This window comes from Hyla sarda, chromosome 11, assembly GCF_029499605.1.
Source record: "Hyla sarda isolate aHylSar1 chromosome 11, aHylSar1.hap1, whole genome shotgun sequence".
NCBI lineage: Eukaryota > Metazoa > Chordata > Amphibia > Anura > Hylidae > Hyla > Hyla sarda.
Window position 1 is genome coordinate 25,334,424 of NC_079199.1, and position 238,957 is coordinate 25,573,380.

At 44.2% G+C, this 238,957-nt stretch overlaps 7 protein-coding genes and 1 long non-coding RNA gene across 19 annotated transcripts; 5 read left to right on the forward strand and 3 right to left on the reverse strand.

Moving 5' to 3' along the window:
• Positions 1–1,371: 1,371 nt before the first annotated feature.
• Positions 1,372–15,124, reverse strand: LRRC57 (leucine rich repeat containing 57). Of its 4 annotated transcripts, none has more exons than XM_056546488.1 (6): positions 15,001–15,124; positions 9,103–9,243; positions 8,302–8,437; positions 6,898–7,166; positions 4,531–4,716; positions 1,372–2,159 (listed from the first exon to the last, which is right to left on the reverse strand). In XM_056546488.1, the coding sequence occupies exons 2-6, from the start codon at positions 9,184–9,186 to the stop codon at positions 2,118–2,120; spliced, it is 717 nt and encodes a 238-aa protein (XP_056402463.1). In that variant the 5' UTR covers positions 9,187–9,243; positions 15,001–15,124; the 3' UTR covers positions 1,372–2,117. The 4 variants fall into 4 exon arrangements, with proteins under 4 accessions (XP_056402463.1, XP_056402462.1, XP_056402464.1 ...); XM_056546487.1 differs by lacking the exon at positions 15,001–15,124 and adding an exon at positions 14,816–14,941; XM_056546489.1 differs by lacking the exon at positions 15,001–15,124 and adding an exon at positions 14,784–14,804.
• Positions 15,108–30,968, forward strand: HAUS2 (HAUS augmin like complex subunit 2). The gene is made up of 6 exons (XM_056546490.1): positions 15,108–15,241; positions 19,031–19,123; positions 21,045–21,114; positions 30,025–30,157; positions 30,307–30,415; positions 30,718–30,968. The coding sequence occupies exons 1-6, from the start codon at positions 15,155–15,157 to the stop codon at positions 30,883–30,885; spliced, it is 660 nt and encodes a 219-aa protein (XP_056402465.1). The 5' UTR covers positions 15,108–15,154; the 3' UTR covers positions 30,886–30,968.
• A 1,939-nt stretch (positions 30,969–32,907) lies between these two features.
• Positions 32,908–91,785, reverse strand: HEATR4 (HEAT repeat containing 4). Of its 3 annotated transcripts, XM_056546474.1 has the most exons (19): positions 91,747–91,785; positions 86,015–86,105; positions 66,591–66,802; positions 64,283–65,147; positions 62,501–62,688; positions 61,432–61,572; positions 60,171–60,389; positions 58,547–58,672; positions 55,594–55,740; positions 53,018–53,178; positions 51,938–52,042; positions 47,844–47,962; positions 45,461–45,641; positions 44,984–45,053; positions 42,241–42,427; positions 42,039–42,117; positions 39,849–40,020; positions 36,680–36,741; positions 32,908–33,750 (listed from the first exon to the last, which is right to left on the reverse strand). In XM_056546474.1, the coding sequence occupies exons 4-19, from the start codon at positions 65,128–65,130 to the stop codon at positions 33,625–33,627; spliced, it is 2,931 nt and encodes a 976-aa protein (XP_056402449.1). In that variant the 5' UTR covers positions 65,131–65,147; positions 66,591–66,802; positions 86,015–86,105; positions 91,747–91,785; the 3' UTR covers positions 32,908–33,624. The 3 variants fall into 3 exon arrangements, with proteins under 3 accessions (XP_056402449.1, XP_056402448.1, XP_056402450.1); XM_056546473.1 differs by lacking the exons at positions 86,015–86,105; positions 91,747–91,785 and adding an exon at positions 71,279–71,414; XM_056546475.1 differs by lacking the exons at positions 86,015–86,105; positions 91,747–91,785 and adding an exon at positions 71,256–71,395.
• On the forward strand, positions 57,480–86,017 carry LOC130295610 (acyl-coenzyme A thioesterase 1-like). 3 transcript variants are annotated; one of them, XM_056546482.1, is made up of 3 exons: positions 57,480–57,557; positions 82,558–82,760; positions 83,626–86,017. In XM_056546482.1, the coding sequence occupies exons 2-3, from the start codon at positions 82,698–82,700 to the stop codon at positions 84,226–84,228; spliced, it is 666 nt and encodes a 221-aa protein (XP_056402457.1). In that variant the 5' UTR covers positions 57,480–57,557; positions 82,558–82,697; the 3' UTR covers positions 84,229–86,017. The 3 variants fall into 3 exon arrangements, with proteins under 3 accessions (XP_056402457.1, XP_056402456.1, XP_056402459.1); XM_056546481.1 differs by lacking the exon at positions 57,480–57,557 and adding an exon at positions 70,872–71,767; XM_056546484.1 differs by lacking the exon at positions 57,480–57,557 and adding an exon at positions 77,300–77,463.
• LOC130295608 (acyl-coenzyme A thioesterase 1-like) lies at positions 91,709–101,654 on the forward strand. Of its 5 annotated transcripts, none has more exons than XM_056546476.1 (3): positions 91,709–92,258; positions 97,828–98,030; positions 100,348–101,654. In XM_056546476.1, exons 1-3 carry the CDS (start codon positions 91,748–91,750, stop codon positions 100,948–100,950), a joined length of 1,317 nt encoding a protein of 438 aa, XP_056402451.1. In that variant the 5' UTR covers positions 91,709–91,747; the 3' UTR covers positions 100,951–101,654. The 5 variants fall into 5 exon arrangements, with proteins under 5 accessions (XP_056402451.1, XP_056402452.1, XP_056402453.1 ...); XM_056546477.1 differs by lacking the exon at positions 91,709–92,258 and adding an exon at positions 92,396–92,544; XM_056546478.1 differs by lacking the exon at positions 91,709–92,258 and adding an exon at positions 92,405–92,555.
• A 6,606-nt stretch (positions 101,655–108,260) lies between these two features.
• On the forward strand, positions 108,261–114,242 carry LOC130295611 (acyl-coenzyme A thioesterase 6-like). The gene is made up of 3 exons (XM_056546485.1): positions 108,261–108,811; positions 111,022–111,224; positions 113,615–114,242. The coding sequence occupies exons 1-3, from the start codon at positions 108,301–108,303 to the stop codon at positions 114,212–114,214; spliced, it is 1,314 nt and encodes a 437-aa protein (XP_056402460.1). The 5' UTR covers positions 108,261–108,300; the 3' UTR covers positions 114,215–114,242.
• An 8,603-nt stretch (positions 114,243–122,845) lies between these two features.
• On the reverse strand, positions 122,846–160,107 carry G2E3 (G2/M-phase specific E3 ubiquitin protein ligase). Its single transcript, XM_056547348.1, has 15 exons — positions 159,902–160,107; positions 156,958–157,013; positions 154,710–154,807; positions 154,357–154,458; positions 153,720–153,844; positions 150,932–151,097; positions 150,121–150,227; positions 148,960–149,076; positions 142,196–142,320; positions 141,565–141,688; positions 138,839–139,128; positions 136,870–137,051; positions 128,063–128,235; positions 125,525–125,733; positions 122,846–123,246 (listed from the first exon to the last, which is right to left on the reverse strand). Exons 2-15 carry the CDS (start codon positions 156,992–156,994, stop codon positions 123,020–123,022), a joined length of 2,082 nt encoding a protein of 693 aa, XP_056403323.1. The 5' UTR covers positions 156,995–157,013; positions 159,902–160,107; the 3' UTR covers positions 122,846–123,019.
• A 125-nt stretch (positions 160,108–160,232) lies between these two features.
• LOC130295973 (uncharacterized) lies at positions 160,233–166,430 on the forward strand. The gene is made up of 3 exons (XR_008849079.1): positions 160,233–160,338; positions 165,939–165,978; positions 166,125–166,430. It is a non-coding gene; the product is annotated as an uncharacterized LOC130295973 (long non-coding RNA).
• Positions 166,431–238,957: the final 72,527 nt, after the last annotated feature.

Consider the following 238,957-nt stretch of genomic DNA (forward strand, 5'->3'; position numbering starts at 1 on the left):
TTGCCTCCCGACCACAAGGACTGATTATCGTGACGTCACGACTCCGCCCCCATGTGCCATCACGCCCCGTCCCCTCAATGCAAGTCTATGGGAGGGGGCATGACGGCAGTCATGCCCCCTTCCATAGACTTGGATTAAGGGGGCGGGGTGTCACGATAATCTGTCCCCGTGGACAGGTGGGTGCTGCACGCTAGATTGCGGGGGTCCCCAGCGATCAGACCTCTTATCCCCTAACCTTTGGATCCCTTTAAGGTTAGCTCACATGTAGGTGTGGTTTCGATCATATGTGGCCTCACCCTTATGGCCTGCTTTGTTTGTGAGCAAAAAAATAAAAGAAAACGCGATGGCTGTGACACAGAGCAGCGTTTGTCCCTACTCCAGCCTGTGTGGAGGCTGTAATGTGGAGGATCTGCACTGATCGGCCATGACTGTAATAAATCTACAGAGATCAGATCGAAGAAGCTAAGTTGGGTTAGAGACAGCGATCAGGTGCAGGTCGAGTCCCATGTTATTATTGTTGTTGCATAGTTTAGATTCCTAAGTGTTCTAGAACACTATGGAATGTCTGTAGTGACAAATTCCAGGAGGGGGTCCCCTGAAAATCAGGTGATGGCAGAATCAGGCGATAATGTGGAGGTGGTTGCCCCGATCTCTCCTTTGCATTAGCCTGTCTGGATGCCGCAAAAGAGAGAAGAACAAAGTATCCACTGTATACTACAGGAGGGGATTCATCCGACCTGTAGGGACAAAGATTTCCTTTTGCAAGAAACAAAGTCGGGTAACTCATCGGGGAGAGACGGCCCCATTCTGGAGATTGCAGGGGGTCCCAGAGGTCAGACCTCCCACCATCAGACCTGGGATAGGTTATAAGTTTTTAATACCTGGATAACCCCTTTAAAAGGGTACTCCCATGGAAAACATTTTTTTTTTATCAACTGGTGCCAGAAAGTTAAACAGATTTGTAAATCCCTTCTATTAAAAAATCTTAATCCTTCCAGTACTTTTTAGGGGCTGTATACTAAATAGAAATCCAAAAAAGAAATGCATTTCCTCTGATGCTCTCTGCTGACCTCTGCTGTCCATTTTAGGAACGGTCCAGAGCAGCATATGTTTGCTATGGGGATTTTATCCTGCTCTGGACAGTTCCTAAAATGGACAGCAGAGGTCAGCAGAGAGCACTGTGGTCATGACATCAGAGGAAATGCATTTCTATTTTGAATTTCTCTTTAGTATACAGCCTCTAAAAAGTACTGGAAGGATTAAGATTTTTTTAATGGAAGTGATTTACAAATCTGTTTAACTTTCTGGCATAAGTTGATTTAATAATAAAAAAGTTTTCCAGGGGGGGGGGGGGTTGTACCCCTTTAAACTGCACCCATTCTGTTCAATACTACCTGTATAATCCTATAGGCCAGAGGTCTTCATCCTGTGGACCTCCAGCTGTTGCAAAACATGCTGGGATGCTGGGAGTTGTAGTTTTGCAACATCTGGAGCTCCGCAGGTTGGAGACCACTGCTATAGGCCAATGTTTACCAACAAGGGTGCCTCCAGCTGTTGCAAAACTACAACTCCCCGCACGTCCTGGCAGTCAAAGTGCACACCCACCTTTTACATGCCAATGGTCCAAAAAGTCTGATGTTAAATGCACTATATATATTTGACATCGCAGGCGGCAAAAAATATATAAAGTACATTTAGTAAAAGTGCATTGACAAAATAAGTTACATAACTGTCAGAGGAAGATTAGGTAAAAATTGTAAAAAATAATAATAATTGAAATGAAAATTGCAAGTTGAATGAATTGCAGCCTAAGAGAATTTTTATCCATAGGGTGGCCTAGTTCCGCATTAGTTGCTTGAGCATTGGACACACGTGCTCATTGCAGTCGCTATGTAAACTCAACAACCCATTGTATACCGCAAACAGTGTCGCTGCCAATGGCTACAGTCCACACGTCTTCATCGATGGCGCCCACCGGTCCATGCTGTTGTTGGATGGGAGGACTCTAGCTGATTTAAGAAGCTGTGATGCCTGGACACAGGCTTTATATTGAGAGCTCACCCGGACAATCGGGGCGGAATTTGACTTAGCGATCACCTCCGTAAATGCCGCCCCCTTCACACAAACTTCTTCCGTGTTGCTGTGAACCGTTCCATATACTAGGAAAAACAAAAAACACAACAAAAAAAAAACCTTTATCCAGATCACTTATTATCCTCATACAGATAAACAGGCAAATAAGCGAATAGACTGTTACTTATTGCTAGGTACAGTGGTCCCTCAACATACGATGGTAATGCGTTCCAAACGGACCATCGTTTGTTGAAACCATCGCATGTTGAGGGATCCGTGCAATGTAAAGTATAGGACAGTGGTCTACAACCTGCGGACCTCCAGATGTTGCAAAACTACAACACCCAGCATGCCCGGACAGCCGTTGGCTGTCCGGGCATGCTGGGTGTTGTAGTTTTGTAACATATGGAGGTCCGCAGGTTGTAGACCACTGTTAGAGAAAGTTGTACTCACCTGTCCCCGCCGCTCCGGACCGTCACCGCTCGTCTTCTATCGCTGACGCCGCGTCCCCGACGCTCCGGCAAGGCCTCTGCTTCCCCGGCAACCGCGCTCTCCGTCGCCGCCATCACGTCGCTACGCACGCCGCTCCTATTGGATGACGGGACGGCGTGCGCAGCGACGTGATGACGACGATGGAGAGCGTCGACGATGCAGGGGATCCCGAAGAGGACGCGCCGGAGCCCCGAGGACAGGTAAGTGATCATCAGCGGACCACACGGGGCAGCGTAAACGGCAAAGGATAGGGGATAAGATGTCAGATTGCCAGGGTCCCGCTGCTGTGGACCCCCGGGATCGCCGCTGTGGCAACCCGCTATCATTACTGCACAGAGCGAGTTCGCTCTGTGCGTAATGACGGGCGATGCAGGGGACGGAGCAGCGTGACATCATGGCTCCGCCCCTCGTGACATCACAGCCCGCCCCCTAATGCAAGTCTATGGCAGGGGGCATGATGAGCGCCACGCCCCCTCCCATAGACTTGTATTGGTGGAGGCGGCCCGTGACGTCACGAGGGGCGGAGTCATGACGTCACCCTGCTCCGTCCCCTGTATCGCCCATGATTATGCACAGAGCGAACTCGCTCTGCGCAGTAATGATAGCGGGGTGCTGCAGCAGATATCCCGGGGGGTCCCCAGCAGCGGGACCCCGGCGATCTGACATCCTATGCCATATCCTTTGGATAGGGGATAAGATGTTTAGGGGCAGAGTACCCCTTTAAACAGATTTGTAAATTACTTCTATTAAAAAAAATCTTTATCCTTCCAGTACTTATTAGCAGCTGTATGCTACAGAGGAAATTCTTTGCTTTTTGAATTTATTTTTTTGTGTTGTCCAGTGCTCTCTGCTGACACCTCTGTCCATATCAGGAACTGTCCAGAGCAGCATAGGTTTTGCAATGGGGATTTTCTCCTGCTCTGGACAGTTCCTGATACGGGCATCAGGTGTCAGCAGAGAGCACTGGACAACACAAAAAAGAAATTCAAAAAGAAAAGAATTTCCTCTGTAGCATACAGCTGCTAAAAAGTACTGGAAGGATAATGATATTTTTAATAGAAGCAATTTACAAATCTGTTTAACTTTCTGGCACCAGTTGATTTAAAAAAAAATATATATATATATGTTTTCCACCGGAGTACCCCTTTAACCAGAGATTATAAATAACCTTTTTTATATTCCCTACACTAAAACTTTACATTTTATATGTGTTTTAGAAATGTATCATATAGCTTCCTTGACATGTTTTGCGGTTGCAGTACGGTTTTTAAACCAGAGTCAAAACCGTGGTTGACCACGTTTTTGTCTCCGGTTTAAAAACCGTACTGCAACCGCATACGTTTTTATTTTTTTAACATGGACGTCAATGGGAAACGCACATGTATACAGTTCCATACGGGAAACCGTATACGGTTTTTACTTTGCACGTGCGTAATTGCATTCTAAAGTCTTCACCCAACACCCCTCCCATTAAAAATGGACAAAATTATCAAAAAGGTAGTTTTTTTTTTTTTTTTTACAATAACGGACGGAACCGTATGCACTTTTAAAAACAGTATACGGTTTTAAAACACATACGGTTGACTTTTTCCCATACTGTTCCATCCGTTTTTTTTTTGCCATACGGTTTTCTTTAGAAAAACGGATTGAAAACAGTATGGCAAAAACGTGATGTGAACCCAGCCTTACTCTGTACTAGAGATGAGCGAACTTACAGTAAATTCGATTCGTCACGAACTTCTCGGCTCGGCAGTTGATGACTTTTCCTGCATAAATTAGTTCACCTTTCAGGTGCTCCGGTGGGCTGGAAAAGGTGGATACATTCCTAGGAGAGAGTCTCCAGCCCACCGGAGCACCTGAAAGGTGAACTAATTTATGCAGGAAAAGTCATCAACTGCCGAGCCGAGAAGTTCGTGACGAATCGAATTTACTGTAAGTTCGCTCATCTCTACTCTGTACACTGACCTTGTCATAACCATCCAAGTCCCGAAGCTTTTTTATTTCAAAGAGGTTCCCTTCTACAGCCAACAAGGAGATCTGCGAGTCACTTAGGATACTCTGGGGTAGCATACTGAGCTCCAGACAGTTCTCTTCAAGTCGAAGCACCTTGAGACGTGGGCACTGAGAGACCTGCACCGAGATCAGCGATATCTGAGGAAAACAACAGAGAATGCAGTTTACTGCAGTGATCAAAGATAAAACCATCTGTAAGTACAAAGATCCACGGACGCAAATATGGCGACTAGAGATGAGCGAACTTACAGTAAATTCGATTCGTCATAAACTTCTCGGCTCGGCAGTTGATGACTTTTCCTGCGTAAATTAGTTCGGCCTTCAGGTGCTCCCGTGGGCTGGAAAAGGTGGATACAGTCCTAGGAAAGAGTCTCCTAGGACTGTATCCACCTTTTCCAGCCCACCGGAGCAGCTGAAAGCTGAACTAATTTATGCAGGAAAAGTTATCAACTGCCGAGCCGAGAAGTTTGTGACGAATCGAATTTACTGTAAGTTCGCTCATCTCTAATGGCGACTGACAGGAATCCAGTTCTACTGAGGTGAGATCTAGCCAAATATTTCACGTGGAAGATGGCTTATAATCCTAGGGCCACACTACTGCTACATACTGTACTATACAGCAGTGGTCTCCAACCTGCGGACCTCCAGATGTTGCAAAACTACAACTCCCAGCATGCCCGGACAGCCGTTGGCTGTCCGGGCATGCTGGGAGTTGTAGTTTTGCAACATCTGGAGGTCCGCAGGTTGGAGACCACTGCTGTATAGTATAACCTCCATATAGGTACTCTTATAAAGGGTATGACACACAGGACACAAATCAGCATATTTGTTGCCAATTTGCCACTGCAGATTTTAATACTAAATATATGTTTAACCCCTTAAAGGCATTATCCAGGAAAACACCTTTTTTTATATATCAACTGGCTCCAAAAAGTTAAACAGATTTGTAAATTACTTCTATTAAAAAATCTTAATCCTTTCAGTACTTATGAGCTGATGAAGTTGAGTTGTTGTTTTCTGTCTAAGTGCTCTCTGATGACACGTGTCTCAGGAACTGTCCAGAGTAGAAGCAAATCCCCATAGCAAACCTCTTCTACTCTGTGCAGCTCCCGAGACCAACAGAGATGTCAGCAGAGAGCACTGTTGCCAGACAGAAAACAACAACTCAACTTCAACAGCTGATAATTATTGGAAGGATTAAGATTTTTTAATAGAAGTAATTTACAAATCTGTTTAACTTTCTGGAGCCAGTTGATATATATATATATATATATATATATATATATATAAAGTTTTTTCCTGGAAAACCCCTGTAACGACACCAGACGTAAATGTGGGTCCTGGTGCCCTGGTACTTAACAAGACAGGATGTATATTTAAGTCCTAAGGGGGCATTCTGTCTATGAAGTGAGTGCAGGAGCGGCGCTCGCATCATAGACGACAGGTCCCAGCTGCTAATAGTGGAAATCAACGACCTGATGCTGATGCCTGCCATTAACCCTTCAGATGCTGTGATTAAAGCTGATTATGACATCTGAAGCAGTCGCAGTACTCTTATTCCCCCATCGGACCACCCGCAGCGCGATTGCAGTGGTCAGATGAGTGAAAAATGCGGCCGGAGGTCTTCTCACCTGCCACTCCAGGGCCGACTATACAAGCAGATTGTGGATATCACTGCCAAGGCGTAGCACTGAACAGTAATGGCAATCCCTTTGGGGACTTAATTTTTTTTTTTCCAATTAAAAATATATATTTTTTTTAAGTAAAAAAAAATAAAAAAAATGTGAATTAGCTCCTCTCCTGATAAAAATTTTAATGGCCCATTTCACAAAAAAAGGTGTAAAAAAAAAATAACTTATTAAACTGAAAAAAAAAACAAAAAAAACAGCACAACAGTAAATACTACGACAGGTAGGTTTTTTTCAAAAACTGTACTGAAAGCAGGGGCAGACATTCTGCACATTTGAATGTTCCGGCAGGCACTAGGACCGCTCAGAAATGCGCTGTCTCATAGGCAGCAATGAATTTCCTAGCGGAATCCGTATATACAATAGACATGACTATTGTTTCTGTGGATGCCGAAATCTGGATTTCCATCATGTGCACAGTGCAGCAGAATCCCATCGAAAGGAGTCACAATAAGACTCTGCTGCAGCAAAATATTCGAGCAGAATCTTCCCGTGGAATTCCGTTTGGAAAAATTCTGCTGTGTAAACATACCCTAAGAGTACAAGAAAGACACATCAGCACTGGCTCCCCTACCTACCCCTTATCTAAGGAGATACCTGTCTTGTATGTAGGTTCCCTGTGATTACTTACCTGATTCTGGTTTAGGTTTATCTCTATGGCCTGCACACCGGAAACTTCATCTGGAATTGCCTGGATTTTATTCTTGGACAGATCCACCACATCTAGGTGTCGTAGGCTGCACAGTTGGCTGGGCATTGCACGCAGCTGGTTACCAGAAAGGTTTAGCGTCTTCAAGGCGGAGAGGTGACCAAAGTCAGCAGGTAGTCGGGTGATCTGGTTGGCAGCAAGATGCAGGGTCTCTAGTTTTTTCAGTTTGCACAACTCATCAGGGAGTCTGCCTGGAGAGAAAAATAAAATAAGGCAGCATTCACATAACGTTTTGTAGGGACGGTCACTGGATCCGGCTGGGAAAAGTGAAAACCGGGCGCTCCCGTATCCCAGCCGGACTCAACTCGCATCTCATTCATTTGAATGAGCCGACCAGAGTCCGATAGTGACCCCGATCGGCTCATTTGCCCCATATACAGTTTTCTAGCCGGACTAAAAACTGTAGTATGCCGCGGTTTTCAGTCTGGTCAGAAAACTGGATACGGAGCAAAAATGAGCCGTCACTATCTGACTCCGGTCGGCTCATTCAAATGAATAAGATGCAGGCCGGGTCCGGCTGTTATACGAGAACGGCGAGTTTTCACATTTCCCAGCCGGATCCAGTGACCGTCACTACAAAACCTTATGTGAATGCAGCCTAACAGACACAAGATTAAAAATTAAAGAAGGGCGCCCTCTAGTGCTCAGATGTATGCGAAAGTATTAGGCCAAAGCATAAATGCAACATTCAACGAAAAAAGCTTTTTATAAAACATATTTTCTGCTAAGGGTTAAATAACAAAGCAGGGTGTCTCTACTAAGACTTAAAAATTAGGCATTTCAGTATTTTATGATCCACTGGATAGACCACTGTTTCCCAACCAGGCTTGCCCTCCATTGTTGCAAAACTACAACTCCCAGCATGCCCGGACAGCCGTCGGCTGTCCGGGCATGCTGAGTGTTGTTGTTTTGCAACAGCTGGAGGCACACTGCTTGGGAAACACTGCTGTAACGTATGGCCAGCTTTTGTCTTCCACTGCAGAAATGTATGTGATGTCTTTGGTGGAGCCTCCTGACTCCCGAAACATTAGGGTCAGGAAATTGGATTGTCTAAATCTTTTGTTCTAAAGGGAGGTAAACCGCAACCAAAAGAGTCTGGCAGCAGCCTACTCCCTTCTGAGTGTAAATGTTTGTCATGGAAATTAGAAGATAGAGCAATCAGTCAAGTAGGGTTTAATCCATAGAGAATAGTGTGGATTATCCGACTGCTGGGATAGGGTCTGTATACTGTGTATATACGTTCTGCATAACTGGAGCTCCACTTCAAGGGGGTTGTGTAGTTTTACAAGGCACTGTTATATCAATTCCCATAGATAATATCCTTACTCAGCCGGTTGTGGTTCAGCGACAAGCTCTTCAAAATGCTGAATTTCCCTATTGGTGGAGGCAGAACTTCTATCTTGTTGCTGGACAGGTCTATTGTTCGTAGGTTAGCTGATAATCTCTGCAGCTCTTCAGGAAACTTTGGGTGAAAAAATTAATAGAACAGTTTAAAAAAAATAAATAAATAAAATAAAAATAATGTATATCTATATATATGCGCGCACACACACACAAATATCATAGGATATTGCAGAATCTTAGAATACATTTTTTTATTGGATTAACGGTATTTTGTAAAGACAAACTTTTGGGATTCCTCCCTTTATCAAGTCAAAAGCACTTGACTTGATAAAGGGAGGAATCCAGACAAATGCTTCGAATTTGTCTTTACAAAATACCATTAGTCCAATAATATTATATATTATATATATATATATATATATATATATAAATATTTTATTTTTTTCCCAAAAAGACAGGGCGGCACTCCAGCAATCCAGTGTAAATGTGGTTTTATTCACCCAAAGTGAAAAGCAACGTTTCAACCTACTCAATTAGGTATTTTTCAAGTTTAAAAAAGACCTAATTGAGTAGGTTGAAACGTTGCTTTTCACTTTGGGTGAATAAAACCACATTTACACAGAATCGCTGGAGTGCCGCCCAGTCTTTTTGGAACTACATTGTTTGGGACTTATTGGTCAAGTCTATCACAGGACTGAGCACCCGCCTGGACCCCGGGATTAAAAATCCCACACAGTGCCGCACTTCCATCTATATTTTATATATAACTATTGTATCACTCACCTCCACCAATCCCTTGTCAGTCAGCTGGAACACACCGGTCTTCTGGGCCGTTTCTATGTGAGCCTTTAAGGCACTGTTACCCATGTTACAGATCAGGACCACCCTCTGTATTAGTAGTCACGGAAAGCTTCCCTTGTAGTTCTGCCGAATACAAAATATTAACAGATAATCTAAGCAAGTATACGGTCACATGACTTAGAAATGGAAGATTTAAAGGGAACCGGTCACTTTTAATATAGTGTCTGATCTGCAGGGATCACGTAATAGAGCAGGAGGAGCTGAGAAAGCTGAGTAATGGATTTGTAAGGATACGGAATCCAACAAACCCAAACACTTACATAGTTCAGTCTCCATGTGTTTATATTATCTATGATGTAGGAGATTGTATCTGCGTATATTATTTATGTGCATGTATACTTATGTGTATATATACATTATTTATGTGCATGTATACTTATGTGTATATATACATTATTTATGTGCATGTATACTTATGTGTATATATACATTATTTATGTGCATGTATACTTATGTGTATATATACATTATTTATGTGCATGTATACTTATGTGTATATACATTATTTATGTGCATGTATACTTATGTGTATATATACATTATTTATGTGCATGTATACTTATGTGTATATACACTATTTATTTGTATGTATACTTATGTGTATATACATTATTTATGTGCATGTATACTTATGTGTATATACATTATTTATGTGCATGTATACTTATGTGTATATACATTATTTATGTGCATGTATACTTATGTGTATATACATTATTTATTTGTATGTACGACAGGAATGGACTAACCTCAGCCTTGTTTAGGAGTCCACTCCAAAAGTCTGGATAAAGTAACACCCCCACTATACAGCCCAGTTCACACTGCAGACAAGCTCCCTTATTAGTATTTATACAGTGCAATTCCAGCTCCCCTAATACTAAAAGTAGTGCCCCATGCTTTTCTCCCCCCCCCCCCCCCACTTTCCATGGAATTTCAGAAGCCGCTCCACATTACTCCAGTAGTCAGCAGTGTTATATTTACTATACTTATAAACAGAATCAATTCGGTTGTAGACCCCATGCCTGCCACATCAGCTACAATAGGTAAAAACAAGGCGTGCACAAGAACCTCTTCATTATTCTTTAATAATAGCCTGCGCTGCACTATATAAGAAAATACATTAGTGCTTCTTTAAAGGGGTACTCCGCTGCTCAGCGATTGGAACAAACTGTTCGGAATGCTGGAGCCGGGACCTTGTGATGTCATAGCCCGCCCCCTCATGCCATCACACCCCACCCCCTCAATGCAATTCTATGGGAGGGGGCGTGACGGCTGTCACGCCCCCTCCCATAGACTTGCATTGAGGGGGTGAGGCGTGACATCATGAGGGAGCGAGGCTATGATGTCACGATCTCCCGCCGCCGGCTCCAGCGTTCCGAACAGTTTGTTCCAAACGCTGAGCAGCGGAGTACCCCTTTAAAAGAGATCTGCGGATAGGGGATAAGTGTCTGATCGAGGGGGGGTCCGAACGCTGTGACACCGCAATTTCCTGTACGGGGCCCTCCCCCCCATACAGCTCTATGGGAGAGGCGGGGAAGCACGAACACTGCAGCTCCGCCTCTCCCATGGAGAGACGCCCCCCCATGTATCTCTATGGAAGAGGCGGAGCTGCAGTGTTCATGTCTCCCCACCTCTCCCATAGAGAGACGCCCCCTCCATGTATCTCTATGGAAGAGGCGGAGCTGCAGTGTTCATGTCTCCCCACCTCTCCCATAGAGAGACGCCCCCTCCATGTATCTCTATGGAAGAGGCGGAGCTGCATCTCTCATAGAGCTGTATGGGGGGGGGGATCTTGTTGTTGACCACATTGAGGTCGTCAACACGCGCATTAGCCACAGCAATGCCTGGGCCCCGTACAGGAGATCACGGAGGTCCCAGCGTTCAGATCCCCAGTGATCAGACATTATCCTCTATCCTGCAGATAGGGGATAAGGCACACATGGGATAGGCGTGAACCGAGCCTTAGTGTCATTAAGGCTGGGATCACACCACCTTTTTGCAGTACCGTTCCCGTATCAGGTTTTTGCTGAAAAACGGATTCCTCAAAACCGGACTAAACTGTATCAAAACCTGTGTATAAATTTCAACCCGTATACAGTTAAAAACCATATGCGGTTTGAAAAATGATGTCCGGTTTCATCCGTTTTTTAAGAAAAAAAACGTATACGTTTTTAACTTTTCACTCCATTTTGAATAAAGTTTCACTTGTTTGATTGAAATTCCAAGAAAAAAAACTGTGCAAAGTCAAAAACCGTATGGTGAAAACCGTATGGAACAGTACGCACATGCAGTTCTGTACGGTTCCCATTGACTCCCATGTTTAAAAAAAAAACATATACGGTTTAATACAGTTTTTCACCCGGACCAAAAAACTGTGGTAGGCTACGGTTTTGGGTACGGGAAAAAAAAACTGACAAAACCGTACAGGATGCAAAACAGACACAACCTGATGCATCTTTTGGCATACGGTTTTCAATGGAGTCAATGCATACGGTTTTCAATACGGTTCCGTACGGTTTTCACATTGATAACGTATACGGGAACTGTACTGCAAAAACGTGGTGTGAACCCGGCCTATAATACTATTGTTACATCCGCCTTTGTATGTCAATCCTAATGTGAAGCCAGGACAGCAGATTACATTCTGGCTACATAAGAAGCTTTTGCGCAGCAGACTTCTCATTTGTCCTTGGAGAGTCAGATGACTGCGGTGGTTTACAACCGGCCGCACCTTTGTACATTGCAGAAAAGACATTATATATCGGTTTATAAAGTTCTCCAGCTCTATCTATTTATTTATTTGGTTTTTAATACATTTTTTTTTTTAATTAACAGGCAGTAGGACATATAAAAACAGATAAAGTATATATCTATAATGTATAAAGTACAGTGATCCCTCAACTTACAATGGCCTCAACATACAATAGTTTCAACATACAATGGTCTATTATGGATCATTGTAAGTTGAATCCAGACTCAACATACAATGTTATGGACAGTCCAGATCTGTAAAACGTGTGGAAGAACTGACCAATCAGAATGGGCATTCACTGGTAAAACCCCTGTATTACTGAAGTGCATGCACTGACTGGTGTCTGGTAGCGCCCCCTACAGTACAGGGAGGTATTACATGTTCTGTACTCTTTACCTGTATTACTGAAGTGCATGCACTGACTGGTGTCTGGTAGCGCCCCCTACAGTACAGGGAGGTATTACATGTTCTGTACTCTTTACCTGTATTACTGAAGTGAATGCACTGACTGGTGTCTGGTAGCGCCCCCTACAGTACAGGGAGGTATTACAGGTTCTGTACTCTTTACCTGTACCAGGGTTAGCTGCTCCTTTGGACACCAGGTGAGGTCGGCTCCATGTTACCTTTTCAGGACACTGTGTACTGTACAGGACCCTGAAGAAGCTCCTGTCCTCTACATAGACCAGTGTTTCCCAAACAGGGTGCCCCAAGCTGTTGCAAAACTACAACTCCCAGCATGCCCGGACAGCCAAAGGCTGTCCGGGCATGCTGGGAGTTGTAGTTTTGCAACAGCTGAAGGCAGGGAGCCTTCAGCTGTTGTAAAACTACAACTCCCAGCATGCCTGGGAAACACTGACATAGACAGTGATTACAGCTCCCAGCAGATCTTTATTACTTTTATATGTAAGGATTTGCTTTATCTGTATTAGTTATCTACTTATTTTTTCTTTATTCCTCACTTTTTCCTATTTTTGGATGACATTTTGGTGCTTTTAGAACCAATTACCAGGTTTCCATAGAGTTCTGGTCTCAACATACAATGGTTTCAACATACAATGGTCGTCCTGGAACCAATTAATATTGTAACTTGAGGGACCACTGTACAAAATACAATAAAACTACACACAGCGTAGCAATTCAAGAAGAAATAAAAGCAATAACCCTGAGCAATCCTGAGGTTTTGCAAAACTGGTGGCGGAAGCATTGCAGGAGGGCACGAACATTGAATAGTAAGGTAGGATAATAATCACCTACAGTAAAGGCGGTAAAGAACATCCAAATAAAGAAACAATAACCTATAAACCAGGCAAATTCTAAAACCTCTTAAAGAGATCATGCGCGATGGCGTCGGGTAGAGAGAAATGTCATATACATCATTATGAGTCGATGCTAAATGGGGATTAGAAAGCAACAGATTGACAGAAATAGAAACACGTCGGATTACATCTGTGTGGACGTATCGTACACTAGAATAACGTGGACATTTTATTGCATCAGTATGTTGGCTGTAAATCCTGGGTCATCACTCATGGCCATAATTTGGGCAGTAAAAGGTGCGTCCGTGAACCCCGCCTTACATGCAAAAGTCACCTGCCTGGACTCCTATCAGGAGAAGGAACAGGATCGCCTACACCAGTACTCCCCTAACCTGTGGCAAAACTACTACTCCCAGCATGCCCTGATAAACTTCGGCTGTTGTGGTTCGTGCTTTAAATCGCCTACATCAGTGTTCCCCCGGCCTGTGTCTGCTATTGCAAAACTACTACTCCCAGCATGCCCTGAAAGTTCCCCCAATCTGTAGCTCTACGAATGTTGCAAAACTACTACTCTCAGCATGTCCTGACAGTTCCCCCTCAACCCATGTCTCTCCGGCTGTAGCAAAACTACTCCCAGCATGCCCTGACAGTTCCCCCATTCTGTGGCTCTCTGCTGTTGCAAAACTACTACTCCCAGCATGTCCTGACAGTTCCCGCAATCTGGAGCTGTACAGCTGTTGCAAAACTACTACTCCCAGTATGCCCTGACAATTCCCCCAAGCTGTGACTCTCTGCTGTTGCCAAACTACTACTCCCAGCATGTCCTGACAGTTCCCCCCAATCTGTAGCTCTACGGCTGATGCAAAACTACTACTCCCAGCATGCCCTGACAGCTCCAACCAGTTCCAAGCTGTTGCAAAACTACTGCTCCTAGCACGCCCTGACAGTTCCCCTCAACCTGTGGCTCTCCGGACATTGCAAAACTACTACTCCCAAAAGGCACTGACAATTTCCCCAACCCATGTCTCTCTGGCTATTGCAAAACTACTACTCCCAGCATGCCCTGACAGTTCCCCCATCCTGTGGCTCTCTGCTGTTGCAAAACTACTACTCCCAGCATGTCCTGACAGTTCCCGCAATCTGTAGCTGTACAGCTGTTGCAAAACTACTACTCCCAGCATGCCTTGATAGCCGAAGGCTTTAAGGGCATGCTGGGAGTAGTAGTTTTGGAGCAGCCAAAGCCACAGGTTGTGGGGAACACACTGCACTGATGCATTGTAACAAACTGCAGCTGTGTGAGGAAGGACAGCTAGAAGTGAATGTTTCCACTCACTGACAGCAATCAGTGATAGTGATACAATGCATAACACAATACACAGGGGAAATTCTCTCTGTTGCCCATAGCAACCAATCACAGAACAGCTTTCACTTCTCACAGTCTTCTGGTAAAGTGAAAGCTAAACTGTGATTGGTTGTTAAGGGCAACAGAGAGAATCTTTCTATTACAGATACCCCCCCCCCCCCCCATCACATTCCTGTACTAACAACTTGTCACCCATCACCTAAAAAGTTACACAGCAAACACGTGCACCCACCCCCTCACGTGCCACCAGCTGACAGCTCTTACCCACCAGCAGAGACAAAGCACCGGAGAAAAACACCGGGGAGATAAACATGAACGGATTACGGTTCAATCCCAACACTCGGCTCTTCCGGAAACAGCGGGCTCCACCTTCACAATCCCTGGAGTTTGACACACACAAGATGGCGTCAGAGCGCCCGAGACCCTTAGATTTCTAATGAGATACATACGAGCCATCCCCAATATGGCGCCACTACGGGTCACCAGATGGGCCATGTCGCGGCGCACGTTCTGATTGGCTGGCGCCGCTGTGAGCGCTCTCTTCGGCTTTACATACCGGGAGTTGTCATTTCAGTTGTGCAAATTGATTGTAACTACCGGGGAATGGCGGCTAATCCCTGGGATCCGGTCCAGACTACGGCAGCGGCGCTACTGATAGAGAAGTGTCTGGGGGCCGGAGTCCTGTCACAGGTATTGGAGACATTATATATATATATATATATATCAACTGTTTCTTATTGTACAGTTATATAGGGCAGTGTTTTCTAACCAGGGTGCCTCCAGCTGTTGCAAAACTACAACTCCCAGCATGCCCGGACAGCCTTTGGCTGTCCGGGCATGCTGAGAGTTGTAGTTTTGCAACAGCTGGAGGCACCCTGGTTGGGAAACACTAGTGTAGGGTTATGTGACTATAACTGCATCCTGTAACTTTGTAATTTTCACAATCTAAGTTGCACTTAGAGACTGTTTTCATATCAATCTCTAATCAGTAGAAAAAATGATGATACAATAACTTTAAAGGGGAACTCTGGTACTTAACCCCTTCATGACCCAGCCCATTTTCACCTTCAGGACCTGGGCATTTTTTGAAAATCTGACCACTGTCACTTTAAACATTAATAACTTTGGAATGCTTTTACTTATCATTCTGATTCCGAGATTGTTTTTTCGTGACATATTCTACTTTATGTTATCGGTAAAATTTCACTGATATTTGTATCCTTTCTTGGTAAAAAAATCTAAAAATTTCATGAAAATTTTGAAAATTTAGCATTTTTCTAACTTTGAAAGTCTCTGCTTGAAAGGAAAATGGATATTCCAAATAAATTACATATTGATTCACATATACAATATGTCTACTTTGTGTTTGCATTAAAAAATTGACAAGTTTTTACTTTTGGAAGACACCAGAGGGCTTCAAAGTTCCGCAGCAATTTTCCAATTTTTCTCAAGATTTTCAAAATCGTAATTTTTCAGGGCCCAGTTCAGGTTGGAAGTGGATTTTAAGGATCTTCATATTAGAAATACCCCATAAATGACCCCATTATAAAAACTGCACCCCCCAAAGTATTCAAAATGACATTCAGTAAGTGTTTTAACCCTTTAGGTGTTTCACAGGAATAGCAGCAAAGTGAAGGAGAAAATTCTAAATCTTCATTTTTTACACTCGCATTTTCTTGTAGACCCAATTTTTGAATTTTTACAAGGGGTAAAAGGAGAGAAATCACCCTAAAATTGGTAACCCAATTTCTCTTGAGTAAGGATATATCTCATATGTGTATGTAAAGTGTTCGGCGGGCGCAATAGAGGGCTCAGAAGGGAAGGAGCGACAATGGGATTTTGAAGAGTGAGTTTTTCTGAAAGGGTTTTTGGGGGGCATGTCCCATTTAAGAAGCCCATATGGTGCCAGAACAGTGGACCCCCCCCCCCACATGTGACCCCATTTTGGAAACTATACCCCTCATGGAATTTAATAAGGGGTGCAGTGAGCATTTACACCCCACTGGCGTTTGACAGATATTTGAAACAGTGGACTGTGCAAATCAAAAATTTTATTTTTCATTTTCACAGACCACTGTTCCAAAAATCTGTCATACACCAGTGGGGTGTAAATGCTCACTGCACCCCTTATTACATTCCGTGAGGGGTGTAGTTTCCAAAATGGGGTCACGTGGATATTTATTGTTTTGCGTTTGTCAGAACTGCTGTAACAATCAGCCACCCCTGTGCAAATCGCCTCAAATGTACATGTGCACTCTCCCTTCTGGGCCTTGTTGTGCGCCCCCAGAGCACTTTGCGCCCACATATGGGGTATCTCCGTACTCAGGAGAAATTGCGTTACAAATTTAGAGGGTCTTTTTTCCCTTTTACCTCTTGTGAAAATGAAAAGTATAGGGCAACACCAGCATGTCAGTGTAAAAAATTTATTTTTTTACACTAACATGCTGGTGTAGACCCCAACTTCACCTTTTCATAAGGGGTTAAAGAAGAAAAAGCCCCCCAAAATTTGTAAGGCAATTTCTCCCGAGTACGGCGATACCCCATATGTGTCCCAAAACTGTTGCCCTGAAATACGACAGGGCTCCAAAGTGAGAGAGCGCCATGCGCATTTGAGGCCTGAATTAGGGATTTGCATAGGGGTGGACATAGGGGTATTCTATGCCAATGATTCCCAAACAGGGTGCCTCCAGCTGTTGCAAAACTCCCAGCATGCCTGGACAGTCAATGGCTGTCCGGCAATACTGGGAGTTATTATTTTGCAACAGCTGGAGGCTCCGTTTTGGAAACAGTAGCGTACCAGACGTTTTTCATTTTTTGGGGGGAGGGGGGCTGTGTAGGGGTATGTGTATATGTAGTGTTTTTTACTTTTCATTTTAGGTTAGTGTTAGTGTAGTGTAGTGTTTTTAGGGTACAGTCACATGGGCAGGGGTGCCCCAGCCGTCGGAACCCCCTACAATCAGACACTTATCCCTAATCTTGTGGATAGGAGAAAATGTTTTCAAATCAACTGGTGCCAGAAAGTTAAACAGATTTGTAAATTACTTCTATATAAACATTTTAATCCTTCCAGTACTTATCAGCTGCTGTATGCTCCAGAGAAAATTGTGCAGTTCTTTCCAGTCTGACCACAGTGCTCTCTGCTGAGCTGACACCTCGGTCCGTGTCAGGAACTGTCCAGAGTAGGAGCAAATCCCCATAGCAAACCTCTCCTGCTCTGGACAGTTCCTAATACGGACAGAGGTGGCAGCAGAGAGCACTGTGGTCAGACAGAAAAGAACTACACAACTTCCACTGGAGCATACAGCTGCTGATAAGTACTGATAAATCCTGGAAGGATTAAGATTTTTGAATAGACGTAATTTACAAATCTGTTTATTTTTCTGGCACCGGTTGATTGGAAAGAAAGTGTTTTCCACCGGAGTACCCCTTTAACATGCTCTTGAAAAATATCAGCTAAGCATATGGCAAAAAGACACTCGTGTGCCGTATGTTTGCAAAGTAGAACCCAACAGGAACATAACAGGGTGCGCTGGGGATGAGTTGTCTTTTGCAGCTATATACAGTGATCCCTCAACTTACAATGGCCTCAACATACAATAGTTTCAACATACAATGGTCTTTTCTGGACCATCGTAACTTGAAACCGGACTCAACATACAATACTATAGACAGTCTAGATCTGTGAAATGTGTCACAACTGGAGGAACTGACCAATCAGAATGGGCATTCACTGGTAAATCACCTCTATTACTGAAGCGTATGCACTGACTGGTGTCTGGTAGCGCCCTCTACAGTACAGGGAGGAACTACGAGTTCTGTACTATTCCTTACCTGTGCCAGGTTTAGCTGCTCCTTTGGACACCAGGTAAGGGCGGGCTCCATTTGGGACACTGTATAGGACCCTGAAGAAGCTCCTGTCCCCTACATAAACCATTGTTCCCCCAACCAGGGTGCCTCCAGCTGTTGCAAAACTACAACTCCCAGCATGCCCGGACAGCCAACGGCTGTCCGGGCATGTTGGGAGTTGTAGTTTTGCAACAGCTGGAGGCACCCTGGTTGGGAAACACAGACCTAGACAGTGATTTACAGCTCCCAGCAGATCTTTCTTACTTTTATATGTAAGGATTTGCTTTATCTATATTAGTTATCTACTTATTTTTCTTTAATCCTCACTTTTTCCTATTTTTGGATGACATTTTGGTCGCTTCAGAACCAATTACCAGGTTTCCATAGAGTTCTGGTCTCAACATACAAGGGTTTCAACATACAATGGTCGTCCTGGAACCAATTAATATTGTAACTTGAGGGACCACTGTATGTGTGTGTATATATATATATATATATATATATATATATATATATAATTATTGTGTACGGTGCAGAACTCGCTGTTGACTATTATATAGTTTGGAGCTTTTTCATGTCTAGAATGAAATCCTTGCCACGGAAATTATAGAAAGTCTGTTTTATTTTACCTAGAAAGTCCTAGACCAGACATGGAAAGAGACCCCGTGTTTTAGTCATGTAGAAGAGCTGGAGAAGATCTCTGCGCTGAAGACTGAAATCAACCAGGTGACCCCCCCCCCCCCCCCCCCCGATCTCCCCTATATCTTCTTGGTGCTCCGTTTCATATTCCAGTGGCAAATGATGATTCGGGCTGCATGAGAATCCTAGAAGAAGCAGCATGGGGGTTGTAAATCTGTAAGACAGGAAAGCTGAAAAGTGGGTGACCCAAAACAATCATTTTACACCTGAAGACCCCAAACAAGTTCACATCAAAGGGGTATTCCAGGGGAAAACTTTATATATATATATATATATATATATATATATATATATATATCTCTATCTCTATCTCTCTCTCTATCTCTCTCTCTCTCTCTCTCTCTATCTCTCTCTATCTCTCTCTATCTCTCTCTATCTCTCTCTATCTCTCTCTATCTCTCTCTATCTCTCTCTATCTCTCTCTATCTCTCTCTATCTCTCTCTATCTCTCTCTATCTCTCTCTATCTCTCTCTATCTCTCTCTATCTCTCTCTCTATCTCTCTATCTCTCTATATCTATCTCTCAACTGGCTCCAGAAAGTTATACAGATATGTAGTTTACAAATCTGTATAACTTTCTGGAGCCAGTTGATAACTTTTTTTTTTTCAATAATTATTCCAATAATTATCAGCTGCTGAAGTTGAGTTGTACCCATTAAAGGGGTACTCTGGAGGAAAAAAAAAAAAAACGTCTTTGAATCAACTGGTGCCATAAAGTTATTCAGATCTGTAAATTACTTATAGTTAAATATCTTAAACCTTCCAGTACTTATCAGCTGCTTTATGCTCCACAGGAAGTTGTGTAGTTCCTTCCAGTCTGACCACAGTGCTCTATGCTGACACCTCTGTCCATGTCAGGAACTGTCCAGAGCAGGAGAGGTTTGCTATGGGGATTTGCTCCTGCTCTGGACAGTTCCTGACACGGACAGAGGTGGCAGCAGAGAGCACTGTGGTCAGACTGGAAAAAATTACACAACTTCCTCTGGAGTATACAGCAGCTGATAAGTACTGGAAGGATTTAGATTTTTAAATTAAAACTAATTTACAAATCCGTGTAACTTTCCTGCTCCAGATGATTACATTCCCCCCTCTGGAGTACCCCTTTAATGTCAATGGGAGTTATGAAAATTAAACAAAGCAGCTGGCTGGACTCTATTCAGCTTCCCAAATACCTCAGACAGCCAGAGGGGGCCAGCGGACCCCTGATTAGGAGACATATGTGGATCCTTCAGGTGAGACCTGTATCCAGCAGACATTTATGGCATATGCCATCAATGTCCAAATGGGAGTACCCCTTTATAATGTGAACTTTCCTGTATTCGAGGAAATTGTAATATACCAATTATATACTTCCAGTGTATCCAGGGAAGGGATACCTCGAAGGGGCTCTCCACTTTAGCAAACCCAGTATTATACATCCTATTAGTGTGTAGTGGGGAGGGGATACAAAGGGCACTTCCCTGGAGGACCTGCCCCACTGGTTTAACTGGGCACTGTGGAATGTTTCATTTTCCCCTAAGGTGGCACAGCAGAGAAAGTAACCATCCTGAGCTCCCTAGCACAGTGTTTCCCAAACTGTGTGCCTCCAGCTGTTTCAAAACTACAACTCCCAGCATGCCCGGACAGCCTTTGGCTGTCCGGGCATGCTGGGAGTTGTAGTTTTGAAACCGCTGGAGACACACAGTTTGGGAAAACGATGCCCTCCTAGCAGATCACAGCTGATCAGGGGGACATTTTGTCAACAATTTTTTAGCTAAGGAACCCTTCTCCTAATTAGGGTTCATCCAAAGAAGAAACTCTTTTAACAGTGTGTGTATATATGTATATATGTGTGTGTGTGTATGTATGTGTGTATATATATATATATATAATATATATAATTTTTTTTTTTTTTATTATTATTTTTATTATTTATTTTTAACAGTTTCTATATATTTTTGCTTTACAGAAGAGCTTGGAATTAGAAATGCTGAGACTTGAGAAGGAGACGGCAGATGTCGCCCATTCTTTTTTCCTCAGTAAGTTCATCACGCTGGTCGTACGTTACATAAGGGTATAATGCTAGCACTGTCATTTTGGGGGAGATTCATCAAAACCTGTGTAAAGGAAGAGTTGCCCAGTTGCCCATAGCAACCAATCAGATCGCTTCTTTTATCTTTCAGAGTCCTTGTTTAAAAATGAAAGTGATCTGATCGGTTGCTATGGGCAACTGGTCAAATTTTCCTCTACACAGGTTTTGATGAATCTTCCCCCTTTTGTGTCGAATTTCTGTGTACTAAATCTCCATTATACATAGGATGTGGCAGGTTCAGTATTGTACAGTATAGTATTGCCTTTGATGACATCATGCTGTGCGACCAGTTCCGATCTCCATGTTTTCAGCCTATTTATGGCCTCTATTTAATGTATGCACCATAACATATACATTTAATCAAGGCGTGTGGCGAGTCCACAACTATAGTTTCGGTTGTCCATCCGGTCCCACTGTTAAAAAGCATATACTGTACATTAAAGGAGTAGTGTAGTGAAATATAACTTATCCCCTATCCAAAGAATAGGGGATAAGTTATAGATCGTGGGGGGTCCGATCGCTGGGACACCCCGTGATCTCCTGAACGGGGTCCTGAAAAGTCCGCTGGAAGGGGGCGTGCTGACCCCCTGCATGGAGCAGCAGCCAACATGCCCCCTCCATGTATCCCCCACATGTCAGCCGCGGCTTCCTGTGGGGGTCAGAACGGCCACGTCTGGCATACTGTCAGGGCCCCATCCAGGAGATCGCAGGGGTACCAGCGGTCGGGCCCCCCATGACATCCTTTGGATAGGGGATAAGTTATGTTTCACTGCACCACTCCTTACAGGCCAGGGTTACATGTGCCATAATTTGCTGCATATTTTCTGCAGCTGATTTTGCTACCCATTGACTTTCAGGGCATGTGTGACCCTACCCGTAACACATATTTATTTTACTGTACTCAGCAGAATGAAATAGCGATACCTATACAAGATATCAGAATGAAATAGCGATACCTATACAAGAGATCAGAATGAAATAGCGATACCTATACAAGATATCAGAATGAAATAGCGATACCTATACAAGATATCAGAATGAAATAGTGATACCTATACAAGATATCAGAATGAAAAAGCGATACCTATACAAGATATCAGAATGAAATAGCGATACCTATACAAGCTATCAGAATGAAATAGTGATACCTATACAAGATATCAGAATGAAATAGCGATACCTATACAAGATATCAGAATTAAATAGCGATACCTATACAAGATATGAGAATGAAATAGCGATACCTATACAAGATATCAGAATTAAATAGCGATACCTATACAAGCCAACAGAATGAAATAGCGATACCTATACAAGATATGAGAATGAAATAGCGATACCTATACAAGATATGAGAATGAAATAGCGATACCTATACAAGCTATCAGAATGAAATAGCGATACCTACACAAGCCAACAGAATGAAATAGCGATACCTATACAAGCTATCAGAATGAAATAGCGATACCTATACAAGATATCAGAATGAAATAGCGATACCTATACAAGATATCAGAATGAAATAGCGATACCTATACAAGATATCAGAATGAAATAGCGATACCTATACAAGCTATCAGAATGAAATAGCGATACCTATACAAGCCAGCAGAATGAAATAGCGATACCTATACAAGATATCAGAATGAAATAGCGATACCTATACAAGCTATCAGAATGAAATAGCGATACCTATACAAGCCAGCAGAATGAAATAGCGATACCTATACAAGATATCAGAATGAAATAGCGATACCTATACAAGCCAGCAGAATGAAATAGCGATACCTATACAAGCCAGCAGAATGAAATAGCGATACCTATACAAGCCAGCAGAATGAAATAGCGATACCTATACAAGATATCAGAATGAAATAGCGATACCTATACAAGCCAGCAGAATGAAATAGCGATACCTATACAAGATATCAGAATGAAATAGCGATACCTATACAAGATATCAGAATGAAATAGCGATACCTATACAAGCCAGCAGAATGAAATAGCGATACCTATACAAGCCAGCAGAATGAAATAGCGATACCTATACAAGATATCAGAATGAAATAGCGATACCTATACAAGCCAGCAGAATGAAATAGCGATACCTATACAAGATATCAGAATGAAATAGCGATACCTATACAAGATATCAGAATGAAATAGCGATACCTATACAAGAGATCAGAATGAAATAGCGATACCTATACAAGATATCAGAATGAAATAGCGATACCTATACAAGATATCAGAATGAAATAGCGATACCTATACAAGATATCAGAATGAAATAGCGATACCTATACAAGATATCAGAATGAAATAACGATACCTATACAAGATATCAGAATGAAATAGCGATACCTATACAAGATATCAGAATGAAATAGCGATACCTATACAAGATATCAGAATGAAATAGCGATACCTATACAAGCCAGCAGAATGAAATAGCGATACCTATACAAGATATCAGAATGAAATAGCGATACCTATACAAGATATCAGAATGAAATAGCGATACCTATACAAGATATCAGAATGAAATAGCGATACCTATACAAGATATCAGAATGAAATAGCGATACCTATACAAGATATCAGAATGAAATAGCGATACCTATACAAGAGATCAGAATGAAATAGTGATACCTATACAAGCCAGCAGAATGAAATAGCGATACCTATACAAGCCAGCAGAATGAAATAGCGATACCTATACAAGCCAGCAGAATGAAATAGCGATACCTATACAAGATATCAGAATGAAATAGCGATACCTATACAAGCCAGCAGAATGAAATAGCGATACCTATACAAGATATCAGAATGAAATAGCGATACCTATACAAGATATCAGAATGAAATAGCGATACCTATACAAGAGATCAGAATGAAATAGCGATACCTATACAAGATATCAGAATGAAATAGCGATACCTATACAAGATATCAGAATGAAATAGCGATACCTATACAAGCTATCAGAATGAAATAGCGATACATAAACAAGATATCAGAAAGAAATAGCGATACCTATACAAGATATCAGAATGAAATAGCGATACCTATACAAGATATCAGAATGAAATAGCGATACCTATACAAGATATCAGAATGAAATAGCGATACCTATACAAGCCAGCAGAATGAAATAGCGATACCTATACAAGATATCAGAATGAAATAGCGATACCTATACAAGATATCAGAATGAAATAGCGATACCTATACAAGATATCAGAATGAAATAACGATACCTATACAAGATATCAGAATGAAATAGCGATACCTATACAAGATATCAGAATGAAATAGCGATACCTATACAAGATATCAGAATGAAATAGCGATACCTATACAAGATATCAGAATGAAATAGCGATACCTATACAAGCTATCAGAATGAAATAGCGATACCTATACAAGCTATCAGAATGAAATAGCGATACCTATACAAGCCAGCAGAATGAAATAGCGATACCTATACAAGAGATCAGAATGAAATAGTGATACCTATACAAGCCAGCAGAATGAAATAGCGATACCTATACAAGATATCAGAATGAAATAGCGATACCTATACAAGCCAGCAGAATGAAATAGCGATACCTATACAAGCCAGCAGAATGAAATAGCGATACCTATACAAGATATCAGAATGAAATAGCGATACCTATACAAGATATCAGAATGAAATAGCGATACCTATACAAGATATCAGAATGAAATAGCGATACCTATACAAGATATCAGAATGAAATAGCGATACCTATACAAGCCAGCAGAATGAAATAGCGATACCTATACAAGCCAGCAGAATGAAATAGCGATACCTATACAAGATATCAGAATGAAATAGCGATACCTATACAAGATATCAGAATGAAATAGCGATACCTATACAAGATATCAGAATGAAATAGCGATACCTATACAAGATATCAGAATGAAATAGCGATACCTATACAAGCCAGCAGAATGAAATAGCGATACCTATACAAGATATCAGAATGAAATAGCGATACCTATACAAGATATCAGAATGAAATAGCGATACCTATACAAGCCAGCAGAATGAAATAGCGATACCTATACAAGAGATCAGAATGAAATAGCGATACCTATACAAGATATCAGAATGAAATAGCGATACCTATACAAGATATCAGAATGAAATAGCGATACCTATACAAGCTATCAGAATGAAATAGCGATACCTATACAAGATATCAGAATGAAATAGCGATACCTATACAAGATATCAGAATGAAATAGCGATACCTATACAAGATATCAGAATGAAATAGCGATACCTATACAAGCCAGCAGAATGAAATAGCGATACCTATACAAGAGATCAGAATGAAATAGCGATACCTATACAAGAGATCAGAATGAAATAGCGATACCTATACAAGAGATCAGAATGAAATAGCGATACCTAGACAAGAGATCAGAATGAAATAGCGATACCTATACAAGAGATCAGAATGAAATAGCGATACCTATACAAGAGATCAGAATGAAATAGCGATATCTATACAAGATATCAGAATGAAATAGCGATACCTATACAAGCCAGCAGAATGAAATAGCGATACCTATACAAGATATCAGAATGAAATAGCGATACCTATACAAGCCAGCAGAATGAAATAGCGATACCTATACAAGATATCAGAATGAAATAGCGATACCTATACAAGCCAGCAGAATGAAATAGCGATACCTATACAAGCTATCAGAATGAAATAGCGATACCTATACAAGCTATCAGAATGAAATAGCGATACCTATACAAGCTATCAGAATGAAATAGCGATACCTATACAAGATATCAGAATGAAATAGCGATACCTATACAAGATCTCAGAATGAAATAGCGATACCTATACAAGAGATCAGAATGAAATAGCGATACCTATACAAGCCAGCAGAATGAAATAGCGATACCTATACAAGATCTCAGAATGAAATAGCGATACCTATACAAGATATCAGAATGAAATAGCGATACCTATACAAGATATCAGAATGAAATAGCGATACCTATACAAGCCAGCAGAATGAAATAGCGATACCTATACAAGCTATCAGAATGAAATAGCGATACCTATACAAGCCAGCAGAATGAAATAGCGATACCTATACAAGCCAGCAGAATGAAATAGCGATACCTATACAAGCTATCAGAATGAAATAGCGATACCTATACAAGCCAGCAGAATGAAATAGCGATACCTATACAAGCCAGCAGAATGAAATAGCGATACCTATACAAGCTATCAGAATGAAATAGCGATACCTATACAAGCTATCAGAATGAAATAGCGATACCTATACAAGATATCAGAATGAAATAGCGATACCTATACAAGATATCAGAATGAAATAGCGATACCTATACAAGATATCAGAATGAAATAGCGATACCTATACAAGATATCAGAATGAAATAGCGATACCTATACAAGCCAGCAGAATGAAATAGCGATACCTATACAAGCCAGCAGAATGAAATAGCGATACCTATACAAGATATCAGAATGAAATAGCGATACCTATACAAGATATCAGAATGAAATAGCGATACCTATACAAGATATCAGAATGAAATAGCGATACCTATACAAGATATCAGAATGAAATAGCGATACCTATACAAGCCAGCAGAATGAAATAGCGATACCTATACAAGATATCAGAATGAAATAGCGATACCTATACAAGATATCAGAATGAAATAGCGATACCTATACAAGCCAGCAGAATGAAATAGCGATACCTATACAAGAGATCAGAATGAAATAGCGATACCTATACAAGATATCAGAATGAAATAGCGATACCTATACAAGCTATCAGAATGAAATAGCGATACCTATACAAGATATCAGAATGAAATAGCGATACCTATACAAGATATCAGAATGAAATAGCGATACCTATACAAGATATCAGAATGAAATAGCGATACCTATACAAGCCAGCAGAATGAAATAGCGATACCTATACAAGATATCAGAATGAAATAGCGATACCTATACAAGAGATCAGAATGAAATAGCGATACCTATACAAGCTATCAGAATGAAATAGCGATACCTATACAAGATATCAGAATGAAATAGCGATACCTATACAAGAGATCAGAATGAAATAGCGATACCTATACAAGATATCAGAATGAAATAGCGATACCTATACAAGATATCAGAATGAAATAGCGATACCTATACAAGAGATCAGAATGAAATAGCGATACCTATACAAGAGATCAGAATGAAATAGCGATACCTATACAAGCTATCAGAATGAAATAGCGATACCTATACAAGCTATCAGAATGAAATAGCGATACCTATACAAGATATCAGAATGAAATAGTGATACCTATACAAGCTATCAGAATGAAATAGCGATACCTATACAAGATATCAGAATGAAATAGCGATACCTATACAAGATCTCAGAATGAAATAGTGATACCTATACAAGATATCAGAATGAAATAGCGATACCTATACAAGATCTCAGAATGAAATAGTGATACCTATACAAGAGATCAGAATGAAATAGCGATACCTATACAAGCTATCAGAATGAAATAGCGATACCTATACAAGCTATCAGAATGAAATAGCGATACCTATACAAGATATCAGAATGAAAGTGATACCTATACAAGCTATCAGAATGAAATAGCGATACCTATACAAGATATCAGAATGAAATAGCGATACCTATACAAGATCTCAGAATGAAATAGTGATACCTATACAAGAGATCAGAATGAAATAGCGATACCTATACAAGATATCAGAATGAAATAGCGATACCTATACAAGCCAGCAGAATGAAATAGCGATACCTATACAAGATCTCAGAATGAAATAGTGATACCTATACAAGATATCAGAATGAAATAGCGATACCTATACAAGATATCAGAATGAAATAGCGATACCTATACAAGCCAGCAGAATGAAATAGCGATACCTATACAAGAGATCAGAATGAAATAGCGATACCTATACAAGAGATCAGAATGAAATAGCGATACCTATACAAGATATCAGAATGAAATAGCGATACGTATACAAGCCAGCAGAATGAAATAGCGATACCTATACAAGCTATCAGAATGAAATAGCTATACCTATACAAGCCAGCAGAATGAAATAGCGATACCTATACAATATATCAGAATGAAATAGCGATACCTATACAAGCTATCAGAATGAAATAGCGATACCTATACAAGCCAGCAGAATGAAATAGTGATACCTATACAAGAGATCAGAATGAAATAGCGATACCTATACAAGAGATCAGAATGAAATAGCGATACCTATACAAGAGATCAGAATGAAATAGCGATACCTATACAAGAGATCAGAATGAAATAGCGATACCTATACAAGCTATCAGAATGAAATAGCGATACCTATACAAGCTATCAGAATGAAATAGCGATACCTATACAAGATATCAGAATGAAATAGCGATACCTATACAAGCCAGCAGAATGAAATAGCGATACCTATACAAGCCAGCAGAATGAAATAGCGATACCTATTTGAGCCAGAAGAAGGCCATTAGGCCACACTCTTGGCCTTTGGATTTGTTTAAAGGGGTACTCCAGTGGAAATGTATTTATTTTTTAATCAACTGATGCCAAAAAGTTAAACAAATTTGTAAATTACTTCTATTAACAAATCTTAATCCTTCCTGTACTTATTAGCAGCTGTATACTACAGAGGAAGTTTATTTTTCTTTTGGGATTTCTTTTCTGTCACAATCACGTTTCTCTCTGCTGACACCTCTGTCCATTTTAGGAACTGTCCAGAGCAGCATATGTTTGCAATGGGGATTTTCTGATGCTCTGGACAGTTCCTGACATGGACAGAGGTGTCAGAGAGCACTGTGGTCAGACAGAAAGGAAATTCAAAAAGAAAAGAACTTCCTCTGTAGTATACAGCCAGTAATAAATGCTGGAAGGATTAATATTTTTTTTAATAGAAGTAATTTACAAGTTTTTTTTTTGACATTCTGACATCAGTTTTATTAAAAAATAAAAAAATAAAAATAATAATTCCACTTTAACACCTTTTACGACACATGGCGTGCATGTACATTCTGGTCACGCTCTGGTTGCATGAAGCGTGCTGAACTCGCAAAGACTCAACGGTGATGCCCCAAATTAGCAATTATGCGGATGTCCAGCATTAACCTTTTAGATGCCATGATCAAAGCCGATCTTCACTCTTTGTACAGCCTTTTAAGGCATAGCTTTAATCGGTAAAAGCCGTTTAACAATTGCTTTTAATAGTCCCCTATAAGAACTTAAAACTGTGTATAAAAAAAGATGTAATAAAAAAAAAAATGAAAATTGTTCCCATTTCCAAATAAAATAATGTAACCAAATCATTACTTTTTGCATTTTTGATACTCCGGTGCGCTGCAGCCGCTTTCTTCATCCTGCAAATATTTGGATCCAGGACCGGGGTCCCTGAGACTGCCTGCACCCACAGATTCACCTGCTTCAGTCTTCTTTTTTTTATTTTTATATATATATATATATATGTGTGTGTGTGTGTATATATATATATATATATATATATAAACAAGAACTAAAAAATAAAAAGCTATTTTAGGCACGCTTTTTTTATTTTTATTTATTTTTTAAGTAGTAAAATAAAAGCTATATAATTTGGGTATTGTTGTAATCCTATGGATCTTTTGGGCTGTTTTGTATACCATCTGCCCTGCTCTGTAATGTATCAGAATATTAGAGAAGGTCATACTTTATGTTCAGATGTTGGATCGATTTACATATCTTTCAAAATTGCAGATCAGAAATATGAGGCCCTGCAAGCAATAAACAGCCACCTGGAGGCGGTACTGAGAGAGAAGCGCAGTCTCCGGCAGAGACTGATTAAACCATTGTGCCAGGAAAATTTACCTATAGAGGCTTCTTACCACAGGTAAGTTCTTTGTCTTGATACATAAGCTAAGGCTCAGGATAGATGACCAGTGTTATGGGATTGTGCTGCTGTGCATTAGAAAAAATGCATTTATCCTACTAAGGTATAAAAAACAAAAAAAATGTTCTGCCACCCTTCTTTCTTCCCAGGTTTGTCTCTGAACTCTTACCACTTGCTGTTCATTTCATTGAGAAGCTGGAAATCTACATCCAAAACATCTGTGCGATACCCCAGATACCAGAACGTGCAAAAAGTATGGTGAGTACAAGGTTGTATTGTCCTATAATGGAGCCTAGTGATCCTGGGGTCCCAGTAATAAGACATTTTGTTTCTGTTAGCTCATATACTGTACATTGTAGGAGCAGGACACCTATTCAGTCGCCCTTCATGGAACCTTCTCCTCGATTATGCTGAGAGGAGGATAGGAGTGGAGGGTCCGGGACCTTTATTCTAGACACTAGTGCGGTTCCCAGCATTCAGGCACATCTCCTATCCTGTGTATGGGTGGTGGACGTTCATTGTGGGACAACTCCTTTAACATGCCGCTTGTCTGTTTTTAGGATGACGCTTTAGTCAGAATGGAGGCTCTCGAGGCAGATCTAGAGCAGATGACTGAGCAGATCTTGACGTGGCGAGAAAAACAAAATAAACTTCTCCAGGTCAACCCAGAAGAAAGTTCCAGCAGTATCAAAGAATCCACTTCTTACCTGTCCATTGAAAACCGCTAGTACTCGAGCAGTTTGTCCGCGATGTTGCATCCCTCTGGCAGTAGCTTAAAGGGGTATTCCAGGAAAATACTTTATTTTTTTTTTTTATATATATATATATATATTATATATCAACTGGCTCCAGAAAGTTAAACAGATTTGTAAATGACTTCTATTAAAAAAATCTTAATCCTTTCAGTACTTATGAGCTGCTGAAGTTGAGTTGTTCTTTTCTGTCTAAGTTCTCTCTGATGACACGTGTCTCGGGAACTGTCCAGTGTAGAAGCAAATCCCCATAGCAAACCTCTTCTACTCTGTGCAGTTCCCGAGACAGACAGAGATGTCAGCAGAGAGCACTGTTACCAGACAGAAAACAACAACTCAACTTCAGCAGCTGATAATTATTGAAAGGATTAAGATTTTTTAATAGAAGTAATTTCCAAATCTGTTTAACTTTCTGGAGCCAGTTGATATATAAAAAAAAATAGTTTTTCCCTGGAATACCCCTTTAAGAGTTAAAAGAGATACTCCGGTCATGTAAAAGTTATCCCCTATACCAGCGTTTTCCAATCAGGGTGCCTCCAGGTGTTGCAAAACTACAAGTCCCAGCATGCCTGGACAGCCAAAGGCTGTCCAGGCATGCTGGGAGTTGTAGTTTTGCAACATCTGGAGGCACCCTGATTGGGAAACACTGTCCTATACACAAGATAGGTGACAAGTGTCTGATTGCGGTGGGGTAACTGGTCCTGTCTCTTACCTCTGAGCGCTCTGGCCCCCACCTTACAGACAAGCTGGTCTACATAGTGACAACCCACTTTGCTTATCACCGGTCAGTGATGTTCCACCTCAGCCAGTGATTGGCTGAGCGGGCCAAGACCAGTTAGCCTTGGAAAGTGGAGGCCAGAGTTATCTGAACTAAAACATACCCCCATTCTTGAGATCATAGGTCCCAGCAGTCGGACCCCCTGCGATCTGATCCTTATCTGCTATCCTGTGGATAAGGGATAAGTTATACATAACTAGAGTATTCCCTTAAAGGGATACTCCAGTGGAAAACATTTTTTTTTAAATCAACTGGTGCCAGAAAGTTAAACAGATTTGTAAATGACTTCTATAAAAAAAAATTACCCTTCCAGTACTTATTAGCAGCTGCATGCTACAGAGGAAGTTCTTTTCTTTTTGATTTTTTTTTTGTCTTGTCCACAGTGCTCTCTGCTGACACCTAATGCCAGTATCAGGAACTATGCAAAGCAGAAGAAAATCCCCATAGCAAACCTATACTGCTCTGGACATTTCCTGACACGGACAGAGGTGTCAGCAGAGAGCACTGTGGTCAAGACAAAAAAAGAAGAAATTCAAAAAGAATAGAATTTCCTCTGTTAAGTGTAGGATAAACTGGTAAATGTTATCATGTCTAACATTAAAGGGGTACTTCGGTGGAAAACACTTTTTTTTAAAATGAACTGGTGCCAGAAAGTTAAACAGATTTGTCAATTACTTCTATTTAACTCTTAATCCTTTCAGTACTTATTAGCAGCTGTGATATGTCCCTAGGACATGTCAAAAGGTTTTTTTTTTTTTTTATTTTTTTGGGAGGGGGAAATATTTAATTTACTTTTTTTATGTTCATATTTTGTATATTAATTTTGAATATTAAATAACTGAACTTTGCATATACACTGTAGTGAGAAGCATAACTGGATTTTCGGAAATGTACCCCCCCCCCCCCTTTCTCCAGCATATCAGTCACCTGGGCATACAATGAAGGTTTCTATTCAATGGCTACCATCAGAATTCTTAAACCATCAAGAATTGATGTACGAGGTGTATTAGAAAATGTCAGTATACAAACATCAGCTTTACATGAAAGTAGGAAAAAACACATTTGTAGGTGGTCACTATAAACTTCAGTGAGCTGCTGCTGTTCAGGCTCTTGGAATTTTAACATTCAGAGGGGTTTTCTAGTTCCAGTGTGCTTCCAGCTGTTGCAAAACTACAACTCCCAGCATGCCCGGACAGCCGTTGGCTGTCCGGGCATGCTGGGAGTTGTAGTTTTGCAACAGCTGGAGGCACACTGGTTGGGAAACACTGCTCTATACACTGTGCTGGGAGTTGTAGTTTTACAACAGCTGGAGGCACCCTGGTTGGGAAACACTGCTCTATACACTGTGCTGGAAGCTGTAGTTTTGCAACAGCTGGAGGTACCCTGGTTGGGAAACACTGCTCTATACACTGTGCTGGGTGTTGTAGTTTTGCAACAGCTGGAGGCATCCTGGTTGGGAAACACTGCTCTATACACTGTGCTGGGAGTTGTAGTTTTGCAACAGCTGGAGGTACCCTGGTTGGGAAACACTGCTCTATACACTGTGCTGGGAGTTGTAGTTTTGCAACAGCTGGAGGCACCCTGGTTGGGAAACGCTGCTCTATACACTGTGCTGGGAGTTGTAGTTTTGCAACAGCTGGAGGCACCCTGGTTGGGAAACACTGCTCTATACACTGTGCTGGGTGTTGTAGTTTTGCAACAGCTGGAGGCATCCTGGTTGGGAAACACTGCTCTATACACTGTGCTGGGAGTTGTAGTTTTGCAACAGCTGGAGGTACCCTGGTTGGGAAACACTGCTCTATACACTGTGCTGGGAGTTGTAGTTTTGCAACAGCTGGAGGCACCCTGGTTGGGGAAACACTGCTCTATACACTGTGCTGGGAGTTGTAGTTTTATCAATTTTTATTTTAGAAAGTGATTTTACACTTGGCCTAATTCTAGTTACAATGAGACCTATCTGTGCTCGGTCTTGTTCCTGCTGTAGTAAATGACAGCTCAGAGGCGACATGTAAAGGGTTTACAGTCCGTGGAGATGATGGCCTCGATTCGCTCTCCATTAGTACCTGGAAGACAATCACAGCATTGTCCTTCATTTATAATCACATATATAGTGCAATACAAAGAATTCACTTCAGGTGCTCTGTGGGGGTCACACTGGTATCACTAAAGGGTAGAGAGCATAGCAATGTGTTATCTGTCTCCTCAGTCCAGGGTGCATGACCCCTCTGGTAAAGGAGTAAGATAAAAGGCACCTTAAGAAGAATATGTAAGTATTAAAGGGGTGCTCCAGTGGAAAACTTTTTAATTAAAAAAAAACATTTTAATCAACTGGTGCCAGAAAGTTAAACAGATTTGTAAATTACTTCTATTAAAAAATCTTAATCCTTCCAGAACTTATTAGCTGCTGAATACTACAGAGTAAATTCTTTTCTTTTTGGAACACAGAGCTCTCTGCTGACATCACGAGCACAGAGCTCTCTGCTGACATCACTGTCCATTTTGGGAACTGTCCAGAGCAGCATATGTTTGCTATGGGGATTTTCTCCTGCTCTGGACAGTTCCTAAAATGGACAGAGATGTCAGCAGAGAGCACTGTGGTCATGATGTCAGCAGAGAGCTCTGTGTTCCAAAAAGGAAAATAATTTCCTCTGTAGTATTCAGCAGCTAATAAGTACTGGAAGGATTAAGATTTTTTTTAATAGAAGTAATTTACAAATCTGTTTAACTTTCTGGCACCAGTTGATTTAAAAAAAATAAAAGTTTTCCGCCGGAGTACCCCTTTAAGGACATTTCTTTTATCAATTACAAAGAGATTTAGCGAAACTAGTGAAAGTGGAGAAATTGCCCATAGCACAGGCCCGCTGAAGCCCAGTTTTTTAAAGTTAACGGAGATCTGCAGCGGTATATAACCTATCTGCAGGATAGAGGATAAGTGATTGCGGGGGGTCCCAGTGGTCAGACCCCCCCCCCCCCCCCAACGATCAAACACTGATCTTCGCATCTTCCCCATGCAGGAGGCATGTCGTGCATCCCCGCCTCTCCCATAGAGCTGAATGGAGGGGGCATGTCTGTCAACCACAGTGAGGTCAATGACACATCCTACAGATAGGGGATACGTTATATACCACTGCAGATCTCCCTTAAAGCAACAACTACTCCATTTACTCTTGCACTAGTTTATAGAGATGAGCAAACTTCCAGTAATTCGATTCGTCACAAACTTCTCGGCTCAACGGTTGCTGACTTTTTTTGTCTGCATAAATTAGTTCAGCTTTCAGGTGCTCCGGTGGGCTGGAAAAGGTGGATACAGTCCTATGAAAGAGTCTCCAGCCCACCGGAGCACCTGAAAGCTGAACTAATTTACGCAGGATAAGTCATCAACTGCCGAGCTGAGAAGTTCGTGACTAATTGAATTACTGGAAGTTCGCTCATCCCTACTAATTAACCTAAAAAAAATGTTTACATGTCACAGAGACCTGTCAAATGTTTTGATTGGTTGGGGTCTCAGTGCTTCAACCCCCACTGATCAGGAGAATGAGTGCAGAGAAGCATGCGGTAGTACGCTTTACCCCCCACCCCCACAGCTTGCATCGATTTTTGGACCAAATTCCAGGACTGGAATCACTCTGATCTGGGGAGTGAAGCATGCTTATCCCCACTTGTTCTCTTGTTCTGGTGGGGTTCTCAGTACTGAGACCCCCCCCCCCCCCCCCCCAACCAATAAAAACTTTTTACATTTCTCATTTTGTAATCACAGGTATGGTCCCATGTACCGCTTACGCAGCATATTTCACGCTGCGCAAAATCTGCTGCTGCAGCAGGAAGTGCGCTGCGTAATCCCTGATCACCATACACACAGGACTTTCTGGCGACAGCCCTGTGTGCGCAGTGAGATTTGGAGGCGAGGCTGCGTGTCGGCATGACTGTGATGTGTGGTCCCGCCTCCAAAACTCACTGAACACATAGGGATGTCGCCAGAAAGTCCTGTGTGTATGGTGATCAGGGATTACGCAGCGTATTTCCCGCTGCAGCAGCAGATTTTGCTCCCCGCATAATACACTGCGTAAGCGGTACGTGGGACTGTACCCTAAACGATGAGGGAAAATATGCACATTATAGAACACATATATGCACATAGGATGTGTGTAGTCTGTAAGCACTGAAACACTTAGATCTGTAATAAAAGTTATAGACCTAAAAGGGTATCTACACTCAGCCATAGAAGCAATAATAATGTCTGGAATAATGTATTTAAATCATAATTCATATTAATGACTTATTAATTCATGTATTTAACAAAGTTAGGCATCAACCAAATTCATGCTATGGGTCCAATAGGCAAATGTTATGACTGTTATATGAGTATCAGTACAAATCATACATATCAGATGAGCGAACTTACAGTAAATTCGATTCGTCACGAACTTCTCGGCTCGGCAGTTGATGACTTTTCCTGCATAAATTAGTTCAGCTTTCAGGTGCTCCCGTGGGCTGGAAAAGGTGGATACAGTCCTAGGAGACTCTTTCCTAGGACTGTATCCACCTTTTCCAGCCCACCGGAGCACCGGAAAGCTGAACTAATTTATGCAGGAAAAGTCAGCAACCGCCGAGCTGAGAAGTTCGTGACGAATCGAATTTACTGTAAGTTCGCTCATCTCTAATACATATCTCTATGTGCAGTGAGGTAGGGCTCTCTCTTTTGATGTTATAGGATGTCTCCATTGACACCACTAGTTCATTAGCCATAGCATGCACATTAAAATCACATTGTGGGGGATTCATCTAAACTTGTGCAGAGGAAAAGTCTACCAGTTGTCCATAGCAACCAATAAGGTCCCTTTTTTTTTTCATTTTTGAAAAGGCCCCTGAAAAATAAAAGCGATCTGATTGGTTTCTATGGGTAACTGGTCAATGTTTCCTCCACAAGTCTTGATGAATCTTCCCCTTTTTGTTGTTTACATTACACCTAAATCTACAGATGGGATAATATACCTGCAGCTCGGAGTCTGTACTTTTGTATTCCATTCCAGACATCACGGATGGACAGCTTTGGCCTGGAATTTAAAAAAAGAATGAAGGGGTCATCTTAAAGTGCTGCTGTCATTAAAAACTATTTTTGGCATGTCGATCAGAGATGTCAAACGCTGTTGATCGCATCGGATCTCCCTGCTGAGACCTGCTGTGATCGTTGGTTATTAGCCGGGCAAGTGGGTGGCAATGCACCTGGCCGGCCGATCCGTACATAGTACATACATAGAAGTCTATGATGATAAATGTATGGCGATCTCGGACGGCCAGGGAGGGAAGCGCAATGCTGCCCGCTTCCCCAGCTTATAGCTCGCAATTGCAGTGAGTCTCGGGTGGCGACCCAGTCTGACCAACAAGCTTTGACATATCTGAAGGACGTGTCAAAAGTTTTTCTAATGCCAGTAACGCTTTAAAGGAGTACTATGCCAAAAATCACAGGAAAGAGGATAAGAAGCTGATTGCTCGGGCCCCCCGCAATCTCCAGGACGGGACCCCGACACTCAGTGAGGAACTCCATTTATTTCTATGTTGATGATGCCGGGGCTTTTTGGCACTCCCTTAGGAATGAATGGAACGCGAGTCGGCTGCAGCACACGCTCCTCACTGACTGCTGGGTCCCATCCCAGTGATTGCGGGGGGCCCCAGCAGTCGGACCTCCCTTCCCCCCACCCCCCCAATCAGCTACTTATCCCCTGTCCTGTGGATAGGGGATTAGTTGATTTTCACCGGAAATCTCCTTTAAAGGGGTATTCCAGGCCAAAACTTTTTTTTATATATCAACTGGCTCCGGAAAGTTAAACAGATTTGTAAATGACTTCTATTAAAAAAAATCTTAATCCTTCCAATAGTTATTAGCTTCTGAAGTTGAGTTGCTGTTTTCTGTCTAACTGCTTTCTGATGACTCGCGTCCCGGGAGCTGTGCAGCTCCTATGGGGATATTCTCCCATCATGCACAGCTCCCGGGACGTGACATCATCATTGAGCAGTTAGACAGAAAACTTCAGAAGCTAATAACTATTGGAAGGATTAATTTTTTTTTACAGAAGTCATTTACAAATCTGTTTAACTTTCCGGAGCCAGTTGAGATATATATATATATATATATATATATATATATATATATATATATATATACATATATATAAAAAAGGTTTTACCTGGAATACCCCTTTAAACATACTAAAAGGATAAAAAATAAATAAAGAAATGACAACTGAATATAAATCTTTATACTGTATAGGAATAAATCCTAAGGAGTGGTGTGAGTGCTCATCCAAGGAGAGCTCTGATCTGATATGTGCCTATCTCTATGTCCACAAACCATTCACTTGGACTAATAACCAAGAAAAGACGTTGGATTTTGTACGTCTTTGCTCTTGGATGCATTGTATTAATTTGTACTGGTGATGGAATTTAAAAAATGTTCCCCAAAGTGTATCTAAACTTTTATCCAACTTCTGATATTTCATAGCTACGTATGAAAAGTTGTAATCGGTGACGGTCCAGCTGCTGAGACCCCCACCAATTGCTAGAACAAAGGAATAGGAGGAGATTTATCAAAACCTGTCCAGAGGAAAAGTTGCCGAGTTGCCCATAGCAACCAATCAGATCGCTACTTTCATTTTTGACAAGGCCTCTGCAAATGGAAAGAAGCGATCTGATTGGTTGCTATGGGCAACTCAGCAACTTTCCTTTGCACAGGTTTTGATAAATCTCCCCCATAGTGCTTGGCTGAGCTGTATGAGGGAGATTTATCAAAACATTTGGAGAGGAAAAGTTGACCAGTTGCCCATAGCAACACATAGACCCAAATCGGGTTGTAAGTCTATGTTGCTTTCTTACCCGACTGCTTTTTTCCCCTGATATTTATTATTATGTCGCATCCTGTTTGTCGCACTTGGGTTTTGTAGGTTTTGGTTTCCAACTCCTCTGAGCTGTCGGGAAAAAATCCACAACAATTCAACAAATTCGGGTTGGAAACCTTTATAAATACGTGGGAAAGCTCAGAAATGTCGGGTTACGCCCCTTTTTCGGGTTTGGGAGAATCCACATCGGGTCCGTCGGGAAAAAATTTCGCATCGTGTCGCAGACTGGCGCACAATGTCTGCAACATGGCGCAGACAAAGATGCGCCAAAAAAACCAGACAAAACAAATCGGGTTTAGAATAGTAAATGAGGGCCATAGTGTTTACCAACCAGTGTTCCTCCAGCTATTGCAAAATTACAACTCCCGGCATGCCCGGACAGCAAACGGCTGTCCGGGCATGCAGGGAGTTGTAGTTTTGCAACAGCTGGAGGCACACTGGTTGGGAAACCATGCTCTCTACAGTGGTTTATAGGAGCTATTTAGGAGACCATATTCCATTGCTTAAAAAATGCCCTGAAAGGTCATTGGGGGAGATTTATCAAAACCTGTCCAGAGGAAAAGTTGCCCATAGCAACCAATCAGATCGCTTCTTTCATTTTGCAACAAGGCCTCTGCTAAATGAAAGAAGCGATTTGATTGTTTGCTATGGGCAACTTTTCCTCTGGACAGGTCTTGATAAATCTCCCCCATTGTTTTTAGCCAAGTGGTCCTTAAAGGGGTACTCCGGTGAAAATTTTTTTTTTTTTTTTTTTTTTTTATAAATCAACTGGTGCTAGAAAGTTAAACAGATTTGTAAATGACTTCTATTAAAAAATCTTAATCCTTCCAGTACTTATTAGCTGCTGAATACTACAGCGGAAATTCTTTTCTTTTTGGAACACAGTGCTCTCTGCTGACATCATGAGCACAGTGCTCTCTGCTGACATCTCTGTCCATTTTTAGGAACTGTCCAGAACAGCATATGTTTGCTATGGGGATTTCCTTTTAGTCTGGACAGTTCCTAAAAATGGACAGAGATGTCAGCAGAGAGCACTGTGCTCATGATGTCAGCAGACAGCTCTGTGTTTGAAACGGAAAAGAATTTCCACTGTAGTATTCAGCAGCTAATAAGTACAGTAAGGATTAAGATTTTTTTAATAGAAGTAATTTACAAATCTGTTTAATTTTCTGGCACCAGTTGATTTAAAAAATAAATAAAAAATAAAGGTTTTCACCGGAGTACTCCTTTAACCCACTTATTCTATAGTGAAAAAGCTGTGTATGTACCTGACGTTTCCTTGCCCACATTATCCCAGAAAATCTCTTGTTCTCGTGTCTTGTTCTTGCAGTTAGGGGTCTTAAGCAATATTTGTTCCAGCTTTGTTTCTCCTAAAGACAGATCCTCACCCATCTTCAGTACTTTGGGGAACAACACTTCCTTCTGACACAGTTTTGATAACTATGAAACCATAAAAATGTATAAATAATATTAAAGTAATATTTGTTACCAGCAAGACCTTTTATCTACAATATTATCAACTCTACTGGATTATAAGTATATGCAAGAAAACAATTCTAAAATTATTCAGAAAGGTTGTATGATTCAAATATAATTCCTGCTTTCTTCCAGATATAATGCCACTCTTCACCAGAGGCTGAGTTTGGTATTGCAGTTCAGCCTCAGCTGCAAAGGGCTGAGCTGCAATACCACAGCAGCCATAAAAAAAAAAAATATATATAATATATATATATATATATATATATATATATATATATATATATATGTATATAATATAATATATATCTCAACAGTGGTCTTTGGTCGGACCCCCCACCCCTCGATCTCCAGAATGGGGCCAATGTCTTACTGCAGTGTTCCGGCCCCCATCTTCAGAGATAAACTGGTTTCGGCAGTGAAGGTCCACTTACGCAATCACTGTCACTGCCAAAACTAGTTTGTCTCGTAAGGTGGGGGCTGAAGCACTTAGTGGTAAAAGATGGGCCCCATTCTGGAGATTTCCCACCCCAACCCCCCCATGATCAGACACTTATCTATTTGTGGATAGGGAATATGTCTTTCATAACTGGAGTACCCCTTTAAATGGGCACTGTGAGAAACATTTTATGTGTTGTACATCTTGGCAAAACATTAAAGAGTTCCTGTCATGATCTTGTTAAATTTTATAATCCTCCCAGTTCACTGCGCTCATCATGATAAAACACCCCCGGCCTTTATTTTTATTATTTTTTAGTTTTCTACCTTGATATTGCTCTGTATTTTCTGCTCAGTCTCAGTCAGATTCACAGACTGGGAAGGGGCGTTCCCCAGCAGGCTGTGACATAATCTGCAGCCATACAGGGGAGAACTTCCTCCCTCACTCTGCTACACACAGCCCAGAGCAGTTCAGTGTGTGAGATGAGCTATGATTGGATAAGGCTGCACACACACACCTCAGCATTTCCTGAATTTGGACTTCTACCAGGCCAGCAGGAGTCCAAAGTCTGTGCAAAAGATGGGGGGAAATGTGCTCTGGACAAATAGGGAGACATCTAGTGGCAGCTTTTTTAAGCACAAAACAGAAAACATAATAAAAAATAAAAAAAGTACGTTAGAAAGATTTTTTATTTACCATAAGGAGTGCAATAGCAAAGTTTTAATGAGAGTGCCCATTTAACCTTTGTGTGGGTCATTCAACCAACAGAAATCTGCAGCAGATCCCATATGTGTGAATACACCCTAAGGGTACATTCAGACGAGCGGATTTTCGGAGCGGATTTCGCTGCGGATCCGCCGCTGAAGGACCTCTGTATTCTGCCTTTACATGTGCCTGCTTGGAGCGGCAATACGCCACTATGAGCAGACACAGTGCGATGTGCGAGTTGCCGCACGCATGCGCAGTATACTCGCACATTGCGGCAGCTCTCCGCCTAGCTCATTGAGCAGGGGGAGCGGCTGCGATGCGTGCGAGTACACCGTGCATGCGCAGTGACTCGCACAGTGTTTCCGTGTGTCTGCACGTAGCGGCAGAATACAGAGGGTCCTTCAGCGGCGGATCCGCAGCGTAAAGTACGCTGTGGATCCGGTCGTGTGAACGTACCCTATTGCTCCGTTCACACGTTGATAAACTCGCTGTGGGTTTCCCTCTGCGAGTTTCGCTACCATTCACTTTAATTGGTCCGTGCAGAATCTCAATAGTGGCAGATTTGCAGTTTGACCGTCGACTCGCGGCAAACCCTCTTTTAACTCTGCCTATGTGAACTTACCCTAAGGGTACATTCACACGAGCGGATCCACTCCTCAATGAGCTAGGCCGAGAGCTGCTGCGATGCGCGAGTATACTGCGCATGCGCGCGGCGACTCGCACATCGCACTGTGTCTGCTCGTAGTGGCATATTGCAGCTCTGAGCAGGCACATGTAAAGGCAGAAAACAGAGGGTCCTTCAGCGGCGAAATCCGCTGCGAAAATCCACGCTTACCTGATGCTTGACTTGTGACATCATATCCTGATTCCCATTATGTGCCAAGTTTAATGCGGTCAACGTATGTCTCACCTCACTATAAGGCAGAAAAGCAGGAAAATTATATATTTAACAAAAAAAAAGTTTTTAACAAAAAAAAAATGTGATTAATATGTAGCGTTAAGGTTTAAAAGTAGTTTAGTAAAGCCGTATGTCTCACCTGCGGACGAGCTCCTCGGACTCCAGTATCAATCTGTCTTGAAGTGCGTGTTGAATTTCAAAGTCACGCAAATTCAGTGATGCAATGCAGCGATAGGCTTCTATCCTTACCCCTGGCTCTTCAACCCGCATAGCCCACAACAGGAGTTCCTTCACCCGTGGTGTTAAATGCCCAATTTTACCTGAAGCTAGGAATAAAGTAGTACAATTATTAATGTATACGCTGCAACTATAGCACTAAAAATCCCTGTTAAAAAATAGTTAAAGTTCATAGGTAGTTGTAATTTGGCTCCATTCATTTCAATGTAACTGTGCTGCAGAACCACACCCAGCCTGGAGAAAGAGGGGGAGCGTTTTTTGATAGAAAGTAGCTGTGTTTCTCTATTTCTGGATAACCCCTTTAAGTTACTGTTGCCTTTCTGTCATCTCGAACCAGTCTGCCTATTCTCCTCTGACATAAACAAGGCATTTTTGTCCTCGCAACCGCCGCTCACTGGATATTTTCTCTTTTTCAGACCATTCTCTGTAAACCCTGAAGATGTTGTGTGTGAAAATCCCAGTAGATCGGCAATTACTAAAATACTTAGACCAGCCAGTCTGGGACCAACAACCATTCCACATTCAAAGTCACCTAAATCTACTTTCTTTCCCATTCTGATGCTCGGTTTGAACTTCAACAAGTTGTCTTGACCACTTCTACATGCCTAAATGCATTGTGTTGCTGCCATGTGTGATTGGCTGATTAGCTGCTTGTGTTACCAAACAATTGAACAGGTGTACTGAAGTGGCCAATGAGTGTAGTTTTGTGTTTGGCTGTTCCTCTGTTGTTCTTACTGGAAATATGCAATGAAATAGCCAACTGGGTGTTCCCAGTTTGAGGGGGGGGGGGGAGGGGGTGTTACTACGGTACATTGTTAGCTGCTGTCAGCTTTGAATGCATAGCCTCAGACAGTTTTAACTGCCTAAACTTAGGTCTTTTACCACAACCCTGGATTCATTAGTAAATAATAAGTTAATGTTAAAGGGGTACTTCGGCCCTAAGTCATCTTATCCCCTATCCAAAGGATAGGGGATAAGATGTCAGATTGCGGGGGTCCCGCCGCTGGGGACCCCTGCAATCTGTCATTCCGCACCCACCTATGTGAGCTCTCCGCAGCACTGGAGGCTCCGAGTGAGAAGTGTTACGACCACGGGGCTGGAGTATCGTGAGGTCACGTCTCCGCCCCGTGTGACGTCAAGGCCCGTCCCCTCTATGCAAGTCTATGTGCTGCGGGTACAGAATGACAGATTGTGGTGGTCCCCAGCGGTGGGACCCCCGCCATCAGACATCTTATCCCCTAACCTTTGGATAGGGGATAAGATGTCTTAGGGCCGGAGTACCCCTTTAAGCCTTACCTTATGGCCCACATTTAAAGGGGTTGTCCAGGATTAGAAAAATGTTGCTTCTTTTTTACAAAAACAGCACCACTCCTGTCCACAGGTTGTGTGTAGTACTGCAGCCCAGTCCCATTCACTTTTGGAGCTGAGCTGCAATACCAGACACAACCTGTAGACAGTAGTGGTGAAGTTTTTGCAAAAAAAAAAAAAAAAAACAACAACATTTTGCTAATACTGGAAACCCCTTCCCGCCCAGAACTTACGCATACATCCCAGTTGCCGACATGCATACGTCCTGGCGATATCTTGTAGGAGATTGCAGACGGGACCCGGCTGTCAATCACAGCCGGGGTCCCGCCGCAGCTGCCTGGACCGTGATCGAGCTGGTCTCTGCAGCATTAACCCCATAGATGCTGTGATTAATCCTGATCACGGAATCTATAGGGGGTTGACAGGGGGAGGGGTCTCCTCCTATTCAGCAATGGTGATCCTGCGAGCAACAGTGAAAACTCTCTAAAAGACCACCTTTTTGAGAAGACCACCCATGCGATTTTAAGTGGTCTTATCAGAGACGTTACACTGTATTTGCAATCCCAGCTGGCACCCTCCGCGATCTCCCATACGGGGCCCCTACTCTGCTCAGTTAGGATGCGTTTCAGACCCAGCAAGTCAGCTGGTCAAAACACACCCCCCTCCATTCATCGCTATGGGAGAGGCGGAGACACACAAACGCTGTGTCTCCGCCTCTCCCATAGAGATCAGATTGTGTGCTTCACACAAAGGAGCTGAGCCGGGGCCCCCTGCGTTCAGACACTTATCACCAATCCTGTGGTTCATTACAGCTGGGGCCCCTAACTTCTTCTCTTGGGGGCAAAATTGATACCTGAAATATATTATAGTGCAGTGTTTCCCATCCAGCATGCCTCCAGCTGTTGCAAAACTACAGTGGCTGTCCAGGCATGCTGGTAGTTTTGCAACAGCTGGAGGCACCCTGGTTGGGAAAAACTGTTGGGGGATGGGAACAAGATAGAATGTAAGACATTCCACAGACAGCGGGCATGGGCAGAACATGCCAGCACTAGGACCGCTCATGAGCTGTCTTCATAGATGACAATGCATTTCCGAGCAGATTCCGCAGAAAGAATTAACATGTCAATTCTTTATGCGGAGGACAGAATCGTAATTTCCGCGGCAGACATTTCTGCTGCGGATATTCCACAGTGTGTAGAATTCTATTGAAAACAGTGGGACTTGCTGCAGTGGAATTTCCAAGCTGAATCTTTCTATTTTTCTGCCGGATTCCGCTCGAAAATTTTGCCTTGTGAACAAGGACTTTATAGTGTGAACCTCTTTCTGGTACTACTAACCTTTGATTGCATGCGCTTTGATTTTCCATACTGGATCATTCCGAACTAGTTGATAGAGGCAATTCATGACCTAGAAGAACGCAGCGGGACACGGTAATAACTCTGCATAGTAGTTAAAAGGGTACTCCGCCAAAGACATCTTATCCCCTATCCAAATCGCCATCTCCCTGCTGCACCCAGCATTCATTTAGAGCATCAGGTGCTGCGCCGGAGGCTCTTGACGTCATGGCCACGCCCCCTCAATGCAAGTCGATGGGAGGGGTCGTGAGGGCCGTCATGCCCCCTCCCATAGACTTGCATTGAGGGGGCGTGGTCATGACATCACAAGCCTTCACCCCACATTGCCAGTCATCCGGATGTCTGGGGTTCACTCCATGCACCGGATTTCTGGGGTCCCGCAGCCGAGATCGCGGGGGTCCCCAGCAGCGGATAGGGGATAAGATCTGAAACCATTTTGATTCCATCCTCTATACTCACCATGTCATCTTTAATCTGAAGTAATCCGGCCGTCCGACAGGCCTGCCTGCGAACAGCTAAGAAGTCATCGTGAAAGCACTGCAGGAATCCGGGGAGCAGCTGGGCCGTCATGATTTGGAGGAACCCAATGAGAGTTAAGGCTTCTACCTTTTTCTTCCAGCTATCGCTCTCCAAGTGCTTTCTGGAAATAATATTCATATTATAATGCTAAACTATACAGTGATGCCTCAACTTATAATGGCCTCATGTTACAATAATTTCAGCATGCAATGGTCTTTTTTGGACCATTGTAACTTAAAGTGTACTTGTCAGATCCCACAAAAAAAAAAAAGTTATTCAGTCCCTTATCCTGACCATGTACATGTAATTTTTATGCCTCTATCACCTATATTTATTATAAAAAATACCTCTTTTCATTAGCTCACAGTGTTAGAAATCCTCTCAGGGGAAGGGGGCGTGTAGTGGTGGGAGGTGATTAGTGTGTGGTGGCAGGGGGCGTGTAGTGGTGGGAGGTGATTGGTATGTGGTGGGAGGGGGCGTTTCCCTCCCTTGTGGTGGTGGGAGGTGATTGGTGTGTGGTGGGAGGGGGCGTGTCCTTTCCTTGTGAAGGTGGGAGGTGATTGGTGTGTGGTGGGAGGGGGCGTGTCACTTCCTTGTGGTGGTGGGAGGTGATTGGTGTGTGGTGGTAGGGGGCATGTCCCTCCCTTGTGGTGGTGGGAGGTGATTGGTGTGTGGTGGGAGGGGGCGTGTCCCTCCCTTGTGGTGGTGGGAGGTGATTGGTGTGTCTGCTCATGCAGCCTTGTCCATGAGTCATCTCTTGTCCATGACTCATGGACAAGCCTGATGATGCTGCAGGACTGGTTAGTGTCCAAGTATGTATGCGGACCCCTAGTGGTGGGATTTTCAGGAGCCCTTTTTTTTATTAATAATGTTTTAAACAACAATATTACAAAAGATTTTTAATTTAACAACATATAAAATGTTTTTGGATCTGACAGCGCCCATATAAAACCTTACTCAATGTTCAATGCTACGGACTTGGGATGTCCATTATTTTAAGAACGACTACAAGAACCGATACTTTTTTTTAAGTACTCACTGATATTTTAATACAGATACTTGTTTTAAATGTGACCTGACAATTTTTTATTTATTTTTTATTGGAAAAATTGGGTGTTTTCAATTTTTATTAGGTGAATGTTTTTTTTTATATAACCCCCCCCCCCCCCCAAAAAAAAAAACCCACTTTTTTTTATTCCCCCCAAGGGGGGCACTTTGTACTACCTGTTGCCTAGCTTTTTCAGTCTCCTGACATATAGGCCCTGATTTACTAAGAGTGGAGTATAGTTTTCTTTATGTTTTTTTTTCCCCACAGTATTTACTAATGTTTCCCTAAATGTTGCACTTTTCCCTACATTTTGCCACCACATTTTCTGTGAAAACCTTAGTAAATATGTTGTGATTTTTAGAAAATGTCAGGAACATGCCCCTTTTTCAGAGACCATGCCCCCTTTCCTCAACGGCCATGCCCCTTTTTTGGGGTTTTCTCAGTAAAATAGAGAGTTGGTTGGATTTTCTTTTTTTTTTTTTTATTCCGGTGCAAATTCTTACGCACAACCCGACAAAACAGGTAGGTTTACAATAGTAAATCAGGGCCATAGTCTCTACAGGAGACTGGGAAAGCTGGGTGACAGTTATGTGTTATTTTGGTATGTGGGGGGAGGGACAGGGAAATTACCTGCTGGGACTCACCTCCTGCATTCTTCGTCCTCTGCTCTGGGCAGGTGCAGTGATGTCACTCAGCCTGCGCCAGGGCAGAGGACAGAAAATAAAAATTCTAAATGACATTACAAATGAATGATTGCTCACACATCATACCTAGGGAACCTAGTACAAGCAAAATCACATAGAAAAAAAAAACCTAAAACATTCCAAAGGGCCAAATGGATTGGGTAATGTGGTGCAGTAGAGTTTCAGGCCATCTATTTTAGTAGTAAATCTTAAATAAATATTAGTTTTTTTTATGCAAATTTGTTGCCACGTTTGTAGGGTTTAGATTTTGGTTGGTTTTGCTGATTTTTCCAGCGCATTATGTCGCATGCCGGTTCAGCTCTGCAGACATGTCGAAAACAGTGTGTGCCAACCCCCACCCCCCAACCACCAAAAAAAAAAAAAACTGTCGGAAAGAGCTTAGTAAATGAGGGCCACTGTGTCAGTTTATTTACTTTAGAGGAGTCATCTTAGTCTTTTATTGTTCACTTTTATACCCAACATTTTCTATAGACAATACAAAAATACCCCGCTCTGTAGGAAGATAACACAAAGTGACATTTGTGCTCAGCTTATGATATGAAGACATTGTTTAGATGTACAAAGTTCCAACCTTATCTGGTCATGTACTTCCTTCCCCTGATCCAGCTTGCCCAGTGCCTTGGCGGCTGCCCCTCGTACAGCAGGGCTCCAGTCATTCCACATCAGATGGCTTAGTTTGTCTTTCACTCCCTACACGGAGAAAATTTGTAAGTAACTTGTCACTATTTGCTGCACACACAAACTGAAAGCAATTTGGCTATGTAGGCCCCATTATTTGATTAAAAGCTTTAAAATGACATTAAAGGGTACCTCTCATCAAATAAACTTTTGATATATTTTAGATTAATGAATGTTGAATAACTTTCCAATAGCATGTTAATGAAAAATATGCTTCTTTCTATTGTATTTTTCCCGATCAGTCCTGTCAGCAAGCATTTCTGACTCATGCTGGAGTCTTAAACACTCAGAGCTGCCAGCCTGCTTTGTTCACAGCCAAACAGGCTGTGAACAAAGCAGGCTGGCAGCTCTGAGTGTTCTCCTTTGTGAACAAAGCAGACTGGCAGCTCGTAGTGTTTAGGACTCCAGCATCAGTCTGAAATGCTTGCTGCCAGGACTGGTAGGGAGACCCCTAGTGGTCATTTCTTCAAAGTGGAAAATTAAATAGAAAGAAGCATATTTTTTAATAACATGCAATTGTAAAGTTATTCTGCATACATTAATCTATAATATATCAAAAGTTTTTTTGATGAGAGGTACCCTTTAACATGAGATATGCACCAGATATAAACAAGGATACAGCTCCATTTAAAGGGCTGTGTTCCCATACTGTATTTTAGGCTGCTTTAAAACCATACACAGCTGAAAATACCATCCAAAAATATGGACCAAACAACTAAGAACCAAGTTCTTTGTAATAATCACCAAAGTACCCACGAAAAGAGAGGGAAGTTCTATGTAAGGCTCAGTTCACACGCTGTGTTCTAAGCCTCATTTTGAGACTCTATCAATGTCTATTTTTAGCCATGTTGTTTTTTGTTAGCTTTTTATGTTTGCTTTTGGGCAGTTTTTCTGGCAATTTTTTTTTTTGTACCTGTTGTTAACAAAAACTTTTTATATAATGTAGATAATACCATTATATGTATATTTGTAATATACATTGGTTTAAAAAAGTGTATGAACAAAAGCACAGAGAAGAACAGAATCACGACAGCACCACAATGGACAGTATGACACAATGTCAACAGAACTCCGCGGGACGGACCTGGTCCTCGGTAAATTGGGTGCAGCAAATATAGATGTAAGAAGCAGGCACTGTGAGAATAAAGAAGCCACACTCTCCGGTCTCGGGAAACAGCGTTGCTTTTATTCAGAACGTCACGGCAAACAACGATATGGCACATGGGAATCCGAACAGCACCAGGTCAGAAAAACTGGGGCGTGTAGTGTGCAGGGGCGTGTGCAGTGGCGACGAATTGTTTCACGTCAATCAATGACGCTTCATCCGGCCTCACTGCAAGAGGCTGTTCCCTGGTTCTTAATATAGGTGTGTAAGTGCAATAATCCATAGCAACCTAATCAAAAGCCGTAACTAAGGCTCCATTCACATCTTGTTTTTGCAAAACGGTCCCCGTATCAGTTTTTTTGTAAAAAAAAAAAAGTGCATCTCAAAACCGGACCGAACCGTATACAATCGTGTACAACCATATATATCTATGTACGGTTTTAAACCGTATACGGTTTGAAAATGGATGTCCAGTTGCATACGGTTTAATACGTTTTTTGAAAGTAAAAAAAAAATAGATACGGTTTTATGTTTGTCCTTAATTAAATAAAGTTCTTCTTGTTCTATTTGTGGGAAGAACTTTCGGCGTGCGCTGCGCATGTGCAAACTGCAAAATCGTATTGTGCAAACCAGATGGAACCGTACGCACATACGGTACAGTACGGTTCCCATAGACCACCATTTCACCGGGACATAAAACCATAATAGACTACGGTTTTGAGTAAGGAAAAAAAACGGATAAAACCATAAATTATGCAAAACGTACACAACCGGATGCTACGGTTGGCATATGGTTTTCTATGAAATGTCTATACATACGGTTTGCAATACGGTTTCATACAGTTTTTTCACTGAAACCGGATACGGGAACCGTATTGCAAAAACGAGATGTGAATGCAGCCTAACAGTGCAAATAATATATACAAACTATATAAACTAGTCAGACAGGGAACTTGCTACATGTGCAATATCTTTAGGACGTTCATTAAAATTGTGACAGATCGCTGCACTCGTTTAACCCCAAAGCCCTGCAAGTAATCAGTTGGTTGACTTGAGTCATGTCAAGCAATTGATTACTTGCAGATGCACCATCATAGTCTACATCATAGTCTATTTTCTGTTCCTGTGGAAGATTTTTATGTGGGGAAAACTATTAGACCCCTCTTCCAGGGGATCAGGGAACACTGAAGACTGAAAAAGTAGGCACATGTTTTATATCTCACATAAAAGAGTGTCATAGCAGCAGTCCTGCTGAATTTAAGTTTGCGGGATTGGAAAGTGTATTTTCAAGTGTATTTGGCATTAATTGCGGCACTCGTCTTCTCCAACAAGAAGCCAAATGGATAATCCGTTTGGATGCAACAGGCACGTTGGGGTTAAACGAGTGCAGTGATCTGTCAATTTTTATGAACGTCCTATAGATGTTGCACATGTAGCAAGTTCCCTGTGATTACGGCTTTTGATTAGGTTGATATGGGTTATTGCACTTACTCACCTATATTAAGAACCAGGGAACAGCCTCTTGCAGTGATGCCGGATGAAGCGTCATTGATTGACGCTAAATGATTCATCGCCACTGCACACGCCCCTGCACGCTCCGCGCCCCAGTTTTTCTGACCTGCTGCTGTTCAGATTCCCATGTGCCATATAGTTGTATGCCGTGATGTTCTGAATAAAAGCAACACTGTTTCCCGGTCCGGTGAGTGCGGCTTCTTTTATTCTCTCAGTGCCTAAAAAATGTGCATATTTTTGGGTGAAAAAATGCTGTCCCTGCAGCTATTGCCTGGCAGGACAAACAAGGCTCTAAGCAGGCTCCTGGCTTGTCAATCATCCTGCTGTGTGAGCCGGTGGCATGTTACAGAACCTCACTGTACAGAGCCCTGCTTTTCCTCAGTCTACAGAGCCCTGCTTGTCCTCAGTGTACAGAGCCCTGCTTGTCCTCAGTGTACAGAGCCCTGCTTGTCCTCAGTGTACAGAGCCCTGCTTGTCCTCACTGCACAAAGCCCTGCTTGTCCTCGGTGTATAGAGCCCTGCTTGTCCTCAGTGTACAGAGCCCTGCTTGTCCTCACTGCACAGAGCCCTGCTCGTCCTTGGTGTACAGAGCCTCGCTTGTCCTCGGTGTACAGAGCCGGCTTGTCCTCAGTGTACAGAGCCCGGCTTGTCCTCAGTGTACAGAGCCCGGCTTGTCCTCAGTGTACAGAGCCCCGCTTGTCCTCAGTGTACAGAGCCCCGCCTGTCCTCGGTGTACAGAGCCCCGCCTGTCCTCGGTGTACAGAGCCCCGCTTGTCCTCGGTGTACAGAGCCCCGCTTGTCCTCGGTGTACAGAGCCCCGCTTGTCCTCGGTGTACAGAGCCCCGTTTGTCCTCGGTGTGCAGAGCCCCGCTTGTCCTCGGTGTACAGAGCCCCGCTTGTCCTCGGTGTACAGAGCCCCGCTTGTCCTCGGTGTACAGAGCCCCGCTTGTCCTCGGTGCACAGAGCCCCGCTTGTCCTCGGTGCACAGATCCCCGCTTGTCCTCGGTGCACAGGGCCCCGCTTGTCCTCGGTGCACAGGGCCCCGCTTGTCCTCGGTGCACAGAGCCCTGCTTGTCCTCGGTGTACAGAGCCCTGCTTGTCCTCAGTGTACAGAGCCCTGCTTGTCCTCAGTGCACAGGGCCCTGCTTGTCCTCAGTGTACAGAGTCCTGCTTGTCCTGCCCTCACTTCCTGTATTTGGACTCCTCATAGAGACACACAATGCATGTTACAAATATACATATAATGGTATTATCTACATTATTTAAAATGTTTTTGTTAACAGGTACACTTTAATACATGTGTGAACAAACAATAGAACTCAAATAGGAACAATAATTAATTAATTGAATTTCTGGCTAAGAAAGCTTACTTGGCTTATGTTCCCATGCAGGGTAGATAGCGCTTTGCAGGACATAACTCTTTCTCCCCAGTTGCCACTGTTTAGTGCTTCCCCCAGCATGGCGTGGATCAGTTTCTAACGGATCAGGATAAAGAACCACATACAGAAGAATGAAAATGTCCTAACAATCCAAAAGATACACTTCTACACACTATAAAGCCAGAGAAAAAAAAATAGGTGTGAGTAATAGTGTTGGGATCATATCAGACAGTGCAGGGACACCCAGTTGGCTATTTAGTGATGTTTCTAGAAAGAATAATAGCTGAAGGACACAAAAAGGACACTATAAGAAAAGATGTTCCAGAATTTTTATTTCATGTATTTACTAAAACAGGCAGGTCAGGAGGGGCCACGGGTCTTTTTTAAAATGTTACGTTCATTTGGAGTGATATTTACAAACTCCATCAGTTAAAGGGCTATGCTAGAGGGGATAAGTGTCTGATCGCCGGGGTTCACCGTAAAGAATGAATGAAGGCCGCGCCAAATGTTCATGTGTAAGGGGCGGTCAGGAGAGACAACCGCCGGCCAAACAGTTATTGAAAATATATGGTCACCTTGAGAGAGCTGCTACACAGGGTGTCTTCTTATTTGAAAGATTGGGCAAAAAATGTGTGTGTGTGTGTGGGGGGGGGGGGGTGTCTTGTTCGACCGCTACTGTATTGGAATTGCAGAAAGACTTTGATATGCCAGCATATACACAGGACTTTTAATTCTGGTTAACTTGCAAAGGGACAACGTGTTTCGGCACAAACTCGCGCTTCCTCATGTCCACAAGAAATAAATTATGGCGTCCTGGTCAAGCTCCCTGTGTAGCGGCACAGGGAGCCTAACCAGGACCCCATAATTCATTTATTGTGGACCTGAGGAAGGCGCGAGTACTGATTACCTGACATAGGGGTCCACAGACACACAAAAAGATATTTGGTGGTCTCAGAACTAATACAGACAGGTAAGCGATGTTTTATGCTTCTGCAGCATTTTTATATTATTTACCTGATGTCAGAGTATACCTTTAATATTTTGACCCTGTCTTTGAAACATATTACTTACTGTGTGTTTACTTAGTTCATGTAGTATATAAAGTGCCTGCCTCTCTGTTTCTTTGTTGGTTGCTGCAAACATCTGATCGAGGATCCGCTTTATGACAAGATAACTGTGATTACCTTCCAAAGCAAGACACTGAGCAGCAGCCCAGCTATCTGCATCTGTCCCTGGAAACAAAAATATACACAATCCTTTGGTCAATATATAAGAATAGGTCGGGTGACAGAAACAACCTTACTAAACTTACTAATATAATGGTATTACCCAAAGTGAACAGATCCACCTTCTTCTTCCTGTAAGCTGTGACATCACATCACATTCCTCCTCCCCTAATATCAGCATTGGACTGCAGTGAAGTGTAGATAAGGCAGATGTGGGCCCTGTTCTTAGCTGTCATCAAGTTTATAAGCTGTGGGTCCGTGCATCTCCGGCCTGACACTGCTGTGACTGAGAACAGGCTCCCAGCTGCATTATCTAATCGGTTATGGAGCTAATGAGCTGTAAAACCAGCTCTCTCATTTACATTACTGCTGTCCCGTGCTGACACTAGAGGGGGGAGGGGAGATGGGGCTCTGCTCAGGCTGTAACATGACATCAAAGCTTACAGCAGTGTTTCCCAACCAGGGTGCCTCCAGTTGTGGTAAACTACAACTCCCAGCATGCCCGGACAGCCTTTGGCTGTCCGGGCATGTTGGGAATTGTAGTTTGGCCACAGCTGGAAGCACCCTGTTTGGGAAACACTGGCTTACAGGAACAAAGGGGTGGTCAATAGCTTAATGGCTGACTAGATAATGCAGCTGGGAGTCCGTTTTCAATCACAGCTGTTTCAAGCAGGAGCATCACGGACCCACAGCTTATAAACTTGATGACAGCTGAGAACAGAGCTCCCATAAGTTGCTTTATTATACATTTTGAAAACAGACACCCCTCTATCTATACAAATACATTAGGGCAAGGGTGCACATACCATAGTGGTAGACCATGTAGCTGTTATGGGGCCCTTGGAGAGAGGGAGCCCCGCCCTGGTTGGTCACATTTTCTTTTTCTATTGGTAAGAAACTGTGCAGAACTCCTCTCTCCTGGTAACTGCACTGTCATCAAAAAGTCAAGGGTGGTATTGACCAATTAATCATGTTAAGTAAGGGGAAATATTCACCAGACCTTCCGTCTGGGGGACAAAATAAGATCCCATCCTCGTCGCCAATGTTAAAGCGTACCCGTCAGATCCAACAAAATTTTTTTTTTTTAAATATATCACTCAGTACCTAATCCTGACCATGTACATCTAATTTTTATGTGTCTAGCACCTTTATTTATTTATTTTATTACACTTTTAATTTAGCTCACTAGTCTGAATTCCTCTCAAAGGGAGGGGGCGTGGCCTCACTGTGCAGGTCTCCGCCCCCTCCCTCAGTATGCTGTCTGCTCACATCTCCCCTAGCATTAGCAAAACTACAACTCCCAGCTTGTCCTCACTGATAGTAGCGGGACACAAGCTGATAGTGGGAGGATTTTTCCTCTAGCTGTGAGCCCTGCGCTCACAGCTGTCAATCAAGGAAGTGTGTCCATGACATAGGCGATGACGCATGGACACAGCAGGACTAGTATGTGTCCAAGCAGGCAGGGGGGCAGTTGTTTGACTGGCTTTTTCAGTATGAAATACTGAAAATTTTCTAATGAAAGCAATTGCAAAATCTATTGGTTATACATGCTTTACAACATATCAAAAGTTTTTGTATATGACAGTGCCCATTTATTATTTGCTATGGGGCGCCCTTTTATAAATGTATGCCACTGCATTAGGGTGAGATATAAGGATAAATGTTGTTTGTGGGGGATTCATGAAACGTACCATTACCATGAATGTCACAATATGGCTGTGATGAAACAGAAACCCTGTTGGTGCCCAGTAGAGATGAGCGAATTTACAGTAAATTCGATTCGTCACAAACTTCTCGGCTCGGCAGTTGATGACTTTTCCTGCATAAATTAGTTCAGCTTTCAGGTGCTCCGGTGGGCTGGAAAAGGTGGATACAGTCCTAGGAAAGAGTCTCATAGGACTGTATCCACCTTTTCCAGCCCACGGGAGCACCTGAAAGCTGAACTAATTTATTCAGGATAAGTCATCAACTGCCGAGCCGAGAAGTTCGTGATGAATCGAATTTACTGTAAATTCTCTCATCTCTAGTGCCCAGCTTGGAGCATTCTTTTAACATAAAAAAACTGTAAACTCATGATGCAGGTAATAAGATACACCTGCAGTTTTTATGTGTTTGATGGGCATTTGGTGTGGTAGGGGCATGGCATAATTTTTTTTATGTGCACCACCATGAATGTTCCTCTGCTTTCAGCAAAAGTTGGGAAGTATGCAGTAGGTATTGATGGAGACAGAAGCAACAAGAGACAATGATGTGACAATTTATTCAATAAATATCATGCTAAACTTCAATAACTAGGGAGTTTGTCTTTCACCTGAATGAATCTATGCATTAAAACATTTGCGCTACAGTCATAAAAAGGACAAAACTGAGTGTTTATATTCCACTATAAATAAAATAAAGAGAAAAAATTAAGTATAATACCGCTTTCGAGGGACTTGAACATGATCTTCCTTGCTTCCTCATTTACTTCCCGCATAAAATACTGACACAGGGCAGCTGCCATCTTTACAAGATCATCCTCCTCTTGCAGTGCGCTGGAGACTAGATTTAGTATTTCTGGAGGAAATGCTGGCAAAGCCAATGACTCATTAAATTTTATATTTAAAGAGAACCTGTCACCAAATTAAACGTTTAATATATTGTTCCTTATGTCATTATGAGACACTTTGCTATTTACTTGTTGTTAAAATTCTCAACCTTTTATATGTTTTTAATGTGATTGAAAAAAAGGCCACTAGGTGGCTCTGTTCTGTTACCTGCCGCAAGTCAAACAGTTAGTTTGGTCTCCTCCCGCCCAGGCAGGAGACCAAACGCAGGAAGTGCGTGCAGGACATGATGAAGCACAGCTCTCACAGGCTTCAGTGACATCCCCCTGCTGGGGAACGCCCACTTTCCCCTGCCGGGAGCTCACACAATGTGAGCAAGAAGAAATTTATGATACAGAGCTTTTTAAAGCTCGGAAATTTTTGTTTAAGGCCAGGAGGAGTGTTAGGAGTAGCTAAGGAATATAATCTGAGTTAGTTTAGAAAATATGGTGTGATGACAGGTACTCTTTTTAAAAGGTTCATATCACAATTAAATATTTTATTGTTTCATTTGAATTATTTGTAATAAAAAAATAAAAAAAAACTGTGTCTAGACATTCCTGTTACAGATATATCAGCCACCAAACATTAGTGGAGCAGTACTCGTTGCACGCTAAGTTATTGGTAAAGCGCACCATAGAATGTATGTACAGGAGCAGGGACTCTTGTTAAAGTCTGAACCCCTGCATTAGGTACAATACTGAGTGGTGGTGCTGTATGCATTGCTGTTCACTTAAAGGGGTACTCTACTGCCCCAGCGTTTGGAAAATGTTGTTCCGAACGCAGGGTGCGGGCTGCGGGGATCGTGACATCGCGGCCATGCGCCTCGTGATGTCACACTACACCCCCTCAATGAAAGTCTAAGGAACGGGGCGTGGTAGCCACGCCCCCTCCCATAGACTTCCATTGAGGGTGTGTGGCCATGACATCCCAAATCCTGCACCCAGCGTTCGGAACAAAATGTTCTAAATGCTGGGGCAGTGGAGTACCCCGTTAACATTTACTGGGCTGGGTGGCAACTATCACTCCTTAAAAAAACTGTGTCTGAGGAAGAGGACGGAGTGTCCTTGAAACGCGTCACATGTCAAATAAAAGATTTCAAAAGAATACCTAACTCGGTTGTGGACAGCGCTAAAAATCCCTTCTATCTGTGCACCCAAAAAGTGCATAATCTTCTCTTCATTTTTCACAGGCCTTTTCAAAAATGAAAGAAGCGATCTGATTGGTTGCTATGGGCAACTCAGCAACTTTTCCTCTGAACAGGTTTTGATAAGTCTCCCCCGATGTTCTTTGGGGCCCCCTTAGGCATCAGGGCCCCGATGCGACTGCTTCCTCTGCTAACTCTATAGTTACGCCCCTGGTCTTAGGTTACAAAGGCCCTTTTTTCTTTGTGGCCCTCAGGAGCAGGACATGATGGGCCACTAGATGCTTATACATACAACTACCCTAGAGAGATAATATTTAGAGCAAACTAATCTGATAACATACACAGCAGCTGTTACTGGGATGTTCATATGAACTACTACTTTGGGCATAATGGGGTCAATTTATCAAAACCTGTCCAGAGGAAAAGTTGCCCAGTTGCCCAGAGCAACCAATCAGCTTGCCTCTTTCGTTTTTAACAAGTCATCTGATTGGTTGCTATGGGCAACTGGGCACCTTTTCCTCTGCAATGGTTTTGATAAATCTCCCCATTGATGTGCTTGCTCCTATAGGCAACAGAAAAAAGTGTCTCTAGCTATGTGTGACATGACATCAAACAGGGTTGCAGCTAGGGAGTGCGCCATTAATCCATCAATGGTAAAATTATATGATGTTCAAAAACGGGCAACTACATGGGACACTGTTTAGCCCTAATACCAGGGGTCAAGTCCTGGAAAAAAAGTGTGGGAACTCACCCAGGAATTCCATTCAAGGGCTGGTCCTGCTGGAATCCTGCTAATGGGAACAGTGTCACTACTGTGGAAAAAGTGCAGGAACTCCGTTCCCAAGCGTTCCTGCAGGATTTGAATCCTGACTAACACATCTTCAGCACTTGTTAGGGCTCAGGAGTCATGTGTTGGTGCCTGTTTTTATGCTGTGATCGAAAATAAAGATTGGTACTATTTGACTTTAGTGCTGGATCAACACAGTACCTCTTTGGCTGGAGTATTAAGATATAGGAATATGGCAGCAAACCAAATTGGGGTAGTTTGTGAAGGAAAACCTAGCTTTGTTTTTGATCAGCAAACCCGAAGAGGAAGGATAACTTGTATGGCAAATGTGCAAGATCGCTAAATACAAAGCTTTTCTAGTCTAAAAAACAATTGCATTCAAAAGCATAGGCTGAAGTGCCTAAAGGGGTACTCCAGAAAGTTAAACAGATTTGTGAATTACTTCTATTTACAAATCTTAATCCTTCCTTCCAACTTATCAGCTGATGTATGCTCCAGAGGAAATTCTTTTCTTTTTGAACTTCTTTTTCTATCGGACCACAGTGCTCTCTGCTGACATCCCAGTCCATGTCAGGAACTGTCCAGAGCAGGAGAGGTTTGCTATGGGGATTTGCTCCGGCTTCAGAGAGTTCCTGACATGGACAGAGATGTCAGCAGAGAGCACTGTGGTCAGACAGAAAATAAATTCTAAAAGAAATACAACTTCATACAGCAGCTGATAAGTATTGGAAGGATTAAGATTTTTAAATAGACGTAATTTACAAATCTGTTTAACTTTCTAGCACCAGTTGACATAAAAAAATAATATTTTCCATCGGAGTATCCCTTCAATGTTTGTGGTTTCTCTGTACTCACCAATCTGTCGGAGCGCTTCAATGGCTGAAGAAGCGATGGTTATGAGAGCTGAGATTTTATGGCTGTTGTGTATATTACCAAGATCTCTTGTAAGCTGCTCCAGGGTGGCATCTTTCCAATGTACACCTTAAATAACCAATATATATATATATATATATATATATATATATATATATATATATATATGCAAAATGTAAGCAATTTTATCAATTTCAGTTTGTTTGATTACAATTCCCACACTTACTTTATGATATTATAAAGACTTCAATGAAAAGTTAAAACGTTGCTATCACATGTGGGTGAAGAACACATACCATTGTTTTTTGTTTTTTGCACATATAAAGAGTTGTCCAGCACCAGGCGCTTCCTCTATTATTTAGCTTTTATTCAGTCTTCATAAAATCATACATCGGTGAATGATACCCTCACTTGAACCATATGCAGCCCAAAATAAGCCGCGGCCACTAGTGCTGGTGATTCTCTGATGATTATGGAATGCACCTGCTGCTGCCTTAAAGGGGTACTTTAATGCTCCAGCATTCGGAAAATTTTATTCCAAACCCTGAGTGCGGGCTGAGGGGTTTGTGACGTCACAGCCACGTCCCCTCATGACGTAATGCCCCGCCCCCTCGATGCAAGTCTATGGGAGGGGGTGTGGCGGCCGCCATGCCACCTCCCATAGACTTACATTGAGGGGGCGTGGCGTGACATCACAAGCCCCGCAGCCCACACCCAGCATTTGGAACAAAATGTTCCGAATGTTGGGGCAGCGGAGTACCCCTTTAAGCGGTACCTCCAGGACCCCCCTGCAATGATCAGCTAATGCAGCCCTAGCCGTGGCCTCTAGTTGGAAGTTGCTGGAATATGATAAAGTGAATGACAGATGTAAAGTGGTTGTCTCACAATGTCAACACTTTATTTTAATTGAAGCAGATTCCCTTAGGCCCGGCTTCTCTTACCCACAGATGTCACCAGAAGAAAAGCATCTGGGCCTATATTTGGAGAAACAAAACTGTATATGCAGAATATAGGGGCTCAAACTAAAGGTCCAGAACAGGGGACCATCGCCATGAAGTCTGCTGTCCTATTGGCCTAATTAAGAAAAAAAATAACTACAAAAAAAACACATTATTTAGGTTTGTGAAAGGGGAGAGCCCTAAAAAAATTGTTTTTTTTGTTCTTGTTTTTAGCTTAATTGGGCCAATTGGACAGATAACTTCATCGCAGTGGTCTCCTCTTCTGGACATCCAGTATGTGTTGCTCTGGTAGAATACAATTGTATATACAGTTTTGAGCCCAGATGGCTTTGTTAGGGTGTATTGACGTACAATATTCTGCAAATACAGTATTTGATGTACAGGATTTGAAGTTGCAGAATTTATGCTGAAGTAAACTAAATGACTGAACACAGCATCAAATCAAATATGCGCAGGATACTGTAGGTGTGCACACTGCATCAATCTACTCTTTTGAGGTTATAATCTTTGAGGAGGCCCTAGAAATGTTAAATGGCCCATCATTAAAAGCTTAATACCAGCACAGATTAAGTATGCCAATATAAATTCTGTTATTACTTGCATTAGATATGGTCCAGTATTATTACAGCATTATATACTGTACTTACTTAACAACCAGGCACTTCTCCATTGAGTCACAATATTCTGCAGAACCTGTTTCTTAGTTAATGGACCAGGCTTTATATCCTTAGGCTCTGTGTCTCCGTCGCTAAGCACATTTGTTGACGTCTCTTTCTGCGGGCTTCGTTCTTTCTTATCCAGAGCCACTGTTGGAAGGGCCACCCAACGAAGGGCTCCTCTTTTAGGTCTCCAAGGCCGCTCAATATCTAATAAGCAAATATAGTTGAGTGGGCTTGTACTTTTTGATCAAAAATGTATACTAACAACCTGTTAGTTTTTGATATTATGCTGAGAAGCAATCAGATCATTATACAAGATTGTAGATGTGCACCATGTCTGTTTTTCTACCCGAATTCACACTGTGATTTCTATCCCCTCTTTTTTTTGTTTGAACATGTTGTCTGCACTCTTCCCCACCCCCTCAGCCCAACCCTATATAAGTAGTAGTTAGCTACACATGGGTCATTTCTTTCCTAGCAGCCTCCCAGTCTGACTGGGAGAGCATGGTAAGTGAGCTATTACATCCCTGTTCACACTGGTGTGGTGCTGTGCGGTGTCCGTTGCTGCCGTGGCGCTGTGTCTGCGGGGGGGTGCGGCCCATAGACTGGTTTGAGTGGCATTGGGGCCGCTCTGCCGGTGGGTCGTTCCCCCCCCCCCCCCTGTGGGCATTGGTGTCGCGGCGGTGGTGGTCGCCGCTCGGTGCTGCGCCATTTTATGCTAGGGACGTTAGGGACCCACTCTAAATAGGTGGCCTTGACGTGGCGAGTGGGCTTGTACTTTTTGATCAAAAATGTATACTAACAACCTGTTAGTTTTTGATATTATGCTGAGAAGCAATCAGATCATTATACAAGATTGTAGATGTGCACCATGTCTGTTTTTCTACCCGAATTCACATAGTTGAGAAAAAATAAGTACAGTGGAAACTCACAAGAACACCACCCCTTGAGAACATCACCCCTTGAGAACATCACCCCTTGAGAACACCACCCCCTTTTTTTTTACCATTCTGACAAGTAAAAACAGAGCAAAAAATATAAATTGTAAATATATTACAGAGATCAGGACAGAGCTTCAGGTAATGGCCAGGTAGGTCTCCTGTCTATCCTAATCTCTGCGTGACAAGCACAGATCATGTTCACCACCATTTTTTTTTTTGGCCACCTAGGGCCCTGGTAACCTAGCCTGGGTTTGTAGAGGAACCAGAGTCTTTCCTGAGTATAGCTGGGTTTTGTTTCATACATTTACCTGTTTGTCCATCAGAAGCCATCCATTCCTTATAAGATCTGGGCACTGACTGCTGGACATGCTTTTCATATGAGCTGTTGCTGTCCATAATAATGCAGTTCTTTTGTTTTGTGTCTTTTTGGTGGATAATTTTACCCACCCCTATAAGGAAGAAAAATAAATAAAAATCAGATTTAGGATAGGGCTAGATATCAACTTGTGCTCCCTAAATTGTGCTGCATCGCAGCTAATGTAGGTGGTTTGTTGTGATTTCTGGCAATTAGCTGTGATGCAGCATGATTTACAGAGCGTAACACAGTGTTTTTCTGCCAGTGTGATGTAAAGGGGTACTCCAATGGAAACCAAATGTTTTTTTTTAATCAACTGGTACCAGAAAGTTATACAGATTTAAAAACCTAATCCTTCCAGTACTTATCAGCTGCTGCATATAACAGAGGAAGTTTTGTAGTTCTTTCCAGTCTGACCATAGTGCTCTCTGCTGACACCTCTGTCCATGTCAGGAACTGTCCAGAGCAGGAGAGGATTGCTATGGGGGATTTGTTCCTGCTCTGGACAGTTCCTGACAAGGACAGTGTTGGCAACAAAGAGCACTATGGTCAGACTGGAAAGAACTACACAACTTCCTCTGGAGCATACAGCAGCTGATAAGTACTGGAAGGATTAGGTTTTTAAATAGAAGTAATTTACAAATCTGTTTAACTTTCTGGTACCAGTTGATTTAAAAAAAAATAAAAAAAATTTAAAAAGATTTCCACCGGAGTACCCCTTTAAGAGAAAGGCAAAATCTAGAAATTGCATTTTTCTCCTGTGCATAACACAATCCATGCTTTGCCTTTTGCAGAATCAGGTTTTGCCTGCTGTTCATGTACAACACGCATGTTTTTTTCTAATGCACTTTTGACTGCAGTTCAGAAATGCTACAAAAACACTATGAACCACTTTTCATAGGAAACCCCCTTATAACTTATAATTGTGCAATAGGGTATTTAAAATTGTATTTTATCAACGAGACAACCCCTGTTTGACATTCACCCAGTATGTCCCCAGTATGTAGTGATAACACTCTTACCTGAGTAAAGCTCTCTCTCAAAATCATTTTCCGTGGCATAGAAATATTTTCCAGCCTTGGGATTCATCAGGTCCTGAAGACTCAAAGGCGGCGGCAACTCAAAATGCTTGATGGCTAAAGAATCTGCCGTCTTGTTTTTGCCACCGACATCTTGCACTTGTTTTTGAGGAGATAGATAACCTGGAATCCTATAGGACAAAATAATTGTTTGAGTACCTGTCATGAACTTGATACATTCTTTAATCCTCCGAGTTTACTCCCCCATCATGATGAACCACCCCCGGCCTTTATTTTTGTGATTTGTTCATTTTCTACCTTGATATTGCTCTGTATTTTCTGCTCAGTCTCAGTGAGCTCCACAGACTTGGAAGGGGCGTTCCCCAGCATCATCTGAAGCCATATAGGGGAGAACTTCCTCCCTCACTCTGCTACATACAGCCCGGAGCAGTTCAGTGTGAGATTGGCTGATGTGCCCCCCCCCCCACACTCTACTGTACACTCTATATGAGTGTTTCCCAACCAGGGTGCCTCCAGCTGTTGCAAAACTACAACTCCCAGCATGCGCGGACAGCCAACGGCTGTCCGGGCATGCTGGGAGTTGTAGTTTTGTAACGGCTGGAGGCACCCTGGTTGGGAAACACTGCTCTACACGCTGTGTTGAGATAAGGTCCCACCTGCATTTCCTGACTTTTCTCTCTGCCAGGCTGCTGCAGGAGACAATCTGCAAGCTGGACTGCAGGCAGGACCAGAAGGAGGACCCCTGGTGGCCAAACGTTTAGGTGTTAATTTAACACATAAAGTTTCAAAATTGCATTAAGAAATATATTAGAAAAGTTATTCAAATAGGCTAGTATATAACCTATTATTTTTATAACTAATGACAGATACCATTTAAAGGGGTTATCCAGGAAAAAACTTTTTTTTATATATCAACTGGCTCCAGAAAGTTAAAAAAATCTTAATCCTTTCGGTACTCATGAGCAGCTGAAGTTGAGTTGTTCTTTTCTGTCTCTCTGCTCTCTGATGACACCTGTCTCGGGAACTGTCCAGAGTAGAAGCAAATCCCCATAGCAAACCTCTCCTACTCTGTGCAGTTCCTGAGACAGACAGAGATGTCAGCAGAGAGCACTATTGCCAGACAGAAAAGAACAACTCAATTTCAGCAGCTGATAATTATTGGAAGGATTAAGATTTTTTTTAATAGAAGTAATTTACAAATCTGTTTAACTTTCTGGAGCCAGTTGAAAACTTTATTTTATATTTTTTTTTTATATCAACTGGTGCCAGCCAGAAAGTTAAACAGATTTGTAAATTACTACTGTTAGAAAATCTTAATCCTTCCAGTACTTAATCCTGTATACTACAGAGGAAATTATTTTCTTTACGGAACACAGTGCTCTCTGCTGACATCATGACCACAGTGCTCTCTGCTGACATCTCTTTTCCATTTTAGGAACTGTCCAGAGCAGCCTATGTTTTCTATGGGGATTTTCTCCTACTCTGGAGAAGTTCTTAAAATGGACAGAGATGTCAGCAGAGAGCACTGTGCTCGTGATTTCAGCAGAGAGCATTGTGTTCCAAAAAGAAAATAATTTCCTCTGTAGTATTCAGCAGCTAATAAGTACTGGAAGAATTAAGATTTTTTAATAGAAGACATTTACAAATCTGTTTAACTTTCTGGCACCAGTTGAATAAAAAAAAAAAAGTTTTCCACCGGAGTACCCCTTTAAGAGATTATTGATCTTGATCTCGAATACTGAGGTACCATGTCTACCATCTTACTTGTAGAAGACTGGAAGAAGTGTCTCAGGTTTATGCTCTTCCGTGATATCTTTGCGCTCCTTTGGTTTATACGTTTGTAGCTCTTTGAAGGTTGTCAAGTCTTCTTCAGTCATGTGATCATCATTTATGAGCTCGGTGGACTTAGTCAAGCCGTAGGATTTGGAGAGCCTTTCCTTGGCACCCTTGCTTTCTATATGGTGACCCACAATCCGCTGAGCTGTAGGTTTTGTCAGCTTCTTCAGCAGAACCTCCGTGTAGTCGTCAGGCATGGTATGTGACGCTGAACGGGTCTCTTCATGTGGCACCTTCATTCTATGAGTCAATATTGTGGCTTCCTCTGTTAAAAAAGTTTTCGGCTTCCGGTTCTCCACAGTTAAATGGGACAGGCTACCTTGTCTTTGTTCATCCTCTTCATGTTTCCTCCATAGACTACTTTCGAAGCCTATGCAACTTTTTGCTTTTAGTTTTTTGAATGGGCCAGGTGTTTCGACATGACCAACGTGGTGATTTGTTGGGATTAGTTTGTGCTGCTTTGGTCGTATTTTTGAGAGAGTTCTTATTCTCTTTTGTTGAATAACATTTGAGGCATTGTACACATCTTTTGAGTCCCACTCTTGGTAAGACAGACTCGCCAGCCCTCTATCCTTTATCACCTCTTTAGAGAAATGAAGGCCACCTGCTACATTCTGAATATATATTTCCTGACATCTTAAAGAACGCTGACTTGATGGGTGAAATTCAGTCACAGGGGATGAGATGTTATGAGCCGGTATCTTGAATTTGCCTTTTTTTTGCAGTGGTTCTGGACAGAATACATTCTTTTCGTAGTAAAGTGTTGGAAGTTCCATCACACGTATTATGTATCCTTTAATAAATAAATAAATAAATAAATAAACTAAAAAAATTTGTATAAAATAAAAAATTAATAAGATATATATATATATATATATATATATATATAAAATAAATAAAAAATAAATAAACATAAAACAATAAAATAAAAAATATATAAAAAAAATAATAATAAAATAAAATAATTTAAAAATAAATAAAAAAATAAATAAACTAAAAAAATTTAATAAAATAAAAAATTAATAAGATATATATATATATATATATATATATAATAAAAATAAATAAACATAAAACAATAAAATAATAAATAAAAATTATAATAAATAATAATAAAATAAAATAATAAATAAATAAAATAAAAAAATAAAATAAAATAAAAAATTAATAAGATATATATATATATATATATATATATATATATATATATAAAATATATAAAAAATAAACATAAAACAATAAAATAATAAATAAAAAAATCGAAAAATAAAATAAAATAAAAAATAAATAAAAATAAATAAATAAAAAAGGTTTTATGCAGTTTATGATGTAGCGACTTTTAGGTTGTTCTTTGTGTCCACTTACCAGGAGAATGGGACTACTTTATTCACTTGAATAGAGCTGAGCTGCTATGCAAGACAAAAGTGATGTTGTTTTCACAAAAAAAAAAACGTTCGTTGAGTAACTGGATTTGTTGTGCAGCCATCGAGATTATCGGTATCGGCCGCACATCACCCTGTGTGAATGGGTGAATTGCGGCCAACAAAAATGAAATAAATGGGCTACATCCAGGAATGGGCGCCGATCACTGAGATCAGTGCTTCCCAAGCAGGGTGCCTCCAGCTATTGCAAATCTGCAACTCCCAGCATGCCCGGACAGCCGTTGGCTGTCCGGGCATGCTGGGAGTTGTAGATTTGCAACTGCTGGAAGCACCCTGGTTGGGAAACATTGCCGTAGGGGAAGACTGAATGGGCGCCGATCAGCGCTCGTCATCTGCAGCCTGTTGGCTCGTGTAGAAGGATCCTAAGGCCATGTTCACACGAGCAGAAGTCCACGGAAAGATTCCGCTCGGAAAGTCCCATTGATTTAAATACGATTTTTGCTGCACCATGCACATGGCAATATTTCCACACCAGATGTTTCTGCTGTGGAAATCCCAATTTTTGGCGTCTGCAGAAACAATGAACCGGTTTATTGCTTATGAACTACATTGCAGTCTACGGAGACGGCGCATTTCCGAGTGTTCCGCCGGAACATGCAAATGTGCGGAGTGTCTGCCCGGGCGGACATTCTGCACATTTTACTCGGTGTGAACGTAGCCTTAAAGATCCTTTACGTTACAAGGTCAGATGATTGTCTTTAATGTTATTTTAAAAATACTCTACAAGCTTCATTTTTGATGCTACACAACATACACTCTCTAAAGAAAATAGTGTAAAGATTAAATAAATTTACCTGGAAAAGTAAGACAAGACTTCACTCTCTAAAGGTGAGATCACAATCCGGTTTTCTCACTCAGCTCCGGCAATGTGACAGCTAGATCAGTGTTGTTTACTGCGGTGCCAGGCAACGTCTCCAAGAATGTCTGTCCTGTCTGCATTGTCCTTCTACTTCAAATACTTTATATTCCTTCCATGGCCGTGGCGAACAATAAGAAAGCTGTAGATCTATCTGTCAGGATCTTGTTAAAATTTATAATCCTCCCAGTTCCCTGCCCCCCCCTCCCCTTTAATTTTATTATTTTTTTAGTTTTCTACCTTGATATTGCTCTGTATTTTCTGCTCAGTCAGATTCACAGACTGGGAAGGGGGCGTTCCCCAGCAGACATGACATCATCTGAAGCCATACAGGAGAGAACTTATTCCCTCACTCTGCTACACACAGCCCAGAGCAGTTAAGTGTGAGATGAGCTATGATTGGCTAAGGCTGCACCCCCCCCCCCCTCAGCACTTCAGACTGCATTTCCTGATTTTGGATTTCTGCCAGGCCAGCAGGAGTCCAAAGTCTGTGCAAAAGATGGGGGGGGGGAAATGTGCTCTGGACAAGTTGGGAGACACCTAGTGGTAACTTTTTTAAACACAAATAAAACTTTTTGCAATAGCAAAAAATAGTTTTAATGACAGTGCCCATTTAAATATACTTTGTGTTGAATTTTCCCCTCTCTAGATAAATGTTCAATGGTAAGGGATCATTTAGTTAGAGTCATTGTTATGCAAGTGAGCCCATAGAAAGGTGGACTGTAGACATCCAGATGTTGCAAAGCTACAACTCCCAACATGCTCATACAGCTTTTGACTGTCAACATAGCGAGAGTTGTAGTTTTGAAACATCTGGTTCCTGACATGGACAGAGGTGTCAGCAGAGAGCACTGTGGTCAGACAGAAAAGAACTTCCTCTGGAGCATACAGCAGCTGATAAATACTGGAAGGGTTAACATTTTTATATAGAAGTAATTTACAAATCTGTATACCTTTCTGGCTCCAGTTGATTAAGGGGTTATCCACCATAAAATAATGTTAGTACTTACCTGGCAGACAGTAATGGACATGCTTACGAAGGATTTGTGCTTGCTATTTCCTCTTGGAGTTCCATCCCTCCACCTACAAGTCCCATGTTTGTTATTAATTGTGAGGTCACTTTTCTCTCTCCTACACATCAGCCACCCTACCCACTGAAACACACATGTGCTCCTTTCCATGCAATAGACCAGTGATTTCTAACCAGGGTGCCTCCAGCTGTTGCAAAACTACAATTCCTTGCAGAATGATCTCCCTTTCACCCAGCGGTCACTCCACCCATTGAAGCAGACAGGCCGCACTACAATCTGGGAAAACATGAGTACACACTCATTTTGTATGCTGTTATAAATAAACATGGGGGCAAAGATCGCATAAGAATTGCAAGACTATCCATCAAACACAGGTACAGACACTTTATAATGAACTGCACCAACTTAACAGCTCTGCAGAATAGTCAAATAAAAAAATCCTGGAATACCCCTTTAAGGACACCCCTGTACGTCCTATAAGACAGGACGTACAGGATCATTAAGCGACATCTGCAGCAAAAGACAACTTATCCCCTATCCACAGGATAAGGGATAAGTGTCTGATCGCGGAGGGTCCGACCGTTGGGACTCCCGCGATCTCCCAAACGGGGCCCCACATTACTGCTCTATCATGGCGCAAAATATGAGCCCTCATACAGCCCGTACGCGAAATATTTAAAAAGTTATAGGAGTCAGAAAAGGACAATTTTAAATGTATTAATTTTCGTGCATGTAATGTTTTTTTCCAGAAGTACGACAGAATTATTTTAATCGTATGGACCTACAGAATAAAGATAAAGTGTCATTTTTACCGAAAAATCTACTGTGTAGAAATGGAAACCTCCAAAATTTACACAATGGCGTTTTTTCTTCAATTTTGTAGTACAATTATTTTTTTCCCGTTTCGCCATAGATTTTTGGGTAAAATGACTGACATCTTCACAAAGTAGAATTGGTTGTGCAAAAAAATAAGCCATGATATGGTTTTTAGGTGCAAAATTGAAAGGGTTATGATTTTTAAAAGGTAAGGAGGAAAAAACGAAAGTTGAAAAACCCCTGGTCCTTAAAGGTTAAAGGGGTACTCCGCCCCTAGACATCTTATCCCCTATCCAAAGGATAGCGGATAAGATGTCAGATCGCCGGGGTCCCGCTGCTGGGGACCCCCTGGATCGCCGCTGCGGCACCCCGCTGTCATCACTGCACAGAGCGAGTTCGCTCTGTGCGTAATGATGGGCGATACAGGGGCTGGAGCATCGTTACGTCGTGGCTCCGCCCCTCGTGACATCACGGCCCGCCCCCTTAATACAAGTCTATGGCAGGGGCGTGACGACCGCCACGCCCCCTCCCATAGACTCGTATTGAGGGGGGGGGGTGCCGTGACGTCACGAGGGGCAGAGCCGTGACATAACGATGCTCCGGCCCCTGTACTGCCCGTCATTACGTGCAGAGCGAACTCGCTCTGCACAGTAATGATAGCGCGGTGCCGCAGCGGCGATCCCCGGGGTCCCCAGCAGCGGGACTGCGGCGATCTGACATCTTATCCCCTATCCTTTGGATAGGGGATAAGATGTCTAGGGGCAGAGTACCCCTTTAAGGTAAAAAATGGGTCCGTCCTTAAGGGGTTAAGAGATCGTCATGGCGATCAGATCCGAATGGAGAAGAAAAGGAGAGAGGACGCTGCTGATCAGAAAAGATGTAATTGTGATTCCATAGATATAACTGTAATCACTTACTGTATATGGTAAAGAGATTATGGGGGGGGGGGGGGGATTCATTACTGGTTTTACCCTTTGTTTCATGATGCAGAACAAGAACAGTTGTTGGGTGTTAATGTCCTTTTCTGCAGACGTATGCACTTTCTGTAAGCCAGGTTGGACCTGGAATACATATGTGACTTTTAAATGGAGATGCTACTTTTTTTTCTTCATAAATAGCGACTATCGCATTTGATAAATATAAGACCACTGCAAAGTAAAAAAAAAAATTACTACGTGAGCAGATTTCAGAAACGTGCTTTGGAATAAGCAAAAAGTCGCAGCATGTATAGAAAAGTCGTACGTGCGCAAGTACGTGCTACTTTTTTATGCAAAAAAATCTACTACAGAGCTTGATAAATCTCCTTCTATATGGTATACAGATCCTGTGTACAGCTGATATCTACTGCCATATGGTCCTGTATATAATCACTTATATGGTATACAGATCCTGTGTACAGCTGATATCTACTGCCATATGGTCCTGTATATAATCACTAATATGGTATACAGATCCTGTGTACAGCTGATATCTACTGCCATATGGTCCTGTATATAATCACTTATATGGTATACAGATCTGTGTACAGCTGGTATATACCTCTATATATGCACTGTATGTAATCAAATATATATATATATATATATATTTATATAGCCAAAGAATAACTATGGAGCAGCACAACCAAAAACAAGAATTGGATGATGGGTGCCAGCAGTCTATTTTCCCAGGTGACGGGTCAAAGGTAGATAAATCAAGGAAAAAAATTCTGCAGCACTCCAGGATAGATGCAAAAAGTGATTGGTTTATTAGCCTGACGGCTATGCCGTCAGGCTAATAAATCCATCACTTTTTGCATCTATCCTGGAGTGCTGTGGAATTTTTACCTTGATTATATATATATATATATATATATATATATATATATGTTAGCAACAGCTGGAGACACACTGTTTGGAAAACACTAGGGTAGAGAGGATGGACCATATTGTGTGTCATTGAAAAATTAAGGGGTGCAAGAGGCACTAAGTACCCCTCTGAATACTGGCGGCGGAGCCTCCAAACATGATGTAAATTGGGTGTTGGATGGGCACTCCAGGCTATGCTATGGGGGCACCCAGGGGTCAAGTTCTGGGAAAAATAAGTGTGGGGACTTACCCAAGATTTCTACTCAAGGGCTGGTCCTGCAGGAACCCTGCTAGGCTGGGTTCACACTACATTTTGTCCCATACGGGACCGCATACGGCAGGGGGAGCTGAAAACTTGCGCTCCCGTATGTAATCCATTTCAGTGAGCTGACCGGGGATGTGGTGGGAAAACCGCATACGGGGCAAAAATGAGCCGACCGGAGTCAGCGTTTCACTCCGGTCAGCTCACTGAAATGGATTACATACGGGAGCGCAAGTTTTCAGCTCCCCCTGCCGTATGCGGTCCCATATGGGACAAAACGTAGTGTGAACCCAGCCTAAGTGTTACTGCTGTGGAAAATGTGCAGGACCTCCATTCCCATGTGTTCCTTCCTGACTTGAGCCCTGGGGGCACCCTTACCAATGATTGGCACTTGGGAATTGGCACTAGGGAAGGAGGGGGTTATTAACTCTATATAAGTGTGTATGGTTCATGGAGGAAAGTTATCAAATCTTGTTTATGCAAAGAATCAGTGGAGTCATTGCCCGAAGCAACCAATGACAGGGCTTCTTTAATTATAATTTAAATAAAATAAATGTAATTGTTTGCTATGTGCAACTCCCGCACTTCTCCTTTGCATATATGAAGGTGACTTGTCACATGTAACCACATGACTGCACAGGCCGCACCATGCTCTCCCTGCTCCGCAGACCTCTGCTCTTTGTCCCCCGCTCCGGTCGCACCATGTCCGGGGTGTCTCTGCGGGTGTCCCCGGGCCGCTGTCTCTATGACGAGCCTCTGCAGCTCCAGGTCCGCGGTCTGAGCCCCGGGCAGGACGTCAGTCTCCGCACCGCTCTGACCGATGAGGCCGGGGAACTGTTCACCTCCGTGGCTCTGTACCGGGCGGACAGCGGCGGGGAGCTGGAGCTGAGCCGGAGCCCGGCCCTGGAAGGCGGCAGCTACACCGGAGTGGAGCCGGAGGGGCCCCTGTGGTCCCTGGAGCCCCAGACTCCCCTCAGGCGGCTGCTGAAGAAGGACGTGCGGAGCCCCTTCCAGCTGCGCTTCTCCCTGCACCAGGCCCACTGCCCGCCCGGGGCTCTGCTGGCTGCTGCCGCCCAGGACAGGAGCTTCATGGGGGAAGGAGTGACCCGGGAGCCGGTGCGGGAGGGACGGGTGCGGGGGAGCCTCTTCCTGCCGCCCGGTGAGTTCACACATAGAGCCACCACCAACCGTATAATGTGAACGATGTCTACATATGTTAACCCCTTAAGGACCGGGACATTTTTACATATTTGCACTTTCGTTCTTTCCTCATCACTTTCTAAAAATCATAACGCTTTAAATGTTCCTACAGACCCATATGAGGGCTTGTTTTTTGCGCCACCAATTTTACTTTGTAATGACCTCAATTATTTTATCACAAAATCTACTGGCGAAACCAGAAACATAAAAAAAAAAAAAAAAAAAGCCGCTTTGTAACTTTTATAACTTATCTTTATTCTGTAGACAATACGGTTACAGGGACACCTAATTTATGTAGCTTTTATTTTATTATGTAAAAAAATTATAACTACATGCACCGAAATTGGTACGTTTAAAATTGTCATCATCTGACCCCATTAACTTTTACATTTTTCTGTATACGGGGCTCATTTTTTGCGCCATGATCTGAAGTTTTTACCGGTACTATTTTTGTTTTGTTGGGGCTTTTTGATCACTTTTTATAAAAAAAAATTTTTTTAGGGTATACAAAGTGACCAAATATTTGGACTTCGGTATTTTTTAACATATGTTAAACATAAGTTTTTAACATATTAACATAAATGCCATTGACCGTGCGGTTTAATTAACGTTTTATTTTTATATTTGGGACATTTGCGCACGCGGCGATACCACCTATGTTTATTTTTATTTTGTTTACATATTTTTATATGGAATTTGGCAAAAGGGGGGTGATTCAATCTTATAATATGGAAGGGGTTAATGTGTGTTGTTATAAACTTTTTTTATTTTACTTTTCTTTTTACACTTTATTAATCCCTTTGGGGACTTTTAGGAGGAATCATTAGATTCCACATACAGATCAATGTAGTTCCATAGAACCACATTGATCTGTGTGATCTGCGCTCGATTGATAAAGCCTGGACCAGCCAGCCTCTATCAATACAGAAGCCACAGCCAGCACAGGAAGAGAAGTAAGACCGATGGCTACCTCAGAAGTGGATGGCCCCCTCACAATCGCTCTGGGGAGGTTAAGAGGAAGACCACCAGGGACTGGTTAAATGTCCCTTTAGTCGCGGCTGTTAGCTTTGACAGCGGCGATCTAAAGGGTTAATAGCCGCCTGTGGTGATCGCCAGCCCCCAGCTACAAGAATCAGCTGGGGGCCGGCCGGTATGGCACAGGGTCGAGTCAGGAGCCCACGCCATACACTGGTTGCCGTCTAAGGACGAGCCGGCCTGTCCTTAGATGGCAACCGGTTAATAGAATGAGAGGACTGTGCGGTCCCTTTTGGCTTCACCAGAAAGTGATGTTTTTGAGGCATTCACAGGCTGTGCCTAGGGTGTAACATTATGCAGGTGGCAGTCCCAGTCCTAAAAAGCCTTGTTGTCCCATAAGAGGGACCAGTAATATAAATGACACCATTGTTCGTCTAGTTTTTGCATTGGGGTGGATGGGCTTTGAGTTAGTGCCTTACCGAGCCGCATTGTAAACGAGAACAGATCTCATGGATTGACACTCGTTGAAACCCCTTAAAGACATAGCCCATTTAGCCCTTAAAGGGGTACTCCAGTTTAGGGAAATATGCCCCCTATCCAAATAATAGGGAATAAGCGTTAGATTGCGGGGGTCCGACAGCTGGGACACTTGTGGTCTCCTGCATGGTGCTCCGTCTCTCCTCGTTCACGGCGCGGTGGTCAGCATGTGCCCTTGATGCATCTCTATGGAGAGCTGAAGCGCTGTACTTGTGTATCTCCAGCTCTCCCATAGAGATGCATGGAGGGGGCGTGTCACTTCTTGCAATGGTTGATACTGCTCTGTGCATGGAGAGAGCCTGGGCACCAGACAGGAGATCACAGGGTTCCCAGTGGTCAGACTCCCCGACCAGATACATATCCCCTATCCTTCGGATAGGGGTTACATTTTCCAAAACTGGACTACTACTTTAAAGGGGTACTTCGGCGGCAAACTTTTTTTTTTTTTTTTTTTATGAACTGGTGCCAGAAAGTTAAACTGATTTGTCAATTATAGTAACAAGGATTGTCAGCTCACCCGATCCTCCGCACGGCAAGAAAACCTCCAGTTCAGGAAAAAAAAGTGCAGGAGCCAGCGGTGTGATAAACTTCACATTTAATCCATGTAAAACTTCGACATTGGCGTTTCGGGTCATGTGACCTTTCATCAGATGCATCATTCATCATCTGATGAAAGGTCACATGACCTGAAACGCGTCATGTTGCTTATCCAGGAGGTTTTATCGTTTGTATTTTGAGATGCCAATGTCCAAGTTTTACATGGATTACGAATAAAGGTGAAGTTTATCACACTGCTGGCTCCTGCACTTTTTTTTTCCTGATTTGTCAATTACTTCTCTTTAAAAAATCTTAATCCTTTCAGTACTTATTAGCAGCTGTATGTTACAGAGGAAATTCTTTTCTTTTTGAATTTCTTTTTTGTCTTGTCCACATTGCTCTCTGCCGACACTTCTGTCCATGTCAGGAACTGTCCAGAGCAGCATAGGTTTGCAATGGGGATTTTCTCCTGCTCTGGACAGTTCCTGATACGGGCATGAGGTGTCAGCAGAGAGCACTGTGGACAAGACAAAAAAGAAATTCAAAAAGAAAATAATTTCCTCTTTAGCATACAGCTGCTAATAAGTACTGGAAGGGTAAATATTTTTTAATAGAAGCAATATACAAATCTATTTAACTTTCTGGCATCAGTTCATTTAAAAAAAAAAAGTTTTCCACCGGAGTACCCCTTTAAGGACACAGGCGGCTTCATTTTTTGCATTTTTTTTCCCTCCTTACCTTCTAAGAGCCATAACTCTTTTATATTTCCATCCACAGACCCATATGAGGGCTTGTTTTTTGCACAACCAATTGAACTTTGTAATGACATTACTCATTATACCATAAAATGTATGATGAAACCCAAAAAATATTATTTCCATGAGGAAATTGAAAAGAAAACCGCAATTTTGCAGCCTTTGGTTATCTGGGCATGCTGGAAGTTGTAGTTTTGCAACATCTGGAGGCAGACTATTTGGGAAACACTGCTCTGATGTAAACCTCTGTAAATCTGTCGCCTGGCTGTGTACATTGTGTAAAGGTGACAATGGGTTATTGCAGATCAGCTGGTGCCCCCACCGCCAATGCTTCCGGCTTTATACATTATTTACCTCCGGGTACTGTGACTGTGCACACACATGGGCACCCTGCCAAAAAGCCTATCCCTGGAAGAACTCTCCTGGGAACAACTGTCTATTTGCCCTGTTCAAATGTACCTGTCATTATAATAAAAATATCTTTCATATGTCGTATAGACATCAACATTTTTAATCTGTCGAGGTCTGAGTGTTCCTACAGCGACCGATCAGTAGAATGTACATTCTGTGTATGGGACCGTCCTGCTCACATAGACACAGGGGGAGATGTATCAAAACCTGTGCAGAGAAAAAGTTGTCCAGTTGCCCATAGCAACCAATCAGATCGCTTCTTATATTTTTAGGAAGGCCTGTGAAAAATGAAAGTAGCGATCTGATTGGTTGCTATGGGCGACTGGACAACTTTTTCTCTGCACAGGTTTTGATAAATCTTCCCCTGTACAGAGCGGGGAGACATGACAAGTCCTTGGCATGCGCTCTCGTATGTCATTCATTTCAATGAGCCGGACGAAGTGAAACGTTTGTTCGGCTAATTTTTGCGCTGTATGCGGTTTTCCCCGGACCTAAAACTGTGGTCAACCACGGTTGTAAAAGCGCATACAGTGCAAAAATGAGCCGACCGAATGTTTCACTCCGTCCGGCTCATTGAAATTAATTACATACGGGAGCGCATACGAAGGTATACGGGAGCGCAAGGTTTTAGCTCCCCCCTGCCGTATGCGCTCCCGTATGGGAGAACACGTAGTGTGAACCCAGCCTAAGCGAGATGGGGTCCCGTCCTGGAGATCACAGGGGGCCCTAGTGGTCGGACCCCCCACAATCAGTTAATTTCGGCTTCCGTACCCCTTTTTTTCTGACTTTTCTACAAATGTAGCCACTGCTAAGAAGTGTAATAAAATATTAAATTCAGATATACCCAACATCTTAATCCCCTGCTGCATCCACCATCACCGATTGGTCATCATTGCCGACTTTGTTTATATGGCTGCAGCCATAACACGCCCATATACTCGCATTACTGCTGCAGCCAATCAGTGGACAGGGGGGACTTGTGCCATATACCGCCGCATTAGTCATGTAGGTTTAAAGGCACTTTATGGCTGCAGCCATGTAAATAACCCAAATGGCTGCTCTGGAAGTGGTGAGGGAGTTTCCTTTTTTTTTTTTCACAATTTTGGATAACTTGGAGAACCCCTAACATTGCAGTTTTTTTAAATCAAAGCAAGAAGTGGGTCCAGAAGGAAGGAGAAGTCGAAGTCCTTCCTTTATATTTCCCAATACTTCTGGCCTTGGCTCAAAAATGCCAATGACAGTTTCCCAGAAAAACAGCCTTAGGCCCCTTTCACACTGCTCCGGCAAATCCATCCGTCAAACTCCCTTTTTTTGTTTTGTTTGCCAGCCGTAATTTTGCCGGAGCATACAGGCAAATAACGGGTCTCAATGGACCCCATTGTATTCAGTAGCCGCCATTATTTTCGGGGGGGAAAAGCCAGAGAAAAAGATGGTGCAACACTATTTTTTTCTACAGCTTTTCTGAATCCTAAAATGACGGGCTTTACACTGCCGTAGACAACTGGCAGTGTGAACATAGCCTTAAAGGGGTACTCCGCTGCTTACACATCTTATCCCCTATCCAAAGGATAGGGGATAAGATGCCTGATCGCGGGAGTCCCGCAGCTGGGGACGCCCGTTATCATGCACGCGGCACCCCTTTTGTAATCAGTCCCTGGAGCGTGTTCGCTCCGGGTCTGACTACGGTCGACCGCAGGGCCGGCGGCGTGTGACGTCACGCCTCCGCTCCCATGTGACGTCACGCTCCGCCCCTCAATGCAAGCCTACGGGAGGGGGCGTGATAGCTATCACGCCCCCTCCCGTCGGCTTGCATTGAGGGGCGGAGCGTGACGTCACACGCCGCCGGCCCTGCAGTCGACCGTAATCAGACTCGGAGCGAACACGCTCCGGGCACTGATTACAAACGGGGTGCCGCGTGCATGATCACGGGCGTCCCCAGTGGCGGGACTCCCGTGATCAGGCATCTTGTCCCCTATCCTTTGGATAGGGGATAAGATGTGTAAGCACCAGAGTACCCCTTTAAATGGGTACTCTGCCCCTAGACATCTTATCCCCTATCCAAAGGACCCCCGCGATCTCGGCTTGGCACCCTAGACATCCGCTGCACGGAGCAAACTTCGCTCTGTGCCGGATGACTGGCGATGCCGTGCGGAGGCTCAAAACGTCCCGGCCACGCCCCCGCAATGCAAGTCTATGGGAGGGGGCGCGATGGCTGTCACGCCCCCTCCCATAGACTTGCATTGAGGGGGCGTGGATGTGACGTCACGAGCCTCCCGAGCTGCACCTGACATTCTAAATGATCGCCGGGTGCAGCAGTGAGATCGCGGGGGGTCCCCAGCAGCGGGAGCCCCTCGATCAGACATCTTATCACCTATGCTTTAGAGGGGATAAGATGTCTAGGGTTGGAGTACCCCTTTAAAGCTATATGGACGACAGAGAGGTAAGTCCCCAGCTCTGGCGGACCTGGAACATTTAGGCATTACATTAATGGTGATTTATTTGAAAAAAAACAGGCTTGTAACACTACGGTCTCCTGCAGCGGAAATGTATGCTTAGATATATGTTTCATGGACAATAACAGCCAGTGGCCAGAGAAGCAGCACCTATTGGCTTGTGTTTAGGAGACCACCTTCTAAAGGGACCCAGGGGATTACCCAGACATTACAGGAGAAAGGCTGCATTACACTGCACCTACTGAAACCAATAGTGGGTACTATGGTGGGAGAGTTTCTTCTTATAGCTGTACAACAAGGTTATGAACATGTTGCTTAGCGTCCTGAATAGTGGATCCTCCTCTATGGTGTCTGTGTGCCCCAAAGAGTATAGGCAAGGATTGGGGACGGAGCCCATTATGACCCTAAGGATGGGAGCATTTTTTGCAAATCTGACCACTGTCACTTTAAGCATTAATAACTCTGGAATGCTTTTACTTCTAAATTGGATTCCGAGATTGTTTTTTCGTGATATATTCTACTTTATGGTAGTGGTAAATTTTCGTCGGTACTTGCATCATTTCTTGGTGAAAAATGCAAAAATTTGATGAAAAATAAAAAAATGTTGCATTTTTCTAACTTTGAAGCTCTGTGCTTGTAAGGAAAATAGACATTCCAAATAAATTATACATTGATTCACATATACAATATGTCTACTTTATATTTGCATTATAAAGTTGACATGTTTTTACTTTTGGAAGACATCAGAGGGCTTCAAAGTTCAGCAGCAATTTTCCAATTTTTCACAAAATTTTCAAAATCAGAATTTTTCAGGGACCAGTTCAGTTTTGAAGTGGATTTGAAGGGCCTTCAAATTAGAAATACCCCACAAATGACCCAATTATAAAAACTGCACCCCTCAAAGTATTCAAAATGACATTCAGTAAGTGTGTTAACCCTTTAGGTGTTTCACAGGAATAGCAGCAAAGTGAAGGAGAAAATTCAAAAAAATTTGTATGTTCTTGTAGACCCAGTTTTTGAATTTTTACAAGTGGTAATAGGAGAAAAAGCCCCCCAAAATTTGTAACCCAATTTCTCTCGATTAAGGAAATTCATCATATGTGTATGTCAAGTGTTCAGCGAGCGCAGTAGAGGACTCAGAAGGGAAGGAGCAACAATGGGATTTTGGAGAGTGAATTTTGCAGAAATTGTTTTTGGAGGGCATGTCGCATTTAGGAAACCCCTAAGATGCCAGAACAGCAGAAAAACCCACATGGCATACCATTTTGGAAACTACACCCCTCAAGGCATGTAACAAGGGGTCCAGTGAGCCTAAACACCCCACAGGTGTTTGACGACTTTTCGTTAAAATCGGATGTGTAAATGAGAGAAAAAAATTTTTTCACTAAAGTGCAGTTTTTCCCCAAATTTACCATTTTTACAAAAGGTAATTGGAGAAAATGCCCCCAAAATTTGTAACCCCATCTCTTCTGAGTATGGAAATACCCCATGTTAGGACATAAAATGCTCTGTTGGCGCACTACAATGCTCAGAAGAGAAGGAGCGCCATTGAGCTTTTGGAAAGCGAATTAGTTTGGAATGGTAGTCAGGGGCCATGTGCGTTTACAAAGTCCCCCGTGGAGCCAGAACAGTGGACCCCCCCACATGTGACCCCATTTTGGAAACTACACCCCTTACAGAATTTAATAAGGAGTGCAGTGAGTATTTACACCCCACTGGCGTTTGACAGATCTTTGGAACAGTGGGCTGTGCAAATGAAAAATACAATTTTTCATTTTCACGGACCACTGTTCCAAAAATCTTAGCGCACCTTAATACATTACATGAGGGGTGTAGTTTCCAAAATGGGGTCACATGTGGGGGGGTCCATTGTTCTGGCACTATGGGGGCTTTGTAAACACACGTGGCCTTCAATTCCGGACAAATGTTCTCTTCAAAATTCCAATGGCGCTCCTTTTCTTCTGAGCATTGTAGTTCGCCCGCAGAGCACTTTACATCCACATGGGGCATTTTCTTACTCAGAAGAAATGGGGTTACAAATTTTGGGGGGCTTTTTTCCCATTTTCCCTTGTGAAAATGAAAAATTTAGGGTAACACCAGCATTTTAGTGAAAACTTTTTTTTTTCATTTTCCCATCGAAATGTAATGAAAATTCGTCAAACACCTGTGGGGTGTTAAGGCTCACTATACCCCTTATCATGTTCCGTGAGGGGTGTAGTTTCCAAAATGGGGTCACATGTGGGTATTTATGTTTTTGCGTTTATGTCAGAACCGCTGTAAAATCAGCCACCCCTGTGCAAATCACCAATTTAGGCCTCAAATGTACATGGTGTGCTCTCACTCCTGAGCCTTGTTGTGCGCCCGCAGAGCATTTTACGCCCACATATGGGGTATTTCCGTACTCAGGAGAAATTGCGTTACAAATTTTGGGGGTCTTTTTATTCCTTTTACTGCTTGTGAAAACAAAAAATATAGGGCAACACCAGCATGTTAGCGTAAAATGTTTTTTTTTTTACACTAACAAGCTGGTGTAACCCCCAACTTTTCCTTTTCATAAGGGGTAAAAGGAGAAAAAGCCCCCGAAAATTTGTAGTGCAATTTTCTCCCGAGTACGGAAATACCCCATATGTGGCCCTAAACTGTTTCCTTGAAATACGACAGGGCTCTGAAGTGAAAGAGCGCCATGCGCATTTGAGGACTAAATTACGGATTGCATAGGGGTGGACATAGGGGTATTCTACGCCAGTGATTCCCAAACAGGGTGCCTCCAGCTGTTGCTAAATTCCCAGCATGCCTGGACAGTCAGTGGCTGTCCAGAAATGTTCGGAGTTGTTGCTTTGCAACAGCTGGAGGCTCCGTTTTGGAAACACTGCCGTACAATACGTTTTTCATTTTTATTGGGGTGGGGGGACAGTGTAAGGGGGTGTATATGTAGTGTTTTACCCTTTATTATGTGTTCGTGTAGTGTAGTGTTTTTAGGGTACATTCGCACTGGCGTGTTACGGTGAGTTTCCCGTTAGGAGTTTGCACTGCGGCGAAAAATTTGCCGCAGCCCAAACTTGAAGGAGGAAACTTACTGTAAACCTGCCTGTGTGAATGTACCCTGTACGTTCACATGGGGGGGCAAACCTCCAGCTGTTTCAAAACTACAACTCCCAGCATGTACTGACTGAGGAGTTGTACTTTTGCAACAGCTGGAGGCACACTGGTTGGAAAACCTTCAGTTAGGTTCTGTTACCTAACTCAGTATTTTCCAACCAGTGTGCCTCCAGCTGTTGCAAAACTACAATTCCCAGCATGTACTGACAGACCGTGCATGCTGGGAGTTGTACTTTTGCAAAAGCTGGAGGCACACTGGTTGGAAAACCTTCAGTTAGGTTCTGTTACCTAACTCAATATTTTCCAACCAGTGTGCCTCCAGCTGTTGCAAAACTACAACTCCCAGCATGTAATGATCACCGAAGGGCATGCTGGGAGATGAAGTATGCAACAGCTGGAGGTACGCAACTACAACTCCCAGCATGCCGAGACAGCTGTTTGCTGTTTGGGCATGCTGGGATTTGCAGTTTTGCAACATCTGGAGGGCTACAGTTAATAGACCACTGCACAGTGATTTCCAAACTGTGACCCTCCAGATGTTTCAAAACTACAAATCCCAGCATACCCAGACAGCAAAGAGCTGTTTGTGCATGCTAGGAGTTGTAGTTTTGCTAGATCTGGAGGGCTACAGGTTAGAGACCACTGTAGCCCTTCAGATGTTGCTAGGCAACTTACCGGCTTCCGTAGGATCCAGGGAGCAGTCCCCTTCTGCCGCACAACGTCGCCGCCCGCCGATCACCGTCGCCCGCTGCCTCCGGACGGGTAAGTGGATCTTCGGCGCCAGTGTGAGGTGAGATTTCCGAACCCATGCAAAAACCGAACCGCTCCTCCCCTCAGCCCTTTCGCTGAGCCCGAGATCGCACATCTGCAGGAGATGATTAAGCCATGTGAGATGAGATTTCCGAACCCATGCAAAAACCGAACCGCTCCTCCCTCACACCGGTCTCCTTCGGTTCCCCGTTCTGCCCCGCCTATTGTGTGTGGGCAGGACTGGGAAAACAAAAGTTAACCCCCCCGATCTGCTATTGGTGGTCGCGTCTAGACCACCAATAGCAGGGATAGGAGGGGTGGCACCTCTACCACCTCACTCTTATCCCTTCAGGGGGATCGTAGGTGTCTTAGACAACCGCGATCCCCTCATATTCCGGGTCACCATAGACCCGTAATCGGAGCAAATCGCAAGTGTGAATTCACTTGCGATTTGCGCCGATTGCCGACATGGGGGGTCTGGTGACCCCCCTGGGGCATGTGCATCGATATCAGCAGTCACCCCGGTCCGATCCCCGCCCGGCACGCGGCGGGGACCGAAATTCCCACGGGCGTATGGATACGCCCTTCGTCCTTAAGTACCAGGGCGCAAGGGCGTATGCATACGCCCTTCGTCCCCAACAGGTTAAAGGGGTACTCCGGTGAAATTTTTTTTTTTATTTTTTTTAAATCAACTGGTGCCAGAAAGTTAAACAGATTTGTAAATTACTTCTATTAAAAAATCTTAATCCTTCCTGTACTTATTAGCTGCTGAATACTACAGCGGAAATTCTTTTCTTTTTGAAACACAGAGCTGTCTGCTGACATCACGAGCACAGTGCTCTCTGCTGACATCTCTGTCCATTTTAGGAACTGTCCAGAGCAGCATATGTTTGCGATGGGGATTTTCTCCTACTCTGGACAGTTCCTAAAATTGACAGAGATGTCAGCAGAGAGCACTGTGCTCGTGATGTCAGCAGACAGCTCTGTGTTTCAAAAAGAAAATAATTTCCACTGTAGTATTCAGCAGCTAATAAGTACAGGAAGGATTAAGATTTTTTTTTTTTTAATAGAAGTAATTTACAAATCTGTTTAACTTTCTGGCACCAGTTGATTTAAAAAAAAAAAAATAATAATTTTCACCGGAGTACCCCTTTAAACTTTAATGTCCCTCATTAGCTTTGCCATATGGAGTTGAAGCAGAGATTTGAGTTGTTACAATTTTATATTCATAGGTCCCGGTCCATTTCCAGGAATTATTGAGGTTTCAGGTACAGGCGGAGGCCTCCTCGAATACAAGGCAAGCCTGTTGGCCAGTAGAGGCTTTGCCACGCTGGCATTAGCTTACTATAACTATGAAGATCTACCTAAAAAAATGAAGGAGTTTCGTCTGGAATACTTTGAAGAAGCAGTGAACTATATGCTGCAGCATCCTCAGGTGGGTGTTAGTATATCAGTAGTATCCTTCACATAGTTATATATGGGGGAAATTAATCAAAACCTGCGTAGAGGGAAAGTTTACCAGTTGCCCATAGCAACCAATCACATGCTTCTTTCCTTTTTGAGAGGCCCTTTTAAAAATGAAAGAAGCTGTCTGAAAACTTTTCCTCTGCATAAGTTTTAATAAATTGACCCCATTGTTCATAAGGTTCAAAAAAGATCAGAATCTATCAACTTCAACCGATATCCCTATTGTGTCCCTACTGTGTTGATCCAGAGAGAGGCAAAAAACCCTTGTAGTTGCCCTACAGCGGGGATAAAAAAATTCCTTCCCAGGTCCATGATATAACTTAGGGGATAAGTGTCTTATTGTGGGGAGTCCAACTGCTGGGACCCCCTGCAATTTTACAATGGGTCCCCAACTTGCAGAGGACAAGCACTCCATTCATTTATATGGAAACAGCGAAGATACCTGAGAACCAGACTTAAAGGAGTACTCCACTGCCCCAGCATTCGAAACATTTATTGCGGACTGTCGGGGTCGTGATGTCACGGCCACAACCCTTGTGATGTCACACCACGCCCCCTCAATGTAAGTCTAAAAGAGGGGGTGTGGAGGTCACCACGCCCCCTCCCATAGACGTGCATTGAGGGGGAGTGGTCGTGACATCACGACCCCTGAACCCAGCATTCGGAACTAAATGTTCCAAACCCTGGGGAAGTGGAGTACCCCTTTAAGCATCTCATATTAGACTTCATAGCTTACAATGCTAAGAAGAGATGGTTTTTCTCTAGGTATTTGAAATATTAAGTGTTTATATTAAAGGATACAAACAATTATTTTCCTATTTTCTCTTGTTCAGGTGAAGGGTCCAGGAATAGGTCTGTTTGGCCATTCTAAAGGGGGAGACTTAGTCCTGTCTATGGCCTCTTTCCTTAAAGGCATCACTGCGACGGCTGTTGTAAATGGCTCAGTGGCTAATTCTGTAGCTGACCTTCACTATAAGGACAATACTCTGCTTCCTATTGGCTATGATGTTAATAAGGTGAAATACCCACAACCTGGAGTCTGTGATATCAGGGATGTATTTTATAATCCTTTAGAAGAAGCTAACCGCAAGAGCCTTATACCTGTTGGAAAAGCCGACTGCAAGTTTCTGTTTATTGTGGGCGAGGATGACCGGAATTGGAAAAGTGACTTCCATGCCCAAACAGCATGCCAGCTTCTGGAAGCCGAAGGGAAAGAAAAGCCAGAAGTTGTGTATTATCCTAAAGCTGGCCATTACATTGAGCCGCCATATTTCCCCTTGTGTCAAATATCTATGCATGTGCTTGTTGGTTTCCCTGTGGTTTGGGGAGGGGAACCGAAGGCTCATGCACTGGCACAAGTGGACTCATGGCAAAGAATTCAGGCATTCTTCCACAAACATCTTAACCAAAAACATGTCCTGGAGAGTAAACTGTGAGCATATTTTGCTACGAAAGACTAAAAGAGGTACTCCAATGGAAAAGAATTGATATAAAAAAAAATTTGTGTTTTCCACTGCAGTACCCCTCTAAGGGTGACTAAAAACGTGACAACTGTGTTGCACAATTTTCTGCAACTGAAAACTAAGGTGGATAGACTTCGCAGTGGGAGAATCGTCTCTTACTTTCCAAGACCTTGTGGTCTTTTTGACCACTCCCCTCTTATGGTGGTCCTTACCTTGGCCAATAGTTTTGGTATGTTCAGTTCACTATAGAAATGACATCCTATTTGGCTTTAGGTGATCCATACTGCCAGAACCGTGCCTACTGACCTTTCTTCTTTTTATGAGATTAATTGTATTACAGAATCTGCAGGGATTGTATGGGATGTCAAGAATCTGCTCATCTGGGAGATTTCTACTCATAAGGCAAAAAATAAAGCGATCCGGCTGGCTATACACGGGAGGTTGGTGCAAACCAAGAGGGAGTTTATACATAACCTATCTGAAGTCACAAATAGGAAATGGGTTGAGGCACAATCTCTCTATATAAAAACATTTGGAGCTTCAGGTGGACAATAAAAGGTCCTGTGAAACAGCAAAAGTACTTTGAGAGTTGGGAGAGGACAGGTCGTCTCTTAGCTCAGGTTGCTAGGATACAGCAGGGCTCCTTGTTTATAACTACCTTACGTACTGATGGAGGTAGGTAAAATCAGACTATACTGCCCTTTTGGAGTTCCTTGTATCTTATTAGGGAAAGAGGTACTGCCATTCGAGTTGCTATCTTTCCTCTGTTGCTGTTCCTCAACTATTCCCTAAACCTCACGACTTATTAGGACATTCCCTGTCGGTGAAAAGATTTAAAAAGCAGCTCTTAATGCTTTCCCTAAAAAATAATCCCTTGGAGTGGATGGGCTCCCCTATGAGTTCTTTTTTCAGGCATACGAGGAGTTTTTATGGGCTCCTTTACATGAGGTCTGTAATGCAGCACAGGAGGGGGGTAGACTTTCGCGCTCTATGTCGGAGGTGATTATAGTCTTCATACCTAAACCTGATAAAGATTTGTAGTCGGCACGGTCAAGGCCAATTGCAGAAATTAAACTCCTTGCTAAGGTCCAAGCCATTTGTTTACTTCAGGTTATACTGTCCATGATGCACAGCAACTAAACTAGCTTTATTCCAGGAAACGCCCACTACCTATGGTGTGTCCTAAGGCGGGTGAGTTTTGGTCAAATTTAAATTTCTTGGGATGCAACTTTATGCTAATTCCAGGGCAAAAATCCCTCTAAATGGACTGCTTTCTGACTGTTGTCCACTAGAAAAGGCAACCCGGTAAGGCTGCCCCTTTTCCTTTTTGTCCCTGAGCTGTTCCTTCTGACTATCAGTTTAGTTATAGTCAGGTAGAGGAGCATATTGCTCTTTATGCTGAGGACATCCTCCTGTTTATGGGTGATGTTGCTGCCTTCTTTTTATGCAGCTCATGGAGGACTTCGGTAGGTACTCAGGCCTACTTATTATTTGGCATAAATCTGTCCTCTTTCTTAGACCCTGCTGCCTTTTCTGCTGGGAATCTCCACATTGGGTCTCCCGGTTTTCTCCTAGTTTCAATATTTTGAGGTAGAGATGACTGAAGGGGCGCATAGATATTTAGATTAAATAAGGTCCCATTATTAAACAGTTTCTAAGAAAGTTAGGACTTGGAGAAAACTCCCGCTGTCCCTGATAGGCTGGTCCAATCTTATTAAAATTATTTTGATGCCTTACATTTTTTGTATTTTCTTCATACCTGTGTATTTTAGTCCAATATTTTCATAGGATTACTTCTCTTTTGTGAACTTCTTTGGGATAGACATCCTGCTTGAGTCCATCTAAAAGCTCTACAGAGGGGTAAGGAGAATTATAGGTTTAGCCATTCCCAATCCGTGGTTGTATTTCATGGCTGCAGATATCCTACAGTTAAAAGGTTTGGCAGACCTCCACATTTTGGGCTCAGTAGGCAAATTAATGTTGGTTCACTCTGCGGGAAAAACTTCTGTATACAGTGGGGCAAAAAAGTATTTAGTCAGCCACCAATTGTGCAAGTTCTTCCACTTAAAAAGATGAGAGAGGTCTGCCATTTTTATCATAGGTATACCTCAACTATGAGAGACATAATGAAAAAAAAAAAAAAACATAAAATCACATTGATTTTTAAATAATTTATTTGCAAATTATGGTGGAAAATAAGTATTTGGTCACCTACAATCAAGCAAGATGAACTTTTGTTATTGACCAAATACTTATTTTCCACCATAATTTGCAAATAAATTCTTTAAAAATCAGACAATGGCCCTTATTTACTAAGAGTGTTGTGTAGGTTTCTTTGTGGGTTTTAATTCCCTACAATTTATTTTTCACGGTATTTACTAAGGTTTCCCTACACTTTGCTTCTTTTACACATGCTCTGATCTGTAGGGTTTTCCTCAGCTCAAATCCACCACACTTTATGTGGAAACCTTAAGAAATATGTTGAGTTTTTGTGAAAATGTTGGTAACACGCCCCTTTTCGGAGACCACACCCCGTTTCCCCAGCGGCCACGCTCCTTTTTCGGATTTTAGAAAAATGGAGAATTAGTCAGGGTTTTTTCAATTCTGGCACAGACAGAATTTCTGGCGCACAACCCAACAAAACATGTCGGATTTGCAATAGTAAATGAGGGCCAATGTGATTTTATGGATTTTTTTCTCATTCTGTCTCTCATAGTTGAGGTATACCTATGATGAAAATTACAGGCCTCTCATCTTTTTAAGTGGGAGAACTTGCACAATTGGTGGCTGACTAAATATTTTTTTGCCCCACTGTATCTGCCTGGGATCTCACTTGGCCACCAGACAGATCCCCAACCATTTATGCGCAATGTTTAGAAAGAAAGTTCAAGCAACTACTGCGATGTTCAATTACTCAATTGTGGAGCAACTCAGGTCTACCAGGGCTGGCCTCACTGAGAGATGTGCAATTCTGGGAAGAAGGAGTGACTTACCTAATGCAAATGAGGGGAATGTGAGGGGGTTGTCTGGTGTAAAACTTTTTTATAGTAATGTCCCAGTCTGCCGTATAATATATATATAATGGTTGTGTTTTTGACAAGAGCTTACATTTTTTAAGTGCCGCTGTGTCTACCTGAGTGTGACTTACATTTTTTTTTGCCCGTTCTACAGCTCAAAATGTGGACCAAAATACAATCTGGACACAAATTGTCTGGTTTTGCCCACATCAACCAATTGCAGCTCATGTTTCATATCTTAAAGGGGTACTCCGCCCCTATACATCTTATCCCCTATCCAAAGGATAGGGGATAAGATGTCAGATCGCCGCGGTGCCGCTGCTGGGGAGCCCCGGGATCCCCGCTGCGGCACCGCGCTATCATTACAGTACAGAGCGAGTTTGCTCTGCACGTAATGACGGGCAATACAGGGGCCGGAGCATCGTTACGTCACGGCTCCGCCCCTTTCAATACAAGTCTATTGGAGGGGGCGTGGCGGTCGTCACGCTCCCTGCCATAGACTTGCATTAAGGGGACAGGCCGTGATGTCACGAGGGGCGGAGCCATGACGTCACGCTGCTCCGTCCCCTGTATCGCCCGTCATTACGCACAGAGCGAACTCGCTCTGTGCTGTAATGATAGCGCAGTGCCGCAGCGGGGATCCCCAGCAGCGGGACCGCGGCGATCTGACATCTTATCCCCTATCCTTTGGATAGGGGATAAGATGTCTAGGGGCGGAGTACCCCTTTAAGCTCTGGTAAAATGAAAGCTGACCTTCGATTTGTTGCTTACGGGAAAACCAGACTGATTCTGTCCTGAGACAGATTGATAAATCTGGGCCATTGAGTGTGAAGCCTCAGACTGGAAAGCTTATCTCTATACAGAAGTAATAATAGACTTCTCTACCGGGACACTATTGGCCTTTGGGACACTATGCACAGGGGAAAATATTCATAACTCTTCGTGTCAAAAATGTTGTGTTTCACGCCAAAATGTTTGCGCAAAAAAGCTTACTACAAAGTGTTTATACTAGTCACTCCAGTGGCAAAAGTTGGTGTGGTGATGTAAATTTTATGTTTTACATGATATTTTCAAAGGGCGAGAGACCATTTCACATCAAAAATTTCACACCAGCTCTTTCTAAGTGTAGAAATCACAAAAAATTGAGTTTTTTTTGGGGGGTAGAAAAAAAAGTGTTATTTAATCAATTATTGAAATGTAAATATTAATTATTGGCAAATGTTAATAAAATTTTTTTTTTTTTCATGGTCACTGCACCTGCACTCATATTAAACCCCTGGACATGTTTTATCCACACAGTTGTTGCTTGTCTGGGCACTAGTAATCATAGAATATTACGTGAGATGCTTCTGACAGAATTTTATGGGATTTACAATTTGGCAGCAAAATCTGCAGTTTTGGTGGCAAAACTACAGATTTTGGCACAAAGAAAAAAATTTGGGGCTAATTTTAGCTTGAAAAATACCAAAAGTGGCAAGAAAATAGACTTGCATATTTTCATAGCAGCACAAGAGACCTATGAAAATGTGAGGAGAAAATTAATTGTGATTACCGTATTTTTCGGCGTATAAGACGCACTTTTTCTCCCTCAAAACTGGGGGGAAAAAGTCGGTGCGTCTTATATGGCGAATACACCCCTATCGCGGCGGTCCCTGCGGCCATCAACGGCCGGGACCCGCGGCTAATACAGGACATCACCGATCGCGGTGATGCCCTGTATTAACCCTTCAGACGCGGCGATCAAAGCTGACCACCGCGTCTGAAGGGAAAGTGACACTAACCCGGCTGTTCAGTCGGGCTGTTCGAGACCGCCGCGATTTCACTGCGGCGGTCCCGAACAGCCCAACTGAATAGCCGGGTTAATGCTTACAGGACACCGGGAGGGACCTTACCTGCCTCCTCGGTGTCTTCTCCGTTCAGGGATCCCCTGTATGGCCGGCGCTCTCCTTCCTCGTCGTCACGTACGTACGTGCGTCGGCATGCGTAACGACGGCGACGGAGAGCGAGGATACCCGGCCAGCAGCAGAGACGTTCAGCAGCAGGCCGGCAGCAGAGCGACTGGGACGCGGCGACAGCGATGGAGCGACATCCAGGGCAGCGGTGACGGGTCCGGAGTGGCGGGGACACGTGAGTATTACCTCCTATGCAGTGGTCTTCAATCTGCGGACCTCCAGATGTTGCAAAACTACAACTCCCAGCATGCCCGGACAGCCAACGGCTGTCCGGGCATGCTGGAAGTTGTAGTTTTGCAACATCTGGAGGTCCGCTGGTTGAAGACCACTATTGGGTTCAAAATCTTACATTTTTTAGATTTTGCACCTAAAAATAAGGTGCGTCTTATACGCCGGTGCGTCCTATAGGGCGAAAAATACGGTGATATCCCTGGAACAGAAATTAACGTCGTTTTTGAATATCTCCCCACTATGGGTCAGAATTCCAGCTACAAAACTTCCAACGCAGATCTGAATATCATCGAAAGATCTTCTGACAGAATTGGCTAGAGGATTCCCCTTGGCTTATGTCTGTGGCAAATCGAAGATTCCACATAATTTCTTCTTCATTTATCACGGAGGAGGAAGTTCGCAGATCCATAGAGAAATTTTCCTCAGCACAAACGTACTCGACGATGTTTATCTAATGCTATGTTCACACGGTGGAACGTCTGCGTGGAAATTCTGCATGTGGATTCTTAAGTCCCATTTACACTGCAGACATTCCTCAGCTAAAATTCTGTATTTGGCAAAAATATAATATCATGTCTTATATTTTTGCCAAATTCAGCTGCGGAAGCCCATTGAAGCGAATGGGGTTTTTGTTTTCTTAGTAAGATGCGGATTTAGTGTGAAATTTACTAAATTTTACTTAAGCAATGAATTAAAAGCACTTTTTTCCGTGCTAAGTATTCACGCGGAAATTCCACAAAGAGGGAGAAGTCCGTGGCCACATTAATTTGTCCAGAATGCCGCATATACTTGGGCTATGTTCACACGGTCGAATGTCTGCACAGAAAATTACAGATCATAGATGGCAATGCATTTGAGTGGTATCCGCAAAAACATCGAACAGCTTCAATGTTTTTGCGGCCGCCAGAACTAGGATTTCTGGGGCAGAAGTTGCTGCTGCAGAAATTCTGTCATGTGAACAGAGCAGCAGAATTCCATTAAAATTAATGGGACTCTGCTGCTGCGGAATATTCATGCGGACATTCTGCCACGTGAACTTGGCCTAACAGATTCCGAGACGAGTCGCGGTTAGGCAAAATCATCACTGTATGAAGTCACTATACGGCTGCTAATGTTGATCTGTGAATAGTGGTTTTCATTTTACCATTTCTTTAATTCTACCATGGATTTTACTGCAAGGTAAAATTTAAAGCCAGATCTGCACCAAATTGTGGCTTATAAAACGAGAAACATCTGCAGCATTTTAGCACATCCACAGGATAGGGGATAAGTGTTTGATTGCGGGGGTCCGACCGCTGGGACCCCAGCGATTTCCTGAATGGGGCCCCCGCATTAGCGCTCAGTATCGAACTAGAGAGGTCGACGGTACGCCCCTCCACATACAGTTCTATGGGGGAGGCACGAACGCTGCTGCCCCCCCATCCCATAGAACTACACGGAGAAGCCGTGTCGGCCGCGACGTCATGCTGCAGCCAGTATGCCTCCTGCACTGGAGAGCCGTGGCCCCATGCAGGAGAGCGAGGGTGTCCCAGCGGTCGGACCCCCTGCGATCAAACACTTATAAGTTGTTTTGGCCACAGATGGTCTTTAAGGCATATGGAAACCACACAGGCAGTCTACTGCTTGGATCCCATTGTTCTAGCTAAATGGACTGTTATATGGACTGGAGATCTGGTATAGATGGTGAAAAAAAATTTAAAATACGGAAATTTCCTGTGCCCTAATGGGCCGCGTTCACACACACACACCGCTGTTTTTCTTTTCTTCTGTAAACCTATGATCAGTACAGGGTCTTATCTGGTACTGTTGCTGCCCTTGACGTGTTTTCCAACCAGGGTGCCTCCAGCTGTTATAAAACTACAACTCCATTGTAGTTTTGCAACAGCTGGAGGCACCCTAGTTGGAAAACACTGCCCTAGACAATAAATATACACGGCCTTGTACAGCGCTGTTCAGATTAGGTTTGGGTCCCATAGTCCAGTTGTTGCCCTGACCTTTGTGCACTATACCCGGTTATGTGGGCACAATGACTGGCACTCGGGGGTGTATATTACCATTATATGTGTATGATACCTATTACTATATGTCAGTGGTTCCTACCCAGGGTGCCTCCAGCTGTTGCAAAACTACAACTCCCAGCATGCCCGGACAGCCAAAGGCTGTCCGGGCATGCTGGAAGTTGTAGTTTTGCAACAGCTGGAGGCACCCTGGTTGGGAAACACTGCTTTAGATTATGATTAACCTGGTGGGCTCTGTGTCAACTACAAAGCACATGACTGCACAGGCCGCACCATGCTCTCCCTGCTCCGCAGACCTCTGCTCTTTGTCCCCCGCTCCGGTCGCACCATGTCCGGGGTGTCTCTGCGGGTGTCCCCGGGCCGCTGTCTCTATGACGAGCCTCTGCAGCTCCAGGTCCGCGGTCTGAGCCCCGGGCAGGACGTCAGTCTCCGCACCGCTCTGACCGATGAGGCCGGGGAACTGTTCACCTCCGTGGCTCTGTACCGGGCGGACAGCGGCGGGGAGCTGGAGCTGAGCCGGAGCCCGGCCCTGGAAGGCGGCAGCTACACCGGAGTGGAGCCGGAGGGGCCCCTGTGGTCCCTGGAGCCCCAGACTCCCCTCAGGCGGCTGCTGAAGAAGGACGTGCGGAGCCCCTTCCAGCTGCGCTTCTCCCTGCACCAGGCCCACTGCCCGCCCGGGGCTCTGCTGGCTGCTGCCGCCCAGGACAGGAGCTTCATGGGGGAAGGAGTGACCCGGGAGCCGGTGCGGGAGGGACGGGTGCGGGGGAGCCTCTTCCTGCCGCCCGGTGAGTTCACACCCATGGCCCAGATTTCTCAAACTGTCAGAGAAATTTTTTTTAGTGATTATCCCACAGCAACCAATCACAGCTCAGCTTTCACTTTACCTCAGCTCGTTAGCTGAGCTGTGATTGGCTGCTGGAAAATCCCTCTGATTTTTCTCTCACACAGTTTGATAAACCTGGGCTATGGAACCAGCGCTTCAAACCGCAAAGCAAAGGGAATGTCCCAGCATTGATAGCTTTATTGGGTCATATTCAGACGGAACATGACATGACTAAAGACCTATGAGAGGTCCGAAATGCGTCAGCAAGAGTTGTTCCGTCTGAATATGTATAGTGAAACCATAATGTGAACAATGTCTAAAGCAAATTTGCGCATTTGTTGATAGGATAGTATCCAGATGTATAGAGGGGCGGCTGGGACTGTGCCTTGGACTGGGGCTAGCCCTGGCGGAAGAAGATGGGTTGTTTTGGCCCCAGTGTCCGCCCTATCTACCTGTGTTATAACCCGCCATATGAAGGGGTCCGCTTCCTACAATGAGGGGACTGATATGTCTGTGCGGACCCCTTTGGCTTCGCCAGAAAGTGATGTTTTTGAGGCATTACTGGCTGTGCCCAGGGTGTAACGTTATGCAGGTGGCAGTCCCAGTCCCAAAAACCCTTGTCCAATATGAGGGACCTGTAATATAAATGACACCATTGTTCGTCTAGTTTTTGCTTTAGGGTGGATGAGCTTCGAGTTAGTGCCTTATAACATGGCCCCAGCTATGTTGTAAACGAGCACAGATCTCATAGATTGGCACTCGTTAAACCTCTTAAAGACATAGCCCACTTAAGCCTTAAAGGGGTACTCCAGTGTAAGAAAATATATCCCCTATCCAAAGGAAAGGGCATAAGGGTTAGATTGCGGGGGTCCGACCGCTGGGACCCCCCCCCCCTGACCAGGGCCAGATTAAGGCTGCCTGGGAGATGGAGCACTTCATTACGATGGGCCCCCGAGAGTTCCCCCACATTAGGTGCAGTATAGTTCCCCCGCATTAGGTGCAGTATAGTTCCACCGCATTAGGTTGCAGTTCCCCGACATTAGGTTGGCAGTATAAGTCCCCACACATTAGGTTGGAAGTACAGTTCCCCCACATTAGGTTGGCAGTACAGTTCCTCCACATTAGGTGCAGTATAGTTCCCCCACATTAGGTGCAGTACAGTTCCCCCACATTAGGTGCAGTGCAGTTCCCCACATTAGGTGCAGTATAGTTCCCCCACATTAGGTGCAGTATAGTTCCCCACATTAGGCTGGCAGTACAGTTCCCCCACATTAGGTGCAGTATAGTTCCCCACATTAGGTGCAGTATAGTTCCCCACATTAGGCTGGCAGTACAGTTCCCCCACATTAGGTGCAGTACAGTTCCCCCACATTAGGTGCAGTATAGTTCCCCCACATTAGGTGCAGTATAGTTCCCCCACATTAGGTGCAGTATAGCTCCCCACATTAGGTACAGTACAGTTCCCCCACAGACATACAGCCTTCAGCCATATACAGTGTATGGCTGGAGGCTGTATGCCTGTTACTGCCCCACTTCAGTGTTCCGACCACCGCTCCGGGGACCTATGGGCCATAGCAGTAGATCCCGGGACCGGAGGAGCGTAGGTCGGAACACTGAAGATGATGTGCTGCTGGTCACTTACCATGTGCGCGCGTCCTCCTCGATGCTCTGCTCTGCTTTTCTCCTACGGGCGCACGCACGGTACGCCAGTGAGGTCTCTGCGTGCGCTACCTCCCGGCGGCCCCTGCATTTTTAAAGTTAACGCGGGGGCCGCCACAGAGAGGTAACCACCAGGACATCCTTGTGTGCTGAAAAGATTTTTCGGGACACAGGGATGTCCCGAGTGTGACGGGGGGCCCCTGCGGGCCCGGGGCCCAGAGCCAGGCGCTCAATGAGCGCCAATGATGATCCGGCCCTGCCCCCGACCAGATACTTATCCCCTATCCTTTGCATAGGGGTTACATTTTCCAAAACTGGACTCCTCTTTTAAAGGGGTACTCCACTGGAAGACATTTTCTTTTAAATCATTTCGTACTAAAAAGTTAAACAGATTTGTAAATTACTTCTATTAAAAAATCTTAATCCTTCCAGTTCTTATCAGCTCCTGTGTGCTCCAGAAGAAGTTATTTTCTTTTTGAATTTCTTTTCAGTCTGACCACAGTGCTCTCTGCTGACACCTCTGTCCATCTCAGGAGCTGTCTAGAGCAGGATAGATTTGCTATGGGTATTTTCTCCTGCTCTGGACAGTTCCTGACATGGACAGAGGTGTCAGCAGAGAGCACTGTGGACAGTCAGAAAGGAAATTCAAGAAGAAAAGAACTTCCTGTGGAGCATACAGCAGCTGATAAGTACTGGAAGGATTAAGATTTTTAAATTGAAGTAATTTACAAATCTGTTTAACTTTCTGGCATCAGTTGATTAAAAAAAAAGTTTTCCAGCGGAGTACCCCTTTACGGACACAGGCACCTTCATTTCTCACCTTCTAAGAGCCATAACTCTTTTATATTTCCATCCACAGACCCATATGAGGGCTTGTTTTTTGCACAACCAATTGAACTTTGTAATGACATCACTCATTATACTATAAAATCTATGGTGAAACAAAAAAAAATATGCATAGTAAAATTGAAAATAAATCCGCAATTTTGCAGCCTTAGGCTAAATTGGCATGCTGGAAGTTGTAGTTATGCAACATCTGGAGGCAGGCTATTTGGGAAACACTGCTCTGATGTAAACCTCTGTAAATCTGTCGCCTGGCTGTGTACATTGTGTAAAGGTGACAATGGGTTATTGCAGATCAGCTGGTGCCCCCACCGCCAATGCTTCCGGCTTTATACATTATTTACCTCCGGGTACTGTGACTGTGCTCCAAAAAGCCTGTCCCTGGAAAACCTCTCCTGGGAACAACTTTTCTTTATTTGCCCTCTTAAAATGTACCTGTCATTATAAAAAAGAAAAAAAAAAACTTTGATATGTCGTATAGACATCAAAATTTGTAATCACTCTGGGTCTGAATGTTCCTACAGCGACCGATCAGTAGAATGCGCTTGGTGCGTTCTCACCCCATTCTGTGTATGGGATCGCCCTGCTCACATAGACACAGCGGGGAGACATTACGAGTCCCTTGGAAATGTCAAAAGTTTTTATAGAGAGAGGGAGGAAGGCGCCTCATGTGCGGGATCAGCAGATCTTGTTAGTGGGGGTAGGGGACGGTAATGCCCAAGCCGCTTACCAAAGTTGGTTGTGCGCCCACACACAACAAGGTAAAATGCAGAAGAAATGTAGAAGAAGGTCCACTGCAGCCCTCCTGGGTAAAAGTAAAATCAAAACCGAATGACCATGGATTCAGGAGTTTGTCTGGCGCAGAGAGGAACCATCAGGCAGCCAAGTAAAATCAATGGATTCATTAAATGTAATGCGTTTCGCTGCGCATGCGCAGCTTCATCAGCTTCATTGATGCCTGATGAAGCGGCGCATGCGCAGCGAAACGCGTTGCATTTAATAAATCCATTGATTTTACTTGGCTGCCTGATGGTTCCTCTCTGCGCCAGACAAACTCCTGAATCCATGGTCATTCGGTTTTGAAAAGTTTTTATAATGACAGGTACGCTTTAGGGTCTATACACAGGTACAGTGTATAAATATGTAGCATAAAATCTGCAGCATCGAATATGTGCAGCATATTGTACGTGTGAATACACCCTTAGGGTCTATTCATACGTACAGTATTCTGCGCATATTTGATGCTGCAGACTTGAAGCTGTGCTCAGTCATTTAGTTTACATTGAAATCTGAAACATAAAATCTGCAGCTTCAAATCCTGCACATCAAATATGAACAGGATACTGTACGTGCGAAAAGATCCTTAAAGGGGTACTGCACCCAAAATTAACTTATCCCCTATCCACAGGATAGGGGAAAAGGAGATGATCATGGGGTGTCCGACCGATGAAGCCCCACACGATGTCTGGAATGGGCCCCAGCTCTAACTGAGGAGCGCGTGCTGTAGATGGCGCACACTCCATTGATTTCTATGGGAGCTCAGAATAGGCCCAAGTCCAGCACTTGGTAATAATCGGCGCTCCCATAAAAATGAATGGAGTGCGTGCTGTCTAGTGGTAGACGACATGCACTCCTTACTAAGCGAGATGGGTTCCCTTCCTGGAAATCGCAGGGGGCCCCAGCGGTCGGACCTACTGCGATCAGCTAATTTTGGCTGCTGTACCCCTTTAAGGATTTTTTTCTGACTCATAACTAAATTAAGCCACTGCTAAGAAGTGTAATAAAATATTAAATCCAGATATACCCAACATCTTAATCCCCTGCTGCATCCACCACCACCGATTGGTCATGATTGCCGACTTTGTTTATATTGCTGCAGCCATAACACGCCCATATACCCGCATTACTGCTGCAGCCAATCAGTGGACAGGGGGGGACTTGTGCCATATACCGCCGCATTAGTCATGTAGGTTTTAAGGCACTTTATTGCTGCAGCCATGTAAATAACCAGAGTGACTGCTCTGGAAGTGGAGAAGGAGTTTCATAGGTTTTTTTTTTTTACTTTGTCTGTTATCGTATCCTAAGTGATAAAAATTTTTTTGATAACTTGGAGAACCCCTAATGTTGAATTTTTTTGGAGTCAAAGCAAGAAGTGGGTCCAGAAGGAAGGAGAAGTAGAAGTCCTTCCTTTATATTTCCCATTACTTCTGGCCTTGGCTCAAAAATTGCAGTGACAGTTTTCCATAAAAACTGCTGTGTGTGAAAGCAGCCTTAAAGGGGTACTCCACTGCCCCATCGTCCAGAACATTTAGTTCCGAATGCCGGGGTCATGACGTCACGTCAAGCCCCCTCAATGCAAGTCTATGGGAGGGGGCGAGGCGGCAGCAACGCCCCCTCCCATAGACTTGCATTGAGGGGGGGGGGGGGGGTGTCATGACACCACGAGAGGGCGTGGCCATGATGTAACAACCGCCGTAGCCCGCACCCAGTGTTCGGAACTAAATTTTCCGGGCGCTGAGGCAGTGGAATACCCTTTTAAAGCTATATGGACGACAGAGAGGTAAGTCCCCAGCTCTGGCGGACCTGGAACATTTAGGCATTACATTAATGGCGATTTATTTGAAAAAGAAACTGGCTTGTAACACTACGGTCTCCTGCAGTGGAAATGTATGTTTAGGTACAGCTTCCCCGGACAATAACAGCCAGTGGCCAGAGAAGCAGGACCTGTTGGCTTGTCTTTAGGAGACCACCTTCTAAAGGGACCCCCTGCATTACAGGAGAAAGGCTGCATTACACTGCACCTATTGAAATCAGTAGTGGGTACTATGGTGGGAGAGTTTTTTCTTGTACCTCTACAACAAGGTTATGAACGTGTTGAAAAGAGTCCTGAACGGTGGATCCTTCTCTATGGTTTTTGTGTGTCCCAAAGAGTATAGGCAAAGATTGTCCTACAACTTTAATGTCCCTCATTAGCTTTGCCACATGGACTTGAGTCAGAGATCTGAGTTGTTACAATTTTATATTCATAGGTCCAGGTCCATTTCCAGGAATTATTGAGGTTCCAGGTATAGGCGGAGGCCTCCTCGAATACAAGGCAAGCCTGTTGGCCAGTAGAGGCTTTGCCACGCTGGCATTAGCTTACTATAACTATGAAGATCTACCTAAAAAAATGAAGGAGTTTCGTCTGGAATACTTTGAAGAAGCAGTGAACTATATGCTGCAGCATCCTCAGGTGGGTGTTAGTATATCAGTAGTATCCTTCACATAGTTACATAGTTCATAAGGCTGAAAAAAGATCAGAGTCAATCAAGTTCAGTCGATATTCCAATTGTCTCCTTACTGTGTTGATCCAGAGAAAGGCAAAAAAAAAAAAACACCTTATGAGGCTGATACCAATTGCCCTACACCGGGGGTAAAAAAAATTCCTTCCCGGCTCCATGGAATAGCTCAGGGGATAAGTGTCTAACCATGGGGAGTCCAGCCGCTGGTACCCCCGCCAATTTTAGAATGGGTCCCTGACTCTCTGAGAGAGGACATGCTGCAGATGACACTCACTCCATTCATTTCTGCGGGAACACCGAAGATACCCGAGTACAGCACTTGAGCATCTCAGGAGCTCCGTTAGAAATGAATGGAGTATGTATGGTCTGCAGCACACATTCTCTCTGTGACACGCAGAGAGCCAGAGCCCCACTCTGGACATAGCGGGGGATCCCAGCGGTCAGACCCCCCCATGATCAGACACTTATGCTCTGTATAGGACAGCGGTCTTCAAACTGTGGCCCTCCAGATGTTGCAAAACTGCAACTCCCAGCATGCCCGGACAGCCAACGGCTGTCCGGGCATGCTGGGAATTGTAGTTTTGCAACATCTGGAGGGCCACAGTTTGAAGACCACTGGTATAGGGTATACCGTATATACTCGAGTATAAGCGGAGTTTTTCAGCACGATTTTTCGTGCTGAAAACACCCCCCTCGGCTTATACTTGAGTGAACTCTCCGCCCTCAGTGGTCTTCAACCTGCGGACCTCCAGATGTTTCAAAACTACAACTCCCAGCAACCCCGGTGAAGATGGACAGCCCGGAACGACTATCCCTCCCCACCGGACGGTCCCTGCAGCACAGATGGCCCGGACCAGCTCACCCTAACGTCCCGCCGAGCGGAGGTGAGTACAAAACTAAAGGGGGGAGGGGGTCTGAATAATGACGAAGGCCCGGGCAGTGGTCTTCAACCTGCGGACCTCCAGATGTTTCAAAACTACAACTCCCAGCATGCCCGGACAGTCGATGGCTGTCCGGGCATGCTGGGAGTTGTAGTTTTGGAGCATCTGGAGGTCCGCAGGTTGAAGACCACTGTTAAATCAGACATTGACAAGCGGTGATGATGAAGGGGGTGGTTAGGGATGATGACAGGGTAATGATGATGAAGGGGGGGATGATGACGGTAATGATGACAGGGTAATGATGATGAAGGGGGGGATGATGACAGGGTAATGATGATGAAGGGGATGATGATGACAGGGTAATGATGATGAAGGGGGGAGATGATGACAGGGTAATGATGATGAAGGGGGGATGATGACAGGGTGATGATGATGATGAGGGTGGTAATGACGGGGGTCTGGATGATTACATGGGGGGGATGATGTATTTCCCACCCTAGGCTTATACTCGAGTCAATAACTTTTCCTGGGTTTTTGGGGTGAAATTAGGGGCCTCGGCTTATATTCGGGTCGGCTTATACTCGAGTTCTATACGGTAAGTTGTTTTCCATGGACAACCCCTTCAATGTAGCTTCGCTTCCAAAACGCATCCAAGATGTGACTTTTTTTCTTGTCTGCGTAAATTGGCCTTATTGGGCCTCATTGACTAAGATTGTCGGGTTTTTACTAGTGGGAAATGTTTCAGACTTGCAGGATTCCTCTCTGTTTACTATGGGGAAAAAGTCGGGAACATTTTCTGACCAGCTTTTTCTCGGTGGAAATTTCCAGCCATTTATCCAGAGGATTTTCTGTGAATTCAATAGTAAATACGTCAGGTTGTGAAACCACGCCCCCTTCTGGGCCCGCCACGCCCCTTTGTGACAGACCATGCCACTTTTCCGTTTTTTCACAGTGCAATGTTGGGTTTGTCAGATTTTCCTGGCGCTGACATGTCGCACCCGACAAAAACTGGTCAGTTTCCGCTTAGTAAATGAGGCCCATTATGTCCGAAATAAGTACCACGCACATTTTATACAACCATAATAATTACTGCCATAAGAATTCAGCGTAATTCAATTAAAAGAAAACCAGCAGTTATGCACCCTTATATGAAAAGTGTGGCAATATCTGTCTGTGGTAACAGTACCACAGCCAGATATTGTCACCCTTTTCATATTATAAAGCCAATTCTATGGCTTTCAGTAAAGCACAATCTGTTGTATCACGGACACCTTAGACATCATAGCTTACAATGCTAAGAAGAGATGGTTTTTCTCTAGGTATTTGATATATTAAGTGTTTATATTAAAGGATACAAACAATTATTTTCCTATTTTCTCTTGTTCAGGTGAAGGGTCCAGGAATAGGTCTGTTTGGCCATTCTAAAGGGGGAGACTTAGTCCTGTCTATGGCCTCTTTCCTTAAAGGCATCACTGCGACGGCTGTTGTAAATGGCTCGGTGGCTAATGCTGGAGCTGCCCTTCACTATAAGGACAATACTCTGCTTCCTATTGGCTATGACATTAAAAATGCAACATACCCAAAGCCTGGAGTGGCTGATATACGTGATGTAGTGTATAATCCTTTAGAAGAAGCTAACCGCAAGAGCCTTATACCTGTTGGAAAAGCCGACTGCAAGTTTCTGTTTATTGTGGGCGAGGATGACCGGAATTGGAACAGCGACTTCCATGCCCAAACAGCATGCCAGCTTCTGGAAGCCGAAGGGAAAGAAAAGCCAGAAGTTGTGTATTATCCCAAAGCTGGCCATTACATTGAGCCGCCATATTTCCCCTTGTGTCAAATATCTATGCATGTGTTTGTTGGTTTCCCTGTGGTTTGGGGAGGGGAACCGAAGGCTCATGCACTGGCACAAGTGGACTCATGGCAAAGAATTCAGGCATTCTTCCACAAACATCTAAACCAAAAACATGTCCTGGAGAGCAAATGGTGACCTATTTTTCTATGAAAGCCTAAAAGGGGTACTCCGGTGGAAATCTATTTTTTTTTTTACTAATCAACTGGTGGCAGAAAGTTATACAGATTTGTAAATTACTTCTATTTAATAATCTTAATACTTCCAGTTCTTATCAGCTGCAGAGGAAGTTGTGTAGTTCTTTCCAGTCTGACCATAGTGCTCTCTGCTGACACCTCTGACCATGTAAAGAACTGTCTGTAGCAGGAGTTTTGCTATGGGGATTTGTTACTACTTTGGACAGTTCCTGACATGGACAGAGGTGTCAGCAGAGAGCACTGTGGTCAGACTGGAAAGAACTACACAACTTCCTCTGGAGCATACAGCAGCTGATAAGTACTGGAAGGATTAAGATTATTATAAAGGAGTAATTTACAAATCTGTTTAATCTTTTAGCGCCAGTTGATTTTAAATAAATAAAAAAGTGTTTTCCACTGGAGTAAGCGTAGGGTTACACGTAACGGATCCGCAGCATAAAATACACTGAGGATCGGCCGGTAACCTGACCCATATGTTGCCTTTAGCTGTTGGTTGCTGTGGGAAAATCCATTTTTTCTCTCACACAGTTTGATAAATCTGGGCCATTGAGCATGAAGCCTCAGACTGGAAACCTTATCTCTAGAGATGAGCAAACTTACAGTAAATTCGATTCGTCACGAACTTCTCGGCTCGGCAGTTGATGACTTTTCCTGCATAAATTAGTTCAGCTTGCCAGTGCTCTGGTGGGCTGGAAAAGGTGGATACAGTCCTAGGAGACTCTTTCCTAGGACTGTATCCACCTTTTCCAGCCCACCGGAGCACCGGAAAGCTGAACTAATTTATGCAGGAAAAGTCAGCAACCGCCGAGCCGAGAAGTTCGTGACGAATCAAATTTACTGTAAGTTCGCTCATCTCTACTTATCTCTATACAGAAGTAATAATAGACTTTTATACCAGGACACTATAAACATTTCAAGACAGACTAAAACGAAATAAAAAAAACAACAACCTCCAGACCAGTGGACAGTAGGGCGTTGAGGGACCAGGCAACAGTTGAAGCAATCAGCTTTATTCCCAACATGCAACGCGTTTCGCGCACTAGCGCGAAACGCGTTGCATGTTGGGAATAAAGCTGATTGCTTCAACTGTTGCCTGGTCCCTCAGCGCCCTACTATCCACTGGTCTGGAGGTCGTTTTTTTTTTTTTATTGTGGAGTGGCAGCAGAGGGATCTGCTTCATGCTATCATCCAAGTTGTGCTGGCATTTGCACAACTTACATTGGTAAGTGCTCTATCATCATTAGCATTCCCACATATGTTATTTATTGCACCATGGAGTGCTCCTTTTTGTCTTTTTTGTAAAACAAAATAAAGACAGAGCTCCGTGGTGTTGGGGTGCATGCACACCACGTTTTCACTGTAGGGGGGGCTGGATCCGGCTGGGGGAGGGGAAAACCTTGCGCTCCCGTACCCCAGCCGGTTGGCTCATTAAAGTCAATAGATTTCAGCACAGGTCCGGCTGGGGTACGGGAGCGCACGGTTTTCCCCTTCCCCAGCCGAATCCGACACCCGTACAGTGAAATCATGGTGTGCATGTACCCATATAACGTTAGAACATATGTCAGGGTAAGTTAGAGGTTACCCCATAAAGTTACACTCCACCAAGTGTAACTATGGAACAGAGTATAATCACAAGTGCCTGCAGCCGCTCCACGTCTATGTAAGATCCACAATGTATACCTTCCTCCAAAACTGCGACAGGAGAAAAAGGGCGCTGGACACACGGTGAGAGGAAAGGAATCTGTCTATTCACCCATGATGCAACGCGTTTCACATGATGCAACGGATTCCTTTCCTCTTGCCGTGTGTCCAGCGCCCTTTTACTCCCGTCGCAGTTTTGGAGGAAGGAATACATTGTGACTATAAACCTTTGGGACACTCTGCACAGGGGGAAATATTCAAAACTCTTCATGTCAAAAATGTTGTGTATTGCGCCAAAATTTTGGTGCAAAAAAAGTTAACATTAGAAATTAAAGGAGTTCTCTAAGCTAAAACTTTTAACTCCCGCTGTGCTCGGGCTATAAAACTATACATAATAAACTTTCATTTACCAGCCTACGATCCCCCGTTGTTCCGATATCGCCGTCCCGTTTTCCGGTCCCGGTCTCTTCCTACGGGTCGTTGACTTCACTCTGCGCTCAGCCTATCAGCGGCCGCTGATAGGCTGAGTGAAGTCACCGACCCGCAGGAAGAGGAGGCTGACAGGGACCGGAGCACAGGCGGCGATATCGGAACCACGGGGGATCTTAGGCAGGTAAGTGAAAGTTTATTATGTATAGTTTTACAGCCCGGGCACAGCGGGGGATAAAAGTTTTAGCTTAGAGAACTCCTTTAAGTGTTTATACTAGTCACGCCAGTGTTGCAAAAGTGGGCGTGGTGATGTAAATTGTATGTTTTACATGATATTTTCAAAGGTTGAGAGTCCATTTTACATCACAAATTTCACACCAGCTCAATTACAATAATTGTGTTTTTTGGGGGAAAAAATTATCTTTAATCAATTATTTAAATGTAAATAATTTGCTAATTATTTAAATGTAAATTATTGGCTAATGTTAATAAAATTAGTTTTTTTCACGGTCACTGCACCTGCACTCTATTTAATCCCTGGACATGTTTTATCCACACACTTGTCTCTTCTCTGGGCACTAGTGATTATGGAATATTACGTGAGATTTTTTCACCAGAATGCAGGATTTTCAATTCGGCAGCAAAACCAAAATTGCTAATTTTAGCGCAATCTGCTGTGTGAGGACCACGGGGCTGGAGTAATGTGACGTGACGACTCCGCCCCCATTCACTGTCACGCACCGCCCCGGCCCCACTATGCAAGTCTATGGAAGGGGGCGTGACGGCCGTCAGGCCCCCTCCCATAGACTTGCATGGTGGGGCGTGACATCACATGGGGGCAGAGTTGTGACGTCACGTTACTCCAGCCCCGTGGTCCTCACACTGCAGATTCTGAGCTGGCAATGCGGCATGCAGCTCCGCAAGGTGGGTGCTGAATGCTAAATTGCAGGGGTCCCCAATGGCGGGACCCCCATGGTCAGACATCTTATCCCCCTATCCTTTGGATAGGGGATAAGATGTCTTAGGGACGGAGTAGTACCCCTTTAAAACTTAACTTTTAATGATATACGTACTATAAAATATTGCACTAAAGTGAGCCCCATACCATTAAAAAATGAGCATAAGGTATATAGCAGTTGCCAGGATTCGTATTGTATACACAAGGCAACTGCTATATCAAAAAGATACCTGAGTATAACTAATTCTCAGGATTTACATGAAGGTTCTGTCATGTCAGATGTAGACAAATACACCGCACTAAATGGTTTAACTACAACAGCAGTATACAGTAGTCCCCCAAGTTACAATATTAATTGGTTCCAGGACGACCATTGTATGTTGAAACCATTGTATGTTGAGACCAGAACTCTATGGAAACCTGGTAATTGGTTCTGAAGCCACCAAAATGTCATCCAAAAATAGGAAAAAGTGAGGATTAAAGAAAAATAAGTAGATAACTAAAATAGATAAAGTAAATCCTTACATATAAAAGTAATAAAGATCTGCTGGGAGCTGTAATCACTGTCTATTTCAGTGTTTCCCAACGAGAGTGCCTCCAGCTGTTGCAAAATTACAACTCCCAGCAGGCCCGGACAGCCTTTGGCTGTCCGGGCCTGCTGGGAGTTGTAGTTTTGCAACAGCTGGAGGCACTCTCGTTGGGAAACACTGGTCTATGTAGAGGACAGGCGCTTCTTCAGGGTTCTGGATAGTACACACAATGGGGGAGATTTATCAAAACCTGTCCAGAGGAAAAGTTGCCCAGTTGCCCATAGCCACCAATCAGATCGCTTCTTTCATTTTTAACAAGGCCTCTGCAAAATGAAAGAAGCGATCTGATTGGTTGCTATGGGCAACTGGGCAACTTTTCCTCTGCACAGGTATTGATAAATTTCCCTCAATGTCCTAAAAAAGTAAAATGGAGCCGCCCTTACTTGAAGTAGTACAGAACATGTAATACCTCCCTGTACTGTAGGGGGCGCTACCAGACAGCCAGTCAGTGCATGCACTTCAGTAATACAGGTGATTTACCAGTGAATGCCCATTCTGATTGGTCAGTTCTTCCGGCCATTGACACGTTTCGCAGATCTGGACTGTCCGTAGCATTGTATGTTGAGTCTGGTTTCAAGTTACAATGGTCCAGAAAAGACCATTGTATGTTGAAACTATTGTATGTTGAGGCCATTGTAAGTTGAGGGATCACTGTATTGATATAACGCACATATATTTGCACCCCCTTCAACGCGTTTCTGTCAGCTAGTGCTTGCTGACGTCATCAGGGTGGCGTTGCGCTCAATATTGTATCATATAGTTCACTAGCTGCAATACTTAGAAGAACAACATATGGAAGAGCAACCTGCAAAGGAATAACTTGTATATGCGGCCCCTAGTGAGTAATCCTGTAAAGAAGTACACATGCATATACTGTATATCCTCAGACGTATTTAACCATAGAATGCGCAAGTTTGCTGCACACGTGTCGTCAGGCAAGTAGAACGCCCCTCGTAGGTTGTACTCTCCAGAGAGAAGTACCTATAGGAAAAAGGAAAAAAGAAAACATTTGTCATTCTCCTTGTGCTCAGATTACCTGTAAAGGAATCATTGAAGCAGCTGGGATGTTACTCACAGTTACGATGTTCACATTCAAGCTCCGGAATCTGCAGAAGCAGTAGGTTGGCACTGGTAGTTATACAATACAGGAATATGGGTGCACTACTGTGGTAGATGTATACAGTGACATTGGCTATCCCTCAACACTGATGTTAAAATTGAGACATTCGCCAGCATATCCTTATATGAAGGACACACCAGAGCCCGCACACCAACGCCAAGGTTTCTCAAATGTAAAAGACCACAGGTAAAAGACATCTTCTATATTTTCTATAACGGTTTTATTGCTGTCTCAAATAGCTTGTGCCGCAGTACTAACCGACCGCCATAAACTGTTCCACATCAGCACTCGGCACTATCTAAGATACTATTTTTCCTTCAAAGACGCCCTTCTATAGTAACTATACCGGTTTTTAACAACACATATACATCCTATGTTACCATCCTAGTACCAGAATTACCATTTGGATATCAGTTCAGTAAGAGGACAGATTGCGTTCACCAAACAGCATATTCATTGCATTTTATATATGTTTTATTGTGATACTAACCATCTGAATCTGTAGCAAGGGCCCTGCTCAGATTCTAGTCTCATATGCTTATTTTATAAATCTATTCAATCATTTGTAATAAAATATACATTTATTGACAGAGAACCAGCTACATCCTCCTTTTTTCTTCTAAAAATAAAAAAAAAGTTTTTTTTTAGAATATATATATATATATATATATATATATATATATATATATATATATATATAAAGGAAAGAACAAGGTCCGGCACTAGGTTGGTTGCAGGTAAAAACTTCTTATTTCTTTATTTGAAGATTCTGCAGTACAAGGTAGAAAGTCTGACGCGTTTCGCTAAAGAGCTTAATCGTAGACAGGGTCTACGATTAAGCTCTTTAGCGAAACGCGTCAGACTTTCTACCTTGTACTGCAGAATCTTCAAATAAAGAAATAAGAAGTTTTTACCTGCAACCAACCTAGTGCCGGACCTTGTTCTTTCCTTTACAAGCGAGTAGCCGGAGGCGGTACCGGCCAGTCTGCGGCACAGGTGGTGAGGTGGGCGTGCACTGGGTGAGCGACTCGCAATCCAGCCTTCTGATATATATATATTTTTTTTAATAAACATTTTTTTAAACCCTGTATTCAGAACAATTTTTCATTCCTGTCCACACCTAGATTCCACTTATTTTTGAGCCCTTCTATTTCCTTGGCCCCTTGGGGTAGGGTGTAACTCGGTACCTTGGTGTAAACAGCGTTGATTCTCATAGTCTGTAGCCACCCAATTCCTATTCATTTTGATCTGAATGCCAGAGGAGGAGTCCCGTTGGCATAAGCCATGAGTCTGTGGCAAATTTAAGATTCCATATAATTTATTCTTCATTTATCAGGAAGTTCACGGATCCAAAAGATGAATTTTCTTGTCACGAATGTTCTCCAAGATGATTGTCTAAGGCTACGTTCACACGGTGGAATATCCCCACGTAACATTTTCGCAAGGATATTCCACAGACATAAGTGTCTGATCGCGGGGGTTCGACCGCAGGAACCCCCGCGATCACCCGTACGGGGACAGGGTATTGCCGCGGCTAATGCACCAGTGGTCGACCTCACTAAGGACGACGACATGCCCCCTCCGTACAGCTCTATGAACAATACATCTCCACCTCTCATAGAGATACATAGAGGGGGCGTGTCTTTCGGGGACCCGTACAGGAGATCGTGGGGGTCCCAGCGTTCGGACCCACCGCGATCAGACACTTTCAAGTGTCTATGGCTGCAGATCTCCTTTAAAGGAATTATCCAGTGCTGAAAAACTAATCCCCTATCCTAAGGATAGGGGATAAGTTTCAGATTGCGTGGGGGGCGGGGGGTGTCCGACCGCTGGGGCCCCCTGCGATCTCTTGTACGGGGGCCCCAGCAGCCCGCGGGAAGGGGGCGTGTTGACCACCGCAAAAAGCGACTGCTGACACGTCCCTCAATACAACTCTATGGCAGAGCCGAAGCGCTGCCTTCAGCATTCTCCGGCCCTGCCATAGCGATGTATTGAGGGGGCGCGGCGGCTGCCGGTTCGTGCGGCGGTCAACACCCGCTATCTGGCCAGCAACTGGGGCCCTGTACAGGAGATCACGGGGGGCCCAATGGTCAGACCCCCGTGATCTGAAACTTATCCCCTATCCTTAGGATAGGGGATAAGTTTTTCATCACTGGACTACTCCTTTAACAGAGCAGCAGAATCCCAATAAAATCAATGGGACTTTGCTGCTGCGGATTACTCATGCGGAATTGCGCACAGACATTCTGCCGTGTGAACATGGCCTAACAGATTCTGCGGAGAGGAGTGGTGGCACTCGGGGGGTGTATATTACCATTATATGGTGTATGATACCTATTACTATAGGTCACTGTTTCCTAATAAGGGTGTCTCCAGCTGTTGCTAAACTACAACTCCCAGCATGCCCGGACAGCCTTTGGCTGTCCGGGCATGCTGGGAGTTGTAGTTTTGCAACAGCTGGAGGCACCCTGGTTGGGAAACACTGCTTTAGATTATGATTAACCTGGAGGACTTTGTGCCAACTATAAAGCACATGACTGCACAGGCCGCACCATGCTCTCCCTGCTCCGCAGACCTCTGCTCTTTGTCCCCCGCTCCGGTCGCACCATGTCCGGGGTGTCTCTGCGGGTGTCCCCGGGCCGCTGTCTCTATGACGAGCCTCTGCAGCTCCAGGTCCGCGGTCTGAGCCCCGGGCAGGACGTCAGTCTCCGCACCGCTCTGACCGATGAGGCCGGGGAACTGTTCACCTCCGTGGCTCTGTACCGGGCGGACAGCGGCGGGGAGCTGGAGCTGAGCCGGAGCCCGGCCCTGGAAGGCGGCAGCTACACCGGAGTGGAGCCGGAGGGGCCCCTGTGGTCCCTGGAGCCCCAGACTCCCCTCAGGCGGCTGCTGAAGAAGGACGTGCGGAGCCCCTTCCAGCTGCGCTTCTCCCTGCACCAGGCCCACTGCCCGCCCGGGGCTCTGCTGGCTGCTGCCGCCCAGGACAGGAGCTTCATGGGGGAAGGAGTGACCCGGGAGCCGGTGCGGGAGGGACGGGTGCGGGGGAGCCTCTTCCTGCCGCCCGGTGAGTTCACACCCGGAGTTGGTTTTGTGGTAAAATTACAAACTTTCGGTAAAGTAGTTTAAACCCCGTCACTTTCTGTGATGTCGGGTCGGCTGGGGGTGGGGTGTGTGGGTAGGATTGGGGGTTACATTATATGGTTGGGGATAATACTTTAGGGTTTGTTCGCACTGAGGAATTGGCGAGGAATTTTTTTTTTCGTGTGGAATTGATGCGGAATTCCAGGCAGAAATATAGGAGGAAACTGTTTCTAACCACCAATTAGAAGTTCCCTTTTTTTTGCACGGAATTACCGAGGAAATTCCATACAAGTTCCGCGTGGAACGGCGTCGGGCTGAAAAAAAAATAATTACTGGATTTCTATGGGACAAAGACGCGGATTCCGGATGAAGGAAGAACATGTTCATTTTTCGTGCGGAACGGAATTCAGTGACGGAGTTCCGCTAGAGGAAATTCCTCAGTGTGAACTGAGGAGCAGAATTTGGATTAAATTCTATGAGGTTTTCTTCACTGCTGCATGAATTGGAGAGGAATAAGCGAGCGGAAATACTCCAGTAAATTCCTCTCCGAACATACCCATAGGCTAGGTTCAGACTACGGAACCTCCAGGCAGAAAAATTTCGCCTGGAAATTCCGAGTGCGGCCAACACCAACTTAATCAGTCAGCGCTAGGACCGCGCGGACACTCCAGTCTCCAATAGACTGCAATGTGTTCCGCGAGTATTTCTGCCTGAAGAAAGAGCAACGCCATTCTTCAGGTGGAAATTTCCAAGTGGATTTTCCGTTCACAAATTCCGAAGTGTGAATTTTTGAACGGACACCCATTCACTATACTATAGATTTTAGCAAGCGGAATTTCCACCTGCAATTTCAAAGCGGAATTGCAGGCGGAAATTCCGTAGTCTGAACCTAGCCTTAGAGTTCTGGTTGGTGGTTACATTTTGAGGTTGGGTTGTGTGTGGTTATGGTTGGGGAGTTAGTTAGGCTTAAGGGGGTTACGGTAGGGGGTTACATTTTAGGGCTGGGGTTTGGGTGTGTGGTTAGATTTGGGGTTCGGGGGGGGGGTTAGAATTAGGGTGTGTGGCTGGGGGTTAGAGTGTGTGGTTAGGGATGGGGGGGTTAGAATTAGGGTGTGTGGGGTTAGGGAGTTTGGTTGGGGTTGGGGAGTTAGAGTAATGCTTTTGGTGTGTGGTTGGGGGTTGGAGTGTGTTGGGGTTAGGGTTTGTGGTTAGAGTTGGGGGTTCAGGTGTGTGGCAGTGTGTTTGGAGTTATGGTGTGTGGTTAGAGTTTGGGTTCGGGTGTATGGTTAGGGTGTGGGGTTAGTGTTGCAGGGTTAGGGTGTGTGCTTCGGGGTTAGGCTGTTTGGAGTTTAGGGTGTGTGGTTAGGGGGTTAGAATTAGGGTAATTGGTTAGGGGGCATACAGTTAGTGGGGGTGCCTCTAGTTATACAGTCAATACCCATAGACAGAAAGCAACACTGAAATATAGTAGCAAACCAAAATATAATCAATTGATATAATCTTTATTGCACAATAATCCTATATACAAACAATAAACATGAAAAGGGGACATACTAAAAACAATTAAAAAAGAGCCAAAGCATGACTCAGGAGAGGGGCCATGAACCCCCCTCCCCCAGAGAATGGCACCCGCCTTTAGAACAATATATGTGTGTATCTTAAGACTCCTGCCGGTAGGGTAACTAAGTCAAGGGATGTATATAATAGCAGGTATGAGTATACAATTCAATCCACACTTGGGGTACAATAACAAGTGTTGTCCATGTCCCAATAATTGCACAAATCCTTGTATGGTAGTAAACATATAAAGAGGTATATATACGTATATATACACATATTTATATACATACATACACATGTGACAATACAGTCCCCCAATGCGTATAACAATATCAAACAATCTCTCAGCCCGCAGTTATACTTGGAAATGCTAGATCCTAAACAGAGGCAAGCGGCCCAGACTGGAGAGGAGTAAAATGTGGTTAAGAGACTAAGGACAGGGCCATGGAGGACCCCACGCGTTCCGTTGCCGACCTGGTAACTTCCTCAGGGGTGTTATACACTGGCATATATTGCCCATAGGTTCCATCATTGAGAAGTATAACACACAATGCATATTTTATAGTAATAAGTAGCAATATCTTTCTTACCTTGGGTAACCCCATTGAATGTCATCCGATTGATTGTCTCTAGGATACGGCCCATTTCCTGCCATCATTGATCTTTATGGTACAGGTGGAGGTCTCATGGAGCACAGAGCCAGCCTGTTGGCCAACCATGGCTTCGTAACTATGGCCCTGGCGTATTTTAGTTATGAGGACCTTCCAGACAATTTGGCGGGACTTCACTTGGATTATTTTAGGGAAGCACTGGAATTCCTAAAAACTCACCAAAAGGTATTTTTTCCCTAAATTTAATCTCTTTAGGCATATATATAATTTACAATCTCCTTTTACCAATTTTCCAGCGTCCCACATATGCCAGAGATGGTTCTGGGGATTGAAGACATTATGATCAAATAATTTGTGAAAAGATCTGTGAAGCGTAGTAACCTTGTTATATCTAAATGGACGGTATCGTAGATTCAGATACTTGTTGTTTTTTTTTTTTCTAATCTGTTCCAATTTTCCAATTGTAATTTTTCTTTTTACAGTGAGACCTGTGTCATTGACATGCATGGGAAAGGTTTCTGGGTATCATCTGTGACCTTTGCTGAGGTCATTCCACAGGGAGGCGGAGCAGTGAGCTTCATCGGTTGTCTTTTAACCCCTTAAGGATGCTACCTTACCTAAATGATCTAAGCCCAATTTTTTTAATCTGGCATGTCTCTCTCCAAGTTGTAATGACTTTAGAACGCTTTTACTGAGCGGAGCGATTCTGAGGTTGTTTTTACATGACATATGGTACCTTATATTAGTGGTAAATCTTTGTTGATACATGCAGCATTTGTTGTGAAAAACTCCAAAATATTGTAAAAAAAATTGGATAATTTCTGGCTTTTTTTTTTCTTTTATCTTTGTTCTGTGGGTCAGTATGATTATGGTGATACCCAATGTATATAGGTTTATATGTTTTTTTTCTTCTTTATTGTGTTGCCATAACTTTTTTTAAATTTTTTGTCCAATGCCATTGGGCGAGGTCTTATTTTTTGCGAGATGAGCTGTACTTTTTATTTTCATTTTTGCTGCACATAACTTTTTTATTTCACATTTTCAAAATAATTTGCGATTCCCAGGCTTTTTTTTTACAGCATTCACCCTGCATGATAAATAAAGTTTATTCTTTTATTGTACAGGTCATTATGAACGTGGCAATACCTTTTTTTTTTTTTTTTTTCTTTATACATTTTGGGTTTTGGTAATAGTACAGGGCTTTATTTGGAAAAGGCATTTAATTAAATTTTTTACACTTTATTTTTATTGATTTTTTTTAAATTAAAAAACCTTTTATTTTACAATTTTTACTGTTATACTATGCTGCAGTACATCTTTACTGCAGCACAGCATAATTATCAGGATTACCTATGACCTCACAGGCTACCAGGATTGCGCCGGTCTCAGCAGCATTAACCCTTTAGATGCCGTGATCAGTACTGACTTCATCTATGGGATTGACAGGGGGAAAGGGCTCCACCTGTTCCCCAACAGAGACCTTACGAAGTGATCGCAGGGTCCCATTGTTTGCCATGGCAGTAGGAGGCCAGCTGATGGCCTCCTACTACCATGGCAAACAATGGGATCCTGCGATCGCTTTGCAAGGTCTCTGTTGGGGAACAGGTGGAGCCCTTTCCCCCTGTCAATCCCATAGATGAAGTCAGTACTGATCACGGCATCTAAAGGGTTAATGCTGCCGAGACCGGCGCCATCCCGGTCTCAGCAGCTGCGGCAGGATGCTGGCTGTGGTTGACAGCTGGGTCCCGTCGCCAATCTCCTGCAGTGCATTGGTCTGTGCAGGATTTTGCTAAATTGTTACTGGTCAGACAGGGGGAGGAGGAGAGCGGTGACCATCACCTATTGTGAGTGAAGGATTCTGGGTTATATGCCTCTGATTGGGGCGGCAGTCTAGTGTAAATGATGCCACCGATCAGTTAGCTCTCTCTCTAGGTTTATTTATATATGTGTGTGTGTGTATGTGTGTATATATATATATATATATATGGCTGCATGATTTGAGGAGAATATATATTATAGAGGTAACTATTGTGATTTCAATATGCGATTGCGATATAATAAACAAATGGTGAAATCCCATTTCATGATCCCCCCCCCCCCCAAATGTCACATCTCCCCATTAATGTTGGGGAAAAATAAAAGTAACATGATGCTTACCTTTCCCCAGTCCCCTGCAGATCCTGTTCTCCTCTATGCAGTCCGGTGTCTGGCCTGACACATGACAGTGCCGCAGCCATTGATTGGCTGAGCAGGAAAGGTCCCGGAACCAGCTGGATGTCGGGAGCACAAAGATACCGGAAACGCATGGAGGAGAACGGGATCTACAGCAGGCCTAAACGAACTGGGGCTAGGTGAGCATCAGGTTATTTTTTTTATGTTTCCCCTGTGCCCCTATTGTTACTTATGGCAGTGTTTCCCAACCAGGGTGCCTCCAGCTGTTGCAAAACGACAACTCCCAGCAGGCATGCTGGAAGTTGTTGTTTTGCAACAGCTGGAGGCACCCTGGTTGGGAAGCATAGACCCTGTGTGCGTGTGTGATATAATGCTGGTAGGCCACAGGTAAATTGCTAATTTACATAAGATCTCTCTGACAATCCCCCTTACGGTTTTTCTAGGTGAACAAAGAAAGAATTGGAGTCATCGGCCTCTCGAAAGGTGCGGATTTGGCAGTCAGCATGGCAACTTTTCTGCCTGGCATTAAAGCAGTTGTCAGCATCTCTGGCTGCAATGCCAACTCATTTACCCCTTTACACTGTGGGGAGTTTGTGATGCCATGCCTTATGTTCCAGGGTGAGAAGATTAAGTTCACAGAAGCTGGCGAGTTGGACATTTCAGAATCCATGGACGACCCATCGGATCCCAATAATCACGAGTCGATTATTCCGGCAGAAAAGTCTCCTGCAGCTTTTCTGATCTTGAGTGGATTAGACGACAAGAACTGGCCTAGCGCCACCTACATGGAACAGATAGTGGCACGTTTGAGAGATCATCAGAAGAATGTGGAGTATCAATGCTATCCTGGGGCCGGACATCTACTGGAGCCCCCTTATTTTCCTTTGTGCAAGGCCTCCCACCACAAACTATCGGGTATGCCAATGTTATGGGGAGGGCAAACTAAGGCACATGCCAAAGCACAGGAAGACGCCTGGAAGAAGATTCAAAACTTTTTCTCAAGGCACCTTAAAGGGACAGACACCATAAAGAGCCACATCTAAAATCAAAGGGGTACTCCACACCCCTAGACATCTTATCCCCTATCCAAAGGATAGGGCATAAGATGTCAGATCGCCGGGGTCCCGCTGCTGGGGACCCCCGGGATCTCGGCTGCTGCACGCACCTGTACTGCTTCCACCTCACACTGGCAACGCTGGAGGCTTTGGATCCCGACCACAATGGCGGACGAGTGTGACGTCATGCCCCGCCCCCTCAATGCAAGTCTATGGGAGGTCTGTCAGGCCCCCTCCCATAGACTTGCATTGAGGGGGCGGGGCGTGATGTCACACTCGTCCGCCATTGTGGTTGGGATCCGAAGCCTCCAGTGTTGCCGGTGTGAGGTGGAAGCCGTACAGGTGGGTGCAGCAGCCGAGATCCCGGGGGTCCCCAGCAGCGGGACCCCAGCGATCTGACATATTATCCCCTATCCTTTGGATAGGGGATAAGATGTCTAGGGGTGCGGAGTACCCCTTTAACTCCCTAAGGATACTTTAACAAGGTGTATGCATCGGGAAAGTATATCCATAGGCCGCCATTAACTTGAATACACTTAAAGTGTCAATCGTATTGGCTTTTGAAATGCTAATCTGATTATTTGCCTTGTACTTTGTGACTGACCTGGGATTATGTATACGATCGAAGTCAAGAGTCCAATAGTACAAGGATAGAAATGTGGAGGAAAAAAAGAACAGATAGACATTGGGGTGGTGCATGTGAGGATAATGAACTCACCTATTTGTGTTACGCGTCTATATAACCTGAGAAGCTCATTAGCAGAAAGGCTGAGCTCTGAGCACTATATATTGATAAAGTTATTGGGGGGGGGGGGGGGGATTTATCTAAACCTGTCTATTGGAAAAGTTTCTGAGTACCCATAGCAACCAGATCGCTTCTTTTATTTTTGAGAAGGCCTCTGAAAAATGAAAGACGCGATCTGATTGGTTGCTATGGACAACTCTGCAACGTAAATGTTGGCACCCCTGAATTTTTCCAAGAAAATGAGGTATTTCTCACAGAAAAGGATTGCAGTAACACATGTTTTGCTATACACATGTTTATTCCCTTTATGTGTATTGGAACTAAAGCAAAAAAGGGAAGAAAAAAAAGCAATTTGGACATAATGTCACCAAACTCCAAAAATGGTCTGGATGAAATTGTTGGCACCCTTAACTTCTTATTTGGTTGCACACCCTTTGGAAAAAAATAACTGAAATCAGTCGCTTCCTATAACCATCAATAAGCTTCTTACACCTCTCAGCCGGAATGTTGGACCACTCCTCCTTAGCAAACTGCTCCAGGTCTCTCTTATTGGAAGGCGCCTTTTCCCAACAGCAATTTTAAGATCTCTCCACAGGTGTTCAATGGGATTTAGATCTGGACTCATTGCTGCCACTTCAGAACTCTCCAGCACTTTATTCCCATCCATTTCTGGGGGCTTTTTGATGTATGTTTGGGGTCATTGTCCTGCGGGAAGACCCAAGATCTTGGATGAAAACCCAGCTTTCTGACACTGGGCTGTACAGTGCGACCCAAAATCTATTGGTTATCCTCAGATTTCATGATGTCTTGTACACATTCAAGGCCCCCAGTGCCAGAGGCAGCAAAACAACCCCGAAACATCATTGAACCTCCACCATATTTCACTGTAGGTACTGTGTTCTTTTCTTTGTAGGCCTCATTCCATTTTCGGTAAACAGTAGAATGATGTGCTTTACCAAAAAGATCTATTTTGATCTCATCTGTCCACAAGACATTTTCCCAGAAGGATTTTGGCTTACTCCAGTTCATTTTGGCAAAATGTAGTCTTGCTTTTTATGTCTCTGTGTCAGCAGTGGGGTCCTCCTGGGTTTCCTGCCATAGTGTTTCATTTCATTTAAATGTCGATGGATAGTTGACACTGACACTGGTGCTTCCTGAGCCTGCAGGACAGCTTGAATATCTTTGGAACTGGTTTGGGGCTGCTTATCCACCATCCGGACTAGCCTTTGTTGACACCTTTCATCAATTTTTCTCTTCTGTCCTCGCCCAGGGAGATTAGCTACAGTTCCATGGGTTGAATGCTTCTTGATAATGTTGCGCACTGTGGACCAAGGCAAATCTAGATCTCTGGAGATGGACTTGTAACCTTGAGATTGTTGATATTTTTCCACAATTTTGGTTCTCAAGTCCTCAGACAGTTCTCTTCTCCTCTTTCTGTTGTCCATGCTTAGTGTGGCACACACAGACACAATGCGAAGACTAAGTGAACTTCTCTCCTTTTTATCTGTTTTCAGATGTGATTTTTATATTGCCCACACCTGTTACTTGCCCCAGGTGAGTTTAAAGGAGCATGACATGCTTGAAACAATCTTATTTTTCCACAATTTTGAAAGGGTGCCAATAATTTTGTCCAGCCCATTTTTGGAGTTTATGTCCAATTCGCTTTGTTTAGTTCCAATACACATAAAGGGAATAAACATGTGTATAGCAAAACGTGTTACTGCAAACCTTTTCTGTGAAAAATTCGTCAGGGGTGCCAACATTTACGGCCATGACTGATTCTTCATTGGGGGACACAGATACTGATGGAACGTACCAAAGCAGTCTCCTAGGGTGGGAAAAACAACCACCTGAAAAAGGAAGCCAGTCCTGAGACTAAACCCTATACAATCAGAAGGCTCACAGACGAGACCCAGGGCCAGAGGCAACCAAAGCCCGCAAACAGAGCGTCAAGAAGGACCCATCGACCATGGGGATGGACAAGGACGCGAGAAAGGGACTAGGGATCGACCGATATCGATTTTTTAGGGCCAATACCGATAATGTGACCTTTCAGGCCGATAGCTGATAACTTATACCGGAATATCGGTATAAGTTATCAGTTATTCCCCCCCGGTGGGGCAGAAGCCGCTGCAGATCAATGATTTAAAGCGGGCGCTTTAAATCAATGAACTGCAGCGTCTTTTGCGGGGCCAGAGACCGCCGCCGCCCGCCTCTCTCCCCCTGCCTGTCCTGGGGTCCTCCCTAGTCCAACCGCCGCCGCTGCCCCATCCCTGATTTTATACTTACCTTTTCTCGGGGTCCGCGCTACTTCTGGCTCCGGTGGCGTCCTAAGCTGTCACTGTGCGCACTGACGGTGACTCAATGCATGGTAGGACTCAATACTGAATTAAACCTTGCTCCTACTGACACTAGCTAAAACTGATTACCTCACTTCCAGTGGGTGGTTATATCCTGCCAGGGAGGAGTAGACTTTTTTTCGATTTAGTGTCAGCACCTCCTAGTGGCAAGAGCATATACCCACCAGTATAGGTGTCCCCCAACGAAGAGCGACCAAGAAAAGTTTACAGTAATCCGTCGGACCCTGCTAAAATTAAAAAAAGAAAAACAAACAAAAAAAAAACAACACCACGGCCTTCCCATTCCCCTCTGCAGTTCCACTAGTGTAGTGTCCTGCTGCTCGACTACATTAATAATTTTAACTATTCAGAGGCAGTCTCAGTCCACGAGTTTGTGAGCTACTGTATTTTGCTTTGGACTGCAGCTGTAATTCAAATCTATTTTGTAGCACTACAAAAAGTTGCAGTGTAACCTTGGCTTAAAGGGGTACTCCGCCCCTAGACATCTTATCCTCTATCCAAAGGATAGACTTGCATTGAGGGGTGGGGCATGACGTCACAGGGGGCGGAGTCGTGACATAACGCTCTTCCGCTCGCTTGGTCGGGATCCAAAGCCTCCAGCGTTGCCAGAAGCCGTTGAGGTGGGTGCTGCAGCAGAGATCCCGGGGGTCCCCAGCTGCTGGGGACCCCCGCGATCTGACATCTTATCCTTTTGGATAGGGGATAAGATGTCTAGGGGCGGAGTACCCCTCTAAGTCTCAACACAAGGCAGTACACCCCCTTGTGTAATCTGTGGTAGAACTGCACAGACATGCTGACAGCATGCCGCTCTAACAGAGGTGGGTGCAGACTACTCATGGGGTAGGGCAAAGCTGAATTTTCAAGCCAGTTTGTGTATTTAATGCAAGTTTCCTTTTCTATATGGAAAATTGTAAGACCAATCCCATTCACATGCATTGAACTCATTTTCAATACAGATTATGCAAAAATGAAAAATAAATTAAATACTCTGAGGCTACATAGGTTATTCTGAGGCTTTTACACAGGTTTAATTTTGGTGTTTTTTGGATATCAGCCACTGCAGTTTTTGAGCCAAAGTCAGAAGTGTATTCAAAAGGAATAGGAAATATAAAGGAGGGACTTACACTTCTCCTTCCTCATGAAAACACTTCTGACTTTGGCTAAATTAATTAAACCGCCAGAAAAAAACCCTGTGTGAAAACCTAGCTTAAATGGGCACAGTTATGCTGTATACTTCTGGCCACCAGGGGTCTCCCTCCCTCGCCAGAACACATTCTGTCTGGTCAAAATCTCAGATTTTGGTCTCCTGCTTGACATGAGACCAAACTCAGGAAGTGCTTCACTGCACTGAGCTTGATTGACAGATGCAAAAAGCCTCACTGAAAGCAGCTGCACAGACTAAAAGCTGAACAGAGCCTCACTGAGACATACACAGACTGTAAGTTGCTGCACAGAGCTTGAGTCCTTCTATTCATTCACAGCACTGTAACGATGTGAGGGCGGAAGTTGTCCTCCAGCAGGCTTCAGTGATGTTGTGCCTGCTGGGAAACGCCCACTTTCTTCTGCTGGGAGATTTCACTATGTGAGCAAGAAGAAAGGTAAGATACACAGCTTTTTAAAGCTCTGAAATTTTTTTTAAGGGTAGGAGGAGTGTTAGGAGTAGTTTGGGAACATAGCCTTAGGTAGTTTAGAAAAGTTTACTTAGTGACAGGTACTTTTTAAAGGGCTTCACAAAAGTGGATTTATTTTCGTGTGTGGAATTTCCGATGCAGAAAATCCGCCGCTAGCCCAATTGAAGTCAATAGGGTCTGCGGCAGATTTTCCTCAGTGGAAAGTCTGCAGCCAAAAACTTCATGCGGACAGCCCTCCCCCTGTTCAAACAGCAGGAAACCAGCAATTAAATCCGCTTGTGTGAACAAGCCCTTAGGGTATACACATAGCATAAAATCTGCTATAGAATTTTCACAGTGGAGAATCTCAGCAGGTTTGTTGTTACCCATTTATAATGGGACTGCAGCAATTCCGCAACAGATCATGTACAGAACTTTTGCCCAGAGATTGTGTGCACCCGGCGCCTCTGAAGTTAATCAGCACCTCAAGAATGAACAGAGTCTGGAATCCAGAATTTGCACAGCAGAAATTCTACTGTTTAAATTCTGCAGTGTTCACAGTGCAGCAGATCCCCATTACAATGAGAGACTGCTGCGCCGGAATTTCCAAGCAGAATTTCTCCACTTGTAAATTTTGTAGTGTAAATAGGTCTTACAGGTTTCCTACCTTAACTTTAAAGGGGTACTCTGCTGCTCAGCGTTTGGAACAAACTGTTCCAAACGCTGAAGCCGGCACCGAGAGCTCGAGATGTCATAGCCCCGGCCCCTCATGATGTCACACAGCTGTCACGCCCCCTCCCATAGACTTGCATTTAGGGGCGGGGCTATGATGTCACGAGCTCCCGACTCCAGCGTTTGGAAGAGTTTGTTCCAAGCGCTGAGCAGTGGAGTACCCCCTTTAAGAAAGTTTTCTTAAAATTCTGTATGGTCTAAAGTATAAATTACACAAACAAGAAAGCCACCGTAACCAGTTAAATTACTATTTAATTTAAACAATTGTTTTAAACAGCCCAGAGGAATGTGAAAGCCAACACACAAAAAAGGAAAAACCTTGAGAAATAAAAAAAAATAAGGTTATTATGACATTGACAACGTAATTCAGTACATCCCAAGACACTACAGTACTTAAAAGGGTTATCTCATAATAGAAAAACAGAGCTAATTTCTATCATAAAACAGCACCACACCTGTAATACAGCTTGGCTCTATTTACTTCAATAGATCTGAGCTGTAATACCACACAAAACCTGAGGACAGGTGTTTATCGAAGAAATTAGCTCTGGCTTTTCTAAACCTAAATAACACTTAAATACTGAAAACATACAGTAGCATATTTGTACTGTAATATGTAACCATCCCAAAGAAAATATGACATTAAATTCCTTGCAACCTGATGCAGGAAAAGACAACAAGAATATAAAAGCAACATATAAATATAATACAAGGCCAATCCTTTGGATTGGTAGCTTAGTCCCGCGCGTATTGGCAATCTGAACGATGAGGTTAGACTTCAACCAGTCAAAATGTTGAGTGCAAATTCACGAAAAGAAGTTTTTTTTTTTTCCCTATGCTATTTACAACGCTATACAGAGGTTTCTGTAAGTCACTTCTCTGCATTAACAGAGTCCAAGACAGATGAGGGCAGAGGGTGATAACTGTCTCTGAACTTTAAAGGGATACTGCCCTGGAAAAGATTTTTTTTTTTTTTTTAGCAACTGGTACCAAAAAATAAAACAGATTTGCAAATTACTTCTATTAAAAAAATCTTAATCCTTCCAGTACCTATCAGCTGCTGTATGCTCGACAAGAAGTAGTTTTCTTTTTTGAATTTCCTTTCTGTCTGGCCACAGGGCTCTCTGCTGACACCTCTGTCATTGTCAGGAACTGTCCAGAGTAGGAACAATTAATTCCCCATAGCAAACCTCTCCTGCTCTGGACAGTTCCTGACATGGACAGAGGTGTCAGCAGAGAGCACTGTGGTCAGACTGGAAAGAAATTCAAAAAGAAAATAACTTCCTCTGTATTATACAGCAGCTGATAAGTACTGGGAGGATTAAGATTTTATAATAGAAGTAATTTACAAATTTGTTTAACTTTCTGGCACCAGCTGATTTAAAAATAAAAAAGGTTTCCCATCGAAGTACCCCTTTAAAGGGGTACTCCGGTGAAAAACTTTTTTTTTAAATCAGCTGGTGCCAGAAAGTTAAACAGATTTGTAAATTACTTCTATTAAAAAAATCTTAATCCTTCCTTTACTTATTAGCTGCTGAATACTACAGCGGAAATTCTTTTCTTTTTGAAACACAGAGCTGTCTGCTGACATCATGAGCACAGTGCTCTCTGCTGACATCTCTGTCCGTTTTATGAACTGTCCAGAACAGCATATGTTTGCTATGGGGATTTCCTTTTACTCTGGACAGTTCCTAAAATGGACAGAGATGTCAGCAGAGAGCACTGTGCTCATGATGTCAGCAGAGAGCTCTGTGTTTCAAATGGAAAATAATTTCCGCTGTAGTATTCAGCAGCTAATAAGTACAGGAAGAATTAAGATTTTTTAATAGTAATTCACAAATCTGTTTAACTTTCTGGCACCAGCTGATTTAAAAATAAAAAATATTTTCCACCGGAGTACCCCTTTAAGCCATTATTGAAAACTTACATTATCCTAGAGAACATTTACTTTTCCTTTGAGTATACTGAAAAAAAAATAAAAAAATTAAAACTATGAATTTTGTGCTACTCATTTATTGCTAACTATACAACTGAGGCCTAAATCACACTAGAGCTCACCTGTCCGTAACAGCGCCATTTTAGCTTTGCTGAACCCATGGCACACTATAGTGTTGTATTCTATGCCCTGCACCTGTGAAATCTCAGTATCAGCAATACCCATACTGTACTAACATACTATTTTAGGATAAATGCAAAAAAAAAAAAAATTTTTTTTTTTTTTTTTAAACGTAAAACTTTGCTCTACAATTAAAATAAAAAATAAAAGTAACATAAGTTATTGTTGTAAAAGGATCTGGCATATAAGAATTTATGAAGACGCAGACACTTCATCATCGAGAAAGTTAAATTTGTTTGGGACATTAGTCGCTTTGTTAAAAACGTATTTGCGATTTCAGATTCTGTGATTAGTATTTTTTTAAAAAATTATATAAAAATAAAAAAAAGTTTGCCCAATATTAGAAAGTGTGGCAAAAATTAAAGGGGGTTATCCAGGAAAAAGTTTTTTTTTTTTTTTTTTTAAATAAATCAACTGGCTCATAAAGTTAAACAGATTTCTAAATGACTTCTATAAAAATTTTTTTAATCCTTTCAGTACTTATGAGCTTCTGAAGTTGAGTTCTTCTTTTCTCTCTAAGTGCTCTCTGATGACACCTGTCTCGGGAACTGCCCAGTTTAGAAGCAAATCCCCATAGCAAACCTCTTCTACTCTGTGCAGTTCCCGAGACAAGCAGAGATGTCAGCAGAGAGCACTGTTGCCAGACAGAAAACAACAACTCAACTTTAGCAGCTGATAATTATTGAAAGGATTAAGATTTTTTTTTTTTATAGAAGTCATTTACAAATCTGTTTTACTTTCTGGAGCCAGTTGATATAATAAAAAAAAAAAAAAAAAAGTTTTTTCCTGGAATACCCCTTTAAGTACCCCGCCAAGAGGTCACAAAAGATCAAAGTATGAAAGTACCGAAGTTACACCAATGTTAGTATATAGAGCAGTGTTTCCCAACCAGGGTGCCTCCAGCTGTTGCAAAACTACAACTCCCAGCATGCCCGGACAGCCTTCGGCTGTCCGGGCATGCTGGGAGTTGTAGTTTTGCAACAGCTGGAGGCACCCTGGTTCAAGAACACTGATATAGAGGATTATACAGTCTTCTTGAGGAGCTCCTGAATTAACGCATTTCTTTTATGATCGGGCAAAAAAAAAAAAAAAAAAAAACCTTGTTTTGAAAGTCTAGCGCGAAAGCATGTCAAAAGTCATCTGCCGCCGTGTCAGTCCCAGCGAAGTGACAATCGGCTTAAGAGCTAAACAGCAGCAGGATGAACGCCAGCGTCTTCCATGCCGGGTCCATCATTTGTTCAGTGCAGTGCATATGGCCTTGTCCATGCTTTCCTGGAATTCCTCATAGCTGCCCTTCACAGGGAGCTCCAGGCTGTGGGTGATTCTGTTCGCGGAGGGGAATATATGTTGACTGTGGAACAGAACGGACGGCTGTGGCGTAAAACCGGCGGGTGGAATGGAGTCTATGCCCGTCGCAAAACTCAAAATGTCTTCCAATGAAACTGCAGTAGCGCCATCTGCCGAAAAAGAACAGAAAGCAGAAGGTTAAAGATGCAAACTAGAGCATATGTTTAAAAGGAAAGTAGTCTTTAAATTGCTGAACCCCCCCAGAACTTGCAAAACTTGCATGCTGGGAGTTGTGGTTTTGCATGATCTGAAGGTCCACAGTCTAAAGATCACTGGTTTAAAGGGGGTTATCCAGGAAAAAACTTTTTTTTTATATATATATATCAACTGGCTTCAGAAAGTTAAACAGATTTGTAAATTACTTCTATAAAAAAAATCTTAATCCTTTTAGTACTTATGAGCTGCTGAAGTTGAGTTGTTCTTTTCTGTCTAAGTGCTCTCTGATGACACCTGTCTCGGGAACTGTCCAGGGTAGAAGCAAATCCCCCATAGCAAACCTCTTCTACTCTGTGCAGTTCCCGAGACAAGCAGAGATGTCAGCAGAGAGCACTGTTGCCAGACAGAAAACAACATCTCAACTTCAGCAGCTGATAATTATTGAAAGGATTAAGATTTTTTTAATAGTAGTAATTTACAAATCTAGTTGAATGAAGATAGAAATAGGTCCGCACTCACCATGCCGTTTTAATATGTTGGCTTTATTGGATTCTTCAGATTTCCATAAAAAAGCACGTAACAAAAACACCCGAGTGCAGGGAGGGGGAGCTGCATCGGGCAGGGAGACTAGGAGCGGCTGTCAGGAACAACAGCACCGTTTCACGTTATTCACGCATCTTCCAGTTCCTAATTTACAAATCTGTTTAACTTTCTGGAGCCAGTTGATGTAAAAAAAAAAGTTTTTTCCTGGAATACCCCTTAAATTTAATGAACTGAAGTTTTTAAATTGCTCAGACAAAACCCACATATAACTGCTGAATTCTTAGCAGTGCGAGTGCACTGTACTATCCTTTAAATGGGCACTGTCATAAAACTATTTTTTGCTATTGCACTTATTGTAAATAAAAAATCTTTCTAATGTACTTTGTTTAAAAAAAATTACGTTTTCCATGTATTATTTGTGCTTAAAAAAGCTGCCGCTAGGTGTCTCCCTACTTGTCCAGAGCACATTTTCCTCCATCTCTTGCACAGACTTTGGACTCCTGCTGGCCTGGCAGAAGTCCAAAATCAGGAAATGCAGTCTGAAGTGCTGAGGGGTTTGTGTGCAGCCTTAGCCAATCATAGATCATCTCACACACTGAACTGCTCTGGGCTGTGTGTAGACGAGTGAGGGAGGAAGTTCTCCACTGTATGGCTTCAGATGATGTCACGTCTGCTGGGGAACGCCCCTTCCCAGTCTGTGAATCTGACGGAGACTGAGCAGAAAATACAGAGCAATATCAAGGTAGAAAAAACTAACAAAAGGCCGGGGGTGGTTTATCATAATGGAGGCAGTGAACTGGGAGGATTATAAAATTTAACAAGATCATGAGAGGTTCTCTTTAAATGTATACCATGTACACACCAAACATGTCTATGCTTTCCAGTCCAAAAGGGTATTTTGCAAAAAATAAAAAAAGTATATATTTACGAAAATGTTATTATTTAGTTCACTGAGGGAAATCCACGGGCAAAACCTACAGCATGTTAGAGTTTTAATATTCACTTTTTCTCTTTCAATCATTGATCCCAGTATAAAATCTGCAGCAAAATCCTCAGTATTATGTACAGAGACACTCAGTGAGGAATCTGCATTGTATAGGCCATGTGTGAACATACCCTTGATTAGCATCTTATTGTAATGAACAGCCAAGGCTAGGATACAAACAAACAAAACAGGTGTCTATACTTTAGAAGACGTACACCTTAAAAGGGGTACTCCGGTGGAAAACAAAATTTTTTTTTTTTTAAATCAACTGGTGCCAGAAAGTTAAACAGATTTGTAAATTACTTCTATTAAAAAATCTTTACCCTTCCAGTAGTTATTAGCAGCTGTATGCTACAGAGGAAATTATTTTCTTTTTAAATTTCTTTTTTGTCTTGTCCACAGTGCTCTCTGCCGACACCTCTGTCTGCGTCAGGAACTGTATAGAGCAGGAGAGGCTTGCTATGGGGATTTTCTCCTGCTCTGGACAGTTCCTGACATGGACAGAGGTGTCAGCAGAGAGCACCGTGGACAAGACAAAAAAAAGAAATTAAAAAATAAAAAAAAATAAAAGAATTTCCTCTGTAGCATACAGCTGCTTATAAGTACTAAAAGGATTAATATTTTACATAGAAGTAATTTACAAATCTGTTCACTTTCTGGCACCAGTTTTCCACCGGAGTACCCCTTTAACCAAGAAAACTGACCTCCTGTGTCCTCCAAATAGTCCTCCCACAGATTGATGGCATTGCACTGCTGATCGGGTCTGAGGCTCCTATGATACGTGATTGTAAAGAGGTCGGCCAGCACTTTCGTAGTTAGCTTCTCGGGCTTCATGCACAGAACACTCCAGAAGGCAGTGGGGTATGTCTGAATATTCTCAAGAACGCCAAGAGTCTTCAAGCCTTCTTTAAACCTAAAACCACAAACGAGAATTATTAAATTTTTTATTGTATATTCTATTTTATATTCACTGGTCAGAACAAGGTCCAAAAACAAACATTTGACAGGACTAAAACCCATCAGGAGTGGATGCAAGACCTGTGCTATTATACTACTGCATATAGTGAAGGTGAGCGGCTAATGTGTGCACGAAGTGGGTCAGTGATGTCACATCTTCCAATTGTGTTACTCTCAACGTGTCACCTAAGCACAGTTATCTGCTCCCTAGTTATGTCTTACATCTTTAATGGGGGCCAACATGTTTATATTTTTTTGAAGACTTGATGAAATTAAAGGGAACCAATCATCAGATTTTACCCTATATAACGCTTGGCAAAGCATTTATATAGAGTAAAATCTTTATTTTCACCATTCCCGGGGGACGCTCCTGCCCCCAGGGATGGTGAAGATATGAAGTTATAAACTAGTCGCCGCCGCCGTAAGTAGTCACCTGGGCGGGGAGCTCTTCTCATCTACTCACGTTCTTTGGCCGGGAGCGACGCCCCCTCCGCTTGATTGATGGGCCGCGTCATCGTTCCGCTCACTGAACAGACGGATCAGAGTGATGACGCGGCACGTCAATCAAGCGGAGGGGGCGTCGCTCCCGGCCGAAGAACGGGAGTAGGTGAGAAGAGCTCCCCGCCCAGGTGACTACTTACGGCGGCGGCGGTGACTAGTTTATAACTTCATATCTTCACCATCCCTGGGGGCAGGAGCGTCCCACGGGAATGGTGAAAATAAAGATTTTACTCTATATAACGCTTTGCCAAGCGTTATATAGGGTAAAATCTGATGATTGGTTCCCTTTAAATAATTAAATAAAATAACTAATACTTACCTCCCCCAATCCCTCAAAAGTACCCTGTCCAACATAAGGTCAGTACGTCAGTCTTACTTTAGGAGTGGAAGTCAGGTGACTACAGATAACCAGCTCCGTAGTGCCAAAAGTATGGAGCACAACCGCCAAGTTGTTGCGGCAGTCATGTGACATTGGTTCGCAAATGCTGGCCAGAGGCTGAATAGGGGATCAGCACAAAATAGAAGTAGTGTAACAATCAGTGCCGCCTCCTAGCATGCCCTGACAACCATTGGACTGTACAAACAGGACTATACTAGTCCTACAGGGTCATCTGTTTCATTCCAGCATAGCTGCATGCATTTAATTGTAACAGGGTCATGTCATCAACAGCCTGACCCACAGAAAATCCGTGTTTAATGCAGTGATTCCCAACCAGTGTGCCGCCAGCTGTTGCAAAACTACAGCTCCCAGCATGCCCGGACAGCCGTTGGCTGTCCGGGCATGCTAGAACCTGTAGTCTTGCAACAGTTGGGGGACCCCCCGGGGTGGGAAACACTGCATTAAACACAGATTTTCTTTGGGTCAGGCTGTTGATGACATGACCCTGTTACAATTTAATGCATGCAGCTATGCTGGAATGAAACAGATGACCCTGTAGGACTAGTATAGTCCTGTTTGTACAGTCCAATGGTTGTCAGGGCATGCTAGGAGGCGGCACTGATTGTTATTTTAATGCATTTAGAGCCTTTAAATATATATATTTTTTAAATATTGATAACCTCTCCTTTGGATAGGGGATAAGATGTCCGATCAGGGGGGCCCGCCACTGGGGACCTCTGCAATCTCCATGCTGGCAGCGTCCTTAACACGCAAGCTTGGAGCTTCAGTGTTAGTGACAGCATGCCACCTCAATTCATATCTATGAGAGGAGGCGCGACGGCTACTACATAGCCAACATGCCTCCTCCCATAGACATGAATTGAGGAGACGTGCAGCTGTAATCGCCAGTCATCCGGCACGTGGGACCCCAGCGATCGGATATCTTATCCCCTATTCTTTGGATAGGGGATAACATTTTTCGGCGGAGTACCCCTTAAACATCTAAAATTATAAAAAGCAGCAATACCATTAAAAAATTTTAAAAAAATAACCCTAATATGCCAGTCTAATTTAAAGGGATTTTTCTACATCCTATAAAGTGATTGCATGAACAGTATATGCCATCGCTTTATGCTCACAGCAGTGCCCAACCTCGGAGAGAGAATGAACGGGGCACAGCGTTGGTTTAATGCCATGCCCCATTCACCACTTATTCTCTGCGCAGATGTCATCCTGGAAGTGCTGCTGTGCAGAGACATCTTACCCGAAATGTCCTCTTCATTCTTCGGGTCTGTGGAGGTCCCAGAGATCTGACAAATGTCATAACTTAAATATAAAAACCCCTTTGAAATCTAGAAATTGTGCTGTAGGCTACAATATATTTTATATAGTGCAAAAAATGTACCTTTCGAGCGGTTTCTGCACTCGGCCAATGACGTGGTAAGCCAGAATATTCTTGATCAGGTAGCTCTTCTCACTAACAGACTGTACAAGCCGTAAGCTGCCAGTATTCTCCAGGTATTCATAGTAGTCGGCAATGACGGCCTTTAAGTCATTAATCTTGTGACAAGACTGTATCTGAGACAATGCAGAAGAGAAACGAATTATACATAGTGTCGCTAAAACCTTTCTAATCCACAGGGATGAAGTGCATGAAAGCAAGTGTGTAAACCACAGGCTGACAAGATGCATGAACATATGACTGGTATGAGCAGCGTCAGCCTGACAGGGATATGAGATCAATATTTCATACTGCAGCAGGCTCCAATTCTCCTCTCTTGTTGCATGTAATTCTTAATGCCCCATAACCACAACACACAGCTTTGCTCTATATATAACGTTACTGAAACCGCACAGTGAATGGCATAAATGTAAAAAAATACGAAAGACCAGAATCCTTCACACAGAAGAAGAAAAAGCAATGAAAGTATCCTATCAAAACAAACATGTCACCAATAAAAACTACAGATCACAGCGTGAAAAATGAGCCCTCACACATTCCCACAGACGGAGAATTATAGGGGTCAGAAGAGAACACATTTAACCCCTTAAAGGGGTATTCCAGGATTTTTTTTTATTTGACTATGCTACAGGGGCTGTAAAGTTAGTGTAGTACATAATATAGTGTCTGTACCTGTGTGTGATAGTTTTCTCTCAATTCTTCTGTAATTATCACCCCAATATTTATTTTTTAACAGCATACAAAATTACTCATATCTCGGGATTTCCCAGGTTGCAATGTGTCAAAACCTGACATCACTAGTCAGGTGATCAGAGGGAGTCTGTCCTGCCTCAATTTTGTAACAGTTGTAGCCCCCTCGATAGAAAACAGTGTTTCAATGGGTGGGGTGGCTGACGTATGGGAGGAAGGAAGTGATCACAAACTTTCAAGCATGGAACTGTGGGATGTGTAGTTTAGAGAACAAAATCCAACAGGAAATACCCAATTCTGGCAGGTAAGTACTAAAATCACCTTATGGTGGATAACCCCTTTAAGGACCACAGGTTCTCATTTTTGCACTTTCATATTTTCCACTTTCACTCCATAAAATCATAACGCTTTCAGTTTTCGACCTACAGACCCATATGAGGACTTGTTGTTTGCCCCACCAATTGTACTTTGTAATGACATCACTTATTTTATCTCAAAAAATTTATGGTGAAAAATAAAAATATTAAATTATATATATATTATATATATATATATATATATATATATATATATCTCCACACACATACATACACATCTATATCTCTATCTGTATATATCTATGTGGGGTGAAATTGAAAAAAAAAAAAAGTTTTCTTTTTTTATGCTTACCGTAAAATCTCCTTCTCGGAGGATCCATTGAGGGACCGAGACAGTGGGTGTATCTTGCTGCCACTAGGAGGCGGACACTAGGCAACAAAAAGAGTCGGCCCCTCCCAGCAGGATATACCCAGCCTACAGACTCTGAGCTAATCAGTTTACTCCCAAAGCAGGAGAGGACCAACCGGGAAAGAAAAAACAGCAGCTGTCCGAGGGAACCACAGACAAAAAATAACCGAACCAACCCTCGGACAGACAACTGAACCAGACACCAGAACAAATGGGTGGGTGCTGTGTCCCCCAATCGACCCTCCGAGAATAAGTATATACTCGCCCTGTCCCGGGAAAACTTACCTACCGAAGTCTTCAGCCAGCTATTAAGCACCTGCATCATGCTGGGCTGAGACAGCGAGGCGAGCAGGGAAGGTCCCAAGGTACAACCCCAGGTGCTGGCTGGTAGTGAGAAGGGGTTGACAGTGCATAACTATGCCTGTGCCCCTTCTTCGGAATTGGGGGAACAGAGAGTGCCATGTCCCTGAACCCCCACCTTAAAAAGAGAGAAATAAAAGGGAGGGAAAAAATCTACATACATGTCCCTAGACTAAAAAATAACGTAAAAGACCCAGGTCTGGAGAACTCCAGACCTGTGTCTGCCTCCTACGGACACTAAGCTAAAACTGATTAGCTCAGAGTCTGTAGGCGGGGTATATCCTGCCAGGAGGAGCCAACTTTCTTTTTGTTGCCTAGTGTCAGTCTCCTAGTGGCAGCAAGATATACCCACGGTCTCTGTGTCCCCCAATGGAGTCGACCGACAAAATTCCATTTTGTAACTTTTGGGGATTTCTACACAGTGCACTTTTGGGTAAAAAAAAAAAAAATCTCTGTAGGTCCATACGATTAAAATGTTACCCAAATTATATAGGTTTGGTTTTGTTTTACTTTGTTTAAAAAAATTTATAACTGTTTGTATGAGGGCTCAGGGATGTATGAGGGCTCATTTTTTGCACAGTGATCTGTTTTATCAGGACCATTTTTGTTTTGATGGGCATTTGATCGCTTTTTATACTTTTTTTAGGGTATAAACAAAATTACCACAATTACGCAATTTTGGGCTATGGTATTTTTTTTATGTATACGCCATTGACTGTGTGGTTTATGTTTATTTACATTTGTTTTTATGGGAAAAGGGGGTGATTCAAACTTTTATTAGGGAAGGGGTTAATTCAGATTTATAAATGTATTTTATTTTTTACACAATTTTTAAGTCCACCCTAGGGGACTATTACATGCAAACCTTAGAAAGCATACTCTGAACAATGCTATGCCATAGCATAGCATTGATCAGTGTTCTCTGTGCTCAATTTTCCCAGCCTGCAGAGCCTGGCTTGGGCATCGAAGCACAGAGCGGATGACGAGGAGGCAGGTAAGGGCCCTCCCACTGTCCTCTCAGCTGTTCAGGATGCTGCGATTTCACCATGGTGGTCCCGAATAGCCCACTGAGCTACCCGGGATGACTTTTCTCCCATTTTAGAAGCTGCGATCAACGTTGATCATGGCTTCTAAAGGGTTAATACTGGACATCAGCTCGATCGTCGATGTCCAGCATCAGCCGCGGGTCCTGGTTGCTGATCGCAGGAGCTGAGCGCGCTTCATATAGCGGAAGCCACCAATGGACGCAAATATACATAGTTAGTCCTAAAAGGGTTAAAGAAGAAATCCAGTGGTAAAAAAAAGAGATTTTTTTGTTACTCACCGTAAAATCTTTCTTGTGGCCTTCATTGGGAGGACACCTATTCTGATGGGTATATGCTCTTGTCACTAGGAGGCGCTGACATTAGGAAAAAAAATTGTCTCCTCCCTGCCAGGATATACCCGCCCACTGGAAAATAAAATAAAAGACCCAAGAACCGGAAAAGAGGACCTGGACGAAAAATGAAGAAATGGGTGGGTGCGGTGTCCCCCAATGAAGGCTACAAGAAAGATTTCACCGAGTACAAAAAATCTCCTTTTCTCTGTTGTTCTTCATTGGGGGACACCTATACTGATGGGACGTACCAAAGCAGTCCCCTAGGGAGGGAAAAACAACCACCAGAAAAAGGGAATCAGTCCAGAGACCGAACCCACTTGCCCGTAAGGCCTGCGAATGAGATCCCTGTCCATGGAAATGTACTAGGACGCCAAAAGGAAGAGACTGTCCTATGTAGAGACTCTAAACCTACAGTCCACCTAGAAAGACAAGAAAAGGGGGGCTAGGAAGCAAGATGGGCCGGAACCTTTCCGGGAGGAGGTAGGAAAACAACTCCAAGGAACACAGAACCAGACAGAGGGCTAGCCCGGCTGGGAAACAAAAATGGAAAGGGACACAAGAGAACCCTGTCCAGAGTCAGATTCAAGAGAACATAGCGGTATATAAAGTGCAGTATAGAAAGACTGCCCCAACAAAAGGGATCGCAGAGAAGTCTGGGCGGGAGACCTAACCTACCTGAAACCTCAACCATCACTAAGGCCCAAAGAATCAGGAGGGCCGATCCAAAAAAGACGCCACGCCACAGCAGCCTAGGATAGTGTCCAAGACAGACTAACCCGACCCCAGCAGTCCGAGAGGACCAAAGCACTCCAAAACAACATCCCGTTAGGACGGGAACAGAGGGGGAAACAAAAGGGAAGGTTACTCCAGAAGACCGTAGTGTAAATATAGTATAACTGACTCTGACCAAGGGAAGGATGAACAAACCCCTCTAGGGAGATTGCACCGAGGGAGGAGAGCAATGGCAGGACCCAAACAACAGACTGTGCTAGATCGGCTGTCGCTGAGCCAAAGATGATTGCATGAACTCCTCCAACAGAGGAGAATGCCAAATCTGTAAGAGCAGCAGTAATAACCAACAAACAGGAAGAGAGCCAGGCTGCAAAAGTGCGCAGCTCAGCTCATTGCTCTCAGCAAAAGCAAAGGCCCAGCCAGGTACCCCACCTATATAGAGGAGGGAAAAACAAAAGGCGGTTGCGATGAAACTCAGGCACTGACCTTGCCAAGCTCCCTAATCCTTGTACCCCCTGTGGAAGGGGGATTGTCAAAGTGTGCCAGGCACTATATGAGGAGGGAAATGCTGCCTGAAGGCAAAGGGCAAAGTACTAGGTGGACATAGCGCCACCAGGAACATTGCAACAACATATCGAGGTATGGAGGAGCCAATTTGTGTCCCCGGAGAGATTGGAATTCTGGACACTGGTGCTGGGCAAAAGATACAAAGACGTGACTACGAATGCCAGTAAGAAGCACACACACAGCAACCAAAGCGTTGAGAGGAACACCCCAACGTGGTGAAACCCTAAACCAGAAGGGAGACAATGGAGCTATCCTGGTCGTGACTAAGGCAACAGAGCCGGCACCTGAACCACCCTACACAGGAACCCAGGAAAGATACATGGAGGCAGAGGGGGGCTGAACTGACTGTCGCCCCATCAGGCCCCATGCCAGAACAGAGGTGCTCAACAGCTGTAGACCTGTAGAAACAAGATCACAGGAAGGCCCGAGGCACACCTCACCGAAAGGAAGGGGAGGTGGGCTCTACACATGCAGAGTGGCCTGGCATACGTATGGACACAGACATTGTTTCCGCACAATAGTAGTGGGGTACCAAGGCTGCAGACGCAAAATAAACCGCAGACATCCAAAAGTCCGGCAGTATGGAAGAGAGCTCAGCACCCAACGGCGTGTCCCAACCATGCCCCATGCAGACCAAGGTTGCACCTTTACAAAGGGGAACAGAGTGCTGCTTTGAAAGTCGATGGAACCAGCAGGAATAGCCCACACCCCATCTCTTAGTGGGGCCACACAAAAGGACTGCTGTTGCAGACGCAAGAGAGGAAGGATGAATGTGGGAAAGGAAACATTCAGACAGACAGGTATAAAAGGTCCAAGGAACCCACCGAGACACTCTGTGAAACTTCACATGGAAAATGAGTCACCGGACAGCAGCTGCGGGAGCGACAAGAATGGGAAAGGTGACCTGGCGGATCAGAAAACCATGCAGATAGAGTCTGGTTATCTGGCATTGGGACCATGGCCACACCGGGTCCCGCATTCAGAACCGCACACAGAAAGTGGGTTACTTTTCTCTTCAGCCAAGAGAGTGGCAGGCATGTAAAGAAGCACCTGGTAAAGGAGGGAACCCTGCGAACCAGTATGTAGTGCATTGTATCACTCAGAAATACACCTTGGCAGTGGGTTATCTCAATTTCCATTCACGGTGTGGGAAGTGTATGGCAGTTGACCCGACGTAGTAGTAAACCCTGCAGACAGCCATCTGGCTGACTTGGATGCAGAACACTCAGGGTTACTCCTTCAAACCCACCCACAGAAAGTGGGGTATCGGAGTGCGGCCAAACTAACGGGCGACCTGGCTGTGCAGGAGACCCAGCAGACAAAAGTCTGGCTTACTGGCATCAGTCCCGAGGACCTCCAGGGACCCTCATCCAGATTCCGTACACCAGCAGTGAGGTACGGGAAACCTGACCATGCCCATGGCAGCCCTGACAGGAGGAGACTGACGTCGGCGGAGACCATGCAGACAACAGACCATGTACACCTCCAGGCGCTGGTGAAAAGGGGACAGTAAGATAGGGGATCACTGTCCCCCTCTGTCGCATGTGGGAGGGGAGGCCTAGGAACCGTGGCTAGTATCCCCGCCACCCAGGAAGATCGGGGGGAGGCTGAGAAGCCGTAGATTGTATCCCCGTTACCCCATATAAGGTCCATAGGACATGCTGGGTCACTTCTTCGTACACCTCGCACAGCACTGGGGGTACCGGAACTCCAGCCGCAGATACATCAGCCGTGTGATATGGGACAGGCGGCAGAGGAAACCAAGCAGACCACTGTCTGACTTACTGGTATGGGTCCAAAGTATACAACGGGTCACTTCTGCGGACACTTCGCACAGCAGTGGGATACCGGAATGCGGCAGCTGTGAGACGAGTGACATGTGAAACTACTGTCTGGCATATTGATATCAGGTCCAATCCCTGCCCATGCAGGGACACTTCCACGGAGACCTTACACTGGACGTGGGGATCCAAAGCACCAGCCGCGGAAGCGGCAGCCTGTGGAGGGGGTAATCATATTGTAGGAGATGCCAAGAACACCACCTTGATGGGTGGCCGGCGGACCTGACCCAGGAGGAACCTCAAAAGCGTCCTTAGGGTCCACCAGGAATGCAAAAACCCTTGCAAGTGCACCAGTATCTTGCCTGGGTAAGGAGGGACTGGAAGTCGGCTGTGGACATGACGGACATGTATGATACTCAGTGGCAGGGGAGAAAAGTGACTGAATATACCCCCCGTAGTTACCAAGGGATTGTGAAATCCCTCAACAACCCGCCACAGTGGTACGCATATGCTGCCTGACAGAGTGAGAACCCTGCAGAGAATAGGTATAGAGGCATACCCAAACTGAGTCAATGTTATTTGTCAATAGTAGGTCACCCAGGGTGACAGAAGCAAATAAAGCGGCCCTCAATACAGTCCCTAGAAAGGGACCCTGCAGATATTAAACTGATAAAAACAGACATGACAGACCAAGGCTATAATAGCGCTTGGTTGCCACAAGGGGGAGCTCACAAGAAGCAATGGAAAACAAGGGCACAATACAATTATTGGCCACAAGAGGGCCCCAAACCAGTCTTTTTTTTTTTTTTTATGGCATGAAGGAAGCGTGGGGAGCAATGCACCCTGAGAAGATACTGCCCGTGTGGTCCCCTAAGTGAGATGGGCTAGGACGCCCACAGCATGTCCCTGATGTACGGACACTTAAAATAAGTACACTACTTGGAGCGGCGGCAGCTCGGAACAGCGTGCTAGAGAAGCGCCTGCCAAGCCGCCGCACGGCTCTGAGCCAGGGGACAAGAGCGGGTCGATTGGAAGAGCACCTGACGGGCTGCTGCATCAGAGGATAACTGAGCCGCTCTGTCTACCTTGTGCCGACGAACCCATCCCCGCAGTGAGGGGAGTAGCAGGGCTAGAAGCCGCTGAGAGAAGCACACAGCTGCGATTAAGTGCTGGTTCAGGGGGAGAAGAAGGGCGGAGCTACATGTCGCCATAAGGCCCCTGAACTCCCGCCGGCAGAACACCCATGATGGCTGCACAGCAAACCCAGGCGCAGAGGTGATGCGATATCTACTCTCTGCGCATACTAGGAGTGTGAGGAGAGCCGCCGGCCTGCAGCAGATCTGTCCACATGCAGGCGGCTCCAGCGCTGGCTAAGAGCACAGATAGTGAAGTCCCGGCGCTTGACAGAGCGCAGAGAATCAGGGGGCTGCCAGAAAATAAAAACTTAGAGAGCCGAGGGGAAACGCTTGAGTAGTTCCCTCATAACCACCTACTATTATCGTTAAAGCCCTGAGATGCAGCAGACGCTGCAAGAATAAAATAGCGAGGGTTAACCCCTCACCTCCCGGACCTCATAAACAGCACCTCCAGGTGATGCTACTACTGCTAGTTTGTTGGCAAGAGGGGGGGCTTAGTATTGAATGGGGGCATACTCACCTCCGTTTTCCCCACATACTCACCCCTTGATGTCTTCAGCCAGCATTAGGCCACACTGCAGCATGCCAAGCTGTCATAGCAGGACAAGCAGGGGCAGTGGGGGACCCGGACCCAGGGTACAACCTCCAGGTGCTGGCCGTTGGCGATAAGGCGTTGACAGCCCATACTCCTGTTCCGTGCCCCTTTGTTGCATATGGGGGAACAGGTAGCGCCCATGCTCCTGAACGCAGACCTGAAAAAGGCAAACAAAAAGGAGATAAAAACCTAACTAAACATCCCTTACTAGAAAATAAGAAAAGACCAGGTCTGGGGAGCTCCCAGACGTGTGTCTTATCTCCTACAGACGCTAGCTAAAACTGATTACCTCACTTCCAATGGGCGGGTATATCTTGCCAGGGAGGAGCCGACTTTTTCCTAGTGTCAGCACCTAATAGTGGCAAGAGCATATACCCATAAGTCTAGGTGTCCCCCAATGAAGAGCGACAGAGAAAAATAATTATCTCCTATCTGCAGGATATTTTTTTTCTCCATGGCTTCAAAATTCCCAAAAAGTTTACTTCTCTACCCTGGAGAGCTTCTTAAGATGACTATGAGCATTTGAAGGGAATATGTCAGCTGTATTTGCTGCAGACAGCAAAATGGTCTGCTCTTTATTGCCCCATTCCTCTATGGTGTAAATCCTGTAATGGAACGTTCATTCTGTACACTCTAGCTGGAAATTCAGCCAGCTTTACGCATTTCCAACTACACCTTGACAATAAACCCTTCCACTACACCCATACCTGCCTTTAACATAGTGGGAGGGAGATGGGGTTGGCCAACCAGGTTGCCCACGGTTGACAGATTTTTTTTTTTTTTACCTTCAATATTGCCTGTAAAACATTGGGATCAGCCACATCTTCTATCGTAGGTTGCACATGGTGAGAATCATATATGAGACAATAGAAGAGAGAGTGCGAGATAAAGCCTGGCGCCGGCCCACCATGAACTAATGCCATAGCCAACATTCTGCCAGCTTCATAGTACAGGTCCTCTTCTAGTGCTGTGAAATGGAAAAAAATATATATATAATTTTTAAAATTCAATAAATACAAATTTATTTAATATGCAAAACAAAATGGTGTTGGATAAAGCCAGTTAAAAGACATACCGCAAAAAAAAAAAAAAAATGCATGTTCTGAGTTTGGCAAAGTACTAGGGCTGCAAGATTAATCACAATTGAATCATGATTCTTGCGAATTGCGATATGGCACCCGGGAAAAATCTGCGATTACCTGCTGAGGCGGCCTGGCACCATATCACGCACGCAGGATCTGGACTGCAGCTGAAACTCAAATGCTATTTTAGTGTTTCCCAAGCAGGGTATTTCAGGCTGTAGCAAAACTTCATCTCACAGTATGCCCGGACAGCCGAAGGCTGTACATCAGCTGGAGGCACGCTGCTTGGGAAACACTGTCCTAAGTAATAATAGGGGTGCGGGGAAACACAAACCTGATGCTTACCTAGGCCAGGTTTCTGTAGGTCTGCTGCAGATCCCGTTCTCCTCTGTGCTCCCGACAAGCAGCTGGTTCTAGGACCTTTCCTGATGAGCCAATCAGTGGCCGCAGTGATGTCATGTGTCAGGCCAGTGATTGGATGAGCAGGAAGTCCCATAAAGACACCAGACTGTATGGAGGAGAACTGGGTCTGCGGCAGAAATCCAGGGTACAGAGGAGGGGAGCAGTGACATGGCGGGGAAGGAGCAGTGACATGGCGGGGAAGGAGCAGTGACATGGCGGGGAAGGAGCAGTGACATGGCGGGGAAGGAGCCGTGACATGGCGGGGAAGGAGCCGTGACATGGCGGGGAAGGAGCCGTGACATGGCGGGGAAGGAGCCGTGACATGGCGGGGAAGGAGCCGTGACATGGCGGGGAAGGAGCCGTGACATGGCGGGGAAGGAGCCGTGACATGGCGGGGAAGGAGCCGTGACATGGCGGGGAAGGAGCCGTGACATGGCGGGGAAGGAGCCGTGACATGGCGGGGAAGGAGCCGTGACATGGCGGGGAAGGAGCCGTGACATGGCGGGGAAGGAGCCGTGACATGGCGGGAAGGAGCCGTGACATGGCGGGAAGGAGCCGTGACATGGCGGGAAGGGGCCGTGACATGGCGGGAAGGGGCCGTGACATGGCGGGAAGGAGCCGTGACATGGCGGGAAGGAGCCGTGACATGGCGGGAAGGAGCTGTGACATGGCGGGAAGGAGCTGTGACATGGCGGGAAGGAGCTGTGACATGGCGGGAAGGAGATTAAATAGAGGAGATGTGACATGGAAGGAGGAGATGTGACATGGGAAGGAGATGCGACATGGCGGAAAATGTGAATGGATATGAAACGGGGGAGGAGGGGGGGTAATGTAAATGGACATGAAACGGGGAGAGATTGGACATGAAATTGGGGGATTTCCCCATTTGTTTATTATATTGCAAACGCATATCGAAATCGCAAAATGAACCTCCATAATCCCAATCGCCAAATAGTGCAGTCCTACAACACAAGTAAGCCCCATAGAGAAAGCGTGGAGCGCTGGCCTTGCAATCTGTGCTCCATTCATTAGGGGAAGGGGGGGGGGGGGGCAACTTTCTTTGTTTTCAGGATCGTTGGGTGTCAGACCTGCAACAATCAACTAATTATCGCCTACATAGAATCTTGAGATTGGAATACCCCTTGTCAATCTTCCTTTTTCTTCTTTGTTTCATAAATGTCTAGTTATGCTAAAGTAAACCTAATAAAATCTGATGCACATTGTTTACCCAATACTATGTAGTAGCTCTACAGCAAGCGATTACACTTACCAGCTACGTTTAACGAAAGATTTTTACGCTCAGATCCTTCAAACACGCTGGAGTTCTGGATGGCATCGAGTAGCAATTTGAAGTAACACGGTGGAGATATGTCTGAGGATTTGCCGTTTACATTAGTGAATGTTATCTGCAGAGCGTTGTACGGAGAAAAACATCGCTTGCGGAAACAACTAAGGGAGCTTCTCCAGAGGGACTTTGATTGCACTTTCACAGTAAACGTGGCTTTATCTATCGGAGACCTCAGCTCTTGCAGGATATCAGAAATATGTCTTTGAACCTGCCTGTAAAAAAACAAAAAACACAAAGTAACTTACTATACAAGAATGCCAAACAAGCGCATTTACTATTCCTTGCACCAGCACAGAGTGCAAAAATAATAAATACATTTAAAAAAATATATATATATTTTTTAACCCCTTAATGACCAAGCCCATTTTCACCTTAAGGACCAGGCCAATTTTATTTTCGATTTTTCCTCCTCGCCTTCTAAAATCCTTAACTCTTTTATATTTCCATCTGCAGACCCATATGAGGGCTTGTTTTTTACGTGACCAATTGTACTTTGTAATGAAACGTCTCATTTTACCATAAAATGCACGGCGAACCCCCCAAAAAATTTTTTAGGTAGGAAATTTAAATGAAAACCAAACTTTTGCACATTTTGGAGAGTTTTGTTTTCACACTGTACACTTTACGGTAAAAATGACATGTGTTCTTTATTCTGTGGGTCAATACGATTAAATGATACCCATGGATAGATACTTTTATATTTTTGTATAGCTTAAAAAAAAAAATCTAAAACTTTTTGTACAAAATCAGTAATCTAAAATCGCCCTATTTTGACCACCTATAACTTTTTAATTTTTCCGTATATAGGGCGGTATGTGGGCTCATTATTTGCGCCATCATCTGTACTTTTTTTTTGATACCACATTTGCATTATATATAAAACTTTTAGATCATTTTTTATAAATATTTTTTTAATAAAATGTGACAAAAAAAAGCAGCATTTTTGGACTTTTTTTTATACGTTTACGCCATTCACCGTATGGGATCATTAACATTATATTTTGATAGATCGGACTATTGCGCACGTGGCGATACCAAATATGTTTATAAAAATAAAAAAAATTACGCTTTTTGGGGTTAAAATGGGAAAAACTGAGGGGAGGGGATTTTTCACGTTTTTTTTTACTTTTTATTTTTACATTTTTCAACTTTTTTATTTTACACTTTAATAGTCCCCATAGGGGACTATCCATAGCAATCCTTTGATTGCTAATACTGTTCAGTGCTATGCATAGGACACAGCACTGCTCAGTATTATCGGTGATCTTCTGCTCTGGTCTGCTCGATCTCAGACCAGAGCAGAAGACCCCGGGAGATGGCCAGAGCAAGGTGAGGGGACCTCCGGCCGCCAAGCTGGATGATCGGATCGCCTCGGCAGCGCTGCGGGCGATCCGATCATCCAATCAAAGTACCGCAATGCCGCAGATGCAGTGTTCTGTATTGATCACGGCATCTGAGGGGTTAATGGCAGACATCCGCACGATCGCGGATGTCGGCCATTACGGGCGGGTCCCCGGCTGCTATCCGTTCCGGTGCTCGCGGTCATACACAGGACGTAAATGTACGTCCTTGTGCGGGAAGTCCCACCAAACCAGGACATACGTTTATGTCCGTGGTCGTTAAGGGGTTAAGTGAGAGGTTACACAGGATTTTTTTTTTTTTTTGTGCAAAGACAGGGCTTGTGGAAAAAACACTGGCGCAGTGAATGACCAATTCCTCTATTATGGTTTTTCACCTGCAACATAACAGGAGCTATAACTGTCACCGAAAGCATGGTATAGTATTAAATGTTGCAGAAAAGTAAAAAATATAAATAATAATAATATGCGATAGATAAATATGAGGTAAATAAAAAAATTTTTTAATATATTTTATTTATAACAATTTTTTTACCTCATTTATCTATTCATCTATCTCATTTATTTATATCATTGTATTTTTTTCACTTTTCTGCAACAAGTATATACACACACACATATTTCTCTAGAGTGTGAGTGCGCGCGAGAGTGTGCGCGTATAATATTATATATATATATATATATATATATATATATATATATATATATATATATATATATACACACACACACACACACACACACACACACACACACACACACAGTGGGGGAGATTTATTAAAATCTGTACAAAGGAAAAGTTGACCAGTTGCCCATAGCAACCAATCAGATCGCTTCTTTCATTTTGCAGAGGCCTTGTTAAAAATGAAAGCAGTGAGCTGATTGGTTGCTATGGGCAACTGGGCAACTTTTCCTCTGCACAGGTTTTGATAAATCTCCCCCAGTAAGTGTATGTACACTTGACATGTCAGTGTCAGAGGATTTGATTGGCCAGGTTTCAGATGCCGAGATCCTCAGGGACTGCTAGAACAAACAGGGAGTGCTTCTCTCCCCGATGCAGGATACTGACTTTATAGACCATTGTTTCCCAATCAGAGTGCCTCCAGCTGGTTGGGAACCACTGCCATAGACTTTCTATAGGATCCGTCTTCTGCAGTGAGAAAATAGCAAGCAGAGAATTCGCTTAACGTGTTACTGCAACACAGCTGTCATTAAAGTGAATAGGAGCTGTGCTGCAGTAAACCCCACTACATAATAGCATGTATGGCTGATGCCGTATTTAGCTCTTACTTTAAAATAACTTGTCTTGAGTTGCGTGAATGCTTTCTACATTTTGCAGCTGGCGGCTCGGCATCAAACCCTGAATTATCAATGGTTTCCGACCAATTCAGAGATGCAGGGTGTGATCTTTTTACTGCAATGAAAGATGGGAAAAAAAGACACGTCAGGAATACAGAAAGTCTCCCCTATGCTTTCCTGCAACAGATATTTTCAGGAATACAATTAGGGAACAGATATCTTAGTTGCTACCATTCTTCACAATGACTCCATCTCATACACTTTAGAGCAGTGTTTCCCCAACCAGGATGCCTCCAGCTGTTGCAAAACTACAACTCCCAGCATGCCCAGACAGCCGTTGGCTGTCTGGGCATGCTGGCAGTTGTAGTTTTGCAACAGCTGGGGGCACTCTGAGTTGGAAACACTGCTTTACAGTGAGCATTTTAAAACACAAGAAGGGGTAAAGGGGTTTTCCCAAAAACAAAAATGGAAAATGGGAAAGAACTCATCCTTTGTATTGTTCTTCTCCCCAATGGATCCGATTGCTACACCTCCAACCCCCCCCCCCTCCCCCTTTGCGAACTCAAAAACAGGACCCAGTCTCCCTTGTTTTGAAGTGACAAAAACAAAGACATCAAGTTACCTGGAGAGCAGATGATGTTACTACATTCTGCACATTCCCATGTCTGGTTCACATTCTCAACTGAGGAGCAGGCGATGTGAGTACCACTGGATCCACAGGACTGGCAACGAATGATTTCCCACTTACTGTTAGGGGAAAGGGATAAAAGGGAAATTAACATATGTCAATTCAAACAACAGTGATTAAACTTTCACTGCTAGGTAAAACAGAAAGGTCAGGTTCACAGCGCGCACACGGTAACTAAAAAACGGTAACTAATTTTAAGCACCAATTTTTGTCTGTAATACACTAAATCTGATTACAAACAAAAATGGTTGCATAAAATAAGCTGAAGATTTTAACACTGTGTGAACCTGGCCTAATTATCATGGGGGGAGCCATCTTGTCCGAGTTGCTATTAACAAAATTTACAGATATGCTTTACAGCAGGACCCATGAATATAGTAAACAGTAGACTGGAGTGAATCCTATTCACTTCTATAGGAGAGGTCACTGTGCAGGAAGGGGAGGCTGAGCTCTGAACATCACCTATTGTGAACTGCCTGATTCAACCTTATCTCTATACTTGTGTTGCTTTTAACTGTAATCCTGATGTGAAAAGGAGGAGACCGAGTACTCCGCTAGTTTACCAATATAAGTTTATTTATTAAACAGCTGAAAATAGCTTTTGTCCTTAGACAACCCCTTTAAGCTCAGATAGATACCAAATTAAGAAAAAATCTGCAGCACTCCGAGATACGGTGCAAAACAGGTGGCAGATTTATTAGCCTAACGGCATAGCAGTGTTTTGGCTGTCCACTTGCAGCCTTTCTCAAGCTTGAGAAAGGCTGCAAGTGGGCAGCCGAAACGTTGCTATGCCGTTAGGCTAATAAATCTACCACCTTTTTTGCACCGTATCTCGGAGTGCTGCAGATTTTTTCTTATTTTGGCATCTACATTATGACCCGTAACCTGGGACAATGACCTGCTGCCACTGTTTCCTTTTCTTTGGGTTGAGCCTCTTCAATTTCCCCTTAAATAAGGAGATTTTTATGCTTACCGTAAAAACTCTTTCTCGAAGGATCCATTGGGGGACACAGACCATGGGTGTATGCTGCTGTCACTAGGAGGCTTGACATTATGGCAACAAGAAAAGTCTGCTCCTCCCAGCAGGGTATACCCACCCACAGGCACCTGAGGTAATCAGTTTTAGTCCCAGAGCAATAGTAGAAGACCGACAGGTCAAGAGAAAAACCTACAAACTGTCCGAGCAACAAGAAGAAAAGGTAGCTGAACAAACCCTCGGAAAGATAACTGAAATAGGAACACCAGAAAAAAGGGTGGGAGCTGTGTCCCCCAATGGATCCTTCGAGAAAGATTTTACGGTAAGCATAAAAATCTAATTTTCTCTATCGGCTCTATTAGGGGACACAGAAAATGGGACGTACCAGAGCCGTCCCTTGGGTGTGTAAGGAAATCAGTCAGGTGGACGGCTGGACCACCGCCGCCTGCAACATCTTACGGCCCAGAGCAGCATCAGCTGATGCAAAGGTATGAATCTGGTAGGACCTTGTGAAAGCGTGCAAAGACAACCAAGCGGACACCTTACAGAACTGCGAGGCCGAAGCCACGTAGTGGAGTGCCCAGGATGCCCCGAAAAAACGGGTGGAATGAGCCAAAACCCTGAAGGGTGGGATCTTCCCCTTGCAGCGGTAAGCTTACAAAATAACAGACCTGATCCACTGAAAAATGGTGGCCGTAGAAGCAGGTTGTCTTTTACGACAACCTTCCAGAAAGACAAAAAAAGGAGTCACACTGCCGAAAGGAAAATGTGACAGAAGTCCGAACAGCCCTCACCACAACAAGCTTGTGGGGCAAACGCTCCCTGGTATGAGAAAGGGACGGCAGGACGATGTCCTCATTGAGATGAAAAAGTCAAAACCATCTCAATTAAGAAGGACGGACCTGGACGGAAAACAACTTTTCCTGGTAAACAACCAGGAAGGGAGAACGGCAGGAGAGAGCTGCCAGCTCTGACCCCCTCCTAACAGAGGAAGAGCAATAAGGAAAGCCACCTTCCAGGGACGGAGGCGAAGAGGAATGTCCCTGAGAGGTTCAAAAGGAGCGCCTTACAGGACACCTAAGCCAAAGTGTAAGTCCCAAGGGGAAGAAGGGGACCGATAAAGAGGGGCAGCGTGTGCCACTCCCTGAAGCAGGTCTGGACATGAGAATTGAACACCAGAGGATGTTAAAAAAAGAATGGAAAGGGCCAAACTTTGACCCTTAAGGGAGCAAAGAGCCAACCCTTGGGCCAGCCCAACTGCAAAAGGGAAAAAGGTCGGGAAAGGAAAACCACGACCTGAGAAAAAAAAGGCTGAGGTTCACAACAACGAAAATAAGACCGCCAGGTATGGTGGTAAATCTTTGCAGAGTAAGGCTTGAGAGCCCTCAGCATGGTGCGAACCACTTGGGAAGAGAAGCCGCGGGTCCTTAGAACCACGGTCTCAACCGCCACGCCGTCAAAAGCAGAGACCGTAAATTGGAGTGGCAAAGGGGACCTGAGATAGAAGGTCTGGACGAGATGGAAGGCAAAGCGTTAAATCGTTCAGGGGCCTGACCGCGACGATGTACAACGCCCGCCGGGGCCAGTCTGGGCCACGAGAATGGCCACGAGAGGTCCATGCCTGGAGCGTCCCAGAGGTTGCAGGTCACTGCAAACTCCTCCGAATGTAGGGACCACTCGCCTTGGACAGCTGAGGACCGGCTGAGAAAGACCATTTCCCAGTTGAGTATGCCCAGAATGAAAATCGCTGAGATGGCCGGAAACCTGAGTTCCGCCCAAAAGGGAATTTCCCAAAGAAGCAAGCAAAGATAGAAATGCCTTAGTCCCAACATGTTGATGGGGAGAAGGGCTTCTCGGGGGACCAAGGCACTAGAAAGGCCGGTCCTTGAAAACACCTCCACAGCCCAACAGACTGGCAGGAAGGGGCAGGAAGGAGCAGCCCTGAAGAAGCAGGGGAAAACAAAACCACCATAGAAGGGACCGACAAGACTGTCGAGATAGAACGATCTTGTGGTCGAGAGACAATGGAGACCTGTCCCACCGAAAGAGAATCACCAGTTGAAGAGGTAGGTGATGAAACTGGGCGAATGGCACGGCCTCCACAAACCGACCCAGGACATCCATGCAAAAGCGAATGGAAACTGGAGCAGGGTGCCGAAGTCATCGGACTCCTGAGAAGAGAGTCAGCCGATTGTCCGGCAGAGTCTAAAGCGGGCAGAGGCTGCTTCAAACTGGAGCCCCAGGAGAGAGGTTGGACTTGTCCTGATTGACCATCCAACTGAAGTGAGACAAGGTCCGGAGGTCGAGACTAAGACTCTCCAGATTCTGGGCCCTGGTTGGAGCTCTGATCAGGAGGTTGTCCAAGTAAGGAATCCCTGAAAAAACTCTTGTCCATAAAAAAGGGGTATCACAACAGGCGCCAGGACCTTGGTAAGGCCCGCGGGGAAGTGGCCAGACCGAAGTGGAGAGCCACAATAGAAAAGACCGTCCAGAACTACCAAGCGGAGGGAATATTGGGATGTGGAGGCCGCCATCCTTGATTTCCACCAAGGAAGAAAAACTCCCCTTGACCCATGGACGCCAGCGCTGAACGGAGAGACTCCATTCAGAATGGGGAAGCAGAAGATGCTGGGTGAGATGATCGGGAACCAAGATTGGGCAAACAGAAACGCCTTACTTGGGGACCACAAAGAGGTTGGAATAAAAACCTTGAAAAACGTTCCCCTGAAGGAACTTGGACAATAACTCCCTGGATGAAAGGGAACTGGAGCGTGCCCCAAACTGCCTACGCTAAAGAGGGGGACCAGGAAGGAAAAACAATCCCATGGAAGGGAGGCAAATTCGACCCTGTATCCGTTGACTACCACATCCCTGACCCAGGAATCCTGAACGTGCATGGTCCAGGCATCCCGGAAGGGTAAGAGGCGACCCACCATCCGAGAAAAGTCGGCGGGTGGGGGCGACCCTTCAGGCAGAGGTAGGCCTATGGTTGACTGATGGAGCCGCAAAACGGCCGGAATGGTTAGCAGACCTCTGGGAGAGACTGGTCAGGAAAGAAGGAGCCCTCTTCCCGTAAAGGCGCCTGGCTGGACCCTTTGTTGGTACCAAGGGTCATCAAGACCGGAATGAGGAGGACTTCCCATAGAAAGTGGTTCTGCAAGCCTTATCCAGAGGCAATAAGGAGCTCTTTCCGCCCGTTGCCTTACTTCTTGAAGGCGGTGACCGCTTTCCAGGCTTTAAGCCACATGGAGCGACAGAGAGCTACCAGGTAACCTGTGGCAAAGGCAGCACAGCGGCCGCGCATGGAAGCAGAACACAGAAAATCTCCAGCTAAGGAGAATTGGAGAGCTAGTGAGGAACCTGCTGTCCCAAAAGCAAATTTAGCCAAAGTCTCCACTGTTTTGTCCGCTGGATGCTTGAGGGCAGCCGCATCAGCCAACGGCAGGGTAGTCGCCTTAGAGGCGGGAGACCGGTGGATCCACAGTTGGAGAGGAGGACCAACAAGCAATGAGGTCTTTGGTGAAGGGATGCCACGCTTGAACCTTCTTGTCAGGGTGCCACCAGGCGGATTCCAGAAGGGCGTCAAATTCAGCGTGAGAGCTGAAAGTCTTGGGTGCCGGACGGGCACAAAAAAAGGAGACTTCTGGAGCCACGTCCGAAGTTCCTGGGTCCTTTAGATGGGAGGTGTCTCTTATGGCCGAAACCAATGAGTACACCACATCAGGCATATCCGTGCGGTCCTCAGAGTCGGAGGCCAAATCATAAACCTCATCCACAAGTTCTGCAGGAGAAAGGGAACGAGGTGAAGCAGCTCTGGAAGGGGTCAGGCCTGATGAAAGGGAATTGCTGGAGCCACGTCCGAAGTTCCTGGGTTCTCTAGATGGAAGGTGTATCTTATAGCCGAAACCAATGAGTGCACCATGTTCAACATATCCGTGCGGTCCTCTGAATCAGAAGCTGAAATCGAAAACTTCATCCACAAGTTCTCCAGGTGAATGTGAACGTGTGGGGCGGCCCTTGCTACAAGTGGGAGCAACAAGGCGATGCCTGAGAGGGGAGCGCCCGTGCCTGCCCAAAGACTCGGGGGATGAGTCAGATGAAACACCCCTATGACACTGCGAGAGCGTCAGTATAGGGGGAAAGCGGGACCCTCCAGAGGACCTCTCCAAGGCAGTCACCACATACCGGGAGACCTGAGCCAAGTCGGATATAGACTGGGAGAGGGAGGGAACCCAGGCTGGAGGGGTGGCCGAACCCACCGGATCTGGAAGAGCAACCAGGGAAGAAATAGCAGGGGGGTCTGGGGGAGCAGTGGTGTAGGCCGAACAAGTGGTTCAGTAGAACCGGACATTTGTTCCCTAAGGCTGTTGTGAGCAGCATTTTGCAATGCCCATGAGAGCTGTGGCTGAGATTAGAAAACCTCTGAACCAATAGCCAGAGGGGGCTTTGCTAAACCCAAGGGCTCTGTGAATGGCCCTGCAACAAAAACCCTTATGCGTGCACACAGCGCCGATTGGAGCTTAGTTCGCGCCCTTATGCAGGCTTCAGTGGCTCTGGATGGGCGGAGTCAACGCGTACCAGGCCGCCGAAGTAAAATACAGCCCAGACCCGGGCGGGACTTACTACCGGCAGCCGTGATGAAGTAAAATAAAGCCCCGTCCTTAATGGCGCCCGCTACCAGCCCCGAGCGGATATGCGAAAGCATATGCGCCTGCGGGGAAAGGGAGGGAGCAGGCGAGGCTTACTGTCGGCAGCCGTGCTGCCGAAGTGAAAGTAAGAACGGGCGCCAAGCGCCCGCAATGAAGATAAGCGCTGCGGCTGTGTTCAGCAGTCGCGTTGCAGTCAAACACCATACACACATGTGCAGTGAAACACCAGACACACTGCTCAGCCCCAGATATAATAAAAATTCCCCCGTAAAGGCAAGGAGGGAAATCCCTCCTGGCCAGCCCCAACAGTCCACATATGGAAGAGTGGGCCAAAAACTAGGGGTCTCCAGAGGTTAAAAGTCCGCTCCTGTGAGGAAAAAAAGGGGGAAAATACTCACCTCAGTCAGAAGAACTTACCTCATGAAGTCTTCCCTATGAAGTCTTCAGCCAGCTTTGTCACCTGCATCATGCCGGGCTACCATGTGCAAGCGAGACGAGCAGGGAGGTAGAGGGACCCCATGTGCTGACCGTTGGCGAGAGGGGGTTAACAGTACATCCAAGATGCCTGCTCCCTCAATCGCAATGGGGAAACAGTGAGCTGCAGTTCCTGAGTCCCCACCTGAAAACAGTAAATAAAAGGGAATAAAAAAAAAATATCTAACATGTCCCTAAACTTAAAAAGAAACAAAAAAATATGAGACCTTGTCTGGGGAGAACTCCAGACCATGTCCACCTCCTTAAGACACTAAGCTAAAACTGATTACCTCAGGTGCCTGTGGGAGGGTATACCCTGCTGGGAGGAGACTACTTTTCTTGTTGCCATAGTGTCAAGCCTCCTAGAGACAGCAGCATATACCCATGGTCTGTGCCCCCAATGGAGCCAATAGAGAAAGATAGATAGATACCTATTCTCATGTGTTCAATTGATGCACCAGAAATGTTTGTAGTGGAAAACCTTTTAAGTTCCTTTTCAACCAGTTACATTTAACATGCCCATACACAGATCATTTATGGGTGTTTGGCATATGGCTAAAGTTATAGATGCTTATGACACCAATTGTAAACTTACTTACCTTTCTGGAATATTATAATCCCGACCGTTCCGGCACAGGCACCTTTTAACATCACAACGTTGATGTCGCTCTAAAAGCTCCTGAAAAGCATTTTCTTCTAGCTCCCATGATGCATCTCTACAGAGGAAAAATAAACCAACATAGTAAGAATAATTCTACCATGAATCATACAACCCAAGCAGTTTGTTAAAAGAACGACCCTGATCTGATATGTTGCTATATTGGTATTCTGCCTGTGTTGTTTTAAGTTCACTGATCAGCAGCTCCGCTGCTGGTGTGGAGCATACATACTAGCAGAGTTCACAATGTGTTACCAGCATGTCGTAGGGCAATGTTTCCCAACCAGTGTTTCTATGACTCCCAACATTCTCAAACAGTTTTGCCAAAGCTGTTGGCACACTGGTTGGGAAACGCTGTCATAGGTACATGTCGGCAAGATAAAGTCAAAAAGGTATGCCAGTGTATACTGGCTATGGCTCTCCCACAGAGATATATGGAGAGGGTGCGTCAGTCACTGCCTCGTGTGTGTGTGTGTGTGTGTGTGTGGGGGGGGGGGGGGGGGTTGTGATGCCCTGGGGAGAGCTGGGGCCCCATACAGGAGATCACACGGGGGTGGTGGGGTCACAGCGGTCGGACCCCCTCGTGATCTCAAACTTATCCCCTATCCTTTGGATAGGGAGATACATTTTTTCCCCCCATGATACTTCTTTAAAAAGGACTGAATGTAGTCAACTAGTGACTATGTTCGCTCCATTTCCTACATGCACACTTTTATATTGCAGGACACAAAAGTGCAGCAGACCACTTTACTTTCTTCTTTTTTTTTAACCCGACAAAATAAAAAGTATACATGCAAGAAAGGGACCGAATGTAGACTGTTTTGACTCAATTTACTCTACACTACCATCCTGGGGAAGCCCATACCCCTTAGAAAGATTTTGGCCGAGTTTGTTTGGCTGACTAATATTCATTTTTAATCCACTATCCGCACACCTGAGCTGTCCAATCCTTTTTTCCCTCCCAAAATATAGGAGCGTGGGATTCCCCATGCATATACGCATTGTAAAATAATATGTGGCATGAAGTCCGGTCCCTGGGCACAAGAGGGAGCCAAAATAATCTGTAGATGCAACCAAATACAACAAAGGAAAAACTGCATACCTTTCTGGAATGTGGATTCCCATACGTAGCATCTCTTCCTGAAAAATGTCTCTATTATTGCATACTGTACATCGAAAGAAAAATAGTCCAGCGCTCAGTGCTTGATACTGCAATAGGAAGAAAAAAAATGTGTAAGGGAGAAAACTTTCAATTCAGGGGGAAGAAAAAAAAAAACAGGAAAGAAGAAGAGGCGATATATTGTGGGAGTTTGAATAGATTAAATGCTCCCAGGTCACATTAAAAATAATGTTTGGGATAGGTCTTATCCAATTGTCGTCTAAGAACGAGCCGGCAACCAGTGTATGGCGTGGTCTCCGGATTCGAGCCCGCGCCATACTGGCCGTCCCCCAGCTGATTCTTGTAGCCGAGAGCTGCCGTTGATAGACATGCGGCGATCGCCGCGGCCGATTAATAACCCTTTAGATCATGGCTGTCAAAGCAACTGGTGTGGGCAACTGGTGGTCCAGTGGAGTGGATCATCTACCACTGCTGAGGTACCTCTCTCCTCCAGCGCTGGCTGCGGATAGCAGGGCTTTCAACTCCATTGTGGATAGGCTAGAGCCGCTGCTCTGCCAAACAGCTGATCAGCAGGATTCTAGGTATCGGCACCAGACATTAATGGCCTGGAAAAAGCCATCAACCACTTTAATCCAATAACTTTTATACAAGTTTGCTTCTGCTGTTTTTATTCAGACTATGGAAGGATCATAAGTTCCCCCATTTGCCCTTTAATTTGTGCTACCAAAAGCCTGTAGTGTTTGACTGTGGGATCAGACTACACAGTTGTATAGCAGAACAACGGTAAAAATACCTGAAGGCAGTCTCTATGGTACCAAGATGTCTTACAGCAAGGTCCTCGTAGAACATGGTAGGAAGGAACATGCTCAACAGTCTCCAGACATATTGTGCACGGAGAGGACTCTTTGCTTTGTGTAGAGAGAACTGTCTGTACAGGTCGATGCTCCCAGCAGAAAGAACTAAAAACAGATGAAAAATATTACAGTAAAATTAGGAAACTCTTTACAGAATGCAAATGGTATTTATTACAATTCATGGTAACCAATTAAAACGGGAAGGGATAGAGAGAATGTGCAGTTTCATAGCTTCTTATTTTTGGCTGAAGAAAGGGTAGAATTTTTCTCATGAAACCACCACATATTTATATGGTCCATTAGGATGTGACTAATCGGATAAAAGCTGTTCGCAGGGGGTTAAAGAAACCAGATATGGCTCCTTTCACACTGCCGATGGACCCCTTTCACTAAGATGGGGTCCCGATTGACCAGTTATTTTTAAGCGGCAAGTAGCAGGAGAAAAATTTGTGTGAGCACAAATTTTTCTACAGTTATTCGCGTTCCTGAAATAACTGGCTTCACACTGCCGGAGAAAAACGGCAGCATGAAAGTAGCTTATGTGGTGGCGAGCAGACTGCGGTACCAGATTCTTTTTACCCGAACTGTTACAATGCCACTCGCTTCCTGGCTTATAACTAGTGATCGCTGTTTGTCTCAGGAGTGAGACCTGATGCTATCAAGAATTTTGACATGTGTGGGGAAACATGCGGAAAGTTTTTAATTAAGGCATTAACCAATCAAAGGAAGGGTCTGTGTGTGACAACATTGTTTTATGAGAAGCAGATACTGCAGTCTGCAGGTTTATAGTTGTTTAGAATGCAGCCGATGTTTTCTGTGACACGGGGCTTCAGCATACAAGAGGACAAGACCTGGACAAGGTTACCAGCTATTGTTCATCCACAGCCCAACAAGTTCACTATGCAATATTGAGCGAGATCTCACTCAGACACTGTGTGATGCAAAAGATTAAGAGAAGGTGCCAGAGGCATCACCAGTTTGTTCTGTGCTTCTTTCTTATAACACTAAAAGAAGTAGGAAAACGAGATTTTCTTTAAAGGGGTACTCCGCTGCTCAGCATTTGGAACAAACTGTTCCGAGATAGCTAGAATACCCCTTTAGACTTGCCTCCAAATGACTGTAATGCTTTAATAGGAAAATCTAGTAGAAGTTAAAGGGGTACTCCGCTGCTCAGCGTTTGGAACAAACTGTTCCATACGCTGGAGTCGGGAGCTCGTGACGTCATAGCCCCGCCCCGCTCAATGCACATCATGACATCATGAGGGGGCAGGGCTTTGATGTCACAAGCTCCCGGTGCCAGGTCCAGTGTCCGGAACAGTTTGTTCCAAATGCTGAGCAGCAGAGTACCCCTTTAACCCCTTAAGGACTCAGCCCATTTTGGCCTTAAGGACTCAGACAATTTCATTTTTACGTTTTCATTTTTTCCTCCTCGCCTTCTAAAAATCATAACTCTTTTATATTTTCATCCACAGACTAGTATGAAGGCTTGTTTTTTGCGCGACCAGTTGTCCTTTGTAATGACATAACTCATTATATCATAAAATGTATGGTGCAACCAAAAAACACTTTTTGTGGGGAAATTAAAACGAAAAACGCAATTTTGCTAATTTTGAAAGGTTTCGTTTTCACGCCGTACAATTTATGGTAAAAATGACGTGTGTTCTTTATTCTGAGGGTCAATACGATTAAAATGATAACCATTATTACATACTTTTATATTATTGTTGCGCTTAAAAAAAATCACAAACTTTTTAACCAAATTAGTACGTTTATAATCCCTTTATTTTGATGACCTCTATCTTTTTTATTTTTCCGTATAAGCGGCGGTATGGGGGCTCATTTATTGCGCCATGATCTGTACTTTTTTTTATACCACATTTGCATATAAAAAAACTTTTAATTTTTTATAATTTTTTTTTTAATAAAATGTTTTAAAAAAGTAGGAATTTTGGACTTTTTTTTTTTTCGTTCACCGTACGGGATCATTAACATTTTATTTTAATAGTTCGGACATTTACGCACGCGGCGATACCAAATATGTCTATAAAAAAAAATGTTTATGCTTTTTGGGGGTAAAATAGGAAAAAAACGGACGGTTTACTTTTTTATTGGGGGAGGGTATTTTTTTTTTTTTTTTTTTTTTTTTTTTTTTTTTTACACTTGAATAGTCCCCATAGGGGACTATTCATAGCAATACCATGATTGCTAATACTGATCTGTTCTATGTATAGGACATAGAACAGATCAGTGTTTTCGGTCATCTTCTGCTCTGGTCTGCTCGATCACAGACCAGAGCAGGAGACGCCGGGAGCCGGACGGAGGAAGGAGAGGGGACCTCCGTGCGGCATTATGAATGATCGGATCCCCGCAGCAGCGCTGCGGGCGATCCAATCATTCATTCAAATCGCGCACTGCCGCGATCTGTATTGATCCCGGCACCTGAGGGGTTAATGGCGGACGCCCGCGAGATCGCGGGCGTCGGCCATTGCTGGCGGGTCCCTGGCTGCGATCAGAAGCCGGGATCAGCCGCGCATGACACGGGCATCGCTGTAAATGTACGTCCTGGTGCGTTAAGTACCACCTCACCAGGACGTACATTTACGTCCTGCGTCCTTAAGGGGTTAAGGGATTAAATTCTCATCCATCAGATTATTGCATGCTTTGGAAAACTTAAAATTTGAAGGATATCCGTCATATGTGAAACTACATGAAAAAGAAAGAAATTACCTGAAGATGTCTGTGAACTGGAAAATGCACTGCCTCTCTGTTCCACAAGGAAAATGGTAACCGCGTTTGCAACGAGGAAACACACAGCCGATGGACGCTCCGTGTCCTTTACATACACAGCATTTCTGGAAGGTGAGGAAAATGTTTAGTGAGGTGAGCAAAAACATTTAAAGCTACCGGAGACACTTATCAGAATCTGTGCATGAATGGTTGCTATGGGCAACTGCTCCGCTTTTCCTCTGCATAAGGTTTTCACAAGACTGGTGAGCGCCTTTGCTTAAAGCGCAAATCCCCAATTTTATTTAACATTTTTTTTGTTAAACAGTCATGCAGTCCAAAAGCACAATAGTTACGTATGGCAGTGTGTTTTTACCCGTTCTGAGGGGCTGTTTTCTACAAATGTAATAAGCGCGCTCTCATGCTGGTCTTCTAGATAACCGTACCAAGAGACCCAGAGCGGTACAATGTAATGGCTAGGTATGGTTTCACACTGCGAAGATGCAGCACAGAGCGTACATAGAACATATCCCAGCGAGGCCAAGGCAGCCCCTCAAAACAGGTATTTGGAAAAATAAAATGACACACACACATTTCTCTATAATTTCCCTAGAGACATACGCACACATTATATGATTACCAATTTCCTGGCTCTGTTTATTTCTTTCTTAATGTCACTGACCAGGAATCCATATATACCCTCATCTTCATTGCCCCTTTGCCAGATGCCGCTGGAAAGAAGCTAGGAGAAAAAAAATAAGTCACATTAAATCCTCATCATTGGAAGAATACACCACTAGTTATATGTAGTTATACACTTGGCTCTCCCCGTTTACTCTTGGCTCTCACATGCTCTATGGAGAAACATTTAGATATGCCATAAAATGTCCGGGACCCTTCAGGGAAAGGGGTCCTATGATACCAATTTACCCATAAATACTCATGTCCCAGTGACTGAAAAGATGTGCCTTTATATCGCCCTCATGTACTCACCAGGCAGTAATAATGCAGAGTCAAATTGTGTTCTTTGTAGGTCTTTTTCTCCCCAAATTTCTCAGTGCAGTCATCTTTACGTCCACATAACATGCAGGCTGTGAAGATCAGACAAGGGAGGTTTTATGGTGAAACATATAATGCTTAAGAAAGGCTCTATTGTTGAGCCGAAACGTCGCTTTGCACAGATGTCTGAATAAACCGCACGAGTTTTTGACCATATTTTGGAGTGCTGCTTCTACTTTTCTTCGATATTCGTTTGGGAATTGGTCTGTTCCGGAAGCTGAGCCCCCAGACGGATCTGGAATCCTGATCACACTGGATTCTCCATATACAGTGATCCCTCAACTTACAATGGCCTCAACATACAATGGTCTTTTCTGGACCATTGTAACTTGAAACCAGACTCAACATACAATGTACAGACAGTCCAGATCTGTGACACCTGTCACAACTGGAGGAACAGACCAATCAGAATGGGCATTCACTGGTAAATCATCTGTATTACTGAGGTGTAAGCACTGACTGGCTGTCAGGTAGCGCCCCCTACAGTACAGGGAGGTATTACATGTTCTGTACTCTTTACCTGTGCCAGGGTTAGCTGCTCCTTTTGGAAACCAAGTAAGGGCGGCTCCATTTGGGACACTGTGTGTACTTTATAGGACCCTAAAGAAGCTCCTGTCCTCTACTTAAACCATTGTTTCCCAAGCAGGGTGCCTCCAGCTGTTGCAAAACTACAACTTCCAGCATGCCCGAACAGCCAACGGCTGTCCGGGCATACTGGGAGTTGTAGTTTTGCAAAAGCTGGAGGCTCCCTGCTTGGGAAACACTGACCTAGACAGTGATTTACAACTCCCAGCAGCTTTTTCTTACTTTTATATGCAAGTATTTGTTTTATCTATATTAGTTATCTACTTATTTTTCTTTATTCCTCGCATTTTCCTATTTTTTGGATGACATTTTGGGGCTTCAGAACCAATTACCAGGTTTCCATAGAGTTATAGTCTCAACATACAATGGTTTCAACATACAATGGTCGTCCTGGAACCAATTAATATTGTTACTTGAGGGACCACTGTGTATATATATATTATATATCAGTAAAGCAAACAAATATCCTGCACTCACCGCTCAGCATAAGACTCAAAGCTCCTTAACCAGATCAACCGGTGACTAGGACTGCAGAGATACGCGGGCGCTCAGAGGCGAACGCCGGCAGTTTTCGTGCACGGTGCCTCGAAGGCCGGAAGAAGCGCACCTTGCGCAAAAACTGCCGGCGTTCATCTCTGAGCGCCCACACATCTCTGCAGTCCTAGTCACCGGTTACATAGTTAGTACGGTCGAAAAAAGACATACGTCCATCAAGTTCAACCAGGGAATTAAGGGGTAGGGGTGTGGTGCGATATTGGGGAAGGGATGGGATTTTATATTTCTTCATAACCATTAATGTTATTTTGTTCCAGGAATGTATCTAATCCTGTTTTAAAGCTGTTAATTGTTCCTGCTGTGACCAGTTCCTGAGGTAGACTGTTCCATAAGTTCACAGTTCTCATGGAAAAGAAGGCGTGATGACCCTTGAGACTAAACTTTTTCTTCTCCAGACGGAGGGAGTGCCCCCTCGTCCTTTGGGGGGAATCCGGTTGATCCGGTTAAGGAGCTTCGAGTCTTATGCTGAGCGGTGAGTGCAGGATATTTGTTTGCTTTACTGGTTTATTTGATACGAAGTCTATTACTATATCACGTCCTCCCTATAGCACCTCCGCTAACTCACTACTAAGGTTGTGTATCTGCATCACCGCTACGTATTTCCCTCCACCCAGTGCCATTGGAACGCTACTCAGTGGTGCCGTACAACCCCTTTTGACATATATATATATATATATATATACACACACATATATATACACACACACACACTAGAAGTATTTTACATCAGAAAGGATACACTAAATGTTATGCAAATTTAGGGACAAAGTCTGTGCCTATTCTGTGCTGCAATCTGCTGCAAAGCAGTGTCCCATTATTTTAACCTTGAATTAACGCTGCAGTTCATATCCAGATTTAAAGTGTACCCATCATTTATAAAAACTTTGGACATGTAATTTTAATCACCCATTTTTGAACAAGTGGGGAGAAGCGCCTTTGGCTGTCGGGGCATGTTAGGAGTTGTAGTTTTACAACAGCTTGTTGGCAAACAGATTAATTCTAATAAAAATATAGAAATGTAATCTGAATGAATTGTACTTACCCAAGTTCCCTGTAGCTGAAGGGTCGGAGTCGCTCATCTTGACACTTTTTAGACTCCTGTAAATAAATACAGTAAATATCAATGGGAGCATATAGTGGCTTCAGGTTCCATTCACTGAACAATGAACAATTTCTATATGACGAGTCCTGATCAGCTGATCGCAGGGTGATCCAACCAAAGGACCTTGACCGTTTTCCATTAGGTTTCCCCACACAATACAGATGATAGCTAACAGGGTGGGCACAGGAGAAAAAAGAAGCAATAGTAACACTAATAAAATGTCTAAGTAATATCATGTAGCAAGGTAGCGTCCATATAAAATGTCTCCATTGTTAACATCTCTGCTCGCTGTCAGTGAATACAAATATTCTTGTTTACGTGCAAACGCAGAAAAACACATTCAGACCTTAAGATTACCTAAACAAAATAAAACTGTAGGCAATAAGTATCTAATCTGTAAGAGAGTCTGACAATGGGACCTTCCACCAATCATGAGAATGGAGGACAATTGTTCCCTAAGGCAATAGAGGATGAGGTGTAATCCCTTTACACTAGTTTTTGGCATTATATGCACAAAAATAAATAAAAAACACAAATTCTGGAAGATGCAAGGTGAGCCAGGAATATAGGGAAAGCGAGCCAACAAAATGGCTTAAAGGGGTATTTCAGGAAAATATTTTGACTGGCTTCAGAAAGTTAAACAGATGTGTAAATTACTTCTATTTAAAAAATCTTAATCCTTCCAATAGTTATCTGCTGCTGAAGTTGAGTTGTTCTTTTCTGTCTGACAACAGTGCTCTCTGCTGACATCTCTGTCTCAGGAACTGCACAGAGTAGAAGAGGTTTGCTTTGGGGATTTGCTCCTACTCTGGACAGTTCCCGAGACACGTGTCATCAGAGAGCACTTAGACAGAAAAGAACAACTCAACTACAGCAGCTCATAAGTACTGGAAGGATTAAGATTTTTTTTAGAAGTCATTTACAAATCTGTTTAACTTATCTGGAGCCAGTTGTGATAAATTTTATATATATAAGATTTTTTTCCTGGAATACCCCTTTAGCGTGTACCTGTCGCTTTATTTTTGGATATAGAGGTGAAACTCAAAAAAATATTTCATATCGTGCAAAAGTCCATTTTATTTCAGTAATGCAACTTAATAGGAAAGGAATCATGAAATGCGTTGGCAGAAATACGTAGCTACCAAACAATTCCATATTCTTACATTGTAAGTTTGCCTCGCTAAGATTCTCCCAGTTAGTTCTAGCGATCGGTCACAGTCTGAACACTCAGACTACAACCGATCAAAACTTTGGAGCCGTCTCTACAACGTCAAAAAGGGACAGTGTCCATTTAAAGGGCCACTTCAGCGCAATGTAATATTCCCCTCCCGGCATAAGGGTCTATTCACAGGGCAGAATTTTCCGCTTGTGGAATTCCGCCTCAAAATAAAGGCCATAGAGTTCTATGGGATTCCGCACTCCCATTCACACTTCTGGATTTCTGCTTGCGGAATTCCGCTAGCGGAATTCCGCAAGCAGAAATTCAGAAGTGTGAATGGGAGTGCGGAATCCCATAGAAGTCTATGGGCTCTAATTTGAGACGGAATTCCACAAGCGGAAAATTCTGCCCTGTGAATAGACCCTTAGGCTAGGTTCACACTGCGGAATCTCCGGGCAGAATTTCTGCCGGAGATCGAGCCGGCGGCACTAGGACAGCGTGGACTACATTGCCGTCCCCATAGATGACAATGCATTTCTGAGCAGATCTCCCAAAAGATCCAACCAGAAATGCATTGCCGTCTATGGGAGCAGCAATGCAGTCTGCTCGGTCCTAGCGCCGCCGGCTCGATCTCCGCACAGAAATTCTGCAGTGTGAAACCAGAGTTTGCTTCCCATCATAGTCTCTGGGCATTCCATTATTTCATTGTGCAGAAAACTGACGACGTGACGAAGACAGGAATCCCCCCTCGAAACGCGTTGTCCTGCCAACTCAGCTGTGTAAACCAATTTGCCTCTGTACAATTTATACTCTGGTAAATAAAAAAAAGTTATTCACAGTAAACTTCCTGCGAAAACTTCTTCAACATCCCAGTGAAGCGCCGATCCCGCAAGTCGGAATTTTGGGATCACCCCCACCAGGGGTTCCCGCAACCTGCCTCCAGCTACGTTCTGCAGAAAACTGTGATAATTCCATTTAAAGGGGTTCTCCGGTGCTTAGACATCTTTAACCCTATCCAAAGGATAGGAGATAAGATGCCTGATCGCGGGAGTGCCGCAGCTGGGGACGCCCCCTGGGATCACGCACGCGGCACCCCGTTTATAATCAGCCCCCGAAGCATGTTCGCTCCGGGTCTGATTACGGACGACCACAAGGGCGGCGGCGTGTGACATCACGCTCCGCCCCTCCATGCAAGCCTACGGGAGGGGGCGTGATAGCTGTCACGCGCCCTCCCATAAAGCCTATGAGCATTGAGGGCCGGAGCGTTACGTCACACGCCACCGCCCTTGTGGTCGTCCGTAATCAGACCCGAAGCGAACACGCTCCGGGGACTGATTACAAACGGGGTGCCGCATGCATGATCCCGGGCATCCACAGCGGCGGGACCCCCGCGATCAGGCATCTTATCCCCTATCCTTTTTAATAGGGGATAAGATGTCTAAGCACCGGAGTACCCCTTTAATCTGAATTTTAAACAACATCACTGAGTTTGGAGAGTATGATTAAAATATAATAGAGGTGTCAGAATAGTCTCTAATTGAAATATTTCCAATATTCTCTATGGCCATTCCTTTTAGTAGTCCTAATGCAATGTGAACGTGACCTTTCACAAAAACAAAAACAACAACAAAGCAAAAACAGAATAAATGATAAACGTAATAAAAAGATATGCAACAATCAGATCTTGTTTTACTCTATACGTCTGTGGTTAAAATAACAACTTACCCTAAACTGGAAAACTTGATAAGATCCGTGTCCTAATGCTGCAACCGCCTGCACAATCCGCACCATGTAAACAATACCAACCAACGAGAAGAAACCGCAGCCCACACTAAGCGTCTATCAGCGACCACATACTCCGAGCGGCGTTTCCCCCTCAGTCCAGCACCCGATCCCTCCGCCGTCTCCTTTCTCTTTCTGTATTCAAACTGCCTCGAAAATTCAAACCCTAACATCCGGCTCCATTCCGGAAGTCACGCTCTGTGGGGCGGAGCTTGCGTGTCACGCCTCGGTCTCACTGGAACGTCTCATTCTGTGTTGGCTGGGGGGGGGGGGAGGCGTGGTGGAGAGAAACTGTGCTAGGCGTTGTGTTGTAGTGAGAAACGGTTAATTTCCGTATATCTGGGATGAATTCACACGGGGCCACACTGAGCGGTCAAAATGTATGCGATATATTGCCGAAAAGCCACTTGTCGGTTTAATGTGGAGGTCCGCTGTATTGCGTGTGCTGTGTGTGACACGTAGGTGTCCGCGAGGCCATTCTTGATAGCAGCGTTTCCCAACCAGCGTGCCTCCAGCTGTTGCAAAACTACAACTCCCAGCATGCCCGGACAGCCAAAGGCTGTCCGGGCATGCTGGGAGTTGTAGTTTTGCAACAGCTGGAGGCACGCTGTTTGGGAAACGCTGCTTTATATAGTTTCTTCATTATTCTACGCGGTCATGGCGTTGTGCTGACACTAGATGGCGATGCAACACGGAAATATCTGAAAAGCGACTATAAATCAGGGAACAACACTGCTAGACTCATTAACCCCTTCCCTCTTTGACGATTTTTCATTTTTGCACTTTTGTTTTTTCCTCCTCACCTTCTAAAAATCATAACGCTTTAAATTTTCCACCAAAAAATCCATATGAGGGCTTGTTCTTTGCACCAACAATTTTACTTTGTAATGTCATTAATAATTTCACTACAAAATCTACGGAGAAACCAGAAAAAAATTATTTGTGGGGTAAAATTGGATTTTTTTTTTACTGGCTTGCGTTTCTACAGTAAAAAATTGCACCTTATATTTAATCTATAGGTCCGTACGGTCGCAAGGATATAAAAATTATATAGGTTTTTCTTTATAAGGGGCGGTATGAGGACTAATTTTTCACGCTGTGATCTGAAGTTTTTATCGGTACCATTTTTGTTTTGATAGGACTTTTTGATAATTTTTTATAAATTTTTTTATGGTATAAAAAGTGACCAAAAATACGCAATTTTGGACCTTGGAATTTTTTTTACGTGTATGCAATTGATTTAATTAGTGATACATTTTTATAGTTTGGATACTTACGCACGCGGCGATACCACATATGTTTATTTTTATTTACTCAGTTTTTTTTATGGGAAAAGGGGATAATTCAACTTTTATTAGAGAAGGGGTTAAATCACATTTATTAGCACTTTATTTTCACTTTTTATAACATTGCACACACTGATTTCGTACACTGACCACTGCCATGCAATAGCATGGCATTGATCAGTGTTATGCCGCTTGACTGCTCCTGCCTGGATCTCGGGCACGGAGCAGTCATTTGGCCATCGGACAGCGAGGAGGCAGGTAGGGACCCTCCTCTTGTCCTGCAAGCTGTTCAGGACACCACGATTTCTCCACGTCGGTCCCGAACAGCACCACTGAGCTAACCGGCAATGTTTACTTTAGTTTTAGACGCGACGATCAAGTTTGATCGTCGCGTCTAAAGGGTTAATGCCGGACATCAGCCCGATCGGCGATGTCCGGCATTAGCTGTGAGTCCTTTTTGCCTATAGGAACCGAGATCCACCGGGTTTGATGCGCGCTCACCTGCTGAGCGCGCGCCATACCTCAAGAGCCGCGGATGGACGTTAATGAATGTCCACTTGCGGCAAGGGGTTAATTTCTAAAGATAATTTGTTTTCCCTTGGACTGGTTAGGATCGGTGGAAATTTTATTGACACAACCTCCGGGATGTTACAATTGTGTCCCATACTGCTGGCAGAAAAAAATAAAGGGATGCATACCTGCTGCCGCTCCTCTGGTAACCCATTTCGGCCTCCTCTTCCTGGTTGATGGTGGTTGGTAAGTCATAAGTCCTGCCTAGGCCAGCGATAGTCTAAGCGCCACCGACACGAGTTTTTCGGGACCGTAAACATCCCACTGCTGCTCAGCCTATCGCTGGCCGAGGCGGGATTTCACTGCAGCCGGTGATTGGCTGAGTGCAGTATGACTCACCAACATTCAGGAAGAGGAGGCCAAAACGGGTTACCGGAGGCATTGGGGGAGCGGTGGCAGGTATGTATGCCTTTATTTTTTTTACTGCCGGCAGTATGGGACACAATTTTAACATCCCAGAGTACTCCTTTAAGGACGTACAGGTATGCTCTTGTGTCCTGGTACTTAAGCGTGCTTACAAGCTGATCGCACTTCATACCCGATGCGGGTCCCGGTTGCTATCAGCAGCAACGACTCACGGTTAATGTCGGGCATCGCCGATCGGGCCGAGGCCCGACATGAACCTTTTAGACGCCATGATCAAAGTTGATTGCGGTGTCTAAATGCAGGAGTTAACGGTGCCGGTAGCTCAGCTCGGGACATCTGCAGCAAAATTCCGATCAGCTGAATGGATGGTGGGAGGGCCCTTACCTGCCTCCTCACCGTCCGATCGGGCCTCTGCTGCTCCCAGCCAGCCATGGCAGGCTAGAGCAGCAGAGCACCGATAACACTGATCAATGCTGAGCCAAAGCTCAGCATTGAACAGTGGATGCAATGAAAAGATTGCATGGTATAGCCCCCTATGGTAAAAAAAAAAAAAAAAAGGATAAAGTGTAAAAAAAAGTTAATAAAAGTAATTTAACCCCTTACCTAAGAAAAGTTTGAATCCTCCCCCTTTACCATTTTTTTAATAAAATAATGTAATCAAACGTAAACATATGTGGTATTGCTGCATGCGTAAATGTCTTAACTATTAAAATATAATGTTACTTAAATTGCACGGTTGATGGTGTACTCATAAAAAAATACCAAAGTCCATAATTGTGCATTTTTGGTCACTTCATATACCATAAAAATATTAATAAAAAACGATCAAAATGTCCCATCAAAATAAAAATGGTAGCGATAAAAACTACAGATCAAGGCCCTCATATAGTCCTGTATACAGAAAAATAAAAAAGTTATAGGGTTCAGAAGAGGACAATTTTTAAGCATCCAAATTTTGGTGCATGTAGTAAAATAAAATAAAACCTACATTAAATTGGGTATCCTTGTAGCTGTATGGACCTACAGAATAAAGATAAGGTGTAATTTTTACCGAAAAGTGCACTGCATGGAAACAGAAGCCCACTTTTATTTTTTTTTATTTTACCCCACAAATAATAGTTTTTTTTTTGTTTCGCCGCAGATTTTGTTATAAAATAAGTGATGTCATTACAAAGTTCAATTGGTGACACAAAAAACAAAGCCCTCAAATTTTAAAGCGTTATGATTTTTAGAAGGGGAGGGGGAAAAACGAAAATTGGCTTGGTCCTTAAAGGGGTTATCCACCATAAGGTAATTTTAGTACTTATCAGCTGCTGTATACTACAGAAACCTCTGTCCGTATCAGGAACTGTCTCCTGCTCTGGACAGTTCCTTCCACAAACAGAGGTGTCAGCACAGAGCACTGTGGTCAGACAGAAAAGAACCACACAACTTCCTGTGGAGCATACAGCAGCTGATAAGTACTGGAAGGATTAAAGAACCAGTATCATGCAAAAAACTTATCCCCTATATGAAGGATAGGTGATAAGTTTTAGATCGTGGGGGGGGGGGGGGTCCGAGCGCTGAGGCCCCCACGATCTCCTGTTTAGAGCCCTGGCTTTCCTTTACAGTGGGGCGTCACGACTCCCGCCCGAAGCGGGGCCGCCACGCTCCCTCCATATAGCTCTACGGGAGAGCCGTTCAGCAATCTTCAGCTCTCCCATAGAGCTATATAGAGGGGGTGTGGCACCACACTGTGAAGGGGTTCTGAACAGGAGATCACGGGGGCCCCAGCGCTCAGATCCCCAGTGATCTAAAACTTATCCTCTAGGGAATACGTTTTTTTTCATGATACTAGTCCTTTAAGATTTTTAATTAGAAGTAATTTACAAATCTGTTTAACTTTTTAGCACCAGTTGATTTTTAAAATTTCTTTTCCAATGGAGTACCCTTTTAAGCCATTTGTTAAAAAAAAGTTAGCATTTTTTTTAACCCCTTCATGACCCAGCGAATTTTGATTTCTATCTTATGTTTTTTTTTCCTCATCACCTTCTAAGACCCATAACTTATTTTATTTTTCTACTGACAAAGTTGTATTAGGGCTTATTTTTTGCAACACAAGTTGTGCTTTTCATTGGCACACTTTATTTTATCATATAATGTATTATGAAGCCAGAAAAACTATTTTGCATGACAAAATTGATAAACAAAATATGGAATTGCGCAATTTTGTGGGGCAATAATTTTATCGGAGTTCACCTTACAATAAAACTGACTTTATTCTATGGGTCAGTACGATTCCAATAATCCCAAACTTGGATAATTTTTGTTTTGTTTTATGTAAAAAAAAAAAAAAAAAAAAAAAAAAACACATATAGGAGTTCTGCCCCCTATGTTCTGACATTGATCAATGTAATTCTATTGCATTACATTGATCCATGTTTTCAGAACTCGATTGCTATGGGATGCCTTAGGCAGCATCAGCAAACACCGAGCTGTGGGAGCACAGTTGAGACCCCAGGCTTCAACAACAACACATCGGCACCTCACAATTACATTGCGGAGGTGCCGATGGGTCCCCTAGACACCAGGGATTACCGCCATTAAATGTTTAACCAGTTAAATGACGGACATTGGAGTGAGTGATTTCACGCTGCTCTGTCTACTTAGGCAGCAGAGCGGTGATGAGGGCTGTCAATCATGCTGAGGGGGCAGGATTACAGCCGGAGCATCAGGACTAGAAGAGGGACTAGACTAGAGATAAATAAAAATCTTTTCAAATTCCCACATATATTATTTGAAAAAATAAGTGCGCATTTAGTGCCCATCGCTGTTCCGGATGCTGTATACAAAATTTTCTCCTAAACACAAACTCATTCCTTTCAATGAAACTTAGCTGCAATACCGCACACAACCTGAGAACAAGAGTGGCGCAACCCCTCTTCAATATATATTTATATGATAAATCTCCCCTGTTGTGTGTGTGTGTGTGTGTGTGTGTGTGTATATATATATATATATATGCATATATATATATATATATATATATATATATATATATATATATATATAGTGATGAGCGTCATTGGCCATATTCGAATTTGCGATATTTCACGAATTTATAGACAAATATTCGTCCTACATTCGCAAATTTTGTGTATTCGTTATATTCGCATGTGCGCATATTCACGTATTCGAGGAAGGAAACAGTGAGGGGGTGGGCAACTTTACTATTGGTTGCTAGGGATGTTGTTGATAACCTCTGACAAGTGTATTTGCATCATTCTAATTGGCCCACAAGTGAAAAGAAGGAATATGCGAATATGTGCATATGCGGGAAAAACGAATATTCACAATTTCGAATATATAGCGTATATATTTGCAATATTTGGGAATTTGCGATATTCGCAATAAAAATTCAAAATGCGAATATTCGCGCCCAACACTATATATATATATATATGTATAAATGTATATATGTATATATATATATATATATATATATATATATGTGTACAGTTTATTTTGCCCTCTCTACAGAGTGGCTGCTGTAGACCTCACCCACCATCTGAAAGTTGTAGCACCTATACGGTTGTTTCCCATGCAGGGTGCCCCCAGCTGTTGCAAAACTTCAAATCCCTATACATTTGTAAAATGCTGCACCAAATCCTCCAGGGTACCCTCACTAAAGAAATATGTTTTATGCATTTAAATTGTCTTCATACAAATCACATTCTGCAGCCCCATTCACAAATATGGAACTTCATTTTGTTTTTCAGAAACCAGGGGCCACTCTCTGCAGAGCTCTAATCCTTCAAGGTATGTGCAGTTTTATGTGTTTTTATTGTGGATTACAAAAAAAAAAAAATATATATATATATATATATATATATATATATATATATATATATAAATTTTCTCCGCCAACTATCTTACGTGATCTTAAAGGAAATTTGTGTCAATAGATCTTCCGCAGACCCGTTCACACTGTGGAATTCCCCACCGTTGAAATTGATCTGTGCAAGCGAATGAACCTGTTCATTCTTTGTGAGGATGTCTGCGAGTACTGCATTGCCAGCAATGGTGACACCACAGGGCCACGCAGTCCTACCAATGAAGTATTTCGGCGGCTGCAAGATGTAATCTCCTCTCACGGAATTCTGCGAGCGGAGATACTGTTCACATTATTTAATGTGAACATACCCTAAAGGGCCTCCAAGCCATCATGACAGCATTCATTCAATTGTGTTACGTTCCTTTGAGGCCATGTAAAATCTCAGATGACCATTGTTGGAACAATAAATTGTATACAAAAACTATCAATGAATCACACAAAATTATTTGCACTTATTATTATTTGCACTTATTATTATTTGCAAAACAAAGTATGTATGATGCCCAAACCTCCAGGCGTGGGCTCTGTACACTGAGGACAAGCACGGGCTCCCTATAGTGAGCTAGGATTTATTGTGAAATGCTGCAACAGATCAGAGAGATCACAGTAAGGGTATTTTTCCACGGGCAGATCCGCATCGTATTTTAAGCTGCAGATCCCCCCACGATGGACCTCTACATTGGGCCTACTCATAGTGGCAATCTTCCGCTACGAGCAGACACGCTGCGATGTTCGAGTTGCCGCGCTCATGCACAGTGTACTCTCACACATCTCGGCCGCTCCCCCTGCACCCTGAGCTAGGCCGAGAGCAGCCACGATGTGTGCAAAAATGCTGCGCATGTCTGCTCGTAGCGGTGGATTGCCACTATGAGCAGACACAGATGGAGGCATGATGTAGGGGTCCATCGTCGGCGGATCCGCAGTGTAAAATACACTGTGGATCCGGACGTGCGAACGTACCCTTAGGCTAGATTTCAACTACTGCAGATTTCAACCACTGCAGTTTTTGAACCAAACCAGAAGTGGATGCAGCATGAAGAAGTATAAATCCCCATTCCTTTTGAATCCACTTCTGTCTTTGGCTCAAAAACTGCAGTTGAAATATTCCAGAAAAACTGCAAAAATAAATTGGAAACCCAGCCTTGGGCCATTGCAGTTTTTGAGCCAAAGCCAAAAAGTGACCATGAGGAATGGGAATTATAAAGGAGGGACATATACTTCCTGCTAAGTCCACTTCTGACTTTGGTTCAAAAACTGTCAAGTAGAAACGCAGCAAACCAGGACAAACTAGGAATGGAGCAAAATGTTAAGGATATGGCATTCCCCACCCTTTCTGGGCCTAATGCTGGGTTCACACTGCAGAATTTCAAAACCATATTCTGCCTGTTAGTTGCCCACTATGGGTGGACAATTGTTCTTGGGTATTAGAATGGAAAAACAAGCCACCCAAGTATGCATTTCTGGGGCTAAGATGACATGGAGCCACTGGTGATGGGCAAGGGCTTGGCTGCACAGCACACACATTGGGGGGAATACAGTGACCCCCCGACCTACGATGGCCCCGGCATACGATCATTTCAACATACGATGGCCTCTCAGAGTCCATCGCATGTTGAAGGCAGCATCAACACATGATGCTTTTGTATGTCGGGGCCATCGCATAAATGGCTATCCGGCAGCGCAGACTGCTTCAGCTGCCACCGGATAGCCGTTTACGGTGCCCCGTGTGGTCCGCTGACAATCACTTACCTGTTCTCGGGGCTCCGGCGCATCCTCTTCGGGATCCTCTGCATCGTCGGCGCTCTCCATCGTCGTCATCATGTTGCTGCACACGGCGTCCCGTCATCCAATAGGAGCGGCGTGCGTAACAACGTGATGGCGGCAACAGAGAGCAAGGATGCCAGGGCGTCGGGGACACCCTGGGGGCGCGGCGACAGCGATGGAGGGCGACGTTTAACAAACGATGGTCCATTTGGAACGGATTACCATCGTATGTTGAGGGACCACTGTATTCAAAGACTATTGATATTAGGACTCTTTATTTTGTGCCTAACCAGGCCCTAACCATGTCCCTTTTGAAAAAAATTGGGTAACGGGGCTCTATATATATATCGGGTGCTAAATATCTGAATAGGTGGCGCTAATAGTGTGCACCACATTTTAAGCAAATATGGCGCAGCTAAAGCAAAAAACATTCTTTGAATATTCCCCCCCCCCAATTGTATATACAATTTGTTGTCAATACATGGTCTAACAATTACAGATATATTCAAATCGTTTTAGTTCATAGTTTTCTTTATGTGCCATTGGGTTATTGTAAATCAATCTCATGGGTACAAAATAAGTGGCTTGTTTATGGGTACGGTGCCCGAGAATGGAGGGAGTGTTCTGTTCATGCAGATGAATGGCCATTATGTTAAGTCACCACAATAAACTGAGATGTCATTATCATTAAGGTAAGGGCAGTCTCCTGGATTGTTAGATGGTTGTACTAAGGGCGGAAATGGGCAGTTCATTTCCACAGTGAACTATTTGGGGTGTAGGGTAAAGCTGGTTACGCACCTTTAAAGGGGTACTCTGGTGAAAACCTTTTTTCTTTTAAATCAACTGGTGCCAGAAAGTTAAACAAATTTGTAAATTACTTCTATTAAAAAATCTTAATCCTTCCAGTACTTATTCCTTTCTTTTTGGAACACTGATGACATCACGGGCACAGTGCTCTCTGCTGACATCTCTGTCCATTTTAGCAACCGTGCATAGCAGATGTATGCTTAGGGCAGCATGGTGGCTTAGTGGTTAGCATTGCTGCCTTGCAGTGCTGGGGCCTTGGGTTCAAATCCCACTAAGGACAACAATAAATAAATAAAGACTTATTATTATTATTATAACATCGGCAGAGAGCACTGTGCTCGTGATGTCATCAGAGAACATTCCAAAAGGGTCACTATAAGGTAAGGGGAACCCTCACCCCCGGCTCACCAGTCAGGGGGCAGGCTAGTTAAGCACAGCCTGCCCCTCCAGCTGTCAGACAGCTATCCTGAAAACAAAAGTATCTTCCCCCAACATATGATGTCAGGGTAGAGTCAGGTTCTCATAACCACATGACTTTGCAAATAAAAAAATGGCTGCTTTATATGCAAAGTTGTGGTCCTGTAGGCAACCATATGTGACTTCAGCATAGAAATATTCTTTATAGGAAGAGATCTATTATTTAAGCCTGGCTGGTGAGGAAGGAAGCCATTAGGGACCGCCCTGATGATTTTTGGTTCAGGCAACATGAACGTGATTGACAGGTCCCCTTTAATGGACATCTGCAGTTCTTCAGGGTCAAGTTGACTTAAAACCCCCATCCCTGTTAGGCAGTGGTCACACATATACAAAATGTCTGCCTGAAAAACTTGCCGGCTCTAGCACCTTGCGGAAATGTGCTGTCTCCACAGACCAGAACCGAAATTTCAGCAGTGGAAACGTCTGCCGCGGAAATTCAGCTGTGTGCCCAGTGCAGCAGAATCCCATTGAAAACAATGGGACTCTGCTGCAACAGAATTTATGAGCGGAATCTGCCTGAATCCTTCTGAAGAGACATGGACAGGGATTTAAATATAAAATATGTTTGGTTTAATACTGTTCATTCATTTGCATTTGCTTTCTTTTAATTGTTCTTTTTTTTTTTTATAGAGTTTTAACAAAGAGGAACAAACATGACATTTTACACCAGTGTTTTCCAAACATTGTGTCTCCAGCTGTTGCAAAACTTCAACATCCATGCATGCTGGGAGTTACAGTTTTGCAACAGCTGGAGGCGCCCTGATTGGGAAGCACTGGTTTAAAACTTAAAGGGGTACTCCGCCCCTGGACATCTTGTCCCCTATCCAAAGGTTCGTTTAGAATGCTGGCTGCGGCATCGGAGGCTCGTGACATCATGGCCACACACCCCTTAATGCAAGTCTATGAAGGGGGCGTGGCCGTGACGTCAGCACTTCATCGCTAGTCATCAAGCACGGAGCGAACTTCGGTCTGCGAACCGGATGACTGCGGTGCCTCAGGAGATATCACGGGGGGTCCCAGCGGCGGGACCCTCGCGTTTAGACATCTTATTCCCTATCCTTTGGATAGGGGATAAAATGTCTGGGGGCGGAGTACCCCTTTAAGTTAAAAAATGGGCATAAAGAAGAGTATTTAAAGGCTTTGAGTATAAGTATAAGGCCATGTTCACACGGCAGAATTTCTGTGCGAAATTACGCAGAAGAATTTCACTTGAGCCCCATTGAGTTCACTGCACTGTCCACTCGGCAGAATTTCCGCACCAGACGTTTCTGCCATGGAAATACCGATTCTGGCATTCGCAGAAAGAATAGAAAAGTCTATTCCACTGCGGATTACTCAAGAAAATGCATTACCGTCTATGAGACGGCACATTTCAGAGATGTCCTAGCCCAGGCATATTCTGCTGGCACTCCCCTTTTGGTGGAAGGTCCGCACAGGATTTTCCGTGTGGACATTACACCATGTGAACAAAGCCTTACAACCCAGCAGATGGAGTATTTCTGTATAGAGAACGCACTCCGAACAGGCACGAAGGGCAACGCTACAGTGGAAGCAATTTGGAACAATTCCAAAATCCCCCCTCCCCCCACAAATAAAGTAGATTTGAATTAGAAGAGAAGTGACCCTAACCTGACCGAAATATCCTACATTCTGCAGGAAGATTTCGGAAACCAAGATGTTGTATGAGGAAGCAGAATAAAGAGAGTTCATGTTACTCATCTGAGCATCAGTTGATTAAAAGTCTTCCTCTCGAACGAAAGCTCGCAGCTATGTGAATTGTCGCAGCTCTAACGAAAAAGAAAAAAACACGCTATACGTTCCTGTTAGGTAATTTAACATTTTAACACCACTAGCTCCCCTTATTTTTAGGGTATTGTTTCTCTTTAGACTAATACACCTCCTCCTGAGACTATTTCACTCACGCTGAGTTTGGTAAATCAAGTAATACCAGTATCAGCTTGAAGTTTTTAGTTTTTTTTGCTGACTCGACGCGTTCGGAAAACAGCATGAGGCGTTCATTAATGCGCGGCGGCGCATTCCGTCCGACATTGTCCTATCGCAATCATCCCATAGAACCTGGAATTAATTATTTCCTAATTAGCTTCACATTCGGGGCCAAGGGCAAAAATATGTACATGTGGTAATTGGCGCTGGTGAGATGGGGCATGTCTGTTGGAGCTGCAACCATCCTCACTTCTTACAAAACAGATGGCTTCCTTCTAATATTGCGTTTGTCTCCCGCTAAGTGAAAATAGCAAATGAAACAAACAAAATAATTTTGTAACCTGCAAAAACCAGCGTACAGAAATAACATCCCACTGTTTAGTCTGCTGATTCAACTTTTTTTTTTGCTCCGGCTGATAAGAATGTACAGGCAACATTATCACGATCTGCTCGTGCACAATCTTGGTGGTGTTCCAGGTGAAGAAAAAGTTTTGCCGATAATACATATTCTGAAATGTCACCTAAATTTCATTTTTAGGAAAAAAAATAAATGCTGCACCACAAAGCTGGACGTATTGTAGTTCGCTTACTGCAATATGATGGCTGGTACTGTCAGAGTCAAAAACTTTTTATATGTTGTATATCTTGGCAAAACATTAACCTTTCTAATATACATAATAACATTTTTTATCTCTTTTTTTAAATTTTTTTTATATAGAAATCATGGTCTATAAAAAGACCACTAGGGGTCCTCATACCATCCAGAACATATTCCTGTCTGGCTGTATCATCATCTTTGTCCCAGATGAAGCACAGGCTGAGACAAAGTTCAGGAATTGAGGGCGAGACTAGTACTTCTCTGTGCTCACTCCTGTCTTAACTTTACATAACATAGTAACATAGTTTGCGAGGTTGAAAAAAGGCAAGAGTCCATCGAGTTCAACCTAGAACCTTACTATGTTGATGCAGAGGAAATCAAAAAACCCCATGAAGCTGATGCCAATTGCCCCATGAAAAATTCCTTCCCGACCCCAATATGGCGATCAGAATAAATCCCTGGATCAACGTTCTATCCCCATAAATCTAGTATCTATCACCTGTAATATAGTCAAACCACCAAAAGAGCACAACAGAGTCATTTTAAGAAAGAATATGCGCCAAACCGGCACCAATTTATTATTTCCGTAGAAAACAAGCAAGTGCATTCATAAAAACACATATATGCGAGAAAAGAGAAATACAGCAACAAAACGGTGATATCACCGGCTCTGCACAAGTAATAACAAAAGTACATAAGTTTGTTATAATGGAATGTATCCCAATTTAGATATGATAAAACTGTATATGAACAGTACAAACAAGAAAGTTGCAACAGCACTCTAGGTCAAAAAATGGAGGCTCTCAGCGCACTTTTTGCCCAAAATGTGTATATGAACAGTGTAATAAAGATAACAACAAGGCATCACTAGTACATGTAAATAGCTGTTGCACATCCAGAAGTATTGCACATAACAGGTATATAAAATCCAAGGATATTAATATGTAATAAAAGTGCAATGTGGATATAGCAGCAGCCTGCGTCCGCAGGCACAGGGGATACAGACCTAATAGCAATGAATCAACAAGGTACGATACACTGGCAGAGACCGGGATAGTACCACTCCAACGTACGTTGGAGCACTGAGGAAGTGCTGTGAGCCTTATTCTGACCCTGATTTTTCCCCCCATATATACGTGACTGTGATTTGTAGTTTTTAGCAGTGCCATTTTTATTTTGATGGGACTTTTTGATCACTTATTATTATATACATATATATATTTTTTTTTTTGTTATATGATTTGCCCAAAAATCAGCAATTCAGATTTTTAGTATTTTTGTACGTTTATGACATTCACCATGCAGAATCATTAACATATTTTTAAAGTTAGCAGGTACATTAAACTAAAAAATGGAAGAGAGAACATCATGAAACTGGAAACATTTGCAAATAATTATTGCATTCTGAAAATGTTACATTTTATACCCTCTTCATAATCAGGATGGTTGAGAGAAATACATTTTGACTGACTTAACATATGATTGGCCAAAGGCTGTTAAAAGTATATGGCCACCTTAAAGGGGTGTTCTGACATCAGGTTAAAAAAAATCTGCAGAAGCAAATAGCATTGCTTTCCTGTCTACTACCCCAGTTCTAAAATCGCCAAAAATCCATTTGTTTTGTAGATATGTAATCCTCTCCACTACCATGTCTCATAACTACTACCTGGTTAAAGGGGTATTCCGGCCAAAGACATCTTATGCCCTATCCAAAGGATAGGGGATAAGATGTCGGATCGCGGGGGGCCCGCTGCTGGGACCCCCCACGATCTCCATGCAGCACCCGGCATTCTATGCTGGGCTGCCGCTCCAGTCTTGGAAACCTCTGTGTTTCCGGAACTGGAGACGTGACGTCAAGCCAAGCCCCCCCTACATTCATGTCTATGTGGGGGACATTCATGTCACCCCCCCCCCCCCATAGACATGAATGGAGGGGGCATGGCAGGACGGAACGCGGGGGCGTGGCATTACGTCACGTCTCCAGTCCAGGAAACACAGAGCTTTCCAAGACTGGAGCAACAGCCCGCCATAGAATGCGGGCGCTGCACGGAGATCAGATAAGATGTCTTTGGCTGGAATTCCCCTTTAAGTACTACAACTCACAGAATGCATTGCTGTCCCACATCACTCCTGCCAGTTCACTGCCGAGAGCTGTTGCAGAACATTTCAGTATACAACAGACTATTACTCCACAGTCACTTAATCTGTAGCACCTGCTGCAGTCAGTCTCTGTCTGTTCCTCTACCTGTGGCATTGCTCAGCACAAAGCAGCATGGTATAAACACACCTCATTCTTCCTTAAATATCCTAAAAAAAAAAAATACTGTAATGCCCTAATAAAGATATATATGTATATGACAGGGAGATAATATAGGCTGTATGGGCTGATCAGAGGTGGCAACATCACTCAGGGGCAGGGATGTAGCTTGTAGCTTCTGGGCCCTGATGCAAAATCTGCAAAAGGGCCCCATATGCCAAATATAATACTGGTCTCTTAGGAGGCAGATGTGTTTTGGGGCCCCCTTAGGCACCAGGGCCCCGGTGCTACTGCTACCTGTATAGCTACGGCCCTGTTCAGGAGGCGGGGCTAGAGCTCAGAGACAAGACAGCAGAGAATAATGCATCATCTAATTAGATAGGGAGGAGTCGGAAGCTGCTGAGACAAGACCACACTGACAATGAGAGGACTACACAACTTCCTTTCAGGTGTATTTCAAGCAAAAGCACACTGAAGCTAGTTGCTATAACACTATATTAGTAAGTTTTACATCTTGGGGTGATAGTTTCATTCAAATACAAATTTCTGATCCCCTAATATTGTTCATATGTAGTTGATTTTTTTTCTGTTGTGGAATCCACAGCAAAATGGAATGCCTTACATTTGAAAATCGAAGGTAAGTGCTCCCGATGTATTTATGCCAAATTTATACATAGGGCTCCATTCATCAGACAGAGGCCAAAAGAGTGTCCTTTAGGGCTTTTAAGGCTACAATATGTTAACATGTTTTTTTGAGGCATAGAATAGCGTAGCAAACTACAAAGGCTTGAAATTTTACAAGCTACAAGGAATGGGAGCAAAACGATAGGAACAAACATCAAACCAGACAATATTAATAAATATACATAAGTGCAGTTGTATGGTCCGTTCACCTAGTTGGGTTCCCTGTGGACAGAATTGTATGGGTGTATGGCAGTGTTTTCCAGCCGGGGTGCCTCCAGCTGTGCAAAACTACAACTCCCAGCATGCCCGGACAGCCAATGGCTGTCCGGGCATGCTGGGAGTTGTAGTTTTGCACAGCTGGAGGCGCCCTGGTTGGAAAAAACACTAGTGTGTGAGTAAGGAGAAAGTGAGGGAAGGTAATACAAATATAAGGAGCGGCATGAGAGAAGTCTTGGCTAAAGAAGTGGTTACCACGGATAAAGACAGCAGAATCAAGTACACTGTTAACAAATTTTAAAGGAGTACTAAGGATAAGGGATAAGTGTCAAATCGTGGGGGTCAGACCACTGGGACCCTTCCCCCCACGATCTCCTGTACGGAGCCACGGCTCTTCTACTAAATGGAGCATGCTGACCACCATACGAAGCAGTGGCTGACACTACTGCTTTGATGAGGGTGTGGTGAGGGGAAATGTTATTACCCTAGGGGCAGATGGGTTAACCCCCTTTTATTCGTGACGCCAGGGCATGGTAAACCTCTGCACCACCCGAGGTATGGCCGCTGAATCCTGGCCTAGGCACGGGGCAAATAATGACTCCGATGCCAAGTTATGGAACAACGGCAGCTTTACTGGGGCAGACAGAGGGAATAGTCTTTACAGCTCATTTAGGCCCAAGGAGATGACCAGTGACTTAAAGGGGTACTCCGCCCCTTGACATCTTATCCCCTATCCAAAGGATAGGGGATAAGATGTCAGATCGCCGCGGTCCCGCTGCTGGGGATCCCCGGGATCCCCGCTGCGGCACTGCGCTATCATTACAGCACAGAGCGAGTTCGCTTTGCACGTAATGACGGGCAATACAGGGGCCGGAGCATCGTTACGTCACAGCTCCGCCCCTCGTGACGTCACGGCCCGCCCCTTTCAATACAAGTCTATGGGAGGGGCGTGGCGGTTGTCATGCCCCCTGCCATAGACTTGCATTAAGGGGACGGGCCGTGATGTCACGAGGGGCAGAGCCATGACGTCACGCTGCTCCGTCCCCTGTATCGCCCGTCATTATGCACAGAGCGAACTCGCTCTGTGCAGTAATGATAGCGGGGTGCCGCAGCGGGGATCCCGGGGATCCCCAGCAGCGGGACCGCAGCGATCTGACATCTTATCCCCTATCCTTTGGATAAGGGATAAGATGTCTAGGGGCGGAGTACCCCTTTAAGATACTTGACGCTCGTTGAGACTTGTAGTGGACAGAATGCTGGACAGAATGCTGAAGACCCACACTGACTTTAGACAGACTTGACTAACTTGACTAGGACTGACTAGACTTCACCCCTTGTGTAGCTTACCAGACTTTGACGTTCACCTGTGGGGCACTTGGTTGGTGGAAGCGTGGCTGCGTGGTTAGGCCTTGGGTCTCTTCAGGACACCAGACACTCTCAGGTCTTGACTGTTCTGTACCTCAGACTTATCTCTTCTCTCTGAACTAGCTTCTCCCTTTGTTTATATATGGGAGGCTTTGGAGGGGTCCTATAGGTCACCCACAAGTCATCTGGTCACTGACTACTTCCTTGGTTACATAGGTTTAGCAACAATATTTAAAGACACACATGCTTCAAAAGATAAACCAACACATAACATAAGAAAATATTGCATATTTAACACTTGACAGTCAATAAGAGGGATGTGGACCCAGGGGACGTTGCAATAGAGTCCGCCAGACAGGACAGCAATGGTACAGGGGTACAACTCCTGTACTGGGCCACCACACAGCTCTATGGTAGAGCCAGAGATTCCAGAGTGCAGCACTCCAGGCTTCCCACAGAAATGGATTGAGGGGATAGGGGATATGTTTTTTTTTTTATATCCAGGAGTATTTCTTCAAGGAGAAGATAGTACGTTATCTCCTGTTGGATGGTTCATCCTAAAAAAAAACTCCTCAACCTCCCAGCTGAATAATACATTTACATGTAATCTGCCAGGTCCTCATTAATACAATCAGTTGGATTGAAGCCAATTTAAACCCTCCTTGGGAGACGACTATCACCAAGCGTGCCATGGGGTCTTTGGAGGCTTTTTCCCATACCCTGACCCATTCTCATTCCTACTCTCCTATCACTCCTATGATATTCTCATCCAGTTTTATGTATCTTGGTTATTGGCGTTTATCTGAATTTACCATGTTTTCATATTTTTTATGATAAGGGAATAAAGGGTGTCATGAAATGTGCAAAAAATGTAGGGAAAACATTGTCTGCCTGTCATTTCAAAACACTTGATATTCCAACAATTTTGATTAGTCAGGGTCTCAAGGCGGAGACCCCCCACTGATCATTAGAGCGAGCTGTCAACACTAAGACCTCGACCAATCAGAACTTTTGACATGTCTCTGTGATAGTTTAAAAGTTTTTTGAAGTGACAGGGATAACAGCACAGCATAACATTAAGTAAATTAAACTTCATGGTTATCAGTCTGTCTATTTAGGAAGCCTAACCCCTTAAAGGGGTACTCTGCCCCTAGACATCTTATCCCCTATCCAAAGGAACCCAGCGGCCGGACCCCCTGCGATCTACGGGCCAGCACTGCGGCATTCTGAACACAGAAGCTTGGAGCTTCTGTGCTCGTGGCATCACACCACACCCCCTCCATTCATAGACATGAATGGGGGGGCTTGATGGCTGTGGTTGTCTGTCATCCAGCACCAAGGGGAGTTCGCTCCATGGATTGGATGACAGGGGTGTCGCAACGGAGATGGCAGGGGATCTCAGAGGCTGGACCCTCCGTGATAAGACATCTTATCCCCTATTCTTTGGATAGGAGATAAGATGTTTAGGGGCAGAGTACCCCCTTAAGAACGCTGGGATTTTTTATTTTTGCACTTTCAATTTTTTGACACATTTTCTTTATTCTGTAAGTTCATACGATTACGACAATGCCTAAGTTATATTAGTTTAAATTTGTTTTACTACCTTAAAAATTATAAATTTTTGTAGTAAAATGAAAATGCTTAAAGGGGTATTCCAGGCAAAAACTTTTTATATATATCAACTGGCTCCGGAAAGTTAAACAGATTTGTAAATTACTTCTATTAAAAAATCTTAATCCTTCCAATAGTTATTAGCTTCTGAAGTTTTCTGTCTAACTGCTCAATGATGATGTCACGTCCCGAGAGCTGTGCATGATGGGAGAATATTCCTTGCATGATGGGAGAATATCTCCATAGGAGCTGGACAGCTCCCGGGACGTGAGTCATCGGAAAGCAGTTAGACAGAAAACAGCAACTCAACTTCAGAAGCTAATAACTATTGGAAGGATTAAGATTTTTTTCATAGAAGTAATTTACAAATCTGTTTAACTTTCCGGAGCCAGGTGATATATAAAAAAAAGTTTTTGCCTGGAATACCCCTTTAAAATTGTCCTCTTCTGACCCCTATAACTCTTTAATTTTTCCGTATAATACGATGATGTGTGAGGCCTCATTTTTTGCACCATGATCTGTATTTTTTTTTTTATTGAAACCATTTTTGTAACGATGGGACTATTTAATTGCTTTTTATTATTTTTTTTGTGATATATGAAGTGATAAAAAATAGGCAATTCTGGAATAATAAATTAATTTAAATAGTTTGGACATTTATGCATGTGGTGATACTGCATATGTTTATTGTTGTTTACATAATTTTATTAAAAAAAAAATGGATAAAGGGGGGTGATTCAAACATTTATTAGGTAAAGGTTTAATTTACATTTATTAACATTATAGATAGCAGCCGGGACCCTCCCGCTATGACGCACACTCCGCTCTTAGCACGCATCCGAGACTGGGAGCAGGCACAGGGTGTATATGGGGCGCGCACCCTGCGTCCTTAAGCTGATAAGGATGTGTTCACACATTCAGGTTTTCAATAGCAATTATTTAATACAAAAAAAATAAAAAAAAGAACAGATTATAAATGAAGGACCCGTATAAAGAAAAGACTGAAACTTGTTCTCTTTTCCAATCCATACCTGGCTTTGTATTCAAAAATGTAATTAAAAAACGTGTGAACACACCCTGAGCAACTGTGACACCAGCTTTGGTGCAAATGAAAGTGACATCAGGTGCATCATAGGCAGCAGAAAGATAACCCCCAAAAGGGAATGGTTTTTTAGGTTGTGGCCACATAGATTTACTGTCTCCTTATCTCCTCTAGTTTTGTGTTATAATAATGTCCTTGTCACTATTGGTAGAATGAGGAGATACAGTACCTGCAATCCATTCAGGTTACACATGTAGTCCAGGACCATCACGATGTCACATTGATAAGTGCCGTCGCAACAAGCACAGTCTGAAGGGCATGGAGCAGATACCAGGACACAGGCCATTACTAGGGTTGCAACCTCACCGGTATTTTACCGGCACAGCCGGTATATAGGCCGCCCTACCGGTATTTCTCTATTAAATATACCGGCAATGCAGTGGTCAGTATTCATCCAACCAATTCTGCACACTATTGTGGGGTCCCAGTACAGGACCTTGTCCTGTTCCTGTCCTAAGTCCCTTCAGGAAGAGTTCCTGCAGTCCATAGGGCTCTCCAGCAGGGCTCACTCCTTGCTCACCTCATATAAATGTATTTCTGTATATTGTTTAATGTGTATATAAAGGTAGTATACTTGTATAGGACCTTCCTAGGTCATGTGATATATTGTAAAAGTTGTACAAATGTTTAGGACCTTCCTAGGTCATGTGATAATGTCATGTGGTGTACCCAGAGTTCCCTGGATTCAGGACCTACAGGCTTGTCAGCCAATGGGCTGTAGTCCAGCCTCCTTAATATATAAGGGGCTGTAGTCTCTAAATTCTCTCTCTTGCTTTTCTCTTCTTTTTTCTCTTGGTTCCTGCTCCTCATCCTGTACACTTCAGTAATACCAATTCAAGCACAATTGCAACTAGGCCAGAACCGGCAGCTACTACAAAAACGTTGGTTATCAAGCTCCATCTACAATTCCTAGTGAATACTATTCCACTCAAAGCATATAATTAGTAGCACAGCGGCCTGCATAAATCTCAAGACTACTAGTCCCAGCAAAGCCTGTGAGGTATCCTGCATCCCAGTTACCTCAGGAGAAACTGTATAACTGTAAAGACTGTTCTATAAGAAGTTTAAGTAAAAGTTCCAGTTATCTCATGTATCCTGCTGTGGACATTCCATTTATTTCCTGCCGTTTTTGGGCCGGTTGTCGGCAGGGCCTCCTTCAGAAAACAACCCCACCCTGGCGTCACGACAAATCAAGGGTTAATACCACCAGACCCTGTAACACCATTGCCTCACCCAGTCACCACACTATAACCTATATCAGTGTTTCCCAACCAGAGCACCTCCAGCTGTTGCAAAACTACAACTTCCAGCTTGCCCGGACAGCCAACGGTCTCTGAAGTCACTGGTCACCTCCGTGGGCCTGGCTACACCGTATAGACTGTACCATTTGTCACTCAGTAAAGCTACCATTGTCCGTAACTTGGCGTCGGAGTAATTATTGCCCCAGTGCCTAGCCCAGGATCCAGCGGTAAACCTTTGGGTGGTGTTGATGATAAACCACGTCCTGGCATCACAAATACAAGGGGTTAATGCCATCTGCCCCTAGGGTAATTCCATCTGCCCTGCATCACACACCCATAAAGAGGAAGTGCCAAAAGCACTGTTTATTTCATCCAATAACGTGTTTCGAAGGGTCTCTCCTCTTTCATCAGATTGGCATCTGATGAAGGAGGAGAGACCCTCCGAAACGTGTTATTGGATGAAATAAACACAGTGCTTTTGGCACTTCCTCTTTACCCCTGGTGTCAAAGATAATACACGAGGCGCTGTCCTCTGTCTCCCTGTTTTTTCTCCCTTTGCATATAAGAAACAAACAATAACGATGGGCTCAGCTACAACTGTGAACACTGGCTGTGGTGGTGGTGGTGGTGGGGGAGATTTATCAAAACCTGTCCAGAGGTAAAGTTGCTGAGTTGCCCATAGCAACCAATCAGATCGCTACTGTCATTTTTCTGAGGCCTTTTCAGAAATGAAAGAAGTGATCTGATTGGTTGCTATGGGCAACTCAGCAACTTTTCCTCTAGACAGGTTTTGATAAATCTCCCCCTGGGTGCTGTCTGGTGTAAAAAGACTAAACCGAACAACTAAAGAGAGAGGAAAATGCCAATAACACATAAACACTGATGAAACAAAAAAAAAACCTGTAAATCTTTATAAAGGGGCACTCCGGTGGAAAAAATAGTTCAAATCGACTGGTGCCAGAAAGTTATTCACATCTGTAAATTATTTCTATTAAAAAATCTTAACCTTTCCAGTACTTATCAGCTGCTGTATGCTCCAGAGGAAGTTGTGTAGTTCTTTCTAGTCTGACCACAGTGCTCTCTGCTGAAACCTCTGTCCGTGTCAGGAGGTTTTCTATGGGGATTTGTTTCAGCTCCAGACAGTTCCTGGCACAGACAGAGGTGTCAGCAGAGAGCACTGTGGTCAGACTGGAAAGAACTTCATAACTTCCTCTGGAGCATACAGCAGCTGATCAGTACTAGAAGGATTAAGATTTATAAATAGAAGTAATTTACAAATCTGTATAACTTCCTGGCGCCAGTTAAATTGTCAGTCACCTGTCCTAAAAATATAGTATCATAAACTGTCCCGCTAGTAACACAATACCACCTGTCTCATACAAATGTACAAAAGGACCTGGAATGGATAAAAAAAACAATATAACTTAAATAACAACGACATAAAGTATAAATAAACAGTAAAGTGTCCCCTGTAACCTCTAGGCTAAAGACAGCGGACCAGACAGAAGAGGTAAACTATAAAGCAAGTGGACAGGAGTCCCTCTGAACCCAACACGTTCCGTCGCCTCGTTGGGCAACTTCCTCAGGAGTGTTGTGGGATACATATACACAAATCATATAGAGGGGCTCCTGTCCGTTTGCTTAATTGTTTACATCTTCTGTCTGGTCTTGTTTTGGGTGCACCGCAGGAAGAAGAAAAAGAGTATCCAGTCCCTATTATTTGATAGAAAGAATTAAAGGGGTATTCCAGGAAAAAAACTTTTTTATATATATCAACTGGCTCCAGAAAGTTAAACAGATTTGTAAAACTTCTATTAAAAAATCTTAATCCTTTCACTACTTATGAGCTTCTGAAGTTAAGGTTGTTCTTTTCTGTCTAAATCCTCTTTGATTACACATGTCTCGGGAAACGCCCAGTTTAGAAGAGGTTTGCTATGGGGATTTGCTTCTAAACTGGGCATTTCCCGAGACAGGTGTCATCAGAGAGGATTTAGACAGAAAAGAACAACCTTAACTTCAGAAGCTCATAAGTACTGAAAGGATTAAGATTTTTTTTATAGAAGTAATTTACAAATCTGTTTAACTTTCTGGAGCCAGTTGATATATATAAAAAAGTTTTTTCCTAGAATACCCCTTTAACATGCAAAAAAGGTGATAGATTTATAGGACAGATGATACAATACAGAGAGCTTTCTTTATCTGTGGTGGTCTAAGGCAGTGCTTAGGGTGCATATGCGCACACTATGAAATTTCTCTGACCTCCCATTGGGAGAAAAAAATCAATCCTTTTTAGATGTGCTAAATTTTAGGCAATGACTCTTGACTTTTCAGCAGCTCTAGATCTGAAGTGATTTATGACTTGCTGGGACACCTTTGTCTTTTACTATATTATGCTGAATTAAAAAGTGCAAATTTTCTAAAAACTTTTTCCTCTGCGCTGCACTCACTGAGAGGCTGTAAGCAGTGACTCTTTGGGCACTGACGAGTGAAGCTCCTGACGTCACTCGTCAGTGCCCACAGCCACCACTGCTGCTCTCAGTAAGTGCAGCGCAGAGGACGTCAGGAGAAGGTCAAACCCGCTTAGAGCCCCCTGCACCTGAGCCTGTTGGCCAGGTAATAAGAACAACAGGGGGAGGAGGGAAGGGGAAAAGTGATGTGGGGAGGGGGGGGTGATTTGGCACTGGGCACAGGGGGAATAAAGTGGCACAGGGGGATAAAGGGGAAATGAAATGGCACGGGTGGTAAAGAGGGGGATGATGAATTTGCACAGAAGGTCATAATGGGGAAATGATGTGGCACAGGGGGTAAGGGGGGGGGGTATTTGGCACAAGGCACAGGGGTAAATAAAGTGGCACAGGGTATAAAGGGGGATGAAATGGAACAGAGTGTTGATAAGGGGGGATTAAATGGCACTGGGAGATTCTACTGTAATATTGCTTGCTTTTTATCGTGTTTTATAGGTAATTATACTATGGAGTGAGTACAGAACAGTATTCCGTCATTTAAAAAGATTTTTGAGCCTTTTTTCCCAATAGGGGTCACCTCTCAATAGCAGACACTTTTTATTCCCCTTTAGTGTCCGCTATTGGGAGATTCTACTTTATAAAGAACAGACGCTACTTCTACTCTTTTTTTTAACACACTCGTGGTGTGGGATGGATTTATAAAGAGAAAAAAAGAGAAGAAGTAGCCTCTGTTCTTTACATTATCTAATTAATTATAACAATTATGGCTTCAAAGGTGCCGCGATAACTTTAACCAAACTGCACATTGTAGGAGCCGCCTTAATACATATTTCTTATGTACTATAAGGGAAAGTTGATTTTCTCTAAACTATGTAACCACAATTGATGCAACTAGTCTGATGAAGCGCAGTTTACAATTAGACAAGGCGGGCGCGGCGCCGATGACCTACCCTAGAACGTGTGGTGTACATTGGCTCAGAACTACAGAAAACATAATAAGGCACTTCACGTGCTGAGGTGTTCTTGCGGGTTAGAAGGTAGTAGGAAAAGATTTGGCATACACTGGCAGCAATTTCCCTAAGCTGCATGAGCTCATAAAATCCCAGCTGTGGAATATGAAAGGCAGGCGAAGAGCAGGCTGGCGATTCCTCTCCTGGGGAACGATGGATATTGAAAATTCTTCCTAACTAAGGAGAGTGGCCTTAATTTGCCTATAGAGCGAAGGAGGAAAGATTCTCCAGGCTCTCACACTTGTTCACAGCTCCCTCCGGGCCTGATAATCACTTTCTGATATTCTTATTTTTATTCTTATTTCCAAATGAGGAGTGACACCTGAAAACGCGGAGTGCTAACGAAGCGGCGCCCCCCTGCCTGCCAACCACAGACCTTTGTGATCAACTTTCCAGAAGGGGGGGAGGGAAGGGAATTCAGCTCCCTGTATATCTAAGCAGTCGGCTCACAAGGGACCCGTGCACCTGAGCTCACAATCAGAAGGAGTACACAGTAACTAATAGCTTCATTAATGAGCAATTCACATGGGATGCATCGAGACACAAAAAACACCATATGAAAACAGCATTCTGTTTGTCTAGAGAATTAACAATAGTCTTTCTGTTGTTGCAAAAGAAGTGATGAATCAGTAGTTTACTTCGAGTATTTGTATCAAAACAATGACAGTTGTCATAAATAGTGGCACAAAACTAGGAAATAAACACATGACATCAGATTGGTAATGTTAAAGCGCACCTGTCATATCACAGAAAAAAAAAATGATGTTTCTTTATCTTACTCGGTCATGTAAATACTTTACATTTCTTTTTTATGTGTCTAGCTTCTGTATTTGGCTCACAAATCCCTTTGTTCTGCTGCTCCCTCATTATGACATCCACTGCTCAGTAAGGGTTGTGTAGGACAGGAGTGAAAACATGAGGAGTGCAAGCCCCACCTTCACTTTCTGGACTTTGTCCCAGCCTGTGCTTCAGGTGGGACAAAGATGATGCTGCAACCAGACAGGATTATTTTCTGGATGGTATGGGGACCCCTAGTGGTCTTTTTTTTTAAATATAAGCATTGATTTCTGTCTAGCAATCCATATTATAAATCTTTAATACACACCAATAATATGGATCCAGAGTTACTTATGATGTCCCTGTAGATGAGCTGTGCACATGGTATTGGAGTGGCATGAGCCATAAGTTCACATGTGCAGGTTTTGACGCTGTGCTGATTTACTGCAGCAACTTCTAGATTTTAGAAGTAGGCAAAGTTGCATGTCCTTAAAAACCTATCCCCTATGCACAGGGTAGGGGATAAGTGTATGATTGTAATATCTGTGCGATCTCTAGAACAAGTATGGTATACTCCAGTATCTTCAGTGCTCCCATAGACAGCGCATAAAGCTTTTTTTTTTCCCATTTGTTTTTATTTTCTGTACATTATAACGGGGGCAGCCATCTTACTTGAGCTGTTCTTAACAGCATTTAAAGGGGTACGCAGGTGGAATTTTTTTTTTTTTTTTATTATTAAATCAACTGGTGCCAGAAAGTTGAACAGTTTTGTAAATTACTTCTATTAAAAAATCTTAATCCTTCCAGTACTTGTTAGCTGCTGAATACTACAGAGGAAATTATTTTCTTTTTGGAACACAGTGCTCTCTGCTGACATCATGAGCACAGTGCTCTCTGCTGACATCTCTGTCCATTTTAGGAACTGTCCAGAGCAGCATATGTTTGCTATGGGGATTTTCTCCTACTCTGGACAGTTCTTCAAATGGACAGAGATGTCAGCAGAGAGCACTGCTCTCGTGATGTCAGCAGAGAGCACTGTGCTCATGATGTCAGCAGAGAGCACTGTGTTAAAAAAAGAAAATAATTTCCTCTGTAGTATTCAGCAGCTAATAAGTACTGGAAGGATTAAGATTTAGATTAAGATTTAAGATAGAAGTAATTTACAAATCTGTTTAACTTTCTGGCACCAGATGATTTAAAAAAAAAATAAATAAAAAAGTTTTCCACCAGAGTACCCCTTTAAAGATTTGCTGTAATATGTTTTTCAACAAGCCCCAACAATAGACAGAAGCTGTTCCATTTACATAAATGCGAAAGGTTACTGGGCGTGCTCTCTGACCTTTAGGCTATGTTCACATGTGGGAATTTCCGTGCCGTATTCCGTGTTGGAATCCGGCACAGAGATTCCGATGAAGCAGAGTGCAGTTGAATTCAACTGGATTCTGCTGCACTGTGCACGTGGTGGAATTTTCTTGCCATATGTTTCTGGTGCGAAAATTCCATTTTCCGTGTCCGCACAAAGAATGAACACATTCATTATTTGTGCGGAGACTGCACGAAATGCATAGCCGTCTATGAAACAGCGCATTCCTGTGCGGTCCTAGCGCCAGCAGATTATGCCAGCGTCCGCACAGAAATTTTCCATGCGGCCATTCCGTTGTGTGAACATGGCCTTATAGACGTCATTCCACAGGGAGGAGGCTGCTGGGCTGTGAGCTTTAGATATTGTGAATGGTGTCTTATCTATACACTGGGGTCACTTTTCGCTGTACCCCTGTCTGTGAAAATAAGGAGGAAACTGCTGAAAAGTAATCTGTACAGAACGGGACGTCTCAGCTCAGTTTTAGATCTAGTGGCCAGAATGGAAAATTCAAGATTTCAGGATTATTTTATAATATATAGCAAAATGAAAAGTTAGAAAACATCACCAGAAATGAAAAAAAATAAAAAGTTTTATATACAAAACTTTGCTTAAACAATACATCATTTTATGATGACTTGTTAGGATAAAGGTAAGATCTGGTGACGAGATGACGGGCAGATCTGGTGACGGGATGACGGGCAGATCTGGTGATGGGATGAAGGGCAGATCTGGTGACGAGATGACGGGCAGATCTGGTGATAGGATCAAGGGCAGATCTAGTGATAGGATGAAGGGCAGATCTAGTGATAGGATCAAGGGCAGATCTGGTGATAGGATCAAGGGCAGATCTGGTGATGGGATGAAGGGCAGATCTGGTGATAGGATCAAGGGCAGATCTGGTGATAGGATCAAGGGCAGATCTGGTGATGGGATGAAGGGCAGATCTGGTGATAGGATGAAGGGCAGATCTAGTGATAGGATGAAGGGCAGATCTAGTGATAGGATCAAGGGCAGATCTAGTGATAGGATGAAGGGCAGATCTAGTGATAGGATGAAGGGCAGATCTGGTGATAGGATCAAGGGCAGATCTGGTGATGGGATGAAGGGCAGATCTGGTGATAGGATGAAGGGCAGATCTAGTGATAGGATGAAGGGCAGATCTGGTGATAGGATGAAGGGCAGATCTGGTGACGAGATGACGGGCAGATCTGGTGATGGGATGAAGGGCAGATCTGGTGTTGGGATGAAGGGCAGATCTGGTGACGAGATGACGGGCAGATCTGGTGATGGGATGAAGGGCAGATCTGGTGATAGGATGAAGGGCAGATCAGGTGATAGGATGAAGGGCAGATCTGGTGATGGGATTAAGAGCAGATCTGGTGATAGGATGAAGGGCAGATCTGGTGATAGGATGAAGGGCAGATCTGGTGATAGGATGAAGGGCAGATCTGGTGATAGGATGAAGGGCAGATCTGGTGATAGGATGAAGGGCAGATCTTGTGATAGATTTCAGGATTATTTTATAATATATAGCAAAATAAAAAGTTAGAAAACATCACCAGAAATGAAAAAAAATAAAAAGTTTTATATACAAAACTTTGCTTAAACAATACATCATTTTCTGATGACTTGTTAGGATAAAGGGAAGATCTGGTGACGAGATGACGGGCAGATCTGGTGACGAGATGACGGGCAGATCTGGTGATGGGATGACGGGCAGATCTGGTGATGGGATGACGGGCAGATCTGGTGATGGGATGAAGGGCAGATCTGGTGAAGAGATGACGGGCAGATCTGGTGACGAGATGACGGGCAGATCTGGTGATAGGATCAAGGGCAGATCTGGTGATAGGATCAAGGGCAGATCTGGTGATGGGATGAAGGGCAGATCTGGTGATAGGATGAAGGGCAGATCTAGTGATAGGATGAAGGGCAGATCTGGTGATAGGATGAAGGGCAGATCTGGTGACGAGATGACGGGCAGATCTGGTGATGGGATGAAGGGCAGATCTGGTGATGGGATGAAGGGCAGATCTGGTGACGAGATGACGGGCAGATCTGGTGATGGGATGAAGGGCAGATCTGGTGATGGGATGAAGGGCAGATCTAGTGATAGGATGAAGGACAGATCTGGTGACAAGATGACGGGCAGATCTGGTGACGGGATGAAGGGTAGATCTGGTGATGGGATGAAGGGTAGATCTGGTGACGAGATGACGGGCAGATCTGGTGACGGGATGAAGGGCAGTTCTGGTGATTGGATGAAGGGCAGATCTGGTGATAGGATGAAGGGCAGATCTGGTGATGGGATGACAGGCAGATCTGGTGATGGGATGAAGGGCAGATCTGGTGATGGGATGACGGGCAGATCTGGTGATGGGATGAAGGGTAGATCTGGTGACGAGATGACAGGCAGATCTGGTGATAGGATGAAGGGCAGATCTGGTGATAGGATGAAGGGCAGATCTGGTGATGGGATGAAGGGCAGATCTGGTGATAGGATGAAGGGCAGATCTGGTGATGGGATGAAGGGCAGATCTGGTGATAGGATGAAGGGCAGATCTTGTGATAGGATGAAGGGCAGATCTGGTGACGGGATGAAGGGCAGATCTGGTGATAGGATGAAGGGCAGATCTGGTGATAGGATGACGGGTAGATCTGGTGACGAGATGACAGGCAGATCTGGTGATAGGATGAAGGGCAGATCTGGTGATAGGATGAAGGGCAGATCTGGTGATGGGATGAAGAGCAGATCTGGTGATAGGATGAAGGGCAGATCTGGTGATGGGATGAAGGGCAGATCTGGTGATAGGATGAAGGGCAGATCTGGTGATAGGATGAAGGGCAGATCTTGTGATAGATTTCAGGATTATTTTATAATATATAGCAAAATAAAAAGTTAGAAAACATCACCAGAAATGAAAAAAAATAAAAAGTTTTATATACAAAACTTTGCTTAAACAATACATCATTTTCTGATGACTTGTTAGGATAAAGGGAAGATCTGGTGACGAGATGACGGGCAGATCTGGTGACGAGATGACGGGCAGATCTGGTGATGGGATGACGGGCAGATCTGGTGATGGGATGACGGGCAGATCTGGTGATGGGATGAAGGGCAGATCTGGTGAAGAGATGACGGGCAGATCTGGTGACGAGATGACGGGCAGATCTGGTGATAGGATCAAGGGCAGATCTGGTGATAGGATCAAGGGCAGATCTGGTGATGGGATGAAGGGCAGATCTGGTGATAGGATGAAGGGCAGATCTAGTGATAGGATGAAGGGCAGATCTGGTGATAGGATGAAGGGCAGATCTGGTGACGAGATGACGGGCAGATCTGGTGATGGGATGAAGGGCAGATCTGGTGATGGGATGAAGGGCAGATCTGGTGACGAGATGACGGGCAGATCTGGTGATGGGATGAAGGGCAGATCTGGTGATGGGATGAAGGGCAGATCTAGTGATAGGATGAAGGACAGATCTGGTGACAAGATGACGGGCAGATCTGGTGACGGGATGAAGGGTAGATCTGGTGATGGGATGAAGGGTAGATCTGGTGACGAGATGACGGGCAGATCTGGTGACGGGATGAAGGGCAGTTCTGGTGATTGGATGAAGGGCAGATCTGGTGATAGGATGAAGGGCAGATCTGGTGATGGGATGACAGGCAGATCTGGTGATGGGATGAAGGGCAGATCTGGTGATGGGATGACGGGCAGATCTGGTGATGGGATGAAGGGTAGATCTGGTGACGAGATGACAGGCAGATCTGGTGATAGGATGAAGGGCAGATCTGGTGATAGGATGAAGGGCAGATCTGGTGATGGGATGAAGGGCAGATCTGGTGATAGGATGAAGGGCAGATCTGGTGATGGGATGAAGGGCAGATCTGGTGATAGGATGAAGGGCAGATCTTGTGATAGGATGAAGGGCAGATCTGGTGACGGGATGAAGGGCAGATCTGGTGATAGGATGAAGGGCAGATCTGGTGATAGGATGACGGGTAGATCTGGTGACGAGATGACAGGCAGATCTGGTGATAGGATGAAGGGCAGATCTGGTGATAGGATGAAGGGCAGATCTGGTGATGGGATGAAGAGCAGATCTGGTGATAGGATGAAGGGCAGATCTGGTGATGGGATGAAGGGCAGATCTGGTGATAGGATGAAGGGCAGATCTGGTGATAGGATGAAGGGCAGATCTTGTGATAGATTTCAGGATTATTTTATAATATATAGCAAAATGAAAAGTTAGAAAACATCACCAGAAATGAAAAAAAATAAAAAGTTTTATATACAAAACTTTGCTTAAACAATACATCATTTTATGATGACTTGTTAGGATAAAGGGAAGATCTGGTGACGAGATGACGGGCAGATCTGGTGACGAGATGACGGGCAGATCTGGTGACGAGATGACGGGCAGATCTGGTGATAGGATCAAGGGCAGATCTGGTGATAGGATGAAGGGCAGATCTAGTGATAGGATGAAGGGCAGATCTAGTGATAGGATGAAGGGCAGATCCGGTGATAGGATGAAGGGCAGATCCGGTGATAGGATGAAGGGCAGATCTGGTGATAGGATGAAGGGCAGATCTTGTGATAGGATGAAGGGCAGATCTGGTGACGGATGAAGGGCAGATCTGGTGATAGGATGAAGGGCAGATCTGGTGATAGGATGAAGGGCAGATCTTGTGATAGGATGAAGGGCAGATCTGGTGACGGGATGACGGGCAGATCTGGTGATAGGATCAAGGACAGATCTGGTGATAGGATGACGGACAGATCTGGTGATAGGATGACGGACAGATCTGGTGATAGGATGAAGGGCAGATCTAGGGATAGGATGAAGGGCAGATCTGGTGATGGGATGAAGGGCAGATCTGGTGATGGGATGAAGGGCAGATCTGGTGATAGGATGAAGGGCAGATCTGGTGATAGGATGAAGGGCAGATCTGGTGATAGGATGAAGGGCAGATCTGGTGATAGGATGAAGGGCAGATCTTGTGATAGGATGAAGGGCAGATCTGGTGATAGGATGAAGGGCAGATCTTGTGATAGGATGAAGGGCAGATCTGGGGATGGGATGACGGGCAGATCTGGTGATAGGATCAAGGGCAGATCTGGTGATAGGATGACGGGCAGATCTGGTGATAGGATGAAGGGCAGACCTAGTGATAGGATGAAGGGCAGATCTGGTGATGGGATGAAGGGCAGATCTGGTGATGGGATGAAGGGCAGATCTGGTGATGGGATGAAGGGCAGATCTGGTGATGGGATGAAGGGCAGATCTGGTGATAGGATGAAGGGCAGATCTGGTGATAGGATGAAGGGCAGATCTTGTGATAGGATGAAGGGCAGATCTGGTGATGGGATGAAGGGCAGATCTGGTGATAGGATGAGGGAAGATCTAGTGATAGGATGAAGGGCAGATCTGGTTATAGGAGGAGGGCATATCTGGTGATGGGATTAAGGGCAGATCTGGTGATGGGATGAAGGGCAGATCTGGTGATGGGATGAAGGGCAGATCTGGTGATGGGATGAAGGGCAGATCTGGTGATGGGATGAAGGGCAGATCTGGTGATGGGATGAAGGGCAGATCTGGTGATAGGAGGAGGGCAGATCTGGTGATAGGATGAAGGGCAGATCTGGTGATAGGATGAAGGGCAGATGTGGTGATAGGATGAAGGGCAGATCTGGTGATAGGATGAGGGAAGATCTGGTGATGGGATGAAGGGCAGATCTGGTGATAGGATGAAGGGCAGATGTGGTGATAGGATGAAGGGCAGATCTGGTGATGGGATGAAGGGCAGATCTGGTGATGGGATGAAGGGCAGATCTGGTGATGGGATGAAGGGCAGATCTGGTGATGGGATGAAGGGCAGATCTGGTGATAGGAGGAGGGCAGATCTGGTGATAGGATGAAGGGCAGATCTGGTGATAGGATGAGGGAAGATCTGGTGATGGGATGAAGGGCAGATCTGGTGATAGGATTAAGGACAGATCTGGTGATAGGATGAAGAGCAGATCAGGTGATAGCTCTCCTCAGCATGTGTTACTCTCTAATATGAATTACACATTGCTGGCTCTGCAGTCGATCATAAAGTGTATTTAAACTCTCACAGTGGGGTCTCCCCTAATGAATTTAGTAATGGTTTCCCATTAGGATTTTTCTATTACATTTTAGTAAATGTTGTGGTGCCCGTGGCTTGTGTTCCAGATCGGCCTGAATTAACGGCAAGTAACGGCTGAAAAAAACTGCCATTGGCTATGTTCATACAACATTTTTTAAACCTCATTTTGAACCATAAACAGCTAAAAAACAGACCTAAATTGGCTGATAAGGGTTAAAAAAAACTTAGTGGAGAAAGCAATCTATAGCTATGTGGTAGAGGATGTGATGCAGGGCAGATGGAATTACCCTAGGGGCAGATGGCATTAACCCCTTGTATTTGTGATTCCAGGGTGTGGTTTATCCTCAATACCTCCCGAAGGTATACCGCTGGATCCTGGGCTAGGCACGGGGGCAATAATGACTCAGACACCAAGTTACGGACAACAGTAGCTTTACTGGGTGACAGATGGAACAGTCTATACAGCTTAGCCAGGATCACAGAGGTGACCAGTGACTTCAGAGACCTTAGGGCTTGCTGGGAATTGTAGTGGACTGGGACAATATTGATGCAGGCCACACTGACTGAAGACAGATGACTTGACTGACTTGAATGGGACTGACTATACCCCAATTGTAGCTGACCTGAAGACTTGTGGCTGCTGGACTGACTTGAGGCCTCCTATGGACTCCAGACACACTCCTAGGACTTGACCTTGCTGCAACTCAGCATAAGCAGGAAGAGAGAGAGCAGAGGCTCCACCCAGGGCTTAAATGGGACAGACTCTGAGGGGTCCCATAGGACCCCCTGTGATCATGGTGAGCGCTAAGGCACGTAGCGTCGACCTAGAGGTCGACGGTGACGCCCCGTCTCCTCCCCGTCCCCATACAGTTCTATGGGGGCGGCGGGGAGGCACGATAGGGGGGCGGTGGGGAGGCCCATAAAGATGTATGGAGGAGGCGTACCGGCTTCAACGTCATGCTGCGGCCGGCACACCCCCTGCACGGGACAGCCGCGGCCCCGTACAGGAGATCACAGGGGGTCCCAGCGGTCGGACCCCCCGCGATCAAACACTTATCCCCTATCCTGTGGATAGGGGATAAGTGTTAATCACGCTGCAGATGTCCTTTAAAAATAAGAAATAATGCATATTAACCTGCCTGCGTACACATTCTTAGCCAATCAGCTGGAGACACACTGGTTGGGAAACACTGGTCAAAATGACGATCTGAGTTAAACAAAAGTAACCCTAGAAAAATACATGCAGAACAAGATGCCATTTTAATATTCTGGAAAAACATTTTAGGAAACCTACGTTTCCAAACATTCTCTCTCACACAGCGGCAACTATCGGAAAATCAGGGCGGTACATTGATTATGACCATTACTGAAAACATAATTCAGTTTTCATACCATACAAAAATCATTAGCACCATAGGGAAATATGGACCTTTATATGGTGCGCAAAAGGTTGAAATTGGCCAAGTTAACCCATTAAGGACATAGGAGGAGATTTATCACTGATCCATTTTGTATGTCATCTTTAAAGTCACTTTTGTTGCAGGTTTTTTTGGCGGACACGCACATAATATATCAAATGAGTGACAAATAACGTGCAAGTCCACCAAAACTAACAAAATGACTTCACAACACCATTTCTCACTTTGTAAAGCAGGTGTCTAGAGCAGTACTGAAGCTGGTCTATGTTTACAGGTTTTTTCCAACCCCTGCGCTGTAATTTTGCATATTTTGTTTCTCTTTATAAAAATCGCAAATTATAAATTAATGACCACTGCGTGTAAAGTGGACTACATAGACAAGTCTGTAGAAATCACTTATATTTTAAGTAAAAAATAAAAATAAAAAATACAAATCCCCCCTCCAAAAAAAGAAAACAGCAAAAAACATCCTACACAAATAACATATAAATAATACAAAAGCTTCGTAAATCTCCCCCATAGTTCTTTAGGCTTTTTTTATACTGTCACATTGCTAGGGAAGTAATACATTTTTTTTTTTAATCAACAAATCCACTTGAGGGTCAAGTTATGTATTCCAATGGTACCATTTATGGGAATTTATAACTCATTGTTATGTTTTACGCTGTTAGGCTGGGTCCACACTACGTTTTCCCCCCATACGGGAGCGCATACGGCAGGGGGGAGCTAAAAGCTCGCGCTCCCGTATGTCACCGTATGCGCTCCCGTATGCCATTCATTTCAATGAGCCGACCGGAGTGAAACGTTCGGTCTGGTCGGCTCATTTTTGCGCCGTATGCGCTTTTACAACCGGACCTAAAACTGTGGTCAACCACGGTTTTAGGTCCGGTTGTAAAAGCGCATACGGCGCAAAAATGAGCCGACCGGACCGAACGTTTCACTCCGGTCGGCTCATTGAAATGAATGGCATACGGGAGCGCATACGGTCACATACGGGAGCGCGAGGTTTTAGCTCCCCCCTGCCGTATGCGCTCCCGTATGGGACAAAACGTAGTGTGGACCCAGCCTTATTCTGTTTATACAGTGTAAAATTTCCAAGCATATTTTATTTTTAGGTTATGTTCACACGAGCGGATCCACAGCGCTGAAGGACCCTCTGTATTCTGCCTTCACATGTGCCTGCTCGGAGCGGCAATACGCCGATATGTGCAGACATGCTGAAACGATGTGCGAGTCGCCGTGCATGCTCAGTGTACTCGCACGCATCGCGGCCGCTCCCCCTGCTCAATGCGCCATTCTTCAGAGCTGCCGCGATGTGCGAGTATACTATGCATGAGCGCTGCAACTCGCACATCGTGCTGTGTCTGCTCGTAGCGGCGTATTGCCGCTCCGAGCAGGCACATGTGAAGGCAGAATACAGAGGGTCCTTCAGTGGCGGATCCGCAGCGAAATCCGCTTCGAAAATCCGCTTCGAAAATCCGCTCTTTTAAACGTACCCTAAGGCTAGGTTCAGACTACGAAATCTCCGGGCAGAAAATTTCCGCCCGGAGATTCCGAGTGCAGCCAGCGCTGACTGAATCAGTCGGCGCTAGGACCGTGCGGACACTGCAGTCTCCAATAGACTGCAATGTGTTCCGCGTGGATTTCCGCCTGAAGAAAGTGCAACGCCATTCTTCAGGCGGAAATTTCCAAGCAGATTTTCCGTTCACAAATTCCGCTTCACAAATTCCGAAGTGTGAATTTGTGAACGGAAACCCATTCACTACACTTTACATTTTAGCAAGCGGAATTTCCGCCTGCAATTTCAAAATGGATTTGCAGGTGGAAATTCCATAGTCTGAACCTAGCCTTAGAGTGCATTTTTGCCTTTTTTTTCACATTATGGCTGAAAATGCGCACATAAAATAAAACACGCTGGGAAAATTTAACACTGTGTGAACAAAACCTTAGGCCCCTTGTACATTACGGAATATCTGCCTGGAGAAATTTCGTGTGGACATTCAGTGTGTAGCAGACACCGCTCGTTTCAGTGGAGTCACAAATTTTGCAGTGCGCACAGTACAGCAGTTTTCCATTGAAGACAAGGGGGGAGATTTATCAAAACCCGTCCAGAGGAAAAGTTGTTGAGTTGCCCATAGCAACCAATCAGATTGCTTCTTTCATTTTTTAGAGGCCTTTGAAAAAATAAAAGAAGCAATCTGATTGGTTGCTATGGGCAACTCAGGAACTTTTCCTCTGGACAGGTTTTAATAAATCTCCCCAAATGGGAGGACGCTGCACCAGAATCTTGGCAGAAATTTCTTAGTGTGCAAGGTGCTTATATGGTACAGCTACCAGTTCACATTTATTCTTCAGGTCACCACATTTATGCCAATGCGAGCTATATAGTACTGCCATTACCTTGTTATTTTTCCATTGATGTTTGAGTTTGTCTTTTGTGGGTAGAGTTAAATTCTCACTGGAATATTTTTTGGGTACCTTAAAGGGGTACTCCAGTGGAAACATTTTTTTTTTTTTTTAATCAACTGATACCAGAAAGTTAATTTACTGATTTGTAAATTACTTTTATTTAAAAATCTTAATCCTTCCAGTACTTATCAGCTGCTGTATACTACACAGGAAGTTGTGTAGTTCTTTTCAGTCTGACCGCAGTGCTCTCTGCTGCCACCTCTGTCCATGTCAGGGACTGTCCAGAGCAGGAGAGGTTTGCTATGGGGATTTTCTCCTGGTCTGGACAGATCATGACATGGACAGAGGTGGCAGCAGAGAGCAATGTGGTCATACTGGAAAGAACTACACAACTTCCTCTGGAGCATACAGCAGCTGATAAGTACTGGGAGGATTAAGATTTTTGTTCATAAAAGTCATTTACAAATCTGTATAACTTTCTGGCGCCAGGCGAAAACATCAAGAGTACCCTTTTAGTATGTTATATCAGTGTTCTCCAACCAGTCGGCTTTCCGCTATTGCAGAACTACAACTCCCAGCATGCCCGGACAGCCAACGTTTTAGTATGTTATATCAGTGTTCTCCAACCAGTCGGCTTTCCGCTATTGCAGAACTACAACTCCCAACATGCCCGGACAGCCGTTGGCTGTCCGGGCATGTTGGGAGTTGTAGTTATGCAACAGCTGGAGGCACACTGGTTGGGAAACACTGTGTTATATCTATTCCAATCACACATTTGTCACACCATACATTTGGCAGCAATGGAAGTCACCCAAACGCTCAAGGACAACTGAAATGAATTAGCTTTTCTATAATATTTGGTCAAGTCAGATGGAGAACTCCTGTATAAGCCGCCAACTGAGAATTCTGTAAGGGATGTGCAGAATAGAGAAAGAGCAATTGTGTGAAGAAAAGACGATCACCTGTCCCTACTGACTGCGGCGCAGACACCTTTATAAGAGTGCAGTCACTTGGGAGCATTGCCTTTGTTTCCTGGCAAACAAGAGCATCTGCTTTTCAGGGAGGAAACAGATAAAAACTGAAACCAAACCAAGAATTATCGTTTTGTCTTTCCGCACAAACAAGAAGCATAATGTGGTGGCCCAGTACGGGATGGAGTGTCCCTGTACTCTTCTCCTGCTCTGTCAGGCAGAATCCCTTTATGTCCTCAGGGGCCCCTGCAGTGTTACCCCCATTGTTAGGCTAGGTTTCCACTTGTTTTTTTTTTTCTGGCAGTTTTGGAAAACTGCCACTACATTTTTTGAGCCAAATTCAGAAGTGGATCCATAAGGGAGGAGAAGTGTAAGTCTTTCCTTTATATGTCCTATTCCTTTTGATTACACTTCTGGCTTTGGCTCAAAAACTGCAATGGCAGATATCCAAAAACTGCCAGAAAAAAAAAAAAACAAGTGGAAACCGAGCCTAAATAGGTTATTCCTAAGTGTATTGTACCTTTAATAGTTTGTACCATGTGATTAAAGTTATACCATGTGATTGTAACCCAGGAGGCACTAGTGACTAGGTGACCCCCCCCCCCCCCAAGTGACCTATGGGCTCCTTGCACAGCCCCCATATAAAACCAGGGGAGGGGCTGCAATCTCTCTCTTGTTCCTGAGGTCCAGTGCATTCAAGACGTCTTAAACAGTGTGTCCAGAGCATTGGAGGCCTCAAGCCTAAAGTCTGCAGCCACAAGTCAGCTCAAGTAAGCTAAAGTCATCGTTTTGTCAGTCACAAGTCAGTAATCAGTCAAGTCAATTGTCTAGTCACTGTGGCCTGCACTAAAGTGTCTCTACCTACTGAAAGTCCCAACAAGCCTGCATGGTCCCCCTGTGTCACTGGTCACCTCCTTGGGATATTGGCTGTACTGAATAAACTGATTCATCTGTCTAACCTCAGTAAAGCTACCGTTTGTCCGTAACTTGGCGTTGGTGTCTTCATTGCCCCCATGCCTAGCCCAGGACCAGCGGTATTAGCTTTGGGTGGTTAAGGCTAAACCACGCCCTGACGTCACGACAAGAAGGAGTTAATAACATCTGCCCCTTGGGTTGGCACCACAATAATGTATCAGAAGTTGTTGTGAGGGTGAGAAAACCCCCTGTTTTGTGCATTATACTGCCATTACAACATATGCTGGGGTATTATGAGAATATAAGGGTTACATTTCTGAATTTAGTATCAGATGAGTGATTCATTGGTCGCATGATATGCTCCCCAGCTAAGCTTCTCTGCAGAAGTTTCCAGAAGAGTCCCAACTCAAACTCCATCTGTCCAGAAGATTGGGTCCAAACCAGTTAGTTCTTGTCTGACTGAGGCAAGAGCAATGTGTTTCCTGGCTCAGCTCCTGCTAGGCAGACATAAACCTAGTCTAGAGTGTTTCTCCTAGGTTCAGTTAGGTTCACGCCAGAGAAGTGAGCTCTCCTAGTTGGAGTTTACCTCTAGGGTCCCATTCAAGCCTCTTCAGAGTCTTGTGTAAGCTACAGCATACTTTGAGCAATTCACAAGTCCTGTTCCAAGCACCATCACATCTAGGACAGGTCTGAGTGTGCAGTGATCACGGCACTGTGCAGAGTTTCGTAAGTGTTACCCAAAAGGTTGTTTCCAGTCCACACTGTGAAGGCATTGTGCTTCAAGTTCCAGCTCCCAGGAGAAGTATTTACTAGGCAGTAGAGGAGAAAGCTAGGGGCCCCGTCAATCTCTAGAAGTGGGACCCCGGCTCTCTCAGTAAGTAGCGCATGTCGTGCACTCGGGTCTTTTTTGCACTCCCTCAGAAATTAATGGTGCGCATGCTGTCTGCAGTACGCACTCCTCACTGTTCCGGAGATCACAGGGGTCCGAGCCATAGGACCCCCGCTATCAGCTCCTTATCGCCTATCCTGTGGATAGTCAATAAATTAAATTGTGGCTGGATTTCTCCTTTAATCCAGGATAGCCTAACTTTTAACCCCTTAAGGATGCAGGGCATACATGTACTCCTTGCGGCCACTCCCCTTTTATGACGCGGGCTCAGGAGCTGACCCCGTGTCATAGCGGGGAGGTCCCGGCGGCTATCAGCTGCTAGGATCCTTGTCTAATGCCGGACATCCTTGTCTAATGCCATGGCAGGCTGGAGCAGCAGAGCACCAATAACACAGATCAATGCTATGCTGTGGTATAGTATTGAACAGTGTATGCAATCCAAGGATTGCATGTAATTGTCCCCTATGAAGACTAAAAAATAGTGTAAAAAAAAGTTAATAAATTGAATTAACCCCTTCCCTAATAAATGGCTTGAATCACCCCCATTTAAAAAAAATACCAAAGTCCAAAATTGCGTATTTTTGGTCACTTTGTATACCCTATAAAATGTATAAAAAGCGATCAAAAAGTCTCATCAAAACAAAATACCAAGGCGCAAAAAGCGCCAAAATGAGCTCTCACAAAAAGTTATAGGGGTCAGAAGGGGACAATTTTAAACATATTAATTTTCGTGCATAAAAATAAACATTTTTTAACAGAAGTGAAACAAAATCAATATAAGTTGGGTATCATTTTAATCGTATGGACCTACAGAAATAAAAATAAGGAGTCATTTTTACCAAGAAGTGCACTGCGTAGAAGCGCCAAAAATTACAAAATGGTGTTTTCAAATTTACAAAAGGGGTTAAAAGCCTTACTGCCAATATATCTGTATTTATAAATGAATTTATCTATATGATTCTACCTTCTCTGGCCACTCTTATTGAGTGTGGTATCTGTCTTCACAATGTAGAAACCTTTGAAACATAATATAATTCTCATCAAAATGTAGCTGTTCTACAAATACAATTCCATTGGGAGCTCCTCAAATCTGGGGAATCTAATATAGGCGGCACAGCTAAGAGTCCTGCTCTTCAAAAGTAATAGGTGCATTCATTTCCTCTCTCTCCTCCATAGGTAATTGAATAAGACCCATAATGCCCAGATATGGCTGTATTACATACAATTTAGCACAGATTAAAAAAAATATATATATTAATAAAATAATCTCTAAATAATTTGTACATTATGAATTATTAAATTACCTCTTGAGTTTTTTGTTTAATCATCGAAACATTCTACCATGTCTGATGATTCTTAGCCAAAGATGCCAACAATCTGATGGAAATATTACCCTTGATAAAAAAAAGATTTTGATATTTGCGATATATTATTGATTTATTTATGTGCCTCTTGCGATATTAAATTTTTAAACAAATTTTTTTCAGCTCTTGCTTCCCCCCCCCCAAACATTTGATGTGTTATCCCATAAATATTCTTTTTTATTTATCATGTAGCCTGTTCTTTTTTGATACTTATAATCTGGTATTTTTCTGCAACCAGTGTATTTGTTTATAAATAATCCCTTTTATATATGCCTTAATGGCATCCAAGGTGAATTGACTTAATGCAGAAATATATTTTACAGTTGTTCAAAAATTATTCTACTCTTACTTTTTCTCTTTGTATTGCATAAACCCGAACAGAAAGAGATCTGTAATCCTTCTACAAGTGAATTTGATGTTAAAGGGGTATTCCAGGCAAAAACTATTTTTTATATATATATATATATATATATATATATATATATATATATATATATATCAACTGGCTCCGGAAAGTTAAACAGATTTGTAAATTACTTCTATTAAAAAATCTTAATCCTTCCAATAGTTATTAGCTTCTGAAGTTTTCTGTCTAACTGCTCAATGATGATGTCACGTCACGGGAGCTGTGCATGATGGGAGAATATCCCTTGCATGATGGGAGAATATGCCCATAGGAGCTGGACAGCTCCTGGGACGTGAGTCATCAGAAAGCAGTTAGACAGAAAACAGCAACTCAACATCAGAAGCTAATAACTATTGGAAGGATTAAGATTTTTTAATAGAAGTCATTTACAAATCTGTTTAACTTTCCGGAGCCAGTTGATATATAAAAAAAAGTTTTTGCTAGGAATATCCCTTTAACAATACAAAGTAGTCCAGTATAACAAAACCTATCCCCTGTCCACAGGATGTCAGATCGCTGGGGGTTCTGACCGATTGGAGCCCTGCGATCTCCTGTCCGGCACCCTGGCTCTCTGCATGAAGTTTTTCAATCACGGCAGGAAGCAACACCCCCCCCCTCCATGCATCTCTATGGGAGAGCTGGAGATACACAAGCCAGAGATAAAGTCTCCCTGGCTGCCCCGTAAGTAGTCCCCTGGGCGGGGAGCTATACTTCCAGGTTCTGTTGCTCTGGCCGTAGTGACGCCCCTTTGGCTTGATTGAAGGCCCACATTATCGTTCTGCTCCCTAAGCAGATGGAGCAGAGCGGTGACGGTGGAAGTCAATGAAGCCTAGTGGGCATCACTATGCGGGTGCTGAATCTCCAGTTTCAGAAACCTCCAGGTTTCCGGGACTGGGGACGTCACGTCACACCACGCCCCCTCCATTCATGTCCATAGCTACGGTACTGGGGTGTGGGGAAAAGACAAAAAAAAAAAGAACACCTATTTACCTTTCCCCACTCCCCAGCAGCTCACTTTCACCTCTGTCTGGTCCCCTGATCATCTCTCTTTCTCCTGCTTCTGAGATGAGCGCTGGGCGCAGGACCCCGGGACACCACTGTGGACAGTAATTGGCTGAGCCAGCAAGTCCTACTACAAGTGCTCGACAGAAAAGAAAAGATCGGGGGACCGGACAGCGTTGAAAGGGAGCTGCTGGTGAGTGGGGCAAGTTAAGTATGTTTTCACTCTATTTTACCCTACCCCAGCACTATGTTCTAATTTTAATTTTTTTTGAAAGGCTGGATAACTACAAAGAAGCTTAGGGCTCATCTTCCCAAGAGGTTCTGCAGTGGCTGATGTATATTGTTGTTTTAGAAATGACTGCTATTTTTCCAACAGTCTGACCAGCAGTAAGTCCGGTGTGCCACTGTTTGATATACGGTATGAGCAAGTTAGAGTCCTTTTTTCCCCAAGCCAAAAAGCTGCCAGTCAGCCCCTACTTAGCGCTGATCAGTGCTCAGAACTCCCCTTCAATGTTCTTTTGTGATGGAAGCTCAGAGGTGCAAGGAATAAGAGGCTTATATAAAAAGCCCCAGCATCTAATCAGCAGTATTGAGGTTGTAATAGGCAGCTCGCCGTGCGCTGCTTTCAGTGGAGAAGGGGAAAATTGAGAGAGAACACAGACATCTGGGAATAAGTGAAACAACTCTGAATTGGAGATTTGGGGGTTGGAAAGGAATCCTGCAGCTTGGAAATTGAACTTGCTATTTCTGCAGATATGGATGCATTGTCCCAGATGCTTTAAAAGTTGCGAGAGATAGAACATTAAAAAATATATATTGAGCAAGAAAAGGCCGGCATGCCGAGCAAGAGTGGAAATGGAAAAAAAGAGAAGTGGAAGCAGCGGGAAAACCTTTACTCTGCTTTTCAGAAAATAAAAATCCGTTTTGCTGTTTTTATCTTTTGTTGCCTTGGGACGCTGTTGGTGTGTACCTCTGTGTGCAGGGCAGAATGACACTCACAATGTAGCGCCGCCACGGGCATCAAAAATCGGAGTCGACGGCGCTCACCCAGCAAATTCTAATCTAATCTAGTATGGCGGTTGGAGGACAAAATAGAGCGCTAATTTAATTGGGCGCAATAATTACTATGTTACATGGCGTGACCGCCAAAGCTTTTTTTTTTTTTAGAAGTGCGCCATTGGTGACAGTCATGTAGTTTAGATGTCATTATTGGCTACATGGCAGTGGTCTCAAACTGTGGCCCTCCAGATGTTGTAAAACTTCAACTCCCAGCATGCCCGGACAGCCAACGGCTGTCCGTGCATGCTGGGAGTTGAAGTTTTGCAACATCTGGAGGGCAGCAGTTTGAGACCACTGGTATATGGGGTCTGATCTTGGTTGATTTTACGAGTTCCCTACCACTACATGAGGGGTCATTAAAGGGGTACGCCGGTGGAAAACCTTTTTTTCTTTTAAATCAACTGGTGGCAGAAAGTTAAACATATTTGTAAATTACTTCTATAAAAAAATCTTAATCCTTCCAGTACTTATTAGCTGCTGAATGCTACAGAGGAAATTCCTTTCTTTTTGGAACACTGATGACATCACCAGCACAGTGCTCTCTGCTGACATTTCTGTCCATTTTAGTAACCATGCATAGCAGATGTATGCTAAGGCAGCATGGTGGCTCAGTGGTTAGCACTGCTGCCTTGCAGTGCTGGGGACTTGGGTTCAAATCCCACTAAGGACAACAATAAATAAAGCATTATTATTATTATAACGTCAGCAGAGAGCACTGTGCTCGTGATGTCATCAGAGAGCATTCCAAAAAGAAAAGAATTTCCTCTGTAGTATTCAGCAGCTAGTAAGTACAGGAAGGATTAAGGATTTTTTTAATAGAAGTAATTTACAAATATGTTTAACTTTCTGCCACCAGTTGATTTAAAAGAAAAAAGGTTTTCACCGGAGTACCCCTTTAACTAATCAACTTTTTTATTTCCATTTTGAGGTTAATTTTCCAAAGAACTTAGGCCCCTTTCACACTGCCGGTATTCCCCGTCAAATACGGTCGTCAAACTCCCTTTTTTGGGGGCAGTTTGACAGCCGTAATTTTGAGAGGTCATAACGGCCCCCGATGGACCCCATTATATTCGGAGAGTATAGCCAGAGAAAAAGACGGTCCAAGCACTATTTTTTCTCCGGCTATTCTCGATCCTAAAATAATGGGCTTCACATTGCCGGAGACAACTGGCAGTGTGAATGTAGCCAAAGTTTTGTCGTTTTCTTGAACTGACAAAACTAAACAAAAGTCACACAAAAACTTACCTCACATTTTGCAGTTTGTTTCTTTTAAAAAATTTTTCTTTTTTATTTCTTATTTTTAATAGTGGGTTTTAGTCTTTGCATGTGTTTTTTTTCTTTTTTTTTGCATTCTGCTGACACCTCTGTCCATTTTAGGAACTGTCCAGAGCAGGATAGGTTTGCTATGGGGATTTGCTCCTACTCTGGACAGTTTCTAAAATGGACAGAGGTGTCAGCAGAGAGCACTGTGGTCAGACAGAAAGGAAATTCAAACAGAAAAGAACTTCCTCTGGAACATACAGCAGCTGATAAGTACTGGAAGGGTTAAGATTTTTAAAAAGAAGTAATTTACAAATCGGTTTAACTTTCTGGCACCAGGTGATTTAAAAAAAAAATGTTTTCCAGTAGGGTACCCCTTTAAATGGATGTTAAATAGATGGATGTTAAACCCATGTTGCCTTTTCCCCCCCCCCTCCCATAGAAGTCTAAAAGGGAAAAAAACACACAATGAAGATTCCCTGAAAAAAATGCCATAGTCTCAGTAAGCTGTGTTTTTTTTTTAAAATGCCACTGAGCCCAAAACCACAGTAAAAAGGCCAAAGATGCCTAATAATGATTTTTTCCCAGAAACTTACAATTTCTATTTCCCGTATCTGTATCGATGTGTTTTACCATGTTAGAAAAATACGTTTGGGCATCGAAAAATGCTCCAAAGTGTACGGAAAGCGACAATGTTTTCAACCTTCGTATTTAAAGTGAAAAATCACTGTCCAAAAATCTGACTTGGTTTACAATATTACAAGTCTTGGATGCTGAAAAATTTTAAAGCTACGTCCACTTTTGAATATATTTATATACCGTATTTTTCGCCTTATAAGACGCACTTTTTCTTCCCCAAAACTGGGGGGAAAAGTCGGTGCGTCTTATACGGCGAATACAGCCCTATCGCAGAGGTCCCTGCGGCCATCAACGACCGGGACCCGCGGGTAATACAGGACATCACCGATCGCGGTGATGCCCTGTATTAACCCTTCAGACGCGGCGATCAAAGCTGACCGCCGCATCTGAAGGGAAAGTGACACTAACCCGGCTGTTCAGTCGGGCTGTTCGGGACCGCCGCAGTGAAATCGCGGCGTCCCGAACAGCTTACAGGACACCGGGAGGGACCTTACCTGCCTCCTCGGTGTCTTCTCTGTTCAGGGATCCCCTCTATGGCCGGCGCTCTCCTTCCTCGTCATCACGTCGTCGCGTACGTGCGTCGGCGTGCGTAACGACGTGATGGCGGCGATGGAGAGCGAGGATACTGGCCGGCAGCAGAGACGTTCCGAAGCGACGGGGACGCGGCGACAGCGATGGAGCGACATCCAGGGCAGTGGTGACGGGTCCGGGGAGTATTAGCTCCTATGCAGTGGTCATCAATCTGCAGACCTCCAGATGTTGCAAAACTACAACTCCCAGCATGCCCAAACAGCCAACGGCTATGGTATTAGCTATAAAAACTACAAAACTATAGAACTGTAGATGGTCAAAATAGTTCTTTGGGTGTAAAAGGATTCTTTAGTAGCTAAAAACAGAAATACAATAATAGAGAACTGAGGTACATAGGACGAATAATGCTTTTAGAGGCTTTTGAATAAAAAATGTAATCTGCCCCATGCAGATGTATGGAACAAATCTTCGAACAGTATCTCAAGAGTCTGTTAGGTACATGCAATATGTGTATAATGTATGATGGGAAAGCCAAATGAACAATGTAAGGCACAACCCAGCATTGCTCACCACCACTAGACTAAAAACAGAGTAGCATTTTGGTTAAAAAAACAAACAAACAATAAAAAACACCCCAAACTCCCCACACTTAGTTTCTATTTTTTTTTTTGGGGGGGGGCATTTTGCCCCAAAACATGCCAAAACGGCCCCCACTGCGGCCAGATGTTAGCTGTAGAGCAATTTAAAAACACAAAATTATTTTTCCACTTTGTGTTTTTCAGTTTGGCTTTTTTCAATCCTTTTGGATTAAAGTAATATGTTGGGAGTAATAGTACCTGCAGTTAAGGACAGATCACAGGGGGTGTCACTCCTGACACCCAATGCGTTCGTCCTATTTATTGCAGAGATGCAGAACGGCTTTCTTCTGCGCTCGCATCTCTGCTCTGTACTCCAGCCGGCCATTCACTCATTCATATTTCCCTCTGAGAGCTGTGATTGGCTGCAACCATCCGGCCAATCCCCACTCTGGGTGGAAAATATGAATGAGTGATGTTCTATTCACATCACTGGCCGGAGTACAGAGCAGAGATGTGAGCGCTGTATAGAGCCGCTCCACATCTCTGCTATATTATGGACGATCGCATCGAGTGTCAGGAGTGACACCCAGGGTGATATGTCTATTAGTACAAATACTACTACTCCCATCATGGAACAGTGCGTTCCATGATGGGAGTAGTAGTACTACCTACAAAATGTAAAAAAATTGAGAGAAAAAAAAGTGAAACACACACACTTTATTAAAAATTAATAAAAATGTAATTATAATTTATTTTTTCCGTTAAAAAATTTTTTTCCCATCCCTACTCCATCCTTTTTTTTTTCTTTTTTTGGTACCCAACAAATTTTGAAAAAAACGCCAAAGGGGCCAAAAATGCAATTTCTACTCAAATGCAAAAACGCCAGAAAAACGTCAGACGCAGGAAATTGCACTGGCGTTTTTTCTGGCGTTTTTTTTTTTTTTTAGCCTTACTGCATGATGTTTATTTAGGCCAAAAATGCTGTGGACAGATGTTAGCTGGGAGTCAATAGGGAAATTCAAAACCCCAGACTCACATGCCGCTTTTTTACCCTTTAGGCTTCGATAACACACAACTTTGGCATTTTTGGCCTGAAAAAACTGCCACAAGTCATGTAATTCATTCATGGGACTTATCATGTGATTCAAGGAATTCTGTTGAAAAATTGTGGGGAAAAATGTCAATTTGAGATACACATTGCACTTTTTTGGGCATTATTTTATTCCTTCCATAAAGTCTATGGAAGTGAAAATGCCAAGATTTCCTGAAACAATGCCATACCCTCAACATGCTGCGAATTTGGAAAAACGCCACAAAAGGGTTAAAGGGGTACTCCCGTAGAAAACTTTTTTGTTTAAATCAACTGGTGTCAGAAAGTTAAACAGATTTGTAAATTACTTCTATTAAAAAAATCTTAATCCTTCCAGTACTTTTTAGGGGCTGTATACTAAAGAGAAATCCAAAAAAGAAATGCATTTCCTCTGATGTCCTGACCACAGTGCTCTCTGCTGACATCTCTGAACATTTTAGGAACTGTCCAGAGCAGCATATGTTTGCTATGGGGATTTTCTCCTTTTCTGGACATCTCCTAAAATGTACAGAGAGGTCAGCAGAGAGCACTGTGGTCATGACATCAGAGGAAATGCATTTCTTTTTTGGATTTCTCTTTAGTATACAGCCCCTAAAAAGTACTGGAAGATTAAGATTTTTTAATAGAAGTAATTTACAAATCTGTTTAACTTTCTGCCACCAGTTGATTTAAAAAAAAAAAAGTTTTCCATGTTTTTTCAGCCTTTATTCTTATACAGTATATCTACACATTTCATTTTTTTTTTTTTTTTACAATGAATGCCTATAAGCAATCATACGCATCTGTATTGCCATAGCATTGTATATGTTTTCATACAACTGAGCATACAGGGGGAGATTTATCAAAACCTGTGCAGAGGAAAAGTTGACCAGTTGCCCAACCAAACAGCTTGCTTTTTCTTTTTTAGAGTCATTTTGAAAAATGAAACCACCGTTGACCCACGGGTGTATGGTGTGAGTGGTGGGATCAGATGGTATTAACCCCGGGGGCAAGATGTTGTTAATCCCTAGTGTTCGTGACGCCAGTGTGGTTTTAGGGTTCCGGAACACAACACGCCTGCTTCCTCCACAACCAGTTATGGCCACAGTTAGAGTCCACAACCAGTTATGGTCAAACGGAGGCTTTACTGAGTATAAAACAGATTGAATTATCTTCACAGCTAAGGCCAGATTTCCCAGAGAGGTGGCCAGGACCCAGAAGGACCTTGCAGCTTCCTGGACCAATATACTTGTAATTAACTTGACTCGAGATTTGACTTGACTTAACTATGTGCAGGACTTGATTAGTTTCAGTGACAGCAGACAGAGACTTGAGACTTACTGGAATGACTGTAGCTTTTGGGGTCTTCCAGATGCTTATCACTTGCATTGAGATCTCTGGTGGTTGCTTGTTCTCAGTAAAGGAAGAGAGTGAATTGTAATGGCTGCCCCTTTATATAGCGGGGGGCTGGACTAAAGCCCATTGGTCAAGCTGCGAGTCATAGGTTAAGCTGGTGTTCTGGGAGAACATGTGACAACAAATCATGTGACTGCATAACATAACATGTGACAGACTTACACAGGTCCTTTGTACTACTTATACATTAGGAGACTGTCTAGCCATTAAAGTGATATACACAACATTCTGGAAACAACAGGGGAGCCCCGAGGTCACTGAGGGTCTCGACCTGACAGGGCGTAAGGGTGGTACAGGACCATGTCCTGCACTGGGACATTACTGAAGCGATCTGATTGGTTGTTATGGGAAACTGGTCAACTTTTCCTCTGCACAAGTTTTGATAAATCTCCTCTATAGTCTTATAGGGCCAGACTTATTAAACTGTGTGAGAGAGAAAAACGAGTGATTTCCCAACAGCAACCAATCACAGCTCAGGTTTCACTTTACCAGAGCTGGTTAGCTGTGCGGTGATTGGTTGCTGTGGGAAAATCACTCTTTTTTTTTAAATCTGGGCCACGGTCTTTTTGGGTCGGATACACCAGACCCACCCACATGATGTTTTTTTTATGTGGTGTTTTTACCCTATATAGGTGTTTTGAGGTTTGGAGGCAGTTTTTTCAAAATCGCAGCATGCTCTGAGTATGATATATATCCCAAAGACTTCTATAAATGGAAAAAAGAGGCCATGTGTGCATGTATGTTGGCATTTTTTTCATTTTTTTCAGTTCTGAACCGTACCTGTCAGATCCCACAAAAAAACTAAAACAAAACTGTTATATGTTACTCAGTACCTCATTCTGATCATGTACATGTCATTTTTACGTCTCTATCACCCATATTTCTCAGAAAAATAGCATATTATAGCTGCTCAATGTCTTTTTCATCTATCCAAAGGGAGGGGGCGTGTCCCTCTCTTGCCTGCACTGTGCTGTCTTCCCCCCTCACTCTCCGTGCTGATTCACTGCTCTCAGGAGCCTGGCATCCTTGCTCTGTAACCCTTTCCTCTCTGGTGTTATGCTGTACACACACAATCATTGGAAATTGCCTGTGTGGTCAGGGCCGGTTTTAGACAAAGTGTGGCCCTGGGCAAACCTAAAAGTGGGGCCCCAAATTTTTTTTTTCTACCAAAAATATAGGCGCATTTAATCAATTTAGCCAAACAAAACATACAACTACAAGAAAATATGCTTTAATTAAATAACATTAAACAAATAGAATAAATAAAATATAACAAAATCAATGCAACTATGAATTTTTCATCGAGAAAAAATCCAGTGTAGACAGTGTAGATAAGGCAATAGACATGGGACCGCATACGGCAGCGTGTGGTTGCCCCTCTCCTCTCTCCCCAGCCATATGCGGTCCCGTACCGGCCAAAACGTGGTGTGAATGCACCCGTACACTACCTTTCATTTCAACGGGTCTGCGGACATTCCCCAATAGTGGCAGATTTGCAGACTGCTGGCAGACCCGTTTAAATGAATGGTAGCGTAACTTGCAGCAGATTTCCCACAACGGGAAACCCGCTGCTAGCTACTAGCATGTGAATGCACCCTTATGCATCCAAGGTGACCTGTCTGTAGCCCTCCAGCTATTGCAAAACTACAACTCCCAGCATGCCCGGACAGCCAAAGACAGTTTGGGCTGCATGCTGGTAATTGTAGTTTTGCAAACAGCTGGAGGGACGCAGATTGGACACCTAGGATATCTGTGTGTCATGTGTATGTTTTAGTGTATGTATTGTAGCGCTTTACTCAGGGGCGGTGCTAGGGACCTAAAACATCCGGGGCACAGGCCCACAGTGATCCATCAGGCATAAAATCCTTGCGTCCACATCAGACCTATGCAATTCCCATGAAATCCATGCTACTGGATTCTACGAAATCCCATGACAGATAATTGCCTATTACCGTATTTTTCGTCCTATAGGACGCACCGGCGTATAAGACGCACCCAATTTTTAGGGGCAAAATCTAAAAAAATAAAGATTTTGAACCCAATAGTGGTCTTCAACCTGCGGACCTCCAGATGTGGCAAAACTACAACTCCCAGCATGCACAGACAGCCGTTGGCTGTCCGGGCATGCTGGGAGTTGTAGTTTTGCAACATCTGGAGGTCCGCAGATTGAAGACCACTGCACAGGAGGTAATACTCACATGTCCCCGCCGCTCCGGACCCGTCACCGCTGCCCTGGATGTCGCTCCATCGCTGTCGCCGTGTCCCCGTCGCTCCGGATCGTCTCTGCTGCCGGCCGGTTATCCTCGCTCTCCGTCGCCGCCATCACGTCGTTACGCACGCCGACGCACGTACGTGATGACGAGGAAGGAGAGCGCCGGCCATACAGGGGATCCCTGAACGGAGAAGACACCGAGGAGGCAGGTAAGGTCCCCCCTGGTGTCCTGTAACCACTAACCCGGCTATTCAGTCGGGCTGTTCGGGACCGCCGCGGTGAAATCGCGGCGGTCCCGAACAGCCCGACTGAACAGCCGGGTTAGTGTCCCTTTCCCTTCAGACGCGGTGGTCAGCTTTGATCGCCCCATCTGAAGGGTTAATACAGGGCATCACCGCGATCGGTGATGTCCTGTATTAGCCGCGGGTCCCGGCCGTTGATGGCCGCAGGGACCGCCGCGATAGGGGTGTATTCCCGTATAAGACGCACCGACTTTTCCCCCCCAGTTTTGGGGAAGAAAAAGTGCGTCTTATACGGCGAAAAATACGGTATGTTTTTTACATAGTTCTACTGCTCCTCAGCCAGGGCTATTATAAGTAGGCCTGGGTAAGGAGCAGCAGAGCCATATAAAGAACATACACAGCTCTGCACAGCGCTACTCATTTACACTAAATAGAAAGCCCCAGGGCAACAAATATAGAATAAAAACTCTAATACTATCACCATTGACGGATTACACGGTCACACATGAATGGTACCTTCACATATCTGACTACAGAAGCCCCCCGTCTCTGATCGCAGACTCTCTCCCTGTATATGAATGCGGGCGGTTGTGACAAGTGACGGAGCAGCAAACCTGTGTAGAGAACAAATCACATCAATTATAATATTCTATTATGTTTACTGCTCCTCACCCAGATCTATTATAAGCAGGCCTGGGTGAGGAGCAGCAGAGCCATATAAAGAACATTCAGAGCTCTGCACATTGCGTCGCACAGGGACTTACTCATGTACATGAAACACATGGCGTCATGACAACAATACTCATAATAAATGAGGCACAGGTCATTTAGTTTTTTTTTGTTTTTTTTATACATATTGCACCAGAAATTGGTTGCATTTAAATGATAATACCTACAAAAGATAACGCACTTACAAAAAATGACAGATCTAATAATGCTACATGATATGTCACTGTTTGCTTTGGTCTGCTCGATCTTGGACCATAGCATAAGACCCCTGGAGACGGATGGAGGCAGGTGACAGGCCCTCCGTCCGCCAATATGGATGATCGGATCCCCGCGGCAGCATCCATTTTACTGACTGCACTGATGCAGATGCCGTGATCTGTATTGATCACAGCATCTGAGTGGTTAATGGCGCACATGAGCATAATCGCTGATGTCCGCCATTACCGGCAGGTCCCTGGCTGCTGATAGCAGCCGGGACCTATGACATGAGCACCACTCCGGTGCTCGCCATCATGTACAGGATGTAAATGTACGTTCTTGTGCGATAAGTACCGCCGCACCAGGACGTACAATTATTTACATTATTTTATTTGAAAAATGGGAAAAGGGGGATAATTCAAACTTTTATTAGGGAAGGGGCTTATTTACATTTATTAAAAAATTTTTGCGTTAGGGAGTACTGGGAGTTGCAGTGAGCTACTGACAAACTACAACTCCCAGCATGCCCTAACATAGCCTATGGCTCTGCAGCTGCCTCAAAACAAAACTAAAACTCCCAATATGCTGCACCATAACTTATTCTGTAATACTATATAGTCCAACACGCTAGTAGTTGTAATTTTGGGGCAGCTGCAGAGCCATAGGTTGTATCAGGGCATACTGGGAGTTGCAGTTACTAACTACAATGCCCAGCATGCCCCGATACAGCTAACCCAAAAGGTTTGGTCAGCTGAATAGGGTGTTTGTGTATCAGGGCATGCTGGCCATTACAGTTAGTAACTGCAAGTCCCAGCATGCCCTGATACAGCCTATGGCTCTGCAGCTGCTCCAAAACACAACCTGCAGCATGTGGCACTATATAGTATAATTTATATAATACTATATAGTGCAACATGCTGTAGGTTGTGTTTTGGGGCATCTGCAGAGCTATAGGCTGTATCAGGGCATGCTGGGAGTTGCAGTTAGTGACTGCAATGCCCAGCATGCCTGGCCCCTGATACATCCTATGCAGCTGCTGCTGCACTATATATTAGTTTCTAGCCACCCACCCCCGGCCCCTTACCCTTATTTTTTTATGCGGTGCAGTGTGGCAGCGGCTCCACTAATTTGTAAAAACTCTGTTACAGCAATGGTGCTGCAGACTGTGTTCCTCCTGCAGCCTTGTCCATCAGCCATCTTGTGTCCATGACCCTTGGACACACTCATGCTGCTGTGGGACTCCTCAGTGATCCAGGAGGTATGGGGACCCCTGGTGGTGGGATTTTCAAAGGCAGTTTTCTTTAATTAAATGTGAAACAACATATAAAAAGTTTTTATATCTGACAGTGCCCATTTAAGCCACATTATAAAAGAATCGCATGACTTGTAATGATAAAAACGTTGGGGATAAAACTCCAAATAAAAAAACACCTTTACTAATATAAAGTATTTTTGAAAAGAAAAATAAAGCCACGAAAACTGTATCATGGAAGGGAAAAATAAGGAGGGCAGTTTTCTGTGCTGTATAATACATTTCAGCTAACTGTAAAGTGTGATATTATGTTGTCATTTGGCGCACAAAACTGCGTACCTGGCGAGCATGCTACACTTTCCAAGGAGAGAGCTATGATAAATAAATAAACAGCGCACTCGTTCACACGCAGGTTACCCACAGCTGAAATTCTGTTTGCGGATTTTCCGCTGTGGAATGGGCAGTGGACTTCAATGGGCAACAATATAATCCTCTGCGGAAATTCCGCAGAAGAAAATCCCAGGATCCACTAAATAATGATCAAATAGCATGTGTGTCAGCGGAAAGTCGCATAATAAATACAGCGGACGCAGATTTTCTGTCCACATTGGCCATTTGCACTATAGTTACAGGCGCACAGGCCTTCGTAAATGTCTTCTTCTGTAACTTTCATTTATGGATACAGTAAGGCTTCATTCACACGACTGAATTTTAGAGTGGAATTTGGCAGAAAAATTCTTCTCGGAACTTCCGTTGTGGCAGAATACCAGTGTCTTCAATGGGATTCTGCTGCACCGTACCAACGGCGGAATTTCGGTGGCATATACAGTACAGACCAAAAGTTTGGAAACACCTTCTCATTCAGAGTTTTCTTTATTTTCAGGACTATGAAAATTGTAGATTCACACTAAAGGCATCAAAACTATGAATTAACACATGTGGAATTATAGACATAACAACAAAGTGTGAAACAACTGAAAATATGTCGTATTCTAGGTTCTTCTAAGTAGCCACCTTTTGCTTTGATTACTGCTTTGCACACTCTTGGCATTCTCTTGTTGAGATTCAAGAGGTAGTCACCTGAAATGTTTTTTCCTTCACAGGTGTGCTGGTGTGGAGGAGGAGGTGTGATGGTGTGTGGGGGGGGGGGGGGGGGGGGCTTTGCTGGTGACACTGTTGGGGGTTTCTTCAAAATTGAAGGCAGCATGTCTACCACAGCATCTTGCAGCGGCTGCTATTCCATCCGGTTCGCGTTTAGTTGGACCATCATTTATTTTCCAACAGGACAATGACCCCAAACACCTCCAGGCTGTGTAAGGGCTATTTGACCAAGAAGGAGAGTGATGGGGTGCTGCGCCAGATGACCTGGCCTCCACAGTCACCGGACCTGAACCCAATCGAGATGGTTTGGGGTGAGCTGGACCGCAGAGTGAAGGCAAAAAGGGCCAACAAGTGCTAAGCATCTCTGGGAACTCCTTCTAGACTGTTGGAAGACCATTTCAGGTGACTACCTCTTGAAGCTCAACAAGAGAATGCCAAGAGTGTGCAAAGCAGTAATCAAAGCAAAAGGTGGCTACTTTAAAGAACCTAGAATATGACATATTTTCAGTTGTTTCACACTTTTTTGTTATGTCTATAATTCCACATGTGTTAATTCATAGTTTTGATGCCTTCAGTGTGAATCTACAATTGTCATAGTCATGAAAATAAAGAAAACTCTGAATAAGAAGGTGTGTCCAAACTTTTGGTCTGTACTGCCCATCTACAATCCCAAATTCGACCTACGCCGAAAGAATTGACATGTCAGTGTCCTCTATGGAGACGGCACATTTCCGATCGGTCCTAGTCCCGGCATGTTCTTCTGGCGCCCGCTTTTTACTTGAATATTCCGCCACAGCCTAAATGGGAATTGTCCTTTTAAGCCGTGTTAATCCAACATTTAAAAAAAAAAAGAAATTCCTACCATCAGTAATAACAAGGAAGAGCGTATCATTTTTTTTTTTTTTTTTCTCCTGCACCAGTCGCTCTGAACCGCTGGGGCCTAATTCGCTTCATAGACTCATCTGTCTGTTTACATTGCAGCCAATGATACATCTCTAAGATACACTTAGGCTTGGAAAATCAGAATATACACACGCAGCCCCCCCCCCCCTAAGAAGACTCACAGATAGCTGCGGGTGGGGAGAGGGCCGCCTCGGGCTGTCTGTGCCCCCCCCCCCTCCTCCACCCCCTCCTCGCATTCAGTCATCCTTATAAATAAAACATGCGGCAGGGTACGGAGCCAGTGAGGAGAAGACCACATTGCGTGCAAATCCATCTGACTGCCCTCGCCTCTCATGGCAGCGTCTAATCCGAGATGACATGTTACAGTAAAAGTACTTTAGGAAATCAATATTAAATTCACAGCCTCTGACATCCCGGGACATGAAATATAAAAGGGGAAATAAGGCATGAGGTAAACAGAGGAACGGGAGCTGCTGGGGGGCAGAATGAGGGGAGAGAGGGATGGTGAGAGAAAGAGAGCAGTGGAGGGGGTGCGGAGCGGACCGTGAGGGAAATGCGTACAGCGATAGGCATGTTTTTATACCGAGGTCCCGACATCGATGAAAACATTAGGAGGACGGCACGCAAAGTCTTACACACAACAAACAGCAAGAATAAATAAATCAATAGGGAGAGAGCCGGGGAGGGCCGGAGAGGGTGTGTATGTGCGAGAGAGTGTGCGTGAGTCTATTGTAACCTCATTCTCCGCAGCAACTGACCGGAAAAGGTGAAACGGGATCACAGGCTCCACTGTGGTTTCCTTATTTTTATTTTTTTTTCCATTATTTTCGTAGAGGAGAAGGGAAATATTGACATTGTTTTTTTTTTTGTTTTTTTTATGCGCACACGTCCGGACGCGATATATTTATTTATGTAGAGGAGCTGGTAGGCTGTCATCTCCTCGGATGGTGCTGTCATCGCGTGGTCAGCTTAAAGTAACAGCTAGGTTTTTTCCCTTATCTTACGTCGCGGCGCTGTTTGAATCGTTCGCCAGGTTTCTGTTTGAGCCGTAACGCGGTGTCTAGGGTTTATTTTTTTACCTGTGACGGAGGATAAATCGGATTTTCCTGCAACATTGGAGATTTTACATTGCTTACAACAGTGTTTCCCAACCAGGGTGCCTCCAGCTGTTGCAGAACTACAACTCCCAGCAAGCCCGGACAGCCGAAGGCTGTCCGGGCTTGCTGGGAGTTGTAGTTTTGCAATAGCTGGAGGCACCTTGGTTGGGAAACACTGGCTTAGGGTAGATCCACACTGCATTCCTACCTTCCCCCTTAAAGGGGTACTCCGGTGGAAACCTTTTTTTTTTTTTTTAAATCAACTGGTGCCAGAAAGTTAAACAGATTTGTAAATTACTTCTATTAAAAAATCTTAATCCTTCCAGTACTTATTAGCTGCTGAATACTACAGAGGAAATTCTTTTCTTTTTGGAACACAGAGCTCTCTGCTGACATCACGAGCACAGTGCTCTCTGCTGACATCTCTGTCCATTTGTGTGTGTGTGTGCGAGAGAGTGTGCGTGAGTCTATTGTAACCTCATTCTCCGCAGCAACTGACCGGAAAAGGTGAAACGGGATCACAGGCTCCACTGTGGTTTTCTTTTTTCTTTTTTTTTTTTCTTTTTTTCATTATTTTCGTAGAGGAGAAGGGAAATATTGACATTGTTTTTTTTTTTTTGTTTTTTGTATGCGCACACGTCCGGACGCGATATATTTATTTATGTAGAGGAGCTGGTAGGGCTGTCATCTCCTCGGATGGTGCTGTCATCGCGTGGTCAGCTTAAAGTAACAGCTAGGTTTTTTCCCTTATTTTACTACGCGGCGCTGTTTGAATCGTTCGCCAGGTTTCTGTTTGAGCCGTAACGTGGTGTCTAGGGTTTATTTTTTACCTGTGACGGAGGATAAATCGGATTTTCCTGCAACATTGGAGATTTTACATTGCTTACAACAGTGTTTCCCAACCAGGGTGCCTCCAGCTGTTGCAGAACTACAACTCCCAGCAAGCGGGCTTGCTGGGAATTGTAGTTTTGCAATAGCTGGAGGCACCTTGGTTGGGAAACACTGGCTTAGGGTAGGTCCACACTGCATTCCTACCTTCCCCCTTAAAGGGGTACTCCGGTGGAAAACCTTTTTTTTTTTTTTTTTTTTTAATCAACTGGTGCCAGAAAGTTAAACAGATTTGTAAATTTCTTCTATTACAAAATCTTAATCCTTCCAGTACTTATTAGCTGCTGAATACTACAGAGGAAATTCTTTTCTTTTTGGAACACAGAGCTCTCTGCTGACATCATGACCACAGTGCTCTCTGCTGACATCTCTGTCCATTTTAAGAACTGGGTAGGAGAAAGTTCCCATAGCAAACATATGCTGCTCTGGACAGTTCCTAAAATAGACAGCGATGTCAGCAGAGAGCACCGTCTTCCAAAAAGAAAATAATTTCCTGTGTAGTATTCAGCAGCTAATAAGTACTGGAAGGATTAAGATTTTTTTAATAGAAGTCATTTACAAATCTGTTTAACTTTCTGGCATCAGTTGATTTAAAAAAAAAAAAATAATAAAAAGTTTTCCATCGGAGTACCCCTTTAAGGGGGAAGGCATGAATGCAGTGTGGACCTACCCAAAGCCAGTGTTTCCCAACCACGAGTACCCCTTTAATTGTATCTGTATACTGTTAATCGAAACATCGGACCCCATTCACTTCTATGGCCAACGGAGTCACCTAGTGACTCCTTTTGGGATGTACGCACTATTTCAAAAGCGTAACAGCTTCCATTTTTTGAGTCTGCTTAAAATAGATAGATTCGTCCCGGTCACTAGGTGACTTTGTTCGGCAATAGTAGTGAATGGGGTCCGCTGTTCCCGTTAACAGTATTTTTCGGCATACCATTTTTCGGCAGGATGCTGACAGGAATGCAGTGTGGACTCATCGACAAAAATTTGACCTGTTAACTCTTTCTTTGGAGGCTAAAATCGACCTTCCACAGCAGATGTTTCCACTGTGGAAATTCCACCGTGTGCATGGTGCAGCAGAATCCCCATGAAAACAATAGAACTCTGTCGCAACAAAATTTCCATGCAAAATTTTTCCGCTGGGTTCCACTCAGAAATTCTGTGGTGTAAATAAGGCTAGGTTCACATTGCCATTTGCATCCGACCCATTCAGGGTCCGATCAGCATTTTTTTTTTCTAACCGAACGGACTCTGAAACGGGTCAGGTGCAAACGGCTAATGCTGGGTCCCGACGGACGATATTCACTTGCATGGGGTCCGTCAGTGATCCAGTAATTTTACAGGAATTTAGCGGAGAAAAAAATTGTGCCGCCATCGGCGCCTGCACTGCACCGTGGGGGCGGAGGTCATGTCTCCTCTCTGTGTAGGCCACAGATGCAGCTCACACATAGAGGAGGCTTTCTATTGTATGTGCGTGAGCCGCACATACAGCAGAAAGCAATGGTGTCTGCCTGGGGATCCGGGACAAGTGTCCTTGATCATCAGTTATAAAAGCACAAATTCCTCCACCGTAGAAACAGGATTGGGGACGCTGCCTTCCAGCAGACCAGAGCAGAAGATCGCCGATAATACTGATCAGTGCTATGTCCTATGCATAGCACTGAACAGTATTAGCAATCTAATGATTGCTATAAATTGTCCCCTATAAGGACTAAAAAAAAGTTTAAAATAAGTGTCAAAAAAAGTTGTTGGAGTGGAGGGGCTTGGCGTGATGTCATGAGCGAGCGTGGCCGTGACATCACGATCACGGCCTCTGGCTACGAGCGTTCTGAGCAAAATGATCAGAATGCTGGAGCACCGGAGTACCCCTTTTAATGCTAGAAAGAAAAAAAAGTTTTTTGTAAAAATTGTAAAAAAATAAAAAAACATAAAAAAAAAAAAAAAAAAAACACAAATTACTATATATAAATGGCATAAAAAGTCACTAAAGCTATACACAATTCCTGATCATTAATGTCCCAAAATCCTCTTTTGGTTGACGGAGAAAGAGAATTCGTATGTTGTCAGTGTGAACAGATGTTTCGTATTATTTGCGTAAGATAATCATGTCTGCCTTTTATGCTTTTTCTCGAGCTTAAATATGTTTAACACTGGTAATCTTTCCTCGTACTTTTCGTTTTCTATGCTTCATATAAATTTAGCTGATTTTTTTTTTATACCTTTTTATGTGAATTATTGCACAGAACTGAACTGCAAATTAAATTCCAGAGACCACTCTGAAGTTGTAAAAAGGTGCAATGCATCCTTATTCTATCAGGTCTTCAGTAGATGTCACCCTCCACACCACGGCGAATCTGTGAAACCATGCTAAACGAAACATTACAAATGTATAGTAACCTAGAGACAAGTCCTTATCTCCCCGGGACTGAATTTCTCTTATATACACCCTTATGATGCCTCAGAATTGTATACTTCCTGAAATACCTGAATACCTACCATCAGTCCTAGTGGACCTATATTGGGCTTGAGTGAGTTTTAGGTTCCTTTCACACCATGCTTTTGTGGCTTTCCAGCAGGGGGTATGCATCGGGGACTCTACGTCAGATACCTCCCCCCATATACAGCGGGAGAATTGAGCACGTCACATTTTTCTCACTAAATATATTGTTAAAGGTGCTATTCACATGAAATCTTCATCAGATGTCGGTAACAACCCAAGTAATCCATACATACAAAGAAACCAAAACAAATATGCTCAGAAATTAAGTTTTGTGTAATAATGTGAAATGACATAGGGAAAAAGTATTGAACATGTGAAGAAAGGGAGGGGCAAAAAGGCATGGAAAGCAGAGACAACAGCTGAAATCTGTCAGTAATTAAAAAGCAATCCAGCCTATTGTCAGTGCAAATTAATATCAGCTGGTTGAGTCCCAACTGATGGCTACAAAAAGGTCTCATTGCCAAGGTGTCACACAAGACAGATCTCATGATGGGTAAAAGCAAAGAGCTGTCTCAAGACCATCAAAACCTAATTGATGGAAAACATTACAATAGCTTTGGTTACAGGTGCACTTCTAAGCTTCTGAATGTCCTAGTGATCTCTGTTAGGGCCATAATACAGAAGTGGGAAGACCATTTTTTCACCATAAGTTTGCCCTAACCAGGTGCTCCTCACAAGATTTCTGACAGAGACGTGAGAAGAATATTCAGAAGAGTTGTCCAAGAGTCAAGGACCTGGAATTAGCAGGTACTGTTGTCTCAAAGAAAACAGTAAGTAATGCACTTCGCCGCCATAGCCTGTATGCATGTTGAAGAACATTATGAAAAACCAGTGAAATACTGGGAGAATAAATACAGTGTGGTCAGATGAGAGCAAAATTGAAACACAGCCAAGGAAACTGTCGAATGCTTTCAAAGAAAGAAAATAAAGCTGCTCGAATGGCCCAGCCGATCACCTGACTTAAATCCCATTGAAAATCTATGTAAAGAATCGAAGATCATGATTCATAGAAGAGGCCCACAGAACCTTCAAGAGTTGAAGACTGTCTGGAAGAAAGGGCCAAGATCCCACAAGAGCAATGTATGGGAATAGTTTCTCCATGAGGCATCTTGAAGCTGGCATTACCAACAAAGGATTTTGCATAAAGTACAGTGGTCCCTCAACATACGATGGTAATCTGTTCCAAATGGACCATCGTTTGTTGAAACCATCGCATGTTGAGGGATCTGTGCAATGTAAAGTATAGGACAGGGGTCTACAACCTGCAGACCTCCAGATGTTGCAAAACTACAACACCCAGAATGCCCGGACAGCCGTTGGCTGTCCGGGCATGCTGGGTGTTGTAGTTTTGCAACATCTGGAGGTCCGCAGGTTGTAGACCACTGTTAGAGGAAGTTGTACTCCCCTGTCCCCGTCGCTCCGGACCGTCACCGCTCGTCACTGCTGCCCGGAATGTCGCTTTCCATCGCTGTCGCCGCGTCCCCGAGGTGTCCCCGACGCTCCGGCAAGGCCTCTTCTTCCCTGGCATCCGCGCTCTCTGTCGCCGCAATCACGTCGCTACGCACGCTGCTCCTATTGGATGACGGGACGGTGTGCGCAGCGACGTGATGACGTCTATGGAGAGCGCCGACGATGCAGGGGATCCCGAAGAGGACGCGCCGGAGCCCCGAGGACAGGTAAGTGATCGTCAGCGGACCACACGGGGCACCGTAAACGGCTATCCGGTGGCAGCTGAAGCAGTCTGCGCTGCCAGATAGCCGTTTATGCGATGGCCTCGACATACAAAAGCATAGTATGTTGATGCTGCCTTCAACATGCGATGGCCTCTGAGAGGCCATCGCGTGTTGAAATGATCGTAGGTCGGGGGGTCACTGTATTACATATATCTAGTAAGAAAAACGGTGACAAGTTCAATACTTATTTCACCTGATATATATATATATATATATATATATATATATGTATGTGTGTCATTTGTCACCAATGAAATATGGTACAACCTGTAGAAACCCCAGGTGATGTTGGGAGATCCCTCTGCAGCCCTCCTGCCCAGGTTAACAAATACAAAGTAGAACAGCTTCAATGGAGGTAGGCGGGGTGAGAGGTATGCAAAGGATCAAACCAGGGTGAAGGTAAAAAGGAGAACTGTAATGGACCAGCATGCAACGCGTTTCCTGGTTTACAGGCCGCTTCGTCAATGCCTGATGAAGCAGCCTGTGAACCAAGAAACGTGTTGAATGCTGGTCCATTACAGTTCTCCTTTTTACTTTTACCCTGGTTTGATCCTGTAGGCTCCTGTCACGCCACCACCTCCATTGAAGCTGTTCCACCTTGTATTTGATTTTTATCACGCCATATTTGTTTATGTACTACTAAAGCAGATCTTTTGTTTGCTACACCCTTTTTTTTAATCAACCAATGAAATACAATGATCCCTCAACTTACAATCGCCTCAACATTCAATAGTTTAACATATAATGGTCTTTACTGGACCATTGTAACTTGAAACCAGACTCAACATACAATGCACAGTCCAGATCTGCAAAACATGTAAATGGCTGGAAGAACCGACCAATCAGAAGGGGCATTCACTGGTAAAACCCCTGTATTACTGAAGTGCATGAACTGACTGTTGTCTGATTGCGCCCCCTACAATACTGGAAGGTACTACTGTTACGCCGAGCGCTCCGGGTCCCCGCTCCTCCCCGGAGCGCTCGCTTCACTCCCTCCGCTGCAGCGCTCCGGTCACGTCCTCTGACCCGGGGCGCTGCGATCCTGCTGCCAGCCGGGATGCGATTCGCGATGCGGGTAGCGCCCGCTCGCGATGCGCACCCCGGCTCCCCTACCTGACTCGCTCCCCGTCTGTTCTGTCCCGGCGCGCGCGGCCCCGCTCCCTAGGGCGCGCGCGCGCCGGGTCTCTGCGATTTAAAGGGCCACTGCGCCGCTGATTGGCGCAGTGGTTCCAATTAGGGTTTTCACCTGTGCACTTCCCTATATTACCTCACTTCCCTTGCACTCCCTTGCCGGATCTTGTTGCCTTAGTGCCAGTGAAAGCGTTCCTTGTGTGTTCCTTGCCTGTGTTTCCAGACCTTCTGCCGTTGCCCCTGACTACGATCCTTGCTGCCTGCCCCGACCTTCTGCTACGTCCGACCTTGCTTCTGCCTACTCCCTTGTACCGCGCCTATCTTCAGCAGCCAGAGAGGTGAGCCGTTGCTAGTGGATACGACCTGGTCACTACCGCCGCAGCAAGACCATCCCGCTTTGCGGCGGGCTCTGGTGAAAACCAGTAGTGGCTTAGAACCGGTCCACTAGCACGGTCCACGCCAATCCCTCTCTGGCACAGAGGGTCCACTACCTGCCAGCCGGCATCGTGACAGTAGATCCGGCCATGGATCCCGCTGAAGTTCCTCTGCCAGTTGTCGCTGACCTCACCACGGTGGTCGCCCAGCAGTCACAACAGATAGCGCAACAAGGCCAACAGCTGTCTCAACTGACCGTTATGCTACAACAGTTGCTACCACAGCTTCAGCAGTCATCTCCTCCGCCAGCTCCTGCACCTCCTCCGCAGCGAGTGGCCGCTCCTGGGATACGCTTATCCTTGCCGGATAAATTTGATGGGGACTCTAAGTTTTGCCGTGGCTTTCTTTCCCAATGTTCCCTGCATCTGGAGATGATGTCGGACCTGTTTCCCACTGAAAGGTCTAAGGTGGCTTTCGTAGTCAGTCTTCTGTCCGGAAAAGCCCTGTCATGGGCCACACCGCTCTGGGACCGCAATGACCCCGTCACTGCCTCTGTACACTCCTTCTTCTCGGAAATCCGAAGTGTCTTTGAGGAACCTGCCCGAGCCTCTTCTGCTGAGACTGCCCTGTTGAACCTGGTCCAGGGTAATTCTTCCGTTGGCGAGTATGCCGTACAATTCCGTACACTTGCTTCAGAATTGTCCTGGAATAATGAGGCCCTCTGCGCGACCTTCAAAAAAGGCCTATCCAGCAACATTAAAGATGTTCTGGCCGCACGAGAAATTCCTGCTAATCTACATGAACTTATTCACCTAGCCACTCGCATTGACATGCGTTTTTCTGAAAGGCGTCAGGAACTCCGCCAAGATATGGACTCTGTTCGCACGAGGCGTTTCGTCTCCTCGGCTCCTCTCTCCTCTGGTCCCCTGCAATCTGTTCCTGTGCCTCCCGCCGTGGAGGCTATGCAGGTCGACCGGTCTCGCCTGACACCTCAAGAGAGGACACGACGCCGTATGGAGAACCTCTGCCTGTACTGTGCTAGTACCGAACACTTCCTGAGGGATTGTCCTATCCGTCCTCCCCGCCTGGAAAGACGTACGCTGACTCCGCACAAAGGTGAGACAGTCCTTGATGTCTACTCTGCTTCTCCACGTCTTACTGTGCCTGTGCGGATGTCTGCCTCTGCCTTCTCCTTCTCTACAGTGGCCTTCTTGGACTCTGGATCTGCAGGAAATTTTATTTTGGCCTCTCTCGTCAACAGGTTCAACATCCCAGTGACCAGTCTCGCCAGACCCCTCTACATCAATTGTGTAAATAATGAAAGATTGGACTGTACCATACGTTTCCGCACGGAGCCCCTTCTTATGAGCATCGGATCTCATCATGAGAGGATTGAACTTTTGGTCCTCCCCAATTGCACCTCGGAGATTCTCCTTGGACTTCCCTGGCTTCAACTTCATTCCCCAACCCTGGATTGGTCCACTGGGGAGATCAAGAGTTGGGGGTCCTCTTGTTCCAAGAACTGTCTAAAACCGGTTCCCAGTAACCCTTGCCGTAACTCTGTGGTTCCTCCAGTAACCGGTCTCCCTAAGGCCTATATGGACTTCGCGGATGTTTTCTGCAAAAAACAAGCTGAGACTCTACCTCCTCACAGGCCTTATGATTGCCCTATCGACCTCCTCCCGGGTACTACTCCACCCCGGGGCAGAATTTATCCTCTCTCTGCCCCAGAGACTCTTGCCATGTCCGAATACGTCCAGGAGAATCTAAAAAAGGGCTTTATCCGTAAATCCTCCTCTCCTGCCGGAGCCGGATTTTTCTTTGTGTCCAAAAAAGATGGCTCCCTACGTCCTTGCATTGACTACCGCGGTCTTAATAAAATCACGGTTAAGAACCGCTACCCCTTACCCCTCATCTCTGAACTCTTTGATCGCCTCCAAGGTGCCCACATCTTCACTAAATTGGACTTAAGAGGCGCCTATAACCTCATCCGCATCAGAGAGGGGGACGAGTGGAAAACGGCATTTAACACCAGAGATGGACACTTTGAGTATCTGGTCATGCCCTTTGGACTGTGCAATGCCCCTGCCGTCTTCCAAGACTTTGTCAATGAAATTTTTCGTGATCTGTTATACTCCTGTGTTGTGGTATATCTGGACGATATCCTAATTTTTTCTGCCAATCTAGAAGAACACCGCCAGCATGTCCGTATGGTTCTTCAGAGACTTCGTGACAACCAACTCTATGCCAAAATTGAGAAATGTCTGTTTGAATGCCAATCTCTTCCTTTTCTAGGATATTTGGTCTCTGGCCAGGGACTACAGATGGATCCAGACAAACTCTCTGCCGTCTTAAATTGGCCACGCCCCTCCGGACTCCGTGCTATCCAACGCTTTTTGGGGTTCGCCAATTATTACAGGCAATTTATTCCACATTTTTCTACCATTGTGGCTCCTATCGTGGCTTTAACCAAGAAAAATGCTGATCCCAAGTCCTGGCCTCCTCAAGCAGAAGACTCCTTTAAACGACTCAAGTCTGCCTTTTCTTCGGCTCCCGTGCTCTCCAGACCTGACCCTTCCAAACCCTTCCTATTGGAGGTTGATGCCTCCTCAGTAGGAGCTGGAGCTGTTCTTCTACAAAAAAATCCTTCCGGGCATGCTGTCACTTGTGGTTTTTTCTCTAGGACCTTCTCTCCAGCGGAGAGGAACTACTCCATCGGGGATCGAGAGCTTCTAGCCATTAAATTAGCACTTGAGGAATGGAGGCATCTGCTGGAGGGATCAAGATTTCCTGTTATTATCTACACCGACCACAAGAACCTCTCCTACCTCCAGTCGGCCCAACGGCTGAATCCTCGCCAGGCCCGGTGGTCTCTGTTCTTTGCCCGATTTAATTTTGAGATTCACTTTCGTCCTGCCGATAAGAACATTAGGGCCGATGCTCTCTCTCGTTCCTCGGATGCCTCAGAAGTTGATCTCCCTCCGCAACACATCATTCCACCTGACTGCCTGATCTCCACTTCTCCTGCCTCCATCAGGCAGACTCCTCCAGGAAAGACCTTTGTTTCTCCACGCCAACGCCTCGGAATCCTCAAATGGGGTCACTCCTCCCATCTCGCAGGTCATGCGGGCATCAAGAAATCTGTGCAACTCATCTCCCGCTTCTATTGGTGGCCGACTCTGGAGACGGATGTTGGGGACTTTGTGCGAGCCTGCACTATCTGTGCCCGGGATAAGACTCCTCGCCAGAAGCCCGCTGGTTTTCTTCATCCTCTGCCTGTCCCCGAACAGCCTTGGTCTCTGATTGGTATGGATTTTATTACTGATTTACCCCCTTCCCGTGGCAACACCGTTATTTGGGTGGTCGTTGATCGATTCTCCAAAATGGCACATTTCATCCCTCTTCCTGGTCTTCCTTCTGCGCCTCAGTTGGCTAAACAATTTTTTGTACACATTTTTCGTCTTCACGGGTTGCCTACGCAGATTGTCTCGGATAGAGGGGTCCAATTCGTGTCTAAATTCTGGAGGGCTCTCTGTAAACAACTCAAGATTAAATTAAATTTTTCCTCTGCATATCATCCCCAGTCCAATGGACAAGTAGAAAGAATTAACCAGATCCTGGGTGATTATTTGCGACATTTTGTTTCCTCCCGCCAGGATGACTGGGCAGATCTCCTTCCATGGGCCGAATTTTCGTATAACTTCAGGGTCTCTGAATCTTCCTCCAAATCCCCATTTTTCGTGGTGTACGGCCGTCACCCTCTTCCCCCCCTCCCTACCCCCTTGCCCTCTGGTCTGCCCGCTGTGGATGAAATTTCTCGTGACCTTTCCATTATATGGAGAGAGACCCAAAATTCTCTCTTACAGGCTTCTTCACGCATGAAGAGGTTCGCGGATAAGAAAAGAAGAGCTCCCCCCGTTTTTTCCCCTGGAGACAAGGTATGGCTCTCCGCTAAATATGTCCGCTTCCGTGTCCCTAGCTACAAGTTGGGACCACGCTATCTTGGTCCTTTCAAAATTTTGTGTCAAATTAATCCTGTCTCTTATAAACTTCTTCTTCCTCCTTCTCTTCGTATCCCTAATGCCTTTCACGTCTCTCTTCTCAAACCACTCATCCTCAACCGTTTTTCTCCCAAATCTGTTCCTCCCACTCCTGTTTCCGGCTCCTCGGACGTCTTCTCGGTCAAGGAAATTTTGGCTGCCAAAAAGGTCAGAGGGAAAAATTTTTTTTTAGTAGACTGGGAGGGTTGTGGTCCTGAAGAGAGATCCTGGGAACCTGAGGACAACATCCTTGACAAAAGTCTGCTCCTCAGGTTCTCAGGCTCCAAGAAGAGGGGGAGACCCAAGGGGGGGGGTACTGTTACGCCGAGCGCTCCGGGTCCCCGCTCCTCCCCGGAGCGCTCGCTTCACTCCCTCCGCTGCAGCGCTCCGGTCACGTCCTCTGACCCGGGGCGCTGCGATCCTGCTGCCAGCCGGGATGCGATTCGCGATGCGGGTAGCGCCCGCTCGCGATGCGCACCCCGGCTCCCCTACCTGACTCGCTCCCCGTCTGTTCTGTCCCGGCGCGCGCGGCCCCGCTCCCTAGGGCGCGCGCGCGCCGGGTCTCTGCGATTTAAAGGGCCACTGCGCCGCTGATTGGCGCAGTGGTTCCAATTAGGGTTTTCACCTGTGCACTTCCCTATATTACCTCACTTCCCTTGCACTCCCTTGCCGGATCTTGTTGCCTTAGTGCCAGTGAAAGCGTTCCTTGTGTGTTCCTTGCCTGTGTTTCCAGACCTTCTGCCGTTGCCCCTGACTACGATCCTTGCTGCCTGCCCCGACCTTCTGCTACGTCCGACCTTGCTTCTGCCTACTCCCTTGTACCGCGCCTATCTTCAGCAGCCAGAGAGGTGAGCCGTTGCTAGTGGATACGACCTGGTCACTACCGCCGCAGCAAGACCATCCCGCTTTGCGGCGGGCTCTGGTGAAAACCAGTAGTGGCTTAGAACCGGTCCACTAGCACGGTCCACGCCAATCCCTCTCTGGCACAGAGGGTCCACTACCTGCCAGCCGGCATCGTGACAACTACATTTTCTGTACTATTCTTTACCTGTACCAGGGTTAGCTGCTCCTTTGGACACCAGGTGAGGGCGGCTTCATGTTACTTTTTATAGGACACTGTGTTCTGTACAGGACCCTGAAGAAGCTCCTGTCCTCTACATAGACAGTGATTACAGCTCCCAGCAGATCTTTATTACTTTTATAAGTAAGGATTTCCTTTATCTATATTAGTTATCTACCTATTTTTGTTAAATCCTCACTTTTTTCTATTTTTGGATGACATTTTGGAGGCTTCAGAACTACCATATTTTTCGCCCTATAGGACGCACCGGAGTATAAGACGCACCCTATTTTTAGGTGCAAAATCTAAAAAATGTAAGATTTTGAACCCAATAGTGGTCTTCAACCTGCGGCCTCCAGATGTTGCAAAACTACAACTCCCAGCATGCCCGGACAGCCGTTGGCTGTCCAGACATGCTGGGAGTTGTAGTTTTGCAACATCTGGAGGTCCGCAGATTGAAGACCACTGCATAGGAGGTAATACTCACGTGTCCCCGCCGCTCCGGACCCGTCACCGCTGCCCTGGATGTCGCTCCATCGCTGTCGCCGTGTCCCCGTCGCTCCGGAACGTCTCTGCTGCCGGCCGGGTATCCTCGCTCTCCGTCGCCGCCATCCCGTCATTACGCACGCCGACGCACGTACGCGACGACGTGATGACGAGGAAGGAGAGCGCTGGCCATACAGGGGATCCCTGAACGGAGAAGACACCGAGGAGGCAGGTAAGGTCCCTCCCGGTGTCCTGTAAGCACTAACCCGGCTATTCAGTCGGGCTGTCCGGGACGCCGCGGTGAGATCGCGGCGGTCCCGAACAGCCCTACTGAACAGCCGGGTTAGTGTCACTTTCCCTTCAGACGCGGCGGTCAGCTTTGATCGCCGTGTCTGAAGGGTTAATACAGGACATCACCGCGATCGGTGATGTCCTGTATTAGCCGCGGGTCCCGGCCGTTGATGGCCGCAGGGACCACCGCGATGGGGGTGTATTCGCCGTATAAGACGCACCGACTTTTCCCCCCCAGTTTTGGGGAAGAAAAAGTGCGTCTTATACGGCGAAAAATACGGTAATTCCCAGGTTTTCATAAAGTTATGGTCTCAACATACAATGGTCATCCTGGAACCAATTAATATTGTAACTTGAGGGACCACTGTATGTCATCTGGATATTGTGGAAAGTTTTTTCATCATGATATGTCAAAACCCAAAACCAGTACAAATATTTTTATCTAATTTTTATCTAATCACATAATATTCTATTCTACACTGTTGTGCTGCCAAGAAAAAAAAAATACTCCACTGTAGATGCTGCAAGGTTTTCAAAGCAGTCAGAATCCTGCGTAGGGTGTGAATAGTAAGTCTAAAATAACAACATGAAATATAAAATATTGAAACATATACATATGCTTCCTACCAGCAGACCACACAGATCACACAGCGGTATTCCACATCAACACTTACAGTTAAAGGCTGTGTTAAATGGCCAGAGGGTGTAGCGGGAGCATTCTAATCACCCCTTTAAAAACTTTGCTCAATTAACACATCTGCTTTTACGAAAATGAGCTATCAGAATGAGTTACAAATAGTCAAAGGGATTAATGCAGACAGGGTAAAACTGCACTTGTCAAAGCAATAATTGGAATTAACGCCAGAGACCAATTGTCAGCGGTAGAATTAGTGCTGATTATACAGATCCCAGAAGGAGAGGCAACAGCTTCGGGAGGTGAAGAAACTCCTAAAATTTATTAGGACATAGACATAATTTGCACTACGCTTTTGTGAACCTGCTGTGTTAACAAGACTTATAGGAGGAAGATATTTAAAAAAGTGACATGAGATACATATATTAATTATGAACAATCTCATTCAGTGATTAAGACTTTACTACGACACCCTTTACTTCAAGATCCCGCTGCATACTGTAAGCCAATCAACATTAACACTTTGTTTTAGTGCGGCTTTGTACTGCTACAATAAAAATAGAAAAGAAAGAAAAAAAGCAAAACAGACTGGTTTTGTTGGCAAATTTTGACCTAATAACATACATAAATGTATTATGAAAAAAAAAGGAGAGCTACATGTAACAACAGAAAGAGCGAGAAAAACTTCTAGATGTTATAACAACATGTATTGAAAAGAAGCATAGTAGTGTATGATGATTTACAGCGAATAAAACCATAGCCCTAAAGTGCTGAATAAAACAAGTGTAACGCTATGTTTCCAGAAAAACTGCCACTGATTTTCCCTGCATTTTTTTTCTGGTGTTTTTAACTTTGTGTGGTAATTGCATTTTTGGCTCCTTTGGCAGTTTCCCTGTGGGCGTTTTTTTTAGAATTTTGTTGGGTACCAAAAAAAAAAAGTGATGCAGTAAGGATGGAAACAATTGTAGGGAGCAAAATTTATATTTTTAAGAATGAAATTTTTATTAATTTTCAATCAGGGACCAATTTTTGTAAGCAGGTGGGGACATAAAAATGTAGCCAGCAATATTAAAAATTTATTAAGGGACCATGTAATTGTAAAAATAATATATTTTTTTAAATTCATTTTGTGAATTTATTTATATATGCCGCTCAGAGTGGTGATTGGCTGGCACCATCCGGCCAATCACCGTTCTGAGCAGAAAATATGAATCAATGTTGAGAATTTCTATTCATATCACTAACTGGCCAGAGTACAGAGCAGAGATGCGAGCGCTACAGAGAGCCGCTCCGCATCTCAGAAATATAAAGGACGATCGCAACGGGTGTCAGGTGTGACACCTGGAGCTATCTGTGCTTAGTGCAAGTACTACAGCTCCCAGCATGAAACAGTCTGTTTCATGCTGGGAGTAGTAGTAGTACTTAAATAATGTCCAAAATAGAGAACATAAAGTTGAAAAGTCGTAAAAATCACAGACTTTTTAAAACACATAATTACTGTTATGGAGCTGGATGTGGATCCCTTAACCTATGTGGCTGATGACTTGGACTGTATCGGGGAGCAGAGTCTAAGGTGCCGCTGGTCTTCACCAGAGCAGGATGGGCTTGCTGCGACAGGTGACACCCAGGTCATTACCCCTGACATGGCTCGACAACACAGGTAGCTGGGCAAGGTGAGGTACCAATGGATAAGGTCTGGATACACAGGTAAGGCAAACAGGCAATATGGAACGCTTAATCTCAGGTTAGGGGCACTGAAGGTCTGGCAGGGAAGTGTGGGAGGTGCAGGGACTTACAGAGTAGTGTCAGGTGTGAAACATAATTGTGTGTGTACTGGCCCTTTAAATTTCAAAGCTCCAGCGCGCGTGCCCTAGGGGACGGGCGCGCGCGCTGGAGCTGAGAAGCAGCAGGGGTACGTGGTAAGTGACAGGCTGGGACGTCCCGCGATGCAAATCCCAGTCCTGCCGGCAGCAGGGGAGAAGGGAACCATGCGCTCATGGCCAGTGCGTGCGGCCGGAGCCCAAAGTGTTACAGTAACCCCCCCCCCCTTTGGTCTCCCCCTCCTTTTGCGGTTCAGGAATTTCTTGAGAAGGTCTTGGTCCAGGATATTGTCCTGCAGCTCCCAAGACCTTTCCTCCAGCCCGAATCCTTCCTGTTCCACAAGAAAGAAGCGTTTTCCTCTGACCAGCTTGGAGTCCAAGATTTCTTTAACAACAAAAACATCAGAGGTACCAGAGATGGGGAAAGGCAAGATGTCCTTTAGAGAAAAATGATTGTGGATGGCAGGCTTCAAGAGGAAGACATGGAAGTTTGGGATCCGGAGAGAGGAAGGCAGATGGAGGGAATAAGCCACAAGATTAAGTAATTTTTTTACTTTATAGGGACCCAAATAGCATGGACGCAGTTTATAAGAGGATACCTTAAAGCGGATATATTTGGAGGATAACCACACTTTTTCCCCAGGAGAGATTTCGGGAGGAGGGCGTCTTTTCTTGTCCGCTTGCGACTTCATACGGATCGTGGCATATAGAAGGGAGTGACGAGTCTTCTGCTAGATGGAGGAGAAATTTCGTACTAATTCCTCAGCCATAGGAACTCCGGAAAAAGAGGACAAGGTAAGAGAAGGATGAGGATGAAGCCCATATACCACAAAGATGGGGGAAGTCCCAGTGGACTAAGAATCCCTATGGTTGTAAGGAAACTTGGCCCAGAGTAGTAAATCATCCCAGTCCTCTTGGCGAGCAGAGACAAAATGGCGGAGATAGTACCCCAGGACCTGGTTCACCATTTCGACCTGACCATTGGATTGAGGGTGGTAAGCTGAGGAGAAGTCCAATTTAACTTGGAGATGTGAGCATAGGGCCCTCCAGAACTTAGAGACAAACTGAACTGAGACAATATGAGTAGGCAACCCACGGAGCCGGAAGATATGACAAAGGAATAGCTTGGCAAGCTGCGGTGCAGATGGTAAACCAGGCAAGGGTACAAAATGAGTCATTTTAGAAAATCTCTCTACAACAACCCAGATGACCGTATTGCTGCCAGAAGAAGGAAGGTGAGTAATAAAATCCATTGCTATGTCAGTCCAGGGCAGCTCAGGAACTTGCAAAGGATGTAGTAGACCAGCAGGTTTGGCACGAGGGATCTTGTACGGGCACAGACCGAACAGGAAGGAAAGAAGTCAACAATATCCTGTTTTAAAGTTGGCCACCAAAACTGTCGGGAGATGAGTTGCAAGGACTTCTGAATACCGGCATGATTGGCCAACAAAGAGGAGTGACCCCATTTCAAGACTCATAGTCTTAGACGGGGAGTTATGTAAGTCTTCCCAGGAGGCAGGTGCTGAAGACTTGCTGGTGCTGCGGGAATGAGATGATTAGGAGGAAGAATATGTTGAGGGTGAGATTCTTGGTCTTGCACTTCAGAGGATCTAGATTCTTCTCTGCTGGATGGAAGTGAATAAAAAAGTCAAATTTGGAGAAGAACAGAGACCAGCCAGCCTGTCAAGGGTTGAGACGATGGGCAGTCGGTAGATAGAGTAAGTTCTTGTGGTCAGTATAAATAGTAAGCGGATGTACAGAGCCCACCAAGAGATTATTCCATTCTTCCAAGGCCAACTTAATAGCCAAGAGCTCACGATCTCCAATTGTATAATTTCTCTCCGCAGGAGAGATAGTCTTAGAGAAAAAACACAGGTTACAGTTTTTCCTTTGGAAGATTTTTGTGTCAAAACTGCACATGCACCAACTGAAGAAGCATCCACTTCCCAAATAAATGGCTTGCCTGTATCAGGTCTTGGCAACACAGGAGCAGAAGCGAAGGCGGACTTTAACTGTTTGAACGCTTCTTCGGCCTTAGGAGTCCAGAGCTTTGGATTAGCAGTTTTCTTGGTAAGAAAAACGATGGGAGCAACCAAGGTGGAGTAGTGAGGAATAAATTGCCGATAATAATTGGCAAAGCCGAGGAAGCGCTAAATTGCTTTCAAGCCAGAAGGTTGAGGCCAATCCAGTACAGCAGACAACTTGTTAGGATCCATTTGTAGACCTTGACTGGTAATAATATACCCCAAAAACAGAAGGCTGGTCTTTTCAAAAGTACACTTCTCAAGTTTTGCATAGAGATGCTTGTGTCGGAGACACTGTAAAACTTGGCGGAGGTGTGAATGATGAGTGTGGAAATTGGGCAAGTAGATGAGAATGTCATCCAAATATACAACGACACAGGAGTATAGGAGGTCACGAAAAATGTCATTAACAAACTCCTGGAAGACTGCTGGAGCATTACAAAGTCCGAATGGCATCACAAGATACTCAAAATGCCCATCACGAGTATTAAACGCAGTCTTCCACTCTTCCCCTTCTCGTATATGAATCAAATTATAGGCCCCACGAAGGTCTAGTTTAGAGAAGATCCTTGCACCCTGCAGACAATCAAATAATACCGAGATTAAAGGAAGTGGATAGCGGTTCTTTAATGTAATTTTATTCAAGCCTCGGTAGTCAATGCAAGGTCGCAAGGACCTGTCCTTCTTTTCCATGAAGAAAAACCCTGCTTTGGCAGGGGAAGAAGACTTCCTGATAAATCCCTTCTGAAGATTAGACATAGACAGGTGCCAGATGAGGAAAGTGCCGAGGTCGTGCAGACTCCCTTTCTTGGCGAAGTTTCTCACGTCGCTCAGAGAAACTGATATCAATCCGGGATGCCAACTGTATAAGATCGTTCAAATTAGATGGCAATTCCCAGGCAGCAAGGGCATCCTTGATATGACTAGATAGTCCTCTCTTGAAGGTGGCGTAAAGAGCTCATTGTTCCATGATAACTCCGATGCCAGGGTACGAAACTGAATGGCATACTCGCCCACAGAGGAGTTGCCCTGCGAAAGACTCAGCAATGCCGTCTCAGCGGAAGAGGCTAAGGTTGGTTCTTCAAAGACACCCCGAAATTCTCAGCAACACTGACATCCCAAAGCAGAGTTGCCCAGGCCAAAGCCCTTCCAGTTAAGAGACTGTTGACGAAGGCCACCTTTGCTCATTCCGTAGGGAACTGTTCCACCATGAGTTCAATGTGAATGGAGCACTGAGTCACGAAACCACAACAGGACTTGGGATCCCCTTCATATTTCTCTGGAAGAGACAAGCGGAGTTTCGTTCCGGAGAAGACTGCAGCAGCGAGAGGCTGAGGCTGTTGCCGTTGTTGTTGAGCAATTAGCAACTGCTGCATCATGGCGGATAACTGGCTCAACTGCTGTGCCTGCTGGGCCAACTACTGTGACTGGAGCGCCACGATAGAAGCGAGATCCTGATTATCTGGCAGAGGAACCCCAGCTGTTACGGAGCTGGATGTGGATCCTCTAACCTGTGTGGCTGATGACTCGGACTGTATCGGGGAGCGGAGTCTAAGGTGCCGCTGATCTTCACCAGAGCCCGCCACAAGGCAGGATGGGCTTGCCGCAGCAGGCGACACCCAGGTCGCTACCCCCGACACGGCTCGACCACACAGGTAGCTGGGCAAGGCAAGGTACCGAAGGATGAGGCAGTAGCGTAGTCAAACGTTGCAGAAGGTCAAGGCAGGCGGCAAAGGTGCAGAGTCAAATAACGTAGCGAGAAAATCTGGATACATGGGTAAGGCAAACAGGCAATATAGAACGCTTAATCTCAGGCTAGGGGCACTGAAGATCCGGCAGGGAAGTCTGGGATGTGCAGGGATTTATAGAGTAGTGCCAGGTGTGAAACATAATTATGGGTGTACTGGCCCTTTAAATTTCAAAGCTCCGGCGTGTGCGCGCTCTAGGGGACGGGCATGTGACGGGCTGGGATTCGCATGCGGATGCGTCCCGCGATGCGAATCCCAGTCCTGCCGGCGGCAGGGGAGAAGGGAACAATGCGCTCTCGGCCGGCCGGAGCACAAAGTGTTACAATTACAATACATTATTAATAAAAAGTTGCACAAAATGGATTTAAAAATATATTATTTTTACAATTACATGGCATTTTTATACATTTTTAATATTGTCAACTACATTTTTATGTCCCTGCCCGCTCACATAAATTGGTTTCTGATTGAAAATTACTAAAAATTATTTTCTAAAAAATATACATTTCGATCCCTACAATTTTTTCCATCCCTACTGCATTATTTTATTTATTAATTTTTTTGGTACCCAACAAAATTCTAAAAAAAAAAAAAACACCTGCAGGGAAACTGTCAAAAAGTGCAATTGCCACAAAAGTTAAAAATGCCAGAAATCTAGGGAAAATCAGTGGTAGTTTTATTGGCATTTTTTCTGGCATTTTTTCAGGTGTAAAAAATAAAGTGTAAACCTAGCCTAACAGTTCTGGTTCTCAGATATGGAATTCAATATGCGAGGCACCAACACAATTCACTAAAAGGACTTGCGCACACTACAGAATCTCTGGCAATATCAATTGGCACTAAGACAGCGCAGACCTGCACCGGCCCTACTGACAGCAATGCAGTCCATGTGGAATTTCACTAAAAGAATTAACAGGTTTATTCTTTCTGCAGAGTCCAGAATGGAATTTTCGCTTATTTCAAACAAGCAATCTGATTGGTTGCTATGGGCAACTGCACTGCTCTACCTCTACACAGGTTTTGATAAATCTCCCCTTTAGAGTCTAGTCACACAGGAATATTTCCGCATATGGAATTCCACACAGACTCCGCATCAAATTCTGCATCAAATGTAAGTCCAATAGACTTCAATACAGACTCTCATTCACACTTCAGAATATCAGCATCCGGATTCCGCATGGATTCCGCACAGAATCCGCACCGATTCTGCGTGCACAAGGCCAGAAACCACCCAAATGAATGTGGATATGAAATTGGCGCAGGTGTGCGGAAACAACACAGGAAAGATAAGCAGTGGTCAGATTTCACATGGGAGTATTTTGGACGCATTTTCGATGAGCCAATCTGACAGCTGAAACGCAGTCGTACCATCATTTTCCATCCGTACTAACGACAGTCCTGGTCTGACCACGGGTAGGATGACCCAAACTGACAGATGAAACATGGTCAGGCTGGGACTTTTGGCAGTAATATGGATGTAAAAATGAGTCTGTATTACCCCTGTGTGAATCCGTCCTTATTTAGAGTTCAATACACATAAGAGTAGAGATCAGCCATAGTCACATGTGCACACAGTTCAGTACAAGAAAGAGTACAAAGCTGGGAGTTTATTTAGTATAGCAGTGACTGTAGTTGGCCACATCTATTAGGTAATCACTAGGTGCAGCAAACACATAGAGGGGCATTTACTAATCTTTTACTATGTAGTCTGGTTTTTACCCTGTTTTTTTCTACTTCATTTTTGACTATGTGCGACAAATTTACTAAATTGTTGCACGGCATTAATAAATTTGGCACACATAGGCAAAAGTGGGAAATTTACTTCATGTAGTAGAAAAAATAGTCTGTTCCTTTTTCCTGCTGTCTGAATAGGTTTGGCTGCTACGTTTCCTTCTGGATCTTTTGTTTTTGAGGTTTTTTTTTTAGCTTTTTCACCACATCTAAATAATTCAATAACTACAGTGGTCCCTCAAGTTACAATATTAATTGGTTCCAGGAAAACCATTGTAAGTTGAAACCATTGTATGTTGAGACCATAACTCTATGGAAACGTGGTAATTGGTTCTAAAGGCACCAAAATGTCATCCAAAATAGGAAAAAGTGACAAAGAAAAATAAGTAGATAACTGATATAGATAAAGCAAATCCTTACATATAAAAGTAATAAAGATCTGCTGGGAGCTGTAAATTACTGTCTATGTCAGTGTTTCCCAAGCAGGGAGCCTCCAGCTGTTGCAAAACTATAACTCCCAGCATGCCTGGACAGCCAAAGGCTGTCCGGGCATGCTGGGAGTTGTAGTTTTGCAAAAGATGGGGCCACCCTGCTTGGGAAACACTGGTCTATGTAGAGGACAGGAGCTTCTTCAGGGGTCCTGTACAGTACAGGCAATGTCCCAAACAAGTAATGGAGTCGCCCTCACCTGGTGTCCAAAATAGCAGCTAACCCTGATACAGGTAAAGTGTACAGAACATGTAATACCAGACACCAGTCAGTGCATACACTTCAGTAATACAGGGGTTTTACAAGTGAATGCCCATTTTGATTGGTTGGTTCTTCCGGCCATTGACACGTTTCACAGATCTGGACTGTCTGTAGCATTGTATGTTGAGTCTGGTTTCAACTTACGATGGTCCAGAAAAGACCATTGTATGTTGAAACTATTGTATGTTGAGGCCATTGTAAGTTGAGGGATCACTGTAAATTGTAGTCATGGCTCAGAAGTGGTAAACGGCGTTTAGTGTGTGTGTGTGTGTGTGTGTGTGTGTGTGTGTTTATTACATTTTTTTAACACAGTTTTTTTCTCCCTAAATGTACTTACACTTTTTTTTTTTTTGGTTACTTCTTCTACAGATCTGTGTATCCTGTGGACTCCTTCGGATTCGGTGGACTACTTCGATGACCAGCGTTTTTCTTTGCTTGATGTTAATAAAATGGTTAACGAGGGCTTGTGGGGGAGTGTTTTTTTGTAATAAATTTTTTTTTAAACCTGTTGTGTTTTATTTTTATTTTACTTTACTAGACAGGCTTAGTAGTGGAAGCTGTCTTATAGACTGAGTCCATTACTAAGCCGGGCTTAGCGTTAGCCACAAAAACAGCTAGCGCTAACCCCCAATTATTACCCCGGTACCCAACACCACAGGGGTGCCGGGAAGAGCCGGTACCAACAGGCCCGGAGCGTCAAAAATGGCGCTCCTTGGCCTAGGCGGTAACAGGCTGGCGTTATTTAGGTTGGGGAGGGCCAGTAACAATGGTCCTCGCCCACCCTGGTAACGTCAGGCTGTTACTGTTTGGTTGGTATTTGGTTGAGAATAAAAATAGGGGGACCCTATGCGTTTTTTTTATATATTTAATTATTTATATATAAAAAAAAAAAACCGCATAGGGTCCCCCCTATTTTCATTCTCAGCCAAATACCAACCAAACAGTAACAGCCTGACGTTCCCAGGGTGGGCGAGGACCATTGTTACTGGCCCTCCCCAGCCTAAATAACGCCAGCCTGTTACCGCTTAGGCCCAGGAGCGCCATTTTTGACGCTCTAGGCCTGTTGGTACCGGCTCTTCCCGGCACCCCTGTGGCGTTGGGTACCGGGGTAATAATAGGGGGTTAGCACTAGCTGTTTTTGTGGCTAGCGCTAAGCCCAGGTTAGTAATGGACTCTGTCTATAAGACGGCTTCCACTACTAAGCCTGTCTAGTAAAGTAAGAAAAAAACACAACAGGTTTTAAAACATTTTTATTACAAAAAACACTCCCCCACAAGCCCTCGTTAACCATTTTATTAAAATCAAACAAAGAAAAACGCTGGTCATCGAAGTAGTCCACCGAATCCGAAGGAGTCCACAGGATACACGGATCTGAAATGAGAAGAAAACAAAAAAAAATGGGTTAGTACATTTATTATCACCTGCTCACACATCTCCCGCCCCGCACGACTACAACTGCCAGCATGCCCTTACAGTAAGGACATGCTGGGAGTTGGAGTTGTGTGGTGCAGGAGATGTGTGGGCAAGTGACAAGCTTGTCCCCTGCCCCCAGCTGCAGGACTACAACTCCCAGCATGCCCTTACAGTAAGGTGGGGCGGAGGCCGGGCACAGTGTTTCCCAACCTGGGACTTGTAGTTTTGCAACATCTGGAGGCACCCTGGTTGGGAAACACTGTTTTAGGCCAGTGTTTCCCAATCAGGGTGCCTCCAGATGTTGCAAAACTACAAGTCCCAGCATGCCTGGACAGTCAAAGGCTGTCTAGGCATGCTGGGAGTTGTAGTTTTGCAACATCTGGAGGCAACCTGGCTGGGAAACACTGGCCTAAAACAGTGTTTCCCAACCAGGGTGCCTCCAGATGTTGCAAAACTACATGTCCCAGCATGCCTGGACAGTCAAAGGCTGTCTAGGCATGCTGGGAGTTGTAGTTTTGCAACATCTGGAGGCAACCTGGCTGGGAAACACTGGCCTAAAACAGTGTTTCCCAACCAGGGTGCCTCCAGATGTTGCAAAACTACAAGCCCCAGCATGCCTGGACAGTCAAAGGCTGTCCAGGCATGCTGGGAGTTGTAGTCTTTCAACATCTGGAGGCACCCTGGTTGGGAAACACTGGCCTAAAACAGTGTTTCCCAACCAGGGTGCCTCCAGATGTTGCAAGACTACAACTCGCAGCATGCCTAGACAGCCTTTGGCTGTCCAGGCATGCTGGGAGTT

Excerpts from the sequence above, each read along its gene's own strand:
- LRRC57 (XM_056546488.1), bottom strand. The coding sequence starts at position 9,186 with ATGGGTAACAGTGCCTTAAAGGCTCACATAGAAACGGCCCAGAAGACC. Across the intron at positions 7,167-8,301 it reads GCTGAACCACAACCGGCTGA|GCAGACTCCCTGATGAGTTG; the intron begins GTAAGGATATTA and ends TTTTCTCTCCAG. Across the intron at positions 2,160-4,530 it reads ACTTGGATGGTTATGACAAG|TATATGGAACGGTTCACAGC; the intron begins GTCAGTGTACAG and ends TGTTTTTCCTAG.
- HAUS2 (XM_056546490.1), top strand. The coding sequence starts at position 15,155 with ATGGCGGCTAATCCCTGGGATCCGGTCCAGACTACGGCAGCGGCGCTA. Across the intron at positions 19,124-21,044 it reads TGAAGACTGAAATCAACCAG|AAGAGCTTGGAATTAGAAAT; the intron begins GTGACCCCCCCC and ends TTTGCTTTACAG. Across the intron at positions 30,416-30,717 it reads CAGAACGTGCAAAAAGTATG|GATGACGCTTTAGTCAGAAT; the intron begins GTGAGTACAAGG and ends GTCTGTTTTTAG.
- HEATR4 (XM_056546474.1), bottom strand. The coding sequence starts at position 65,130 with ATGGAACTTCCAACACTTTACTACGAAAAGAATGTATTCTGTCCAGAA. Across the intron at positions 45,642-47,843 it reads GAAGTACATGACCAGATAAG|AAAGCACTTGGAGAGCGATA; the intron begins GTTGGAACTTTG and ends TATTATTTCCAG. Across the intron at positions 42,118-42,240 it reads TCCGAGGAGCTCGTCCGCAG|TGAGGTGAGACATACGTTGA; the intron begins GTGAGACATACG and ends TCTGCCTTATAG.
- LOC130295610 (XM_056546481.1), top strand. The coding sequence starts at position 71,257 with ATGCTCTCCCTGCTCCGCAGACCTCTGCTCTTTGTCCCCCGCTCCGGT. Across the intron at positions 71,768-82,557 it reads GAGCCTCTTCCTGCCGCCCG|GTCCCGGTCCATTTCCAGGA; the intron begins GTGAGTTCACAC and ends TTATATTCATAG. Across the intron at positions 82,761-83,625 it reads ATATGCTGCAGCATCCTCAG|GTGAAGGGTCCAGGAATAGG; the intron begins GTGGGTGTTAGT and ends TCTCTTGTTCAG.
- LOC130295608 (XM_056546476.1), top strand. The coding sequence starts at position 91,748 with ATGCTCTCCCTGCTCCGCAGACCTCTGCTCTTTGTCCCCCGCTCCGGT. Across the intron at positions 92,259-97,827 it reads GAGCCTCTTCCTGCCGCCCG|GTCCAGGTCCATTTCCAGGA; the intron begins GTGAGTTCACAC and ends TTATATTCATAG. Across the intron at positions 98,031-100,347 it reads ATATGCTGCAGCATCCTCAG|GTGAAGGGTCCAGGAATAGG; the intron begins GTGGGTGTTAGT and ends TCTCTTGTTCAG.
- LOC130295611 (XM_056546485.1), top strand. The coding sequence starts at position 108,301 with ATGCTCTCCCTGCTCCGCAGACCTCTGCTCTTTGTCCCCCGCTCCGGT. Across the intron at positions 108,812-111,021 it reads GAGCCTCTTCCTGCCGCCCG|GATACGGCCCATTTCCTGCC; the intron begins GTGAGTTCACAC and ends GATTGTCTCTAG. Across the intron at positions 111,225-113,614 it reads TCCTAAAAACTCACCAAAAG|GTGAACAAAGAAAGAATTGG; the intron begins GTATTTTTTCCC and ends CGGTTTTTCTAG.
- G2E3 (XM_056547348.1), bottom strand. The coding sequence starts at position 156,994 with ATGAGCGACTCCGACCCTTCAGCTACAGGGAACTTGG. Across the intron at positions 141,689-142,195 it reads TAACATCATCTGCTCTCCAG|TAAAAAGATCACACCCTGCA; the intron begins GTAACTTGATGT and ends CTTTCATTGCAG. Across the intron at positions 139,129-141,564 it reads TCAAGACAAGTTATTTTAAA|GCAGGTTCAAAGACATATTT; the intron begins GTAAGAGCTAAA and ends GTTTTTTTACAG.